Below are 231,910 nucleotides of genomic sequence, written 5' to 3'. Positions count from 1 at the left end.
AGGAGACAAATTAATAAATCCATGGGCAACAGAAAGCACAATGTGCAATAACTAAAGATTTACGGAACTAAAGATGCAAGATAAATCAGATGACTACAGTCTTCCATAATTTTTTAAGACTAAAAAAAATAGACATTGTAATTAGTTCATGTAGATAAAAAAATCAAAACAAGGCTATTTCTGATATATGCCTGATTTTTCCCATACCATAGTATCTTTGATGGTTAAAATCAAATAAGGAAAAGATTTATTTCTAGGGGCTTTAGGGAAATCAGATTGTGAGAAATATCCCCCTCATGGCTTTGAGTAACCATGTTGCGGTGACTCCTGGTTAGGGAAAAATCTGCATCTATAATTTTGCTGGCTTTTCACCTGGTGACTTACTATGTATTCTTTCTGGCCCTTATTCATCAGTCAGTTTTTATAAAATGTAAAAATGGTTATTGAGAAAACCTAGCATAAACTTACAAACTAATGAATTTAGGAGTAGAATTGTACAAAAAAGATCTTCATGACCCAGATAATCACGATGGTGTGATCACTCACCTAGAGCCAGACATCCTGGAATGTGAAGTCAAGTGGGCCTTAGAAAGCATCACTATGAACAAAGCTAGTGGAGGTGATGGAATTCCAGTTGAACTATTTCAAACCCTGAAAGATGATGCTGTGAAAGTGCTGTACTCAATATGCCAGCAAATTTGGAAAACCCAGGAGTGGCCACAGGACTGGAAAAGATCAGTTTTCATTCCAATCCCAAAGAAATGCAATGCCAAAGAATGCTCAAACTACTGCACAATTGCACTCATCTCACATGCCATTAAAGTAATGCTCAAAATTCTCCAAACCAGGCTTCAGCAATATGTGAACCCTGAGCTTCCAGATGTTCAAACTAGTTTTAGAAAAGGCAGAGGAACCAGAGATCAAATTGCCAACATCTGATGTATCATTGAAAAAGCAAGAGAGTTCCAGAAAAACATCTATTTCTGCTTTATTGACTATGCCAAAGTCTTTGACTGTGTGGATCACAATAAACTGTGGAAAATTCTGAAAAAGATAGGAATACCAGACCACCTGACCTGCCTCTTGAGAAACCTATATGCAGGTCAGGAAGCAACAGTTAGGACTGGACATGGAACAACAGACTGGTTCCAAATAGGAAAAGGAGTAAGTCAAGGCTGTATATTGTCACCCTGCTTATTTAACTTCTATGTAGAGTACATCATGAGAAACGCTGGGCTGGAAGAAGCACAAGCTGGAATCAAGATTGCCAGGAGAAATATCAATAACCTCAGATATGCAGATGACACCCCCCTTATGGCAGAAAGTGAAGAGGAACTAAAAAGCCTCTTGAAAGTGAAAGAGGAGAGTGAAAAAGCTGGCTTAAAGCTCAACATTCAGAAAACTAAGATCATGGCATCTGGTCCCATCACTTCACGGCAAATAGATGGGGAAACAGTGGAAACAGTTTCAGACTTTATTTTTTGGGCTCCAGAATCACTGCAGATGGTGATTGCAGCCATGAAGTTAAAAGATGCTTACTCCCTTGGACTGCAAGGAGATCCAACCAGTCCATCCTAAAGGAGATCAGTCCTGGGTATTCACTGGAAGGACTGATGCTGAAGCTGAAACTCCAATACTTTGGCCACCTCATGCGAAGAGTTGACTCATTGGAAAAGACTCTGATGCTGGGAGGGATTGGGGGCAGGAGGAGAAGGGGACAACAAGAGGATGAGATGGATGGATGGCATCACCGACTTGATGGACATGAGTTTGGGTAAACTCCGGGAGTTGGTGATGGACAGGGAGGCCTGGGGGTGCTGCGATTCATGGGGTCGCAAAGAGTCGGAGACGACTGAGCGACCGAACTGAACTGAACTTATCTTCATGTAAAAAACAAAACAAGACCCCAGCAACTTGTAACAATCACTTCTAATTTCCTATGTGATGTTGAAGAATTTTGTTTGGCATTTTTTTAGGAAAAGAGAAAAAGCAGAGGTAGTGGTAGCTTTGAAAATATGGAACCTTTGGCTATCCCGTAGCCTTCACTTCAATATGGCTTTACAGAAGACACAGATCCCTAACAGCCGGTTCTAGGTTGCTTTGGTTTCTGCATGAGACATGAAAATTGTTTGAAATGACTTATCAAGCAGGAAAGCAAGCCTCATTATGCAAAAAACGCCCCAGAAGTATCAAAGGTCACATGTAGCAAAGTCGAGGGGTTGACTTGACTTTTAAACAATTGTTGGATTGTACCTTAAACACTTACCCCAGATTAGCTGTACAATGGCAACTCATACTACTTCTAAACAAAGATTAAGACAAAAAATTAGCACATTCATGGTTTCAACAGAAAGATATGATTACATTTTTTTTCAGTCTTGTTTTCCAGATATAGAAACAATCACATTGAAATATATATGGATAGATTCTAACTCATGAAATAATTATTTTTCTTTGTAGTACACAGTGAGTTTCACAATAGGATTATATATCTCAATGTGTCATACAGTTTTTGAACCACACAAAGCAACATAGTATAAAATCATATAACAGTTAAAAGTCAGGATTATCACATGGCAAATGCACAGCTATGCCACTGAAAATAGTCAAAGTGGGAGATGTGGTATCATTTCTAAACAATAAGCAGCTTTGAAGGAAGGACATTAGGATAAGAAGGGAAGTGGTTACTTTTAAAACTTCAAAATCATTTTATCAGGAATTTCATAAAACAAATTGTTGTTCAAGAGACTATTTGCCATACAATTTTTCAATTTCCGGTAATATAACAAGATTTCCCCACCTCCTTAGGATACATGAAATTTGCATGGAAAAACTCAGATTAGATTTTGAAATGTATCCAGGTGAAGTGTGATTTGACCATAATATGAAACTACTGGTTTTTATATTACTACTTAAGTAGCTAAAGTTTTTAGAGTTGTTTTTTTCTTTTTATCAGCAGCAGGTAAAAAGTTAAGTACCAGACTGTGGTTAAAGGTCTCTCTTTTCATTGACCACAACCACATGAACAGAGTATGTTTTCCCACTTTACTCATCTCAGTGCTTCCTGACATGAAACTGGAGCGTAAATCAAAGGAATCAATGTGGACAAAACAGTCATGGGCATATGTATATCTCTTAGCCATAAACTCAGAACACTGAATAGAGTCACTATGTCCAAAAAAATCCAAGTTTAGCAGGTTACTTTTGGCATTCTATGTAATCCTGAGATGCCCAGACATTTAGAAACATCTTATTTTTCTTTCTTTTTAAAAAATATTTTATTTATTTGGCTGTGCCAGGTCTTAGCTGTGGCATGCAGGATTTCCAAGTGGCATATGGCTTAGCTGCCCTGTGGCGTGTGGGATCTTAGTTCCCTGACCAGGGGTGGAACCCAGGCCCCCTGCATTGGAAGTGCTGATTCCCAGCCACTGGACCACCAGGAAAGTCCCCCACACTCTATTTTTCTATCTGTTTCCTTTTACTGAAATAGGTAACCATGTGAAGGTCTCAGAGCCAAAATCACCCTTGAAATACACAAATCTAGGGAGAGAACTATTTGATTTTCAGATGATATGTACACTGGTCATGAAATAAGTCCAGGTTATACCTATAAATAGAATTTCTGGTTAGGTTATAAACTCTCGAGCAATCATTTTGCATTTTTAAGTTTCTGCTTAAGACCTCCACAACAAAAACACAAAAAATTTAAGAAATATATATGAACTTTGCTTTAAAAATAAGGTCTTTTTTTTTGCAAGGTTATAGTGAAATGAAAATGAAAATTAAGGAGTAATAGAGGACTTTAAAAGAAAATAAAAGAAAGGAAAAAAAAGAAAAAAATTTTTAATTAAAAAAATAGTAAAAATATATGAGAATGAAAATGAAAATTAAGGAGTAATAGAGGAGCAATAGAGGACTTTATCTGAAAGAGACACGTGCACCCCAATGTTCATCGCAGCACTGTTTATAATAGCCAGGACATGGAAGCAACCTAGATGCCCATCAGCAGATGAATGGATAAGGAAGCTGTGATACATATACACCATGGAATATTACTCAGCCATTAAAAAGAATTCATTTGAATCAGTTCTAATGAGATGGATGAAACTGGAGCCCATCATACAGAGTGAAGTAAGCCAAAAAGATAAAGACCAATACAGTATACTAATGCATATATATGGAATTTAAAAAGATGGTAACAATAACCCTATATTCAAAACAGAAAAAGAGACACAGATATACAGAACAGACTTTTAGACTCTGTGGGAGAAGGCGAGGGTGGGATGATCTGAGAGAATAGCATTGAAACAAGTATACTAACAAGGGTGAAACAGATCACCAGCCCAGGTTGGATGCATGAGACAAGTGCTCAGGGCTGGTGCACTGGGAAGACCCAGAGGGATGGGATGGAGAGGGAGGCGGGAATGGGGATCGGGAAGGGGAACATGTAAATCCATGACTGATTCATGTCAATGTATGGCAAAAACCACTACAATATATAAAAAAATTTTTTAAAAAATGGATGAATGGATAAAGAAAATGTGTGTGTGTGTGTATGAAAATAAAAATAAAACCAAAAAAAAAAAAGACCTCCACAACAGAGTCTTCATTGTAGCTTGGATTTATTAATGGCCTTTGAACAAATGAATTAATGGATGAAATTGAGCTAGAATCTCTAAGCCTGTGGCTCCATAAATAAGGTAAGTTGTGACCTTCAACTTGGGCCTTGATATCTATATGGCCAATTTAATGTTTGACTCAGGCCAAAGTCATTATTTATGAATAATTTAGTTTCTTGAAAATCCTACGGTTGCTACTGTACATAATGAACTCTCAGGAGAAATGGAGGCCCTAAGTGAGAGCATTAAAAGCCTACAAGGTGGACAGCTAAGAAGAGGAGCAAAGGATGTTAAATGAAATCAACGGGACTTGCAGGAGTAGACCTGTTTTTCTCTTCAGCATTGTTAAAGCCACACTGTCCACTGCTTGAGGCTAAGGGATCATCAGCAGTATTTCCCTGAACTGTCCCTGGGTCATTTACTGAAACCCTGGATTTTACTCAGATCATGCGCATCAAAGACTGTTAGAGCCGGAAGAGGTCTTAGAAACATCTTAGGTCAAACCACTCATTTAACAGATGAGGGAACTAGTGATTAGCTTTTAAAGGACTTGCTAAGATCACACAGCCTGTTTACTGGCAACCAGAAATTGAGTGCTCAGCCCACTACCCTAGTGACTACATTAATGATGCATGGGCTGAAAAGGCAGAAAAACAAATTGGTTCACTAGAGGCTTTCATCAATGACAAATCTACATCAGCAATCCTGCGGACCATAATCCGGAGGCTTTTATGTCTTTCTGCACGTGTGCCAAGTTCCATGGTACACCATTGCCCTTTTCAGGCCCTGGTATGCAATTCAAAGCCATTTAAAAGTGCATCAATGTGTTTTTAAATTGAGGGTCTCAAGTAACAGGGTGCAGACTTATTCCAAAATCTTAGCCAGAGTCAATTTCTTATCAAAATAAGTTACACTATTCACATCAGCTGTGTGTTAATTCAATTAAACAATAAATTAAAATCTACTCAATGGTTGCTGATTGGACCTTAGACCATTTAATGATTCCCTTTCTGGCTTTTTCATTCATTTACTTAAAATGTAAAATTTACTGTCTAATCAATACACTTTTCTTGTGAAAAGAAAACGTCAAAAAAAAAAAGGCACTTTGTAAAATGTGTACAAATCTGATTCTTTCATATCTAAAGAGATAATAAAATTATGACTGGCTGGATCACATCTTTCTGCAAGTGATGGGCAGTGGCAGGCAGCCTGGAGAAAGTTGGGGGACAGACCTTCACCAGCTAAGCTGCACGCTGGAGCTCAGGTGCCTCTGCTTGCTCATCAGATTCTCTCTTTCAATTGGGTCACTACAGGACAGAGTTAAACTCCTTCATCTTGTATAGATGGTAAGGGATTGACCAACTTTGGACCAAACCAGCTGGGATTGGCCTCAGGCACTTAGGAGAATGGAGAGTCAGTTACATTTCAGCGACGTGACTGATTATTTGTGCTCATCTGAGGTGCCTTGTACCCATTTGCTAGAACTGACTAGAGAAGATTTTGCAGTTTGAGTTATAAGCTTCCATAAATCACCCACTGGCTATCCTATTTCCATGTGCTTTGTAGCTTGAAGTGTTTACTTATAAAAATATGACGTTTTATAAATCAGAGCTTGAGGCTTTTAACACCAACTGTGCAATGGTGGTTCATAATCCATAAGAAGACGAAAACAACAATAAAAAAAGTGCAAACCAGAATCAGCAGCCTAGTATAAGAAAAGCATTTTGTCCCTAAAAGTCAGAGCCTCTTTCAATATCTTTTTAAAAAATCTCTGCTTCTCTCTACACACATATTTGCACATCATCTTAGACTATGATTCTATACCTACGTAATTTGTAAAATGCATGTACAATATGTTAGGATTAGTTGGCATTGATGATTTAAACCTGTGGCTGATTCGTGTTGATGTGTGGCAGAGGCCAACACAATATTATAGAGCAACTGTCCTCCAACTAAAAAAAAAAAAGAAAAAAAGTGAAACAAAATGGACACATCACTGAAGAGGACATGTGTCTATGATAAAGGGCAATTATTTGTAAGCTTAATTATGATACAAGGCATTGGTTAATCATCTTTGCTGGACACTATTGAGTGAATCATGGAATTAAGGATTCACAGTTTAAAAGGACATTATAGATTATTTGGCCTAGCATTTCATTCAGAGCAAACTGAGATCCAGAGAAGAGAGTTGAGCTAAGCTAACATAATTAGCACTAGAAGCTGGGTCTCCTGACTCTTAATCTGCACACTTCCACTCAACTAGAGGACTCCTTGATAGAAAATAGGCTAGACCATGGGAAAAAAAAAAAAACAAAACGCAATTCATTAAAGAGTGCTAAGTGACCGAGAATTATAGCCTTGGCTTTACTTAATGATTGACAGTAATCTACTTACTAACTGGTGTTTTTTTAAAGAATTTAGTTTGAGTCTTCAGCCATGACAGTTTTTTCCATATATGCCAAATTATACATCAAAAGACTATTTTTGAATTCTATCAGAATTTCATACTATCAGAGCGGTTCATAGGCATCTTGGAGGAGACGGGACTATATTGAGAAAGATTTGGTCTGTGCTGGCTTTGAAGGTCCAAGTCTTTGGTCAATGCTTCTCAAGGTGGGATATATTCCCTGACCCTCTTAGAAGTTGTATGTGCTTTTGCAGATCATTCTCTTCCATTATGTGAATACCAAACCACTAACAGATTTTTTAAAATGATACCTTTTTATGACAGTACTGTTCACTGCAAGTCAAACAGACTCGACCTGTACTTTCCAGGAAAGAACTGCTCCAGGCACTAAAATCAGCTTTAGTGGAAATGATCTGCTAGGGCAATGCTTCTCAAACTTCACTGTGTACTTGAATCATCTGGGGATCTTAGCAAAATGCAGATTCTGGTGGGTGGGGGTGGCGAGGGCAGAGATTCTGCATTTCCAAGCAGCGCCCATACTTGCGGGTATGGCTGGTCCTCAGACCTTATTTTGAGTAGCAAGGATCTAGGGGGCTAATAAACTTGGACAATCTTCCCCAACGGCTCCCTCACTCTTAACCGGTTGTGTGTGTATTGGGAGAATAGAGCCTCAGATATGTTACTTTTGCATTTCTGGGAGCTCTGGCAGTGTGTTCACTTTCACACATCAGCCAACCTTGGAGTCCCGTTCCTGTCAAGATGGACTTACTGGGCTGGAATATCTAACTCACAGAGGGAGCTCAGATTCTTTGTGTTCCAGCTTAAGAAGTAAACACACCAATGGATTTGCCCAAGATTGCTCAGAAAAACAAAACCAGAACTCTCTCTCTAAGGCAGTATGTTAGGTGTTCCCACTCTCCTTTTTCATCTTTATAAATTTTCACCCAGAGAAGTGAAAATTTCATCTTTATGAATTTTTACCCAGAGAAGTGAAAATTTCACAGAGAAGTGAAAATTTTCACCCAGAGAAGAGCAGAACCCCAGAGTGGCCCTAAATTACAAGAGAAGTAATTTTCAGTCTGTGGAGAGTCCTAAAACTCTAGTTTCTTGATTGCTGTTTAAAGTATCCTGGAGATAAAAAGAATCAGAAAAACTATACTACACTATGTTGGAAATCGAATTTTGTCATCCACTTCCTATTCCTCAATGGGCTTTGGCTTGGTATGGCATTTTATTCCACAAACAGGGACTACATATATCACCGTGTACTGAAAATACTCATTATAACCTCATGGCAGAAAATACTGTACCCGCTGAATACGTAAACAGGCTGTACTGGGAAGATAGAAAATAGTCTTTTATTTTACTTAAGTGATAGAAAAATAGTCTTCAAAAATACATTGTTAAATTTATGGGTTTATATTAAAGTAGAATTTGTATATACAGTAAGGCAGTACTTCTGTTAGCATCCTGCTATGATTATATTTTAAATTAAAGTTAGTCTTTTGGGACTTTTTTTTTCACTAACAGAAGACTAGGGTGTGTAATAAATTATCTATCATGCTGAAATAAAAGAGGAAAACATTTTAGAAGGATTCACCACATGAAACTCATTTGCCTCCTGTGTAAGAAAATTTCACTTTCTAAAACCCTATTCTCTAGAAGTTTCAGAATGATATACAATTTAGGGGTAAAATCCATGCTTAATAAATTCAAACGATTTTAAGAAAAAACTGGAGGCATCCTGTTTACTTGCATATTGGCAATGTGTCATTAAGGTAATAGGAACGGATGTAAACAATTTGTCAGGTGTTCTAGAATGAAACTTTTTAAGTGCATTGTATTTGGTTAATCCTAATAAAATGAAAGAGGAGTGCAAAGATTAAGCAATTGGTCTTCAAGAGTGGTTTTCATGGCATTTCTCTCCTATCTACCATCTTCCCATGGTAAACAATTTTGACTGACTTATACCCCTCTGTCACATACAAAACCATGAAGGCCTTTTCCAGAGAATATACCTGTTGGCACTGTCTCTCAAGAATACTAGGCAATGTGCTTCTATATCATTGAACATATAATCTGATAAGTAATAGTAAAAAGTAAATCTACAAATCACACAAGATGGAACGATTTGTTCTGGAATCAGCTGTTGGAAAAAGAGGCAACTGGTTGGAAATACAGAGAATGAAGAGTGAACTGGGAGTTGGGTAGTGTCATTCTAACCCTGCTCTTGAGCCCTCTCTGCGAGAGTGCATTTCACGTACTCTGTAGTGTTCCCTGAAGGAAAATCACAGTTCAACCCATCCTTCCATAACTCTCACTGCAAGAGTGCATAAAACCTGTGGGACCCAGTCCCCAACCCAACTGGAGTTTGCAGTTGCCTGGGGTTGCAGGGGAGACAGCCAGGTCAGCCTCGGCTGGATTCTATGGCAGGGCTGGTGGGGCCTCCTTGGCTGGTTCTTCTAACAGAGTCAGGTTTTGCACTTGAGTATCCGGCACCAACACCAGGATGTTGCTATCCGTCACCCGGGACACCTTCGAGTACTCCTTGCTGGTTTCAGGGGCGCCGACCTTCTCGTTTTGTTTTGGGAACAGAGCCAGCACTCCATCTTGGCTGACCTTGTGGATCTCCACATATTCCAAGGGTTTAGCAGAGATCAAGGGGGTTTTGTCTTGGGGCAGTGGCCACGCCGTGTCTTGGTCAGGCTTGGAACTGCAGCCTTCTGACTCCCTCTGCTTGGCTGCCTTTCCTTCCCCACCAGTCTCAATGGTTTTCGAGGGCTTTAAAGCATGTTGGTCTGTTTGGTCCAGCAAAGTGGCTGTGGTACCTGCCATGCCCAGGGCCAGCTCACACACGTCAGCAATGTTGTGGTAAGAATATCTGGGGTTGTGCAGGCTGGGTGGCTGCGGGAAAGGCCATGTGGAAGGTTTGGGTCCGTTAGCATGAAAATAGGGGATTTTGTCTTCCCTGCTCGTGCTCTGAGGGGCCTGGAGACATGTAAGGTTTGTTTCGGGATTCTCCAGTTTCTCAGGGTCCTCAGGAGTATAGAACTTGAAGGGATGGGCCTGAGGTTCATCACATTTTTCAGAAAAGAGCGAAGGGCTGTCACAGCTGCCCCGGCCAGAGTCACTGTCAGGATCCATGTGCATGGGCTTCACGCCTTGCTCCATGTGTTCTTTGGAGGGGCGTGGCATCAGCTGCTGGTCTTCACTGTCATCCACCTCTATGAACTCCATCAGCAAGTCCTCGCAGTCGGAAGTGGGAGGGAAGTCTTGGCTTTCCAGAGCTCTCAGAAGTTCTTCGGACTTGCCCTTCTATTAAAACATAGACACAAGGCGAGAAGGCTGTGATATCTGCAATCAAAGTGAATGCCATCAGAACAAATTCCCTGGGGCTGACTTTTCACAATTTTGTGCTTTTGGCCTCACAGTGGCTGATGTCAAGTGACATAATGAGTAGGTAACTGCTTTTATATACCTCCATGTTAAGCTGAGGGTCAAATGGAAACTATTAATATGTACTTCACCTGCAGAGAAATGTAAAATGTTCTAACCCCTCTTTTCATTTGAAACACTTAAATTTAATTCCCACTTGAATCTGTCTAAATGGGCTCTGGCAAATACCAGCTCCCCTGTACTGAGCCAGTGTTAGCTGAGCACTCAAACTGAGCAAAAATTGCAGTAAGATATTCTGTTACTATGGCCTTATGTAGAGAACACTCAAGTGAGAGCTTACACCAAAGTCTGATGGAGGAGGGGCTGGTGGAAGGTCACTCTTTTGTATTCATCAAATATTCACCCACTTTCTCAACTGATTATTTGTATAAAATGTTTATGGCAGGGCTTATGAACAGATCTGATAAACCTAACAAGCATTCCTATGTGTGCTGATGTTTTTTTGGCTTTCTTTGATTGCCCTCTGACACTTCCTGACAGTAATTACCCTCATGCCTCTCACATCTTTCTGTGAACACCCCTGCTGAAGGGGAGGGACAACCAGCCATGGATGGCCAAGCTAGCCAGACTGCACTGATGGGGATGGTGTGTACATGTGTAAAGATGACAATTACACAGCAGCAAGTCACAATACAGTCTCCACCTTAGCACTTACCTCCAGCAGATGAATATCAAATCCTTTTATTTTGGGCCCTGGAACTGGTGGGAGGATGCAGGTCATCATGCTATAAAATGATTCGTGAGATAAGATAAATGGTACATATTTTCACTTTGTAATTTTTGAAACATTAGCCTTATCTTCAAATGGCTGCTACATGGACTATGGTAGGTAGAAGTTAGGAGTTCTGAGGCGACATGAAACTACTAGATCAGCGGTGACAACAATGAATAACTATAGAGTGTTAAGTGTTTGAGAAAGAGTCGTGTCTCTTTGTGACCCCATGGACTGTAGCCCACCAGGCTCTTGTGTTCGTGGAATTCTCCAGGTAAGAATACTGCTGGAGTGGGTAGCCACTCCCTTCTCCAGGGGATCTTCCCAACCGTGGGACTGAACCTGGGTCTCCTGCACAGCAGGCAGATTCTTCACCATCTGAGCCATAAAGGCCAACATTAAAATGAACTCTGGCTAGTTAACTCTGACTGATTCTGAAATGACTAGTGGGTTGTTTGCTGCTCTTGCCAGATTTTTACTATTTCACAACTGTCAGCCTCCATTTGATGGAAAGAACATCAGCTTCAAATGAGTCTATTCTACTTTTGCTAGCACTGATAAAAGCTTTTTTCATAGTGAACACACTGCCACTAATGGCTAAAAAGAGGTGCTTGAATTATCTGTAGGCTTCCATCATTTCTATATTGTCTTTTTTTGGCCATTATCCCTGACAACCATGCCTGAAAGGAGGGTAGAGTGAAGTACCTATAGCCCTTCAAAGCCACTGCCCAGACCATAATCAAACAGATGACAGCAGAAAGGACGGCCACAAAGATCCACACGGTTGTATCATTCACTGGGAAGTCTAAAAACAAACAGCCAGAAAGCTTTGATCACATACAGCATTGTTTAAAACAAACAAAGAAATGAGACTTTTGAACATAAGTCCCCTGCCCCTCTATACCCTTTTTGATTTGAACAGCAATCCAAACAGAGTAGCGTTAATGATGGATTTACTTTTTTCCCAATATTATTAAATTTTAATATGCAGCATATATTTTATAGTACTCTAAAATTTTCAAAGTGCTTTAAAATATTATTTTATGTGATACTAACAGAGGAAATCCATGAGGACATGATCAGTTACAGTAATAATAACAATAAGCTAACATTATATTAAGTTCCTAGTAAAAGCCATATGATGTTAAACTCTTTACATACATTGCTGTAGGTAAAGATGAGGAACTGAGACTCAAGGAGTGGTGGATTCAGAGGCCTGTGTGTCTGTGAAGTTGCTCAGTCGTGTCTGACTCTCTGCGACCCCATGGACTGTAGCCTACCAGGCTCCTCAGTCCATGGAATTTTCCAGGCAAGAGTACTGGAGTGGGTTACCATTTCCTTCTCCAGGGTATTCAGAGGCAGGTAGCCATAAAGTTGCCGTCTGGGATTTGAACCCAGGCCTTCCGCTTCTAGACCCTGTGCTTTTATTTAGTAAGAGCTAGGGCTGGACACACAGTCTTATGGCCTGTAGTTCAGCATTATATCCACTATGCCAGTGCAAGCCCTGATATTTTGGTCAGGCCAGTAGTCACAAGAGTCAGGCTTTGCCATGTGGTTCTGGGCAAGACTTCTAACTCCACTGAGCTTCAGTTTCCTCTCTTTCTGTTGCTAATGGCAATTCTATTCTCTCTGAATACCTGAGATGGTTGGAAGGACCAAACACGGTAAAGACTGTGTAAAGTACTTTAGAAATGCAAGATGAACCACTCCCTTGTAGAAAACCAGCCACTACGTTTAATGGCACTTGAAGAATTGGGTGCCTTTTTCTACATACTGTTCCTTGAATGAGATCAACATGTAATTGTCATCAAGGACTGAAAATCAGTACATGCCTTTCAGGTGGGATAGCACCTTGCCAATTCTAGGTGATGACCTTGAATGACAGGGATTGGGCAGATGTGGAGGGCAGAATAAGTGACCATCAAGCCCTCGGAGACATCTCATGTCTGCAGATGTATCCTATCCTATTAATAGAAACTGATCCTCACTGACAGTGGCCCAGGGAAAGATGCTATACTTCCAGATGTCTCTGTATTGAATGGAGAGATGATAAATCCACCTCTACTCATTCTTCTGCTTAAGCCTCAAAATAGTTTCTCTGTTAGTAGTTACAACATACAAATTTACTAAACCCATTCTGTTTAAAAATATTTAGCAATAATACAAAGGCAGATTGCAGTCAGAATCACCTCTTCCTTGGGGAATTTCAAGACACTTACCATTAGGTATCTGGATAGAGCTCTCTGGGCTCCACTCACTCCAGTATCCATGGTCTGGCTTGCAGCGAACCTGCACAAGGTATTTCTGTCCTGGATATAAGCTGAAAATCTTAAGCTGAGTCTGCTTCGCAGCAAAATGAATCTAGGGAGGGCCAAGGAAAACAGAAGTCACTCTGACTTGTGTTATGAAGAAACTTTTCTTTAGGTGATAAACTAGCAGAGAAGTCAGGCCAGATGATCACACTTTATATCCTGTTCACACCATTTCACCCTCTCAGCCCACCCCTTCCTCCTGTTAAACACTGTTCACACAAAAAACAACAAGTTTTCTACCTCTCCATTTGGAACACTATTTCAGAAAGACAAATATACCACTCCCTACACCTTACCTTCTGAATTCTACATTATGGAAGGTGACTACTTAAAATTGGAAATCTGTTATTTTCTAAACCTAATAAAATTATTGACTCAAGGATTATTCATGGGTATGAAGCCTCTAGGTGAAAAAGAACTGGGCATTTATGAACACTGAAGCAGTTGTGCACAAATCAAACATGACTTTACAATCAAGGGATCAGGATGTGATCTCCCCAGTCCAGCACCCAGTTTTAGCATCATTTATGGTGGGTTGACCAGAATGGCTTTTTCTCCTGATATGATGCAATGTGAAGCATACAGCATCACCTCTGAAATTTCCTTGCCAAAAATTGTTCAACTGGAATCCAAACAAGTCTTTAGATCTAATGTCTGGTTACAGGAAATGTGGGGACAGAGAAATTGGCTAAATGACCTTATAAAGAACTAATCAGACAGATGCAGAAGGTGGGACATTCTTTGAGATAAGTGGCTTGGTCTCCTTAGCATGTTGAGATTGAAGGGATACATGAGTCAGCCAGTATGTGATCCTGAAGTGGATTCTGGTTAAGACAAACTAGCTACTGAAATATTTTTGAAGCAGTTGGGGGAATTAAAATATGGACTAATTTAAATGATATTAAAAAATTACAAAAGATGATATTAAGGGATTTCAATTAATTTTCTACATGTGATCATATTATTTTGGCTATGTTTGGAAATATTCCTTGTTTAAAAGAGACATATAATAAAGTCTTTAGGGCTTCCCTGGTGGTTTAGTGGTAAAGAATCTGCCTGCCAATGCAGGAGATGTGGGTTCAATCCCTAGGTTGGGAAGATCTCCTGGAGAAAGAAATGGCAACACACTCCAGTATTCTTGCCTGGAAAATACCATGGACAGAGGAGCCCGGTAGGTTATAGTCCATGGGGTTGCAAAAGAGTCAGACACAACTTAGTGACTAAATAACAACAACAATTAAAATATTTAAGAATAGATTATTATAATGTCTATAATTTATTGTACTATTTCTTTACAATGAAGAATTTTAAAGTAAATAAAAATGCCATTAACCATGGACTGATTACATTGAGATTTTTTTCCTCCAACTTAGTGCCACTTAAGAACTCTCATAGATGTTTCGATCTAAGATATCCTGAGAGAGGTGGGTTGGAAATCTGGCAGAAAAGGCTGTTCAATTGCAAGGATCTAGTCCTGGGAGAGCTGTGATGATGAGTCCCCATCCATCCCAGGAGATGCAGGGAGACGGATGGATGCAAGGGAGAAGGCCTTTCCACATGTGCAAGGGTCACATCAGTATCAGGAAGAAAACATGGCGGCCTAATAATTAGAGGCATGACAGATTCTCAGTTGGGGTCTTCATCTTTGCCAAAGGACACAGTTCCTTCCAAAAGCTTCCAACTGACTCACCTCCCAATCAGTTGCTGTCTCAGGTTTTAATCGAATTTCATACTGGATCATGAACCAACCAGATTTTACGTCAGTCAGGGTGGGTGGAAACCATTTTATCCATAGATATGGTTTTCTATCTTCTGGATGTTTTAATTCCAAAGTCAGGTTTGCAGGAGGCTCTGGTTCAACTGCAGATATGAAAGAAACTCCATCGTTAGTCAAATAGGGATATTTGAATCCAGAACTATAAGACTTAGAGGCAGATCTCGCTACCTTTTCCCTCCATGTTTATGAGCCACTTCGTATTTGATGTCAGGCTCTGGTTAGCAGAGTTGGGGTTAGGCTGAAGCAAGTGAGTCACATAGGGTGCAACATTTAAGGTGGCATAAATAGCCAACAAGCACCTTTTTGTGCTCAAAGTCATTAGTCATTCAGGAAATGCAAATCAAAACCACAATGGCATATCACTTCATACCCACTAGAATGGCTAGGATTGAAAAAATGAAAATTAACAAGTGTTGGCAAGAATGTTGGAGACTTTGGAACCTTCATACATTGCTGGTAGGAATGTAAAATGGCGTAGCCACTGTGGAAAAGTCTGACAGGTGCTCAAAAAGTTAAACATGAAATTATCATGTCAACCAGCAATGTCACTCCTAAATATATACCCAGAAAAACTGATAGCAGATGTTAGAACAAGAACTCATTTATGAATGTCCATAGCAGCACTATTCACAAGAGCCAATACGTGAAACAACCCAAATGTCCATCAACTGATGAACGGATAAACAATATCCTGTTAATGGAACATTCAGCCAAAAGGAAGAAAGTCTTGATGCAGCTACATCATGGATGAACCTTGAGAACAGAATGCTTAGTAAGAAGCCAGACACAAAGGGCCAAATAGTATATGATTCCAGGTATGTGAAATATTCAGAATAGGCAAATCAAGAGAGACATAAAGCAGTTTAGTACTTGCTCTGGGGCTGGGGCCATGGAGGGGAATCCAGGGAAACTGCTGAATGGGTAGGAAGATTTTATTTTGAGTGATGAAAGAGTTCTGGAATTAGATTGTGGTGATTCTTGCATAACATTGTGAATGAACTAATACCACTGAAGGGCACACTTTAGAATGGTTAAAATATTGAGTGCTAGGTTATAGGTATTTTACCACAATAAAATAAAAAACTAAGGAGGTACTTACTCTCTGGTTTATTCAAGTACAGGTCTGTGAGTTCCCCCTTAAGAGTGAGGTGCCTAGGCCATACTACCCAAAGCAATCTACAGATTTAATGTAATCCCTATCAAATTATCCATGAGACTTTTCACATAAGTAGAACAAATAATCCTAAATCTTATATAGAACTATAAAAGACCCAGAATTGCCAAAGCAATTCTGAGGAAAAGGAAAAAAGGTGGAGGCATGACCCTCCCAGACTTCAGACAATATTACAGAGCTACAGTAATCAAACCAGCATTGTCTTGGCACAAAAACAGACATAGGTATCAATGGAACAGAAGAGAGAGCCCAGAAATAAATCCACACACCCATGATCAATTAATTTTTGACAAGGGAGGCAAGAAAGAACAATGGAGAGAAAATAATTTCTGTAGCAAGTGGTGTTGGAAAAGCTGGACAACTGCATGTAAATCAATGAAGTTAGAACACTCCCTTGCACCATACACAAAACTAAACTCAAAACGGCTTAAAGACTTAAATATAAGACAGACACCATAAAACTCTTAGAAGAGAACATAGGCAAAACATTCTCTGCTGTAAATCATATCGATGCTTTCTTAGGTCAGTCTGTATGCACGCATGCTAAGTTGCTTCAGTTGTGTCTGACTCTGTGAGACCCTATGGACTGCAGCCCTCTAGGCTTCTCTGCCCATTGAATTCTCCTGGTACGAATACTGGAGTGGGTTGCCATGCCCTCATTCAGGGGATTTTCCTGACCCAGTGATTGAACCCGAGTCTCTTACATCTAACCTGCATTGGCAGGCGGGTTCTTTACCACTAGTGTGTGCCAAGAAAATAAAAATAAAAGCAAAACTAAACAAATGGGACCTAATCAAACTTACAAGCTTTTGCACAGCAAAGGGAACCATAAACAAAATGAAAAGACAACCTACAGAATGGGAGAAAATATTTGCAAATGATGTAACCAACAAGGGCTTAATTTCTATACTATACAAACAACTAACATAACTTAATAAGAAAAAACAAAAACAACAACAAAAAAAACCAATTGAAAAATGGGCAAAAGACCCAAATAGACATTTCTCTGAAGAAGACATACAGATAACCAATAGGCACATGAAAAGATGCTCAACATCACTAACTATTAGAGAAATACAAATCAAACTACAATGAGGTATCGCCTCACACCAGTCAGAATGGCCATAATTAAAAAAATTTATAAATAACAAATGCTGGAGAGAGTGTGGAAAAAAGGGAACCCTCCTACACTGTTGGTAGGAACATAAATTGGTGCAAGTCACTATGGAAAACAGCATGGAGGTACCTCAAAAATCTAAAAATAGAATTGTCATATGATTCAGCAATTCCACTCTGGGCATACATCCAGATAAAACTATAATTCAAAAAGAGACATACACTTCTATGTTCATAGCAGCAGTATTCACAATAGCCAAGACATAAAAACAACCTAACTGTCCATTGACAGATAAATGGACAAAGAAGATGTGATTATATACATATAAATTTACATACATATATATTATATATAAAATGTAAAGATATAATAATATAAATATATAAATTTATATAAAATATAAGTAAACACAAAATAAATATGTATAAATTTATATAAATACACACACACACACACACATATATATATATAGAGAGAGAGAGAGAGAAGGAAATGGCAACCCACACCATGGAGAAGCCCATGGACGGAGGAGCTGGTGGGTACAGTTCATGGGGTTGCAAAGAGTTGGACATGACTGAGCGACTAGGCACAGCATACACACACACCCCCCCACACACATATACAACAGAATACTACTCACCCATTAAAAAGAATGAAATAATGCCATTTGTAGCAACATGAATGGACCTAAAGATTATCATACTAACTGAACTAAGTTAAAAAGAAAAAGACAAACACCATTTGATATCACTTGTATGTGGAATCTAAAATATGCCACAAATGAACTTATCTACGAAACAGAATCATAGACATAGAGAATAGACGTTGTTGGCAAGGGGAAAGACGAATGAGGGATGGATGGATTGGGAGTTTGGGGTTAGCAGATGCAAACTCATATTGAATGGATAAGCAGCAAGGTCCCAGCGTATAGCTCAGGGAACTATATTTAATATCCTGTGATAAACTATAATGGAAAAGAATATTAAAAAATAGTGTGTGTGTGTATATATATGTATATATATATATCTGAATCACTTCGCTGTACAGAGAAATGAACACAATACTCTAAATCAATTATACTTGACTAATTTAAATTTAAAATGAGTGACGGGCCTAGGGTGCTGGTTTGCCTTACCTTAATTTCAGTCTTGCTGGCCAGTCACATTTTCTCCATTCATTTCTTACCTCCTCAAATCAATCTCAATTTCAGGTGAGAGAAGAGTGAGTATAACTCTACTGGACTTGACATTATAACCTGTCTAAAAAACGAACTTGAGAAAATTTGCCACGAATCCTAATGCTTGTAGGTTACTAAGTAAATACCTAAGAAAGATGGTTTTATATGGATTTACTAAATAAACATCAATTATTATAAGTTTTAAGTTGAACACAAGACTGAGAAATGCCTCTGATCAAAACATCTTTGCATAAAAGTGCAAGTAAAATGTTCAAGATGAATCCTTGAAAGCAAACTTTCTCAACCTCAGCATTATGTGTCTTTTAGACAAGAAAATTCTCTGTGGTGGGGGCTGTTCTGAACACTGTAGGATGTTAGCATCATCCCTGGGTTCTCCCCCATTAGATGTCTTCCCTCTGTATTGCAACAATCAAAAATATTTCCTACTATTGCCAAAAACCCTGTGGGAGGCAAAAAGAGCACCCAGTGGAGAATCATTGCTTTCAAGTGTTTTCAGCAGAGTTAAATATTTCTGAGATATGTACCAATATTCTGTACTGCAGGTTATCACTTGATGAGGTTCAAGCTTATAGACTTCACTGTGGTTAAACGTAAGTTGTCAATGAACTTCTGTGGCCCCTCACCAATACTGTAAGCTGCAGGATTAATGAGAATTCTAAGAACACTTCTTTAATAATTTTGAAAAGATATACTTCTGCTTCACTGACTATGCTAAAGCCTTTGACCATGTGAATCACAACAAACTGTGGAAAATTCTTAAAGAGATGGGAATACCAGACCACTTTATGCCTCCTGAGAAACCTGTATGCAGGTCAAGAAGCAACAGTTAGAACTGGACATGGAACAATAGACTGGTTCCAAATTGGGAAAGGAGTACGTCAAGGCTGTATATTGTCACCCTGCTTATTTAACTTAAATGTAGAGCTCAGTTCAGTTCAGTTCAGTCGCTCAGTCCTGTCTGACTCTTTGTGACCCTATGAACTGTAGCACGCTAGGCCTCCCTGTCCATCACCAACTCCGGGAGTTCACCCAAACTCATGTCCACTGAGTCAGTGATGCCATCCAGCCATCTCATCCTCTGTCGTCCCCTTCTCCTCCTGCCCTCAGTCTTTCCCAGCATCAGGGTTTTTTTTAAAATGAACACATTATGTGAAATGCCAGGCTGGATGAAGCTTAAGTTGGAATCAAGATTGCTGGGAGAAATATCAATAACCTCAAACATATAGATGGCTATCCTAATGGCAGAAAGTGAAGAGGAACTAAAGAGCCTCTTGATGAAGGTGAAAGAGGAGAATGAAAAGCTGGCTTAAAACTCAACATTCAAAAAATGAAGATCATGGCATCTGGTCCCATCACTTCACGGCAAATAGATGGGGAACAAGGGAAACAGTGAGAGACTTCATTTTCTTGGGCTCCAAAATCACTGCAGATGGTAACTTCAGCCATGAAATTAAAAGATGCTTGCTCCTTGGAAGACAAGCTATGCCAAACTAGAGAGCATATTAAAAAGCAGAGATGTTACTTTGCCAACAAAGGTCTTTACAGTCAAAGCTATGGTTTTTCTAGTAGTCATGTCTGGATGTGAGAAGAAGGCTGAGTGCTGAAGAATTGATGCTTTTGAACTGTGGTTCTGAAGAAGACTCTTGAGATTCCCTTGGACAGTACAGAGATCAAATCAGTCAATCCTAAGGGAAATCAACCCTTAATATTCCCATGAACAGTGTGAAAAGGCAAAAAGACATGACACTGAAAGACAAACTCCCCAGGTTGGTAGGTGCCCAATATGCTACTGGAGAAGAGCACAGAAATAGCTCCAGAAGGAATGAAGAGGCTGAGCTGAACTGGAAACAATGACTAGCTGTAGATGTGTCTGTGGTGAAAGTAAAGTTGGATGCTATGAAGAGCAATATTGCACAGGAACCTGGAATGTTAGGTCCATGAATCAAAGTAAATTGGAAGGTCAAACAGAAGATGGTAAGCGTGAACATCAACACTTTAAGAATGGATTGGAATGGGCGAATTTAATTCAGATGACCATTATATCTGCTACTGTGGGTAAGAATCTCTCAGAAGAAATGGAGTAACCCTCATAGTCAATAAAGAGTCTGAAATGCAGTACTTGGGTGCAATCTCAAAAATGACGGAATGAGCTCTATTCATTTCCAAGGCAAACCAGTCAATATCACAGTAATCCAAGTCTATGCCCCAAATACTAGTGCTGTGGAAGCTGAAGTTGAATGACTCTATGAAGACCTACAAGAGCTCCCAGAACTAACATCCCCAAAAGATGCCCTTTTCATCATAGGAGACTGGAATGCAAAAGTAGGAAGTCAAGAAATACCTGGAATAACAGGCAAGTTTGGCCTTGGAGTACAAAATGAAGCAGGGCAGAGGCTAACAGTTTTGTCAAGAGAACACACTTGTCAGGGCAAACACCCTCTTCCAACAACACAAGAGAAGACTCTACACATGGACATCACCAGATGGTCAATACCAAAATCAGATTGATTATATTCTTTGCAGCAGAAGATGGAGAAGCTCTATACAGTCAGCAAAAACAAGACCGGGAGCTGACTGTGGCTCATATTATGAACTCCTATTAGCAAAATTCAGACTTAAATTGAAGAAAGTAGGGAAAACCACTAGGCAATTCAGGTACATCCTAAATAAAATCCTTTACAATTAAACAGTGGAAGTGAGAAATAGATTCAAGGGATTAGCTCTGATAGACCAAGAACCTGAAGAACTACGGACAGTGATTTGTAACACTGTACAGGAGGTGGTGATTAAAACCATCCCCAAGAAAAAGAAGGGTAAAAAGGCAATATGGTTGTCTGAGGAGGCCTTACAAATAGTTGAGAAAAGAAGAGAAGAGAAGTGAAAGGCAAAGGAGAAAAGGAAAGATCTGACCCTGAAGCTGGGAAACATTGAAGGCAGGAGGAGAAGGGGATGACAGAGGATGAGATGGTTGGATGGCATCATGGACACAACGGACATGAGTTTGAATAAACTTTGGGAGTTGGTGATGGACAGGGAGGTCTGGAGTGTTGCAGTCCATGGGGTCATAAAGAATCAGACACGACTGAGCAACTGAACTGAACTGAACCGAACCCATCTCAATGCAGAGTTCCAAAGAATAGCAAGGAGAGATGTGAAAGATCTTAATGACCCAGATAACCATGATGGTGTGAACACTCACCTAGAGCCAGACATCCTGGAATGTGAAGATGGGCCTTAGGAAGCATCATTACAAACAAAGTTAGTGGAGGTGATGGAATTCCAGCTGAGCTATTTCAAATCCTGAAAAACGATACTGTGAAAGTGCTTCACTCAATATGCCAACAAATTGGGAAAACTCAGTAGTGGCCACAGCACTGAAAAAAGTTTTTCTAGTAGTCATGTGTGGATGCGAGCGCTGGACCATAGAAAGGCTGAGTGCCTAAGAATTGATGCTTTTGAACTGTGGTGTTGGAGAAGATTCTTGAGAATCCCTTGGACTGCAAGGAGATCAAACCAGTCAATTCTAAAGGAAATCAATCCTGGATACTCATTGGGAGGATGATGTTGACACTGAAGCTCTAATTCTTTGGCTATGTGATGAGAAGAACTGACTCACTGGAAAAGACCCTGAGGTTAGGAAAGATTGAAGGAGGGAGGAGAAGGGGATGACAGACGATGAGATGGTTGGATGGCATCATGGACTCAATGGAGAAGAGTTTGATCAAGCTCCAGGAAATGGTGAAGGACAGAGCAACCAAACAGGCTATAGTTCATGGGGTTGCAAAGATTTGGACACTACTGAGCAACTGAACAACAACAAATTTATTGGAAGACTGATGCTAAGCTGAGTCTCCAATATTGTAGCCACCTGATGTGAAGAGCAGACTAATTGGAAGACTTTGATGTTGGGAAAGAATGAGGACAGGAGGAGAAGGGGGTGACAGAGAATGAGATGGCTGGATGGCATCACCTACTCAATGGATATGAGTTTGAGCAAACTCTGGGAGATAATGAAGGGAGATAGTGAAGGAAACCTGGTATGCTGCAGTTCACAGAGTCACAAAGAGTCAGACATGACTGAGCATGCATACAAATTTCCTTATAGCAGTTGCCTCAGTACATTACAGAACTTCTCTTGCTCACTGTTTTGACCTGAAATATTAAATATTTTTACACTTGAGGACAGAGTATTTGAGGGCAAGGCAATTTAAAAAAGAGCCTGTGGAAAAAAAAAACTAAAAATAGAGCTAGTGTATGACTGAGCAATTCCATTACCAGGCATATACCCTGAGAAAACCATAATTCAAAAAGGTACATGTACCCCAAGGTTCACTGCAGTCAGGACATGGAAGCAACATAAGTGTTCATCAACAGATGAATGGATAAAGATGTTATACATATTTACAATGGGATATTACTCAGCCATGAAAAAGAATGAAATTGTGTCATTTGTAGTGATGTGGGTGAATCTAGAATCTGTAGAGAAAAGAAAAGCAAATACTGAACATTAATGCAAATATATGGAATCTAGAAAAATGGTGCTGGTGAACCACTTTTCAGGGCAGGAATAGGGATGCAGACATAGAGAACGGACTTGTGAACACAGCGGGGTAAGGAGAGGCTGGGACGAATTGAGAGAGTAGCACTGACATATACACACTACCACGTGTGTGGGAGAGCTAGTGGGAGAGCTCGGCTCGGTGCTCTGTGATGATGCAGAGAGGTGGGGTGGGGGTGGGAGGGAGGCTCAAGATGGGGGAGATCCATGTATAATTATCGCTGATTCACTCTGTAGTACAGCAGAAACTAGCACACCACTGCAAAGCATTTACACTCCAACAAAAAAATAAGAAAGAGCCTACGAAAATGGAATTATTTGGCATTTAGCCTTTTAAAGGCTTCATGTCTTAAGTCTATTTATATGAATGGAATTAATTTTATTCCTATTTGTAAGTGGTGTTACTTTCTGATTTTCTTAAGCTAAGATTAAATTCTATTTCCACCCCCATGCTCACAGTAATCATTTGCTGGGTGGGGGGAAGAGATAGTATTGAAATGTATATTAGCTGATGTTGGAAGCTTTTCTAGTTTTTAAGGATCAACCGCTGATAACATGCCAATGGGATGATATATAGCCCATTACTTGAGAGCCTTAGCCTGATTTTCTTTGTCAGTTGGTGCTAGGTAAGTCAGGAAGACTTCGCTGCCCTTGAACCTAATTAGCTACTCCTTAGGTAACCTAATAGGAAGGATGAATCCAGTCCTGGCCAAGCCATCTCTTGTCCTAAGATTCCCTTTGTCATCGCTACCCAACCAAAAGCCGAAGAATTGATGCTTTTGAACTTTGGTACTAGATAAGACTGTTGAGAGTCCCTTGGACTGCCAGAAGATCAAATCAGTCAATCCTAAAGGAAGTCAACCCTGAATATTCATTGGAAGGACTGATGCTGAAGCTGAAGCTCCAATGCTTTGGCCACCTGATGTGAAGAGCCAACTCATCGGAAAAGATCCCAATGTTGGGAAAGACTGAGGGCAGGAGCAGAAGTGGGCAACAGATGATGAGATGGTTGGATGGCATCACCGACTCAATGGACATGAGTCTGAGAAAACTCCAGGAGATAGTGAAGGACAGGGAAACCTGGTGTGATACAGTCCATGGGGTCACAAAGAGTCAGACACAACTGAGAGACTCAACAACAACAACCAAACCACAGAGGCCTCTGCAGTTATGCCTCATCGCCCTGAAGCTCAGTGTTGATCATGCAAAGCAAGAAACAGCTCTTAGACAGATTTTTGTTTTACTTTACTCATGAGTTCTCCAAACCTCATGGTTGTGAACTTGCACTTCAGCCTTCTGTTCAAGTAGCACTGTTTACTCCCCAAGTAGTTTATTTTGAGAAGAATAGCTCCAGTTGCTGAGGAACATGTGCATATTGAGAACTGAATTTGGGGCAAAGCAGCTGGAGAAATTCCTGTGGGTGGAGAAGCAGATGAATGTCTTCTAGGAGTTGCTACTCCATGAAGTAGTGTGTTTCAGGGACAGAAATCTCAGGAAACCCCAGCTTGCCAAGGGGGAAGGGGACATTGGTTGCAGGGGGAGGGCTGGAGAGAAGGACTGACAAGGGAAGCTAAATAGAACATCACTGCTGGGTGCAAGGGAGTGGGAAGAAGGGTCAAGGGAAGGCACAAGGATCTTTACTGTCTTACTGTCAGGAATACAAAGGGGTTTAAAACACTCAGTTGGTGACGATATTGTGAATTTTTTCATCTTTCCTTTTGGGGATCCATCCCTAAGACAAGGAGACAAACTGAGTTTAACTCGCAGTAGATTCACATCAGAACAACACATTCCTCACCCGTCATGCTTTCCCTTACCTATGTAGGTCACATCCACATAAAGTGGATCCGAGGAACTGACTCCCATCTGGTTGATGGCGTTTACTGTGATGACGTATATCTTCCATATGGAGGTGTGCTTCTTGCTAAAGTAGCAGGTGTTGGGGCCCCCAGTTTTGTAGTCTGGACATTCATGGATGAGTGTCTCTCTGCAACAAGTATATTAGGAGTCAGTAAGAAAGTGGTATGGAGCTTCCTCGCTGGCTCAGTGGTAAAGAATCTGCCTGCAATGTAGGAGACATGGGTTCGATCCCTGGGTTGGGAAGATCCCCTGGAGAAGGAAATGGCAACCCACTCCAGTATTCTTGCCTGGAGAATCCCATGGACAGAGGAGCCTGGTGGGTTATAGTCTATGGAGTCGCAAGAGTTGGACATGACTTACAACTAAACCACCGCCACCAAGAAGGTGGTATAAAGAGCCTAGTTTTTTAAAGTGGTATAAAGAACGTCAATATCACTGAATTTGGAGGGACAAGCAAAAAACAGAGCTGGAGAAGGGCTTCTCAAGCTTCTCGAGCCTGTCCATGTCCGCGAGGGGCGACTCAGGGGAGAAGCGCTGGAGAAGGGGTGGGGGAGTCACGGCAGAGCCCCAGTGACCCCGTTTCTCACCAACCCTTCCTGTCTACAGGTTGGTGTGGACTTCATGCTATACGCCCCCTGCCAATGAACACTTGAGCTTTCCATGGCCAAGGCACCGCCACCCTCAGGAAACTACCATTGGGTCGTCTCAGGACTTTCTCTTGCATCATACAAACCAGGGTGGGGCAGAGGCGGGCATGCCCAAGGCAGCAGCTATTGCACAAAAGTGCTGAATTACATGTCACTAAAAAAGCTGAAAGGGGATACAAACTGCAGTATATTTCCAGTTACACTCAGGCAGCCACAGAGGAGAGTGACTCTGAAAGGAGGTGCTTCAGGTCCCAGAGGCTCCTCAGGCTGCTCACATTTAGACCGGGGGGCTCCACGCAAGGCTTGTCACACAGGTGAGCAGGCTTGTTTCACCATGATGCCACTGTGAGCTCCTGAGGGCTGTGTGTCTGACACCCCTTTGGGTCTCACAGGGGATGTCAACTTTGTGTACCACTAAGCGCAGTCACTGGGAGGCAGGCCAGCTGTTCCTCCAGTAAATGTTTTCTTCACTGGGAAGGATATACAGCCACCCCTGGATTTCCAGGAGGAGCTCACTGTAACTGTGATGAACTCCATGCCCAGAGACGACCCTGTTGAGTTTGCAATTTTTTCGCTCCCAATACCCCCTCTGGGAGATCATGGGTCCATGGATTTCCTAATGAAAAACCTCATCTTCCTTTCCTTGTAGGGCTTGTTATTTTCTTGCACGTGAACCAAGTTCAAACAGCTAATGTACCACAGTCGTCAAGGATTACATAATAATACTCTTAGGTTGCAAAAGCAATGTTTATAAAAAAAAACGACAAATGGCACAAGGTTGATAGCTAAGCATCTAAGGAAACACATGTGACTTTGGGGTACAACTCAAGCTTACGACAGGCAACGGTACCACGGATGGACTGGTGTCACCTCACTGGTGGTGGAGTTTTTGGACACGAGGGAGCTCGGCTGGGACATTAGAAGGAGGATGTGGATGTGGACGTTAGAGTCCCTGCCCCCAGTTGTGGGAGGTTATCAGTGTCCATTCAGGGAAGTACGGCAATTAACCCAGGGTCAGTGGTCCTATGGCCTGGAGGATGAGGACACCCATGTGGGGCTTGCTAGGAGAGAAGAGAACGTTTACCCTTCCTTGTGGTAAGTCAGCGTGTAATTGGTAGGAAGTCCTCCATCTGACCCCGGCTCCCACCAGCAGGTGAACGTTTCCTTTCCAGGAGAACGACATTTAATGATCTTGGGTTTTCCAGGAGGTGACTGTCCTAGAAAACGTCAGAAGGCACCAGGGTCAATATCAAGGTCCATTCAACTCTGTGACCATTCTGTTGGTGATAGAAGTAGGTAGATGGGGCCAGGCCAGTGATGAGGTCCCAGGGAGAATAGGTCTAGGGGTGGGAGGTGGGACTCAGAAGCCAGCATCCTGCAACTTTCTTCTGCGGGCTGCCCTGAAGGTGGCAGGATTCAGAGAGAGAGCTTTGTGGTGGGGTGTGTGTGTGTGTGAGTGTGTGTGCATGTACTGTGAGATGGAGACACCAGCAACCTGGGATCAGTGACTAACTGTAGCAGTTCACCAATGGTGAGCAGCAAGGGTGCAAGGGGTACACATGGACTGAGCCGGATCTGGCCCTTCCAGAATCCCATGGTGTCTATGGAGTGGATATGTGCCCACAGTACCAGGGTGATCATTTAAAAAGAATTCGCCTTCAGACACAAGCATCCTGTGATCATTTGCTGATCCGATGCTCTCTGGACCTCTCCCCTCTGCTCACTGACCCCCATCCTTCTGCCACTCCCACATAGTAAACCCAATTCTCTGCTCTTTTTCTCTTTCTCTGTGTCACCCAGCCTCCCCCTCTGGCTGCTTCTCCCCCCATCTTTTCCATCCCTTCCTTTCCTGCTTCACTCTTCCTTGATTCCATTCAGCTTTGACCCATGATTCAGTCTCACAGTGTAGCTCCCATCCTCCCTGTCTCCACTTCTGAACTGGGTTTTCAGTCCCCCTTTTCCCCTCTCTCCCTGGGTCTTTATGTGGTGAGATGGCAAAAGATTCTTTTGTAATTCTTGGCTCTTTTTGGGGGTAGGAGGCATGGGAACTCCTAGAGGCGGCTGAGTGGGTAGCTGTTCTCCCAGTTAGGAGCTACCATCATTAGGTCATTCCAGCTGGAAGCTAGTGGGGCTAAAAGAGGTGATGTGGAAAACCCAATGCAGACGGAGTTTTCGAGTTGCCTAGCCCCCGAAGCTTTTGGTGAGCTGTCACCCTCTTCTGTTCCTTATCTGACAGATACAGGGAGGGAAAGAGTCCCTCTATCCCCAGCCACGTAACCCCAGGTGGCGTTTCATTCAGGAAATCGGGAGCAGAGAGGGGAGCTTCCAGGAGGCGATCCTTGAACCTCGGGCTTGTGTGTTTTCTGCCACCCTTGTCCTTCATCCCTCAGGCTGGCTCCTGAGCTAGAACTGCTAGCAAAGCAGCATCAGGGAGAACGAGTTCAGAGGAGGACACGGGTGGGAAGGAGGGCACTAGGCAAAGCCGGCCAGAAAGAACTGATGGAACGGGATGATGGGAGACAAGGCTGGGCCAAGGTCCCCGGGCTGAGTCAGCTGGAGCCCAGCCAGCTCCTAGATCCCCTGAAAACCGTCCACGCCAGCCAGTCTGGGCTTAGCTCTGCCCATTTTGGAATGTCGCTCGACCTCTAGGGAATATTTCTTCAGGGCAATTTCACAGGGTGAAGTGATTTTTTGTTTGTTTTTTCTTGTGGCTAGGGAGGAGTGTGTGAGGTGGAAGGAAAAGCTTATATTTTAAAAACACACAAAGTTTACAGCTCAATAATGAGCATATTTAGAAGCCAATTAAGGCAACTGTTGATTATTTGGGGCTTATTTGAATTCTTAAAGTTTCCATATGGATTGTACCAATCTCCAGGTTCCTTTTTCTCTTCCTGAAAGCTTCTCTCTCACATTTCACTGGTTATTAACAGTACCTTGAGAAAACTCAAGAGAGGAAGGTAAAGCTGTGAAACTGTGATTAGTCAAATGTTTCTTTCACCCACTTTAGAAGAGATGGTTATAATGAATGGATGGTCTCACTTTCCCTGTAAAATGCACACAAACACCACAGGGGCAACCACAGAGGTACCCCCCCACCCCCAACACACACGCTCAAACAGAAGAGCTCATATCAGAAACACACCCACAGATCACAGGGGAACAATATACACAGCTGCATACTTACAGAAGTAGATACTGGTCCACACATAGGTACATATGCAGAAATACGCACCCACAGATGGGTATGCATATGGGTACACACAGAGAAGCATTTTCAATCAGGTATGGACAGAGAAGCTAATAGATACAGAGATATACACGAGTATACACACTTACAAATAGACTGGGGTAGATACACTGAAATGTACACACACAGGCTCACAAGTGCTAGTCTAGTTGTGAATTTCATTTCCCGCGTAACAGAGTTGGGTGTTCCTGTTTTCCACCAGGTAACAGCAATTCCCTTAGCTCTCTTAACAGGTTTTCAAAGATTTTTCTCACGCAACTTTTCATCTGAGGTGGAGGAAACATCATTATCCTCACTTTGAAAGTGTTTAAATTCAGAGAACTTAGTTAACTGGCTCAAGGTTGCACAGCCAGTAAGGGACAGAACCTGGACTGAAATTCTGATATGTCCCTGGCAGAGTTGTTTCTCTGCACTCCCAGAATGAGGATGGAAGTCAGAGCATGGTGACTGGATGTGGCATTAACTGTTTCCAGTCTTTTGCATTAATTTTTGCCTTCATTTTAATCCCCATAATATTGTAAATAATTGAAGAGAAGCAAATGCCCTGGGCATTTTCATTTCCTGTAACTGTGCTGCAAAAGAACTGTGATGGATTCTCCCCTCCTCTTGTACAAATACCCCAGGAAGTGAAAGAGAACAGGACAATCTCTTACTTACCATTCAGAAGGCTGGCGTTGAGAAAAAGTAGCAAAATGAAAACCACTCTAGATGCCACATTTTCCTTCATGTTGGCTCCTTCCTCTTTCCACAGGAAATATATCACAGGCTCACTGAAAGAGAAGGCATAGGCAACTTTTTGAAACGGCAAAAGTCTGGTGAGGCACATGCACCCCTTTATTCTGAGTGTTTGCAACTGATTCTTGCTCCTTGCTGAATGTGAATAACAAAACAGGAGGAAAGGAATGTAGGAAAATGTAACAAGGATAGCTTGGCTCAGAAGCATCGCTGTGCACAGGCTGGGAAAAATTCCACCACCAGAGGTCATCCGAAGACAACGTTCAAGGTCAGCCGAGCGCAAACGGCTCCTTTGCACACACCCTACGGAAAAATTGTTCTCTTTGCACCCCACTGTGTTAGTTGCTCAGTCATATCTGACTCTTTGAAATCCCATGGACTGCAGCTTGCCAGGCTCCTCTGTTCATGAGATTTCCCAGGCAAGAATACTGGAGTGGGTAGCCATTCCCTTCTCCAGGGGATCTTCCTGACCCAGGGCTGGAACCTGGTCTCCTGCATTGCAGGTGGATTCTTTACTGTCTGAGCCACCAGCGAAGCCACCCAATAATAGATCACCTGTTTTATATGATACAGATTGTATGCCCTACAATAGAATTGTTCTGGGAGGGCTTTGATCTATTAGCCAAAAATAAGGCGGGCTCAAAAGTTGATGCTTTCAGTTTAACTCCCACCTGGCCCCGTGGATGCCACCAGGAAAGAGGGGGAAGGCTCTCCTGAAGGTTCCGCTTTGGAACACTCTGGAAGTGTCCTGGGTCATGGGCAAGGCTATGAGCCATGCAGTGAACTCTAGTGGACTTCCACGTGATGACTCTTACCCCTTTGGAAAAGCCCCATAAACAAGAAATGACAAATCCCAGTAATAATTCAAAGTCCCTTGCATTTGAAGAATTAAGCAAATTTTGAACCTGCAGGGGTTGAGAGTTTTGAGAAATTTATTATTAATATTATTATTTTTACCCTTTGAACAATTTTCAAAGCCTCTAAATGTCCTTCTAAGAAGAAAGGATTTTGAAAGACATTTGGAAAAGACTCATTAGCCTTTTTGGACTCCAAACAACTCTAGGAAAACAATAGATGTGATGAAGTAAGTATAAATTCTTGGAAGCCCATGACTTACATTTTCCCTTTAAATTTTACATTTTTTTTTTTTAATTGGGGGAAGGACATGCAGGAGCAAGGCTGCCCATCCAGGGATGTTGGAAAATACTGAATGCTGTCTGATAAGCCTTGAAAAGACTAGGCTTCACCAACTCCTCCTGGTCAGAGGGTGGATCTCCATCTGCCAGCCAGAACCACCTAACTAACAACTTCTTGAAGTTCTTTCCACCTGCTATCATGCCCCTTGAGACATACTGGGAAATAGAATTCTCAGTGACAACACAGGTTTGGGGTTTTATGTTGGGGATTGGAACTGCAAAATGGAATAGGAGAAAGAAAGCAGCAGAAAGGGTAGAAGTTGAGAAATGATGAAGCAGAGAGACAGGATAGTGGCCATGCCTGCCCCCAAGGATCTTAAACACTGTTGTTCTCCCTAATCCAGCTTCACTGGGTCCACTGAAACCTGAAAAGGTTCTTTGTCCTGCACATCTGGTGATCTCAGCTTGGCCTGGGGATGGGTGTGCTACCCACTGACTGAAAAAGTTCTAAAATAAACTTGAAACTCTCCTAAATAACATTTTCCAATAAAAGTGCTTTCAGGAAGCATTTTATCCCTAAAATATCCTGGAATCTGGTGAGTAGCCATGTGCACTTTCTGCTTCCTTGAAACCCCCGTGTCTGGGAACTGGACACTCTCATTGTGGTCCCATTACTGTGTTTCAATAATGATTCCCATTTTACCCTGCATCTTACTCTCCAGCAGGGCAAATGCAGTGCTGGGGTAAGTAAACCTTCAGAGAGAAAGATAATCCCAACTGCCCACTTCTAAGGGTGCTATGCTGAAAGTTAACCTGATCACCCACTGTGGTCTCTTCCTGCACTAGGCACATCTCCCATTGTGCATGGACCATTTTTTAATGGCTAGTGAACACTAGGCTGGGGATAAATTTTCTCTCCTACTAAAAACAGAGTTACCATATGATTCAGCAATCTCACTCCTTGGCATTTATCTAAGATACATATACCTGAATGTCACTGTAACAGTATATTCAATTGACAAGACGTGCAAGCAATCTAAGTGTTCATGGACAGATGAATAGATAAAGAAGATCTGGTATGTATACACAATGGAATATTACTCAGCCATAAAAATGACTGAAATAATGCCATTTGCAATAACATGGATGGACATAGAGATTATCATGCTAAGTGAAATAAGTCAGAGAAAGAAAGACAAATAGCATAATCATATTTACATTTGGAATTTACAAATTTACAAATGTGTAAATCCACATTTACATGTGGAATCTAAAAAATGATACAAATGAACATGTTTATAGAACAGAAATAGGCTCACAGACATAGAAAACAAATGTGCAATTACCAAAGGGGAAAGTGAGTGGGCAAGGGATAAATTAGAAGTTTGGGATAAACAGATATACACTCCTATATATAAAATAAACAACAAGGTCCTACTAGATAGTACAGGGAACTATATTCAATATCTTATAATAGCCTATAAAGGAAGAGAACCACCCCCCCCCCCCCCCCAAATATTTGAATGTTTGGATTCAGATCTAAAATCTGAATCACTTTGCTGGTTAGTTTAACCAGAAACTAACACATTTGTAAACCAACTATACTTCAATGAAAAAGTGTAAGTAACTTAAATAAAACTTTTTTGTTTGAGTTCACTTCCCCATTGCAAGCAGGATCTTGATCAAGATTATTCATCCCAACTTGGGCTGGAACATCCAAAGAGTGTCCACAGACTGCTTGCAGTGGTGGTTATAGTGGTAAATGGCTCCAAATGCTGGCAGTCCAACTAGGAAAAAGTGAACCTCATACCGCCACCAGAGGACAATGATCTTGGTTTCATTCCTCAATAGCTCTCTGAGTGTGACTGTGGTTTAAAAATTCAAGAATGAAAACTGAAAAGCAGGTCTGTAGCAAGTCAGCATCCTCATGCCTTGCCCATGACAATCTGCCCTGGCTTCCTTGCTTCCAAATCCTCAAAGAGTCTACTATTTTTATGTTCCACCCGCTATCTTGCTCTAATCTCCCTTGTCAGAGTGTTATGTCCCACTGTGGTAGAACCCCACCCTGCCCATTCTTCCTCATTCTGTGCATCAATGCTGAGCCTGGAAAGCTTCCCTTCTTCACCTTTCCCATTAAGCCAAGTCTCATCTACATAGGGCAAAACTTGAGAAAGCAGTCTGGCAGTTTTTTCTTCCTTAATATTTAATTTATTTGGGTGCACTGTCTGAGTTGCCCTGCAGTACAAGGGATCTTAGTTCCCTAACCAGGGATGGAACCTTTGTCCTCTGCACTAGAAGCTAGATTCTTAACCACTGGACCAACTGGGAAGTCCCCAGTCTGGCAATTTTTGCCCTGGCCACTTGTTCTTCTAAGAAACAAGACCCACTCTCCCTGATGCAAAATCAGAGCCACAGTCCCATAGCCTGGGCAGATTCCACTGTTCACAGCAGGGAGAGCTTGTCATAGAAGAGAAGGCTGGGGGAGGTGGGTCTCCTGAGAGTAAAAAAATAACAGACCTGAGATTTCACTGTCTACTCTAGGTAGACGCTATCTGCACGTTCTAGCTTATCCAGCCTCTGAACCAACCCAAATGCCAGAAATCTCAGTGCTATTCTTTTGTGGGACTTGCTCCCAAGACCTGGTGTCAGGTGGTCCTGAAGCAAACACAGTTTTCACTTTGTCTTGCCTCATTTGTCACTGTTGCTCTGATGTTCTACTTAGATTTTTGGCTGAGCTCCCCTGACTCTAGAAATGGGCCTAGCATGGAGGGCAGGGGTTTGGAGGACCTACCTAGCTCTTGCAAGCCTAATTACCATGGACAAGCAGGGCCCCATCCAAGATCTGAATTTCTTGAAGGACTGTCACAAATGTGAAATGCACAAATCATAAGTATTCTTTTTTTAATTTTTATTTATTTATTTATTTTTTTGTTTTCTTTCAGCACTTTTTTTTTTTTTATTAGTTGGAGGCTAATTACTTCACAACATTGCAGTGGGTTTTGTCATACATGGACATGAATCAGCCATGGAGTTACACGTATTCCCCATCCCGATCCCCCCTCCCACCTCCCTCTCCACCCAATTCCTCTGGGTCTTCCCAGTGCACCAGGCCCGAGCACTTGTCTCATGCATCCCACCTGGGCTGGTGATCTGTTTCACTACAGATAATATACATGCTGTTCTCTCAAAACATCCCACCCTCGCCTTCTCCCACAGAGTCCAAAAGTCTGTTCTGTACATCTGTGTCTCTTTTTCTGTTTTGCATATAGGGTTATCATTATCATCTTTCTAAATTCCATATATATGTGTTAGTATGCTGTAATGTTCTTTATCTTTCTGGCTTACTTCACTCTGTATAATGGGCTCCAGTTTCATCCATCTCATTAGAACTGATTCAAATGAATTCTTTTTAACAGCTGAGTAATATTCCATGGTGTATATGTACCACAGCTTCCTTATCCATTTGTTTGCTGATGGGCATCTAGGTTGTATTCTTTTTTTAAAAAAAATATAAGTACATTTATTTTAATTGGAGGCTAATTACTTTACAACATTGTATTGCTTTTGCCATACATTGACATGAATCCGCCACAGGTGTACATGTGTTCCCCATCCTGAACCCCCCTCCCACCTCCCTCCCCATCCCATCCCTCTGGGTCATCCCAGTGCACCAGCCCTGAGCACCCTGTATTATGCATTGAACCTGGCCTGGCGATTCGTTTCACATATGATAATTTACATGTTTCAATGCCATTCTCCCAAATCATCCCACCCTCGCCCTCTCCCACAGAGTCCAAAAGACTGTTCTATACATCTGTGTCTCTTTTGCTGTCTTGCATGCAGGGTTATCATTACCATCATAAGTATTCTGCTCAATGTATTATCACAAGATGGACATGTCTATGTCACAACCAGGTCAAGAAACAGAACACTAATAGCATCCTAGAAATTCCCCCGCCTCCTCCCCGTCTCTACCCAACCCTTTCTAAGAGGAACCAGTTTTCTGACTTCTAACACTGAAGATGAGTTCTGCTTACTTTTGGACTTTAGAGAAACAGAATCATACAATATGCATATTTTGACTGTGTGTGTCTGGCTTCTTTCATTTCACATTATTGTATGATTCATCCTTGTTGTTATATGGAGTTTTACAAAATTCATTTTTAGTTCATGTCATTCATCTTCATATTACACTGAAAGAAAGACCATAATTTATTTCCTCATTCTACTCTTGATGGACATTTGAGGTTTCCAGTTTTTGATAAACTTTGAATTTTGCTAAGACTTATCAAGACTCTGATGGCAGACGAGACCCACATACCTTATACCTGCTTTGTGCTCCTTCCCAACTTTCTGTTCTCTACCATTAATGGTTAGGATACTGCCTGCCATACATCTCGATTATAAATGCAAATTAAGTTTCAAATGCCTGTCTTGTCCTAAAAACGCAAACCATCTCATTTCTTGCAACAAATTTTTAAATACATCCATTCATGGTCTGAAATGTTAGGAACTGTGTTTGCTGCTTCCTTTGGGGTCTGCTGGGTCAGGTCATCTACACTCCGGGTCTCCTTACCTGCCTGCAGCTCTACCTGTTTGATGGCCTGAGGCTCACAGAACATGGTGAGAACCCCAGAGTACTTTTTGATTTCTAGGAATCTGGCTTTTGTTTCTAATACGGAATGCCAACATTTAGTTTGGAAAACAGAGGAGATAATCTGCTCAGGGTGGGGGGAGCAAGCAGCAGGAGGGATTAGCTATTGCACACCAGGCTCAAGATTAGGGCCATTATACAAGCTCTGTTGTTGCTAAGTTGTGCCTGACTCTTTGCAACCCCAGGGGTTGACGGCAGCACACCAGGCTTCCCTGTCCTTCACTATCTCCCGGAGTTTGTTCAGATTCACACCCATTGAGTCAGTGATGCTATCTAACCATCTCATCCTCTGTTGCCCCCTTCTCCTCCTGCCTTCAATCTTTCCCAGCATCAGGGTCTTTTCCAATGAGTCATCTCTTTGCATCAGGCAGCCAAAATATTGGAGCTTCAGCTTCAAAAACAGTCCTTCTAATGAATATACAGGGTTGATTTTCTTTAGGAGTGACAGGTTTGATCTCCTTGCTGTCCAAGGGACTCTCAAGAGTCTTCTTCAGCCCTACAACTTGAAAGCATCAATTTATTGGTGCTAAGCCTTCTTTATGGTCCTACTCTCACATCCATACATGACTACTGGAAAAACCATAGCTTTGGCTATATGGACTTTCATCAGCAAAGTGATATCTTTGCTTTTTAATATGTCATCTAAGTTTCTCATGGCTTCCCTTCCAAGGAGCAAGCATCTTTTAATTTCATGGATGCAGTCAATGTCAGCAGTAATTTGGAACTGAAGAAAGTAAAATGTGTCCACATCAACAGTCAATGTCTGTAGAATAGAATCACTGAAGTCTTAAAGTTGGAAAAGCAGAACAAGAATCTATGATAGAGGAGGAAATTCTGCACACAGACGAACTGGTCCTGTGGTAGTATTAACAAACTCTGGACTTGGAGAGAGTTTAGCATCCTCTCTTTGACAGGGGAACCTGAAGAGGTTTCCAGAACCACACGGCAGCTGCTCTTGAATGCAGACATTGAGTGTTGGGGATGCAGTGCTAGGAGAACCTTGGCCCAAGGGTATGAGGATACGAAGGTTCCAGCTCTCCCTGGGTTGCATGCAAACATGTGCCCACAGCAACGAAGTGTTTATCAGTCCATAGCCCAGAAATCAGAGTTACACATTGGTCTGTGAACTTTCCAAGCTGGATTCTTGCTCATATGTCACCCATTATTGTTGTTATTTTTTAATCTTTGCAATGATCAAGCTTACATTTTATCGCTTCTCAAACAGGTGGCCATCTCATCCCTTGTCCTGAGATACCTTTGGTGGGGAACATCTGGCACCTTCCATAAGGGAATCACTTCTATATAAAATGACCATCCCAGTTGAACTCAGCAGTTTAGTCAGAATATCATGGTGGTGTAGACATTACTAGAAACAGTAGAGAGACTAGTCAAAAATGTCCACCTCTGATTCCAGCCACTCCCTCCCTCCTCTCTTGTGAATCTCAGAATGTCTTGAAGACTCTGTGTAAAGAGGCATCTAAGCAAAGGGGGTGTGTGGGGCATGGCCATGGCCATGTGCTGAAAGAGGTGCAAACTGGAGCCAAGTTAAGGGTTGGAATCACATCTGGGGACTCACATAGAAAGACCTGCTGGCCCTTAACCTGATCGGGTAAGTGGCCACATAGTGATGCATGTGCATTTGCACAGGAGTCACTTTAATAAAACAGAATACTGAATGCTTCCCCATGGCTGGAGGCACGGCTTCCAAATCCAATTAAACCAACACCACTCACTGGCCCCAACATCCCAGCAGGATCTTTGATCTGAGAGAGGCTTGTTTTCGTTTAGCCTCCTTGGCTTGAAGGCAAGAACACGTACTGGGTGAGTTTCAATTCTCCCCAGTCAGTGCAGACTTCAGACACATGGTGGAAAATGCCCTTTGGCCTGACTTTCAGAGGAACCAGTTCCTCACAAGATCATCAACTAACAACAATAAAAAAAGATCCACAAATTGTACATTATGTTTTGCAGTTTACAGAACTGTTCCACAGATTTCAGTGGTTTTCAATCCAGGACTCACATTACAACCATGTAGGGAGCCATTAGATTCACATTAGAACCATGAAGCCATTTATGGATGTGAGAGTTGGACTATAAAGAAGACTGAGCACCAAAGAATTGATGCTTTCGAACTGTGGTGCTGGAGAAGACTCTTGAGAGTCCCTTGGACTGCAAGGAGGTCAAATCAGTCAATCCTAAAGGAAATCAACCTTGAATATTCACTGGAAGGACTGATGCTGAAGCTGAAGCTCTGATACTTTGACTACCTGATGTGAAGAGCTGACTCATTGGAAAAGACGCTGATGCTGGGAGAGACCGAGGGCAGAAGAAGGGGACAACAGAGGATGAGATGGTTGGATGGCATCATTGACTCATTGGATGTGAGTTTGAGCAAACTCCAGCAGGTGGTGAAGGACAGGGAAGCCTTGTGTGCTGCAGTCAATGAAGTCACAGAGTCGGACATGACTTAGCAACTGAACAACAAAGGGAGCTTATTAAAAGGACTGACTTCTACGTCTTATCCCAAGAAATTCTGATCGATTCAGAACTGGATGCACAAGCATGTGGACATTTTAACAAAGCCCTCCAGAGGATTCTAATATAAAGTCAGGGCCGGGAACCACTGATGCCACCTAACATATACTATGCCTCTGCTGGGAGGCTCCCCTGGATGGGAGAGGAAACCAATGCTCAGAGAGGCTCTGCCCACCATCACACAGTGCAGGCAGCACAGCAGAAGTGGGAACCCAGTCTGTAGATTGGGAGTCCTGCCTCAAATTAACAACCTCAAAGACAAAATGACAAAACATTTACATGGTGATCTATAGATCTTAAAGCACTTTCACCTCACAGTCTTAGCGTATCCTTAGAATAATCCTTTTGCCATGGGCAGGAAAGCTATTATTGTTCCCACCACTACATCACTGCTCTCAAGTTAAAGGTGAGGAAACAGAAGCTCATGGGGGTAAGTGGTTTAAACCACCAACCTTATCTTAAAAGCCCCCAGTGTGCTCAGAACTGCGTGGTGATAAAATTGACAAACCCTCTTGCAGGATGCACTACATGCCAGGCACTGAGGTGTAAGTACTATGAATATATCCATTTCACAGATGAGGACCTGGGGCCCAGAGAGGCTCCACGAGTTGTCCGAGGTCACGCAGCCAGCAAGCAGTGTGTGGAGGGAAAGGAACTCTGCAGTTGGGCTCCACGATCTGGGGTTGTTAAGCTTTTCACTTCTGATGGCTACAAAGGAGCAGTGGATCCTACCATCAAGAGGCTCCAGTGCACAGAACCCAACTGGCCATGGCTTGGTGGATAGGTCAGAGGACTTTGGGACCACGGGTTCTGAGCCATCTAAGGCATTTCTCTTTCTAGTAATGGGTTCTCTCAGCAACTCCCCCTTCCCAAACCCTGCTCTGATTCAGGGTGCTGCTGGAATCTAGGGCTGGTCCTTCAAGAGCAGTGGATGTTCTTGGGTACTGCTTCCAGAGTCTCTCCTGGGCACCACTGCCCATCCCAGGTATAATGGGTCGACATTTTTGAAGGGTGAGACCTAGGAAGGGGTACTTTGGTAAATTAAAAAATTGTATTGGAATATAATAGTGTAGCAGGCTTCCTAGGTGGCATTAGTGGTAAAGACCCTGCCTGCCAAGGCAGAAGAAGTAAGAGACGCGGGTTTGATTCCTGGATTGGGAAGACTCCCTAGAGGAGGGCACAGCAACCCACTCTAGTACTCTTGCCTGGAGAATCCCAAGGTCAGAGGAGCCTGGCAGGTTGCAGCCCATGGGGTCACAGAGTTGGAAACGACTGAAGAGACTTAGTAGGGCATGGCATAATCGTGTAGCATTAGCTAAAACCTCTATCAAGTCACATACCAATGATTTCTTTCCTGTGATGGGAACAATTAAAATCTAGTCTCTTAGGAACTCTGAACTTTATAATACATGGTTGTCTATAATCATTACTCTGTGCATGAGATCTCCAGGGATTATTTATCTGATTGCCAGTTGGTACCAGAACTGGCATTTAAATAAACATTTAGATGATTCTTACGAAGCCTCAGTTCTAGCACAAAGGACTAGGGAAGGCAAATACTGGTTAGGAGATAGGATTGCATCTTCCTCCATCCTTTGGGCCCGGAAAGGGCACTTTCCTAAAAGGACTGCATTGAGCTGTTTCTCATAAGAAAAGTGTTTCTTATGAGAAGGGCTGTGAGGTCTAAGGGACTCTCCCTCAGGTGTGGAGGTTCACACCAGGGAGCAACTGTTATATTTTCAGGAATGCTGTAAGCCAGTGGACTTCAGGTTGGTAGCCTGAAATCAGTCAGAGCACCCATCATACCCACACTTATATGACGGGAATTGGCAGAATCAGAATTTTGTTCCTTCTTGTTTTCTTCTCTTGGGAGAGCAGTTGTTAAGCATTGAAGCAGCACACCCCTAACTCCACCTCCCCAGGCTCGGAATCCCCACAAGTAGGAGGAGGGCTTAGGAGTAGTCAAAACTTTCAGGCAACTTAATGCAGGTTTGCAGAGAGCTTTTTGACTGGGGGAGACATCATGGATCCCAGCTCCCTTCCTTCTTCCCTTTCCTCTCATCTGCCTTCCTGTCTGTGCTGACTGAACCCTGCTCTCCTCAGAGCCCTGATCAGACTCCCCTCATTGCTGCCCCTGACGGTTGAGGCTGTGGGATTATTATTTTCCTACTTCCTGTTGACGTCTGCAATCAGCAGTTAGTGAGCCCTCCAACTGCTTAACAGATTAGCTTTCTTACTATGGTACAGAAACCAAAATCAAATCAAAGAAAGAAACAAAACACCCCCTGTAACCATAACCTAAGCTCACCTTGACCCTTGTATGTGTACCTCTTAGGGTTGCCTGGGGTTCTCTGGTAGAACCTTTTCAGCCTGTGTCTATTCACTCAGCCTGGAGCATGCCCTGACCTGCCCGGGCACCCTGCCCATGGCTCTCCACAGCAGGGGCCACTTGAGCTCTACCAGGAAGTTCTGGGATGAATGTCCTTCTGTGAGAGAAGCCCAGGGAAGGCTTGCATTGTGTCTTGTTCCATTCCTGGTGCTGGGATCCTGCCTGGTCAATGGTCAAGACCCTAGTTCTCCCATAACCAGGCCCTTCAGACTGATTCTCTGCCCGATGCCCAGATCAGTGGGCACAGAGAGTCACAGATAACGGACCAGTGACTCCTAGGGCTGGCCTGCATCCTACATTCTGCCAGCCCCAGTATCCACAGTGTGTAGCCAGACCATCTTTCTGGCAGAATTCCCACATACTACCTCCTGGCAGCTCAGCTGGTCACCTACCCGCCTTCTGGCTGTCCTTTTCACTGTCCGTCCACTCTCCTGTTCTTCTTGGAGGACTGATTGGTTTCAAGGTCCAGGTTCCTCTTGTCTGATTGCTCTCATTCCTAGAGAGCAGGAAAACACCCCTCTGCATTCTTGATATCAGTTATAATTAATCTCTGCACACTTCCAAAAGATTCACGCTTTCCCATTTCCTCCATTCCCTCATTTCTCAGTAAATCTACTAGCTGTTTTCACATCTGGCTCACTTTCCTGTCAAAATATGCTCAGTCCTGTGTAAAGTGTATGTGCAAGCACATAGACTAGTGCGTGCGTGTGTGCTCAGTCAGTCGTGTCTGCAGAGTCGTGTCTGACTCTTTGTGACCTTATGGATTGTAACCCAAAAGGCTCCTCTGTCCTTGGGATCTTCCAAACAAGAATACTGGAGTGGGTTACCATGCCTCGTCCAGGGGATCTTCCTGACTCAGGGGTTGAACTGGTGTCTCCTGCATGGCAGGCAGATTCATTACCCACTGACCCACCCTGGGAAGGCCCACACAGATTAGTAATAACAGCCCAAATCAGCCCTCTTCCTCCCACTCCCAGCCCAGAATAGGTGAGCATTTACTACCACATGACCCCTGTATATTCCCAGAAAAAACCCCTAAACCCTTCAGTCATTTAAAGAGAAAATCGTGGTTGTATCCTCTCCGACCCTGAAGGAGATTCATTGGCGGAGCCGGAAGTGGCAGCAACCACATGACAGGAAAATGCGTGGGATTCAACCGGAAGATCAGTTTGAATTATGTCAGGGAGCCAGGCAGCCTGGCTAGGGCCAAGTAATAAGATAACATGTTTGATGTCTCACTGGGAAGACTAAATATGCTTGAATATTCGTTCATTCATTCATTCATTCATCAAATATTTATCTTCCTCACCTCCTTCAGGCCATTGCTTGCTGACACCTTATCAGCAAGACTTTTGTTGACTAGTCTTCAAATCATCTTCATAACTGCTCCACTTCCCTCATTCCCTGCCTTGCTTTACTGTTCTCTACAACATATACCATCATCTGACCTATGATATTTTTCCTTATTATTATTATTTTTTGTTGTTATTGTTGATGGTGTGTGTCTCTCCACTAGGCTGTAAGATCTGCGAGAGAAGAGATTATGCAGGATAGTGCTTAGGACAGTCGCTTAAATCCCAGTGATCTCAGAATGTTCAGTTCTGTGTAGGTGTATATTTTTATATATAATTATAAAAATTATATATTTATATGTATCTTTTATATATATATGTAAAGAAATGTAATAACCTCAGATATGCAGATGACACCACCCTTATGAAAGAAAGCAAAGAAGAACTAAAGAGCCTCTTGATGAAAGTGAAAGAGGAGAGTGAAAATGCTGGCTTAAAACTCAGCGTTCAAAAAACGAAGATCATGGCATCCAGTCCCATCACGTCATGGCAAATAGATGGGGGAAACAGTAGAAACAGTGACAACCTAGACAGCATATTGGAAAGTAGAGACATTACTTTGCCAACAAAGGTCCATCTAGTCAAAGCTATGGTTTTTCCAGTGATCATGTATGGATGTGAGAGTTGGACAATAAAGAAGGCTGAGCACCAAAGAATTGATGCTTTCGAACTGTGCTGTTGGAGAAGACTCTTCAGAGTCCCTTGGACTGCAAGGAGATCAAACCAATCAATCCAAAAGGAAATCAGTCCTGAATATTCATTGGAAGGACTGATGCTGAAGCTGAAACTCGAATACTCTGGCCACCTGATGCGAAGAGCTGACTCACTAGGAAAGACCCTGATGCTGGGAAAGATTGAAGGCAGGAGGAGAAGGGGAAGACAGAGGATGAGATGGTTGGATGGCATCACTGACTCAATGGACATGAGTTTGAGCAAGCTCCAAGAGACAGTGAAGGGCAGGGAAGCCTGGCGTGCTGCAGTCCATGGGGTCACAAAGAGTCAGACATGACTAAGTGACTTAGCAACATATATATTCTTATCTAGATTCTTTTTCATTATAGGTAATTACAAGATGTCGAGTAGAGTTCCCTGTGCTATACTGTAGGTCCTTGTTAGTTATCTGTTTTATACATGGCAGTGTGTGCATTTCAGCAGTAATATTTTGCAAGCTGTATGCTGAATTGTGTATATTTTTCCCAGCCAAAAATCATATATAAACTTTCTCCTCCTTTACGTCTTCAGAAGAGTTCTCTCCCTGAGAGGCTGTCTCCTGGGTTATAGTCCTCAGCAAGGTCCTTGAAGAAAATCTAAACTCACAACTCTTCCATTGTGAGTCATTCTTTAAGGCATGACCTGCACCCTGTGTGTGTGTGTGGATGGAGTTGCACTTCTCATCTCTATGACTTTGGACTTGACCACGTGAAAAGCTCTGGTCAACGGAGAGGGAAGGGTTGTGATTGTTTTTGTTGTATCCGAACAGAAGCCTTAAATACAACTGCAAGCTATTGTATTTGTTGACTGAGGCCTTCCTGCTCTTGTTCTCAGATTGTCCCACATGGTGCCTCCTCCCTCCATCTGGGTTTCAGAATGAGAAAACAGGTGGAGCCCAGATAAGCCAGCTCAGTCCAGCCCATCCCAGCCGAGCCATGGCCAACCTACAGCTAAGCCACAGTCCTTATGTAAAGTGAGCAAAAAAGAAACGTGTTGTAAGCTACTGAGGGAACACCATTTGTTATCATTGCAGAACTGACTAATCAAGGGCAAGAGCTGTAGGAGGAGAACATATGTTTTGCAAGACTGTTCAAGCAAGATTATTTTTTCACCGAGGGATCTCTGTATGCGTTACATATGTGTCTGTGAATATACTGTTCATCCAAACACAAAACAACGTTGCCACAAATATAATCACTCATATTGGTAACAACCTTGTCTACTCTGTGTATTTTAATTTCTAGAAAGATGGGCTTGGGGACTGAGAAGTTAAAATAAAATAAAAAATACACTGTTGATCAACTAGCATTACCTCTCTGTCACCCTGTTTATTTGTCTCAGGAGGAAATTAACTGCAAGAGTTCTAGAAGCACTGCATTTTGGATACAAAAGAGGCCAAAAGACTTGAAAGGATTCTCATCCAATGTCTCCCTTTTACATGCTGGGGAACTAAGGCCTGGAGAGATGAAGTGTTTTGGCCTAGTGCTTGATGGGAGACTCTTTAGGGCACTGACAGCAGGCTGTGTACACATCTGAGGAAGTTGCAGTGCCTAAGAAGAAATTTTAAGAATGTGGCAAAAGCATTTCTCCTCTCTAATTCCTGCTTTTTCCTGCACCTCAGTTAGTTAGAATGCTGGGAGGCCACAGGAGTAGCAAAAGCTTCTAAAGTTCACCAGAATTTGGTTCTCCTTTTCCTTTGGGCAGAGAGTTAAAGTTTGCTTCATTGACTCCTCTGTAGTTAGAGTCAAGTGAAGGAGTTGGGGCCTCTGAAATGGGCAGATGTACTTCTCATCTAGTCCTGGTCTCTTAAGATATTCACATATTCTCTCACTCTGATCCATTATTGCCCATAGGAAAATGAAATTGGAGACTTCAGTCTTAAGGGCTTAGTATAGCCCACAGATAGAGGAATCCTGCCTCTTCTGCTGACGCCCATTGGACTGGGACTTGGGTGTGAAACAAACTTCTCATCATTAAGCTTTTGAGATAAAGAGAGGTTGGGTGTTAAATGACTAGTCTTACATAGCATTACTAACCCAGGCATAATCCAAAGACAATAAGTGCAACTTAGTTTAGATGGTAATTACCATATTTAACTGAGAAGAGCTGTAAATAAGAAAGATGCTTCTGACCTCTGGCCCACGGTCACTGCTGTATCTTGAACATCATCATCAAAATCTCGGACTAACCTCTGCATTGCTTCCTCTGCATTTTCAACCCCCACCCACTACACTGTCACATTCATATGTGTCCACAGGTGTTCAACACCACTTGTTGGAAGGCTGACTACTTCTACAAAGCCATATATAATTTATTATTTTGATTCACAGATGCACTGAAAGAGCACTTGACCTTGAGCTCTATAACACATTCTTCCCATTAATCAACAGGCGTTCCCTATCATTGAGGGATATGTTCTGACACCTTATGGATTCCTCCAAAAAAGTTGTTCAGATTCATCAATTTGAAATGTAGGAGAGATGAGTGACAAAGTCAATGGAGAGGTAGCTGCTGGATAAGTGAGCTTGAATAGTGATACACTTCTATAGTGCAAAGTCAGGCAATTGCACTTAGAAAAAAACAGATAAAATATGCTTAATATCTTAAAAGGAAAATGCTATTGTAAATTATAAAAGAATCCCTTCATAGATTTCTTAATAAGTCCACCACCCCATTAGTGTGCACTGACAAACAGTAGACCTAGCTCCCAATTGGTTGCTAGGTTTCTGTGCAATGTATTTGCACATGGAAATAGAGTGGGCTTATGCAAATATGACAGAAAGTGAAGAAGAACTAAAAAGCTTCTTGATGAAAGTGAAAGAGGAGAGAGAAAAAGTTGGCTTAAAACTCATCATTCAGAAAACTAAGATCAAGGTATCTGGTCCCATCACTTCATAGTAAATAGATGGGGAAACAAAGGAAACAGTGAGAGACTTTATTTTGGGGGGCTCTAAAATCACTGCAGATGGTGACTGCAGCCATGAAATTAAACGACACTTGCTCCTTGGAAGAAAAGTTATGATCAACCTAGACAGCATACTAAAAAGCAGAGACATTACTTTGCCAACAAAGGTTCGTCTAGTCAAAGCTATGGCTTTTCCAGTCATCATGTATGGATGTGAGAGTTGGACTGTGAAGAAAGCTGAGGGCTGAAGAATTGATGTTTTTGAACTGTGGTGTTGGAGAAGACTCTTGAGAGTCCCTTGGACTGCAGGGAGATCAAACCAGTCAATCCTAAAGGAAATTAGTCCTGAATATTCATTGGAAGGACTGATGCTGAAGCTGAAACTCCAATACTTTGGCCACCTGATGTGAAGAACTGACTCACTGGAAAACACCCTGATGCTGGGAAAGATTGAAGGCAGTAGGAGAAGGGGAAGACAGAGGATGAGATGGTTGGATGGCATCACCAACTCAATGGACATGAGTTTGAGCAAGCTCTGGGAGTTGGTGATGGACAGGTAAGTCTGGCATGCTGCAGTCCATGGGGTCGCAAAGAGTTGGACCTGACTGAGTGACTGAACTGAACTGATGCAAATATCTGCATATTTGGTTGCCATGACATTGGCCTGGCAGAACCTAGTATATCACTGTTGACTCACTCCTTTATAATAATAACATCAGCTTTTTGTACAACATGTAGTTGGTGTGTCTTCCAGACAACTCTCTCTGAGACTACCAAGGGGAAAAAAAAAAGATTAGGAAGTCAGTATCTAAAAGCTTAGTTAATTTCTCCTTATCTGTGTAAACACTCTTCTTGGAATATTACCCATAATGATTTTTTTTTTCATTCCTGGCTAGGCAGATGTCCCTTCCTAGGCTTCTCAACTCAGCTTCAGAGACAGAGATTAATTTTAATACTATAACAAGAACAATATAATTTGGAAGGGAAGTTTGTTGGTTTGCTAATGCCTCCAGTTTTGTCAATTACCAACTTATTTACAAGTCAAAATATAAGTGGTGAGGTATGCTTTTCATAGGAGTGCCTCAGCAGAGGGTCTGATGTGAGCCTGGATGTCTGGAATGCCTTTCTGAATGTCCTTGATTGCTCAGAAACCCATTATAATCCCACCTTTGCCTTTAAGGTCTGTGCCGGTGCCAGGCACATGGAGCTCAAGTGGGGCCAGTGAGTCAGTCTGGGAATAGCAGCAGATAATGTTCATTTTAATATCTGGCGGAGTTCAGAAGATGAGTTTCCTGCTTAGGAGCAGTCTTCAGGAGCACTTATATGCTGACCAAATGAAGGATGAGTAAACCAAGGGTCAAAGCCTCCACCATGCCATCTTCCTTCTCCCTCTTTACCCTTCTGGACATCACATTTAGCTCCATGTCACTTCACGGGCTAACAGGAACAAGGATTCTGTGGGTAGACAGGAACCATATTCCATGGTCCAGACAGTTGGCCAAATCCCTTAGGAAGCATTTCTGTCTTCCTCTCCAGAGTTCCTCTCCCTGTCAGCTGCCTTGACTTGCCCCTTTATCTTCCTTCTACTCTGCTTTAAACCCCAAGCCATCTTGTTCTTCCTCAGCTTGTATGTCTCATTGACTAAAATACCAGGATGATTTCTAGAGAAATTTTAACTGTCATGTGTTCCTCAAAGTATGCCCCGTGGAAGTAGGGGGTCTCAGCCTTTCCATCACGTGGCTTGTGAGAATCTTCCCCCCACTGAAGTGGCTCCTTTTATATGTAGGCTGTGGGGAAAATGTGATTTCTCCATGCTGTTTCAGAAGCAATAAAGATTGATGCATGGCCGCCTACTTGAAAGCCCAGTTGCCTTCTCATCTTCAATTTCAGCTTTCCTGTCTTGAGGCAGGGACTTCCTTGGATCTCCCCAAAGTGGGAGATGGACAGTCCACAGAGCATCAGGACTGGACCCCATCAAGAACTGATTATGGATCTTGATTTATCATTCTTCCTGAACCCACCCAGACCAGTATTTCATGGGTGTCAAGAACTGTGTTTATGTTTTTTTTTTCCCTATATTCCTCATACTTAATACAAAGCTCAATGCATAAAAGGTACTCGATAAATGGTTTTGAATGAAATGAAACGTATTTGGTGTTGGGTGCATTTAGAGGGAATTTGGGAAGGATTTTACTCTCTAATGGGCTACAAGTCATTGGCATATGTCATTGAAAGAGGTAACGCTTTGTCTATCTTGGGTGGTCTAAAAAATCGATAATAATAACAAGGTGTGTTTTAATTGGATTTAAAATTTTCAAAGTATTTTCTTATAAAATATTTTTATCATTTTCCCCAACCCCATGAGATTTCAAGATGGATCACTGAGTTTGCAAGTGCTTCTGGCTGTTCAACAGTAGAAGCAGAACTGGTGCCTTGCCTTTCGAGAGTAAACTGGTGTCATTTTTCTGGTAATACGTGTTAAAAGCCTTAAGAATGTAGATACACTTTGACTTACAAAATATACTTCTAGAAATTCATCACAAATGAACAGAGATATGAAAAAATAATTTTGTATACACACACACAAATCTTCCCGTGCTATTTATAAAAAAGAATATTGGGAAATGTCTAAATATAAAATCATAAAGGCTTATTTAACTAGATCATGGGTGGTGTTAGTTGCTCAGTCGTGCCCGATTCTTCTGCGACACTGTAGACTGTAGCCCGCCAGGTTCCTTTATCCCTGGGATTCTCCAGGCAAGAATGCTAGAGTGGCTTGCCATTTCCTCCTGCAGGGGATTTTCCTGACCCAGCGATCGAACCCAGGTTCTCCTGCATTGCAGGCAGATTCTTTACCATCTGAGCCACCAGAAAAAAATCATGGTATAGATATATAGCAAAATATTATTTAATCTTTAAAATAGTGTGACAGAACTTTAATCATATGCAAATAAGTGGAAGAAAGAAGATAACTGGGTATAGAAATTGGATGCGTTTGACCTTAATTCTAACAATATGTGCTTCCACATGTGCACAGAAGAAAAACTGGGAATATACTTAAATATATGCACCCAATATATCTGCAGGGGTCATCTCTGGGAGGATGATTCTAAAATTGATAAATATTATTTCAGTAATAAAATATTACTAAAATAAAAAGTTACTACTTTCATAATTGAGGGAGAAAATCTCAATAAAACTGTTAACACCATAAAAAAAATCTCTTCATGAAAACCTGGCATTTTAGGGTGTAAATACATGGATGAAGGCCCCTCGAGGGTGAGGTACAAAAACTGCTTCTCTGTGTTGTGGCAAAATTTTCAGCTGTTGACAGCCAGCTTCCCAGTGTTAATCAGTGTGTGAGTCTGAGCACATGACCCATCTCTTGGGCAATAAAGATGTGTTTCAATAGTTTTTGAGGTCCTGCTCACATTATTTTTAAGAACTTGCTCTGTTTCTCAGAACTCCATAATTATGTCCATCTTAGAGTTATTTAAATTCCCCAGGGGCAACCAGCCATTATTTGCCATTAAACTTCTAACAAGTGGATGAGAGGCAGTTTCATGGAAAAGCTCCTTTTGCAGAGCCTCAAAGAAGGGTGGGGTCATCTTATTAAAATAGAGTTCAAGAGGTTCATTTGGGTTCTCCGTGGAAAACTGGGGACTTGTTTTACCCTGGCCCTTCAGCTTCTGGTCATCCTTGGTATGCAAAGCAAGAGGAATTGGAACGTTGAAGTGTGGAGAAGAGGGAAAGAAGGTGAAAAAAAGGGGAGAATCTGACAGTCCAAAGGGTGGTTAGGAAGAGGGGCAGCTGAAGGGCTCCAGGGTTAAGTCTGCAGCCAGACATCTGAGCATCTCAGCCATATCCTGAAACTATTCCCGGTGCCGTCTCTCGCTCCCCTCACCTTGCTCCATCTTGTACCAGCACATCTTGTCTCTACATGATTTAATCAGGCGTTCTCACTCTTGTACAATACGTTCTTTCAAACTTCTTCATTGAAAGCATCAAGGATACTTACCCAGCAGGATAATTACTTGTCTCTCTTACTGCTTGTATTTACTCTGTTTTATTCTTTTCCTTTTACTCATCTTCCCTCAGGAGCCCTCTCTCGACAAAAAAAAGCCACCTGTCCAATCAAAGATGTAACAACTAGGGACCTGAGCTGGCTGGATCTGCAGGGAAAGTGAAAAGTACTCCCAGAAAAGACTCATTGAGAGAAAAAGGGAGGAGAATGTGAACCAGGATTCACCCTCTTCTAACGCATTTTCAGAAAACTTCAAGGTGAACCTAGTTGAGTGACTAGAACAACAATCCATTCATCCATCGAACTATCAGTCCATCCATCTATCCATTCATCTACCCATCCATCCACCTTCAAATGTCCACTGAGCATCTCTGATGCACCAGGCATGGGCAGGGTCCTGAGAATATAGCCTTGTGCTAAAGCAACCCTCCTAGTACTCAGGCTGGTAGAGAAGAGAAAAGCTAGTAAAACATTTTAGTGTAAATGATACAAATATTAAGAAGGACTCGACAGGGGCCATGAGAGCCAACGGTGAGCAGATTTAACCTTCTCAAGAAGGCTGGGGCTTCCCTGGGGTGGCGCCTGGGGGATGAGAAGGAGAAAGCCCTTCTTGCTTCTCTATTCATAGCCCTGCATATAACTGGGCATGGCAGATGCTCTTGGTTGCTTCTCTAGCAACCATTTCCCCTTTGTTTTCACACACAGAGCTGTTTTGTCAGCTATTAGCTGTCTAGTTCCAGAGAAAGAAGAGGTATCAATCTACAGTAACCATGGTAATCTCACTTTCCATTTGTCTGTGATTGGTTTACGAGTGGTTATTCCACCCAGTTCCGGCCACTGAGACATGGCAGAAATCTTCTGGGATCTGCTGGGGAAAATGTTCCTCCCTGGTCAAAAGAGAGAGTGGGGAGAAAAAGTCTCCCCAGATGGAAAGAGTCTGGGTCCTTGATGTTACTGTGAGCTGCTGAAGCAAAGCTGGGACTGGTTTTCTCAGGACTTCTTTGGTGAGTGTTATACGCCCATTATTTAGCCCGGTTTTAGCCAGGCATCTGGCCTTGGGGGGAAAATTTCATCAAAGGTTGGCACGGACAGCTCAGTGGTCTAGTTGGTGAAATGGCTATGTTTTCAACACTAGTGGCTTACAGGTGGAAAAGGCAGACATTGGCTGAGAACTATCAGGATGATGCTATGAAGGGAAGAGACAAAGTAGCATGTGGCCAGGAGTATTGTGTCATTTGGGCACATTTAAAGGAATCCTTTCTTCACTATTGCTTTATTTGTTTGATTATCATTTTGATTTTTTCTTTTCAGTTCTCTGGACAATGGCATATTTAGTGCTGGGACTCATTAGAAGTAAAAATCCAGTAATTATTCTGTCATTTGATCTGTCTTTTGAGTGTGCATGCTCTGGCAAAGGAAATACAGGATCTCACTGGTCATTTAGCCAGGTATATGAATGATTCCCACGTCATGAGACATTTCCTCAAATTTGAGAAAAATCATAAATATTTGGTACCAACTATTGGAAGTCCTATATATAAACCCATCTGGTTCAATTTTCTGGATCCTTCTCTAGTAAACAAAATCCACCTGCATGTTTCAGGGTCTCTCACCACAGACTCAAAGTTTGTGTCTCAGGCACAGGAAAACAGAGTCAACAGCTCTGGTGCCTGGGCTGCCTTGAGCATCATTTTCTCTGATATTGTCTGGGAGGGTCTTCTGGGAAAAGTTCCTTTGGTGTTCTCAGTCTAGCCCTTTGGCTGTTCTCAAGGATTAGTTGATAAAGAATCTGCCTGCCAATGCAGAAGATGGGGGTTTGATTCCTGGGTCAGGAAAATTCCCCTGTGATAGGAAATGGAAACCCACTCCAGTATTCTTACCTGGAGAATCCCCATGGACAGAGGAGCCTGGTGGGCTACAGACCACGGGGTCACAAAGAGTCAGACATGATGGAGCACACACTCACACGTGGAGGGTTATTTGGTAACAAAGAGTCCATGAGATGGTTGGGGCTTGCGACTAGATGTGAACTGAGGATGCAGCATGATCTGGGTGGAGACCACGCCCTTTGGAGCTGACACCCTTACAGATCTGGACAGGTACAAAGTGACCCTCATCACCTGAGATGTGATGCAAGCAGCAGAAAGTGGTGTCTAGAGCTGGTTCTGCTCTTTCTCAGTCAGATTGATTTTGGCTCATCTCTTCCTCTTTCTGAGATGAATTTCTTCTAATAGAGAGGGTTCAGAGGCTTCCATCTGTCTGACTTTCCTCAGTCCATTATTGTGAGGATGAGATGAATGGAGATTATGAAAGTGCTCCACGGGACTGTCAGTGCCATTTATATATAGGCGAAACAACCAATCAGATTCCATATTTCCTTTGCCAGTGCATGCACATGTCCAAAGACAGCTACACAGACTAATTACTGGATTTTCACTTTTAATGAGTCCCAGCAGTCAATAAGGAGTGGACGCTCCCTGGATCCTCCATGTCCCTCAGAGTCTGTAAGCAGAGGTCTAAGTCTGGACGGAGAAGGTGCTCCTTTCTTCCTGAATGTCTTGATTTAAGAACTCTCAAACATCCTTGCTTTAGGACTCTTGGTTACCGAGGGGCTGCTGTGTGCTACCTGATGATGATCTCCCTTTGGCTGGGAGCCCAGTGACTCCTGTGACCCTCTCAGTTTAGGATTCAGGACAGGGTCTCTTGGTTCACAAGGAACCACAGATCCCAGGGGCCCATACAGTAGAGGAAATAGGGTCCAAAGCCCATGCCAGTCACTTCATTATTTGCTGGTGTCAACACCAAGAGCTTTGTGGTGGGGTGGATGCATGTGTGCTCAGGGCTGGACCCTTGGCAAAGCAAACACAGTTGGCCTTTGGTGAATTTTTGCTTTCTCTTTGACATTCTGTTCTCCCTCTGACTCTTTTTTTGTCCTTCCCTACACAGCTGGTGATTAACTCTACACTGGCAGTACTAGCAAATTTGAGAGGAATGTGGCACAGACTTTCTACAATGATGGAAAAGATACAAGTCTTCTCTTTCCAATATGGCGGCCACAGCCATATGCGATTGTTGAATGTTTGAAAGGTGGCCAGTGTGACTAAGGAACTGAATTTTTAATAGTATTTAATTTTAATAAACTTACATTAAAATTTCCACATGAAGCCGGTGGCTAGTGTATTGAACTGTGCAGGTCTGGAGCTCAATACCTCAATCATTTCAGTCCTTCCACTCTCATCACAATTAATCTGTTCTGCAGATGATAGATAAAGAAGATGTAGTACAGGACTTCCCTGGTGGTCCAGTAGTAAAGAATCTGCCTGCCAAGGCTGGGGATGTGGGCTCATACCCTAGTCCAGGAAGATCCCACAATGCCCGCAGGGTAGCTAATAAGCCTATGTGCTACAACTACCGAGTCTGAGCTCTAGAGCCTGTGTTCCATAGCAAGAGAAGCCATTGCAATGAGAAGCCTGCACAATGCAACAAAGAGTAGCCCCTACTCGCCGCAACTAGAGAAAGCCTGCATGTAGCAACAAAGACCCAGCACAGCCAAAAATAAGTAAATAAAGAAATAAATAAAAAGAAAATTTTACATGTGATTCATGTCAATGTATGGTAAAAACCACTACAATATTGTAAAGTAATTAGCCTCCAACTAATAAAAATAAACGAAAAAAAAAAAGCTTAATGATAAGAAAATTAAAAAAAAAGAAAAATTTAAAACCATATAACACAAATACACAATGGACTGCTACTCAGTCACTGAAAAGAATGAAATAATGCCATTTGCAGTAACACGGATGCAACTAGAGATGATCATACTAAGTAAGTCAGAAATGAAGTAAGTCAGAAAGAGAAAGACAAATATCGTATGCTATCATTTATATGTGGAATCTAAAATATGATACAAATGAACCTTCAACCAATCAGAAACAGCCTCCTGGACACAGAAAACAGACCTGTGGTTGGCAGGGGAGAGGGGGTTGGGGGAAGGATGGAGTGGAAGGTTGGCATTAGCGGATGCAAGCTATCATATAGAGAATGGATAAACAACAAGGTTCTACTGTATAGCACATGGAACTATAGTTAACATCCTATGAATAAGCCTTAATGAAAAAGAATATAAAAAGAATATATATATATGTATATCTAAATCACTTTGCTAAACAGCAGAAATTAACACAACATTGTAAATCAACTATACTTTAATTAAAAAACAAACAAAATTAACCTGTCCTGGGTCCCAACACCAAAGCCCTTTTCTTAAGAGACGTACCAACAAGCTAATCTGACAAATTCCTACCAGTAAATTAAAATCTTACTCCTATTAGGTAAATGCGTAGGTTTTGCACAATACTTTAGTCAATGCAGAGGCTCAAATGACAGGCATTTGAAGGACTCTGGCAGGCAAGCACAGTAGGGGAAAAGATTATAGGCTTAGAGCTTTAGACTCACTTCAAAGCATATGCTATGGACGGGCACATCTTCCCTGGTGCCCTGGGCTGCTCTGCAGTTCCAGCTAGTCTCTTAAAGCCTGGAGAGAGTTAAGGTTAGAGCTGTGTAGATGCGAGCCTGGGAAAGAACTGGAGGTGGGAGGTTGGAATGGGCAGAGCCCAAAGAATGCCAAGATCTTGCAAAAGAACCTGGCATGCCCTTCAGAGTGGCATTCTGTTCCACCCTGGGTGGGGGAGGTGTCAGGTAAAGGTTGTTAGGGAGAGATCACTGCCATGGGGACAGGATTGAAGGGTTAATAGTTCAAAGAGACCAGAAACCATACTGAAGGCCACAAAACGGACTGTGGCCTTGCAGTGGGGTCACAGACAGAAATTGGAATTCTACTCTTAATTCTAATCCCCCCTTTTATTTTCTTCTGAATTCTTTTATGAACATTGCTTTTTTGGATGTTCCTTTCACCCTGAACCTGAGCAGCATTTCTGTTTCTCTTGGACAACCATGGGACAGCTCTCAAGTTCTTGCCTGTGTTTTCAGATACCTACTGGCATCAGAAGCCAACACTTTCACGTCAAATACTAGGTTGGGTAAAGGGTGAGGATAATGAGGGGTGGATGCACTTTATAAGTATATTTATAAACGGGCTTCCCAGGTGGCTCAGTGGTAAAGAATTTCCAACTCAGGAGATGTAAGAAATTTGTGTTTGATCCCTGGGTCAGGAAGATCCCCTGGAGGAGGGCATGGCAACTCTCTCCAGTATTCTTATCTGCAGAATACCGTGGACAAAGGAGCCTGCTGAGCTACACACCATACAGTCGCAAAGAGTCAGACGTGACTGAAGTGACTTAGCATGCATGCACATACATATAAACAAAAAAGAGTCACCGATGCCCACACCCCCCTCAGATCACGCTGTACTTTTCTGGACCTCCCGAAGGTAAGGGTTGCTCAAGTGTTCAGTGTTACCCTTCCCTCTCTCATTTGTCTTTTACTCAACCAAATCTCACGAGGCATTTGGCATCAAGGAGCAGAAGCCTTGGAAGAAGAAACTCTGAGAAGCCTGCAGTCTGGCTGGGTTGACTCACCAGTTGCAATGTTACCAAGTATTTCTGGACTTTCAGCCAGCCACAGGGTCTTGTTGTGCGGAAGCATTTTGACAACTCAAGGCATCCCCTTCTCCAAGTCCTTGCTGATATCTACTCTCTGAACACTATTGATTTCAGTCTACTTGCATGAAAAATACAAATTCTTGCTGGGCCAAGGTAACTAAGAGCAGGGGTTTTTCACTGGCGGGCGGAGGGGGGTGGGTAGTGTGGATTTTGCTTTCTCCAACCCCGGGGACATTTGGCAATGTCTGGAAATATAATTTTATAGTCATGACTTGACGGGGTGGGGGCGGATTTATCCTCTCTGGAACCTTAGTCAACATCTGAAGACATGGTTGATTGTTACAAGTGGGGTGAGGGGAAGAATACTGCCATTTGGTGGGTGGAATCTAGGGGTGCTGCTAAGCACGCTACAATGCACAAAAGAGCCCCCACAACAAAGAATTATCTGTTCTAGAACATTAACAGTGTTAAAGGTAAGAAACTCTGACCCAGAGGGAAAGCCCAGGCTGGATTCTTGACACTGAAGCATCAGAAAGTGAAAGTCACTCAGTTGTATCCGACTCTTTGCAACCCCATGGACTATACAGTCCATGAAATTCTCCAGGCCAGAATACTGGAGTGGGTAACCTTTCCCTTCTCCAGGGGATCTTCCCAACGCAGGGATTAAACTCAGGTATCCCACGTTGCAGGCAGATTCTTTACCAGCTGAGCCACAAAGGAAGCCCAAGAATACTGGAGTGGGTAGCCTGTCTCTTCTCCCAGTGGATCTTCCCACCGAGGAATCAAACCGGGGTCTCCTGCATTGCAGGAAGATTCTTTACCAAATGAGCTGTCAGGGAAGCATCAGATGGTCCTAAAAAGATCATCATTTTCAATGTTGGAAGACTAGTAAGTACCCTGGGGTAAATTTAGGAAACTGTAGGATAATTTTGGCCAGAATTCTCATCTATTCATGACCTAGTCAGTTTCATATTTTCATGAGTCCTTAACTTCCTCTGAAAGAGAGAGTGTATCCTCAGAGTGACACATGTCAAGCTGGTCTCCAAGGGTCTAGATCCCATTTTACTATAGTACATACAGAGGGAGACTTGGCTCCTCCATCTGTCAAATGGACTCATAATACTTCATAATACTATCAGCTGGGCCTGGTAGCCTAGGGAGATGGAATTGGAGCATGCTATGTGAGTTGGCATGAAGAGGGAACATGTGAGTTAAGTACTTCTATCTGACTCCAGCTCCAGAATGGATATTGTAGGTGGGGAGAGGGAACCAGTAACTTGTGAGATCCAAGTCAGCAGATTGTGCCTGGCGCTCAGTGGGTCATGGGGCCATGAAGTGACTTTCCTTGTTGATAGTGGATGGGGGAGCTGCAGAGCCCCGCATGTATCAACCTTTCCGTAAGGACTGTTAGTGGGTTGGGAGGGAGAGGACATGCAGCTGTGACAATATTCAGGGGCTGAAAGCCATGGCAAGAAAGCCATGGCAAGAATTTATGCAAAGGGACTTCCCTGGTGGTCCAGTGGCTAAGACTCTGTGCTCCCAACACAGGATACCTGGGTTCGATCCCTGGCCGGGGAACTAGATCCCACATGCTGCAGCTAAGAATTCACATGTTGCAACAAGAACCAGGTGCAGCCAAATAAATAAATAAATAAATATTAAAAAAAAAAGAATTTATGCAGAGCTTCTTGGGAAAATAAAAGCAAACATGATACTTCTTTTTTTCTGATTTTATAAGAATAACACAGTCATTGTTGAAATTCTCTCAAGTACAGAAAACTATGCAGAGAAAATTAAAATCTCCCATAACTGTACCCCGAGGAGATAACATTTGTTAACAGGCATGGTATTTTCTTTGAGAAAAACAGAGAAGGGTTTTCTGGGCAGGACAGGGTAGGGAGATGAAAAAGGTCTTTTGAGAACAGCAGAATGCAACAACATGGATATTGACAGCTTTGGAATTATTCTGTCTGTGAGCCCAGAGAGAAGAGTCCCTGCTTGAGCCTGGATGAAGCGACAGCAGGATAGATGGGCGGTGTGACAGAGGGGCATGTGTCAAGTTCCCCTTACCTCAGGGTTCATGTGGAAAGCATCCTCAGCATTTGCTTCCATGAACAGAAGCGTTCTTTAGCTGAAAGAGGAAATGACTCATTTTAGCTCAAAGATGATGAAACAGGAGATGCCATTTCTCACTCACTTTGCAGCAATAGCAAGACTGAAATTACTGCACTTAAATGATGGCATAAGCCAACTCTAGCTTTGTTTGTTTTTTTTTTTTTTTTAATTAGTTTTCTAGCAACCTTAGTGTTAGTCGCTCAATCATGTCCAACTCTTTTTGACTCCCTGGACTATAGTCCACAAGGCTCCTCTATCCATGGAGGATCCTCCAGGAAAGAACACTGGAGTGGGTGGCCATTCCCTTTTCCAGGGGATCTTCCAGACCCAGGGATCGAACCCAGGTCTCCTGCATTGCAGGCAGATTCTTTACCATCTGAGGCTCTATGGAAGCCCTCTAGCAACCTTGGTGGTGGTGGTTTAGTCACTAAGTCGTGTCAGATTCTTGCAACCCCATGGACTGTAGCTAGCCAGGCTCCTCTGCCCATAGGATTCTCCAGGGAAGAATACTGGAATGGGTTGCCATTTCCTTCTCCTTATTATGAAGTAATTTAAAAACTTATAGATAACTTGCAAAAATACTAAAAAAAATTTATATACCCTTTACCCAGATCCCCTAATTATTATTTTGCCACATTTGATTTATTCTTTTATATATACACAAATGATTATTTTTACTGAATCATTTGAGAATAAGTCATGATGTCTCTTTACCCTTCAATATTTCAGTATGTTTTCCTAAGAGCAGGGGCATTCTCTTACATAACTGTAATGTAATTAATTAAAGTCAGAAAATTAACACTGATATTAACAGTACATGCATGCTCAGTTATGTCTGACTCTTTGTGATCCCATGGACTGTAGTCTGCCAAACTCCTCTGTCCAAGGAATTTTCCAGGCAAGAAAATGGGAGTGCGTTGCCATTTCCTCCTCCAGGGGATCTTCCTGACCCAGGGATCAAATCCACATCTCCTGCGTCTCCTGCATTGGCAGGCAGATTCTCTACCAAATAGTAAAAATCACTGATATAGTACCATTACCTAATCTGCAGATCTTTGTCACATGTTGTCAGTTATCCTAATTGGGATTTGATTTTGTAAATCTGGTCCTGGAGATCCTAAATGAAATTTATTGACATATCCTGTCATAGACATGACTGAACTGGAAACCTGGCCACTCCAACTCAGAGCTCAAGTTGGATTCTATCTTAGGGTTCCTATGAGCATTGGCAGAAGCCTGCTTTTCGAAATGTGAATAATTTTTGGTTGTGACCATGTTGTTCCCTGGGCTGTTGGGTGTGGGCTTCTATCAGCTGGGCTGCAACCATCCAGAATCGTGATTCCTATCTCATTCCTTCCAGTATATCTGGCTCTAGATTTTGTCTAAGATGTTTTAAACTCTGGGGACTAATTGGCCGGGATCCGTGAGGCATAAGGTGACAATTGCTAATTGTGGGGATCTGAGGGACTTCCCTGGTGGTCCAGTGACTAAGACTCTGCCTGTGCCTTGGTTCAATCCCTGGTTGTGGAACTAGATCTCACATGCTGCAATTAAGACCCAGTGTGGTCAAACAGATAAATAAAAATAAATAGTAAAAAATAGTATAGATCTGATTTAGAAAAAAAAAAAGGATTTGAATACAAAAAAAAAGGGCTTGAATACAAAATAGGCTCCTAAATGTATATAGCTATTTTTTAAAATTTGCTTTGAAATATAGATAACAATGCCCCTTCCCAGATGGCATGGTGGTAAAGAATCCATCTGCCAATGCAGGAGACTCAAGAGACTCAGGTTCATCCCAGGACTGGGAAGACCCCCAACTCCAGTATTCTTGCCTGGAGAATTCCATGGACAGAGGAGCCTGGTGGGCTACAGTCCATGGGGTCGCAAAGAGTTAGACATAACTGAGTGCATGCACGTGCATGCACACACACACACGAACAATTCCTAATTTAGTGCTCAATTTTCTCTAGCACACTCCATGCAAAAACAATTTAACCAGAGTAGCAGAACAAATAATACTTAAAAATAATTTCTATGTCTTCAAAATCCAGACTTCTGGGGATTATTGTTTGAGGAATCCAGTGCTGAGTATTCTCCACGTTGACTCAACCCCTGGAGGAGGAAGTGGACAGTCGGCAGCTGTGGATTCCTACCAGCAGCTTTATGCATCTTGAATCTCTCTTAGATTCGCTACTCTCTCAACATCACCGCTACTGGCCTAATGAATGGAGAGACCAGACATCCTTTTTTAAAAACATTTATGTTGAAGTGTAGTTGATTTACAGTGTTGTTTCGTTTCAGGAGTACAGCAAAGCGAATCAGTCATACACATATTGTTGTTTAGTCGCTGAGTCGTATCTGACTCTTTAGCAACCCTGTGAACTGTAGCCCGCCAGGTTCCTCTGTCCATGGGATTTCCCAGGCAAGAATACTGGAGTGGGTAGCCATTCCCTACTCACAGGATTTTTCTGACCCAGGGATAGACTACACATCTCCTGCATTGGCAGGCAGGTTCTTTATCATTGAGCCACCAGGGAAGCCCTATACATATATTACATCCACTCTTTTTTAGATTCTTTTTCCATATAGGCCTTTACAGAGTATTGAGTAGTGTTCTGCCTGCTATATAGTAGGCCCTTATTAGTTATCTGTTTTATATATATTAGTGTATATATGTCAATCTCAATCTTCCAATTTATCCCTCACTCCTATTTACCCACTGGTAATCATAAATTGAAGCACATCAGACAAAGACAGATAGAATATGATATCACTTATATGTGGAATATAAATAAAGAGGTACAAATGAACTTATCTATAAAACAGAAATAGAGGAACAGACAGAGAATCCAGACATCTTTGCAATAAAAGCCTATGATGTGATGAGGCCATCTGAGCATAAAATGGCCAGTCCCAAGGCATCTGAAAATGAGTGCTCATCAAACAACTGTCTGGGGCAGCTTTCTCAGAAGTTGTCCATTTTTCTCCATAGGATACAGTGATACTGAATTTTTCATTTTAAAATTCTGAACATTCTACAGTGTATTTTAGATTCTGGGGATGATTTCAGGACTTAAAGCCCTATCCTTGATAATGTAACTCTGTTTAGAACAACTACTGCTCTGCTCTGTTACCTCCGAAATTAAATCCAAACTCTTTGTACCCTTTGGCGGGAAGCCCCGACGGGTCAGCAGGGGCTGGGGAGGGTGCAGGAGTGGAGCCCAGGAGGGCTGCACTGGGGGTGGAAATTCAGTCAGGATTCTGGGGCAAGAGACTATAAAGGATAGTGTAGTCTCTTCACTCATTTTTGCAGTTCAACAATCACTGATTGAGTACTAGGTCTTGGACTCACTTCATTCATTCATCTATTTATTCATTCAGAATGAAAAAATGCCTGGCACACCATTTCCTGGAGAAGGGCATGGCAACCCACTCCAGTATTCTTGCCTGGAAAATCCCATGGACAGAGGAGCCTAGCCGACTACAGTCCATAGAGTTGCACTGAGTCAGACACGACTGAAGCGACTTAGCACGCATGCACGCACACCACTGAGCCCTTGTCACTCTTCGCCCTCATGCCCACATCTCCTCCTGCTTCTGCTCTGTGCCCCGTGGGCCGGCTCCGCTCCTGTGACTCTTGTCATTCAGCTCTGTTTGGTTCCCACCCACAGCAGGCAGAGAATGGGAGAAGGACACATCAGGGCACCTATCTCCCAGCACCCCTGCTTTCTTCCTAGCCTGGTTCCAGCAGTGTCTCTATCTCCATGGCCACAGTTCTAGGTGGGCATCCCCTCTTCATGGTTCCATCTCTCATTGGGTCCTGGAAAGACCTCTCCCTGCCCGTTCCCCTCGAGGCAGAGGCTGGTGACAAATTCCCTTAATAGTTTTCTCAACTCTGCCCACCAGTATGTAAATTATAACATTCTATTAAAAATCTTAGCACAATATGTCATCTTTTTCCTTTCTGACCCTGACTGCTACAGCCCTTGAATATATGCTGAATTGTTTTCTGAATATTTTGGACAGACTGGAAAGATTAAAGTTTTGTGAATAGTGTTCAACATTAGGCTTCACCAGTGCAGGATGGGGAGGCATGACTTAACAGAAGCTCCTGGGGTGGAAATCTCAGAGATTTAGTCCTTTATAGACTCCAGCATTTTGTGTCAGTCAAAGACTGACCTGATCTCTGACCACATAATTGGAAGTATGGTGACCAGAAGAAAGGTGATAGCGCCACTTAATTCTGTCTCCATTTATAGTTCTAGGCTCAGTTCTGGGCTTCCCACTTTAAGAGGAGTCATGTTAGTTGTCTCTAGGCACTTGAAGTCTGTCATATATAGCAGAAGTTGAACAATTTTTTCTTTAAGGACCAAATAGTAAATATTTTTGGCCTAGATGGCCATATATTCTCTGTTGTGATCGCTTTATTGTTCAAATGCAGTTGTGGACAATATGTGAGTGAGTAGGCTTGACTGTGTTATAATAAAACTTTATTTACAAAAATAAATGGTGGGCTGAATTTGGCCTGTAGGCATTATTCTGCTGACTTCTGATATGAAGGGAAATATTAGATTTATTCTGGTTGTTTCCAGAAGTCAGGAGTTAGATCAATGTGTAAAAATTGTAGGGGGGTAGATTTGTGCCATGAAATAAAAAGATGCTTGCTTCTTTGAAGGAAAGCTATGACAAACCTAGACAGCATATTAAAAAGCAAAGATGTCACTTTGCCATCAAAGGTCTGTCTAGTTAAAGCTATGGTTTCTCCAGTAGTCATGTACAGGTATGAGAGCTGGACCATAAAGAAGGCAGATCATTGAAGAATTGATGCTTTCAAACTGTGGTGCTTTAAAAGACTCTTGAGAGTCCCTTGGACTGCAAGGAGATCAAAAAAGTCAGTCCTAAAGGAATCAATCCTGAATATTCACTGGAAGGGTTGACGCTGAAGCTTAAGCTCTAATACTTTGGCACCTGATGCAAAGAGCTAAGTCTTTGGAAAAGACCCTGATGATGGGAAAAATTGAAAGCAAAGGAGAAGAGGGCAGTGGAGGATGAGATGGTTAGAAAGCATCATGGACATGAGTTTGAGTAAACTCTGGGAGATAGTGAAGGACAGGGAAGCCTCGCATGCTGCAGTCTGTGGGGTTGCAAAGAGTCAGACATGACTGAGCGACTGAAAAACAACAGATTTGTGCTAATTTTCAGGAAGCTCTTTCTAAAGATGATGACTGTTCCCAAATAGGATGAACTGGATCAAGAGGTAGTAGGTTTCTTGTCACTGAAAGTATTCAAAGGAGAAGCTGAGTGTCACGGAATAATTTTCTGCAAAGCACCGAGAGGAACTCAGATGATGTGGGTGGTAGAAATACCTCATATATATGTATACTCAGCATAGTACCACACACCAGTAAGTCTTCTAGATTTTATATTCTTGAGAAGAGAGGCTGTGCCATATATATCTCCACATCCTGCCCACTCCCGAAAGCCTAGGATACTACTTTAAAACACAGTGGGTGTGACCAATACATGTTTTGTCAACCTGGCTCTTTAAGTAAAATCTGGCTGACAGATGAATTAAACTAATTTGTCTTTAGTACAGTCATCAGTACTAGTCATGTTAAATTAGTTCAATTACCTCTAATAAGCTTCACCACTCAAGATTTTCACTGAAAAGAGCAGGCATAACAGTCAACATTTATCAAGTTCTGAAAATATGCCAGCTACTACACTAAGAGCTTTATATGCATTATCTTGTTTAATTCTCCTCAAACCGATGAGGTAGAGATATCATCATCCCATTTTATTGATGAAGAAACTGAAATTCAGAGAGGTCTCAAAGATGGTAAGTGGCATAACCAAAAATCGAGCTGAGATGATGTCAAAGGCTATGGTTCAACCACAAGGCTATCCTGCTTCTCATTCATTCTTTCAGTATTCAGCAAACACTGATTGGCTGCCTGCTGTTTGCCAAACAGTTTAGATGCTGAAGACAGAGCTGTGATTATAAACAGATCAAATCCAGGTGACGAAGGAACTTACATTCTGGGATATAAAGGGGATGGATGTATCATTGACAAAGGAGAAGATGTTAAATGATAATCCATCACAAGACACATAGATTAAACAGATAATATTTCTGTCTATATCAGAGCTTTGGGTATAGCCCTAGCTGATGAGTTTATCCAGGCTCTTTTTTTGTACTGACACTGGCTGAAGTTTAGCCTTTTTGTCAAATTCTCAGATGCATTCAGATTTTCAGAAGGAAGTTTCAAGCATTTTGGCAACTTGATAGAGATCACTATGACAATTTGTAGATCTGTGAATGAAGCCCTGGAAGGGAAAATAACCCCATAAAGCACTCAGGAATCACTCTTCCAGGGTAGGTTGAATCTGAGCATCATCAAGCTGGGAGACCAGAGGCAACTGATGAAAAGAGGTGGAAAAAGCCAGTTTGGTTAACATAAAAATAAATTTAAAAAATAACCCTTGGCAACATTTTTTCCCTTTCCTAAAACGCAGAAATGTAAAGAGCCTAAAATTCTAACTCTCAGTTCTCAGTATAAAAAAAAAAATCAGTATTAATAACAAATGCTACAATGTGGAGAGAACCTGATCCCATACAGCAGTCCCCAGTGTTTTTGGCATCAGGAGCGGAAGATAAATTTTCGATGGACAGTGGTGTTGCAGAGGGATGGTTTTGGAATGATTCAATGACATTACATTTATTGTGCACTTTGTTTCTTTTATTATTACATCAGCTCCACCTCCGATCATTGGGCATTAGATCCTGGAGGTTGGGGAGTCCAACATATGGAGAGGAAAACACACCAATTTGGGTCAAAGGGACCTTGTTTAGAAGGAGGAGAACTACTGGGGTGCCCAGGAGTGGACCGTACCAAAGGGAAATTCCAAAACCTTGACTTAGGTTGATAATGGAAAGAGACAGAGAGCAAGAATGCAAAGGACCACACAGTGCAAAGCCAAAAAAATTGTCAGGTTCAACTGGGAAGTGCTGGCTGGAATGGGAGACAGAGCCTGAAGGCCAGGGGCTGAATAAACACAAGCTCAGAGGTGGAAGTGAAAGAATGCAGCACTTTGTGTCTTTCTGGGTGCTAAACACTAGGGCCAAGTTAAAAGAACAGGACAAAAACTGACCAACAGTAGTAATAACTTTTGCAATTCCAAGATTCCTTTTGTTAGCAGATTGCAGTGATTTTCAGATTGGTAAGTCCTTACCAGTGTCAGCATAATCTTACTTAGAAAATGGCTAGAAAGCAGAGGATGATGATAATAATGACTTCACATTTATTGACTGCCAGACACAGCTTTTCAGCACTTTAATGCATTGTCTCATTTAACCTTCACAAGCACATTTTGATAACCAAGCTCCTTAATAGACACCTACTTAAAAACTGATTAAAAACATAAGCACCTTTGGAGGAAATGATAAAATGTCCTCAGAAACAAGTACTAGTCATTTATTCATTCATTCGTTTCCTGGACTATTTCTTCAGCCACCAGCAATCAAGCACCTAATACGTGCTGGGTACTGTTTAGGGTCTGTGCATGGGTGATTTCACTGATTTCCTTCACTGTTCAACAGAGGGGCAGTAGAGGTAGCAAGGTTGTTTTAGCCCTGCCTCTAATGGTTCCTGCAGTCCGTGGATAGATCAGTTTTCTTCTCTGTTTAATGTCTTCTAGTTTAAAACGAGGATCTGGGACTACATGATGCTTGAGGTCTTTTTGAATTTAATGTTAAAGTCTTCAGGGTCTTTAATATACATTGCAATTTATAAAGAACATTCGTTTATATTCTATCATGATACCCTTCCCATCCCATCAGCTAAATAATAACATTTAGAACTTTAGAGAAATTTGCCAGGGCTCAAAGCAAGCTCCTTTGCTCTTGCCACTAGAAGTCTCTGTCTTCTGCTTTGAGTTCATGCTTAGACTCCAGAAGAATCATGAGAGTTGGGTGCAGATATCAGAGGAAAGGAAGAGATACAGGAGACATGGAAGATGAGAAGAAGTTGTGAGTAGGAAGATGTGCCAATACTCAGGGGCTTTGTGTGTTGTTTGGGAAACCATTTAGGGCTGTTATGATCATTGAGAAAGTGTATTCAAAGGCACAAGAAGAGAAATCCTCTAATGGGAGGAAATTACATAGCAGTAGATTCAAATTCCCATATCACTGCTCGGTGTGGATGGTGACTGCAGCCATGAAATAAAAGATGCTTGTTCCTTGGAAGGAAAGTTATGACATATCTAGACAGTGCATTAAAAAGCAAAGACATCACTTTGCTTACAAAGGTCTGTCTAGTCAAAGCTATGGTTTTTCCAGAAGTCATGTATGGATGTGAGAGTTGGATCATAAAGGTTGAGCGACGAAGAATTGATTATTTTGAACTTTGGTGTTGGAGAAGACTCTTGAGAGTCCCTTGGAAAGCAAGGGGATCAAACCAGTCAATCCTAAAGGAAATCAGTCCTGAATATTCATTGGAAGGACTGATGCTGAAGCTCCAATACTTTGACTACCAGATGTGAAGAGCCAATTCACATCTGGTAGAAAAGACCCTGATGTTGGGAAAGATTGAAGGCAAAAGGAGAAAAGGGTGCAGAGGATGAGATGGTTAAATATCATCTCTGACTCAAGGGGCATGAGTTTGAGCAAACTCCAGGAGATAGTGCAAGACAGAGGAGCCCGGCATGCTGAAGTCCATGGGCATGCCTATGGGGTCACAAAATCTGATATGACTTAGCAACTGAACAACAGATTCAAGTTCAATAATAGCATAGTGAAGTTTCTCCCTGGATATTCCACTTGTCCATTACTGAGCAGAACTACAATAAATGGGCCATATTATAAGGCAGAAGCCCTGGGCTAAAAAAAATGCATTCTAAATGATGATTATTATGCTCCAAAGATGAAATGAGCCCCTGTGGTAAGGGACCAACTCCTCGTCACTGTGGATGCTTAAGCAGAGACCATATGAAACTCTAGAGGAGTTAATGGCTTGGATTAGGCCCAGAAGATGAGTAAAGGAACTTCCAACTATGCTATGGTTCTGGAGACTGAGGTCTTACCATTTAAGCTGTAGTCTATCATCCTTGGGCTTCCCTGGTGGCTCAGCTGGTAAAGAATCCGCCTGCAATGTGGGAGACCTGGGTTTGACCTCTGCGTTGGGAAGGTCCCCTAGAGAAGGGAATGGCTACTCACTCCAGTATCTGGCCTAGAGAATTACATGGACTGTATCTGCAAAGGGTTAGATACAACTGAGCAACTTTCACTTCACTGTCATCCCTACTCTAGACTTTAGATATTAACTGCAATCATCTTTTGGGAATATTCAAAGACCTTTCCCAGCTACTCATATTTAGGACAAGTTCCTCAATTCATTTCATTCCAAGAAGTTACCTGTATGGATCCTTGACAGGATATCCACCCTGACCTCCTTGTCTTGATGTTTCCAATATCCTCTTCTTGAAAAATATCCAGGATGAGGGCTTCTCTGGAGGTCAGAGTTAAAACCAAACCCCACCGTGTTGAACCAACACACTGAAACTCAGTTAGGGGAATATTTGTACACCTATGGCGGATTCATGTCAATGTATGGCAAAACCACTACAATACTGTAAAGTAATTAGCCTCTAATTAAAATAAATTAATTAAAAAAAAAAGAAACTGTCAGTTAAGTTCAGTTCAGTCACTCAGTCGTGTCCGACTCTTTGCAACCCCATGGACTACAGCACGCCAGGCTTCCAGGTCCATCATTGACTCTCAGAGCTTACTCAAACTCATGTCCATCAAGTCAGTGATGCCATCCAACCATCTCATCCTCTGTCATCCCCTTCTCCTCCTGCCTTCAATCTTTCCCAGCATCAGGGTCTTTTCTAATGAGTCAGTTATTTGCATCATGTGATCAAAGTATTGGAGTTTCAGCTTCAGCATCAGTCCTTCCAATGAATATTCAGGACTAATTCCCTTTAGGATGGACTGGTTGGATCTCTTTGCAGCCCAAGGGACTCTCAAGAGTCTTCTCCAACACCACAGTTCAAAAGCATTAATTCTTCGGCGCTCAGCTTTCTTTATAGTCCAACTCTCACATCCACACATGACAACTGGAAAAACCATAGCCTTGGATAGATGGACCTTTGTCTGTAGAGTAATATCTCTACTTTTTAATAGGCTGTCTAGGTTGGTTATAGATTTTCTTCCAAGGAGCAATTGTCTTTTAATTTCAAGGCTGTAGTCACCATCTGCAGTGATTTTGGAGCCCAAGAAAATAAAGTCTGCCACTGTTTCCATTGTTTCCCTATCTATTTGCCATGAAATGATGGTACTGTATACCAAGATCTTAGTTTTCTGAATGTTGAGTTTTAAGCCAACGTTTTCACTCTCCTCTTTCACTTTCATCAAGAGGTTCTTTAGTTCTTTGCTTTCTGCCATAAGGGGTGTCATCTGCATATTTAAGGTTACTGATATTTCTCCCGGCAATCTTAGTTCCAGCTTGTGCTTCATCCAGCCTGGCATTTTTCATGATGTACTCTGCATTTAAGTTAAATAAGCAGGATGACGATATGCAGCCTTGACATCCTCCTTTTCCTATTTGGAACCAGTTTGTTGTTCCAAGTCCAATTCTAATTTGTTGCTTCTTGACCTGCATACAGATTTCTCTGGATGCAGGTCAGGTGGTCAGGCATTCCCATCTCTTTCAGAATTTTCCACAGTTTGTTGTGATCCACACAGTCAAAGGCTTTGGCATAGCCAATAAAGCAGAAATAGATGTTTTTCTGGAACTCTCTTGCTTTTTTGATGATCCATTGGATGTTGGCAATTTGACCTCTGGTTCCTCTGCCTTTCTTAAATCCAGCTTGAACATCTGGAAGTTCACGGTTCACATACTGTTGAAGCCTGTCTTGGAGAATTTTGAGCATTACTTTGCTAGTGTGTGAGGTGAGTGCAATTGTGCGGTAGTTTAAAGATTCTTTGGCATTACCTTTCTTTGGGATTGGAAAGAAAACTGACCTTTTCCAGTCCTATGGTCACAGCTGAGTTTTCCAAATTTGCTGGCATATTGAGTGCAGCACTTTAACAGAATCATCTTTTAGGATTTGAAACAGCTCAACTGGAATTCCATCACCTCCACTAGCTTTGTTCATGGTGATGCTTCCTAAGGCCCACTTGACTTTGCATTCCAGGATGTCTGGCTCTAGGTGGATGATCACACCATCACAGTTATCTGGTCATGATGATCTTTTTTGTACAGTTCTTCTGTGTATTCTTGCCACCTCTTGTCAATATCTTCTGCTTCTCTTAGGTCCATACTGTTTCTGTCCTTTATTGTGCCCATCTGTGCATGAAATATTCCCTTGGTATCTCTAATTTTCTTGAAGAGATCTCTAGTCTTTCCCATTCTATTGTTTTCCTCTGTTTCTTGGCATTGATCACTGAGGAAGGCTTTCTCATCTCTCCTTGCTGTTCTTTGGAACTCTGCATTGAAACTCTAGTCCACTGACTAACAGGGTGACCCTTGCATTTGTCCAGTGCCCTTATTTCCCAAGCTATTTTCCATCTTCCAGTTTTACCAGAAGCAGAAAGTCAATTTGTATTTTGAGGGTAATCACTTTCTCAAGAGAAGGTTCATGAAGTGCCTGCAACACTGTGAAAGGTGAGAACTTTCATTATTGTTATAACATGCCCCAGGTCACAGGACAGCAGAGCCATATCTAACCAAGGTTCTTTTAAATCCTTTTGGGAGTAAGTGTAGAGTAAATAAAGAGACCCTGATGCTGGGAAAGATAGAAGGAAAAAGAAGAGGGCTGCTGCTGCTGAGATGGATAGATGGCATCACCAACTTAACGGACATGAACATAAGCAAACTGACAGATAGTGGAGGACAGGGAAGCCTGGCATGGTGCTGCAGTCCCCGGGGTCACAAAGAGTCAGACATGACTTAGCAACTGAACAACAACAACAAATAAAGAGAACTATCGATAGTTTACAAAGAACCAAAGTCCAGATCGCCTTGATAGACTAGCAGGGAAGGGCAGAGTTTACAGCTGGATTTTACAAGCCTGATAGCACCAAATGACAGTCGCCGAAAAGTAGGCTGGCTGTTCTAGTCCGATGAATAGCCATGGCCCAAATGTGAATCTGCATAAATCTACCAGTGGTCATCCTGACTGGGGCAACCATGGGTTGAATGAGGTGGACACCAGCAGTGGACCTGAACCAAAGGACCTTCTGCTTTATTTTTTTAGCTCAGAGACCACATGTGTAAATCCGCCCTCCCAGAAAAACTTGTAGCATCTACAAGCCAGGGTTACACTCCTAATTAAAAGGACAATTAAAAAAAAAACTCCCAATGATGAAAAGGCTTTAGCCAGAATTCTCAAGAAATTGGTTTAGAAAATAATCCCCAATTGATTGCAACATAAGAACATTCTTAAAGTGTTACCTTTGCCCTAATGTCTAAACCCTCATGAATTGGTTTACAAAAAGGTTCATTATGCATTTGAAGCCACTAATACTATAAGTGGGGAAAAGAACACACTCTTTTAATTAAAAGAGCAGATTGCTATAATTGTGGTAATCTGAATTGAGAACATCTTTTTACCTAAAAATATGAGAGAATAAATATTTCCAAAGCTTGGGATTTTTTAGGATTAGTATCCAAAACTGTTCTTATTTTACACTGTGTAATCAGGAAGGCTGTTTAGAAGGGAATGTTAGAAGGAAAGTCTGTTTTAGGTTTCCTGTTGTCCCAGCTAGTTGCGGACCATCTAAATACAATGTGTCTCTGACCCTTGAACTGTCTTCTCCTGGACTCCTGGGGCAACACAGTTAACAACCCTCATGGAGCTGTAAACATGTCAATGCTGACACTCCTGCTTTGCAGTCTAGTTGTTTGCTTGACTATCAGATGTTGCCTTTTTTAGGTAGTTGAACTTGACAGAATGATAAACTGTGCTTCTATTTACTCTTTTGCTCTCAAGGCTAATTTAAAAGTGCTGCTGGTGGGTGAGTGGTGATGTCAATGGAAACACCTTAAACAATTAAGTTGACAACTGGAATATTAACATAGGCACAAGAGACTACTAATTCCCTAGCTAATGGAAATGAGTCAGTTACCTTCTACAACCCAAGTACCACATGCAATGTTCTTTTAATTCCCATAAACCACAGGGTCTAGTTCCCCTGAGTTGAGAGGATATAGCATCTCGCCAGATGCTATGTCTTACTTTGAGGTCCTTTAAGCCCCATGTTTGTTCTAACAGCTTCGTCTTAGTCTATTACTGCTGTTTTCTCCCCGTGGGTTTTGGTCACATTATTTTCCAAAGTGGCCCAATGGCATTTATTATTCATTTTTATTAAAACAAATGTGTATGTTATTATAGCCATATTCCAGTTGGCAGCATATTGGCTAGCACGATTCATTGCATATAAGCACCCTGGTCTAATGGACATGTAAAGAATCTGAATCAGACCGAAAGGTATATAAAAGTGACTTGTGCCATTTTTAAACCAACTGACCTTGAGGAAGATACATTTACACTTCCTTAAATCTCAATTTCTTCATCTGCAAAGTGGGAATACCCTTCACTACCTTTTTGGATTGCTGTGAAGATTCCATGCAGTGTCCAGGAAATAGCAAGTAGTGAATACATGCTAGCAATATTCATTTTAACAGTTTTCTATGTGCCAGGAATCATGGGAATCCTCAAAGCATCTTGAGAACTAAGAACCATTATTATCTTTACTTTGCTGATGAGAACAAGAAAGACAGATTAAGTACCTGCCCAACATCACAAAGATATGAAATGGCCATGCCTAGATTCCAGAGCCCTCAGTCTGGCCACTACTTCCCATGTAAGAAGAGTTTTGACACCTTGAGAAAGACTGCTTGAATATGAATCCCAGGCAACCTTCCAGATATGTGGAACCTTATTTGCTCCCTCTTGCTCCTCTTTCCCATGCTTCCTCATTCACACCTGAGTCAGAAGCAGAGATAAGACAAAATCTAGTACAATAGGACAGTACAACCAGTAGATTCCTGGCAGACCAGCTATGGAGCTTGGCTTCAAACTCAGCTGTGCACTTGTTGGCTGAACACAAAGGCAGGTGCTGTGTTTCATGTGGATGTTTATCCACATGAAACATTTTGTCATTCTAAAGTTTATCATTCTAAGCCACAGTTTATCATTCTAACGTTATTTCATTAGAAGGAATGAGTGAACACTTCTCTATACAGATCTACTCTACTGAGATAACTGAAAAACACAAATGCAAATATCATGACCTTATTACGCTAATATCATTCGGTTATTTTGCAAACATCTACTTACCACAAACCTGAATATAAATAATTTTTTTTGCTAGCAAAACTAAATCTTAAATCCCTTAGTAATCTTATCTCTTAAATCTAACATATTAAGATCAGGAGTTGTTTTATTAACTCCTACCTTCAGCAAAAAGCTGTTCAACTCAGATTGTTGAGACTGTGGCAATTTGCTGTTTTAAGTAAAACACAAGTGTGTTGTCCATCAACTGATAAATGGACAACTAAAATGTGGTGTATCTCCAATGGAATTTTATTCAACAACAGAAAGGAATGAAGTACTGTCATATGCTACAACTTGGACAAACATCAAAATCACTATCTTGAGTGAGAGAAGCCAGTCTCAAAAGGCCACATATAGCATGATGCCATTTATATGAACTGTCCGGAAAAAGCCAATCCACAGCAACTGAAAATAGATTAGTGGTTGCCAGGGGCAGGGGTAGGGCAAAAAGGGAAAAGGGGAATGACTGCTAATGTGTACTAAGTTCCTTCTGTGGTTGACGAAACGTTTTAAAACTAGGTTATAATGAGGGTTGCACAACTCTGTAAACATACTGAAACCCACTAAGTTGTAGGCTTTAAAGGGATAAACTTGATGGTATGTAAATTATATAATAAAAATATTTAAAAGAAATGTTAGTGTGTAATTTCCCCTACTTACTTGCAAAACTGCTAATAGATATCCTTTCATGTTCAGCAACCTTTATTATTAGTGACACTCTGTTTGAGTAAACAGTGACGAACATGAAAACATTTATCCCCTTCCTCCTCTCCCCACTCCCCACCAAGAGCCTTGATAATTAGTCTTGTCTTTACTTTTAACTTGTCTGTCAAGTATGTGATGGCTAGGAAGTCGGAGTTCTAGATATAAGTGGCTCTCTAAGTATAACTTTCAGGCTAAACCTTCAAATCTGGCTCCACCTTTGGTCCCTTCCCCATGCTCTCTTTCTTTCTCTTAAGCTCACTGCCAAGGACTCAGTGTTCCAAATCACAGGTAACCTGGAACAGGGCCTCTAGACTGCAAAGGGAACAGAGCCAATTGTTAATGAACACAAAGCCCTATAGACAGAAACTGGTAGGGGAAAAAATAGATAGTGCCTCATGTTTTTGGATGTTGGTGGTGGAAATGTAGGCAGCTTTTATTTCAATACATGTGTATTACAACAACAGTCAGATGAGGCTGGGATGCCAATTACGAGAACTCCAAATGATTGTGATTGGCACTTAGGCATCAAGAGAAAAATGTTCTCTCCTTAGTGTTCTTGATTTGCTCCACTGGCCATACAAACTGGCTTCCCAGGTGGTGTTAGTGGTAAAGAACCTGTCTGCCAATGCAGGAGATGTTAAGAGGTGCAGGTTCATACCCTGGGTCAGGAAGATCCCCTGGAGGAGGGCATGGCAACCCACTCCAGTACTCTTGCCTGGAGAATCCCCATGGACAGAGGAACCTGGTAGGCTACAGTTCACTGGGCTGCAAAGAATCAGACGTGACCGAAGCAACTTAATGCATGCACTGTACAAACCACAAAGGCGATGGCAAATTGTATCCTCTGAATAGGAACCCTAGTCCAGTTTCTAAATAGTGAGAGTCCTGTTCTCCACTGAGCTCTCCTGTCAGGAGATGAGCCATGTGGAGTCATGCAGCTCTGACAAAGTCCTTCCTTTCCATTCCAGGCCTCTCATCCAGTGATGTCAGGGAGGATTTCCACAAAGGTCAAGGGATTAACCATGCCAAATGTGGAGCTGGGGCTCAAGACAGGAGGAGGCCCTGAAATCTGGAAAGACCCTAGTATCTGGGCCAAATCCACTCTCTCTATCATTCAGAGATCATTACATCATAAAATGATGTCTTGGTCATTTTACCCACTGCTAATTTTTTACCCCTTTGAAACATATTTCCCTTTTCTTTTCTTCCTGTTCCCTCACCTTCTGTCCTCTGTCAGTAACACATATGGTTTAACTCCCTGACCTACCTCAGAAGGCAGGTAAAATGTCAAATAGTGGGGTGAGAGTGAGGGACAGATTCTGCAAACACATTTTCACTTTCTCATCACTCCCAGAGAACCTGATCCTCACCCAGAGAGAGAGAGAGAAGAGAGCCTATGGCACCAAAAATCCACCAAGAAGCCCAGTGACTTACCCTAGGCAGGCTACAAGTCAGGTGAAGGTTGGACCTTTGCTTCAGAATGCAGAAGGCAGGGAACTTGTTAGATTAACCGAGAGTTCCTGGGAGGGTTTATTCCTGGTTCTGACCTCCTCAGAGACTAGTCTGTGCAGCTCTGATGAGCACCAACCCGTTTGCTGATTACCCCTTGGCAAGCTGATTCAGGCAAATTAGTATTTGCCTTATGATATATAAGGCCTTTACTGCCTTTTGCCTTCACTGCAAAAAAAGCAGTAATTGGACAGCTTGCTTGTGACAGTCACTGGATTTGCTTCGTTTCGCTTAATCTGGTTTACAGTTCACTTGCCACCAAATCAAAGTGGCTAGATTCAAAGCAGCTGTTGTTTCCCAGCAAAGCAGGGAGGATGAGCAAGGTGGAGGGGGAAGAAATGAGAGGGGTAAGCGTCAGGGTGGCCAGGGCAAGCTACAGGAGGTGAGTCATGAATTCTGAGCGACCCTGCCCACTGCAAGCTACAGACTACCCTTCAATCATTACCTCGTTGGCATCCCATCACTTGGGAGCACGTCACACAGGAGGGGACATGTGCTTCTGAAGGGGCAGGCACTGGCCATGGTGTCTGGGCTGTTCTCTCAACCCTTCTTGCCAAACATCACTTTTCAGACAGAAGTGGATTTTTAGCTCTAATGTTGTGTAAAGTCAGGAGCCTGGTCACAACGTGCGTTGTGCATGCTAAGTTGCTTCAGTCATGTCTAACTCTTTGTCACCCCTTGGACTGTAGCCCACCAGGCCCCTCTGTCCATGTGGTTCTCCAGGAAAGAACACTGGAGCGGGTTGGCATGCCCTCCTCCTTTCTGACCCAGGGATTGAACCTGAATCTCTTACGTTTCCTGCATTGGCAGGTGGGTTCTTTACCTCGAGGGCCACATGGGAAGACCGGTTACAACATTAGATGCAAATGGAACCTTCTCACAATGTCATTTGTTTGGATGGTATACTGGGTTGAATCATGTCCCCTCAAAAGAGATGTTAAAGTCCCCCAATACCTCAAAATGTGAACTGATTTGAAAACTGGGTCATGGGTGATGTAATTAGTTAATTACTTCTCACACTGTTAAGAAACAGAGATGTACAAGGGAAATGACCTGTGATGACTAAGGCAGAGACAGAAGGGATGCAGCTATAAGTCGAGAGACAGCAGGACCAGCCAGTCACCACTGGAAGTCGGGAAGAGGCAAGGTAAGCATCTCCTGAGTCTCAGAGGGAGCAAGGCTCCGGGGAAATCTTTGTTCCCAACTTACAGCTTCCATAACTTGTGAGAAAATACATTTCTGTTCTTTTAAGCCAGCTGGTTGTGATACTTTGTAACAGAAGCCCTGACAAACTAATCCAGGTGGTTTGTATCCACATGATCTGGTGTGCTCATTTAAACACCTTTTCTGTGACCAATTCATACTTCTTTTCTGCACCCATATAAAGTCTGATTGCATTTTTGATCAGTGAAAATACTTGAAATGGACAGGATTTGGTCCCCTGGACTGATGTGGACCCAGCACATGTCCTGTTCTAGGTCAGCATCTCTGCCCTTTCCAGTGGGAAAGTTGCAATGTCCTGTAAGAAGCCAGTGATGCTTTTCTGAGTTCACTGCTATGAGGTCTTGTTAATTTTTATCTAAAGGAGAGTTCCAACCACTCAGTTCAATTCAGTTGCTTAGTCGTGTCCAACTCTTTGCTGCCCCATGGACTGGAGCACACCAGGCTTCCCTGTCCAACACCAACTCCCGGAGCTTGCTCAAACTCATGTCCATTGAGTCAGTGATGCCATCCAAACATCTCATCCTCTGTCATCCCCTTCTCCTCCTGCCCTCAATCTTTCCCAGCATCAGGGTCTTTTCCAAGGAGTCAGTTCTCATCAGGTGGCCAAAGTATTGGAGTTTCAGTTTCAGCATCAGTCCTTCTAATGAATATTCAGGACTGATTTCCTTTAGGATTGATTGGTTTGATCTCCTTGCAGTCCAAGGGACTCTCAAGAGTCTTCTCTAAGACCACAGTTCAAAAGCACCAATTCTTCTGTGCTCAGCTTTCTTTATAGTGCAATTCTCACATCCATACATGACTACTGGACAAACCATTACTTTGACTAGACAGAACTTTGTTGGCAAAGTAATGTCTCTGCTTTCCAATATGCTGTCTAGGTTGGTCATAGATTTTCTTCCAAGGAGCAAGTGTCTTTAATTTCATGGCTGCAGTTACCATCTGCAGTGATTTTGGAGCCCAAGAAAATAAAGTCTCTGTTTCCCCATCTATATTTCTTGAAGTGATGAGATCGGATGCCATGATCCTAGTTTTTTGAATGTTGAGTTTTAAGCCAGTTTTTTCACTCTCCTCTTTCACTTTCATCAAGAGGCTCTTTAGTTCTTCTTCACTTTCTGCCATAAGGGTGGTAACCACTAGAAGGAGCTTTAAGAACGATTAAGGAGACTTGGATACTGGACAGACTGAAACAAATCCCACAGGACTAAAGGTACCAAAACATCTGTACTTTATACGTTTATACTTTTGGAACTTCCCCAGCAGAAGTGGAAGGAAATTGGAAGACAGATAGTCATGGAATCTCACCTTTCAATCCTCATTCTGAATTTGATGCTGCCATTAGTATGTGCTCCTGGCAAAATCACTAAAACCTCTCAGGGATTCTTTTTTTCTCAGTGGAAATGGCTTTCTGCTTCCCATCATATCCATATAACATGGAAGGAAAAGGTAATTAATTCAACCTTCATATTCCAGATTTTCAGGAAAAGCTTTGTGCAGCCTCTAAAACATAAAGTCTCTTGGCTCTGTATCTGCAACACTCAAGAACACCAACATCTGCTTACTCCAGCCTCTTGAATTCTTTTTCTAGAATATAGATTCCATACCCAGAAGAATTGTCAGCTCAAAAAAGATCTGCATACATTACTGAACATATTACTTTACTATTTTTTTAAAAAAGCAAATCTCAGGCATCATGTTATTTTACCCCTACTTAGTCCAGTATGCATGTCTAACAATTACAACCACATTCTTATGCAACCATAGTGTTATTTTAGTTATCTAACAGGATTAATACTAATTCCTTGATATCATCTAATATGGTCCTGATCATATTTTTGCAATCTAAAACAAGAAACAAAGTGGCCAATCAGTCTGGAAATTCTTGAGTTGGAAGGAATCTCAGATAATCAGCATCTATTAATATCTACTTAGGACAGAGCCTCCTTGTAATGTTTTCAAGTGTCCCAGAGGGTTAGTGCATTAGGAGGGGCTTAGGGCAATCACCCAGCTCAACTTCTCACTTGACTGATGAGGACACCGAGGCCCTGAAGAGACACGTAACATGCACGGTCATATGGCAAGTTAGAAGTCCAGGTTGGACTGTCACCCAGTCCTCCAACCCATATTGCACAGCACACTCAGTTCAGTTCAGTCGCTCAGTCGTGTCCAACTCTTTGCGACCCCATGGACTGCACAGCAGACTATTTAGCAATGAATACTATAAGTTTCTTCCAGTAGTCAGATCTATTATTTAATACAGAAGTTATCGTCTCAGGCTCACTAAACTGCCAATTCACTGTGCTTTAAGCTTGTTTCTTCTGCGGAAATAGCCACCGACTAGTCTGAATTTTCTTTCTGTTCATCTGTCATGCTTTTGGACACCATTATCAGGTTGTGTTTTAGGCTCTTCCTACGAGACTGAACAGCCCTAAGTGTGCTCTCATCTTCACTCACTGAGTTTGCTTTCTCTCCTTGAACTAAAGGACACTGTTGCTAGGAGCATGTAAGAGATCTCACTCGAATGAGGTCACGCTCTCATTTTTGCCAAGTGGTCACGAGACTATGCCATCAAAATAGCATGCACTTAGAAACAGGCCCTGGAGTCTTTTCAGCTATGTTTATTTGAAAACAAACAGGTCAGATGAAATAGGAACCAGAAAGCTAGCTGAGACAGAGTTGGAACCGGGTAAGCTCTTGAAATATTTGCTGTAATGGTCAGGTGTGCTTGAGGGAGTCTGATGGCTGTGTTCTCCTTAGCTTATCACATAAAGATCTGGTGCCCTGGAGACCAGAATGGCTCTCTACTGATTCTGGAGAACAGGGTGGTGAATAAGTTAGAAAATACCCTGGGTCCAAAATTACGTCTGCATAAATTAAAACGCCAAGTTACAAAGCTGAAGAGTAAATAACCCCAGATCTGTGAAATTGATTATTTTGATTACAGTATGCCAAAATGCTAGTCTGCTATTTGGAGTGATGCAAGCAATTTAGCCAGCTGGTTTTCTTCTGGCAATAAATTAGCGCACAACCTCATTTAACTGGGATTTAACTCAATTAGCTGAAAAAAGCTTCCGTTGTAGCTCAGTCAGTAAAGAATCCACCTGCAACATAGGAGACCAGGGTTTGATTCCTGAGTCAGGAAGATCCCCTGGAGAAGGAAATGGCAACCCACACCAGCATTCTTGCCTGGGAAATCCCATGGAGCAGAAGAGCCTAGCAGGCTACAGTCCATGGGGTTGTAAGAGTCAAACATGAGGGAGCAACTCCACCACCACCACCATGTTTTCTATCATATTCCACTTTTTTGGTAAAGGGTAGCAAGATAGCAATCCAGCATCAGTGCTTTATTAAAATATCCTCTATAAAGCGGCTTCCAAAATCTGTTGCCAATTGAAATCACCAGGAAACCTTAGAAAATACTGATTTTTGGCTCCCTCACCAACAAACATGTTGATTTAATGGTGTGGGGTGCCACCTGAACCTCAGAATTCTAATGCATGACAAAGTCTGAACTACTGTTCTAAGGTATTTTAGGGGTTTGGCATAATGCATCCCTATCACCTAAACCATGTATATAACACTGGATGGGGCCTTCCCTGGTGGCTCAGACAGTAAAGAATCTACCTGCAATGTGGGAGACCCATATTTGATCCCTGGGTTGGGAAGATTCCCTTGAGAAGGGAATGGCTACCCATTCCAGTATTCTTGCCTGGAGAATTTCATGGACAGAAGGGCTTGGTGGGCTACATACAGTCCATGGAGTTGCAATGGATCAAACACGACTGAGTGACTAACACTTTCACTTCAACACTGGATGGAGTAAGATATTTTTTTCTCCCTTTGGATCTGCTGACTCAAAAAACAACAATCCATTCAAGGCTATGTAAATACAAATACAATTTATTTAGGGTTTTGTGTTACTTTTCCTTAGAGAGTTATGTTGCTTTTAAAATTAAAAATTAGGAAAAATACTTCTTTAGTATTGAGTCACACAGAAACAATTCTGTCCTCCTGAAACCAGTTAAGAGTAAAGTGAGGAGGCAGAGATGGGTCAGAGAGAGGAGTGAGAGGCACAAAGGACCAATCCATTGGCCCCTTGACTTCCTCAGCAAATGTGACTTTTCTGGCTGCCTTGTCTTACAAGCCTCTTCACCGACTTGTTATGGGATGAGCTTCTAGTGAGAAAGGAAGAGAGTCAAGACACCAAGGTGGGCTTTCCAGGTGGCACTAGTGGTAAGGAACCCATCTGCCAATGCAGGAGACCTAAGGGATGCGGGTTCGATCCTTGGGTCAGGAAGATGCCCTGGAGGAGGGCATGGCAACCCACTCCAGTATTCTTGCTGGAGAATCCCATGGACAAAGAAGCCTGGTGGGCTACGGTCCATAGGGTCGCACAGAGTTGGACACGACTGAAGCAACCGTAGCACACAATGACATCAACTTTGTAGCACACAACAACACCAACGGAGACATGAGTGCCTCGCTTTTGATGTCCATTTGATTTTATTGGTTTGTTTCTGCATTTGAGCTTATTCTCCCTTGATTACTGGACCCACTGAGCCCTGAGCCTCCTTGCTTGACCTGGATTGCCTTCCCCGCCCGACTCCACAAGCCCTCATCACAGGCTCCTGATCTGCTTATCCTTGCTGTGCCCTATGTACCTTTTAAGACCGGCTTCACACTCTTCCTGCTTCTTTAGACAACCCAGGGGTTTCTCCACAGAGAACTCAAGCACTGGATTTTCTTCTCATCACCTTAGTTAGACACGATCATCCTGGAGTCCCAACCAGTGCCTGTTCTGAGGGTACCTGCCGCGGGTAGTCATGGATGGACTGGCTGACACTGCTCCCCTCTGGCCTTGCCCAGCTCATGAGGGAGCTGGCCAGCTGTTGCACTGGATTGTCAGGGGTCCACTGGGACATTTAGTTTGAAAAGCTCTGCCCAAAAAAGGGAGAGCAGGGACAATCAGACGTTTTATGTTGGGAACTGGAGCTGGAAAATGGAACAGGGAAAAAGAAAGCAGCAGTCAGGGTAGCAGTTGAGAAGTTAGGAAGGAGAGAGACAGCAGAGTGGCCATGATTCCAGAAGGAGCTGAAACCACCAAAAAACTGGGATGGAGCAGAACTCTGGGGCAGAGAAAGAACACATGGAATTAACATAGAAAAAGTCTTTTGATAATATGATAAAAGCCATGTACCGCCCCTTTCCCAAACCTTGTCACACACATGAATAAATAAAAGAACAATATTTTGGAAGCATTTGTGGGAGTTTATGGGCTTCCCAGATGGTGCCATTGGTAAAGAACCTACCTGCCATTGTAGGAGACATAAGAGATGTGGGTTTGATCCCTGGCTTGGGAAGATCCCCTGGAAAAGGAAATGGCCACCCACTGCAGTATTCTTGCAGTCCCATGGACAGAGGAGCCTGCTGGGCTACAGTTTATCAGGCCGCAAAGAGTCAGACACGACTGAACACACACACACAGACAACACACACACAAACACACAGACACACACATGGACTCTCTGAGGCCCATCCATGGACCCCTGCAGGGTTCACAGAAGTCAGTTTAAGAGTCAGGATAAAGAAGTTGGTAGTTGGTTTTGGGAAGAGAGGCAAATGGATCAGGAGGAAGATCTTTAGAGCAGGATTTCTTAACTTGGATACTACTGACATTTGGGGCTGGACAGTTTTCCATTGTAGGGCCTTCCTGCGCCTTGTGGGATGCTCAGCAGCATCCCTGGATGGTGCTCACTAGATGCCAGTACTAACGCTTCAGTCACGACAGCAAAAATGTCTCCAGATATTGCCAACTACCTTTGGGAAAGCAAAACTGCCCCCTGTTGAGAATTATCACCCAAGATGTTGACTGGTTCACAGGAAAGTCAGCATCAGGATAAAGACCTATCATCGACAGTTTCTGAGGTCCAGGGAACTGAACTTGGGTCTGGTTTCCAGCCCTTGAATCTGGTTTCCAGCCCAGTCACTATCAGTCTCCTATCGCTGCTATGGGCTGGCCTACCCCATACATTTCCTGCTTCCACTTGAGCTGTCCAAGTGAATCAATTGTTTTCAGTGTTTTTCAAACTAACAGTGCAAATCAGAATCTCTTGGAAGGTTTATTGAAATGAAGGTTGCTAAAAATCCACCCCCAGAGTTTCTGACTCATAGGTTTGGGCTGAGGCCTAAGATTTTACAATTCTAATAAATTCACAGATCATGCTCAGGGTGCTGGCCCGAAGGCCACACCTTACAGGAAAAATAAAAAAAAGTGCCTATCTAGAACTCTTTCTGGAGCTCCTACAGTAGAAGCAGATGGGTAGGAGGCAGACTGAAAAAAAAAGTGCCATCACATCAGTGACTGTGAAGCCATGATGTTCAGAACCCTGCAATTTCTGCAGGGTTCCAGATTTCTGCAGGTTCCAGATGCAGATTATCATTGGCAATCATTCACCGAGGACATGAACATCTTATGAGACATACTTAATGCTCTATTTTGTAATCCTAGTGACTTTGGAGATAACAATAGCTAATATTGTAATTACAAAGAAAATGAGGCTTGGAGGTTAGTGACTGGTCTAAAGACTGCACAGGTTTTAAGAGACTGGGCTATAATTTGAACCTAGATCTGTTTTTGTTAGTATGAAATTTCTCCACTTTTCAAGACTATTGTCTAAAGCAGCACAACCTTTTCTTTCCTTTATGTAAAATCTACATGGGATCTCAGACTGTAAAACCAATAGGAATAGTTGAAAGGGGAAAAGAAACCTGCACCATCCATCTGGCCTCTTGTCTGTACCCTGTAGCCACTCTGAAGGCACTAGAATAGAGGTCCAGGGCTCCTAGAAACCTAGCAAGAAAACTGCTGTCTTAGCCAATCCGGTGTTTCCACTAATTCATATATTTCACAACAATCTCTTTCAATGAAGATCCAGTTATCTAATTCATTCACCGATTTGAATACACACACTGAAAGGCTATTCTCTGACCCAGAAGTAGCATGCTGTCATCAAATAAGGTAACACAAGAAAAGAGATGTGGTAACAATTACTATAAAATGTCAGCTCTTTGATGGAGGGACATTCCTTTTTGGTGGGAACTAACCAGTAGGAACCATTTTAAAGTATGAAAGTGTTAAAATATGAAAATGTTGAATTTCATTTTATAGACCAAAATAGCCATTTAAGCATACACACACATATTTAAAGAGAGTAAAATGTGAAAAAAGAAAGTTTAAAAGTTTAATCTGGTTTGGGCTAGAGCTAACCCTCTTGGCTTGAGGCTTGGAACTATTTGAAGAGTTCTGACAAAAACTGCAAGGGATGTGTAGCTAAAAGATTAGAGAACTGCCTTTTAAAGGATATCTCAGTGGTTCCAGTTTTGCCAGATGAAAAGAGATCTGGAGATTGGTTGAACAACAATGAATGCACTTAACACTATTGAATTATACTCTTAAAAATGGTTAAGATGGTAAATTTTATGTGTATTTTACCAGAAATTCAAACAGAAGATATCATGATAAATACAACATTCTCACTGAGTAGCGAGGTGGCCAGGAAGTTCCTTATTTAGTGATTTATTTGCTGTTTTGGTGGACAGGAGTGGAAGAAAGATTGGAAATTTATAGAAAACAGGGCAGTACTTTAACACAGATGCATACTTTTGTTTTGTGAGTCATTTGCAAGGCATAAGTTGATGAGATCCAAAAACTGTAGTTGCAAAAAGCATCCTATGTGGAGATTCAAAAGGAAGAGTACAAACTTACTCTTATTTCCTATTTTCAAAGACATAAACTGCATTCTGGTTAGGATATAAGATGGCACAAGTCAGGAACAATTGTATGGTTCAGAGCAAATTCCTGGATCATTCAGAAATTCTTAAAAGTGCAGTTACTACTGGAGGTCATTTCAATACATTAGAAGTCATCAGTTGTTTTATTTGCTATTGTTATTTTATTTGCCAAGAAAAGAAAACTTCCAGTTAAATCATGATATGCCGAAAGCTTAAAGATGTATGTCAGTTTCAAAGCTAATAAAATATATGTAAAAAGACTCATCTTGGAATTGAAAACTGTATGGTATAAAGAAGAAAACCCACCACACGTTATTGATAAAGTTAGCCTGGCAGAATCATAAAAATAGATTTCCCTACAGGACCAAAAAAGATGTAAGTGTCAGTCAGTTCAGTCGGTCAGTCGTGTCTGACTCTGCGACCCCATGGACTGCAGCATGCCAGGCTTCCCAGTCCTTCACCAACTCCCGGAGCTTCTCAAGCTCATGGCCATTGAGTCAGTGATTCCACCCAACCATCTCATCCTCTGTCATCCCCTTCTCCTCCTGCCCTCAATCTTTCCCAGCATCAGGGTCTTTTCCAAGGAGTCAGTTCTCATCAGGTGGCCAAAGTATTGGAGTTTCAGTTTCAGCATCAGTCCTTCTAATGAATATTCAGGACTGATTTCCTTTAGGATTGATTGGTTTGATCTCCTTGCAGTCCAAGGGACTCTCAAGAGTCTTCTCCAAGACCACAGTTCAAAAGCACCAATTCTTCTGTGCTCAGCTTTCTTTATAGTCCAATTCTCACATCCATACATGACTATTGGTAAAACCATAGCCTTGACTAGATGGACCATTGTTGGCAAAGTAATGTCTCTGCTTTCCAATATGCTGTCTAGGTTGGTCATAGATTTTCTTCCAAGGAGCAAGCGTCTTTTAATTTCATGGCTGCGGTCACCATCTGCAGTGATTTTGGAGCCCAAGAAAATAAACTCTTACTGTTGCCATTGTTTCCCCATCTATATGCCATGAGGTGATGGGGCCGGATGCCATGATCTTAGTTTTCTGAATGTTGAGTTTTAAGCCAACTTTTTCATTCTCTTCTTTCACTTTCATCAAGAGGCTCTTTAGTTCTCCTTCACTTTTTGCCATAAGGGTGGTGTCATCTGTTTATATGAGGTTATTGATATTTCTCCTGGAAATCTTGATTCCAGCTTGTGCTTCATCAAGCCTGACATTTTTCCTGATGTACTCTGCATATAAGTTAAATAAGCAGGGTGACAATATACAGCCTGAGGTACTCCTTTTCCTATTTGGAACCAGTCTGCTGTTCCATGTCCAATTCTAGTTGTTGTTTCTTGACCTGATACAGATTTCTCAGGAGGCAGGTCAAGTGGTCTGGTATTCCTATCACTTGAAGAATTTTCCACAGTTTGTGTGATCCACACAGCCAAAGGCTTTGGTGTAATCAATAAAGCAGAAATAGATGTTTTTCTGGAACTCTCTTGCTTTTTCAATGATCCAGTGGATGTTAGCAATTTGATCTCTTGTTCCTCTGCCTTTTTTAAATCCAGCTTGAACATCTGGAAGTTCAAGGTTCATGTACTGTTGAAGCCTGGCTTGCAGAATTTTGAGCATTCCTTTGCTAGTGTGTGAGATGAGTGCAATTGTGTGGTAGTTTGAAGATTCTTTGGCATTACCTTTCTTTGGGATTGAATAGAAAACTGACCTTTTCCAGTCCCATGGCCACTGCTGAGCTTTTCAAATTTCCTGGCATATTGAGTGCAATACTTTCACAATATCATCATTTAGGGTTTGAAATAGCTCAACTGGAATTCCATCACCTCCACTAGCTTTGTTCTTAGTGAGCTTCCTAAGCCTCACTTGACTTCGAATTCCAGGATGTCTGACTCTAGGTGAGTGATCACACCTTCGTGGTTATCTGGTTCATGAAGATCATTTTTGTATAGTTCTTCTGTGTATTCTTGTCACCTCTTCTCAATAGCTTCTGCTTCTGTTAGGTTCATACCATTTCTGTCCTTTATTGAGCCCATCTTTGCATGAAATATTCCTTTGGTACCTCTAATTTTCTTGAAGAGATCTCTAGTCTTTCCCATTCTATTGTTTTCCTTTGTTTCTTTGCATTGATCACTTAGGAAGACTTTCTTATCTCTCCTTGCTATTCTTTGGAACTCTGCATTCAAATGGGTATATCTTTCCTTTTCTCCTTTGCCTTTAGGTTCTCTTCTTTTCTCAGCTATTTCTAAGGCCTTCTCTAGACAAACATTTTGCTTTTTCGCATTTCTTTTTCTTGGGAATGGTCTTGATTACTGCCTCCTGTACAATGTCATGAACCTCCGTCCATAGTTCTTCAGGTACTCTGTCTATCAGATCTAATCCCTTGAATCTGTTTCTCACTTCCACTGTGTAATCATAAGGGATTTGATTTAGGTCATACTTGAATGGTCTAGTGGTTTTCCCTACTTTCTTCAGTTTCAGTGTGAATTTTGCAAAAAGGAGAAGCTCTATACAGTCAGCAAAAACAAGACCAGGAGCTGACTGTGGCTCAGATCATGAATTCCTTATTGCAAAATTCAGATATACATACATATCTCAAATATTAAGAAGAGTCGAAGCAAGAGATTAATGATAAAGTAATGGAAAAAGGCATCCACTATATTTCAACCTTTATTTCTCTGTGGAATCAATTTTATTTGAGAGATGCTTTAATGGAAATGATGATTCAAAGATAGGTCTTGCCAAAGGCAATTTTGAACTGGATACAGCATATTAATTCTTCAAACAGGTTTGGATATACTTGTATTACATTTCAAGAAACACACAAAATGAAGAATAAACTGGAGAAGTAGAGCAAATGAAAAAAGTGTAGTAGAAACTGAAATACTTTAAAATTATTAAAGCAAAGGAAATAAAAGCATTTGAAAAAACTTAATTGACTAAAAAGAACCAAAAATTGAAAAAACATCTTTTTTTTTAAACAATAAGGACTGAAATAGGATTTTCTGAGTTAATTTCAAGTTTAAGAAATAAGAAAATTAAATTAAGTAAAATGCTCCATTCCAACCTCTAAGCATTATGGTTGTTCAAAATTTTAGTAAAAAGAAACAATACACGAATGGGTTTATTACAGGATGGATGAACCAGATGCAACTCTTTAAGGAACTGGTTTTTAAAAAATTATTTATATTAATAGGGTGGGGGTGGCTCCTTATTAATTCTATTCAACCTAATAAATGAAGGGAAAGGTCTCCTGAACCTCTATTATGCCTGGAACCTTCACTTCAGGCAACACATCTTTATCTTTTTTAAAGTCTATAATAATCCTTCTGAATAGCTGTAAGCGAGCTGAACAACCTTCAAAGCCCATATCCATCTGCCAGTCTTATAATCTACTGTACTGTGGCATTTAAGATATACAGTCACCATTCATAGGAGGTATTCATTCCTGAAAAAACAGAATTCTTCTTTGCTTGGTTGTCTCATCCATAGATTATAATATGAATAATTCAATTCCTTTCAACAAAAGTGAACGCTTATTCTATGTAAATGTCATTTTCCTGGAGAATGGAAGGCATATATATAAAATATACTCCTGTCCTTGATGGACTTAGGCTTTATTATGTGAGGGGAGGAGGGCAGATAATGGTATTCAATGTCAGTAACGCCAAGCAGAAAAACTTGAGGGCAGCTATTCAGCTAGTATGTACTAACACAAGGTACTGGCCAGCATCTGTTCTGATTGATCAGTGGCAATGCCAGACCTGTTTTAAAATAGTTTGAATATTGCATCTGAATAACCTTCATCAACCCTGACTTTTCATTGGAAGGACTGTTGCTGAAGCTGAAGCTTTAAGACTTTGGCCACCTGATGTGAAGAGCTGATTCACTGGAAAAGACCCTGATGCTGGGAAAGATTGAAGGGCAGGAGGAGAAGGGGGTGACAGACGATGAGATGGTTGGATGGCATCACTGGCGCAATGGACATGAGTTTGAGCAAACTCTAAGAGATAGTGAAGGACAGAGGACAGAGGCGTCTGGCAGGCTGCAGCCATGGGGTCGCAAAGAGTTGGACAGTGACCTCATGACTGAATGACAACAACTACCCCCTTCAGCAATGACACAAGCTGCCTATCTAGTATCTCTTCTCCTTTTCTTCCTTATTAACACAAGCCTCATTCTATTTAGTGCATCAATGTGTCTAACAGAAAGAAAGAGGATTTCTAAGACTCCCTTGCACCTGGGGTGGCCAGTTGACACAGTTTTGACTAATGAGATTTTAAGCAACTGCCACTAAGGCAAGTTCTTTCAAAGAAAGCTGATCCAGTCAGCCCTTGACTTGCCCTTCTTGCCTGGAGCCCAGATTTGAAGCTAAAGAAGGAGGAGCTGTCTTGGAACCATGGATGTCTAAGAAAAATGTCTGAAGTAGCCTTTGTCCCCGATGCCCTGGTTTGGCTACTTCATCAAGCATGGGCTGCCTACCTCTGGATTCCTTAATAACTGAGAAAAATAAAATCCTTAATTGCTTCAGTTCCTCATGTGATATGGTATGACACATACTGAAATACAATTCTAATGGATACACTATCCTAGGGTTCAAAACAGGGAAATTTCACACGAAGCCAAAGAGATTAGAAAAGCATTTTGAAAAGGACAGGACTTAAAATAGTAGAGTTTTAGGGGTGGAAGGAACCAAAAAAATTATTTTATTCAGTATCTTCAGGAAGGTGAAAAGACCTGAGCCAAGCAAAGTTCAGCTTGGATTTTGTCCAAAACCCCACAGCTGGTTACTAGCAAAGTGAGACTGGATTGATTCTCTTGACATATTGAAACACAATAGCATCTATGAAACATTGCAGAAGGTGTGTGAATCTGAAGGGATGAGTCTTGATTTTGGAAGCATGTAGAAATACATACTGAGAGAAGGCTAATAATTCAACAAAGTGCTGGTGATAAAACCAGATGTCATTCATGACTCCTTAATTTGCCATACTCTCCCTTCCACATTCAATTCTGACAAATTTTACCTTCTAAATTTTATCTTTTAGGGAGCCTTCCTTGACCATGTATGCCTTCTGCCCTCAACTCCTTGTTGGGTGCCACGACTTTGAACTGCGCTATCATCCTATACTTTGTCTACCATAAGACTCATTACATTGTCTATTCATTTTCTCTTTGCTGATCCTATCTCCACCATTCCATAAGGATGAACATCATGGCATCTATGTGACAAGGTACTGTTCAGCACTACGTGGTTACTTGGTAACTATTCACAGCCCAGACTTGGACTTGGAGAAAATGCCAATTTGCTAAGTAAGTAAGTAAGTAAGTAATTAAGTAAGTAAGTAAGTGTGAGTTGCTCAGTCATGCCCAACTCTTTGCGACCCCATGGACTGCAGCCCACCAGGCTCCTCTGTCCATGAGATTTTCCAGGCAAGGATACTGGAGTGGGTTGCCATTTCCTTCTCCCACTGAGCTATAAGGGAAGCCCCTATCAATTTGCTAAAGTTTAGTGTTTTCATCGGGTGTGTATGTGTTTCAGTTCGAGCAAGTTTTAGAAGCTTATACCAACTTATGGGAAATCTCTTCAGAAGTAAATAGGCTGTCAACAAAATCATACAGAGACACAGACATCTTTCACAGAGATTAGCACATAGAGATTCAGGGGTATGGCTGCTAGCCTAGGTTGAACTGAACATCACAAAATTTGGGCTTTCTGATATAGCTTTTCAGAGGAGTTCACACATGGCTGTACTAAGGATGCCTAGGATTTTAGTGGAAGTCACCCAGAAATCCAGGGAGGGGATGCTCAAGTTATATTGGATTCTTAGGAGATGGGGAGAAAAGGAAAGTGACAATAGCTCTAAGGGTGCCTCTTACAGCCAAATCAAGAGAGAAAGTTGCAGAATTACCTGGTACATTGAGTCATGAGCATAATTGGGTAATTAAAGAAATAGTCTGGATTTCCAGTACGGGCATTCCTAAAAGAATTATTTACTCAATGCTTCTCAATGAAGTTTGAAAGGAAATCACTTAGAAACCTTCTTTACATTCTGAATGCTAAGAAAGGAATAGCTGTAAAACCTAGCTCTAAAGCAAGTTCTAAATTCTTTGGAGCAAGATGTTGCCTTACTTGTGCAAATTAAGGATAGACAGTTTTAAGCCATGGGGTTTGTTATGGTGGTGCAGTTGCAGGATGTTAAGTCACAAACATGGGTTAGGACAGGGTTTACGACCCAGGCTGTCTGGTTTTGAATCTTGATGCCATCACTTAATTGCTGCGTGATACCAAGTGAGTCACTTAACTTCTCTGTGTCTCAGTTGCCTTTCCTATAACCTGGAGTGATAATCATACTCACCATGTAGGGCTGTTGTGAGCATTAAGTGTAATGCAATTCACATAGAGTACTTAAAACAATGCCTGGGATGTAATTTCACTCAATAAATGTCAACTGTCCTTACTAGGTGCATTTTAACAGGGTTTCTGTAAACTGTTGGTCTGATCTCATAGAGTTAAAGACAATAGAATTTTTAAAAGATCACAAACGTAATGATTATTAAAACTGGCGTATAAGATCAGTTAAGTTCTTCTCTAAAGAGGCAGATAAATATTTTTGGCTTTGTGGGCCATGGGGTCTTTTCTGCAATGATAAAGTTCCTCTGTTGTATGAAAAGGACCATAGACAATACATAAAAGAGTAGGCACGACCGTGTTCTTAAAACACCTTATTTACAAAAACAAGACTAAATTTTTTGTTAAAGAAACAGATGATAGGTGAGATTTGCCAATCCTTGATTTAGATAATTGTATACTGCTTTTGTCCAGATAGAGCCTTTTTTGTAAACAGCGGGTAAATATTCTGTTTTTTGCTTGAAATTCTTTTCCTTCCGTTTACATGACTGGCTTAAACACTTTATGTAAAATACCCATCTAATAGGTTTCCCTGGTGGCTCAGAGGGTAAAGTGTCTGCCTGCAACGTAAGAGACATGGGTTCAATCCCTGGGTTGGGAAGAATCCCCTGGAGAAGGAAATGGCAACCCACTCCAGTACTCTTGCCTGGAAAATCCCATGGACAGAGAAACCTGGTAGGCTACAGTCCATGGGGTCGCAAAGAGTCAGACACAACTGAGCAACTTCACTTTTACTTTCACCCTTCTAAACACACTTACATTAACATACCATTTGTTTTCTTTATAGCACATGCTGTAGGTTTCTAATATCTGGCATATTTTTAGTCTATTTATTTGTTTTCATTTGTTTTTTTCATCCAATATAAACTTGAGGATGAAAGTGAGTGAAAGACAAAGTGTTAGTTGTGTATGACTCTGTTTGACTCCATGGACTATAGCCCCTCTAAGCTCCTCCGTCTATGGAATTCTCTAGGTAAGAATACTGGAGTGGGTTGCCATTCCCTTCTCCAGAGAATCTTCCTGACTGAGGGATTGAACCTGGGTCTCCTGCACTGCAGGCATATTCTTTACTGTCTGAGCCACCGGGGAAGCTCACAGGGCCCTTTATTCCTAGTGCTTAGAACAACTAACTTATCCACACTAGCAAATCAATATTTGTTAAGTAAATAAATAAGAGAATTAGTGACCATAAAGAACTAAAACATTTTGACAGTTTAAATACACATAAATTAAGCGCTACACTCAGTAAAACACCCTCATTATTCACTTCTCTCCAAGTAAACTGATCTATGTATCTACTTTCAATATTCCAGGTTTATAAATGGGGCTTTCTTCCCCAAATCCATGGGCCCAATGATGATCTGATTCCAGCGTATCACTTTACTCAAGGCTGTTGATTGAAATATGTGTTCTGGAGAGCTTTTGAGTTCGCTCATTCATTATTAATCCACTTCTATTTAAGGCATCTATTTCATGTTTGCTTTTGTCATGATGACACAGTTTTGGAAAAGCTTGAAAAAAGATAAAAACAGTCCCTGATTCTGTGAAGAATACCATTGGTAGCTTGATAGGGATTGCATTGAATCTATAGATTGCTTTGGGTAGTATACTCATTTTCACAATATTGATTCTTCCAATCCATGAACACGGTATATTTCTCCATCTATTTGTGTCCTCTTTGATTTCTTTCATCAGTGTTTTATAGTTTTCTATGTATAGGTCTTTTATTTCTTTAGGTAGATATACTCTTAAGTATTTTATTCTTTTTGTTGCAATGGTGAATGGTATTGTTTCCTTAATTTCTCTTTCCGACCCAATCAAAAAATGGGCCAAAGATCTAAACAGACATTTCTCCAAAGAAGACATACAGATGGCTAACAAACACATGAAAAGATGCTCAACATCACTCATTATCAGAGAAATGCAAATCAAAACCTCAATGAGGTACCATTACATGCCAGTCAGAATGGCTGCTATCCAAAAGTCTACAAGCAATAAATGCTGGAGAGGGTGTGGAGAACAGGGAACCCTCTTACACCGTTGGTGGGAATGCAAACTAGTACAGCCACTATGGAGAACAGTGTGGAGATTCCCTAAAAAACTGGAAATAGAACTGCCATATGACCCAGCAATCCCACTCCTGGGCATACACACCGAGGAAACCAGATCTGAAAGAGACACGTGCACCCCAATGTTCATCGCAGCACTGTTTATAATAGTCAGGACATGGAAGCAACCTAGATGCCCATCAGCAGATGAATGGATAAGAAAACTGTGGTACATATACAGAGTGGAATATTACTCAGCCATTAAAAAGAATTCATTTGAATCAGTTCTGATGGGGAATACATGCAACTCCATGGCTGATTCATGTCAATGTATGACAAAACCCACTGAAATGTTGTGAAGTAATTAGCCTCCAACTAAAAAAAAAAAAAAAAGAGATGGATGAAACTGGAGCCCATTATACAGAGTGAAGTAAGCCAGAAAGAAAAACACCAATACAGTATACTAACGCATATATATGGAATTTAGAAAGATGGTAACGATAACCCTATATGCAAGACAGAAAAAGAGACATAGATGTATATATAGATCTATAGACTTTTGGACTCTATGGGAGAAGGCGAGGGTGGGATGATCTGAGAGAACAGCATCGAAACATGTATATTATCAAGTGTGAAACAGATCGCCAGTCCAGGTTGGATGCATGAGACAAGTGCTCAGGGCTGGTGCACTGGGATGACCCAGAGGGATGGGAAGGGGAGGGAGGTGGGAGGGGGGTTCAGGATGGGGAACACATGTAAATCCATGGCTGATTCATGTCAATGTATGGCAAAAACCACTACAATATTGTAAAGTAATTAGCCTCCAACTAATAAAAATAATTGGGAAAAAAAATAAAATAAAAACTTTTTACATTAAAAAAAAATAGTAATAAAGGCAATAGGGCATGTTCCATTCATTCCAATGGGACATTCAAATTCTGATAGAATAATACAGTTAGTTCACCTTTCCATGTATAAATCCTTATGTGGGTGTAAAACATATTTTGGATTTTATATCCCCTATTGTGCAGAATGTATTCTTCTATTAAACATAAAATCAGAAACTGAAAGAAAAAAAAAACCAGCCCCTGAATCAGATGCTTCCATCTTTTTCATTGTTCTTTGTTTAAGACCTAGTATAGTGTCAGGCACACAGTGGGCACTTAACATGTGTGTTGGTCACTCAGTCGTGTCTAATTCTTTGTGGCCCCATGGGCTGTAGCCCATCAAGCTCTTCTTTCCATGAAATTCTCTGAGCAAGAATACTGAAGGGGTTGCCATTCCCTTCTCCAGGGGATCTTCCCAACCCAGAGATTGAATCCAGGTCTTCTACATTGCAGGTGAATTCTTTACTGTCTTAGCCACCAGGAAAGTCTGGGTACTTAACATATATATTTGTAAATCAACAAGTGAATGAGTCTTCATTGAGTTATTCTGAAACATTCTACAGACTATTAACAGAAGAGGTTGCACAGTCTAAAACCACTGGTCAAAACAGAAAAGAATGTACTCTAGGGGTTGTGTGGGCACCAGAAACTGAGAAGAGGAGGAATGTAAAATTCAATTTGGAAATAATCTTGCCTTTGATTTTTTTTGCAGTATTTGCAAAAGACAGAAATTTCTGAGGATAAAAAAGAGCAATGGGAACACTGTGTTTCTCAAATTACCATATGCATATTATTTACCAGCATGATGAGGCAAGTAATGATTAGGAGAACAGCACTCAATCTCTTTGTATTCCTGATAAAATATCAGCCCTATCAAATCACCCAGGAACAAATAGGATAGGTTATGAAAAGCTAGTTCTCACAGTAACATGACCTGGCAGGTAGGGAAAATTGATTTCGTAAACATTATGCTGATATCAGAGCACAGACTCTCTGACTGCAACGAAATATCTATTTTTTTTTTTATCTGACCTCTATTGCTGGAGCATCCAGTTGCCTGGAGGATGACAATGAAAAAAGCAAAAACTAGGAATGTTACTCTTCAGTGTCTGCTCCTCTGATAGATTCATGCCAAGAAAAAGTGGACAATACCTAATTTATGTCACCTGCACACTAAATAGCTGCCTTCCTTTCTGATTCAGAGAAGTCCCCACTTTACCAAGCTCTTAGAACCTCAGGGATGAACACATCTTTGGCGGTTGCCTGTTCCTAACAAATGCACTCTCTAAGTGCCTTTTTTGTGGTTCACCATATAATAGAGGGTTTTCTTAACTCGGCTTGAGTAATTCCATCACTTCATCTATGCATCCACTCTACTTTGTATATACCATTGTTACTGCATTATTGCAACTCAAAACAAGTTTGCCTTGGCCATTATGAACATCTGAGAGACAGAGGTCTCACTTCACTTTTGTGTCTCCAAAACTTTGCTGAGTGCCTGGCTCATGGCAGGCTCGCAACAAATATTTTCTGACTGAATAAAACAATAAATAAAAGCTTAATATGTCAAACACAATTAATTTCTCTGCTTAGAAACTTCTACTTTCTAAGACAGTATAAAAAATACAAGAAACAGCCTGTAGTATCACCACAGCATGTATGTGTATATGTGCTTAGTCACTCAGTTGTGTCTGATTCTTTCCGACCTTATAGACTGTAGCCTGCCAGGCTCCTCTCTAGAATACTGGAGTGTGTTGCCATGCCCTCCTCCAGAGGATCTTTCTAACCCAGGGATTGAATCCACATTTCCCACAGTGTGTCTATTCAAATCATTAACCCATTTTTAATTATTAGTTTTTTGTTGTTTGTTTTTGCTATTGAATTGTAAGAGTTCCTTCCAAATTTTGGATATTAATTCCTTATCAGATATGAGAATATTTTCTTCCAATCCATAGTTTCCTTTTTCATTGTGTTGTTTCCTTTGCTGTGCAGAAGCATTTAGTTTGATATACGGTATCATTGGTTTATTTTATTTTTGCTGTCTTGCTTCTGGTGTCATATTCATGAAATTATCGAAGAGACCAATGTCATGAAGCTTTCCCTCTATGTGTTCTTCTGGGAGTTTTACAGTTTCAGGTCTTACATTTAAGTTTTTAATCCATTTTAAATAGATTTTTGTGTATGCTGTAAGATAAGGGCTCAGCTTCATTCTTTGGCATGTTAATATACAGATATCCCAGAACTATTTGTTGAAGAGAATATCCTTTCCCCATTGTGTATTCTTGGAAGCCTTGTTAAAGACCAGCTGACCACATATGTGTGAATTTGTTTCTGGGCTTTCTATTTAGTTTCATTGGTATATATGCCTGTCTTTATGCTTGATCACTGTACTTTTGTAATATAATTTGAAGTCAACAAGTGTGGTGCCTTCAGATTTTTTCTTCTTTCTCAAGATTTATCTGGATATTCATGGTCTTTTTGTGGTCCCATGTGAATCACAGAACTTTTTTTCTATTTTTCTAAACAATGCTATTGGGATTTTGATAGAGATTGCATTGATTTGGGTAGTATGGACACTTTAACAATATTAAATCTCCCAACCCAGTCCATAAACATGGGCGGTCTTTCCATTTGTTTGTGTGTTCTTTAATTTCTTTCATCAGTCTTTTGTAGTTTTCTGTATATGAGACTTTCACCTTCTTGCTTAAGTTTATTCCTAAGTATTTTATTCTTTTTAGTGCTACTGTGAATGGGGCTGTTTCCCTGATGTCTTTTTTAGGTAGTTTGTTGTTTTCCTTGCCTAACTGCTCCACCTAGAATCTCCAATACTAGGTTAAACAGAAGTGGTGAGAAATGGGCATTCCTGCCTTCTCTCTTGATCTTAAAAGAAAAGCTTTCAGTTTTTCACCTCTGACTATGATGTTAGCTATGGACTTTTCATACATGGTTTGTTTTATGCTGATGTACTTTCCTACTTTTCTGTTTGTTGAGGGTATTTGTCATGAAGAGAGTTAAATTTTGTCAAGTGCTTTTATGACAATTATTGAGACAATCATGATTTTCATCCTTTATTCTGTTAATGTGATGTATCACATTAAATTATTTACATATATTGAACCATTACTGCATCCCAGTGATCAATTCCATTTGGTCATGGTGGATGATCCTTTTAATGTGTTGTTGGATTCCTGGGCCACACTGGCATGATAAGTCTGAGTTTTCTTCCATCTCTACCTTATTAGTTTAAGATTTATTCACTTGTAATTCATGAATGAAAGAGAAAAGGCATTACAAGGACTGACTTCATGGTCTTTACAATGTTTTTGAACATAATTATTTTATTCACAATACATCTCTGCAATGTGCATACTATTTTAATATATTGGAGATTAAGTTTCTCCCATAAAGGTCTTTACATTCCTAAAGCCATTTCAACTTTGAAAGCAAAGTTGGTTATATTACATGTCTAGTGAGGTTAATTCATCAGTAAGGCATCTAGAGAGCCCAGATACTGTAAGTTTTATATTGAATAGTTAAAGCTATCAATTGAGATCTAAATCACTTTGGAATCTGATTGGCACTTTTTCTGGTTGAGGAAAATGCTCACAGTGAAATAGAACAACTAGAATGGAGAAGGAAACAGTAGTTGCCCTGGGATGGTTACTTCATCATTCACTTTCCCCAACTTTAATTAGTCCTGAGTACTACACATGTTGACCAAACATCTTACAGTGATAATTATCAGAAAGAGAAGCCCCGAGGAGAAGTCATGTAGAAACCAGCATGCTCAGTGAGAGTTAGAAAGGCTGGATTCCATCCTGAAATGTTTTTTGAAATATAGCCAATGCAGATGGCATTTGAAGGCTGTTGAGTTGAGAAAGATTTTCCTCCCAATTAATTAGGTGTTAATAATTGCTTCAAGAATGGCTGTTGACAATAGACCTCATAAAATTTCCTTAAGTCATTGGTGGTATAAACAAGTTAACAGAGAACCTCCATAAACCCTTCATCTTCAAATCTAAGATTATGGAATTCTTACAAAGCTAGACTCACCAAATCACTGCCAGAGTCTGGTTCTATCAACAAACCAATTAATGAACTGATATGAGCTGCTGGCTGGGGAATACAATACGATATAATACATTTTATCACATATATAGATGTAATATCACAAGCTGGAATCAGGAGAAATATCAATAACTTAAGATATGCCGATGACATCACCCTAATGGCCAGAAAGCAAAAGCAAAATAAAGATCCTCTTGATGAAGGTGAAAGAGGAGAGTGAAAAAGCTGGCTTAAAACAGTATTCAAAAAATGAAGATCATGGCATCCGGTCCCATCACTTCATGGCAAATAGATAGGGAAAAAATGGAAATGGTGACAGACTTTATTATCTTGGGCTCCAAAAATCACTGCAGAAGGTGACTGCAGCCATGAAATTAAAAGACGCTTGCTTCTTGGAAGAAAAGCTATGACAAACCTAGACAGTGTATTAAAAAGCAGAGACATCACTTTGCCAACAAAGGTCTGTAGAGTCAAAGCTGAGATTTTTCTAGTAGTCATGTATGGATGTGAGAGCTGGACCATAAAGAAGGCTGAGCACCAAAGAATTCATGCTTTTGAATTGCATTGCAGAAGAAAACTCTGGAGAGATCTTTGGACAGCAAGGAGATCAAACCAATCAATCCTAAAGGAAATCAACCCTGAACATTCATTAGAAGGACTGATGCTGAAGTTGAAGCTGAAATACTTTGGCCATATGATGTGAAGAGCTGACTTATTGGAAACGAACCTGATACTGGGAAAGATTGAGGGCAGGAGGAGAAGGAGGTGACAGAGAATGAGATAGTTCGATGGCATCATCAACTCAATGGACAGGAGTTTGAGCAAACTCTGGGAGACAGTGAATGACAGGGAAGCCTGGCATGCTGCAGTCTATGGGGTTGCAAAGAGTTGGACACGAATGAGCAACTGAACAACAACAATATATCTTATCACATATACAGATATAATAAATGTGAGGCCAGCCTTTAAGAAACCTACAGTGTAGTGGGAAACAGACATGCAAACTAATTATTTGCAATATGTTTGTAACTGTGTTTTTGAGTATAGTTACTTTCTTCATAACATACATCCCCTTGCCATGTACACACTGTTTTACCACACTGGAAATTAAGTTCCTCCCACAAAGGCCTTTGCATTCCCAAGAAGACACACACTTTAACAGAGCTCTTTTCTTAAACACTGTTGTAATCAGAATGTGGGTGGCAACCTTATTTCCTAATTGAGGTTTAGGAAACACCTCGGTGTCTTCCCCACGAGTGTGGGGATTATAACTTCTCCTGAGACGGTAAAGTCAAGTATATATGCCCAGGGTGGGGCATCACACATGCTGTCAGAAGTTTAGAAAGGTGGAAATTTAATTCCTCTCTCTGTAGGGAAGGATGGAGGTCTCAGAATATAAAGGCTGAGAGTGAGGAAGGGCAATCCCAGTGCTTGTCTGAGAGTACTGCTCCGGCCAGAGCAACTATTAGATTAACCAGGGAAATCAAAGGTAGGTTTAAAAAAGGCAGATCCAGGTTCTGCACTAGACCTTTCTGAAGCAAGATTTCTTTTACTCTTTTGGAAAAGAGTTGGAGAAGAAGAGGGAAAGGGAGTTATCCAACTGGCTTGTGAACAGAAAGGGACCTCCAATCACATCACCACTCCCACCTCCCATCTCCTGCATTTGTCCCTAGTTTCTTACATCAACCCAGGTAGAAAGTATAGTAGAGATTTAATGCAGTAAAGCAGGGGGGACAGCCACTGTGAGGCGAGCAGAAGTAACGCAGCTTAGATTAGGAGTAGGCCTTCCTACTTGGTAAGATTATCAGGCCACCTGGATACAACCAATTAGCCAACTAGGACCAATTAGCTTTCACTTAATACTGACCGCTGTTTGCCAATTCGGAAATTAGGAACGGGGCGGAAACCCCCAGGAACGTCCCACGCTCGCGAAAGTATTGACCAATGAAAGTGCTTTGCAAACGTGTAACCAATCCGCTTCTCACCCTATAAATTTGTGTAACAGCTTGGGCTCGGGGCTCTCTGACCCGCACCACTGCATTGGTTGCGGGCAGAGAGTCCTGGCTCGAGTCAGTAATAAACTTCCCTTCCTGTGAGTTGCATTATCTTGGAGGCCTTCTCTCTTCCCGCTATGGGGATTTGGACATCGGGCATAACATTTGGGGGCTTGTCTGGGATCCCTTTACTGGGGGAAGAGAACACTTCCAGGACAGAGGGGAAGGATAGATAATAGCACCGGTGCTCAGGAAAACTCAGGGGGCCCGAAAACCCAGAGCTGTGTTGTCAGCTGTCCGTGTGTTTGTCTTTGGCTCTCCATGTTTGTGTGTGTGCCGGCATTGTCTCAGGCAGGACAGGAAGTCCAGAGTAATTCTGGGGCCCTGCTATAAAGCAGGAAGGTATCTGGCACAGGAAGTCCAGAGTAAATTCCGGGGCCCTGCTGTAAAGCAGGAAGGTATCTGGCACAGGAAGTCCAGAGTAAATCCGGGGCCCTGCTATAAAGCAGGAAGGTATCTGGCACAGGAAGTCCAGAGTAATTCTGGGGCCCTGCTGTAAAGCAGGAAGGTATCTGGCACAGGAAGTCCAGAGTAATTCCGGGGCCCTGCTGTGAAGCAGGAAGGTATCTGGCACAGGAGAAACCTTTCTCCAGCCGGCGTAAGGCCGAGGCCAGCGAGTGCGCTGGAAGGCAGCCGGCTCTGTGGGAAGGAGAGTTCCTCTCCTGATCCCGAGTCTGGTCAGGGGGCCCGAAAACCCAGCGCTGTGTTATCGGCCGACGTTTGTCTGTCCGTGTGGTTGTCTTCGGCTCTCCGTGTTTGTCTGTGTCTGTGTGTGTGTGCCAGCATTGTCTCTGGTCTCGTTCCTACTCTTTTCAGGAGTTTCAGTGAACAGGCGAATGGTTGTGGGGCAATTGATGAGTCCCAGCCAGGGCTACACTCTGGCAGACTCTGAAGGTCCTACAATAAGTGAGCCTCAGTAACTAGAGCCCAACCAGGTGAAACTCTCCTTTCACTACGATTGTCAGCAGCTGTTGCAGGAGCGAATTCTGGCAGAAGCGCGGAAACGGGTCCCAGGGGCCGACGGGAGGCCAACCGCCCACCCTCATCTTTTGGACAAGGGGTTTTCTCTGTTGCGGCCTAACTGGGATTTTGAGCGAGCGGAAGGTAGGAAGCGTCTCCGAGTGTACCGCCAAACTGATGGCTGGCCTGCGGGCCGCAGCAAGAAAGCCGCCTATGGACCCCCAGGCTGAGGAGTCAGCGCTGCAGTTCTGTTAGTGTTTGTAAATCAGGCAGCCCCAGATATTAGGAAGAAGTTACAAAAGGTAGAGGGATTGGGAGAACAGACGATACAGGATTTACTGAAAAGGTATTTAATAATAGGGAGACCCCAGAAGAAAGGGAAGAACGAATTCGATGGGAGGAAAGGGAATTAGCTGAGAAGATCAGGAAGGAAGATAGAGAATATAGAACGAGGGAAAACTGGAAGAACCAGAGGGAGCTAGCCCAGATTCTTTTTGCGGGGATAAAAGCGGAACAGAATTGAGGGAACCTCGAGACCCCTGGACGGGAGAAAAACAGAAATCAAAAAGGCAGGCCCTAAAGAAAGATCAGTGCGCCTACTGCAAAGAACAGGGGCACTGGAAAAATGAGTGCCCTAAGAGGGACCTGAGGAGAGGTACGACCCAGAGAGAGAATCTCCCCTGGAACTCGAGTTCTATATGCGGGGGAAGACAGTGACTAGGGGAGTCAAGACTTGGCACCCCTCTCCGAGTCCTGGGTTTATGTTGGATAATTGCAGTCATGAGGAACTGGAAAATTCTGCTGCCTATTAGCCTGTCAAATGTAGACTTTGTACCTCTCTATGGTGGAGATCAGACCCAGAAAGTTCTTGCTGTTTTGCACCTTAGGACTCACTCACAGCTGTGGCACTTTACCTTGCTGATCAGTGGTGGGCTATTGATGATATTGTGAAAACATCTGTCCCTTCTAGAGAGGGGCTTAAGCAGGTGAGAACTCTTGGGGAGAGAGTGGTTAAAGCAGGAAATGGAGAGAAATGAGATCCCATTCCTGTGTCATAGCAGTACTGATTATGCTAAGATTTTGTGGAAGAAAGGAGAGGCCATTGGGTTTTATTCAGTTAAGCCTACAGAGCTGGGAGAATGACAGTCACGGATGGACTTGGATCCCTAGCCTTAAGAGATGAATAAATACCCGTTGGCCTGGGCTGAAATGGCAGGGATGGGACTGGCCAAACAGACATCTGGTCGTTATCGAGCTAAAGGCCTAGCCAACTCCTGTGAGGGTGAGATAGTACCCCATGAGCCAGGAAGCTCGGTGGAGGATCACTCCCCACATTCGACATCTCATGGATGCCAGAATTCTCAAGCGGTGTCAATCCCCTTGGAACACCCCCTTACTGCCGGTGAAGAAGCCAGCGGGGACAGATTACCTGCGAGAAGTCAACAAACGGGTGAGTGACATACACCCCACTGTCTCTAACCCGTATACACTGTGTTGGACTTGAAAGATGCTTTTTTCAGCCTACCCCTGGTGGCCCAGAGCCAGGAGATATTTGCCTTTGAGTGGACTGAGGGGGAAGGCCAACCAGTAATCCCACAGAGGTTCAAGAGGCGCTGAGTGAGGACCTCTACGAATATTGGACTTGCCACCCAGAGGTCCTTCTGCTACACAATTAATAGCCCGGCAAGAGGTCACCTGTTTGGGGTATAAGATCAGGCAGGGGCAAAGGTGGCTAACCCAGACCATGAAGGCCCAAGACCCCCCGCCAGGTGAGAGAGTTTCTGGGAACTGTTGGATATTGCAGACTGTGGATCATGGGGTTTGCTGAGAAGGGCCGGCCCTTGTATGAGGGAAGTAAAGAGACCCCAAACTGGACTTGGGCTGAGCCAATGAAACAGGCTTTCCAGACACTCAGACAGGCCCTACTAGAAGCCCCAGTCCTTGCCCTGCCTAACCCAAATAAGCCATTCCAGCTGTTTGTAGCTCCATGATTACAGCGAGATACCAGCTGAGGCCCTGGCGGCACGAAAAGACTTAACTGATGTACCCCTAGACAACAGTGAGCTAGTATGGTTCACCGATGGGAGCGGCTATGTAAAAGATGGGCAAAGGAAAGCGGGAGCCGCCGCGGTAGAAGAGTACAGTTGTGAATATGGCTCTGCGAAGTTTTATGCACTGTGTGGCTTTGGTGGGGTCTTAAGTTGTGGTCTGACACACACTGCTATTGTTCCTCTGGATTTAGTGAAATGTCGTATGCAGGTGGACCCACAGAAGTACAAGGGCATTCTTAATGGATTTTCAGTTACACTCAAAGAGAATGGTTTCCATGGTTTGGCCAAAGGATGGGCCCTGACCCTCATTGGCTACTCCCTGCAGTGGCTCTGCAAGTTTGGCTTTTATGAAGTACATGCTTGGAGAGGAAAATGCCTATCTGTGGTGCACATCACTGTATTTGGCTGCCTCTGCCAGTGCTGAATTCTTTGCTGACATTGCTCTGGCTCCTATGGAAGCTGCTAAGGTTCGAATTCAAACCCAACCAGGTTATGCTAACACTCTGAGGGATGCAGCTCCCAAAATGTATAAGGAAGAAGGCTTAAAGGCTCTCTACAAGGGGGTTGCTCCTCTTTGGATGAGACAGATACCATACACCATGATGAAGTTTGCCTGCTTTGAACGTACTGTTGCTGATTCCATGGTGTCTGTGTTGCATAAAGAGAAGGGTAGCAATGCCTCTCAGGTCTTCAAGAGACTTGGATTTAGAGGTGTATGGAAGGGACTCTTTGCCCACATCTGTGAAGGTCTACTTCAGGCTCCCTCGCCCTCCTCCCCCTGAGATGCCAGAGTCTCTGAAGAAGAAGCTTGGGTACACTCAGTAGATAAATGAAAGCAAATATGGACTGAATCTGCGTGTTGATCAGTGTTTGAGGATAATCCAGGCTTGCAAAGTGTGCCAGCTGATGAGGACAGGGAAAAAGCAGCACACGGGAACAAGGTACTGAGGGGAAGAGCCAGGGCAACACTGGGAGATAGATTTCACTGAGGTAAGGCCAGGCAAGTATGGGTATCGCTATATGTTGGTTCTGGTAGATACCTTCTCAGGGTGGGTGGAAGCCTTCCCCGCTAAGGGAGAGACAGCAATAGTGGTTGCTAAAAAGATCTTAGAGGAGATAATGCTTAGGTACGGGCTGCTGGTGACTATGGGCTCTGATAATGGACCTGCATTTGTGAGCCAGATTGTACAAGGGCTGGCTCAAGCTCTGGGGACAAAATGGAAGTTACATTGTGAATATAATCCACAGAGCTCAGGACAGGTTGAGAGACTGAATCGGACCCTAAAAGAAACTTTGTCAAAGTTGGCAATAGAGACTGGTGGGGACTGGGTGACCCTCCTTCCCTTTGCACTCTTTCAGGCACGTAACACCCCTTATAAGCTGCCCTTCTGAGATTCTGTATGGAAGACCCCCTCCTGTGTGTCCTACATAACCATGTTTGGGAAATTGATTCGAGAGATACACGAGGATATTGGCCCAGGTGATTGGGTTTGGGTAACCTAGATGGAAAGGCCCTTATGTTGTTCTCCTTACCACTCCTACTGCTGTCAAGGTCGACGGGATTGGACCCTGGGTTCACTGCAATCACGTGCGGCAAGCCACACCGGAAGAACAGGAAAAAACGCGCCTTTGAAACTGAAACTCGTCCGCTGGGAGGTCTCCTAATTCTCCTGCTGATTATTGCAGGGGCTGAAGCTGCGTAACCTCTTGTGATGGGCCCTGGGAATGGGACATAGGAAACAGGGATTTGGTAGCCCTGAGTGTGGTGCAATCCCCAGGACCAAGTACCTCAGATACGGGGGGAATTTAACCAAGCTTCACTATCTCTGCAAGGCCAAGGGCTTTCCTCCCTACGAGCCGAAAGAGAGAATGGGAAGCCCAGCAGAGATGGTTTGAGTCTTGGTTTCAAACACTCCCCCTGGCTGACTACCTTAATTTCCACCCTCCTGGGTCCACTTATAGTGTCAGTGGCCCAAGATGGAAAAGAGGAAGATTCCTCTACTTGAACAACAGACAGGGGGGAATGTGAGGCGAGCAGAAGTAACGCAGCTTAGATTAGGAGTAGGCCTTCCTACTTGGTAAGATTATCAGGCCACCTGGATACAACCAATTAGCCAATTAGGACCAATTAGCTTTCACTTAATACTGACCGCTGTTTGCCAATTTGGAAATTAGGACGGAGCAGAAACCCCCAGGAAAGTCCTGCGCACGAAAGTATTGACCAATGAAATTGCTTTGCAAACGTGTAACCAATCCGCTTCTCACCCTATAAATTTGTGTAACAGCTTGGGCTCGCGGCTCTCTGACTCACAGCACTGCATTGGTTGCGGGCGGAGAGTCCTGGCTCGAGTCAGTAATAAACTTCCCTTCCTGCGAGTTGCAGTGTCTTGGAAGCCTTCTCTCTTCCCACTCGGGGATTCGGACATCGGGCATAACAGCCACAGCTGGGAAAATGACCAACTGGGTTTGTGATTGGACCTGCTTCCACGAGACCCACTTTCCTGCTGCCAGTTGCTGTTTTGCTCAGCTCTCTGAGATTTACTGCTCACACTTAGTTGCACTGCCTCCAGCTATGCCTAAGGAGCATTGTTGCTTCATTTCTGCCCTCATTTCTGGAAGATGAAATGCTTCCTCAGGTTCACATGAATCTGCTATCATTCCCATTTCTGAAATTATTAAGCCATGGCTTTAAAAAGCAGATTTCTTTCCTGTGTTGAAATTAAATGCAGAGATAGTTCAACCATTTTTCACTCAGAGTAGATGTTGACAATCAGAATGTATGTCTTGGGAGGCAGAGTTTAGCCAAGGCTGAATGGTAATGGCATTCGATGATAGCTAAAAGCTGTGATTGTCTGACATGTGTACTCAGGGTTTGTTGAGAAAAATGCTTTTGTAAAAATCAGAGCCAAAATAAAAGACAAATTACAAACCATAAGAGGCAAACTTAGAACAACCACAATGTAAAAGAATCAGAATATAGACAAAATTCAAAGCACTACTGACTTTGTGAAAAGAAGTCTTGGTTTGTACTTAGACAAATATATTTTAATGCTCAAAAAAGAATGACAATAAAATGTGGTAAAAAAAAAAATGACTTGTCAGATATATACGGTGCTTCTTTTGGAAACAATTGGATAACAAGACTTTTATCAGTGGCATATGTCAATGCATTTATTATGGTAGAACTGGAGGAAAACTGATTTTTAAAACTTTATGAAAGCATGTTAAATATATCTATGTTTATAATACAGATAAGGAAACAATAGAGAATTCATTGCAGGTTTAATTCTTTTTCTCATCTTTAAAGGAATGAACTTGGAAAGGTGTTCATTCTCTAACTATTCTTTATATATTTAGAGAATTTAGCTAAAATTCTCTAAATACATAGCACTAACATAAGTTGGACAATTTTACAACCCACTTTTTGAAATATTTCAAATTGTTGTTTCCTTAATACAGTTACTTTGACCTTAATTATTTAGAAAATTATTTCAATCTCCAATTCACTTTGTGGAATCAATCTTTAGACATGGATCTACTACCCTCTGGGGCTTCCCAAATGGTTCAGTGGTAAAGAATCTGCCTTCCAATCCAGGAGCCACAGGGGACGTGGGTTCGCTCCCTGGCTTGGGAAGATCCCTGGAGGAGGAAATGGCAATCCACTCTAGCATTTTTGCCTGGAAAATTCCACAGACAGAGGAACCTAGCAGGCTACAGTCCATGGGGTCACAGAGTCAGACACGACTGAGTGTCTACTACTTTCTACATATTAATACTAATGATATTCCAACTATCCCATTTAAGCTGACCTTCCAGAGTATGGGCCTTTTGAGAATTAGTGATACTTTTTGTGATGCTAATAAAGTAAGCCTCTCTAGAGAAAAAAAAAAAGACAACATTTTAGGTGTGAGTAGTCACTGCTTACTGCAAATTCCCATGTGAGCCAAGGAGGAGTAAGGAGGGAGAGAGTGGGCTTTGATGCTAGATAGATTTGGGGTGGAATTCTAGCTTTACAGGATCGCTAATAAGCTTTTTTTTTTTTTTTTTTTTTTACTTCGAGGCTTGCAGGATCCGCCCTGACCAGGGATTGAACCCTGGCCACGGCAGTGAAAGTGCCAGTCCTAACCAATGGACCAACCAGGGAATTCTCTGAACAAACTTTAATCTTTAGGAGGTCTGGGTTTTTCACTAGTAGGAGAAGAATATCTACACTTACCTTATGGGGTTGCTGTGAGCACTGAGTACATAGTATAAGCCCAGTAAATACTAGTTTCTTTCCTCTCAGAGAAGGGAGAAATCCTAGAAGCTAAACCTTGATTTTAAAAGAGACAATTTTTAAAATTAACATTTTACAGGAATTTGATACTGCCAACAAGAGAGATCTAGCTTCAGATTTTAAAATACCCATTACTTGCACTTAAGTAGGGGAAAGAAGTAAATTGTAGGCAGCGTCTATGTTTGGGATTTTTTTAAAGTATGTACACATGTAGAGTTTTAAAGACGTAAGACATATACATCAGATAAATACATACATACAGTTTCTTAATTTTTTGAGAACTAGTAAGCTGACTGTGGCTCAGATCATGAACTCTTTATTGCCAAATTCAGACTTAAATTGAAGAAAGTAGGGAAAACCACTAGACCATTAGGTATGATCTAAATCAAATCCCTTATGATTATACAGTGGAAGTGAGAAATAGATTTAAGGGACTAGATCTGATAGACAGAGTGCCTGATGAATTATGGACGGAGGTTCGTGACATTGTACGGGAGACAGGAATCAAGACCATGCCCATGGAAAAGAAATGCAAAAAAGCAAAATGGCTGTCTGAGGAGGCCTTACAAATAGTTGTGAAAAGAAGAGAAGTGAAAAGCAAAGGAGAAAAAGAAAGATATTCCCATTTGAACGCAGAGTTCCAAAGAATAGCAAGGAGAGCTAAGAAAGCCTTCCTCAGCGATCAATGCAAAGAAATAGAGGGAAACAACAGAATGGGAAAGACTAGTGATCTCTTCAAGAAAATTAGAGATACCAAGGGAATATTTCATGCAAAGATGGGCTCAATAAAGGACAGAAATGGTATGGACCTAACAGAAGCAGAATCTATTGAGAAGAGGTGGCAAGAATACACAGAACTGTACAAAAAAGATCTTCATGACCCAGATAATCACGAAGGTGTGATCATTCACCTAGAGCCAGACATCCTGGAATGTGAAGTCAAGTGGGCCTTAGAAAGCATCACTAAGAACAAAGCTAGTGGATGTGATGGAATTCCAGTTGAGCTATTTCAAATCCTAAAAGATGATGCTGTGAAAGTGCTGCAGTTAATAGGCCAGCAAATTTGGAAAACTCAGCAGTGGCCACAGGACTGGAAAAGGTCAGTTTTCATTCCAGTCCCAAAGAAAGACAATGCCAAAGGATGCTCAAATTACTACACAATTGTACTCATCTCACATGCTAGTAAAGTAATGCTCAAAATTCTCCAAGCCAGGCTTCAGCAATATGTGAACCCTGAACTTCCAGATGTTCAAGCTGGTTTTAGAAAAGGCAGAGGAACCAGAGATCAAATTGCCAACATCTGCTGGATCATCAAAAAAGCAAGAAGGTTCCAGAAAAACATCTATTTCTGCTTTATTGACTTTCACTGTGTGGATCACAATAAACTGTGGAAAATTCTGAAGGAGATGGGAATACCAGACCACCTGACCTGCCTCTTGAAAATCCTGTCTGCAGGTCATGAAGCAACAGTTAGAACTGGACATGGAACAATAGACTGGTTCCAAAAAGGGAAAGGAGTACGTCAAGGCTGTATATTGTCACCCTGTTTATTTAACTTCTATGCAGAGTACATCATGAGAAATGCTGGGCTGGAAAAAGCACAATCTGGAATCAAGATTGCCGGGAGAAATATTAATAACCTCAGATATGCAGATGACACCACCCTTATGGCAGAAAGTGAAGAGGAACTAAAAAGCCTCTTGATGAAAGTGAAAGAGGAGAATGAAAAAGTTGGCTTAAAGCTCAACATTCAGAAAACTAAGATAATGGCATCCAGTCCCATCACTTCATGGGAAATAGATGGGGAAACAGTGGAAACAGTGTCGGACTTTATTTTGGGGGGGCTCCAAAATCACTGCAGATGGTGATTGCAGCCATGAAATTAAAAGACGCTTACTCCTTGGAAGGAAAGTTATCACCAACCTAGATAGCATATTAAAAAGCAGAGACATTACTTTGCTGACAAAGGTCTGTCTAGTCAAGGCTATGGTTTTTCCAGTGGTCATGTATGGATGTGAGAGTTGGACCGTGAAGAAAGCTGGGTGCCAAAGAATCAATGCTTTTGAACTGTGGTGTTGGAGAAGACTCTTGAGAGTCCCTTGGACTGCAAGGAGATCCAACCAGTCCACCCTAAAGGAGATCAGTCCTGGGTGTTCAGTGGAAGGACTGATGCTGAAGCTGAAACTCCTATACTTTGGCCACCTCATGCGAAGAGTTGACTCATTAGAAAAGACCCTGATGCTGGGAGGGATTGGGGGCAGGAGGAGAAGGGGATGACAAAGGATGAGATGACTTGATGGCATCACCGACTCGATGGACATGAGTTTGAGTAATCTCCGGGAGTTGGTGATGGACAGGGAGGTCTGGCGTGCTGCGATTCATGGGGTCGCAAGGAGTTGGACATGACTGAGCAACTGAACTGAACTGAACTGATGCCTTCACAAGTTTTAGAAGAGTGCAGGAAAGTGACCTTTAAAAGTATAGCTTTGTTGTATACATCTGTACAAAACAGACTTTTGGACTCTATGGGAGAAGGCGAGGGTGGGATGATCTGAGAGAACAGCATCGAAACATGTATATTATCAAGTGTGAAACAGATTGCTAGTCCAGGTTGGATGCATGAGACAAGTGCTCAGGGCTGGTGCACTGGGATGACCCAGAGGGATGGGAAGGGGAGGGAGGTGGGAAGGGGGTTCAGGATGGGGAACACATGTAAATCCATGGCTGATTCATCTCAATGTATGGCAAAAACCACTACAATATTGTAAAGCAATTAGCCTCCAACTAATAAAAATAAATGGAAAAAAAAGTATAGCTTTGTGTTGTAAAACAGTGTTTTGGACTCCAATGCACCAAATAAGTGAAACTGGCAATCTTTATCTGCCAATCTTTGTCTAATGTAACTAAAATTCTTAGAATTCAAAATGTTGAGCTGCTTGGTAATTTCCTTTTAGTATAATCATCTCCATCTAGCTCAGTTTACATTTGACTGACCTTAAAAGACCTGAAGTTTCATTAAAAGGTAAAGTCATTATCAGAATACCCATTGTCAGTTTTGTTTGTGGTTTTGATAATATCTCTGTTTATTCCTTTCAGCTTAATCAAATATTATATGTTAAATCTGGGGGCTAAATGGTTGACCTAGTTTGGAAGACCTAAGGAAGCCATATAGTTTTAGCAAATTAAAACCTACATTAATTAATTAGTAACCCTATAAATAACCAGCTTTCACCCAGCTCACATGTAAAATACTAGCAGACAACTAAGTTTCTCACACAATTTCTACCAAGGTTGAATTGTGGGGTGTACTTCAAAAGTTAGGGATCTCTGCTGAAGACTTTTAGCAATCATAATTTTTAATTTTATCATCTACACATTTATATGGGCTTCCCTGGTGGCTCAGATGGTAAAGAATCTGACTTCAATGTGGAAGACCCAGGTTTGATCCCTGTGTTGCGAAGGTCCCCTGGAGGAGGATGTGGCAACCCACTGCGGTATTTTCACCTGGAGAATCCCCATGGATAGAGGAGCTTGGTGGGCTACAGTCCAATGGGTTGCAAAGAGTCGGATACGACTGAGCAACTAAGCGCACACATTTATATAAAAAAATCTTGAAAGTATTTTTAATGCGCATCTCTAATCATTTCCATTGTTTGTAATTCATATTATTTGCTTTTAAGTAAGACCTTTCCTAAGTTCTCAAAAAATTAGAAAACTTCAGTGTGAAATTCCATAGTATGCTTTGCTGTATGGATCAACCAAGTTTCAGAGTATTTTCCACCAACCCAAAGTCACTCAGGAAGATAGTCATTGAAGCAAAAACACAATATTCTTATTTCAGTCTATCACAGAGCTCATTTCTTCCTCTTTAGTTTTTCTTACCAAAGCCGGAGGACTATTCTAGAGTTTTCCATTAAAAACAGACACTTTCTGAGGACAAGCTGGCCCCAAACAGAGCTCCTGCTGTTTTTTGTTCCTTTCATTGTTGAAATGTAGCTTATGATCTCTGCGTTTGGAGGGCAGGGGACTTCTGGCCAAACGTATCCACTGTTTACAGCCCTGATATGTAAATCTCCTATAAAACAACAACAAATGGAATCATGCTGTCTGACTAATGATGTGTGATAACTCCAAATTTGATTTAAGCCATTTATCATACAGTTTATTGCCATGGCAGGGTCTGATTAATAGTCACCATCTGCATTTTCTGGAAATACACTTACACCCTCAGTAGTCTGTTATGAAATTAAAACCTGCAAAGAGGGAAATACAGGATGAATATTGAAAAGGGCTCTGACTATAATAGTATGAAAATGATAAAATCATCAGTGTGGGAGGTAAGGAGAAAGAAGTTTTATTTTCACATGCCTTTGAGAGGAAAGGATAGTGTAGGATCTGAAAGAGACATCCTTTTACCTCCACAGGAGTCAATGACAAAGCAACTGAAATTTCCTTTGTTTTTCTAAAGTAAAATTACATGCTTTTGGGGGGCAGGTGACTTCCCTCCAGGAACTAGCTACGGATGTATTGTGCATAGTAGGCATCCAAAACACATTTGTTAGATGGATGAAGGGATGAATGAAATGATTTAACAAAAACTTGCCCAGAATAGAATCACAAGGTTTCACTGCTCAGGCAACATCTTTGAGGCTGTAATAAACACTATTGCCACTTACAATATTTCTAGCTCTCTTTTCTTTCTGGGCACACGGGAAGGCCACAGTTGCTTGCTCCCCTGAATTTAGGCATGGCCATGAGGGCCATGAAACAAGAGTAGAAGTGACTTCTGTCCCTTCCAGGTGGTTGTATCTAAGAGCTGGTGTGTGATGCTTCATGCTGCTCTTACCCTGCAGCAGTGAAATCATGAGCTGATATGGAGAGGCTGCAAGAATTGAAGCAGCAGGTTGGAAGGCTAAGTCAACAGGAGGACAACTGCTCTGGAGAACTGCCTGGATCCACAGCAGACTTTGTTGGAGCAAGAAGTAAACCCTTGTTTTTGTAAGCCAATGCATAGCAGCTGGGATATTCCAAAGATGATCAAGATGGCCCATAATATCTCCCATCCAACATGCTCTTCCAAAATCACTGCAGATGGTGACTGTGGCCATGAAATTAAAAGAAGCTTGCTCCTTGGAAGAAAACCTATAACAAACCTAGACAGCATATTAAAAAGCAAAGACATTACTTTGCCAACAGAAGTCCGTAGAGTCAAAACTAAGGTTTTTCCAGTAGTTGCATATGGATGTGAGAGTTGGACCATAAAGAAGGTTGAGCGCTGAAGAATTGATGCTTTTGAATTGTGTTGGAGAAGGTTCTTGAGAGTCTCTTGGACTGCAAGGAGATCATACCAGTCAATCCTAAAGGAAATCAGTCCTGAGTATTCACTGGAAGGACTGATGCTGATGCTGAAGCTTCAATACTCTCTGGCCACCTGATGAGAAGAGCTGACTCATTAGAAAAGACCCTGATGCTGGGAAAGATTGAAGGCAGGAGGAGAAGGGAACAACAGAGGATAAGATGGTTGAATGGCATCACCGACTCAATGGACATGAGTCTGAGCAAGCTCCAGGAGATGGGGAAAGACAGGGAAGCCTGGCATGCTGCAGTCCATGGGGTTACAAGGAGTTGGACATGACTTAGTCACTGAACAACAACAAAGGTCTGTTCCATAGCTTCTTAATTAAACTTCATGGGCTGATTTTCATGATTCATAACATGTTGGGAGCTATGTGTCCCAGAGAAAATATAAAATGTACACTGGTAGTTTGTAGAGAAGACAAAATAAATATTCCAACAAAGCAGCAAACCAATACAGAGCAAGGAACCAACTACACATAGATGACATTGATACACCTGACGCCTTCACATCATTCACGTCTCACTCAGAGCAACAGGATGGGCAGAATGGAGAGAGGATGTAGGGCCATGTACACATTCACAAAGTTTCACACAGTTTAACAGAGGCAAGCTAGGGAATTGGAAAGGCCATGGGGCTTGCCATTCACCAGCCCTGGAATTAAATTGCAGCTCCTCTGTAACTTGCTGTTTGAACTTCAGCAGATAACTTTTCCATGTCTCAATTTCTGTATTTTTTTATGGGGATAATAATTTCCATCATGCAGGGTTATTTTGAGGACAGAAAATCATGTATATAAATAAAATGCCTGGTATATTGTGATCATTTAGTAAAGGGTAGTTATCATTGTCATATTTTAGTAAGAAAGATAACTAGTAGCAATCTCTCCAACAAAAGGTGTTTTGTAAACCCTTGGATTACAAAATCCAGCAGTTGGTTTGCGTCTTGGTGGTTTGCTGAGAGAGCTGCCATTTGGATTTAGGCCAAGGTGTAGACTGTCCTCTTGTTCTGCCCTTTCATTGTGTTGCCAAGGCAAATTCATCTGGGACCTCCTCTCTCAAAAAGCTATTGTAGTGACCAGTCTCAAGTCTGCCTGGTTCAGGTCTGTGGGTCAGAAATATAGGTCTCCATGTGTGAGGACTTATTCCACACAAAAGCCATATGCAAAAGTAGCCAGTAAGCCATGATCCCTTCTGTGTTTTCAGCAATAACACTAAAATGATTGTTATTATATAACAAAAAGAGGGAGGAAGTGGTTTGCAACCCAATTATTCACATACAGCCAGTGTTGCATTCTAAGAAATTCTTTGATTTACTCAAGGTGGGTTGCTGTTTTTACAATTGTATTTCATTTCCCCCTTTTTCCTCGTCTCCTGTCAGCTGTCCCTCCCACCGTCCATCCCTTTATCCCATCACATACACACATTCACACACATACATATCATTATTTCTCCAGTACTATGGGAAGCCAACCACCTTGTTCCTGTGTCATCATCTGGACCCAAGGACAATGATTACACATTTGGTTACATCTGCAATAGTATCCAAATCCCTGGTGCCAGTGTAGGTTGCTTTATTTACTGCTAAGTCTGCTGATCATGAGGTTCCTTGCCTCCAGAGAGAGCCCTGCTGATAGATTTCAAAATCAATCACACGGACTTGACGACTCCTTTCACTAGGCTTGGTAATTTTCTCAGATCCCTGAGGATTTGTTGACAAATTACTGTAGTTTGCCAACACTGGATTCTAACATTTAGGATCAAATAAAATATATATGTGAAGATATTTTCTATACCAAATGCAATGAATAGCTTCCAGATGGAAGGCTCATAGAATTATGGATCTCTTATGCTGGAAGACCCCTTCCATCTAAAGGAGTCCAAATTCTTGGGGGAAGCAAAGAGTCTGAAGACAGCACTGAAAGCTCAAATAACTTAAGGTGTAGAAACTCTTGGAGGTCATGAAAAGAATGTCACAACCTTTTCCATGCGTAAATACTTCATGACACGTTTTCAGTTTTATACAGTTATTCAGTCTCACACTGTCCTTTCTCTAACTCATTTTATAATGTTTTTCTTTATCCACTGCCATCATTGCAAAGCATTCAAGGTTGTGTCCTTCCAATATGAAGAAATAGTACTCTCAGCAGGGACACTTTTTTTTTTTTTTTAAACTGTTTGCTCAATGGTTGTGCTGGATTTACACTCTCTTGTCTGATTCATGTTGTAATCAATTTCACTCATTTGTGAAACTGAGTGAGGTGTGTGACCAGGAAAGAGAGTAAAGCTAATTTGTGAGACAATAACCAATTGAGCTGGTGGCACTAGTGGTAAAGAACTCTCCTGCCAATGCAGGAGTCATAAGAGACGAGGGTTCAATCCCTGGGTTGGGAAAATCCTCTGGAGAAGTGGCTAGCAACCCATTCCAGTATTCTTGCTTGGAGAATCTTATGGACAGAGGAGCCTGGAAGGATACAGTCCATGGGGTCACAAAGAGTCAGACATGACTGAAGTGACATTCAAAAGCAGTCAGTGGCTTCCCATCTCGCACAAAGTAGAAATTGAAGCTACTATAATGACCCACAAGACTCCTTAGGATCTGGCCTCTGGGTATGTCTGAAATCACCTCCTTCTATTCACCACTCCTCCACTTGTGCCGCTTCAGTCACTCTGGTCTCCTTGATGCTCCTGGAGCATACCAAGCATGCATCTACTTCAGGGTTCTTGCACTTGCCATTTCTGCTGACTACAGCCCTCCTTCTTCAAATATATCTTCATGGTTTGCTCTCTCAATTTTGGGCGGTGGGTGTCTTTGCCCTAAATTACTGTGTGTCAGTGACTTCCTCACCAGTTTTGTCCTTTGACCCTGGTAAGAAGGGCAACTGTCTGGGCTTTCCCACTTTAGAGTACCTAGCTCTGATTCACCCCTCCCCAGGCGGCGGAGGGTATGTGGGGCTAAGTTGTGTTGCCTGATTAGAGCCCACTCCTCTCTGCCCACTTCTAGAAAATGTTCTGAGTACCCACAGTTCCCTGACCCAAAGGCCCTGAGCCCATATCCAAGGCAGTGCTGTCAGTGGGCACACTCCTGGGCCTGAGAAGAGGGCCAAGAAGCAGCTGTTTATGGGGATGTGATTAGAACCTACACCTATGGGCTCAAGCGTCCACATGCACGTGTTTGAGAGCCCTCATGCTGCAGGCCTTGCTGTAGGCAGGGAAAGAGCAAGTGAACTCTTTACTTCCTAGCGCAGCACTTGAAAGGGTCTGAGAAAGTCAAATTTGAATATGACCTTCTAAGATGTAATGAATGAATATTTATGGTTAAGGTAGAGGATGGTCCATATCTGATTTCAGAGATTATCAAATATTTGGACGTTTGACATGAAGACCTTCATTTTTGTCCTTTCATTAGGGGCGTTTCTGACTCTCAATGATTACTTTTTTCTGTAATTGCTTCCCCTCCCATGGACACTCCACATCACTCCACTCTTCTTTTTATTTCTCTGGTTAGCACTTATCACCATCTGACACGCTATTTATTCAGTTCATCTCCTACACAGAGCATGTAAGCCCCATTGAGGGCAGGAGTTATTTTCTGTTTTGTTCATTGCTATTTCCCTAGTACCAAGAATAACCCTTAGCATGTGGTGAAAAGTGGAAGTATTAGTTGCTCAGTCCTGTCCAACTCTTTGCAACTGTAGTCCACCAGGCTCCTCTGTCCATGGAATTTCCCAGGGAAGAATACTGGAGTGGTTGCCAATCCCTTCTCCAGGGGATAGACACTCTCAAACATTCATTGAATGAATGAATGGTTGATGGCTATCCTCTATTAAGCACATACCATTTACATGAATTATGTAATTTAAATCTAACTAATCCTGTGGGTCTTCTATAATTAAACCCAATTATTATCTCCATTTTACAGTACAATCTTAGAGGGTTCAAATAACTTCCCTGAGGTCACACAGCTTCCGAATAGGAGAGCTACAATTTGATCACAGGTCTCTCCATCTCCAAAGTCCATATTCTTTCCACCATATTGCCTTTGGATAGGCTAAGATCCAAACAGATTTAGAGGATATGTGATACAAGGATTTCTATCCCATTTGCCTGGATGGCTGACTCTTTAAACCTAGGACAGCACTGAATTGACAAGAGAACTTGAAAATGGTAAGCACTTTTCTTTAAACAATTTGAATTTATTTCCTTTGTTTAGCCAGGCCAAGGTAGTGATGATATATATTTGTTGGGGAAACTTCACATAAACAAGGTGCTTGGACTGAAAATATTTGGAAGGAGAATCAATATTTTCCATTAGTCAGATGTGTTCAAGATGGGTGACTTACACAGTGATTTAGGGTGGGAGTAGACAATTAGGACAGAGGAGCCTGGCATGCTGCAGTCCATGGGGTCACAAAGAGTCAGACAAGACTGAGCAACTGAACAACAACAAGAGCAGTTATCAGCTGTCCATAAAACAGTCTGCACTTCAGAACAAAGGCAGAAATTGGAGGAAAAAGAGGACTTCAGCACTATTTTTCTCAGTGTTAGGTTTTTTCATACCTGTTTTCATTTAGTTAAGACTATGAACATTTTGGTGATAGCGTTGCCACTCAATGGACGTGAGTTTGAGCAAACTCTGGGAGACAGAGGAGGATGGGGTTGCAAAGAGTCAGACATGACTTAGCAACTGAGCAGCAAAAACACGAACATTTCATTCTCATGTAGACTGTGGGTTGAGATGGAAAAATTACCAATGCCTCAGTGGGCCTGCTTCTCACTCGGGCTTCCTCAGGGTCTTCCAATTTGCTTACTGTTGACGAAAACCACACTCTTACTAAATATAGAGTAATTTGCTAGCATAGCATACAACTTCCAGTTTTGTGTCTCTCCCACATTATTTCATTTTCAGAACCTCCTCCTGCTCACTCCACATGATTCTAGTAAGACCAAACAGGTGCACATGTGGTCCATGCAAGCCAGTCACCTGCCTTTTCAACTCATGGGTAAGTCCAAAGGTTAGCATATGACTCAAGCAGGGACCCTGGGGTCTCTTCACAGAGACAAGAAGAGAAGCAGAGAGAGAAAGACGCTCTCTCATTTGGAGACTGTGAGCTGCAAGGACCTATGAGTCTGGTAAGGCTGATGCCTATCTTCCCTTTCACATGGAGAGTTTTTCAGAGCACAAAACCAACCCAGATGGAAGGAGAGAGGAGAGAAAGAAAGGGATGGAGAGATGATGTGTGCTCTTTGGATCCTGGTACAATTGTCTGAGGGTCAACCTATAGTTTTTTTCAGACTTTGGAGCTGATGATATTTATTTATTTTTTAAATGGATTTGATTTTGTCTGGGTCAATTTGAGTTAGGCTCTATCACTTGCAACCAAGAAAGTCTTGAAAACTATAAATATTATGATAGAAAACATTGTACCAAAATAAGTGATTGTAGCCAGACAGCACTTGTGACAATATCACAGGAGCAATGTGAGTTAGTGTTCCTCAGTGCCTGGTACCCAAGGGAATGAGAGGTGATGTTTGCAGATTGGGTCTGTTGTTTTTTAGTCCTTAAGTAGTGCTTAAGTAGTCCTTAAGTTGCCTCCTTTGCAACCCCATGGACTGTAGCCCACCAGGCTCCTCTGTCCATGGGATTTCCCAGGTAAGAATACTGGAGTGGGTTGCCATTTCCTCCTCCAGGGTATCTTCCTAACTCAGGGATTGAACCTGCATCTCCTGCTTTGGCAGGGGGGTTCTTTACCACTGAGCCACCTGGGAAGCCTGTAGCCAGGATTAGAGTCCCATTAACAGCCTGCTGCCTCCCAGCTTGGCCAGAGAGCCCCAAGTTACTAAGGTGCCTCAACTGAGCATTTTTCCAGACTCTGCCCAGGCACAGTCACTCTCAATTCACATCCTGTCAGCCCCAGCTTCCTGTTCTGTGGGGCTGGGAACCACGAGGCTAGAAAGACTTCCTGGGGAGATGGTGCAAGTCCTGATTCTGAAAGCAGAATATTGGCAGATCTCTCAAGCAGGCCCTGGAGGACCCAGGGGGAGCAGCAAAGTGAGTCTAGACCAGTGAGTTGCAATGGGCACGTTTGGAAGTCACTAGTGAAGGGGAAAGGCTTCCTGAGAGCAATGGTGGTTCACCAAAGGCCTAGCAGAGAAAGCTGCAAATGGGGGCGACTTGGATAGATGCAATCATGTCTGAAGATCAGCCTGTAGTACTCACCTCTAGTCCCTTCATTCACTGCTGGCTCTAGCCAGAAGTTACTACTATAGCAACCAAGTGCTTTGGCATTTTTCAGCCTTCTCTTGGCTTCTAGAACACCTTCATGCCCTGCTCTTTTCCTCTGAGGGCAATCCAGTCAAGAAAGGAAAAAGAGCACAAAGCTTTCTTCCCTGAGTTCAGACCTAGTGCCCACATCTAAGTCAGAAAGGCCACAGACCAACAACTGCTTCTTCTCAACCTAGAAAAATCTAGAACCTGTTCCCAGAGGGCGGTCCATCCTATTGATACAAATAAATAGTGTCAGCAGGACAGACAGAAGCCCTTGGGTTTCAAGGGGATGTTTGGCTGTTATGTTGAGTGAGTAAACAAATGAGCCCTGTCTAGGGACCGGGCCACCAGGACTCGTATGCAAGGAATGTGGCAAATTTCTGAGGCTGTTATTTACTTATAAACTCAAGTATTTCCTTTCATGGTAAACAGGTAGTTAGCGATCTTAGCAAGGAGTGTGGAACGTTTTCTCTATTTTTCACTAAAGTCATGCTAACAAGCAAGATTCAAATTCTCTTTTGCTCCATGTTATTCAGTGCAACCCAAGTCACTGATGCCCACTGAGGATGTATCTGGCATTTGTGGCTGGATCTGGGGCAGAAGGAATTCTTCTCCTCAGCCCTGTGACTTTGGTCTTACCTACAATGACTTTTATTAAATAAGGCACTTGAGAGACAAAATGCAAAAGCGACCTCACTTCAGTGTCTAAAGTGACAACACCCAAACAGAGGAAAAGTGAATGGGATCTGAGATTCTGGGGTGTGGGAGGGAGCCAGTGAGGATGACTACTACCCAGGATGTAGGTTCTCTCCTGGGCTGGCATGTGAGAGAGCAATACAGAGAGCCGAGCACCGCCCTTGGGCCAATTTTGGCCCACCATGACCTAAGAATGCTTTCACATCTTTAAATAGGTGAAAAAACTCCAAAATGAAATCATGAATCATATTTTGGGATATGTGAAAAGGATACCGAGGTCATATTTCAACGTTCATTAATAAAGTTTTCTGAGAACACAGCCACGCCTGTTTTATTACATACTGTCCATGGCTGCCTTTATGCCACAGTGACAGAGTTTTGTCATTGCAAAAGAGACCATGTGACATGCAAAACCCCAAAGTTTACTCTCTGGCCCATTATGAAGATTGTTTGCCTACCCCTCTCTACAAAGATCTTTCTTTCAAGGCTGTGGGTTATATTGCTCTCCTTTGCCAGCAGAAGACAGACACAGTGACACAGCAAAAGAGCAACCAGAATTCCCTTCCTGGCTTCATGACCATCTACCTGTGTAATCCTGAACTCATGGAGGGCCTGTTTCCCCCACCTCATCCCTTATGATTGAGCTGATCCCAGCTCTAAACTTATTTGCTCCCTTGAAGGGCTGATGATGGTTGCAAAGGGTGGGACTGGACTGCCTAGATGCCCGTTCATCACGGCCACCGATCAGTGCTCAGGAAGGGACCTCTGCATGACCATCATTCTACAAAAGAAGGCAGTACTGCATCCTTAAGAGGCATTCTGAGGCCTAAACTTCACAACTCTACCCACAGGACTTTATTTTCAAAACCGTGGCTGTTATCATGGAAGCAAAGTGAAAGAGAAAATTGAAGGAACTAGCTGAATGGTTTCCAGCTTGCCAAATGCTTTGTCCTGAAAATATCTGCTTGTGCTGTGAGTCATAGAAGATGCATTAAATCTGTCTCATCGGGGAAGCTCCTTGCTGCAACAGGCAAGCTCCTTTTAGTTTGAAGCGAGTAGCTGATGTGGGATTATCTGGATAAAATGCCTGACTGTCCTTTCGAATTGGCTAAAGAAGATCTCACTAGAACCTGTGCCCCTGCCAGCCCAGATCCATGCTGGAAAATCCAGCTGGCACAGAGGGTAATTTTGCGAGTGACAGATTCTTTTCCTTGGAAGTCTTTAAACACTGTTGACCCTGGTTCTGCTCCAAAAGTCTTGTGAGAAAGGGAAAGCCTGATGTTTGCCAGATAATACTTTCTAAAGCCAATTTTCCAAGGCTTTATAGCCCTTGAGCCACTGTAGTTAGCACCGAATCATATTCTTCTGTGGATGAGATGAATGGTCACAATAAATGGCTGTCACTCACCCAGTGAGTCTTCCGTATAAAGAAAAATTCTGGGTATCTAATTCTAACACTGATCCAACCTTTTAAATTTCCCCAAAACAAAGGTTTGTTAGTGATTGTGGTTTTAAAAAAAAAAGTTTCAGTTACAACTTAAATGCAGTACAAAATAAAATCTATCACAGCATCAGTGTTTCATAAACTTCAACCTCATTTGACATGTCTGGTAGATCACAAGAGATCTCAAATTCAAGCTTAGGCCCTCCAACCTGAAACCAACCACACAGCTTAAATAGCCCACATTCATTGGCCCCAACCTTGTCTTCAACCAAAGAAGCCTGTTGGCCTCTAGGTTCATTTTTCCTCCGGCTTTCCTCCATGTATTGAGCAAGTGTATACAGGATTTTTCCATTCAAAATAAACAGGAATATGAAAGCAGCATAAAAATGGATTTCACTGGATGCCTGTCTTATGAAACTCTGTGAGAATACTAAGTGTGTAATGATATATTCAACCTTTTGAGGAGATTCTTGATTGGGATTGAAGTTTCAGAAGACAATGCTCCTCAGATCAAAGCTGCTCAGAGTTGAGAGGGATCTCAGAGGTTGTGATCTCAGAGTGGCCCAGATGTTGTATATTCCAGATCTTGAAAAGGAGCCGAGAGAGGGGAGTGATGTACCTATGGTGAGCAGCGCACTAACAGTGACTGTAGGATAGAATTCAGGTTCCACTTTTCTGTGCCTAGTCTGTGGGTACACCGGACCACTTCCTCTACCCCACTTCCAGTTTGACAGCTTGGAACTGACACACCTGTTTTTAACACTTATTATAGCCATGTGAAGGTGAAGAGGGTGCATGATATCATTTCAATGGACACCTTAAGTGACCATGTTTATATTTTCTACCAGTGGGTCTTGTTGGATTAGACTTTCCTCTGCAGCTAGGAGTCCCCTGGACTTATTTGCATTGCCCAGGCAGAAAAGTCTTGAGCCTTCTGGAAAGCCTGCCAGAGTGATGTGGAATCTGCTTTGCCCAAAAGGGGAACTCAACAGATCCAGACGAATACCACTTCCTAAGGAGGAGCCAGGATGGGATGAAGTGAACTGTGCTTGAGGCCACATAAGGGAAGGGCTTCTGTGAACATGAATATGAGCTGAAGGCATGAGTCTGTGCCTCCTTTTAGTCCTGTTCGAGGTTTCACTCAGAGTGGAATTTGCAAGGCAAAGGGTCAGAAACATGGTAAATGCAACCTGGGGATGTATTTGCCTACATGAAGCATATGTATTCCTGAAATCTTACATGTACATTGAATCACAGATATCCATTATAATATCAGAGCAGGTTTATATTAATTTCCTAATACTTTTCAAAAATACCAAAGTTTCCAAATCTTTTTAAGTTAGTTTTTTTTTTATTGAAGGATAATTGCTTTACAGAATTTTGCTGTTTTCTGTCAAATGTCAAAATGAATCAGCCATAGGTATACGTACATCCCCTCCCTTTTGAAACTCCCTCCCATCTCCCTTCCCATCCCACCCTTTTAGGTTGATACAGAGTCCCTGTTTGAGTTTTCTGAGCCATACAGCGAATTCACGTTGGTTATCTTTAAAATTTCCGGTTTCTTTGGCCCTTACATTCCTGAGAATTTTCTTCATTCATGCCTGAAGCAAATATTTACTGCTTGCTTACTATGTAGAAGTACTATACTAGAACCACTGTGGTAGAATTAAGTTAGGAGTTAAGATAGAAAACCCTCAAATGTCTGTAAATTAAATATTTATTTTTAATAAACCTGTAAGTCTAAGAGGAAATTACATGAACCCCAATGTTTACAGCAGCGCTGTTTACAATAACCAGTACCCAGAAGCAACCTAAATGTCCATCAACAGAGGAATGGATAAAGATGTGGTACATATACACAATGGACTATTACTCAGCCATAGAAAGAAACAAAACTGGGTCATTTGTAGAGACCTGGATGGACCTAGAGAATGTTATACAGAGTGAAATAAATCAGAAAGAGAAAAACAAATATTGTATGTTAATGCATATATGTGGAATCTAGAAAACTGGTATAGATGATCTTATGTGCAAAGCAGAAATAGAGACACAGATGTAGAGAACAAACACATGGACACCAAAGGGGAAAAGAGGATGGGAGAAACTGGGACACGGAGATTGCCTCTATGCATAAAATAGATAATGAATGAGAACAAACTGTATAGCACAGGGAACTCTACTTAACGCACTGTGGTGACCTAAACGGGAAGGAAGTTCAAAAGGGAGCAGAATATATATATATATATGTATGGCCAATTCACCTTGTTGTACAATGGAAACTAACACAACATTGGAAAGCAACCATGCTACAGTAAAAATTAATTTAAAAAAATTACAATGGAAATAATAGTTTAAACTGAAAATAATGGAAATATTTCATTCCAGGAGAAAGCAATTAAAAGGCTGAAAAATGGTTGTCCCTTCTGAAAAAAAAAATGGCAGAATTAAGTAGCCCTGGGACTTTGGAGGATTGTTTTATTGATGCTGTGGCTACATCATGAATTGTATACACTGCAAATTTGACAGTGTGATGCTACAGGTTCCAATTTGACATTTCCTTTATTCACTTTATATATAATGTTGATATAGGAGTTCAGTTAGCCCACAAGTTTGTCCTTTGTTCATATCTTAGTAAGAGTGCCAATGAATAAGGATCTCACACCTCAAACCCTGGAAGGCAGGATCTTCATGAAGTGCTGGATGATTGCAGAGGCAGAGCAAATTCTTTTTCTCAAGTGCTTAACTGAAAACCCCTCATATAATGATGACTAAGAAACCAGTTCCAGTGGGTGGTGAGAAATCAATAATCAATTACAGGTCTCCTACCAAGGATGATTTCCTGCAGTAGTGTTGTAGCTAACTGGTACTAAGTTTTGTAGACTTTTCTTCCAGGAAGAACAGTGAAGAATTGAATGACTCAAGGAACAGTGCAGACCCTTGTCAAACATAGATGGAGAGTATGTCAGAGTTTCCACCTGACCATGTAGCTCTATTATCCATAATCTATGTAGAAAGATATTTTATTAGATAGTCAAGTTTTTCTTTATTAGCTTATCACTAAAGCATAAAGACATTTTATGCTTAAAAGTACCTTGCTGTGATAATTAGGTCAATATAAAAATATCAATTTCTGTACACCAGCTTCTCATTCCTAAGAATGGTCTAGGAAATCTCAAGACAATGACTTTGGAACAGCAGGTGTCCTAATGACATAGTTTAATAATGAAGACATGAATTCACAGTAGTGTGAAATGGATCCCTATCAAAAGCTTAACCACCAAGGAGCCATACTATACATCCCCCCATGACGTTAACAGTATGTCTTATTTGACAACTGCCAGCTTGGAGAGCTGTGTGGTCTCTGAAACAATTTTACCAATGACTATGAGGCAACACTGTGGACAATCTCTAATCAATGATGGATTTACCACTACCCACTAGAATTGGCTTCCAGCTTGTTTCTTACCCTAGACTTTCTGAATTATCACACAACTCGTGGACATTATTTAGTACTCACAAGTCATCAGGTGATATCGAATGTTCTCTACTTCTATACACTGTGCTCTCTCACGGTGGCCACTTGGCTTGCATAGTCAGCATTTCAGTTCAGTTGCTCAGTTGTGTCCGACCCTTTGTGACTCCATGGACTGCAGCATGCCAGGCTTCCCTGTTCATCACCAACTCCTGGAGCTTGCTCAAACTCATGTCCACCGAGTTGGTGATGTCATCCAATCATCTCATTCTCTGTCACCCCCTTCTCCTCCTGCCTTCAATCTTTCCCAGCAACAGGGTCTTTTCCAATGAGTCAGCTTTTTGCATCAGGTGGCCAAAGTACTGGAGTTTCAGCTTCAGCATCAGTCCTTTCAATGAATATTCAGGATTAATTTCCTTTAGGATAGACTGGTTGGATCTCCTTGCAGTCCAAGGGAATCTCAGGAATCTTCTCCACGACTACAGTTCAAAAGCATCAATTCTTCTGCGCTCAGCTTTCTTTATGGTCCAACTCTCATATCCACACATGACTACTGGAAAAACCATAGCTTTGACTAGACAGACCTTTGTCGGCAAAGTGATTTTTCTGCTTTTTAATATGCTGTCTAGGTTGGTCGTAGTCTTTCTTCCAAGGAGCAAGTCTTTTAATTTCATGGCTGCAGTCACCATCTGCAGTGCATTTAGCACTCCTAAATGCAAGAGGCCTGAGGCATGTGTCTGAATTCATCTATGGCATGAGTTTCCTGTTGCTACCTTTTGTTTTAGTCTGAAGCTTGGTCTCTACGATAGGGAGAGTGTCTCTTTCAGATGCTGCCCCTAAATTTCCTAAGACCTAGTGGCATAGAATATCACTAAGGAAAACTGATTCATGGAAGTTTATAAAATGTAAAAGTTTGGCTCAGTAAAGAGGTTCTGTTGAGAACACACAGTTGTGATTCCATAATCGACCATTTAAAAAATCACCCACAGTGAAGTGATAGGATGGATGTGCTGCAATACAAGCTATGTGCTATGTGCTACAATACAAGCAACAGTGTGTGTGCTATGGATTTAGACTGAAATTTTGAATCCGAGGGAAATAACATGTTGGTGAGAATAAGCTTCAAATATTATTAGAATTTCATTGCATGTGTTAGGTGAAGGGGCCTTCCTTAAAATGTCCTCCTTAGGGACCATCACTGTTTCTAAATAAGTCCTTGGTTCCATTCACTCTGGGAGATACCTTTTAGAGAAATTTCATTTTGATAAAGTAAAGATTTATTGTTTCTGGTGTAAATAATCTCATCCACGTGTGTATTTTGAAACACCAGGGCCTTTTAAACCAGAGCAAATCTGTACTACATATTCAGTAAGTTCTGTCAGTATAAAAAAAAATAATATTTTTCTTCCCCAACCATAGCCATCAAGTTTAACAAGAGGGACTGGGGCAGCTGAGAGGAGCATGCTTCTAGGATAGCTAAAGTCAAGCTTCCTGCCCTGGGCTATCTGGACTGCTTCCAGGCTCTCTTGTCCTCTGACTTCCAGGATGAATTTGGCTCCAGGGAGACCAGGCAGGAGACAGAGGGAGGGAAGGCATGTGGTTGGGGTGGATGGGGCATTTCTTCCCCCTGTGGCTCTGCTGCGAGGTCACCTGGGGCTGACTGAAGGTCACTGCTTCCTTCTGCCCTTTAGCACTATTCTCATCCTGATAACTCCATCTACTGTGGTTCTGAACAGTCTCCTTGCACCATCGAGCTCTCCTCAAACTTCCCTGTTCCTACAGGGCCCCTGTCCATGGGGACCACTCCACTCTCCCCACAGTTGCCTCAGCAGCAGAGGTCCCTTTTCATACCAGGTGGATCCTGCTGGCCCCGACCCACAGTGGAGGCTGGTGTCTGCTTTCACTGCCGGAAGCTCTTTCTCCTCCAAGGTGACAGACGAGATTTGATTTGTTGCGAGGAAAATGTTAATATTTTTATTGAAGCAGAAAGGACTTCTGATTCAGGAATGGTCTATGAAAAATGTAACAATTTCACTGCTGCTTTACCTTTGTGGATAAGAAGAAAGTTTCTGATACTTAGGCTGCGGGGTTTAGAATTTCTTTTATCTTTCTTTGTTGGCTTAGGTGGTTTGTTTTTTTCTTTCAGTTTTAATGTATTTTAATTGAACTACAGTTGATTTATAATGTGCTAATTCCTGTTGTACAGCAAAGTGATTCAGTTACATTTACACACACACACATTCTTTTTTTAATATTCTTTTCCTTTATGGTTTACAACAGGATATTGAATGTAGTTCTCTGTGCTACCCAGCAGGACTTTGTTGTTTATACATTCTACATATAAAAACTTACATCTGCTACCTCAACCTTTCACTCCTTCCATTCCCTAACCTCTTTCCTCTTGGCAACCATAAGTCTGTTCTCTATATCTGTGAGCCTGCTTCTGTTTCATAGATAGGTTCACTTGTGTCGTATGTTACATCCCACATATAAGTGATATATGGTATTTGTCTTTCTCTTTCTGACTTCCTTCACTCATGTGATAATCTCTAGCTGCATCCATGTTGCTGCAAATGGCACTATTCTGTTCTTTTTTATGGCTGTGTAGTATTCCACTGCATAAAGGTACCATGTTTTCTTTATCCATTCATCTGTTGATGGATATTTAGGTTGCATCCATGTCTTGGCTATTGTGAAGAGTACTGCCATGAACATAGGGGTGCGTCTGGTTTTTTGAATTATAGTTTTGTCTGTATATATGCCCAGGGATTGCTGGATCAGATGGTAATTCTATTTTTAGTTTTCTGAGGAACCTCCATACTGTTTCTCACAGTGGCTGCACCAACTTACATTTGACCTGGCTGCTTTTGTTCATTATTGCCATTGTTCTTAAAATGGTCTCAAAAAAATGAGCCTTGACAAAACTTGACTGGTGGTAAAGCACACCTTATTCCCACTCTTTGCCCACACACTTGTTGCCCTTTTTGTCCTTATTCTGTTTCCTATCCTTCTCCCATTCCCACCCTCCATCCCATCTGTGGTTCATTTATCAAGGTCTTGATCTCTAGGGATGTCCACATAGATGTTAGCTGATAAAATTCTGCATCTTCCAGGGGTGGGTTCATCTTTATGAGGGCCTCTTACAATCTAGAAATCCTTCACTGTGGTGGTGGGGTAGCAGGCAGACAAAACACAATTATTATTTTAGCCACAGGATCCATTCATCACCTGCCTTTTCTTCTCCTTAGCTTTGATGTAGTTCCCTGGGGAGAGTCATTCCAGGGAAGGAGAAACAGCCCAAGCAGGTCTGCTGGACCCTGAACAATGCAATTCTAAGGGATCTGCAGAATCGTTTGAGAACTCAAAGGGCAAGACAGGCCTGAAGTCCATGACCATTTATTTAAGGAAAAAAAATTGGAAAACAAAATGCAGAACCTTGCCTTCCTCAAAGGTCATGCTAGCAAGGGTGACCTTCTAGTTCAGAAGTTAAATTGTTCCCAGTTTCTCTTTTATTTTTGGCAACTGAAACTTTTCTGCCTCTTACCTCTACAAAAAGACGTGTCACATTCAACTGAAAGACATGTCAACTGATGTATCAGCAAACAATTAATGAGAGAAATGGGAAAGAAAGAAATTATTGTTACTATGCGTTCCTTTTAAGGGCAGTTTTTTTGCTGTTCTTCTTCATTTCTTATGTTGATACACGCTGCTCTGGTTTTATTAATTATCCATGATGATTTGAACCCCCCTCCCTCCTTCACCCCAGTTAACTTGTTCATTCCTGTTGATGGGTGTTTCCCTCATTTTTTTTTCTTACAATGCTGTAGTGAACCTTCTCTAGCTCAAAGCCAGGCACAAATGCAGAGATGTGGCCATTTTGCCCCAACCACTGTCATTCTCTGTCTTCCACATCCTTTTCCAGGGAGCCCTATTCCTCCACCCCATATTCAAGCCACTCTGTCTGGGCTCCATCTCTTTGCTCCTACTGTCTGACCAGGCCCTTGTTTCCACAACCCCTGTTTTGGGATTTGCCAACTTGACTTTACCCTTGGGAACTCCTCCAAGATAAGGCTTTTGTTTCTGCCTTCCAGCTTCAGACGGGAGAGAATAGGTAAGAGCCCCACCCTGAGCTCCACAAAGCCCGAGGGGCATGCCATACCTGGACCAGCTCTCTCCTGGCCCCTGCCTGACTAGACTGCAAGCCCAGAGATGCAAGAAGGGGCCTGGCTTAGTCAGATCAGATATTGTGCCTGATATATGCTCAGCTCAGGCACAAGGATGATTGTAAAGTTATTTTACGACTTAGTAAGTTAATTCCCATTATTTTTAGGTGTTAACTGCCTTGTAGAAATAATAAAGATTAGACAGATAAATAGATAGAGCCATCATAAGCCTAATATCTAGTTATTGATGCAGAATACACACACAGGTGCCTCAACCCAAGGGACAATCTGTGAATCAAGGAGAAAAAGCCTTTTGTATGCTTTGCCTCCAGGGTTTCTAAGAAGAAGCCTTTTAAGCATCAGCATTTCAGAGGCCATACCATGCCAAAATTTTCTGCAGTGTTGCACGCCTTACTCTTTTTTCTCCCAACACGAAGACATGTCTTCTCAGTGCGAACATTATTTGTCAGTAAGACTTCAAAAACTGCCCCTAATTTCCTGGTCTGATCAGAGAGTACACTTTCTCAAACAACATTCTTCCACACTCACTTTTTTGTCCTTCCTATTTAACTATTTCTCTATGATCATGTACACAAAGTAAGAGAATGCTGAGAAGCAAAAGGAAGAAAAGGATTTAAATCACCTGAAATCCCACTAAACAGGGGCAACTCCTGTTTACATTTGGTGGTATATTATTTGAGAATTTTCCCCATGTGAATATATATATAAATTATATACTATAATATCTAGTGTATAATATTATATATGTACATATATATTACAAATACACACACATAGACCCTCTTCATGTAATCTGTCTGATTGTTTTCATAAACCTCAACTTAGTCTCTCTGTGTACCATCTCTTGTTATCATAGAATTCTTTCTCAGTCTTCTTTGATGAAACCACTTCTTTGTTTACAACTTCTCCCAAGTACATCTTTTTGTGGCTTTCCCCCAAACCAAGAATTTTAATAAATGCTCATCTGCTTCAAAAACCATCACTTTCAAATTTCATATTTTTTAACCCTCTTTTTTAATTTTTTAAATGAAGAAGTAATTTACATATCACAAAATTCTCCTTTTTAAAGTACACAAGTCAGTGTTTTTTTGGTATATTTGCAAGGTTCAGCATTCATCACTATAATTAATTTCAGGACATTTTTGTCACAACCAAAAGAAACCCTGAAACATCAACAGTCCCCATTACCCTTGCCCACCAGCTCCTGGCAACCAGTAATCTACTTTTTGTCTCTATTTACCTATTCTGGACATTTTATACAAATAGAATCAGTGAATACATGGTATTTTGTGATTGGATCCTTTCACTTTGCATAATATCTTTGAGGTTCACCGATGTCATAGTGCGTGCATACATGCTAAGTTGCTTTAGTTGTGTCCAACTCTTTGAGACCCTATAGACTGTAGCCCACCAGGCTCCTCTATCCATGGGATTCTCCAGGCAATAATACTGAAGTGGATTGCCATGCCCTTTTCCAAGGGATCATCCCAACCCTGGGATTGAACCCATGTCTCCTGCAGCTCCTGTATTGTAGGGATATTCTTGACCACTGAGCCACCGGGGAAGCCCCTATGTCATAGTAGATACTATTTCATTCCTTTCTATGGCTGAATGTTATTTCACTGTCTGGATCACTACATTTTGTTAACTCTTTTATCCACTGGGGGATATTTGAGTTGTTTTTCCCTTTTGGATACTGTGAATTGTGCTGCCATGAACATTCATGTACAAACATTTGTGTTTTTTTTTCAATTTTGGGGGTACATATTTAGTAGTGGAATTGCTGGATCATATAACTTTATGCTTAACTTTTATGCCAAATTCTTTTCTGAAGTTGTATTTCCAGTGTATAATAGAAATTATACCATTTTGTACATCCATCAGCAGAATATGAGGGTTCTATTCTCTCCACAGCCTCACTAACACTTGCTATAACCTGTCATTTTGATCACAGCCATCCTAGTAAGTACAAAGCAGTATCATATTATGGTTCTGATTTATATCTCTCAAGCAAATAATAATAATGTTGAATATCTTTTGATTTGCTTATGGGCCATCTGGATATCTTTTTTGGAGAAATGTTTATTCAGATCTTTGCCTGTTTTTAAAATTGGGTTATTTGTCTTTGTATTGTTCTAAGTTTAACCTTAAAACATTTTTTTTTAATTTTTTAAATTATGAAAGTATGACAGCACATTTACAGGGGACTTGGAAAATACAGAACAAAGTTACATATAGTTCCGCTATGTATTATAATTATTTTTTAAGTAGATAAATTAAGATTTTTAGCTGGAGTTTCAATATCAAACTCTCAAAAATTATTACAATGAATAGGCAGAAAAGCAGAAAGCTACAGTAGACCTGAAAAGGACTATGAACCAATTCAACATATTTAAGATTTATATAATTTTCACACAAAAGCAGGGTACAAATCCTAATCAAATTCTCATAGACTATAAACCAGGAGATACTGTAACATATCCAGGGACATAAAACAGGGCATAAAACAAAAAAAAATTCATGGTCTAAAAGTACAGAAATCATACAGGGTCTGTTCTCATATCACTATGGAATTATGGTAGAAATCAATATTAAAAGATATTTGAAAATAACCCACATATTTTCAAGTGTAATGTGACATTTACCTAGAGAGATCTTTGACTTAGCCATTGAAAGCATCAAGAAGGTTAAAAGACTGAAAAAATACAGAGGGTGATTGCAGAGAAGAAAGTATTTAAATGAGAAGTGAAGTGAAGTGTCAGTTGCTCAGTCATGTCTGACTCTTTGTGATCCTGTGGACTGTAGCTCACCAGGCTCCTCTGTTCATGGAATTCTCTAGTCAAGAATACTGGAGTAGGTAGCCATTCCCTTCCCCAGGGGATCTTCCTGACCCAGGGATCGAACTCGTCTCCTGCATTGCAGGCAGATTCTTTACCATTTAAATGAGAAATTAATGTGAAGGATACTTTAAAAACTCCATGTATTTGGAAATTAAATGCCCACTTTTAAATGAGGAGTATATCTAAGAAGCATATGAAAATATGATAATTAGAAAATATTTGTAATAATAAAAATGAAAAGAGAATTTATCAGAATTTGTTGCATGCAGCTGAAGCTGCTCAATGCAAGTAAATACAATGTGGAATCTTGAATAAGTTATGAAAACAAATAATGGACTAGCATAAAATTTTGTGAAACTTGAACAAATCTGTACTTTAGTTAATAACACTGGCCCCTGCGCAAGGATGACACGCAAATTCGTGAAGCGTTCCATATTTAAAAAAAAAAAAAAATAACACTGTACCACATGTTAATTTCTTGTTTTTTTTTTTTTTTTTTACAACATAATACTTCTTTATATTTTCAGAATTGGATTAGAAATTTCAAGCCTCATTCAAATTTTTTTAAAAAGATCACTAAAATAATAAGCTTTCTAGACTTTCAGCAGTAATATTAGATGTAAGCTTTTTTGAAACCAGATATCTGCTGCTCAGTTGCAAACTAAGCCTTCAGGAAAGATGATATGAAGGAACATTTCTACATTAGATCTTCATCTTACCACTTGCCCTTAGAAACCAAATATGCTTGGCTCTTACATACCATAGACACCAAGAGTCGGCCATCTGTACCATCAACTACAGTTTTCATGATTTATGGGGGTTGAAGATAGTTATGTGGCTTGTGAAGGAACTAGCTTGCAACCAGGATATACATTGCTAAAATCTGGTTGCCTATACAAAATGCAAAATGTTCATTGTATGTTCCATAGAAAACAGCACAGGGAAGAGGTGGTTTAGTTACTGATGTTGGTTGTTACAATGTCTGACTTTACTTACATAAAGGCAAAGGAGCAGATGAATCCTAGCAAAGTTTGCTCTATGATGAAAGTTTCATTATCTCATTGAATCATATTATGAAATGGAAGTATGGTCTGTTGGAAAAGACTTTTGTCTATGAATATATTAAAACCACATTTTAACAATGTACCAAATCCTCTTAGAAATATCGTATTTAAAGAAATAAGCTATATTTATGAAAACATTACCAATCACTGTTAATATACTGGTTAAGTAAAAATGAAATAAAAAGTGCAAACATAATCCAGCCCTGAAAATTCTGATTGTGTGAATAAACATCTCAATGAAAGTTCGAGATAGCACTTCTTAAAGTGTGTGCATTCTGGCTAAAGCTTCCATCAGTGACGAACTACCTCTTAACAAGGATGTCATAATTCCTGGGACCTTTCCAATGACCTTTCAGTCCTTCTTAGTTTAAAACTGGTTGCTGGCTTTCACTGGTCTCAGGACAAAGACCTCAAGGCTCTTCTCACCTGTGAAGTCTACTCCTTGGAGCACCGTTTCTCCCAGTCAGCCCTGGCCCACCTCACACCACCCAGGCTGGTCTCAAAAAATCTCCCCTCTGTCCACAGGAATGCTTTTTTCTTCCCCTTGGTACCCATACTACCCACTCAGTATCTATCTAGCACACAGTGAGGGAGCTGCAAAGGTTTGCTGAGAAAATGACAGGCTATATTTGCCACGCTAATCCTTGCTTCCTGATTTGGCTCATAAGTTCATCCTGCCATTAAAGTTTCATGTGAGTTAAAATTTGGCCCATCTCTCAATATTTACTTCTCTGTGGAGCTTCAGCCATGAGACAGTCTTTTACTGATTGCTAGTAAAAGGCCAGGTGAATAGAACAGATGTGATAATAGTAAAGATATGGGCCTTGCTCGCATAGAGCTTCCAGTCCAGCATGGTGGTATAATTACACGCAAATGAACAGATGAAGAACCATATATCATTGTTAAGTGCTTAGGGAGCAGTGGGGGCCACACACTGACTTCATATGGCACTCTCTATGCTTCTCATTTGGACATTTATTGCACATTTGTGCAATAGAGCTAATATTGTTACTGTACAGTTAATTTTTAAAAGAAAGTATGTATCTTCTACCTCCTTCATTCAAGACTGAAGGTGTTTCTGAGAGCAGCGGCATATGGTGGGTATTTAAGAATGTCATTGATTACCATGTCCTTGGGCAAAAGCACTGAGAAGCATATTCAGTAAAATCCTAAAATGTTTAATTCTTGAAGTGAAGTGAAGTGAAATCACTCAGTCGTGTCCGTCTCTTTGTGACCCCATGGACTGTAGCCTACCAGCCTCCTCCATCCATAGAATTTTCCAGCCAAGAGTACTGGAGTGGGTTGCCATTTCCTTCTCCAGAGATCCCCCCGACCCAGGGATCGAACCCAGGTCTCCCACATTGTAGGCAGATGCTTTACCATCTGGGCCACCAAGTCGGTTTAATTCTTGAGGTTCCATAAATATGACAGTTTGTCCTAATATTTGTACTAGTATATGTAGTTGAAGGTCCAATGACCAGCCAGCTAACGTCTGTTGACAATTTTTACAATGGAATGCCACTGGCCACGAGTGATCTCTTTAGGGACTAGGATTTATCAAAGTCATGATTAATAAATCTGGCATTAACTAATCAGGCATTTGTTATTGTTGTTTAGTCACTCAGTTGTATCTGACTGTGACTCCATGCACTGCAGCATGCCAGGCTTCCCTGTCTTTCACTATCTCCTGGAGTTTACTCAAACTCATCTCCAATGAGTTGATGGTGTCATCCAACCATTTTGTTCTCTGTCGTCCTCTCTTCCTCCTGCCCTCAATATTTCCCAGTATCAGGGTCTTTTCCAATGAGTCGGCTCTTTGCATCAGGTGGTCAGTATATTGAAGCTTCAGTTTCAGCATCAGCCCTTTCAATGAATATTCAGGGTTGATCTCCTTTAGAATTGACTAGTTTGATCTTCTTACTGTCCAAGGGACTCTCAAGAGTCTTCTCTAGCACCACAATTCGAAAGCATCAATTCTTTGGCAATCAACCTTCTCTATGGTCCAACTCACATCCATACATGACTACTGGAAAAACCATAGCTTCGACTAGACGGGACTTTGTTGGCAAAGTGATGTCTTTGCTTTTTAATACACTCTCTAGGTTGGTCATAGCTTTTCTTCTAAGGAGCAAGCGTCTTTTAATTTCATGGCTGCAGTCACTGTCTGCCACCAAGAAAATAGTCTGTCACTGTTTACATTTTTTCGTCTCTATTTGCCATGAAGTGATGGGACCAGACGCCATGATCTTCATTTTTTGAATTCTGAGTTTAAGCCAGCTTTTTCATTCTCCTCTTTCACCTTCATCAAGAAGCTTTTTTGTTCCTCTTTACTTTCTGCCATTAGGGTAGTATCATCTTCATATCTGAGTCAGGCTTTAGGTCTACCTATTAGTTTAATACAAGTTAAGCTGGTCTAACATAAGGGTGAGATATACCCTTTAATACAAGTCAGGTTGGTCTAATACAAGGGTGAGATATACCTTCCAGCTGGTGAAGTAAGAGCAAGAAGGATGATTTGGCACACTTAATTTTAGTAAGGTTGTGGGGGAGAGATGCTGTGTGCTTATATTAATTTTGAATTGTTTAATGGAACCATTAAATTCAGAAACATCTCTAAGCAGAAAATTTCTTAATGGGTATCTCTATGCCTATAAGCAAGAGATGCTGCTCAGACTGTATTATTCTTTTAAAAGAGAATCTTTCCCTCTCTCTTAATATGCTTAATACTACCAATCTACAATATTCAGTTTTCATAACATCAGAACTCATTTATAGATTAAGTGCAATTCTCTGTGAAGTAAGGAACAAAATGGAGGCTAAACTAACTTGACCCGGTAAATTTCTTTTTTATGATTAAGGGGAATAGATCCTAAAAGCTTCCTAAGTGGGAAAGGCTCTTAGGAGGGAGCGAGCACCATGGCAACTCCAGGTTCTGCGTGCGCAAGACCTTGGCTCTGATGCTGTCTTCCTCTGCCCACACTCACTGAAATGTTTCTGTAGGTTCTTCTTTCTGGATCTCTTCCATGGAGTCCTGACAGCTGTTTTAAGGTCTTCAACTCTTGTCAGGTGGAGTTAACAAGTGATCACATGTGGTTGAGATGGGGGGCACTTCGAGGATGTCACACAACACCTGACCCATGTTCACTGAATGTTTTCACGAAATATTTTCTACCTTGGAGAGCATTACATGCTGGTTCACAGTCTCATGCCAACAGGCTTTGTGGGCATTCTTTACACAGAGTATGTAGAATCTTCCAGACAAATAAAACCTTTGTGAACAAAAATCTGCCAGGTTTAACCATCATCTGTTTACATGCTAGGTCAAATAAAGAACTAAGGGAAGTAAGCCACAGCAAAAGACAAATACTGCATGATACATCACTTGTATGTTGTATTAAAAAACACAACAAACTAGTGAATATAACAAAAAAGAAGCAGACTCACAAATATAGAGAAAAAACTCGTGGTTGCCAGTGAGGAGAGGGGAGGGGCAGGGGCAGTGTAGCGATAGGGGAGTAAGAGGTACAAACTATTAGGTATAAGACAAGCTACAAGGGGGTAGTGCAAAGAGATCAGATCAGTCAATCCTAAAGGAAATCAACCCTGAATATTCATTGGAAGGAGTGATGCTGAAGCTCAATACTCTGGCCACTTGATGTGAATTTGATGTGAAGAGCTGACTCATTGGAAAAGACCCTGATGCTGGGAAAGGTTTAAGGCAAAAGGAGAGGCGGGCAGCAGAGGATGAAATGGTTGGATGGCATCACCAACTGAAAGGGCATGAATCTGAACAAACTCCAGGAGACAGTGAACCTGGCACGAGGAACCTGGCATGCTGCAGTCCATGGGATCTCAAGGACTCACACACAACTTAGCGATCGGACAATAACAACAAGAAGAAGGATATATTGTACAACACAGGGAAAATACCCAATATTTTATAATAATTATAAATGGAGCATAACCTTTAAAAATTGTGACTCACTATATTGTACATCTGTAACATATAATATTGTACATCAGCTATACTTCAATTAAAAATAAGAAAACAAACAAAAATCAACAACAGACAAAAAGAACAAACAATAATTGTTGACCTAAAGAAACCTATTCTGCCTAAGGCAGTAAGTTAGCTGGCCCAAAACAATGCCTTCTTCAAGTGAAATGTTACTATTGCCAGAAATACTTTTTCCGTCTGTGAATTAAGTGATTGCATGTTCTATACAGTAGATAGATTTCCACGCATAGATTTTAACAATCATAAGCAATAAAAGAAATAATAAAAGAAAGAAAAGAACAAAGCAAGCACGAGAAACAACTTTCATCTTCATTTGATTCTTACTCGCGTTTCATCCCCACTCAAAATTTGAGGATAGGAAGGAATCAACAAGTTGGAAGAGTCCTAGGAGATGCACATATGTGGAAAAATGTTGTCATCTTACATAATCACTGAATTGTGATTCAGGAGCACACTAATGAAGCATAATAATTCTCAGCATTTTGTAATAATGTTGGTTTTATAGACAACCCAAGGAGAAAGGAACCAATTTACATGGTCATTCTAGACACCATCCAGATTCCAAAGAGACTCTCTGGAGGTGTCTGTGGTCTCCCTGTCATATTTACTGGGAGTGTGAAAAATAAGCTCGTCCTATGGTATGTGATGGGTCATTTAAAGTTAGGAGAGAGCTGCTTTAATTCACAGAGAAACCATGTAACTCTCAGGACTGGAAAACATTTTGCTCAACAGCAGACCTCTGCTGTTTCCCCAGCGATCCATTTCATTTGGATAAATGAGCCAGCAGAATCCCAAGAACTGCCTGATACGTCCTGAGAGGGACGTTTGAAATCTTTCTCCCCTTCCTTTTGTTAGCTGCCAGTCTAATAAAGTGATGAGAGCATGAGAAATTCGAAGGATAAAAGCAGGAATGAATGGCTCCTAAACCTCAATAAGCCCTCTCAGCGTAAAACATGAGGTAATTATCAAGATAAGAAATTAAACCCTCTTTCCTGTTTTTCCTCTTCTTTTCCCCTGGTGATGTAGGTGCTCTTAAGATAAGAAAAAAATTTAGGGTAGATATAATTAAGTTGTCAACCAGATGTTACTGCACTTTCAACATGGGAGCAGATGAACAATCTGGATGAAGCCTTGATTTTTATTTCTCTTGGGGAACCACGGAGCCAAAATACAGCCACAGGAAACAGTGGAAATCCCAGGGACTTGGCTACACTTCCATTCTCTTTGGGCTCCACTACTTAAAAAAAAAAGTCACTGGACTCTGGTTTTTCCATTGCTTCATGGGACTCAGCTGTCATTCACCTCCACTTACAGGATTCATCACTCCTGAATGGGCCCCTAAAATGTTCATTATTACCAAAGACATATCCATGTTTAACTTCTCTGTTTCACGATATCACAAACCAAAAAAAGCATACCTGTTTTTGTTGTAAGCTGATACCATATTGTTTAAATCCTTTCATGGACTTAAGAAATAATAATGACTACTCCTTGTCTAATAAGCACTAACCTTTACTGCATGCTCACTATGTACCTGGCACAGTTCTCATGTTTTAGGTACGTTCACTGACTTCAGGCTCACAATGGGAGTGGGAGGCAAGGTTAAACTTTTCACCTTACAACTTCGGGAGTGAAGGCATAAGTCAAGGGAGCCCATCCAAGTTCACAGAGTATAATAAGGGCAAAGGCAGGGTTTGAACACTTGTGGGCTCTGCTTCCATAGGCCAGGCCCTCACCCACACTGGGCACTGACTTCCGTGATCTGATGGCCTTCGAGAAAGGATTTTTAAATTACCCTGTGAACTTCTGAGCTTTCCTGTTTCTCAGACTTTTCAGGCACGAAATAGTTCATATGAGAAAGTGAATTATTTACTTTGTGGAATACAGAGACCATAAACCCACCTTTATTGCTCATCACTTAAAAGCATCATACAGCTATTCTCTTTATAACTAGCAACAACCTGGGCTTCCCAAGTGGCACTAGTGGTCAAGAACCCACCTACTAATGCAGGAGACATAAGGGATGTGGGTTCAGTCCGTGGGTTGGGAAGATCCCCTGGAGAAGGAAATGGCAACCCACTCCAGTATTCTTGACTGGAGAATTCCATGGACAGAGGAGCCTGGTGGGCTACAGTCCACCAGGTTGCAAAGAGTATGACTGAAGTGACTTAGCATAAGTAAATCTCTAGTCCAATCTCCCACTGAAGGGAAATCATCCTGCTTTAGCCTCCGCTACTCATGTCTCCTCCTTCAGCCACTGAATCAACACATGAAGCACCAAGAATGGCACCAACCTGCAGTGTCTGGGCACTGAAGACAGCTCCAATTGCTAGAAAAACCTGGGTATCCTATAGTCTCCTTCCACTGGTACTACTTTTCACATTAGGAACAAAGAAAAATGCCCCTTCTTCATCTTCTATATGAACACTTTAAAGAGCAGACAGCCACCCCATTCCTCTGGGGCTTTCTCTTCTACAGAAAACAAAATCTCAATTTTTTTTCTCACATTTCTCTGGTTCACCAGTCTGCTTCCTTGTTGCCTCCTACTGGACACACTCTGAGTTGCCAATGCCCCTAGTCAAAGGTCCATCAGAGAATTAGGTGCAGGGATCTCAGATGTCCTAGCTTTAAGCCTTGGGTCCTATATTAAAGCTGGCAGGTCTATGGCATGCCTTCCATGGCCAGAAAGTGTGACCTGATCCCAGGTCCTGTGTCTCTCTCCCATGGAGCCCATCACATTTGCTTCACTTAGGCCAACAGTGTTCAGGACACAGAAAAGATTTAAGACTCCTAACCCTTAGACTCCATGCATTTTCCCTTTCATTTTACACACAGAAAAGGACTATGAGCTCAAATGAAATCCTGGCCCTGAGTTAGTCCATTTGTGATTAACTGTAGACACACATGCGGGCATGTGACCATTTCATTTTAGAGAGCCCGAAACTGACTGGAGTGTTGAAATCTCAGGGTTATAGACTGATAAGTCTCTGAGAAAAACAAAACACGTATGCTATTTGGAGGACCCTGCCATCTGCTTTTACCAAGTCATTCATTCAGGGTTACATAAGAGTTTTCAAAATATTTTTCCCACCTGAAAGAAGGCAACCCAAGAAGACTTGAATTTATTCTCAGAGAGAAAGTCACTCTGGAGTACATTAAGCTAATGTCAAACAACCATCTCTTATAGCATGAATTCTCAGGCATCAAGGGCTTGACCTCTTCTTGTGCCTTTACTTATATAATCTTGTTCTTTCAGATTCTGGGAAAGATGGAAAAGAAGTTCTAATGATGGTTGATTCAAAGCTTACTTCTTAGAAGAGTGTTTGCTTTTAACAGAGGCACTGTTAAATGCTCAGATGGAAAAAAAAAAAGTAGAACCAGGTGGACTAGAATCAATTAGACATGGACTTGGGGGCCATCACACCACAGAGCCCCTCACCCACAGGGGTTTACCTATAAGGTCAACCCTGCCTGTACATGACCTCCTTCCCTTCCTCACAGGAGGTGGTTCTACTTGGCCAAAGCAGGGACACACTGAGGCTGTAGGTGAGATGGGGTGGTGGAATTCCAAGCACTTTGTATGTGTTTATTCAATCTTTCAAATAACACAAGTATCTGTGAGGCACCGGTGGGGTGAGGCACCGGTGGGGTAAGCCACCCAACTATCATAGTTCAGTTTAGCGCAGTGCTACACATATAGTAAATGCTCAGCAATATAGTTGCTATTATGAGTTCAGAATGATAATATTTTGGTATGAGTTAAGCCAAGGTCCACTTTTGTATTTTATCAATAAAGGAAACTTTTGTTTTGCATAAAAAAGTTCAAGGGACTGCTTGAAGGACTTTAGAGAAACAACTATTACATAAGTCATTATAAAGCTCCCTTGGCTTTCAGATCCCCTTGGACAGGAAGCAAACTGACCTATGAGCCATTAGTCTTACTCTCTAGACTTGAACTTCCTTTTATTGCAGACATCTCATCCACGTACTGAGAAAAGACAAAATGAGTTCCCACATCCCTTCCAACCAAAATTCTAGGATATGTTCATTTCATGGTGAATATAGTAGCCAAGGAATCTCCTGAGGGCTTACCATCATTTAGAATTATCTTGACCTATGAATGAAGTTCTCTTTAGGTACTCCCCAAATCAGGCCAGACTACCGCAGTTCCTTCTAAGGTAGTGTGATTTTATTCTCCCAACACAGCCCAGGTGACTCAAGTGGTGAAGAATCCACCTGCCAGTGCAGGAGACATGGGTTTGATCCCTAGATCAGGAAGGTACCCTGGAGAAGAAAACGGCAACCCACTCCAGTATTCTTGCCTGGAGAATTCCATGGACAGAGGAGCCTGGTGGGCTACAGTCCATGGGGTTGCAAAGGGTCGGACATGACTGAAATGACTGAGCACACAGCATATTCTCCCAAAACACCTGTTTCCTTGAGATGTCAAATCAAAAAGTCTGCTTTCCTAGAAAAATCTTCCAAGCGGGTTCCCTGAGGTTTTAGGCTTGGGCCTCTTCTAACTAAACTGATAGGGCCCAATGTTTGTCTGTCTGTCTGTCCTGGAGCCTGAGGAGGAATCCTATAGGGGCAAAATCTTCATGGAAATGTGCTTCTAGAAAACACATAAGTCCTGGCTCATTGTGAATCTCTTTGGCTGTCAATAATTAACTCTGGGACTCCTAACTGCAGCAGTCACACTGGTGGAGGGCAGAAATTATGTTTATACATACACACTGCTAAGAACTAGAGATGAAGGCTTATCACGGGTGAAAAACAACTGTCTCCACATAGATCAGGTGTCTTTGCAGGTCTAAGACCAGCCTGTCGGCCCTTCTGAGAGCCTAGGCAGGGAAGTTGAAAACATGCTGCAGCATATTTTGCAGCATCTGTTTCTGTTCGGAATACTGGGAACACGAGGAATGTTTTCCCAACCAGATTAGTGCATTATATGATGACCAGGTGGTGCTGGTGTAATGGGTCCAAATAACTCACGAAGAGTCAGAAACGACTTAGCGACTGAGCAACAACAAGCTGCCAAACATCAAGACTAAATTTCATCTAGACTCACCAGGGAGAGATCTTAGAGATCTTAGTGATCTTTGAGGGCGTCTCTTCTCTACCCAGAGGAAGCGCTGATACTCCATGGAGGCCGAAGTTTACTCAGAGGGAGCGGCTCTCCCCAAGACTCCAAGGGGTGCTGGCACTACTTGGAACACCTGTTCTGCTGCACCTGGCCCTTTAGGTCACGGATGATAGGGTGCCATCAAGACAGTCAGTATAAAAACCTCATTGAAGGAGACAGCCTAGGGTGGACCTGGCTAATTCCTTTTGCTCCATTTTGATCAAACAGTTTATTTCAAATATCACATATGGAAATTTTTGTAAAATCTCATCTATCCATTGCCAACTGCTTCACACTGGGAAGATGGCCATGACTTCTCTGCTGCTTTGAGAATAAGTATTCTTGCTTGCTTGGTCCCACTCCTGGGACCGACCTGGCAGCTCTCAAGAATCAGGCCCCTGCTCTTGCTGGGGTTGGTGCCAGGGCACCCAAGGTGGCCCGTGGCTGGGATGTTCTGAGGGTAATCAGAGGCAGCTGGTGTGCAGCAGGAAGGGCACCAAACCAGAGTCCCAGCTTTACTCCTCAGTAGCTGGGGATCTCGGTCAAGTCAGTTTCCTTACCTATAAAATGGGTATAAGAATCTCTATCTCGGAAGGTTGTTCTGCAGGGTAAATGTAAGCAGTCTGACACATTATAGACAGAGGATGGATCACTGTCATTAATGAGATGGGTCCCAGGTGGGGGTCACGATACCAGAGTCCCAGGTTCCTGTCCCTCGTTAATTCAATGACCATGAGCCGCTCACTTCTCAGCCTTCTCTACCTTCTCTACGGGATTTCCAAGATCTTTTTTTAACCTGAAGAGTCCATACTTCCATGACTCCAAGCCCCTCAAATAACAGAAAAACACACTCAGCCCAGAAAGGTCAAACCACTTGTCCAGGGTCACAGAGCCTGGGGGGCCACAGAACCAGCAGGTGTCCTCCCCTCCCAGTCTAGGGTTTTCCTACTGGAGGGCAGAAGCTTTCCTGTTTACCTAGTGAAAAGAGACAAGAATTCGAAGGTCAAGAAGGAGAGCGGACTTTGCCTTGGCCTTGGAGGTCAGTGTACATGTTTCTAAGATGAGGGTTGTAGGACGTCAGTCAACGGCAAGGTCCATCCTCTCAAAACCTCTCTGTGGACAACCACCCTTCTGGTATTGCCCACCACTGAAACTCTATAAACCGTCTTTTTTCTCAGCAGCTATATTTGACTTTGGCCCATGTCAGCTATCCTCTCTCCCAGGCCCATGCTATCTCCTTAATCCCTGGTTGGGATAGTCATGGGGCAGCCGCCCACAGAGGTCAAGGGACCTGCTAAGAAGAAGAACCTGGCAATGCCCAGAAAGCTCTATGGAGAGGCCACTGGGTCCTTTAGGCCTAGCTCTGGCAGATTTCAGCAGCTTCTTTACCTGGAATTCACTTGGGGCCAGCAGATTTGTTTAACCATCCACACAAAAGATCAACACACCTTATTTATTTTTTAAAGGGCTGATTCTAAGGTGAACTCAGGTGAGCAAACACTTTACTCAGGTCAGCAGCTCCCTTAGGTGGCCTGGAGTCGGCCCATATGGATCACCCTTCAGTAACCTTCATCTCCAAGGCTGGCAAGCTGGCCTGGTCCTAGCCCCCAGGGCTGCGTCACTGGCAATGGGAAATTTCCTTCCATGGGTTCATCAGGAAGACAGTGCCTTCCCTGGTTCCTTTCTAAAAGAAATGGGAATCGCTTTGTTCACCCTCTGGGCTAGTTGCATTGTCCAGTATGTACAGCTTGGAGAACAGGGAAGAAAAAGCACAGACCTCATTGAGCCTACACATTCTCATCTTGTACCTGTTAGCCAGGAGGATTATCCAACCCCCCCACTTGGTGGGTTAGAAGCCCTGACTGACAAAAAAGACACAAGCTGTGAATCACTGGTAAGGCCACACTGGTGCACCAGCTGAATTTCAACCCTGCCATCCACTCACCTGGGAGTTTTTAATTTATATCTGGCATATTCTAGCATTACTGAGAACTTCTAGGTGCCAGGCACTGTTTTACAGGCACTAATTCATTTAATTTTCAATGAAGAATTTATTTAGATGGGGTTATGGGTTAAATTGTCTCCCCATTAAATTCATATGTTGAAACCCCAGTAACTCAGAAAGTGACCATATTTAGCTGCTGCTGCTAAGTCACTTCAGTCGTGTCCTACTCTGTGCAACCCCACAGACGGCAGCCCACCAGGCTCCTCTGTCCCTGGGATTCTCCAGGCAAGAATACTGGAGTGGGTTGCCATTTCCTTCTCCAGACCATATTTAGATACAGCTTCATTACAGAGGCAATGACATCAAAATGAGGTCATTAGGCAGACTTTAATCCATTATGACATGTCCTTATAAAAAGGGGAAATTTGGATGTAGACAGTCATTTGGAGTGGAAGTCATGTGAAGATGAAGGCAGAGATTTGAGTGATGCATCTACAAGCTAAGGACATAGCAAACACTGCCAGCAAATCACCAGAAAGTAGGTGACAGTAAGGAAGCAGAATTGTTTTCATGGCTGTCTGAAGGAACCAACCTTGATCTCACATTACTAGGCTCCAGAACCTGTGAGACAATACGGTTATACCATTAAAGCCTCTCAGTTAGTGGTACTTTGTTATGACAACCCTAGCAAGCCAATACAGTTGAGAAACAGAATGATCTCATGTTACATGTGGACACTGAGGCATAGAGAAGTCAAATGCCTCCCTAAAGCCACACAGCTCACAAGGGGCAGGCAGTTTATTCCAGAATTTGTCTTCTTACCTATGTTAGAAGGGGGTGTTTGTCCATTGCCAGGCTCAGAGACTCAGCTGCCTGGTACATCTTCATAGCCTTTTTTGGGGGTATGTTTTCTCTTGGATTCCAAGCAGGGACACAATTGTCAAGACACTTGCTCTACCACAGGATGGCAGACCTGTGTGGGCTGGACTATGGCTTCACTAGGGAGAGATCATGGACCGTCAAGGAGTTCATCTGCTTCTTTCTCTTTACAATAGGACTATGGCTTCCTGATGCAAAAAACTGACTTATTGGAAAAGACCCTGATGCTGGGAAAGATTGAAGGTAGGAGGAGAAGGGGATGACAGAAGATGAGATGGTTGGATGGCATCACCGACTCGATGGACATGAGTTTGAGCAAGCTCCGGGAGTTGGTGATGGACAGGGAAGCCTGGCATGCTGCATTCCACGGGGTTGCAAAGAGTCAGACACGACTGAGTGACTGAACTGAACTGAACTGATGCCCAAATTAAGCTTCATCTCAAAGGATGAGCATTCAATTGCTTAAGACCAAGACAGAATTATTTTTAAACACTGCAGTTGTGAAGACAGATGCTGGAACAACCTGCTTGCCACTGCTTAGCCGTGTTGCCCTGTGGAAACACTGACTCTCTATGCCTCAGTTTCCACAGGTAACATAAGATCATTATAATATACTGCCCACCTGTATAGGCTGCCAGGCTGCCACACCAAAGCCCCACACACTGAGTGGCTTGCACAACAGAAATTTATTTATAATCTCACGGTTCTGGAGGCTAGCTTTTATCAGGAGGAAACACTTACATGATGTTGATTTTACATGACAGAGACTGTAAAAGAAAGCAATAGAGTCACCGACAGCACCAGAACAAATAACAAACGAGCTATTTTTCTGAAAGCCTGCTGTGCCAGCTTGCCTTCCCCTGACAGGAAGCCCGAGGTGGACAGTGAGGAGAAGAGCTTCCAAGGAACACCATTTCCAGGTGATTTTATTACAACAGGCTCCTAAGTGTTCCCTGGGCCTCTGGGCTTGCTCCTTCCAAACTGATCACCACATTTCAGCCAGGACTGCCATTCTGTAAATGGGAATCTGATCGCACATCTCTTCTGTAATCTTCTGCAGCCTCAGCCTTCTTGCTGGCCTCAAAGGCCATCCTGAGCTGCTCTGCCTTCTGGCCTCAGGTCTCCCCCAGACTCCAGGCCACACACTCAGGGTTCTGACCACTTCACATCCTAGTTTCCTTGATAACACCTGCCCTGTAGGTGCCTCTGCTCCCACACAGGGATCCTCTGTCCAGGAGCATGCCATCTGGGGCCCTCCTCCTCCACACTTTACCCTCAAGACTCAGGTCAGGCATTAAGTCCTAACAAATTCTTCCCAGAGCAGCTCAGTTGGGTCCCAGGCCATCTCATGCATACCCACTGCCCTGGGGTCTTTCAAGACTACCGACTTCTTCACACTTGTTATCCCCATTACTGATCCATGTGCCTGTGTCACCAACTAGCTTCTCAGGGACAAGGACTTTCATTTATCTCTAAATCATTAAGACCTACCTTGTTATATAACTGGTGCTCAATAAACATTTATTGAGAGAATAAATAATGTGTTGAGAAGTGAATAAATGAATCAATCATAGTTTAATATTATAGCCAGGGCAAGGATCTGGACTCTGTCATGAGTATCTCTCCTGTCATGTTCCCAGATATTCAGGGTCTCTTGTGAAGGATCTACTGCCACTCTCAGTTCTGTGCCCTGCTCTTCCCGACTCTGTTTTCTGGGAAGCCCCAACCTCTTGCTGAGGTTTTACCTTTGTTGTGGGTGGATATTTAAATGTGCTCCAATGCAGGTGGCTGAGAAATACAGGGTAAGTGGGAAGAAAGGGCCTAGACTAAGATAGAAGGAGGTTAAGTCTAAAGAGTGTTCTGGAAAGCTGGGGAGAAAAAGTATGAGGGGGAGGAGGACAGCAGGGAGTCCCAGTTCCAGGATAGAGTAACAAGCCTCTTAATACTTCCAGGCACAGTCCCTCTGATGAAGGCAAACACATATAAACAAGAAAATGAAATGAAAATGTCATGTTGGTGAGCACCCAAAGGGTAGATGCCCTCAAAGAAGAGATGGATCGTGGTGAGACACAGGTACTATCTTTCTCATAGAAATATTTGGAATCAGAGAACGAACTTGGTGGTAGTTCTCTGGGAGCCTGTGTGTGTGTGTGTGTGTGTGTGTGTGTGTGTATGTGTGTGTCTGTTAGTTGCTCAGTTGTGTCTGACTCTTTGCGACTTCATGGGCTGTAGCCCACCAGTCTCCTCTGTCATCTCCAGGAAAGAATACTGGAGTGGGTAGCCATTCCCTTCTCCAGGGGATCTTCCTGGCCCAGGGATCGAACCCAGGTCTCCTGCACTGCAGGCAGATTCTTTACTGCTTGAGTCACCAGGAAAGCCCCTATGTGCAAGGAATGCCCTGGAAACCAGCCAGGCTCAGCAGACGGGACCAGCTGCCCCGCCACTGACAGACATCTGGCTCTCCCCTGCCTGCTGTGTTTCTGGTGCTGGGGCCACTTCTGCTGCCCCGTGGTTGAAGGGGCTACAAGGCTGGTGCCTTGGAAACACACAGAATCAACACTGGGCCACCCTCTCCATGGGTATGTCCCCTTTCTTCAGGGACTGTCATTTAGGGGGATTCAAGGTGGGAAGGCAGTTACTCCTCACCCCACTCACTGCCCCTACCTCAACCCTCTGCATCTGATTAACTGTCCACCCTCACCCTCAGCTCCCCAAAAGACAGGGAGCAAAATGTGTGTCTCTAGATGAGCCCCACTGTTCAAAACAGGCTTCGGGCCAAGTGGCCCACATTCCTTCCCCCAGATAAGAAATTCTCTGGATTTCCAGTGGTTATGACTCCATGCTTCCACTGCAGGGGCATGGGTTTGGTCCCTGGTTGGGGAACTAAGAGCCCACATGCCACACAGTGCAGCATAAATAGCATAAAACAACTAGTTCTCAAACATTAAAAAAGAAAGAAGGAAGGAAGAAGAGAAATTCTCAAGCGTTCTCTACCCTGGTCCTGATTGTCTGAGTCAGGTGAGCATGAACAGGGTATGGACAGATCCCAAGCAAAATACCCTCATTGTCTTACTGGATTCATTCACCCCTTTCATCACAAGGAGAGAAAGTGATACGGGTATCAAGGAATGCAAGTATCACACCCTGCAGAGGATCTTGTTTTAAGCAGTGACCTTGCCCAAGACAAAGGTCTGCTTGGTGAACTCTTTTGCCTGGGGACCACTACCCATGTGATGAATTTTGAGTGGTGAATGGCTATTGACCCTGTAGTTTCTGAGCTGACTTTTCAGTTCCCTTGGAGGACCATCCCTTCCACCCAGACTCTAAGCTGTACTCCCAAGGCTGGGCTCCAACAGCTCCCACATATGGGCTGCTACTGTGTGGCACAGACCTTCTTTCCCCTCAAATATGAACATCTGGAGGGTTTGGCTCATCTCTCACAGCTGTTTCCGAGCACCTGAATCCCCTGCTTGCTCTTCCTGTTTCCATAGCGATTATTTGGGCTAATTCTGCTGCATTGCGATTGGGCTGAAAAATGAATGCTTGGAAAGTTGGATTCTGATCCCTTGGTGAGAGTGCCTTTTTTTAACCTGGGATGTGAGGTTAGCTTGAAGCTCCCTTGGTTTTCCTGGTTCCCTACAGCTTGCCTCTGGTTCTGTACATGGAACATCTCACAAGAGAGATGGGTTCTTGGTTGAGGAGGGGAACATCCCAGGCAAGTTTTGCCCCACTGCAATTAAAACAAAAAGGCTCAGCAGAGCGAGCAGTGAAGACCTGCCTGAGATGACCTTAGGAGCTTCAGATCTCCTGGTGTCTGGGCAAATTTGCTCTTTAGGAAAGATCTTGGAAGGTTGAAAGGGTTCAACAAATATTTATTGGATGTCTTCATTGTACTGGGCTGATGGATGATGTGGTCACTGTTCCTGCCTTCATGAACTTTCTGTCTATAAGAACAGGAAAGGCCTAGTGGGGGTAAATGGGGAGCTGGCTTCTCCTACCGAGCATTGGTCTCAAGAACCTACCTTAGGTCCCTGCACTAATGTTTATTTTCCCACTTCAAACCTTTCTCCTTCTTCCTTTTATGACATCCCATGGACCTCGCTGCTTTCTTGCCATCCACCCTTTCCATTGTTTCTGCCTTTTATCTCCCCAAATGGGTAAAAGTCCTGCGGTATATCCATACAGTGTGAGATTACTCAGCACCAAGTAAAAATGCTTCCCTGGTGGCTCAGCAGTAAAGAATCTGCCTGCCAATGGAGGAAACGTGGGTTCAATCCTTGTGTTGGGAAGATCCCCTGGAGAAGGAAATGGCAACCCACTCCAGGATTCTTGCCTGGAGAATTCCATGGACAGAGGAGCCTGGCGGACTGCAGTCCACAGGGTCACAAAGAGTCAGAAACAATTTAGCAACTGAACAACAACAACAACAAAAAGAAATGAGCTATTGCGCTATGAAAAGACATGCAGGAAATAAAAGACATGCAGCATATAAACTAGGTGAAAGAATCCAGTCTGAAAACACTACAGCCTGTAGAGTTCCAACTATATGAGGAAATTCTATGTGGAAACACAGAACTATAGAGAGAGTAAAAAAGGTCACTGGTCGCTAGGGGCTTGGGGGAAAGGAGGGGGGAGTGATGTGGTGAAGCACAGGGGATTTTTAGGGCAGTGAAACTATTCTCTATGACATTGTATCGGGGGATACATGACATTATGCATTTGTCAAAACCATGGACCTGCGCAAATGCAAAGAGTGAACCCTAATGTAAACTATGGACTTTAGTTAATACTCATGTATCCATGCTGGTTCATCACTGTAATAATTGCACCATACTAATGCAAGACTTTTGAACTGTGGTGTTGGAGAAGATTCTTGAGAGTCCCTTGGACTGCAAGGAGATCCAACCAGTCCATCCTAAAGGAGATCAGTCCTGGGTGTTCATTGGAAGGACTGATGCTGAGGCTGAAACTCCAGTACTTTGGCCACCTCATGCGAAGAGTTGACTCACTGGAAAAGACCCTGATGCTGGGAGGGGTTGGGGGCAGGAGGAGAAGGGGGCGACAGAGGATGAGATGGCTGGATGGCATCACAGACTCGATGGACATGAGTTTGAATAAACTCCAGGAGTTGGTGATGGACAGGGAGGCCTGGCATGCTGTAATTCATGGGGTCGCAAAGAGTCGGACACGACTGAGCGACTGAACTGAACTGAATGCAAGATGTTAATAACAGAGGAATCCATGTGTCAAGGAAGGAGGGATGTGAGAATTCACTGTATTTTCTGTGCGATTTTTTTATGTAAACCTAAGACTGATCTAAAAATGAAGTCTGTTAAAAACAAGTTAAACCCAAAAACTTCAGCCCAAATCACCCAGATTTCTCTTGATTCATTTGTATGGGCTCCACTGGGTCTTCACAGTTCACTGCCTGGCCTCCCTCTGCCCCCCAGCGGTCTGGAGATGTTTCCAACTTGCCATCAATGCAATGCATCCTGACTTCATCATCTTTTGCTCCCCCTTCCCACATCCCCAGGCCTGATCTGTCAAGTGACCAAGCAGCTGTATCCTCATGCTGTCGTTTTGATCTTCGCCCCCATGCCAGTCCACACTCGCTCCCTGGAACAGCCAGGGTCTAGAGGGGGCCTTCACGTTGGTCTTTATATTCACCTGCCGCTTTCTTGCTCGTCTCTCCTCAAAACAAGGACTCTTCCCTAAGAACTTCGTGCAGTCATTGACACCCTAATCCTACTGCATGCCTCCTGCCCATTCGCAAACGCAGAAGAGAAAAATGAAAGAGAAGATTCAAAACTGACAAAGAGAGCTGAAAGTCTCTCACCTGTGGCCTTCCTGTCGTCTGTCACCTGGCTCCCACTCTGGGCTGGAGCCTGCCGCATCTTTGTTTTGTATCTCAGAGGCCAGTGGCCTCAGATGACACTCCCTCTACATTTCCTCCCCCAACAAAGAGAACGTTGGGACTCTAACCAGTCACCTTTTTACAACCTGGGAAAAGGCACAGCCCACTGTTAATAATTTATCTGTGTATTAAAGTACCCAGGGTTGTTAATCATTGTTCAATTATGGGGACAGGGCAGGCAAGACAATCTCTTGCTGGAAAACACGAAGGCACACTTTGTCTCTGCAGGTTCCAAGGGTCAAGAGCATGGGGTCAGGGGAAGGCTTGCTTATGTGTTTCTACTGAGTTTAGATGGGGATGGGGAGTGTGAGAGAGGACCTCAGTCTTTAACAGGTTCTAAGCAAAAAGTCAAAGTTGATTTTGAAAGAAAATACTAATCCTCAAGTTTCTAGAAAAAGCAGTTCATCAACTCCTGTGAAACAGGCAAAAGAATGGCTCATTCTCATACCACACTCAGCGGTCTCATACAGAGCCTACACCCCACAGAAGGCTGTGCTGAGGAGTTTGGGCTCAATCCTATAGGCAGCAAAAAGCCTATACGTATCCTGGGAGGTGACAAGAGGGTGGCAGGATGATGAAAGGGCAGGAAGTGAAGAGAGGAAACTCAATGGAGAAAAAACAAAAGGAATGAGAGAATAGTTTGACTTTATTAAAGGTTCTCTTTCACATACTGTCTGCCTGCCCAGAAACTTAACACACATAGACAAAGAGGACAAACACATTTTGGGATGTCTAAGGCCAACTGAGACCCTTGAAGGAATTCTCCAAAGACTGCCCCCCGCCGCCCCCACCCACTGCTGCCCTGGAGAGGAATACCTCCTCATACCCTCATTTCTCATACCCTATCTCTTCCTCCCACCAGGGGAAGTCAGCAAGGTGAGCAGTCCCCCCACATTGTGGGGTGGTGGTGGAGTTAGACAAGGCTAGGGAACACCTGCCCTGAGCATGTTTGCAAAAAGACTAACAGACCACCTGTCAAGAATAGGTCATGGAGGCCAAGGGTTGGGTGTTTAAGTCCTTGGGAACCACCTTCCTCTGACCTCAATGCTTTTTTTTTTTTTTTTTTGTCCAAGATGGATGCATCTGAAGAACTTCAGCCATGATGAGAAAGAAAATGTCACAAACGGGAAAGGAAGAGGGTGAGCCTTGTTCTACTCATGAGCTTTGCTATAGGATCTGGTGGGATTCACAGGCTCAATGGGAGTGTTTTTGAAGCTACAGTAATTTTTAGTTTTCTTTTTCCTTGCTTTGAACTCAATCAGCCACAGGGCCAACTCCTCCCCTTCTGGCTGTGTCCTCAGGTCAATCAACTGCTGGGCTTCCCCCTGGTTCCCCCTGGAAGGGTTCCCTCATGGCTCCAAACTGGAAGCAACTGACTCAGGTGAATAACTAGAGCCCTGGTGAATGACTATGGCTCTGCCCAATTCTTCTGCCCTTGCTGAGTCTGCACAGGTGCCATGGCTCAGCAGCTTGGCTTCTTCTGTCACTCGTGACCACAACCACTCGGCCCCTCATCACGCCCTTCAGTCTCTGAGGCTGGAGAGATGGACCTATGGGGTCTAAGTGTGGGTGGAGGCTGATGGTAAGCCAGTCAACTAACCTGGCACCATCTCTGAGCCTCCTGGGCCAGTGGCAGAGATCCACCTGCTTCAGGAAGCCTCTGTCATGAGTGAGCGCTGATCAGAGCCTTAGCCCATTTGTGAACTGGAGCACAGCTCCCTGAAGGGAAGATTCAGGGTTCCCTTCCCACTTGGGTTTGCTGACTGACACCTGCGGATGCTTCTTGGGCAGGCCAGGGCATGAGGACAGAGGCTGGAGAACCAAAGGAATGCTGCCTGCCCTGGTGAGAGGGAAAACCAGCTTCAGAGACCTGCCTCGATGATGATGGAGCAGAGTCCAGGGTGCTGCACTGTAGATGATGTTGGGCCCACTTCTCTAGCCAGCCCTTCAATCCTTCTTTCAACAATCTTCACTCTCCCCTCGGATTCCCCAGTGACAGAGCAGTATTTTAGGTAGCTCAGCTCTACTTCAAGAACTGACCAAGGATGCTGACAAATTTTACATTCCTGCTGTGGACATTTCAAGGCCCCTCTGAGAGCAGGAAGGTTGAGAAAACATTGTCCAAGAGAAAGACTACATTTTCCTGCTCAAAGGGTGCTGGCCCCAGGCCCCATCAGGGTATCACTTAGTAAAGTTGTCTCACACCTGACAGAGTAAGCAAACAGAACACTATTATACCATGCCCTGGACTTTATGGAGTATTCCTCCAGGCTATAGGGAGATGCAAAGCTGATAAACTTCAAAAAGTTTTTGGCATCAGACAAAAGGCATGTTTCTGAGGAATGCTTATTGAAGTCTGTTTTTATTTCATCAAACACTGACATTTTCAACTTCTTCTCTTTGCCTCTTTCCTTTCTCAAGATAAGAGCCTGAGTCCCTGATTCTGATTCCCTTGCCCCTGCTAGCCTTTTAATCTTACTTAATTTTATTTTTTGTTATTTGTAGTTAAGTAGGAGACACTCATTCTCTAAACAGGAAAATATTTTGACTGCTGAAAAAAAAATCCTTTGGGGTGCCTGCTTTGTTTTTATTCCTAAATTCTACCACATGGTCCTTTTTCTCTCTTTCCTCCTTGTCCCTTCTTTGCCACTGGATAGTATGTAATGCATACCTGGTTTAGATTATAAAATGGGTCAACAGATTCCCAGGTAGCTCAGTGGTAAAGAATCGGCCTGCCAATTCAGGAGATGCAGGAGACGTGGGTTCGATCCCTGGGTTGGGAAGATCCCCTGGAGGAGGAAATGGCAATCTACTCCAGTATTCTTGCCTGGAAAATCCCATGGACAGAGAAGCCTGGCAGGCTACAGTCTAGAGGGTCACAAAGAATCAGACATGATTTCACAACTAAACAACAACAAATGAGCTCTGACTGTGGTGTCCTCAGTGAACTGTAGACACTCTATAAGTAACCTGTTAGCGAGGTGATTAGCTTATGCCAAGAAGCCTGAAACCATCCCTGCAGCCAGATGATCTGTCCCCCTTGAAGTCTTTGCTCCTAAATCACAATCACCATCATATTAGCAGCAGCAAAGTTCAAATGAACTGAGTATGTGTTGTCTGCCCATGCCTTCGCTGTTCCCTCCAGGCTGGGATTCCAGTCCTCTCCAGAGCTGGCTGCAGAGAAACTGGGGTCCATTAGCAGAAAGTTCCAGCATAGGAATAGAGTTTCTTTTACTCAGAAGCAGGAAAAGTAAGAGAAAATGCACAGAAATGTGACCGTAAGCCTCCCAACTTCACTAAAATGTTCAGAGGGTTCATACAATTCACAGCAATGAGCTTTTTCTTCAGTGTAAAGAAATTCTACAGGAGAAACACACAATCAGCCAAGGGTCAGAATTTGATGCAGATCCTCCCCCCGCCAAGCCAGGCTGTGTCATTTGTGGACTTTTTCAATTTAAGATATGCCAGATATGAAAGTGGTTATGATGGTGAGACACAACAGTAGCTGGTTGAAAAATGTCATTTTCTGAAAGGAAGAGCTGTGATCTATTTTGTAGTACCAAATAGTTAGGAAAAATAATAATCCTCAATAATCTCCTGTGATTAGGATTATGATAGAAAGGTTTTCATGGTGTCATTTTTTATAGCTATAAATCTACCCTTAAAGGAGATGAAATTTCAGGAAATAATAAAAAAGTTTTCTAAAATGTTTTTTTCAAAAATTGAAAAAAAAACCTCATTTAAAATATGTTCTCCCTCTTTACATTTTACCTTTATCTTTTTCTAAATAAAATCTGGTTATTTACATGAGCAATGCATGTAACCTATCTTGATGTTCTAAAATCAGGTGAGTATAAACCTGTAAATGAGACTGAAAATTAAGATTTTGTGTATTTTCAATTCCCGCTATATTTTGCAGCTGCCGTATCCTCCATAAATTCCAAATTTGTATTCTAAGGCAGCAAAATTTCCGAAAGAATCTATCTATCGTAACTAAACATGAGAAATCCAGGACTGAATGCACATAAGTAAAGCAAAGACTTTGATAAACTGTCAGCAACAACAACAAAGCAGGGTAGGAGTTGGTCATAGTCCAGACCCCGCTCAAATCGTGAGTATGAATTTTAGAAAATGCAGGCTTTCTTTCCTGCCAGCGTGGTCCTCCAAGCCCTGAGTAGATCAGCAAGAAAGGAATGGTAGGATTGGATGAGGAAAGGAGGGAACTTTGAGGATGACTGTTTGTTTAGGTGATATAGAATGGAAGACACAGGAGGAAGACCAGTGGGGAACTGACAAGCTCTGAGGTTCTGAGCAATTTCCAAAGAGTCTTCTCCTCTAAAAAATGGGAGTAAGAGAACTTCATGTGGCTATGGTGAGGTTCAGAAATAATATGTTTAGGGCATGTGTCCAATTGGAAGCACTTGGTAAGTGGTAGCTCTCATGAGAGTCAATGACCCTAAACACAAGAACAAATCAATTCTGTCTTAGCCACAAGTTGCCCCAGGACCTTCCCTCTGAAAGTCCTGTTTACTCTAGGGCAGAGGAGGTTGCAGGTCATTCTCAGAAAATAAAATCTCTCAGGGCAGTGATTCTACCCACTTAGTTTATTAACAGTTGCTTTTCCCAGCAGCCAATGAGAGGGTGCTCAAAAATATACTCTTTGTAAATGGCAGCTAAATTTCACTTAATGAGCTTTTATACTATAAGGAAAGGGAGTTACTCTTATGGACAAATTCTATATGAACAAAACTTATTTGTTTGTTTTAAATAACCAAACTGGTCTGGCAGCTATGGAGAGAATATGGGGCTGAAGGAAGAGCCCAGATTTTCTGGGCATTGCCATCAGTTGTTAAGATGCTAGGGTGGTAGTTTCCATTCTAACACAAAGACTGATGCTTTTGCCTTTGTACCATTCTCTTTAGTTTAGTCATATCCTGAGCATGTCTGACCTGATGGAGCCTTCTATGTGATATATTAGGTCAAATAATACTGATAGGGATAGAGTAGGATAATCAAATAGTCCATTTAGAAATCCCAGTAAGGGATTTAGGACAGCAAGGGAATTTTAAGGGAGTTTGGGAGACTGTTTCATGTTAATGATCACTCAAAAAGAATCCAGTAACCAAGCAACAATCTATACTACCTTGAAGGAAGATGGGGTGCATTCAAGCACCAGACATACTCAAGCCATAAACCCTGAGAGTTAATATACAAGACAGTAAGTATGGGGTCTGACTCTTGTTACAGGAATTCAGAGTGTTAATTCAGTCCTTGAAGAGTAGCATTTCTGCATGTAGCCAAGAAAGAAATAAGAATTTGTGTATTTCAATTCCCACTACATTTTGCAGCTGCCTTATCCCCGTAAATTCCAAATTTATACTTCAAGGCATTAACATTTCCATAAATATATCTATTGCCATAACTAAATGTGGGAAAATCAGGACTGAATTTACATAAGAAAAGCAAATTCCTTGATAAAACATCAAAAAAAAAAAAAAAAAAAAAAAAAAAAAAAAAAAAAAAAAAAAAAAAAAAAAAAAAAAAAAAAAAAAAAGGAAAAAAAAGGTGAAAAGGGAAAGAAACTAGGTAAAAGGGGACATTATCCCCAAATCCCAAAAGGGGCAATAGTTCCAAGATAAATTACCACATTTTAGTACATATTACCACACTTTTGCTGATACACATATGATTTAAATAACACCATAACAGTTTCAGTTAAATGATATAGGGCTAAAGGAGAGACTAATGATGTAAGCCTTGACATCTGCCCAGGAATGAGGAAGAAGGTGGTCTTCTCCATTCCCCATCACCCTGCCAGCCAGCTTTATCTCTCACAAGCGTCCTAAGCTAACAAACTCACTCTTTGCTTGCCACTTTGCCTCACCTGAATTCTTTCTGCAAAGAGACAAAAGAACCCAAGGTTCAGTAACAGGTAAGCAGTGTGGATGGGTTCAAGTCCTAGCCTGTGGATTCAAAATCGAGTCTGAGTTTTGGCTGCATTTGAGTCCCAGCCAGGGAGGAGTGTGGTTTCAGGACCAGCCCCATTTTATAATAATAAGCCAAGAGTCCAAAGGATTAACAAAATCTCCCAGGATCATACTGCAAACAGATATAGAGTTAGAACTCAAATTCACATCCTTATCCTTCACAAGACCCTGCTCTTTCTCTCAGATTTTAGCTATATGGTACTAGTTAATTCCACAGCTCAACACCCAAATTTAGAGATAGATTCAGTCTCTACCAATCTGTATCTTTATGCAAATCACTTATGTTCTCTGAAACCCAGTTTCTCCTTTCAGTGGGGATAAATGATAGCCTCAAAAATTATGAAGAGTAGAAGCAATAATGCATATGAAGCAATTAGTGCAACATCTAACACACACGCATGCTCAGTTGCTCAGTTTTATCCAACTCTTTTTGATCCCATGGACTGTAGCCCACCAGGCTTCTCTGTCCATGGGATTTCCCAGGCAAGAATACTGGAGTTGTTCCTGTGGCTCAGTCGCTCACTCCTGTCCAACTCTTTGCAACCCCACAGACTGCAGCACGCCAGGCTTCCCGGTCCTTCACTATCTCCCAGAGCCTGCTCAAACTCATATCCATTAAGTTGGTGATGTCATTTCCTCCTCCAGGAGATATTCCTGACCCAGGAATAGAACCTGTGTCTCCTGCATTAGCAAGCAGATTCTTTACCACTGCACTACCTGGGAAACCCTATCTAGCACAGAGCAAATGCTAAAAATTCAGTTATTAATTTTACTATTATTCTTGTTCGAGGCTTTGATTCCCTTCCCAGAACGACAAAGGCAGTGTGGAGTAGAAGACAGCTCACAGGACATGGCATGTGTCATGAGACCAGAGTCTGAGTCCTGGCCTGCCTGCTTCTCAGTCATGTGATCACGGACATGCCATTTACTGTTGTGGCTTGGTCTCTTCATTTCTGAAAATGAAGCTATTAATATCTACCTCCTGGAGTCACTGTGGGAATGGAATGAAAAATAGCAATATATAATCTTCAGAAGAACTCTGCAAAGGAAAGGCTGTGTGTAGCAGTAAGAAAAAATTCAACTACTGCAAACTTTCTCTACTTCTCCATATTTTAACAAAGAAATATGTTGCTGAAGAGTAGCTAAGAACTTGGATCCAAGTTCTTTCTTGGATTCAAGAAAGCAGCATAAAACAAAAGATGTTGAGTTCAATCATCCACTCTCCTGGTACCATCTTGAAAATCTATAATGAGTGGCAAAGTACATCAAGCATTGGTTTGGAACAATGGAGTAAGGTGAAAGAGAAGAAGTGATAATTACCTGAAACAAAAAAAAAAAAGGCAGAATTTTCAGCAGAGTTGGCACAGGCTAATTTTGAGGGGGTCACCTCAGCAGTTAAAGAGAAGGGCAGCTAGCGCTGATGTATGCTTGCCTAAGTTATTAAAAATAGCTGGAGAATGACTGACAAGTATTACAAATGAATCTTTATGGCAAGAGATAAGACTGCTTAGAACACAGAAAGGCCCTAGGGAGTGGGCTTACTTCATTTAGTTTCTATCAAGATACCTGGGAACTCTGCATGTTTTAAGAAGACACTCAGTTCTCTCTTTGGGAGAACATGGCCCATTCTCTTGTAAAACTGTGACTCCCCCTAAAATGTGTAGCCAATCCTTGAGTGAGATTTCTTGTATAAGAAAAGCCAAAGCAAAAAGAAATTGATTCTTTATTTGAGTTCATTTCCAAAAGTAGATGACTTTATATTTTGTTTTTCATTTTGGTTCTCCAGCAGGATGAGGCAAATCATTATCACTATTTTTGAACATGGCAAAAACAAAACAAACTCTTTTCCATCAAGCAGTTATCTGGGCTTTATTCAGCTTCCCTAAGGCAACAAGCACTGGATCCAGTTTGGCAAATGCTTCTGATAAATATATCATCTGACTGAGACAAGAATTGATTTATGGAGGGAAATTTGGTTTAGTCACCTATTCACGTTTATCTTGTCACTTCTCTCATGGTAATATTATTAGTATCAGATTTGTCTTGCTATCAGGACACTTTGACTTGCAGCAGCTTCATCAAATGTAAATTGTGTGTCTCCTTTTGCTCTGACCCAAGACATTGGGAAAGTCCTTGTAAACCAACCTGAGCTTTTCAAATATTAGCTATGTTGGACTGTAGCACGCCAGGCTTCTCTGTCCTTAACTATCTCCTGCAGTTTGCCCAAACTCACATCTAATGAGTTGGTGATGCCTTCTAAACACCTCATCCTCTGTTGTCCTCTTTTCCTCCTGCCCGCGATCGTTCCCAGCATCAGGGTCTTTTCCAATTAAGTTGGCTCTTCGCATCAGGAGGCCAAAAGCATTCGAGTTTCAGCTTCAGTATTAGTCCATCCAATGAATATTTAGGGTTGATTTCCTTTAGGATGGACTGGTTTGATCTCCTTGCTGTTCAAGTTTGATCTCCTTGCTTCTCCAGCACCACAGTTCGAAAGCATCAATTCTTCAGCGCTCAGCCTTCTTTATGGTCCAACTCTCACATCCATAGATGACTACTAGAAAAACCATAGCTTTGACTAGACGAACCTTTGTTGGCAAAGTAATGTCTCTGCTTTTAAATCTGCTGTCTAGGTTTGTCATAGCTTTTCTTTCAAGGAGCAAATGTCTTTTGATATCATAGCTATAGATATAGATATACCTATATCTACATATAATTAAAAGTATATGAAAATGTTGGATATATAAAAATGAACATGAAGATGACAACTCTCCAAAAAGTGGACTAAATATCATTTTCCATGTAGGATGGGTGAGCATGATAAAATAGAATACTGAGGTCTTGGTACAGGCCAGTGCTTGTAGATTATTTCACAGTGTCAAACTATAGAAACCTTCTAAGTAAGACCCGTCTTGTACGGCCTCAGACATCATGCTCTTACTCTTCCCTAGCACCAACCTTCGATAGTTATTCAGTGTCTGTTAAAACATTTCAGGGGAAAAGGAAGTGAATACTGCACATAGAAGATGCAGTGTATCACAGTCCTAGTTAACAGGAAAGCTTTTCTTTATAATGCTAGATATGTCCTGCTGTAACAATTACCATTGTTCTAGTTCTAACTCTAAAGCAATTCTACCTTCTCCCACACAATAAATCTTTGATGTTGAACTTCCAGCAAATACTGATTCCTAGTAAGGTATTGAGAAACTGGAGAAATTCGAAACACAGTAGCTGATTTGTAAAAATCACAAAATTTGAGTCATGTTGCAAGGGTATGTTTAACACTTGGGCTTCCAAGGAAAATGATATCCTACTCTTTTGGTAAGGGCAAAGTAAGAAGACAGCCCTAAGGCCTGTTTGGATGTGATTAATATCAACGCACAAAGAGAAGCACTTGCAGGACCTGTCTGTCCGGTTTTGACTTCAGCTTATAGTCCAATGTCTTTTTTATTCTGAAAACCAAACAGCCATTATTTATCATGCACATGATATTCCTATTTGATTTTTAGTTTTTACCTTTCAGTGTCTTGGGTAGTAAATGCAATTGCAGTGTTTGTAGCATCTCAGAGGTCTCATCAAATCTGTTAATATTCCCTTGAGAGCTTTCCAGTACTTCTGTGCCCTTAACAGGACAAGGATGCCCAGTTCCACATATCTGGTTTCCTATAGCCACAAAAGGGTAAAGGAAAAGATATCTGGAGACATGATTAGGGATTATCTTTCATTCTTTGACCCTGAGACCTATATTATTACATACATTAATCTTTTCAGTTAAAATTGACCAATTATCAAAACTGATATAGAAGGCTGCCTTTATTTGTCAACTCAAGTATTAGCAGAACACAGATAAATGCATAAAGATCTCTAGATCAAGAGAAGATAAAGTATGGTTAAAACTACAGACTCTGTAGTCAGACTGTCTGGGATCACCTAGCTGGCTGTGTGACCTTGGACACATTACATAACTTCTTTATGTTTTAGTTTCCTAATCAGTAAGATGGAGATAATATTAAGAGTAGTCACCTGTTGCTCCTAATAGGTAATTTATATATTTTCATTAGGTGAAGTGAGTGAGTCACTCAGTTGTGTCCAACTCTTTGAGACCCCATGGATTGCAGCCTGCCAGGCTTCTCTGTTTGTGGGATTCTCCAGGCAAGAATACTGAAATGGGTAGCCTTTCCCTTCTTCAGGGGCTCTTCCTGACCCACAGATTGAACTTGGGTCTCCTGCAATGCAGGCAGATTCTTTACTATCTGAGTCACCAGGGAGACCCCTTCCACTGGGTGATCATGAGTCAAATCCAGTGTGGTGACCACTAGTGTTTGAAGGCATAAGTGCAATCCAGCAGAGAAAACCACGCCTCTGAATCAAGAGACCCGACCCCAAATCTGCTACTAACTGTGGCTCCCCCAAAACACAGATCAAACCACTTAGTGCAGTATTCAAAGCTGTTTACCATCTGACCCCAACCTACTTTTTTAGCCATACTTACTGTCACTTTCTACTTCTTTGTATGTTCTGCCCATCAGACTATTTGCAATTGCCCAAAATATTAGGGAAATGAGAATCACTATAAGTTTGTGCATGCCATTTCCTCTGTAAATCTCCTCCTTATTCTCTTCCTGCTTCTTCAGTAACTGCCCCATTTCCGCCTGTGATTGTATTCAGCTCTCTCCTCCACTAGACTATGTGCTTCTGGAAGGTAGAGAGTGGTCACCTTTTCATCTTGGTGCCTAGCACAGCATCCAACATGGTGGGCAGACAAGAACTGACTGCAAGTGATTGAAAAAATGAATGAATATATTTTATGTTAGTCTTTTAAGAATGGTCATCATAATATGGCTCCTTTCTTCATTAGAAAAATACACAAGGACATCTGTTTGAATATAAACTAATAATACAAGCTATATTGACAAGGCAACTTTGACTAATGACATGAATGCAATACAGCCTCAGGTCATTCCTACACTTCTTTGAAAGCCTGAAAAAAACATTCAAGTGGCAATTATTTTATGAGTCCCTGGAAATGTCAGTGGAAATTCCTCTGTTAATGGAGCATCTTTCCTCTGACAATCAAATGGGGGATGTTGCATAACAACCCCATTCTTGGTTTTGTTCTTAAACCCGTTATAAATCCTCTGATGACTTCTCATTGTTAGCTGTGTCCTGGATAGATCCTGCCTTAAAGGGACAACTGAATCAACTGCATCTTCCAGCTGGCTCTGGAAGGAGAGCCAGTCATCAGGTCACTTTGTTGACATGTTGCCTTATATGTCCCTTGTTTGTGAACAATCCTTTTAGAAAGACTGAGATGTCCTTTTCTACAGGCAATAGAAAACTAACACAAAACAGATTCCTGTGGGAATAGAGGTTGGGCTTTTGGCAAAATATGGTTTAAAATGTCTTTGGGCATCATCAAATAACTGATTATGCCAGAGGTGATATGGCCACAGAAGATGCCCTGCTCAGCAGAACATGCTGAGGGCATCACCAGCAAAACCCACTAAGTTAGAGAGGGAACCAAGATTTCTTGAGCTCCTACCACGGCAAAGAGTCATTAGGTTACATCTGAAATCATCACAAGGAGTAGGCAGCATCCCAGTGGGCCAAAGCTTTGGGTCATTCTGCCCATTTGTGGTCTGAGGTACTGACTACCACTCATGGTGTAGAGGGAAGCAGATGCCTACTAAATGACGGGCCAGCGGCTGGAGGTTTTAATGTAGATCTCATGGGGGCTTTGTGCTAATCTAACAGTTTTGCTAATAACTTGTCAAGCATTTGAGTCAATAGAGCAATAACTTATATAGAGTATTAGTGGTGAAGGGGGAAACAGACAGAACAGGCTCCATCTTGAAAGCAGGACTTCATCTTGGGCTGGGCTGTGGACTTTGAGCTATACGCCCAGTATCTATGGAAATAACATACCAACTGGAAAACCAAACTCCTTGGATGGAAGAGCCTCAGGGCTCGTACCTAGACTCTCCATTGCCTAAAAGAATATCCTAATTATCTGTGTAACTGAAAAGAATCATAAATTCTATTATGTTTATTGGGGTATGACCACAGGCCTATTGATAACTGTTCACTGTTAACTACCTGGGGTAAGACATACGAATCACGGGTTAACTTTGATTGTATCTTTCTTTTCCTTTGTTCAGACTAGTTTCAGAGAATTTGGGGAGGTGGGTTTGAGCACGTACACTTAGGGTATATAAGGTTTTCACAAAAACTGGTCGGGGTCCTTGGCTAAGAGGAGACTCTGCCTTGGGCCCGCCGGTGTAATAAACTGCACTCCACTATCTGCATTGTCCTGAGTGAGTTTTTTCCCAGAACACATGGCTACAACATTTGGTGTATTGGCCAGGAAACTCCTCACTTTGAGGAGACAAACTACTCCAAGGCCTTGCAGCTTGAATCTTCCAGAGTGGGGAAGGCGCCTTGCCTTTCTGGAAGGATTCTGCTTCTCAACGCCCGGACCTTTCACGTTAGTAGGTAGTGAACCGCAGCAGGGGAACTGAGCACTCAGGTGAGGAGGAACCCACCTGGTAGGGTGGAAAAGGGGGCCTGATCACCCCCCCTGGAGGTGGGATTAGAAGGGGCACAGACCCACAGGAGCCTGGAATAGGAAGGTGGCGGCGACTGCTTGGTACACAGGTTGACGAGCATGTTAGGGCTTAGGAAGGAAATTTGTGAAGGTCATTTAGGAGGTGGTGTCCACACTGTCTTGGGGAAAATTATTACGAAGCAATTGCCAGGGGATTTTTAGGAGAAGAAACTTGGTCTTTGTGTGCTCATAATCTGCCCTCCCCAAGGAGGTGTCCCATCTCAACAATTCCCTGAGGTCTGGGAGGAAGACAACCCCCCAGGCTTGCAAAACAAGTCCCACTGGTAACAGAACTCAAACCCAGTACAATTACGTCAGCATCTGCCTTGGGCCCGCCAGATCTTGCTAAGCCATTTACTCTTTACGTGACCCAAAAGGATAAGGTGGCTATGGGAGTGTTGTCCCAGATGATGGGGACATGGGACAGACCCGTGGCTTATCTCCTGAAACCGCTGGACAATGTTGCCACTGGGTGGCTGGGATGCTTACGGGCAGTTGCTACAATTGCCTTACTGGTCCAGGAGGCAACCAAGCTGACTTTGGGCCAAGATTTGTTCGTAAAAGTCCCTCATGAGGTCAACACTCTCCCGCGAGGGGACCCCCATAAATGGCTGTCAACATCCCGGGTTACTCAATACCAGGGACTGTTATGTGAGAACCCCCATGTTACTACTGAGCCTTGTCAGGCTCTGAATCTGACCACTGTCTTTCCTGTGGGAGAAGGTGGGCCCTCACATGATTGCAAGGAAATATGGCAGCAGACCTGACTTGAGAGACCAGCCAATCCCGGACCCAGATTTGGTCCTGTACACCAACGGCACCAGCCTGGTGAAACGAGGACAATGACTGTCGGGATATGCAGTAGTCATGGAAGAAACCATCGTTGAGGCTAGCTCTCTGCCCTCACACTGGTCCGCCCAACAGGCCAAACTATATACTCTAATCCAGGCCCTCCAGCTCTCAAAAGGTAAGAAGACAAACATTTACACAGACTCCACATATGCTTTTGCCATACTACAGGGCTCTGTATAAGAAGAGAGGCCTTTTGACAGCTAGTGAAAAAGATAAGAAAAATAAGGAAGAAATTAAGACCCTATTAGATGCTGCCTGGAAACCAGAAAGGGTTGCAGTCATACACCGCTGAGGACCTCAAAAAGAGGATACCCCCCTGGCTCAGGGAACAGACTGGCAGATAAGACCACTAAACAAGCAGCCGAGGGCTTCGGGGTGACAAGTGAAGCCCCTATTAAAGCTCTCATATTGGCAGAGCTACCTGAGCTAATGCTGGACTCCCCAAAATACACTGAAGCCCAAAACCAACTAGCCAAAGTGGAAGGGGCCATCAAGACTTTTGAAGGGATGGTGGGAACTGCCAAGTGGCAAATTATTGGTACCGGAGGAGCTGGCACCCACTCTGGTAAGCCAAACACACCAAGTGACCCATCTAGGCCATGATAAATTGGAAGAGCTAATTTGAAAATATTTCTTGGTTCCCTGCCTCTTTTCCCTATGCAGGACAAAATCTCAGAACTGCACTGCCTGCTCACAGGTCAATGCAGCCTCTCAGCACAGACAGAAACCTCCAGGGATTCAGCTAAAAGGAATGTTGCCCTTTGAACACCTGGAAGTGGACTTCACTGAAATGAAACCTCACCGACACTACCATTACCTGCTGGTCATAGTATGTATGTTCTCGGGATGGGTAGAAGCTTTTCCTACCCGGACTGAAAGAACATCAAAAGTAGCCTGGTGCCTGCTTAGGGAGATAGTTCCCAGATTTGGATTTCCTACCAGCATTGGATCGGACAATGGCCGGGCTTTTGTGGCTGGTTTAGTATAACAAGTAAGGAAAACTTTAAACATCAAGTGGAAATTACATCCAGCATATAGGCCCCAGAGTTCTGGGACGATGGAAGGAACCAACCGGACACTTAGAGACACTCTCCAAGTGAATCTTAGAGACTGAGTGCTCCTGGGTGGGCTTGTTTCCAACGGCTCTGCTCAGACTCAGGATGACTCCACCGTCCCATGGCTATTCTCCGTACGAAATTATGTATGGGAGTCCCCCTCCCATAATAAAACAGATGTCAATAAATTTGCCTCAGGTAAGGGGAGATGAGATTTCACAGTAGATGGAACAACTGGGTAAGGTAATAAATCAGGTAACTAAGTTTGTACAAGAAAGGGTGCCGTTCCCCCTTAGGGAACAGATTCATGAATTTGTGCCCAGGGACAGGTGTGGGTCAAGGACTGGAAACACGACTCCTTGGCCCAACATTGGAAAGGTTCATATACTGTTGTTCTAGCCACCCCCACAAGCAGTTAAAGTTGCAGGTGTCACTCCCTGGATCCACCACATGAGGATGAAGAGAACATACCACACATACCCAGAAAACGCTGAGTGGACTGTGCAGAGGGATCCCACTGACCCTCGAGAGACTAAGATCATCCTTTAGAAGAAGAAGGAAAAGAAGATCCCAGATAAGCACCTTCAGGATGAAGCCACATAATCAACTCCTGCTGCTTGGCCTCATCAACGTGATTTTGAATTTAACTTCCATTTCAACTCAGGACAATGTTTTCATCTCAAAGGCACATTCCTAAGTGGACTTCCACAACACCTCTAACTGCTGGGTATGTGGGGCTATGCCTCTGTCTGTGATGGATGGACTTCCTTGGTGGGTGTCACTGCTCCACCAAGGAGATTTTAAACCACTATGCTCTTTTCTGGGACAACAAAAAGAGACTTTCTTTTCTCTTGTCAGTCATAATCTCTCCCTGCTCTCTTGGTGTAAGCCAGACCTACAGTCAACAGACTCAGGTCATGGGGTTACATTTGATGTAAACACCAGTTTCATAGGAGTAACAAAAGCCTATACCTCATATTTAAAGAACAAAAGGGAAAAAGCTCCCTGACCTGCAAGGGAGGACAGGCCTCTAGGTATGTTGAACAATTCTACCAAGTCTGGGATGAATATTTCTGGATGACCCCAGGAAAGGGTCAATTAATTACTCCCACTGCTATATGCTGGTAACAAAAAGAACAAAGGGTAGAGTTTGGTGACCTCCATTAGACCCAAAAGAACTAAAACATATGGGGTACCTATCCCCCAAACAGTGTAAATGAACATTCGAGGTCACATACCACCCCGACCAGTCCATCCATTGGCCAGGCTCTGATTGGAAATATAACCCTGGAATCCATTGGATGGCGCCCAATGGAACCCAGTGGCTTTGTGGGCCTAAACTTTGGCCTTGGTTACCAGTTGGCTGGTTAGGCCGCTACACACTGGGATTCACTTTTGCCCATGGCAGCATAAAGCCTAACCTACAAGCCCTGGTAAATCTACCTTATTTACATTTTAGTTGGACAAGGTCTGTGTTTCAATGGTATGAGTATATTGCTGCCTTATTTGTACCTTCTATAGGGACAACTGATATTATGATTAAAGTAGAGGCCTTGACTAATTTCACAAAACAGGCCCTCCTAGATGGTGCTAAAGCCATCCAAGCCTTAAATGAAAATCCAAAGGAGAAAAGCAGTAATTCAAAATAGAATGGCTTTGGACATGCTCACAGCTGCTCAAGGAGGGACCTGTGCTATAATTAAGGTTGAATGTTGTGTTGTTGTGTATATATTCCTGATTTATCTGGTAATGTATCGGCTGCTTTAGATGATTATGAAAAATCAGGTAAAAGCAATGTCAAATGAAAACATTCCTTTCTGGACTTTGGTCCTATCTTGGGTGAAGGGTGATTGGCGGAAAACTATATTTACCATTGTCACAGTTGCCTTAGTAGTTCTGCTTTGTGGACAATGCATTTTACAGTGTATTATGAACTTTGTAACCCAAAGGTTGGTGTCGTTCTTCCAAACTGGTGGTTGGAGAGTCAGGGTACAATATATCCCTGTGAGTGATGCTCATACTATGAGTTAAGAGCATCAAGAACGGGGAATGAAGGAGGAAACAGATAAAACAGGCTCCATCTTGAAAGGAGGACTCCATCTTGGGCCAGACTGTGGACTTTGAGCTATATGCCCAGTATCTATGGAAACGACATACCAACTGGAAAACCAGTCCTCCCGATGGAAGACCCCCAGGTCTTGTACCTAGACTCTCCATTGCCTAAAAGAATACCCTAATTATCTGTGTAACCAAACAGAATCATAAATTCTATTATGCTTATTGGGTATGACCACAGGCTTATTGATAACTGTCCACTGTTAACTACCTAGGCTTAAGACATACGAATTATGGGTTTAAGCATATGAATCACGGGTTAAGTTTGATTTTACCTTTCTTTTCCTTTGTTCAGACTAGTTTCAGAGAATTTGGGGAGGTGGTTTGAGCATGTACACTTAGGGTATATAAGGTTTTCCCCAAAACTGGTCAGGGTCCTTGGCTAAGAGAAGACTCTGCCTTGGGCCCGCTGGTGTAATAAACCTCACTCCACTATCTGCATTGTCCTTCTGAGTGTTTGTTTTCTGGAACACGTGGCTAAAACAGTGGGACAAACATCTTGAATATGGTTTCCTAATAAGAAAGATTCTCTTTTCATCTAGTGGACAAACATGGGAATTTTGAACCTTTACCAAGAGGTCAGATGGTTATAGTAACTATTTTGGGCAGGTAGTTAATGTTTCTCTCCTTGGACTTTTTTTATTTGTTTGGTATCCTTGGTGTTGTAACCCAATATTGAGAAAGCTGAGATTGATTTTTTTGAGGGTCATGAAGAGACCACCACAGCTCTTATTTTTTACTAGTTGTGATAAGAAAGAACATCAAGATGAGGACATAGGACTTTCTTAGAAACACTTTTATGAAACAAAGTTTTCATGGTACTACAGGGAATATACATTTCAAAGGCTAATTGTGTGAAACTTCTCTCTCAAAAGAAGGTTGGAAATCAACCTTTGTTGATTGTTGTCTTACTTCTGGATAAGAAAGTATCCTGGGCTGAGAGTATATAATACATATACTCATTAGCATGATGATGAAACACTCAGCAACACTTTCAATCTTATGACTAGGGTTATCTATTTCCTGAGGGAGCAGGTTTTGGGGATTTTTTATTGTACACAGTGAGGGTACCTACAAAATGCCCATAGAGATGTGCTAAGTTTTAGTCTTAAGCTTCTGAGCTTTTAACTTCTTAAGTTTCTGAGCAGAAGTGGGTGGTAGCTTACAGGGTTAAAGTCTGCCTGTGAGGTGGGAGAGTGGGGTTTGATACCTGAGTTGGGAAGATCTCCTGGATAAGGGATTGGCTACCCACCCCAGTATTCTGGCATGGAGAATTCCATGGACAGAGGAGCCTGGTGGGCTACAGTCCATGGGGTTGCAAAGAGTCGGACATGACTGAGCAACTAAGCACATGTGTATAAAACAGAGAAAACATTAGTTGTTCATACAAACTTGGATTTAATTAAACTGAGGAGTTTAGTCAAGATTCATGGGGGAAATATATAGAATGATAAACTCTTAAAACTGGGTAGAACTTAAAAGGACACATTAGATTTCTGGAAAGATGTCCCTATTTTTTATTACTTATAAAGACATGAAGTGGAGAAGGGGAGTGAAGGAAAACTAAAAAACACTCCAAACCAAAATGTACAGTCAGACTATAGCCAGAAACTTGAAAGAAATATCAGGATTAACATAATCCATGGTACTGAATTGAGAATCATGATTATTAAGCCACATGTGATTTGCTGCTAGAAACAAAGCCAAACTGTTGGCTACAAATCAGGTAGGGAGAGTGTTCATTCCTTTCCTGAAACTGCAGGTGGGTTCTTTTCCACTAGCGCCACCTGGGAAGCCAGTGATGGAGCTCTGTGTATTGAATTAGGACCACTGAATTAGATGATGCACAAAAATGCCTCATCTTTAGAAGGTCCTTCTTCCATGGACTCTTCCTTTCTCCCCACCTAGACTTTTCTTGCTGGATGTGTGTTCCAGGATTCATTGTGCCACTATTCAGTCTTGTAACATTCAACTTCATTGTTTTCTGGGTATTGAGACTTTATTTTTTTTTGGTATTGAGACTTTTATACAGATATAAAAGGGACACCCTACTGGACTGAAGATGGTTCTGTTTAGCAGAGGGGTAGCTAAATGGTTCTATTTAGCAGAGGGGTTGCACAGAGTTGGACATAACAGAAGTGACTTAGCACACACATCATCAGTGGCATTCTTGTCAGGAGCTGATCTTGAACTAGGACATGTCATCCAGTCCTCCAGCTGTGGACCAGAAAACTTACAGTTCAGTACCCATTGAGCAGGTCCTGAAATACACTGTACACATTCTATGTTCACAAATATTGGGTCTAAGGAGATTGAGTTTCACTCCTGGATGAGTTAACATGAAAAATAAATAGCCTAGCTAGTGGAAAAAGGGCATAACCAGGGAAGTGAAACATCACTTCAAAGACAATTTTAGAACTGTTTCTCACCCTCAGTGTATGTGGAAAAAGGACAGTGTAGAAAAGGATGGGCAACCATTGTGAGATAAAGAGATGGAAGAAAAAAAGGTGCTGGATGAGATAAGGAGGGATTATAGGGAAGCAGAAAATAGTAATAATATTGGGCTGACCAAAAAGTTTGCTTGGATTTTTCCCTAAGATGTTATGGAAAATTCCAGACGAACTTTATGGCCAACCAAATAGTATTAATAGATCTACTGAAGGCAATAAGAGGTGAAACTGACACTATAAGAAACAGAATCAGACACTCTCTAAAGTATAGAAGCTGTACATTGTACTCCCTCAAAGGAATAAATGAGGTAAGAGATATCCCTAAAATGGGGAACAAATCAAATTAGTGTTAATTTGTACTCATGAAAAAGAGAAGAGTTATCACAATGAGATACCACTACACACCTCCTAGGACAACTATAATGAGAGTAACAACACCGTATGCTAAGTAGTATTCAGGATAGCTGAAACATGGTATTCAGGATAGCTGAAACTCACATGGCTAAGTGGTATTCAGGATAGCTGAAACTCACATGGCTGGTAGTGGTGTTTTACACAGCTACTTTGGAAAATTGCTAGTAGCTTCTTAACAGTTAAAACTATGGCCATCTTTTGACTTCAAAATTCCAGTCTAGGTAATTAATTATCCAAAAGAAGTGAAAAATATATTCACAACAACACTTACAAAAATATTATAGCTGCTTTATTCATAGTAGCCCCAAACTGGGTAGCCTTTCCCTTCTCCAGGGGATCATCCCAACCCAGGGATTGAATTCAGGTCTCCCGCATTGCAGGTGAATTCTTTACCAGCTGAGTCACAACGGAAGCCCAGAAATAGCTCAGATATCCACAAATAGGAAAATCAATAAACATATGGCAGTGTATTCATAAAATAAAATTCTATTCAGCAATAAGTAAATGAATTACTGATATAAGCAATAACATGGACAAATCTAAAAAAAAAGAAGTCTTATACATAATACTGTAAGATTCCATTTATATGATATTCAGAATAGCAAAACTAATCCAAGTTGATAGAAATCAGATCAGCGGTTACTTCTGGTCATGGGGTTGCCTTGGAAGGAACATGAAGGAATTTTCTGGAATGATGGAAATGTTCTGTATCTTACAGGGATTGGGTTACTTAGATATATGCATTTGGCAAAACCACTAAAACTATACACTTCAGAGTGCTTGTATTTTATCAGATGTAAATTACCTATCTAAAAAAAGTATTAAAAATTTAAAAGTATATTTTAAAAAGGGAATAAAGATTCTTTTCCATTATAGGTTATTACAAAATATTGAATATGGTTCCCTGTGCTATACAGTGAGTCATTGTTCTTTATCTATTTTATATATTGTAGTGTGTATCTGTTAATCCATACTCCTAATTTAGTCCTCACTCCCCTTTCTGCTTCGGTAACCATAAATTTGTTTTCTATGTCTATGAGTCTGTTTGTAAATAAGTTCATTTGCATAATTTTTTAGACACAACACTGTAAGTCAACTATGCTTCAATTTTAAAAAAAGCGAAAAGAGAATAAAGAAAATATAATCAAAGGAATATTCAGAATTATTTTAAAAATTAAAACAATCTCCCCAATACTAATGCAAGATCTGACTCTGGAAACTTAATTGATTCAGCAAGTACTTTGCAAAATCAATAAAAAGACCTCACACCTAGACACATTATGATAAAATATTGAATTACAATGTAAAAGCCATAAAAATCCAGGAAGAAAAACAGATGAATAAGAAACAATAACATGGAAGAGCTCAGATTTTTCTACTACATGACTAAATATGAAAGGCAAGAAAGATGGTTAGATAAGAATTTTATACCCAGACAAATCATTATGTTGAAACCTGACAGAATTTGTTCAAGTTAAGCAAAGGCTCAATAAAAATATGCATATAACGTACTTGCCCTGCTTAAAATAATTCTTGCAGACATTTCAGCTGCCTGAGAGATTAATTAAAATAAGGCAAAAGTAAGAAATTTGGCAAAAGGACAAGAGCTATGGACACAGACATCAAGTAACCATAGAACTGTCCAGTAATGTACCATAAATATGATTGCTTGCTGAGTAGGTAAAATAATTCACAAAAGAGAAATCATGTAATATAAAATACTGACAGTAACTTGAATAAAAATGCTAAACTATTCTTACAAATACTGAGAAAAAGGCTGAAAGGATGTAAAAATGGATTAAAATTCTCATCTGTGGGGGGGTGTTATTCAAACACACTGTTTCATTCTGAACTTGATTAGAAAAGTAGGTATTCATATCTTTGACTTTGGTAAGCATACAGTATAAGTAGAAATGTGAAAAATTTCAAGTGCGATCACTTGTAGAAATAAAGAGGATGACTATCTTCTAAATTATTGGAAAAAATTATTAGCAAAACCAAACCATAGTGTCCATGGCAAAAGATAGAGACAAGGATGAACAAAATATTGAAAAAAGTAAGATCAAATTAATATAATTTTGATTGCTATAACTGATATAAATTTCCAAATGAGAGAAGAATACTTCTATGGGCAAATGAATTTAAGAAATGCTCAAACTCAGGGGAATATTTCTTTATTGCAGATCTCAGAATCTTAATACATTAATACAAATTGTGAACTCCTGGGGGACAGGATTTCATTTGGAAGAGTAGATAAAACAAGCTTATTTTATTAGCTCTCACAGAATATACTTTAAAATAATGTTAAACAAAGAAGCAGTCTTTTTAAAATCAGTATTAAGACAGAATGCTCACTACTATCTTTTAGTTACCAGAAGTTACCATCAGTATTGTAAGACATCAAATAGAAATCAAAGGCAACTATTGGAAGGAGGGAAATTATCATTATTTACAGACACTATGATTACAAACTCTTATAATCAACTAAAACCTCATAATTAATTATAATGAGTTAAATAGATGGAAAAAATTACACATATATTTCAGCTGTATCAGACAGATGATACTTTTAAAAGATCCACTCATAAAGAGAAACTAAAATTATAAAATATGTAAGAATAACCCTAATAAGAAATGTGAGGACCTATATGAAAAAACTGTAAGGTTTTGAAAAGAAATATAAAAGATAATTAAAATAAGCTCAACGCTTCCTGATGGGCTGACTCAATACTAAAATGAATGCCATTTATTCCACAGCTGACCCCTAGGTTCATCATGTGCGTGCGTGGTAAGTTGCTTCAGTCCTGTCCCAGCCTGTGTGAGCCTATGGACTGTAGCCCGTCAGGCTCCTCTGTCCATGGGATTCTCCAGGCAAGAATCCTGAAGTGGATTGCCACGCCCTCCTCCAGGGGATCTTCCCGACCTCAGGACTGAATACGCATCTCTATGTCTCCTGCATTGGCAGGTGGGTTCTTTACCACTAGCACCACCTGGGAAGCCCAGGTTTACCATATTCCCAGTCAAATTACCAATGGGATATTTTATGTGTGTGTGCATGTGTGTGTGTACACAAATGTGTGTGTATCATGCGGGTGGTTTAGTTGCTAAGTCGTGTCTGACTTTTGCAACCCCATGGAATGTAGCCTGCCAGGCTTCTGTGTTCATGGGGTTCTCCAGGCAAGAATACTGGAGTGGGTTGCCATTTCCTTCTCCAGTGTGTGTGTGTGTGTGTGTGTATGTGTGCACACATATATATATGTATTTATACAGATGATATAAATGTATATACTCTTATACTTTTCAAAATCATTTTGGAGTTTATCTAAGAGAACACACTGGCAAGAGTAGATAAAGCAATTTTGAAAGTAAAAAGTGATCAGAGGGTACATGCCCTACTGGTTTAAATGTTTCATAAAATTCAAAACCACCATGATGCTGGCCCAAGAACTGACATGACATAAACCTAAGTAAAACTGACATGACATAAACCTAAGTAAAACATGACGTGTGTAAGAACTTAATATGTGTAATTAAAGCACTACTTATTGAATGAAAAGGCATGAATTACACAGTATATTCCCTGCCCATGGTTACCCTCTCCTGGACCTCAGCAACAACCTCCCCAAGCGTCCTCTGGTCAACCTATAGACAACTGCGCCCCTCGCCCCACTGCGCATGCGCATGCCTTCCGGGCACTCTGGGCTGTAGTCAGTATCTAGCGTTTAAGGGACTGAACCTGCACACATACTGTTTCCTCCGCCCCAATTCACACTGCCCTTGTCTCTTCATTCTCAGCTAGGAAGCTGCTTTCTTCTAGAAGCCTTCCCGTATCCCCAAAGTACAGACTAATGTCTCACACCACTCTGTACTTCCTCTTGCACAGCTTATAATAAGCTACATTATAATGGCCTGGGTTTTGTTTGTATGTCTCCCTTATTAGGCTGTAAGCTCTGAGGAGGTGAAGTCATCTCTGTCTTCTTTTCTGTTTTATCCCTAGTATCTTGCTTGGTGAGCTTCCCTAGTGTCTGGATGGTAACGAATCTGCCTGCCAAGGCATGAGACGCAAGAGATGAAGGTTCAGTCCCTGGGTTGCGAAGATCCCTTGGGGAAAGGAAATGGCAACCCACTCTAGTGTTCTTGCCTGGGAAATGTCACTTAAATGCTAGATATTGACTACAGCACAGAGTGCCCCACGCGCATACGCAATAGGGTGAGGGGCACAGTTGTCAATAAGTTGAGCAGAGGACCCTTGGGGAGGTTGTTGCTGAGGTCCAGGAGAGGGGTAACCATGGACAGAGAAGCCTGGTGAGCTACAGTCCATGAGGTCGCAAAGAGTTGGACACGACTGAGCAACTGAGCACACACAGATGCATCTTGCTCAGTGCCTAAACACATGATGCTGTTAGTTACTTGCTGAGTGAACCGCTAAAAAGTAATCACAAAGGAAACATCTGATAGACTTCAAGCCACAAAACTTTACAAATTTGTTTGTAAAAATATTTTCATCAGAATTAAAAGACAATCACAAAATTGGAGAAATATTTATAACAAATATTATAGAAAACAGATTGATACCCTCCAAATATAAAGGATTCAGTTTTTTAGAGTTAAGAAATACTAAGAAAAATGAAGAAAATATTGAGTCAAATACAAATAATAAATCAACTTGAAAGCATAAGTAACACAGTAAGAAATATGGAGGGTATTAAATGTATGAAAAATTAGTTATACCTGCTAATTGAAGAAATAGGATTAATATTATTTTAGACTTATTAGATTGGAAAAAAGAGCACATTCATATGAGAGAACATTATGTGAACTTAAAAATCATGCTTTCACAAACTACTGACATAAGACTATCATAAAATATTGTTTCAAAACGAGATTTTAAAAAGATATGCATACAAAGAATGAAACAGGAAAAATTTTCATCATATATAAACAATGTTTTTTTGGGGGAGTGGTTGAATTATGGGTGCTACCAATTTTCTTTATCCTATTTCATAATGCCAGAAAAAAGGTAAAAAATTTTAAGCCCATATAAAAATCCCTGTTTCTAACCCTTTACCAGCTTCAGGAACTCACTCTCTAGTATGAGAACAGTTTTCATATTCTCATGCAAAATTACTCTATCTCCTTGTGCTGTGTCGCTCAGTCGTGTCCAACTCTTTGGGACCCCATGGACTGTATCCCACCAGGCTCCTCTGTCCTTGGGATTCTCCAGGCAAGAATACTGGAGTGGGTCACCTATCCCTTCTGCAGGGGAACTTCCTGACCCAGGAGTCAACCCAGGGTCTTCTGCATTGCAGGTGGATTCTTTACCAGCTGAGCTACCAGGGAAACAAGGTACCAAATAAAATTAAACTTTCTTAGAATTCATTGATGGAGAAAAGATGCTTATCCTTGGGCAAAATGAGTGCTGAGAAGCAAGTCAATATAAAACAAACAAACCCTCAAACATCAACAGGGTACTTAACGCCCATGGTTCAGAATTGACCAGACTTGAGGGGTAAACCAGTTAGTTGGTTTATTGCTGGAAACAGTTCACAGAGATGGAAATCCAAAGAAGACATTAAGAAAAATTACAGCATGCCTGAGATCCTGAAGAATTAACACTCATGGAGGGTGTCAATCAAGCTGAGTGGTACAACAACAGTCATTTGCACCTCTTCTCGAAGGAAAACATCTTAACTGTGTGACAGTACCCAGGCTTGGGCCACCTGCCAGTCTATAATTTAAAAATCATACTAGGCAAGCCAGTATCTTACCAATTGCCTTAACTTCTAAGTTCACAGATATTTACTCTTGCCTCCTGCAATAGTCTCCACAGAGTAGCCTGCATGGTTCTTGCTATTTATCTCTTATTTTTTAAGTTTATTTTTATTTTAAAATTATTTTTAGTTGAAGTATGGTTGATGTACAATGTTTCAGGTGTATAGAAAAGTGATTCAGTTATATATATTTATATATATATATATATATATATATATACATACACATATATATGTGTGTGTGTGTGTGTGTATGTATATATATATATTCTTTCTCAGATTCTTTTCCACTATAGGTTGTTACAAGATACTGAATATAGTTCCCTGTACTATACAGTAGGTCCTTGTTGTTTTCTCTATTTTATATATAGTGGTGTGTATCTGTTGGGACTTCCCTGGTGGTTCACACGGTAATGAATGCAGGAGACTCACGTTCGATCCCTGGGTTGGAGAGATCCCTGGAGAAGGGAATGGCAACCCACTCCAGTATTCTGGCCTGGAGAATTCCATGGACAGAGGAGCCTGGCAGGCTACAGTCCACAGGGTCTCAAAAGAGTTGGACACAACTGAGCGACTAACACTGTTACTACTACTACTACTGTGTATTTGTTAATCACAAATTCCTAATTTCTCTCTCCCTACCCCAGTTCTTTTTAAAAATACCTATTGGGTCATGCTATACTTTTTCTTGAAACACCCCAAAGACTTCCTATTGTTCCTTGAGATTCTGTGTGGTCTGGCTTCTCTCTTTTTTTCCTCCTATTTTGTTTCATCTTGGTTCAGTCACATGGTGTTTTTTCTGTACCCCCACATTTGACACGCTCTCACTGACACCTTTGCAGGTGTGGTTCCTTTTACTGAGAAAGCTCTTCCTTCCCACTTTGATTTTAGGTCAATCATAACTTTCTCAGGGTTGCTCTCTTAAAGAGTGTAAGTCCCCTCCTTTCCTGTCCTTACCATACTCACAAATGTTCAGGAATTTGATTGACATCTGCTTCCTTGTCACATTATAAGCTCCATACGAGCAGACCATTATGTTCACTATGATTTCTCTGACACCTAGCACAGTTTCTAAGGGGCTTGATAAATGTTTGTAGGATCACTTCCAATGCTGATTATGATTGATTTTAACCTGAACATTTGCACAGGACTTTCAATGATGACACAGTCCCTCTACAACTGATCTTGCTAAATTCAGGTTAACTTCCCCCACTGGATCAGGAGGGTAGAGGTGAGAATGTCAATGCCAAGGCAGAACTTTCCAGATTAGCAGTGCAGTCCTGTCTGGGCAGCAGAGCTCATTTCATGGTGCTAAGGGAGATCCCAGATTTTCTCATCCCACATCAGAAGTGTGGTTTGTGAAAACTCTGCATGATTAGTATCCAAGAAAGACGAATTTTCACCAGAGCTCTTCACTCTAAATTAGAACAGGAACATTCCTAGGCAAAGCAGGATGCTGGTTTTGTTCTTACTCTTTTCAACACTCCAGAAAGCTTAACTGTGGTCACAATGACGATTTAAGGAATTATGGAATGCTTTAGTAGCCAGTTCAGAGTGTTTTGCAAGAGGCAATGATTTCCTTTCATGGAGTCCCTTTGCTCTTCCCCAAATCCTCTGGGCTTTCTCAATTTCTTCCCTACTTTCACACTTCTTTGTTTATTGCTTGCTGCAGTCAAAAGGTACAGGTGGGCATCATTAAGGAAGAGCTGATGTGACCAACCTGGAACACTGTGTTCAGTCTAGTCACTAAACTTGAAGGCTTCACAAAACCTGAAGAGACTCAATGATGGAGGCATAAAAAATGATTGAGGAGCCAAGGGAGGGGGATTATCTAAGGATATATCATGAAGATCAGAACTACTCAATCTGGGAAGATAAAAGCTATCGCAAGACATGGGTAATAGCAAGGAAGGGACAGGATAAATAGACTTATTCCCAATTCTGTAATTATGTAAAATTCCTTTGTGTCAGAAAAAGCTTAGGGGTGAGCAAAGGATTTGCTATATTATCCAACAGATAGTGAACTGAAAATACTCTTTACCTCAAGATGTGTTTATTGTTGACTACAAATATTGATAAACAAAAGTTAAAATAAATTTACATAGGACAGGACAACAAATTCATGATGTAATAGCATAATGTCTAAATATTAATAGATCAAATCAATGTTTAGATGAATTCCTATGTGGTAAGACAATAGATAGGGCTTCCAAGGTGGCTCAGTGGTAAAGAATCCACCTGCAATGTGGGAGACACAGGAAACACAAGTTTGATCTCTGGGTTGGGAAGATCTTCTAAAGGAGGAAAGAGCAACCCACTCCAGTATTCTTGCCTGGAGAATTTCATGGACAGAGAAGCCTGGTGGGCTACAGTCCATAGTGTAGCAAAGCGTCAGACATGACTAAGCACAGCACAGGAGCAGCATGACAACAGGCTCAGAAGGTATTATATAACATGGACTAAAATATGACTAGGTTAAACAGAATTTAGGATAAATTAAATGGATAAATTAAATCTATGTTAGGGCTTCCCAGGCGGTGTTAGTGGTAAAGAACCCTCCAGCCAATGCAGGAGACATAAGAGACTTGGGTTCAATCCAGTTCCTCCTGGAGGAGGGCATGGCAACCTACTCCAGTGTTTTTGCCCAGACAACCCTATTGACAGAGGAGCCTGGCAGACTATGACCATAGTGTCGCAAAGAGTCAGACATGACTGAAGCGACTTAGCCTAGCCTATGTTAAGACAGAGGATGGATACTGTGACATTAAAAGACTATAGATCAAGGGTTAGCCAAATATAATCCATGGGCTAAATCTGACTCATTGACTATTTTTGGTGATAAAGGTTTGTTTTAACAATGTCACACATTCATTCGTGCATTGGCTATGACTGTTTTTGTGTGATAAAGACAAGAGCTGAATAATTGTGACTGAGAGTGTGTGACTTGCAAATTCCAAAATATTGACACTCTGTACCTTTACAGAAAAAAAGTTTGCTGAATCCACTCTAGGACACACTAGCAGCATTCTAATATTCTTCATATCTGAGGCCCACATTAAGTAGGATGAAAAAGATCTTGTAGATAACACCCTCTGGTAGGTGCAGAATATTGGCTAGGGCAGAAATTACTGACAATCACATGATGAGTCTGAAAAATGCATATTTACCAGTCATTTAATCATCACATATTGGGGGTTTGGTAATGAAGTTAAAGAGGCTTCCTGGATTTGAGGAATATGGTGAGAAAATGGGCTTCTGACTATATCTACCTGTTTTTGATGTTTCTCAATTCTGGGCTCCTCATCTACAAAGAATCATGGAACTTTGGGAAAACAAAGTTCAGAAGTATGAAGTAATATCATAAATTAGCTGGAACTAATTTTAGGGCTTCTGATTTTTAGATAAAAATATTGTACTTTCCTATACAGCAAATGCTGATGCTGAAACTCCAATACTTTGGCCATCTCATGCGAAGAGTTGACTCATTGGAAAAGACCCTGATGCTGGGAGGGATTGGGGGCAGGAGGAGAAGGGGACGACAGAGGATAAGATGGCTGGATGGCATCACTGACTCGATGGACATGAGTTTGAGTAAACTCTGGGAGTTGGTGATGGACAGAGAGGCCTGGCGTGCTGCGATTCATGGGGCTGCAAAGAGTCGGACACGACTGAGCGACTGAACTGAACTGAACTGATACACCAAATACATTAGCAGCATTTTACCCAGAAAAAAACAAAACTCATAGTCTTCAGAATAGTGGCTTCCTTTTTTTCCTAATGAAGTTCCCTGGTATGATGTCAATTTGTATACATGCATTAGAACATGACTTGGTAATCCCAGTAGTTCTTCTGCACCAAAATGTTTACATGAGAACAACCTAGGAAAATGATTCTATCGTTCTGGCTCTTTTGTTCCCAGTATGCATAATGAAATACATTCTGGGACAGATTTCCATTCATACATCCCTATTCTGATAACAGTGCTTAGAATACAGAGACCACGGATAAAGGTGGGGTTCACAGTTGAATCTAGTTCATACTTGACAAACTGGTATCAATTAGAAGGCAGGGAGTTGCTATTTTTGGAGTTGGCATGATTAAGATCCTTTTTATTGTCTAGAACTTTGAATCCCTTAGAGAATTTAAATTTTCTATCAAAACAGAGGGGAGGAAAGCTTCATCAGTCAATGATCAGATCTAAATTTTGAGATACCATGGTTAAGCTCTTCAAGAACAAGGATAAGCTCTTCAAGAACAAGCTCTTCAGTTATCCAGTTCAAGTATGAGATTCATTATTTCATTTTCAACCTGTCATCCATAATAATCAGTGTTATTCTCCCACTCCCACTGGATGTTTGCCATTTGCTAGGCAAAATAAACCACAAAAAAAGGAAATCTTGATAGCAGCCATCTACCTACACAGAAAAAAGATTCCCAGAGAGGCTTAATGCTTTGCCACTGTTTAATGCCCTAGCTGCTCAGATAATCTGAGCTACCCACAGCATTGTCAATAATCCTGTCCCATCTGAAATTCATTAATCTGTTTCCAGAGAAGTATCAGTAAGAAGGTCACAATCATTGGCCACTTTGTAAAGCAGGCCTTCATTACCACTGTAGGGAAAGCTGTTTTACCCTTGAACATGTATTTGTCAAGTTCTTACATAACACAGTCTCCTGATGACTCTGGTGAGAGATCATAAACATTGCTTATGCTCCTGTTGAAGATTTCACTAAGCTACATGTGATTTCTGTTTTAAAAGGAATCCACAACCTTTAAATTATTACATTTTGATCATGCCTGAGATTTCAAAGTATTCCCCCGTGTACATTATTGATGCTCACCTTAACAACTTAATACAGGATATTTGGAGCCCACGTTATGCAGTTCCCACATCTGTTTTAGTCTCTTACAGATTTTTGCTATTGAATTCTCACTACACACTTTGTTCACAAATGAATATTTCCTTTTTATACCACCAATTACAATTATGTTTAAGAAATTAGAAATAGGACTTCCTTGGTGGAGCAGTGGATAGGAATCCTCCTGCCAATGCAGGGGACATGGGTTCAATCCCTGATGTGGGAGGACCCCATATGCCCCGTATCCAACTAAGCCCATGTGCCACAACTATTGAGCCTGTGCTCCAGAGCCCGGGAACCACAACTACTAAACCCATGTGCCACAACTACCGAAGCCCACACACCCTAGAGCCTGTGGTCTGTAATAAGAGAAGCCACCATAATGAGAAGCCCTCACACCACAACAAAGGGTCTCCCCACAGGCCACAACCAGAGAAAGCCCACCCACAGCAATGAAGACCCAGAACAGCCAAGAATAAATACATACACAAAATTTTTAAAAATGAAATTTGAAATACATGGAAAGAGCCAAAATTAAACAGCAAATAATAATAATAAGCATCTAAACCTGACAGCTCCTTCTGGCGCACACACAGCCATCCCAGTCTGAAGCCTCCTCCACGTGGCCGAAAGAAGCCAAGCACTTTGCTTTTGTAATTGTTTGGCCCTCCAGGTGTGTCAGTGAGTCACAAACCCCATATCATTTCATCACTCACAAATGGAAATAGGCCTGCTTAACAATAATAGGCTGATGTTTAATGCTCGGTGCCTAGGGCCCAGATCTTGCAGAGCCCAGCCCTTGACCATTCAGGGCTTTGTCCAGTCTGACAGGCTCTCCAGCATCAGTGGGCAGCAGTGCTTTCCCCAGCAATATGCAATATGAGTTTTTGCTGCCTTCCCCCTTGTGCTTGCCAGTGGTGCTGATATATTTCTGAGCTTTTCCAAAATTTGCCTTTCAGAGGAAGAACAGGTACTTCTGCCTTCTGCCCGTTTCTCAGAATTGCGCACTGCCCAACCAGCTCTGATTTGCCTGTGGCATCAAATGTAGGGCAAATGCAGACAGTATATTCAGCTAATTGTCTAGCTTCATCTCTCTTGAGAAGTTTTCCTAAATGCTTATCAGATCTGGGTCCCAAAGGCTCATAACCTAGCTCTCCAGTTAAATATTTGGCAAAAACAATGGCCTTGAAAGAGTGCCATTTGTGGTTGGGTGTACATAGCACCAAATCAACAAACTATTTGTTGCCATTCCAGAGCTTTCCCTCCACATGTGATGCAATGTTAATCAACCACATCCATGGTCACGGGAGTAGGGAATGATCTTATTTTGAAGGCAAACTATAGACGAGGTGCTTCTAACCCATTATCTTATGCCATCCTCAAAATAATCCTGGAATAAAGGCATTAACTTCATTATCATGTTTTTACAAGTAAGGACACTGAGGCTCAAAAAAGTTAAGCAAACTTTCCATGCATCACATACCAGCTCCAAGGCACAGCCTTGAAGCAGATTCAGCAGAGAGAAGGAATACGCTGCTTCTGTATTCAGAGAAGGTAACTTCTTTGTAAGGGTTGCCAACCAGAAGTTGATCTGCTACAGCAAGAAGGAAGGGGAATTGCTGAACTGAGGGGCTCACACGAGGATTTCTGAGGACCTTACAGGCTTCTGAATTCATACTAAGCTCACACTCAACACTTCCTCCATGTCCTTGGAATGTTGCCTCCTGGACTGTGCATCTCTTGGTCTCCCAGTAAGCCATGAAGTCTCTGATGAAGGAGACACTAGCTCCCGTGAACTGAGTGCGTCCTTGCTGCCAAGGAAGTTTTACATACTCAACCTTGCCTTATTCTCCCAGCAACCCTGGGATGTATGTTTTACTCTCCCCACCTCACAGATGAGAAAGTAAGGTGAAGCCTTGCCCCTGAAGAGGCAGAGTTGAGATCTGTGCTGAGTCTGATTGCAGTGAATGCTCTCATTGGCAAGACACACACTAGACTAACCAAGAGGGCAAGTTCCAGGTTCTTAAAAGGCCCTAGTTCATTGATCTATTAAGGGCTCTGGCACTTAGGACTTTACTTTTTTTTCATAGCTGTACATTCTTTTTTTTTTTTTTTTATTGCAGTATAATTGCTTTACTATAATGGCTGTGTTAGTTTCTGCTGCACAACAAAGTGAATCAGCGATGTGTATACACATATCCCCTCCCTCTTGAGCCTCCCTCCCTCCCGTCCCTGCCTCATCTCACTCCTCCAGGTCATCAGAGCAAGGAGTTGAGCTCTTTGTGTTATATAGCAGCTTCCTACTAGCTATCTATTTTACACATGGTGGTGTGTATATTACCAATCCTAATCTCCCAATTTATCCCTTCCTCCCCTCCCCACTCTTGTCTACATGTCTGTGTCTCTATTTCTGCCCTGCAAATAAGTTCATCTGTACTATTTATCTAGATTCCACATATATGTGTGTGTATATACAGACACAGACAATGGAATATTGAAAGTGTTAATTGCTCAGTCGTGTTTAACTCTCAGCGACCCCATGGACTGTAGCCTGCTAGGCTCCTCTGTCCATGGAATTTTTCAGGCAAGAATACTGGAGTGGGTTGCCATTTCCTTCTCCAGGGTCCTGACCCAGGGATTGAATCTGGGAGTCCTGCACTGCAGGCAGATTCTTTACTGTCTGAGCCACTGGGGAAGCCTCTGTGGTATATATATATATATATATATATATATATATATATATATATGCATATAACTACATATATAATACACACACACACACACTGGAATAGCACTCGGCCATAAAAAGGAAAGGAATTGGGTCATGTGTAGAGATGCAGGTGGACCTAGACTCTGTCAAGCAGAGTGAAGCAAGTCAGAAAGAGAAAAACAAATATCACTTACTAAGGCATACATGTGGAATCTAGGAAAATGAGGGCTTACTTTTAACTCAGGTGGATACCAACTAGCCTTCTCATAATTGTAATATTACATGTCAGCAGCAGAGGAAGTTACATGTGACTGGAGGTCTTCATCTGCCCCAAATATGTTTCCCCCACTTCTTGTTAGTGGTTTCCACCAGTGGGGATGTTAGGTTTCCACCAGGGGATGTTTAATTGCTATTAAAATGCCAATGCTGCTATTAAAATGCCAGTGCTGGGAGTGTTCATTTCCTGAACTATGGGAGCCTGAACTGTTGACCAAGTTCTTTAACACAGTCTTAGGAACATCCAGTTCAGAGGAGGAAGGTGTTTGACAGAGGAAAGCAGACCATAGGGTGGGAGTGGGGACAAAAAATTGAGGGGCTTAATACATGAGGGCATCTTAGTGTGGTAAGTGGAGGCAAAAGGGAATTCTTCCTGGAAAAAAGTAAGATGATAGTGGAGGAGACACGAAATAAGGAACTGAACTTATTTCTTAGCCCTTCCATGCTCCCCTGTGTGATTCCCTAGAGGTGATATGCGCATCACTATCATTAGTGAGTGATGACTATGGATAAGCTGTGACCTAAGTCAACAAAAAAAAGATGGCACGGAGGCTCAGCAGATGCTGGGAGGAACTTACACTTCCAGCCCCTCTTAAAGTGGGTATGTGTAGCAGCTTTGCAGGCCCAACATCCTTATTTGTAAAATCACCACCGAAAACACATGCCCACCAATAGCCAGGGTGCACATCTCACGTAATTTCACCTTCTCTATACTTGGAGCTTCCCAGGTGGTGCTAGTGATCAAGAATCTGCCTGCCAATGCAGGAGACATAAGAGATGTGGGTTCGATCCCTGGGTCGGGAAGATCCCCTGGAGGAGGAAATGGCGATCCACCCCGATATCTTTGCCTGGAAACTCGGATGGACAGAGGAGCATGGCAGGCTATGCAGTCCACGGGGTCGCAGAGAGTAGGACACGACTGAAGTGACTTAGCACTAATACTGTATACTTAGTAGATGAGACCTCCTCTGAAACTACTGCTTTCAGCCTCTAGCAAAAAAAATTTAAGCTGAGATAGGAAGCTGAAGGCCCAATTAGGAATTAATGCTGGAAGAACTGGGAGGTCAATAATACAGTACAAGTTCCGACTTCTCAGAGTCCAGTATCTCAGATGGGAAACCACAAAAAAAAAACATCTAACCCATATTTATATACATAGTGTCTCTTTGTAAAGTACAGGATGTTTTTTATAATAATCTAAGAGTGATTGCGTTTGGGGGCAATGGATGACTGGGACAGGAGAGAGAGAGAAAGTCTATTTTTCATTGACGATTCTGTCATATTTTGAAGTTTAAAGCATGTACAAAAATAAATAAAAATTTAAAAGTCACAGATATGAACAATACTATGGGTTCAGTGATGTCCTCTGAAAAGTAAAATCAGAAAGGGTTGCTAAAGAGAAGTTAAACTCTTCTGGTCAAACTCTGAGTGAAGCCATGGAGTCACCTCTGTGATCACACACTTGCCATTGCATTGCTCTGATCTTTGAATGACTTGGTTTTAGGGTGTATCTACATGTGATACATAGTCACTCTCACTTTCTGCTGAGTATTTAATCCAAACCATCCAACAAGGGAGGAGTTTACCTTATTGATTTGAAGATATATATTTTTAAATTAAACTGTGTAAGATTCTGATCTATTTGAAGGATATTCAAAGACCTGAAATGGCTTTCAAGCTTTCTTTAATGAACTGATGTTCCACAGCAATCCTCTTAACTTCAGTAAGATGATAGTCTAATACAACTGTAACTACATTTGTTTCCTTTGTAGTTTTGAATTTGGGAGTTAATATAACCATAGGAAACATGTGTCATGTATAACATTTAAACATAACACTTTTATTGAAAATCAGTTGAATGAGCACACATGATGTGATTAGATAAATTCAACAATTCCCATGAACACACACCACTCTCCACAGAAAATTACCCAATGACAACTGGAGCAAAAGAAAAAGAAGTGTCTTCTGTTTAATTAAAATATATAACAAGTTAAAACTTATAGCACAGAAGATGAATCACCACAATTACTGCCTTTATAGTCACTGCTGGAGAATTCATTAATGGAATTAAAGCAACAGTAATGAATTTCTTTGTATAAACTTCCATTCTGTTAAATTCATTGTCATTAACTCCATGAGGAAGAGGTGAAGATCTGTTGTTTTCATACTGATTATTGGAAAACCAAGTCATTTGTGAGAAGACTTTTCTGGAGCAGTTATGCAGTAGAAGGTGCAGAAGACAGAATGATCTACTTGGCTGCCCAGACTCATGCCACTTCTAATAATACAACTCTGGGGAGACTCTTTGACATGTTTAAAGCAAAAATGTGATAACTAAATTAAGGACTCTTTCGTGATTAGTTTCTGAAGGCCAGTCTCAGATGACTCTGGAGAACAATTTTCTGCACAGCTATTTGAGAAACTCTAGTATTTTCCATCCTTTGTGAGGGGACAGGTAGGTGGGTACCACTACAGGAATTATGCAAAGTGGACAGAAGACAGGGTGAGAAGAGGGAGCATTTCCTTGAATGTCCTCTGGTGTTGGCACCTTTGTCCAGCCAGCTCCCTAGGTGGGGATTTATCCTTTCACCTTGGCAGATGGCAGGAGGTTCATATGTGAGACCCTCCTGGAGGATTCTGGATCATCCAGCTGCAGAATTATGCCATTTCCCCAGCAGTCCGGCTCCTGAAAGTCTTGTTCAGTTGAAGCGCCTCCTAGTGGTACCTTGAGGTTTTTGTATGAGTTGTTCAATAGTCAAGCCGTGTCTGACTTTGTGACCCCATAAACCGCAGCATGTTAGGCTTCCCTGCTCTTTCCTATCTCCTCAAATTTGCTGAAACTCACGTCCATTGCATCTGTGATGCCAACCAACTGTCTCATCCTCTGTCACCCCCTTCTCCCCCCGCCCTCAATCTTACCTAGCATCAGGGTCTTTTCCAATGAAGTCGACTCTTCACATCAGGCAGACAAAGTATTGAAGCTTCAGCTTTAGCCTCAGTCTCTCCAGTGAATATTCAGGGTTGATTTTTTTTTTGCAGTAAAAACAAGTTTAATTTTGAAGTCTCAGGTTCAGGGATATAGGAAAGAGTGAAAAGGAGATCCATGGAAAGTGGTACAGCCAAGCTTGGCAACCAGACTCTTTTCAAAGCCTAGCTTTGCTACTTTTATCAGCTCTGTGATCTTGACAAATGACTTAGACTCTTTTTTTTTTTCCCTCAATTTATTCTTTTATAAAATGGTAATAATAAGGATACTCACTAACCAGTGGTTGGGAGGAACAAAGCAATTAAAACACGTAAAATTCTTAAAACAATGCCTTGGCATACAGTAAGTGCTCAGTAAATGCTTACTATTATAATGTTAGCATTTATATGGAGAAATTGACCAACTGCAAAAGGCCATGTATAAATGTCAGGCAGCATGAAGGGCTCAGTTAATACAGCCCAAGTGTCAAAATAAACTAGCAATGTGAATGTCACATTTCTAGTACTTATGAAAAGCAGAGTAATCAGAAACGTCAACTACTGAGGGGAAAAGAGGGAGGGGTGGGAGGAATTGGGAGATTGGAATTGACACATATACACTACTGATATTATGTATAAAACAGATAACTAATGAGTGTATGTTGTGTAGCACAGGGAATTCTACTTTTAATGTACTGCGGTGACCTGAATAGGAAGGAAATCCAAAAGGGAGAGGATACATGCATATGTAGAGCTGATTCATTTTGCTATACAGTAGATGTCAATACAACATTGTAAACCAACTCTAATAAAAATTAATGAAAAAAAGAAAAGAAAAAAAAAACACCTCAGAAGAATCTTACGAGACAGGATGAAATTTTTAGGGTTAGTAGGTAAAAAAACAACACACAGATTTCTCCTTGGACAGGAATTTGTTTTTCTCCCTTTGTAAATAAGTCAGGGTCAAAATCCCCAAAGTTTTCAAATAACACTAGATGTTTTTCCACTTTGGTTCAAAATCAGTGGCCCCAGTAGAGATAGGGGAGGGGCAATGATCTCAGACAGGAGGTCTGGCCTCACTTTCACTGCCCTTATGCATCTAGAAGCCTCGCTGGCCCTAACTTCACATTCACTCCTGAATCTAACAATTCTTCTACCCACTGTTATCCCTCAGCTGACGAATCGTCACCTCTTGCCAAACTCCTGGTCAACCTCCCAATCTTTCCTTCTGCTCTCAGTCTACAATGCACTCTACACACAAGAGCCAGGAGAGCTCTAAAATGCAATGGAAGACACATTACTTCCTTACTTAAACACTCCCAGTGATTCCCTTAGAGCATTTAACCCTAATTCCACTCATGACCTCAGACTCTCTGGGCTACTTTCCTGTTTGACTCCACTCCTTCCTTCCTAAGTGTCCAGGCACACTGGTCTTCTTTCCATTTTCAGAATATGCAAAACCTTTTTCAACCTCAGGGCTTTTGCTCTTGCTGATCCCTCTGCCAGGTTTTTTTTTTTTTTTCCCCCCCTGATCTCTGTGTGGCTTTCTCTTTACACGTGCTAGCTCAAATGTCACCTCTTCAGAGACAGTGACTCTTGTAAGCCTATTGAAAGCAGCCCTCGTCAGTCTGACCCCTTTATCTCACTTCGTTATTCTTCATAGCACCAACTAACTGATTTTATTTATCTTAGTATTATTCTTAGTACGGATATCTGTTTCCTCTCACTGCAATGTAAACTCCACATGAACAAGAACACCATCTCTTCAACTCCAGCTCCTTGAAGGGTCCCTGGCACAAAATGGACACTCCATAAATATTAGTTGAGTGAATAACAATTGCCAGTGCCCATGATGCTTGGACAACAGCAGACCTCTGCTCATCCTTCTCGCAATCTCCTTGGCAACTTCTTATCTGCAAATTCTGCCATCCAGCACTCAAGAAAAGTAAGGTGGTCCATCCTTTCAATCCCTGCCAAATCTAATACAAAATCTTGGTTACTTTTTGGTATTTGTACAATTTTTTGAGAAGGGCTGCCATCTTAGATTTAACTGGACCCTGGATAATTATTCTCAGACTGATCCTAGAATCCTTTTCCATACTCTAGGTTCTTCTCGATTTAGTATGACTTGCAATTGGTTCTTTCCACACCCACATTCATGGCTCTCCTAGCCCAGCCTCTTGCTGGTAGCCTCTGCAACCCAAATGATCTCCTGAGCCTGGGAGAGTTTTACACAACCTAGTCAGTTCTTGGCCAATTCACCTCATAAAGTCTACCCAATGACAGAGAACACTGCTATAATTATATTTTTAATAAGGGTGTGGACAGGAATGGAGTTAATTGGCTTTAAAATGGCTGAGACAGGAAAGCAAGGGTTGGCTGACTAAAGATCAACATAGCAATTGGGAAATTTAACACATGGATGGCAGAGAGGCTTAACCTTTATCTTCCAATCTCATGATTATCAAGCCTCTGGCAACTTGATTTCCAAACTGCACATACAAGAAATTTTAGTCATAAGTTTATACAGGGTCACTCTGAAGATGGAGTTCGTTTACATATAGATAGAAACCTCAATTTTATGCTAGAATCCTGCTTCCCAAAGAGTAGACTGATGAAGTTGCTACCCAATGAAAATATGATTTTGATGGTTCTCTGGGGTCCATGACACCTAGAACAAGGCAGAAGAAGAAACAGAAATAAATCATGAAGATTTGTACCTTCGCTGAGAAGTAAGGTCCATTTTTAGTGAAGATCACCTGGAGAATTGTAAATAAATGTGATATGGAGCCTCCACACCCAGAATCTTGACTTAATGGGTTTATGGACAGGGCCTGGGCAGCTGTACTTTTTAAAGCTCCATTTTCATGTACAATCAGTGTTGAGGACCACTGTTTTAGAGGCTTGCTTTTTGCTATAGTTAAAGATACTAGAAATTGTTTTTTTAAATCAGTAATGGATTTTAAGACAGAGAAAAAGAAAAGAACCATTTTGGAATGGCACAAAAGTGACCTATCCTCATATCCTAAAGAGGCTGTAGTGCTAAGACTCTAGCCTTTTCCCATTATCCTTCATAAAGACCTCCCAGCTTCACCACTGGCAATAAACCCAGACATTCTTGAGACATAACAAGGAATTCTTTAAAAATGCAGCTGTAAAAATTGCTTGACTTTCTTCTTCTTCTTCTTTTTTTTTTTTTTTTAGAAGTGTAACAAAAGCCATTATCTTTTCAGCGAACAGAAGCTTCAGAGACGAGAAATCAGAACAGCTTGAAACCTCTGAGACTAAGGAGTCTTTACTTCCCACAGGTAGGAGTTCATAAGCTGTAAGTATGCATGGCCAAGCTTTTACTTGAACTCCAAGAAGCTAGGGATGGGGCTCCTGGGACCACCCCTGCTGCCTCCAAGCTGCTGGCACTTAAAATCACAGTGTTGCCAGTCGGGCAATCTAGTCACCTTTTACCTATTGATCTGTAACACTAATTCATTCATGGAAGTGGTCACAGGATTCGGTACAGAGTATTCAACAGGAGATGGGGCACCACATGCTTTAAGAGCCAAATAAATATGAGGAATTCAGTGGCTGAGAATCCTAATTTCATTATATCAATGCTAATTTCATTCACTCAGTAAGTCTCAAGGCCCAAGGCCCATAATTAAACTCCATTTCCTAATTTGTAAAGTTGGAGAGGTGAGGCAAGGTTACAGACTGTCATAAAATAGCTACTACGGCACAGTAATAAAGCCCTCTGCAATGATCACACAAAGCGGTGAATACAAAAAGCCATGAGACACCCAGCACCCTACACTTAGCCCGGGTTGACTACAGGGCACCCCCAAAGTACACAGAGTACAGGAATGGGAAGCTGGCTACACTTTTTAGCCACAACATCCAAGTCAACAGAATGACTACACACAACAACTGTGAATGAAAACAACTGAGTAGAAATATCCATGTACATAAATCTTCTACAAAATAAAGACCATGCACCTTAACTGTCCACTTCTTTCCCTTAAAAACATTACCCTTCCAATTTTATTGCCCATGATGATAAGACAAAGACTCAGTGTGTTTACTCAATGACTTTTAACTTGACTTCATGGTAGAATGTTCTGGGGAATCACAAACAACAAAGAACAACAAGAGCACTGGCACTGAGGCCCCATTCTTAAATGAAAATTCTAGACCAAGGTGGGGGCCTCAGTAATGTTTAAAAGCATCCCTAGTTATTCTACATGTTCTTTTTCATACTGCCAAATACTCCGTGCACATTTCCATATGCAGGCCAATTGTGTATGCATCCTTACGTGGAGTGCCTTCCTCTCCAACTCCCACCTCCACCCCCGTGCCTGTTTCCACTGGTCTATAGCTTGGCCTGTGAAAGTGTTGCACTCAACATGCCAACTAATTTGGAAAACTCAGCACTGGCCACAAGACTGGAAAAGGTCAGTTTTCATTCCAATCCCAAACAAAGGCAATGCCAAAGAATGCTCAAACTACCTCACAGTTGCACTCTTCACACATTTTAGCAAAGTAATGCTCAAAATTCTCCAAGCGAGGCTTCAACAGTACGTGAACCCAGAACTTCCAGATGTTCAAGCTGGAATTAGAAAAGGCAGGGGAACCAGAAATAAAATTGCCAACATCCATTGGATAATCGAAAAAGAAAGAGAGTTCCAGAAAAACATCTACTTCTGCTTCATTGACTATGCTAAAGCTTTTGACTGTGTGGATCACAACAAACTGGAAAATTCTTTAAGAGATGGAAATACCAGACCAGCTTACCTGCCTCCTGAGAAATCTGTATGCATATCAAGAAGCAATAGTTAGAACCAGACATAACAATTTCAAAATTGGCAAAGAAGTAGGTCAAGCCTGTATATTGTCACCCTGCTTATTTAACTTATATTCAGAGTACATCATGTGAAATGCTGGGCTTGATGAAGCACAAACTGGAATCAAGACTGCAGGGAGAAATATCAATAACCTCAGATATGAAGATGACATCACCCTTATGGCAGAAAGTGAAGAGGAATTAAAGAGCCTCTTGATGGAAGTGAAAGAGGAGAGTGAAAAAGTTGGCTTAAAACTCAACATTCAAAAATGAAGATCATGGCATCTGGTCCCGTCACTTTTTGGCAAATAGACGGGGAAACAATGGAAATAGTGAGAGACCTTATTTTCTTGGTTTCTAAAATCACTGTAGATGGTGACTGCAGCCATGGAATTAAAAGATGCTTGGTCCTTGGAAGAAAAGTTATGACCAAACTAGACAGCATATTAAAGAGCAGAGACATTACTTTCCCAACAAAGGTCCATCTAGTCAAAGCTTTGGTTTTACCAGTAGTCATGTATGGATGTGAGAGTTGGAACATCACAAAAGCTGAGCACCGAAGAACTGATGCTTTTGAACTGTGGTGTTGGAGAAGACTCTTGAGAATCTCTTGAACTGCAAGATCAAACCAGCCCATCCTAAAGTAAATCAGTCCTGAACATTCATTGGAAGGACTGAAACTGAAGCTGAAGCTCCAGTACTTTGGCCACCTGATGGGAAGAACTGACTCATTAGAAAAGACCCTGATGCTGGGAAAGATTGAAGGCTAGAGGAGAAGGGGATGACATAGAATGAGATGGTTGGATGGCATCACTGACTCAATGGACATAAATTTGAGCAAGCTCTGGAAGTTGGTGATGGACAGGGAAGCCTGGCATGCTGCAGTCCCTGGGTTGTAAAGAGTTGGACATGACTGAGTGATTGAACTAAACCAATAGCCTGGCCTTACATCCTTCAGTGTCCTCTCTTTTTCTTTTTTAAGATTTTTTTTAATGTGGACCAATTTTAAACTATTGAATTTGTTGCAATACTGCTTCTGTTTTAAGTTTTGTTTTTTTGGTCCCAAGGCATGTGGGATCTTAGTTCCCAGACCAGGGATAGAACTGGTATCCCTTGCATTGGAAGGCAAAGTCAACCACTGGACTGCCAGGAAAGTCCCTCAATGCCCATCTCTTACCCTGTATTGTCAATGTACTTTAGGGTTATGGGCATAATGCCCTCTGGAATCCCCAACTCTAATTGTCCGTTTCATGGAACACTTAGAGGATGTCATCTTACACTGCTCTTGGCATTTTATGTTTGTGCCCATCTTCCCTGGTAGATAATATGCTCCTTTAGAGCAAGGACCTTGTTTCATGATTTTTTTTGTTTTTTAATTTTCCCCACGGACTCTGGCACAGACTTCTTGGCTTAGAAGACGTTGAAGAATAGGTATTATTGTTGAGGTAGATACACTAAAATTCACTCCTGTCAGCTTCTTACTGACATTTCCCTGCAAGATGGAGATTTTGAGTGGAAATGAACAAATGCTATTTGTATATCTCAAAGAGCATCTGGTACAGGCACACCTCATCTTATTGCTCTTCACTTCATTGTACTTTGTAGGTAGTTTGGTTTTTTCTTTCTTTCTTTCTTTCTTTTTTACAAACAGTGTTGTCAGATGGTAGTTAGCATTTTTTAACAATAAAGTATTTTTCAAATTAAGATATGTACATTGTGTTTTAGACATAATGCTTTGTTATTGTTTAGTCAATAAGTTGTGCCTGACCCTTTTGTGACCTTAGGGACTGTAGCCCACCAGGCTCCTCCATCCACAGGATTTCCCAGGAAAGAACACTGGAGTGGGTAGTCATTTCCTTCTCCAGGGGATCTTCCTGACCCAAGGATCAAACCTAGTGGACTATAGTGTAGGGTAAATCACTTTTATATGGACTAGAAAACCAAAAACATTTGTGACTCATTTTATTGCAGTATTTGCTTTATCGCAATGGTCTGGAACTGAACCAACAATATCTCTGAAGTCTGTCTTTATATCCTGTTCAAGCTACAGAAAAGAAACTCTTCACTGTAGGCAAACATCTACAGTCCGTGGCCAGCCATTTTCTAGAATATTTCTCCATTAGCCTGTTATGTGGCATTATCTCACCAATGCTGACCTTTTCTAGAGGATTTTTGAGGGAAGGAGGGTAAGGGTAACACACAAACCCGTAGAGAAACTCAAATGCAGGTCTGTGATACTCCAGGTCAGAGACTTCCTCTAACAACAGCAGAATCTGAATGTCCTTCCCTTTGGCATATGTCAAACCAATTGTATTTGTATTTCATTGACATAGTCAAGGACCAGTTTAGCTAGTGGACAACAGAAGCCAAAATGGCCTTCTGTGATGTCCTTGAAACAGCCCTTCTGGAAACTTGGATTGCATCTTGTTCAAGCTGTTACAAGCAAAAGGACAGAGAGGGGAAAACATTTATCACCACAAGATGATTCATTTCATGATCTTTGCGACACAAAACCCTGGCTGTCTCCCAGGCTGATTTACAAAGTCCCAGAATGTCAAAGACACTGTCCTAGGAAATGATTTTTTGGTGAAAGCATATCTGAGTTTACAATGACCCTTTGGCAACAGGATGCTTGAAAGCTTGAGGTTTGTCTGGATGAGGGAATGGGTCCTGGTGATGAAAGTAACCACTGAGTCTATTTCATATAATGGCATGATGTAGTGGGCTTTGAATGACCACCCACTCAGCAGAAAAATGAGGGTGGAGGAGGACACAGAGCGACCCCTTTTTCCTTGTTTACTGCTTCACTGAGTAACTGAGTTAGGAGACACTCCTGAGAAGGAGTCTGAGCCAAGAATACAGGAAAAGGTATATTAAGAAGAAGAAGGAACAATTCTCCATTCTATCTCTGTCAACTAATTAGTCTACAGAAGTGCTATTTGAAGGAAATACAATTCAAGTCACATATGTGATTTTAAGTTTTCTGCTGATCACATGAAAACAAATTTAAAAAGAAAGATAAAATTAATTTTAGTAACGTACTTCAGCTAAACCACTATGTCTAAAATACTATCATTCTAACGTACAGTCAATATAAAAACTCAAGAGATAGATATGTATTTTTTGGTATTAGGTTTTTGAAATCTGGGGTATACTTTACGCTTACAGTGCATCTCAATTTGCACATTTCTAGTGCTCAGTAGCCACATGGGGCGAGTGCTACTGCACTCGGCATGCAGGTTTAGACATGCTAACTGGAAATTGGGACATCAGACAGAAATCACTGCCAGCATTGAGCTACCTAATAAACGCTGGATATTTCTTGCTGCTAGCTCTTTCACTATCCCCGAGAAGAGATGATCTCAAAGGCCACATGCTGTGTTAGCAAAAAGTTTTGGGTTTTGGTGCAGGATAGACTGTGGGATTCAAATACCAGCTTTATAACCTTAGTCTGGTTGGTTACTCTCTGCAAGTCTTGGTTTCTTTAATTATCAAATCAAGACAGAAAAGCTAACTCACCAGACTGCTGAGAAGATTAAAAATTAAGATAGGTATAAAATACACAGAACAGGCTAGACTAGTACAATAGGCATTCAAACAATGATTTTCCCTTTATAAACCTCAACTTGATACCTTAGGGGCCATCTCATTGTATCTGGGGCCAAACTGCTTTATTTATTCACTTTCAGAACTTTCCCTTGAGGTTTCTTCTGCTAAGGCAATTCTTTCCCCAGATTTTCATGGGGCTGGTTTCTTCTTATTATGCAGGTTTAAGTTTAAGGGTGACCTTCTTTTTTTTTTTCTTCTTTTTATTTATTTATTTATTTATTTATTTTTTTTGGTAATACATTGATATGAATCAGCCATAGATTTACACGTATTCCCCATCCCGATCCCCCCTCCCACCTCCCTCTCCACCCGATTCCTCTGGGTCTTCCCAGTGCACCAGGCCCGAGCACTTGTCTCATGCATCCCACCTGGGCTGGTGATCTGTTTCACCATAGATAGTATACATGCTGTTCTTTTGAAATATCCCACCCTCACCTTCTCCCACAGAGTTCAAAAGTCTGTTCTGTATTTCTGTGTCTCTTTTTCTGTTTTGCATATAGGGTTATCGTTACCATCTTTCTAAATTCCATATATATGTGTTAGTATGCTGTAATGTTCTTTATCTTTCTGGCTTACTTCACTCTGTATAAGGGGCTCCAGTTTCATCCATCTCATTAGGACTGATTCAAATGAATTCTTTTTAATGGCTGAGTAATATTCCATGGTGTATATGTACCACAGCTTCCTTATCCATTCATCTGCTGATGGGCATCTAGGTTGCTTCCATGTCCTGGCTATTATAAACAGTGCTGCGATGAACATTGGGGTGCACGTGTCTCTTTCAGATCTGGTTTCCTCAGTGTGTATGCCCAGAAGTGGGATTGCTGGGTCATATGGCAGTTCTATTTCCAGTTTTTTTAAGAAATCTCCACACTGTTTTCCATAGCGGCTGTACTAGTTTGCATTCCCACCAACAGTGTAAGAGGGTTCCCTTTTCTCCACACCCTCTCCAGCATTTATTGCTTGTAGACTTTTGGATAGCAGCCATCCTGACTGGCGTGTAATGGTACCTCATTGTGGTTTTGATTTGCATTTCTCTAATAATGAGTGATGTTGAGCATCTTTTCATGTGTTTGTTAGCCATCTGTATGTCTTCTTTGGAGAAATGTCTGTTTAGTTCTTTGGCCCATTTTTTGATTGGGTCATTTATTTTTCTGGAATTGAGCTGCAGGAGTTGCTTGGACCTAATGAAACTTAAAAGCTTTTGCACTACAAAGGAAACTATAAGTAAGGTGAAAAGACAGCCCTCAGATTGGGAGAAAATAATAGCAAATGAAGAAACAGACAAAGGATTAATCTCAAAAATAAGGGTGACCTTCTTAAGGAGATCTTCTCTGTTGTCTTACTTAAATGTGCCCCCAAGCCCTGTTACCCTCTAGGCCCCCAGCCTCTCTTTACTTTCTTTCTAATGTTTATGTACAGATGTGAGAGTTGGATCATAAAGAAGGCTGAGCACAGAATTGATACTTTCTAATTGTGGTGCTGGAGAAGATTCTTCAGAGTCCTTTGGACAGCAAGGAGATCAAACCAGTCCATCCTAAAGGAAATCAGTCCTGAATATTCACTGGAAGGACTGATGCTGAAGCTGAAGCTCCAATACTTTGGCCACCTGATGTGAAGAGCCGACTCATTGAAAAAGAGTCTGATGCTGGGAAAGATTGAGGGCAATAAGAGAAGGAATGACAGAGGATGAGATGGCTGGATAGCATCACTGACTCAATGGATATGAGTTTCAAAAAACTCCGAGAGACAGTGAAGGACAGGGAAGCCTGTGTCCTGGTGTGCTGCAGACCATGGGGTCACAAAGAGTAGGACACGACTTAGCAAATGAACAACAATAACAAAACATTTATCAATATCTGAAATGATCTGATGTATATATGTGTTCACCTGCCTCTTATACATCTCTGTAGCATAGAAGCTTCACAAGGACTGAGGCCTTGTCTGTCATATTCAGAGCTCAGCAAGTATTCATGGAATGAATGAATGTTTAACACAGGAAGGCAAATGGCAAGGTGTCCTGATTCTAAAGGTAATGAAGACTAAGAATTTCAGAGCTCTTTCTGACATAAACGAATTGCTCAGGTAATCAGTGGCCTAGAGCCAGCGTCGCCTGCTGTGGGTAACTATTGACTTCACAGCTGGATTTGGGAAAGGGTGGGAAAATCACTCTCCATAGGTGATTTCACTGTTGTTGCCTATTGATGTGTTCACACGCAAAGTGTATGTTCATGCCACTGAAATCACCCAGTGGATTTGGTGATTCCTGCCCTTCAAAAGAACTAGGTTGGGACCCAATTAGCATGATGCAACTTTCTGACCCCAAGGAGCTTGGCAGTATGCGTTAGTGGAACAAGAGTGGGTATCAAGATCAGACAGACCTGGGCTTATGTCCCAGTTCAGTTCTACCTTTTACTTGCTGTGGAGACTGGGCAAGTCATGTAAATTTCCTTAATCCTCAGTCTCCTTATCTGTAAAGCTTTGTTTGATAATCCATACCCTGCAGTGAGAAAATTAATTGAAGAGAGAATTCATTGAATTACCATGAGAATTAACAGAAGGAACATAGGCAAGTGCTTAGTATATCTTGAAGGCTCAGTGACTAGTATGTATCAATACCGTCATCTTCGCATTCAAGAATGCCTTGCCAGAATATGCTCATCAGTCTTGGAATGGATACTTAGAGGGAATCCAATTTCCTTTTAAGATTCTGCTATTTCTTTCCCTTACATCTATGTCATTCAATTTCTTGCAACGGAGGGGCCAGGACTGCAGACAGAGGTGGGGGGGAGTGCTTGCTGAGTTTATTAAATCTATTCCAAGCTGTGAAAGATGGAAATGAAGACATTTCTCTTTACAGAGACAGTTTGTGTTGTACCTGAAGATAGATGCAGCCATCAGCCCTCTCCAGTTTCTATACTGAGATTCATGCAGCTACAGGCAAGATCTAGCTGTTTTCTATTCAAGATTATAGGCCAAAAGAGAACTCAGAGAAAGGGTCAAGACTTCATGCTAGTCTGGACACATTTCACTTGCTGGCAACACAGAAAATTGCTTGACAAAGGTGAAGCAATAAACCCAACATTGTATTCTGAACCCACCATTCATCTTCTAGAATAACTAGATCAGGGCTGACTGTACTCATTCTTTTGCTGACATAAGCCCCATAAGAGAGTAAACTGCTCTAAGATAAGTAGGAGACTATTTAACACTGACTTATAAACTCACATTCATATCAATAATAGCAGTTTATTATAGACTAGGCATTTCATTTTCCTAATAACCGTGCAAGAAAGCAGTATTGTTCCCCATTTCACAACAGGAAAAGTGAGACTCAGAGAAGTTCAGTGACTTGCCTGAAGCAAGGGAGCCAAGATTTGAAGCCTGGTTTGTTGGGCTTCAAAGCTCCCTGTGTCCTCTGCTACACCTTGCTGGCACTGCCAATGGAAGACCCAGGTCCTCCAAGGCACGGGAACCTACTGCCTTAAAGGAAAAGTGCAGAGGTGCACAAGAAGACTATTACTATTCCTACTCAGCACTGGGGAGCAAACAGCACTTCATTTCAAAACCAGACCTCGGTCCCAGTGTCTGACATCCAACTGTGGGACCCGAAGAGCTCTTCTTAAGACAGCGACCCTCTGCAGGTGTTCTCCAATGCTGTCTGTAAGACTGAAAATTCCAGGGCTGAGGATGGTCACCTTAGGAAAGCCATTGCAAGAGCTTGTGAAGAGGGTTTCCCACAAGGCAGAGACCGGTGAAGCTCCTGGGAAACAGTGTCCCAGGAGCTCACTCATAAAAGCCAGGCTCTCTCCTTTGGCAGGGCTGACTCCAGACCCCCAGAGAAGGCTGCAGATGGCTCCCACAGCCAACCCATCGGCCACAGAGGTTTGGCCGGATCATTGATGCAGACCCTAGAGGGGAAGGTAAGGGATGTTCACTAGGGCCTCAGGCAAGGACTTCAGGGCATGTCCACAACCTTCCGGGACTGCTTGCAAAACTTTATGAACATTCCATAAAAATGCTTTCCCCACTTGGGAGAGGACTCACAGCTCATTCTCAAAAGGAGTTAATAAGCACCAATTTTTAAGAACCACTAAAATACACAATTTCATCAGTTTCTTTCTTACATGATTCAGCAGCACTTTTACTCCATTAGTCTTAAATATATTCATATACAAGTAGTAATCTAAATATATATATGTATGGATATGTACTTATAGCATATGTGTATGTATATACACATATGTACACATTTAGGGCAGAATATAGACACACACATATATTCATACATATATATACACACAACACATATATCCTTAAACGTTGCACACACACATGTACACACATGCAAAGTGCAACATGTGCAAAGAAAATCGAGGCCCACGGACCCCAAGAGTCTTGCCCAAGTTTGCACAGCAGGGTGGAATGAGCCACACTCCACTGACCAAGAAGCATGAAACTCAGGTGGGAAATCCTAACCAACCAACTTGATGAAAGAAAACAAGCGAATCCCTATAGTGTCATAATAATGTTTTGCAATCATTTTCAAGTCCAGTTACCGAAAATCCTAAAACGCTTGTTATTAGGGTAAGGTGGGCTGCTTCCGCAGAACACAGGGAGAGGCCATTACAAGGATGTTCTCCCACCCAAAGAGCTGCAACTCTGGCTCTGGTAGCGCCCTGGTTCCCGCCGTTACCTGTTTGCCCGACTGCCCCCTCCTCTCCTCGGTTCTCTCGTCCTCTCTCCTCCAGCGGTTCCCGAAGCTGTCTCTCCAGCTGGAATTCCTTCGCGGAGGTCAAGCCGCCTCCCTTCGGCTGAGCTCCGGGTGACAGCCGGAGGCTGCTTACCTGTCACTATCCCCAGGGCCTCTGAGGGGGCGGGGAGCCACACCTTTCGGGTCGGCGCGGCGATCGCTCAACTTTCCGCCGGATACCCCGAGGCGGCCGCGGCAGACGCTGGGAGAATCCTCAAGCCCGCCGTCCGCACATCACCTGTCTGAGCTCCTTCCCCTCCCCGCTATTTTTTCTTTTCAATTTGACGTGAATAATGTATCTTCTGAGAATCCCCTAGTCACGCCGAAACTCATTCTCAAGATGCTTTTTATAAAGACTGATGTGTGCCGTCGTAAAAGCGGCGAGGGTGGGGGCGGATAGAGAGAGTCTTTTTAGTTCCTCTGGGAGGGGACCTCCGTGCAGTCAGAGTCCCGGCTCTGCCCCAGGCTGCCCCCCGGCGGCTCCGGCGGGTTTCCGGCGTCTTCCGGAGCAGCCCGAGCCCAGCCGCCGGTGCGCGTCTGCCGGCACTTGGCCTCGAACCCGCGGCCCCGGCGCCGCCCCCGCGCCCTCGGCTCCACCCGCGGTGGGTACTCACTTTCCCCGGGGAGCGAGGTCTGCCATCTCAGTCCGTGAGCACTTCCTGCACGAGGATGTGGACCTCCATCGTGCGTAAAGCTGTTTCAGGAACAGCCGGTAGAATCCAGAAAGAGGGAGAGCAGCGAGTTAGACTTAAGAGAAAGGGCGGGGGCGGGGGCGGGGGCGGGAGCGGGGGCGGGGGTGGGAAGCCCAAGACCGGGAGGCTGGTGTCTGGGTATCCCAACCTGGACTCCAGCAGCCGGGCGGCTCTGGGACAAGAAGCCCAGTAAGTGCACTTGTTCACTCTTTTCTTTGTGAGAGGAGGAGTCCAGGTTGCAACATCTGTGTTCCTTGCCCGAGGCGAAACAGTGATTTTCTCAAGCCTGCAAAATGTCCAGAGTCGGCCAGCTTCACCAGGTGAAGGAAGGAGCAGGGGAAGCCGGAATGCAGCAAAGAAGTGGAGAAGGAAGAACGGATTCACCCTAGATGGGTTTTATACGATAGATGGGGACCACAGGGCTTCCGATGAGACTGCATCACAAAACAGATTGGCAAAACAATAATAATAATAATAAACATAGCTTCATAAATGGAACGACCTCAAAGCTGGTATTTCTCCTGGCAGCCAAGACGTGGAGTGTCTCCGTGTCAAATTTCTTTCCTTACTTCCGAATAACAGCTTGAACAGCAGCTTGACAGCCCTGGAGTGAGGCTCTGGGGAATTGAATCTCACCTTCGCTTAGAAGAAGGAGGGGTCGGAGTGAAAGGCGCAAAAACAGTCAGTGACCCGAGAGAGCAGACAGAGCGAGAGAGCTGGTTTTGCTTTCTTTTTAGATACCCCTCTGCCTGTCTATTCTCTGCCGCATGAGTGCAACACAGAAGCATTGGTGGTGCTGAAATAATCCACACTTCTGTTCTTTTCCACAAATGCACAATTCATGTTTTCTATTGTCTTTTCATGCATAACCACCACCTTTTCTCTCTGGCAAAAGTACTGAAACAAAAGTAGTAGCTGCCTGAATGAAAGGAAATACTTATCCCTCAATTAGTAAGTTGTTAGTGTCTGTTTGCTACTATTAATTAATATCTTATCTGCTTATTTAATTACCCAGAGGGGCACCATGGAGAATATTTTAAACAAAGACTATACATTCTCAACAAAATATTATTGGAATTCTAGGTGTATTCCCTTTTGAGTGATTGACTCTGGAATTACTGGCAAATGACATTCAGTGGTAGCCGCCTGCTGAGTCTCTAGAAGCCACTGAATATTAGAAGATGGTTTGGTGATCTTTTTGGACTGGAAGCCCAGAGGCACCTGTATAGGCATGACCGCCTGATGCTTCATGTTCAGTAAGGTGATTTTGTACAATTAAACCGTAAACCCCATCTGGTTGTCTTTGTTGTTGTTCGGTGGCGCAGTTGTGTCTGACTCTTTGCGACCCAGTGGACTGTAGCATGCCAGGCTTTCCTGTCCTTCACCATCCCCCAGAGTTCTCTTAGCTGATGGGAGAAGCTTCTTTTTTGCACACTTACCTTGCTCATGGGGGTGCCGTAAAGGTATGCAACCCCTGTTTATTTTCAAAACCACTGAGTGACCTGGTATTGTCAATGGCAGAGTGTTTCTACATGGCCTTTGCAAAGCAAGGCATCATCAGTTTTTTTTTTTTTTTTGAATGTTCTAATCAGATGATTTTAATAGTTGGTGGCAAAAACCTCACCAAAGTAACCCTAGACTGCCAGGTCTTGGAAGGTAGGGCCCTTGTTCTTCCTCTTTGTGGTTCCCAGTTAGCTACAGACAGCTCAATTCATCAATGCTCCTGGTTGCCAGATTGACAGACGGGTTGTTGAGTGACTAACCCACATCTCGTTGGAAGGGAAGGGTGAGGCTGCCTTTCCACTCTCTTGTGTAGCACGCAGGCACCGTCCATGAACCACCAGCGTCAGCTCTCATGGAATTAATTACTTTGCCCTGGCTCTACTGAGATGATGTAGGAAGTCAACTGTGAACCGCAACCCCATTCCAGACTGTCTCCCTGACCCTTTTTTCTACAGACTCACAAGCCCTGCCCCTTCACTTGTGTTCCCTTCTTACTTGTCTTCTGTCTTGTTTCATCGGGTGTGTTCCTCCGTTTTCCTAAGCTACTCCTCCAACTGAATCCTAGACCCCAGCCCTACCCGCTGCCTCCAAGATTCTACTGTACAGCCAATACAGAGGAAAGAGCCCAGTTCTTTGTTGGCTTGGATTTGGATCTTCAGTATTTACTTGGCTTCCCTAAACCTCACTTGCCACATTGTAAATCTGATGCAGTAATATAGGCCTCAAAAATAACAATAGTGATTATTAATTATCAGCAAAAGGAGCCATAATGGTGATAACATAAGTAAAATGCCTGACGAATAACATTCAGTTTCCCTCCTCCACCGCCCCCTTCCTCTTCTCCCTACCTTCAGCTCACAGTTAATGTTTTCTGCCTTATCAGCTTCTTTTTTCAGCCTACAATATCCTTGCATCTTCCTTGACCTTGCTAACCCTTTTGGGACTTTATGATTTAATTCACTCCTTTCTTCATCTGTCAAGCTTGGTGAAAGAATGATCTATACGTCTCAGTTGTCCCTGACTCAGTAAGCTCTCAACGCCTTCTCTCGGTGGTTCTTAACCCTGGCTGTACCCTGGTCATCTGAGGATGGTTTCAAACACACTGTATCTGGGTGTCACTTGCAGAGCTTCTGATTCAGACAGTTTGGGGGGAGGGCCCCGATTTGTCTGTTTCTATGAAGATGCCCCAGCAGAGTGGACAAAAACTGCCTTAATCCCCCTGCACCCTGGCTTCCACTACTACTATTCAGCTGCTTTCTTTCTCAGGGCTGCGCCTTCCCAGGGCTCACAGCACCCCTTCACTCCCTCCTCTTGAGATCCTCATTGCGGTGCTCTCAGGCCCTGACCTCCTCCCCTGACTGTCCTCCTCTGTTGCCTCATGCCATGGCCCCTCTTCTTTCTCCTCCCCCCTGAATGGGAACAGTTTTATCTTTGGCCCATTACACACGCTCCCTCTTTCATCTGATCCCACCTCCAGAGGTGACCACCATTAACTTATTAGTATGTAACTAGCCTTGGCTTCCCAGGTGGTGCTAGTGGTGAAGAATCTGCCTGCCAATGCAGGTGACACAAGAGATGCAGGTTCGATCTCTTGAGCCGGGAAGATCCCCTGGAGGAGGGCATGGCAACCCACTCCAGTATTCTTGCCTGGAGAATCCCGTTTACAGAGGAGCCTGGCAGACTACAGTCCATAGAGTTGCACAGAGTCGGACACAACTGAAGGGGCTTAGCATGCACAACTCTCCTTATCCTACATGTATGTAGCCACATCTCTATATGTACATGCTTCTGTTTTTTTAAATTAAGAACTAAATAATTTCTGTAACTTGTGTTTTGTGTCATGCAATTATATATTCTAGGTTACCAGCTATAGAATTAGCCCATTCTTTTTAATGGCTGCCTCTTCTGTAATTTATTCTACCATTCTTCCCATTGTTAGATATTTGATCATTTTAATTTTTTATTGTTAAAAGTGCTCTCATGATTATCTTTGCCTGTACCTTAGGATGTGTGTGTGCATATGAAGTTGCTTTAGTTGTGTCCGACTCTTTGCAACCCTATGAGCTATAGCCTGCCAGGCTCCTCTGTCCATGGGGTTCTCCAGTCAAGAATACTGGAGTGGGTTGCCATGCCCTCCTCCAGGGGATCTTCCCGGCTCAAGAGATCGAACCCGCATCTCTTGTGTCACCTGCATTGGCAGGCAGATTCTTCAGGCCATGCCCTTCTCCAGGGGATCTTCTTGACCTAGGGATCGAACCCGGTCTCCTGCATTGCAGGCAGATTCTTTATTGCTGAGTCACCCGGGAAGCCCTGTACCTTAGTACAGATACTTAGAAATGGTATTGTTAGGTCAAAGGGAATGAGAACTGAAATTTTGTAAGATCACTGCCAGATTTTTCTCCAAAAAATGTTGTAGAAAAAAGTCCTAGAAATGAGAGCCTTGAGTAGGAACATTAAAAATTCTCATATGTATTGATAACTTTAAATTCTTCCCCAATACTTATCAATACAGATGTGTACCAGTATACACTCCTACCAAGAGTGTTTGCTCACATCCTTGTGAGGACTAAATTTTATCAAAATAATTTTTTTCAGTTCAATAAGCAAACTATTGTGTCTTAGAATTGTTCTAATTCATAGTCCCCCAAATACTTGTGAGGGAAGACATAATTCATTTGTTTATTATCCTTTGCAATTTTTTTCTCTTAGGCTTTTTATTTTCAACCCTATGCCTATTTTTTTTTCTGGTATATTTGTTTATCTAAAAAAATGATTTTTCTTTACTATTGTATATACATTAACATTTTGTTAAATATATTTCAAATGTTTCTTAATATTTGTTGCATTTCCTTTGATTTTATTTATGGGCTGTTTTATTGTACAAAAGTTTTAGATTTTCACCTAGATGAATCTGTTATTATATTCTATTAAGTCTCTGAGTTTTCTCTATTGTTTCTTTGCTTCTAATATTGTTAAAATTTTTGTAAGGTTTTTAATTATCCTAGAAATGGTTTTTAAATGTTACATGAGATAGAGGATTAAGTCAGTTTTCTTCTGAATCCATAATTAATTATTCTATTAGCTTTTATTGAAAAAAATCCACAATTTTCCCACTGATTTCTAGTGTCAAATATTATGCATTTCCATATATTTATATCTGTTCTGGACAATACTCTGCTTTGTTTGGCATGAGTATTTACATGCCAATAATGAACAATTTTGAGGAACTTCCATACTGTTTTCCACAGCAGCTGCATTGTTTTACATTCCTACCAATAGCACTTGAATGTTCCACTTGCTTCACATCTTCACCAACACTTTTTAAAAATAATTACCACCCCCGCAGGTGTGAGGTGCTACCTGGTTGTGGTTTTGATTCATATTTCCCTGATAATTAATGATGTCAGGTACCTTTTCTTCTACCTGTTGGCCGTTTGTATGTCTTTTGAGAAAAGGAATTTAATCCCTCTGGCCATTTTTAAATCAGATTATTTATGTTGTTATTTTTGTTATTGTTTGCTTTTGAGTTGTAGGAGTTCCTTATATATTTTGGACATTAACTTCTTATTAGAGATGTAGTCTGCAAATATTTTCTTGCATTCCATAGATTATCTTTTCACTTCGTTGATTGTTCCTTTGCATGCAGAAGCTTTTTAGTTTGAGGTAATTGCACTTGTTTATTTTGTTGTTGTTGCCTATTCCTTTGTTGTCATATCCAAAAAGTCATTTCATGACCAATGTTAAGATGTTTTCGCCTCAGCATCTTCTAGAAGTTTTACAGTTTCAAGTCTTACATTTAAGTCTTTAATTTGTTTTGAGTAGATCTTTGTGTATCTGTAAGATAAGGGTCCAGTTTAATTTTTTGCAGGTGGATATACAATTTTCCCATCACCATTTGTTGAGAGACTCTTCTCTCCCCATTTTGTATTCTTGGCACCCTTTTCAAAGATCAATTGATAGTAAATGTATGAATGTATTTCTGGTCTCTCAATTCTGTTCTGTTGGTCTATATGTCTGTTTTAGTGACAATACCATACCGTTTTTATTCTGTAACTTTGTCATATAGTTTAAAATCTGAAAGTATGTCTCCACCTTTGTTCTTCTTCCTCAAAACTGATTGATTACTCAAAATCTTTTGTGGTTCCATATGATTTGTAGAACTCTTTTCTTATTCTGTAAAAAATGCCATTGAGATTTTGATAGAGATAGCATCAAATTTTGAATATTTTTTTGGGTAGTGTGGATATTTTAACAGTAGTGAGTCTTTCTATCCACAAACATGAGATATATTTCCATTTATTTGTGTTTTTAAACTTCTTTCAGCACTATGTTATAGTTTTCAGCGGACAAGTCTTTCACCTTCTTAGTTAAGTTTATTCCTGAATATTTTATTCTCTTGATGCTACTGTAAATAAGATTATTATCTTAATTTCATTTTGTATAATTGTTAGTGTATATTGTTAGTATATATAAATGCAACTATTTTTGTATGTTGATTTTGTATCCTGTAATTTTACTGAATTTGTTCATTAGTTTTAATAGTTTGTGTGTGTGTGTGTGTGTGTGTGTGGAGTCTTTAAGGTTTTCTACATACATGATTATGTCATTTGCGAACATAATTGTGTTTCTTTCTCTCTGATTTAGATGTCTTTTATTTCTTTTTCTTGCCTAATGGCTCTGTTAAGGACTTCCCGTACTATGCTTGATAGAGTGGTGAGAGTGGATATCCTTGTCTTCATTTTTCATTCTTTATTTATTTATTTTTTCATTCATTCACTTGTCAAAAATGCCAGGTTCATTTTTACATGAACCTGTGCTGGTTTATAGCAGGAAAAACATAATTAGACTCAATCTGAGATCTGGTATTATATGCTGGAGTTTGGAGAAGGAAAGATTAAAAACAAACAAAGAAACAAATTGTATATCAGGTGGTGATATATGCTAAGAAGTAAAACAAAGCAGAGAGGAGATGTGGATTAAGTCAGAGGGTAAACATTGGGCCTCTTTGATAATATAACTTGAGTTGAATCTTGAATAAGGACAATGAAGAACTTTTTTGGAGTAAAGTTCCTCCTGGGAAGGAAGAAGGAAGCCATTGGAGTGTTGAGCAGAGTGCCAGGAGCTGACTTTTATTTTAAATGGGTCACCGTACCTGATGCCATGGAATGCTATTGACAATTGTCATCCCTGTCTCCATCCTTTGTTTCTTTCTGAGATTTTTGCTGTATGAACTTGTCCTGAAAGTTTGCTTTCTTGATGAAATCTTTCAGCTTTGTAAGCTGAAGTCATCCCTTCCTCCGAATGCCTCCTCTCAACTCCCTGGGGAAGAAGGAAACTACTATACAAAGAAGCTTTCTCTAGTGAACTTTCACCATCTAAACAGCCTTTGGTGACAAGAACCTGTGGCTGGAGGCTACTGCTTCCTTCCTGGTTCAGAGTTAAGACTTCCTTGAACTTTGTCTTTCCTGATGCCTAAATTGTGGGAACTAGGGCAAGTCTTAGGGTCACAAAGAGTCAGACACAACAGGGCAAGTCTTAAGAGTCTTTTGTCAAGCAAGACTGCCTTTCTGTCTTTGCCAAAGTTCATATTCCTGACTCAATTGAGAAATGGGAAAGGTGCTTTTCTACTTTGGGTAACATAAGTGAAAGTTCTATTGATAAACAGTTCTCCCGGGGATTTGGAATTGGGAATTTTATACTCTAGTTCTCCTTCCTCAAATTCCCCCTACCTTCTCCTCTAGGCATTCCGTCCACACTCAGGATAAGGTGACATGGTAGAAAGAGCACTGAACTAGGGGCCAGAAGGCCTGAGTCTTAGTCTGAATTCACACTGAACTGGCCATGAGTTTTTTTAGTGGAAATCTTTGGACTTTAATTCAAAATAATGAAGAACTTTGGATAGAAACAAAAATTTCCTGTCTTCCACTCTGGGATGTAATATTTGATAGTCACTAATGGATTTTCTTATTTTAGAGACTAGGAGATTAGAGCCCAGAGAAATAAAGACTTTCATAAGTTCACAAGATGTGACAGATGTGGGTTTGATCCCTGGGTCAGAAAGATCTCCTGGAGAAGCCTGGCAACCGGCTCCAGTATTCTTGCCTGGAGAATCATATGGACAGAGGGGCCTGGAGGGCTACAGTCCATAGGGTCACAAAGAGTCAGACACAACTGAAGTGACTTAGTATGCACACACGACAGAGTAAAGTGGTATGAATAGTATAATCTCCAGAGTCAGACTTGCTAGTCAGAGTGTCTGGCTCTACCACTTATTGGTTATGTATCTTGGACAAATTGCTTAAGTTTTATGTTTTCAGTTGTCCTCATCTATAAAATAGGAATAAAAATTGTACCTATCTTGCCAGACTGCTTGAGTATTAAAAGAGATTCCTGAAGTAAAAGAACTTAGAACAGCATCAGGCATGTAGCAAACTTTATGGTTAGTATGATTGTTGACAAGACAATCATCGAAGTTATGTCTAAGTGCTAGAAATTGCATCATATGTGCAAAGTCCTGTAGACCTGATGATGTTTGGCTGAGTAGAAGGAAGGCAAATCAGTTAGTTTTCTTTAGTCATATAAAGGGTTGTCACCTGAAAGAGGTACTTCTTTGAAGTTTCTTAGAAAGATCTTTGGACGTTAATTCAAAATAATGGAGAACTTTTGATGTAAACAACAGTTTCTTATCTTCCACTCTGTGTTGCAATATTTGATAGTCACTGGTGGATTTTCTTATTTTAGAGACTAGGAGATTAGAGCCCAGAGAAGTAAAAACTTTCCTAAGTTCACAAAATTGGGCCCAGGCAAAGTGGCCTGTGACCTCATGGTACCTCATGAGTCCAGCAACTATTGTTGTTCCGTCATCAAGTTGTATTCAACTCTTTTGCGACTCTATGGACTGTGGCCCACCAGGCTCCTCTGTCCATGGGATTTCCCAGACAAGAGTACTGGAGTGGGTTGCTCTTTCCTTCTACAAGGGATCTTCCCAATCCAGGGACTGAACTTGGGTCTTCTGCATTGACAGGCAGATTCTTTACCCCTGAGCCACCAGGGAAGCACTTAGAAACTATTAGATGTTGGGAATTTAGTTTATGGGATGGAGGTTGCCAGCCTACGGTCTCCTTCTGAACCAAAAGAAAGCAGATCCTTTGTAAACATCTGGAAAGCCAAGTTGCATACTCTGAGGACCTGGAGTTCTGTAGGTGGCTGAAAGCCTGGCTGGGCTACCAGATGGCTTCAGAAATGGCAACCATCTACCAGATCATGTGTTCTCCATGAAGTAGGATTAGCTGGCTTTGCTGTCTGCATCTCATCATGAACCAGTCTCCCCAAGATTGCCTGGTCTGCCAGCACCCTTCAACACAGTCATAAAAAAAATATTGACACCAGGAAGTCTTGTTAAAAAAAGATTTTCTTAAACATTATCTTGATTTAATTGTCTTTTTTTTTCCATCTTGGAAGCAAGAACTTTCTCTGAGCCTGCCTCTCTCCTCACCTGTCCTTTCCTCTCTTCTTTTGTACTTCCTACATGGAACGGAATAAATGGAGGGCACCTTTCCAGCGTCAGCGTTTCAGGGCTGGGGTTCTAAGAGAACAAGCCCTCCAATGGTTGTCATCTAGAAGGTCCTGCATAACTTTGAGTTCTTTGCCGGAGCCAGAGAAAGAGCTGCTGGCAAGGGGGAATAAAGGACTGGGCTGGCACACCAGGGCTTCGCTCTCTGCCTCCTTCCTTTAACCTCAGGTCACAAAGAAACATTTGGGAATCTGGATTCCCAATCAGGACCATAGGCAGAGTGCCTGCCATGTAATTGCATCTCAAGGCACAGTGTGGCTATGAGCAGGGTCTGATTTAAGGGGGAAAAAAGAATCACAAGTTTGCAGGGACCAGAGGGGTCAGGATGGGGCCACTGGGGAATGAAAGCACACTCTTCAAATGCTGTTTTTTGGGTTTTTTTTTTTTCAGATGTTACAAACCCACTCATCTTCAATGTTCATGAGTGAGGAAAGGAGAGAGAGAGGTGGCGGGGAGAGAGATGGGGATAGAGAAATAGAGAAATTGAAGGAGAGTGATAGGGAAAGAGAGAGACAGACAGAAGTGGCAAGGAGGGGAGGAAAGGAGAAATCCAGGGGAGGAAGAACATATATATGTATTTGTCTTGCCTGTTGCCCTTGCTCCTTGCTCCTTCTCAGCTGCCTTTTTCAGCCTGGGAACACAGATCTGCTTTGTCACATACATGAATGCTCAGTCTCAGCTTATTTACACTATGGCTATCTAACCAGATGGAGTCAGGTGTCCCCTCTGCCAAGGCTTGTCTTCGGGGTGAGAGATGGGGCAGTGGGAGCGGAGTCAGGAAGGGGAATAGAAATGGTTTCAGAGGCTTTGAAATCTTGTCACTCATATGCTGAATTGATCACCAGCCTCACTGGCCACTTAGCTGGAAAGTGAGGGAAGAGATAGGAAATTATCCTGTTACTTTCTGGTTACCTTCCCCTCCACCTTTCTTTTTCTTCTTAATTTTAAAGGGAATGTGGATTCTCTGTCCAGCTGGTGCATGGGACCAGCTGCTTCATTGTGGAGTGAAAAGAGCCACCGCCAGGCTGAGGCACAGCTGGGACACTTGGCAGGCTGGATGCCTCACCAGTTCCTGCCAAAGAAACCGTGGCCAATAGCTTCTCCTACCATTCTGGGTCCCTCTCCCACACCTGTGGGGTTCCTGTGTTGGCTAAAGGCATGAAACCAACTCTGGCAGCATGTGGGATTCATATCTCAGGATTCACCCCTAGAGAAAGGGGTCAAGAGGGGCTGGAGTCAGTGTGGCAGGCCATTGTCCCCTTCACCCTGTCTCCTGCTGCCTGTTGACTAACAGTGCAAGGGCAGGTCAGGCAATTCACAGAAATCCTATGTGCTAGCGCTCCTTTCGTGGGCAGGACGTGGCTGCCAAGGCAAACACACCCCACTCTGCTTTGGCTGAAAGGCAAACAACATCAGTCATTGTTTATGTGGTAAGGCAGACCTTAGCACCATCCATGGAAAGCACAGCACCATCCTAAACTGTGTAAAATGATTTGTTGTTTTCGTCATTGGACCATCTGCCCTCCATCAGGCAGTGTTTCAACCAGTATACATGGGTCGGTGCTCAGGCCAGGTGGAAACAGCTCCTTTGCTTGACCCAATTGGCTTATTCTCTTCTGGAGTTAAAAAGCCCACGGGACCTAGATCGCCATGAGATCTTACACTTTTACTGGGAAGTGAGACTGCTCCAAAAATTGTCCTGATGTTTACTCTTCTCATAAATACCTCTCTGAAAAAATACCTCTTCTCATAAATACGGACCTTTTCATCAACCGCACAATGCTTCTGGGAAATAATATATTTCGTAATGTTAAATCTCTAATACTGCCATTGAAATTTTAGCCAACCACGTCCTCAGGTTTCAAGGTCTTACACCATATCATTTCATTCATATATGAAACAGGTCATGCATAGCAGCAGCCTTAGCTTTGAAATTAAATGCAGCTCATTGGCTTTTTTAACCAAAAATCGTGAAATTTTACCATAAAATCCATACGTGCAGCATTTCTTGAAAAACACTGTCTGTCCCCATGGGACGCACATCCCCCCTGTCATTAGCCCACTGTCACTGTGCGTAGCCTCCCTCTTCCGTGGGACCTCCCCTCTGCCTCATCCAGTCTCCTCAGCTTCCTCCTTTTCCTATTGACCCTGAAGCCACCTGTCAGTTACTATGTATTATTTCACTTGCATTGCTTTTCTTATACTAGAAATATAGTTTTTAAATGCCAGGTAGTCATTGAAAGTGAGAGAACAAAATTTGAACTGATGAAGCCTCATGTTTCTAGGGGAATGTATGGGAAGATGGCAGTTGTTAACTGGAAGAGAAATTGTTTGTACCTAGGCTTGTTTCACGCATTCCTGCTGCCTCCTTGCTGCTGTGTGAATTCTCCTCTGTGACTCCTGTTTCCAACACCATCTCCACACATTTTGAAAAGTTAGCTCACTCACTACAGCTTGTCTTTGGTCTTCCCTCCATCCACTACCTCATTCCTTTTACAGAACCTCCAAGAAACGAATGTCAAATGATGTGAGGCAATAAGAGATCAGTGGGTCAAAGGTAAGATTAGAATCCCCCATGATCATCAGCAAAGGACGAAAGTAAAATTTGGAGATAATAGGAAATGTGGGTTTTTTCTTTTTGCAGGTTGGTTGGAGAAACAGACTATGTTTTGAAAAATCACTGTTGAGGCTCATAAAGAACATATTTTTCATCATGCATAGGTATAATTTGCGTTAATTTTCTTCAGAATACCCATAGAAGATTCTGCAAATGTTCCCAATATGGTAACTATAATAACCGTCATTTCTACAAAAGCTTTTCCTTAGAGATTTTAGGAAAGTACTTTGAGGCGAAACAGTTTTCAAAACAAAGCCACAGTATATCAATTTCTTCCTATTGGTGAAAAATCAATAGAAGATGAGTGACCAGAACACAGATATCGTATTGAAAAAGGAGGATCTCCATTAAATGTCTACTCAGTGTCTACTGAAGCTCCAAAAGAATGTTATAAATCCCCAAAGAAGTGTAGCCCATCCCTTGAAGTGAACTCCAGGGATCTATGATCCCTTCTTACCACTCATCCCAGTCAATAGCACCTGAGAGAACAGAGCCCGGCAAAAGTAGGAAAAACTTTCTGTATCAGAAAGGTGTGATTCAGCCAGAATGAAAATGGAAAAAAAAAAAAAATACAGTTTTTAAGACAGAGAAGCTGTGAGAAAATGAACTGTGGAGGCAGTAGGTCCAGAAAGGAGGGAGTTTAGAACCTAGAGGAAGGGATTAATCTGTTTGGGATTTAAAATGAGAGTTATTTTGTAAGAATTTATATACAAGTTGGTGTGTGAGGAAAATAGGGGCCAGGGAAAGATTGGGAGGTAAATAACTGAATGGGGAATGCTTCCTAGATTACAGAGAAAGAAAGAAACCTTCACACACATACATACACAATTACTTGACATTTGCAGTATTTTCTTTATCTCTCATTCTTTGTGTGTAAGTATAAAAATTGTCCCCAAATGTCCTGTATAGCTATGCTTGTATATTTTCCTCAGACCAGAATTCATTGATGCTTTGCATCTGATTTTCCTGTTTCCTTAATTTTTATTCTACGACCATCACCCTGTCTTCCATGACACTGGTATTTGTGATGAGTTTATGTCAGTAGTCTTGGGTCTTCCTGTATTTTTCAACTTATATGTGTGTGTGTGTGTGTGTGTGTGTGCGTGTGTGTGTTTGCTTGCATTAATAGGCAGATCTCATTGTTTAAAAGCACAGACTCAGAAGCCAGGTGGCCTTGGTTGTAACCACAGATCCATTAACGAGCTATGGGATCTTAGGCAAGTTACTTAGCCTCTCTGTGCCTCAATGACATCTAGACAATGACTATAATAGTTACATGGGGCTTTGTAGGTGGCTCAGTGGTAAAGAATCTGCTTGCCAATGTAGGAGAAGTGGGATTGATCCCTGGGTTGGGAAGATCCCCTAGAGAAGGAAATGGCAACTCACTCCAGTATTCTTGCTGGGAAATCCCATGGACAAAAGAGTCTGGTGGGTTACAGTCCACAGGGTCTCAAGAGTCAGACATGACCTGGTGACTAAACAATGGCAACAACATCTTAAATAGTTACATGGATATTTGTCTAGTATTGTTTTTGTTGTTATTATTAGAGAATACACTCCAATTCAATCTTATAGCAGATGGGAGAGTTTTATATGATTTCTGATATTCTTTGGTTGTAAATGACTTGAGAGTAATTTATTTTTAATTTAGAATAATAATGATAATTGTATAATAATAGCTGTAGTAACATATAATGATTTCTCAAGATAAAATTATGTGGCCTCTAATTACTGTATCTAAAAGTCCAGATTTAAGATAATGTCAGCACTATATATCTAATTATGGCATTGGCACACTTCATGATCCATATCTAAAAATTGCATTTGTTAATACCACGAAGGCTTCAAGTTCCGGTGGTGCTGTCAGGCTCACAATGATGATTTTTCTAAATTTCTAATTTTTCTCTGAAAAGCTCAGATTTTATCATTGGCGACAAAACTGTCAGTTGATTTCCTTGATGTGACAGATGTACTTTGTTTCATTCCTGAGATGTCTGTCAAATACCTGAGTCTGAATAGCCAGTTTGTCATTCATTTTTTCTTACAAGTAAAACTGAAGAAAACAAGAAAAAAAGAAGCAGAATCTGGGTTAGGTTGCAAGTCCATCACCTGATTTTTTTCCCTCTTACAACCCTTACACTTGGGTATGAGGAAAGGCATTTCGGTGAACTTCCCTTTTCTCCACACAGTATAAAAGATTTGTACTCAAGGTTTGTGATCTTATAAAATTAGTACACTTTACTGCTTCATTAAAGAAGCTGTTAGGTGAAATTGGCATCTTTGAATTTTCCCAGTGAATGTGTGTCCGTTAAAAAATATATGTAGTGACTGTTAACACAGTGTGAGCCCGTCCTGATCTATACGCATGCAGCTTTACCCACTGTGTCTTGCACCAAAGTAAACATGAGCACAATTAAAAAAAAAAGAGCAAATAACTCTCATTATTAACCTAATATTATTATGAAAGTAGTTTCGCCTTGTACCCCCAGCTCTAAAAGGGTATTAGGTGTCCCTGGCAGTCTGTGAGCTATAATTTCAGAATCATTGTGTTGAAGGATATGGGTCAGTTGAGTTTTGATTCTGCTGGTATTCTTTCTGCTAGTCTTCAAGGAGGAAAGTAAATTATCTGAAACCTAGCCTTGGGGAGCTAAAAATCTGGTGGATAAGGTAGACATACATACCACTAGGTAAAAAACATTGCAAACATCGGGTTTTATGATGATGAGGAGGAAGTAATTATTTTGATTTGAAGAGGTTGGGTACGTCTTGGCAAGTAGATCATGTATCCTGGGACTTGCAAGCCCTGTAGATGTCCACGTTTCAAGCACAGGCATTAGCCCATACATATACGTGTCTGAACACTTAGGGAATGGCAAGGGTCCTGAGTTGGCTGGATAATAGGGTGCCTCAGAGTGGTCTTATGAAACTGGCAAGGTGGGGGGACTAGTTGGAGGAGACACTGAAGGCTTTGAGGACACATAATTTTTCAAGTTACACTGAGCAGTCACATTAATTTGGCCTGGAGTAGTAGTTCACAAGGTGTTGTCCCAGACCAGTATCATTGGTTATCACCTGGGAACCTGCTAGAAATGCAGATTCTCAGGCCCCACCAAGGCCTATTGAACCAGAAACTCAGGGTAAGGCCAGCCATTGATGTGTTAGTAAGTTCTCATTAAGATTCTGATGCCTGCTAAATTTGGAGCACCACAGGCCTAGAGCCTAGAGCATGATTCTTTCCAGAGAAATCCCACCTGCATCAGAATCACCTGGGGGCAGGGGGTGTGACACCTGAATGTCCCCAGGCCCTACTTCAGGGCTACAGAATCAGAACAGCTGAAACAAAACCCAGGAACCTGGAAGCTGGCAAGTCTGGTTGAAGTACAAGCATCACTGACCTAGCAGAGATAAGGCTGAAGGAAACCTGCTTAATTTTTACCAGAAATTTTATTTTGATAGAAGGAATTTCAGAGGAAGGAATACAAATATGCATTTCACCCAATTTCCTTTGCAAGTCACTATCTATGTGCATTTTGCCGGTCATAAGAGAAACTTGAATTCTCCGCAGGATCGCCAACATTACTGATCTTTACAACTTACGTGTGGAATTGGAAGGTGGGAGCAAAGTAGGTGACTAATTGTGTAAGTTGTAAAGCACAGTAAGATCTGGCGGAAGATCTGCCGGAATGAAGGCACACACATTATAATTATCTAACAAAAGTCTTACCTCCTTGTGGCTTACTAAGAGCACCTAGGTATTGAGTTTTGTTTTCCTTCCAGCTAAGTGACTAATACACATACACATACACACAAGCTTATATTAAGACTTCTGGACACTCACAATTTAATTCCCTTAAAGCACTCTAATCAGATGTGTTATTTTCTCAATCTCTGTAGAAAACTTGAGTTAAATATAATGTGCCTGGATGTTTAATGGACAGTAATTTGCTAGGCACTTTAAAATTATAGGGTATCCCACTTAGATCTGTGGGAGAGGAGGGAAAATACATTGAGGGGTTTAGTTGATGTGTGTGAGCCTAGAAAGTAAACACTAATCCAGGATTTTAACCAGCAAGTGCTCTTAGAGAAACCCCATGTAACCCTGTGTGAATGGGACTGGATGGGGGAGAGGGCAGAATCGGAAGAAGGGTGGAGTTTAAGGAGGAGACGCTATTTGAATTTTGCAGCTCGTTTTTTGTTTTCTTCTGCCAAAAGGAAAATTAAAAGCCATTTACTGTACTTTTATGTATAAACCTTATAAATGAAATAAGAAAAGATTTTAAAAAAGAATTTGTATAACAATCTTGTGTACAGCAGAAATTAAGACAATACTGTAAATCAACTATACTTCACACACACACACACAAAACCACAAATGACTAGTTATTCTGCAGTGACTGGCTAGTGTCTTTACTTTGAAAGTGGCTGGAGTTTTATTCTCTGTGTTTTATAATGTACTTTGAGACAAAAATTACACTGAAATCAGAAAAAAAAAAAAAGATAGGGCATACTATGTACTCAGTATGTGGGTCTTTCTTCTTCCTCTATTTGCCAGAGATCATCTACATAAAAAGCTTTTTGTGATGAGATATACTTAAAAGCGTTTCCCAGGTGGCACAGTGGTAAAGAATACACCTGGCAACGCAGGAGGTTCAAGAGATATGGGTTCAATCCCTGGGTGGGGAAGATCCCTTGGAGAAGGAAATGGCAACCCTCTCCAGTCTTCTTGCCTGGAGAATCCCATGGATAGAGGAGCCTGGCAGGCTACAGTCCATGGGGTCCCAGAGCCGTATGTGACTGAGTGAGCACACAAATGCACATAAACTTAAAAGAAATCCACTCTGCACTGGAGGGAAATGTCCCATACCCAGAAAGTCTTTTAAAAGTTCCAACAAGTTGACTTTAAAGAGACACAGATGTACAGAACAGACTTTTGGACTCTGTGGGAGAAGGCGAGGGTGGGATGTTTCAAGAGAACAGCATCGAAACATGTTTATTATCTAGGGTGAAACAGATCACCAGCCCAGGTTGGATGCATGAGACAAGTGCTCAGACCTGGTGCACTGGGAAGACCCAGAGGGATGGGATGGGGAGGGAGGTGGGAGGGGGGAGCGGGATGGGGAATACATGTAAATCCATGGCTAATTCATGTCAATGTATGACAAAAACCACTACAATATTGTAAAGTAATTAGCCTCCAACCAATAAAAATAAATGAAAAAACATAAATAAAAGTTCCAACAAGTTGACTTTAATTTAAGAGAAAAGGTGTTGTGGGCTGACAGGTAGAGGATGTAGATTCTCAGACCCCTCCTCAACACACTTTGATCAGAAGTCTGTGCTTCTTATAGATACTCTCTGGTCCCACTTGTGTGGGGACATTAGTTTCTTAGGTGCTTGAAAGAAAATGAAACTCCCCCGCCCTGTGCTCTAATTGATCCACAGGTGTGCAGAGAACCAGGAGCTGGCCCCAGAGCACAGGGATGCTACCCAAGGGACTACAACAGGTCCAAGTGCAGAGCTGAGTCCGAAAACCTAGTTCTTGGCTCTAATCTAAAAGAAAAGTCTGTCTGTGACCATTTAGAGACACACACCCTTTTAAGAAATCATTTGAGAAGAACTTGCCTGTGTATTAACTGAGGAAATAAAGTTCCAGTCTGTTGGGTCTCTGTGGTCTTCTAAGCTATAGAACTGTCCATGTTGGTAATATTAGCTGTGTTTCCCAAGTGGGGAGAAAAACTATTTCTGGTGATAGACAATTGCAATCTAACTGATGTTACTGTCTGTTTGGAAGGAACAGGTTAGGGAAGCATATACCTGAGGTATCTTCTTGCCCAAACCTGCAGGGATTGAATATCACCTTAGTATTTCATATCATTATGAATGCTTTCTCTCAAATTAAGCTAAACTTTATTTTGAGCTTTCCATATGCAAAGCACTCTATGTAATCAATCCAGTGGAAGGCTCCTCTAAAAAGATCTCTGGCTCCCATCTCTTGAGAATCTCTGATTTAGAGGAGGATAAAAAAGTGTAAATACTGTTACTACAAAGCAGGTTCTGATAGGTACAGTAATGGAAGTAGAGAAATAGTAGATCCCAAAACATAAACACTTGGAAACTATGCATACACACCCATTCACATGTACACTGAATGAGTTGTATATTTCTAAAGCAAGTCTTGTTAATTCATATTGTATATCTTCAGTATCTTTATCACTATTTAACCAAATGAGAGAGAATGGGTTGTATATTTCTAAAGCAAGTCTTGTTAATTCATATTGTATATCTTCAGTATCTTTATCACTATTTAACCAAATGAGAGAGAAGCACATTCTTCTGTGAATAGTTGCTTATGAAAGTTAGTTATAACATATTCAAGAGATTTATTTATTATTCAGTGACACTAGAGAAATGCCATTTAAAACCTTGAACAAATTTTATCATACAAGCTTATGATCATTTAGAAATATTATTCCCCCAATCCAGATGGGAACTCTTTTTGTCTGCACAGAGGAGAAACATACATGACACAGATGGAATTAAGTAATGTGAAGCATTCAATGAAATGTAAAGTACTGATGAAACCTAACAAGGTCAGCCTTGAGGTGGGAGTGAGATGAACAGGGAAGATGTGCCAGGAGAAGGAGACATTCTCAATGACATCACATAGCATCACTATCTACTCACAGAAACCCCTCCCCCCATTATTGTTGTTGTTCAGTCACTAAGTTGTGTCTGATTCTTTGTGGCCCCATGGACTACAGCATGCCAGGCTCCTCTGTCTTCCACTATCTCCCAGTTTGCTCAAATTCATGTCCATTGACTCAGTGATGCCTAACCATCTCATCCTCTGCTGCCCTCTTCTCCTTTTGCCTTCAGTCTTTTCCAACATTGAGGACTTTTCCAATGAGTTGGTTCTTCACATCAGATGACCAAATTATTGGAGCTTCAGCTTCAGCATCAGTACTTCCAATGAATATTTAAGGCTGATTTCCTTTAGGATTGACTGGTTTGATCTCCTTGCAATCCAAAGGATGATCAAGTGTCTTCTCCACACCACAATTAGAAAGCATCAATTCTTCAACATTCAGCCTTCTTTCTTTGTGGCCCATCTCTCACATCCATACATGACTACTGGAAGAACCACAGCTTTGACTATATGGACATTTGTGGGCATAGTGATGTCTTTGCTTTTTAATATGCAGTCTAGGTTAGTCATAGTTTTCCTTCCAAGGACAAATGTCTTTTAATTTCATGCCAGGAAACTGGGACATTCTCAGTGACAACAAACAGCATCACTGTCTACTCGTGGAAGGCCTCCCATTAGAGTATATATATTGGGAATACAAAAGCAACAAGATATGAAGGGCACATTCCTTCCTGGATTTCCCAATATATTGGGGAAGCATCAAAATGTGACAAAGGACAGATGAATGAGGTAGATAAGAAAAGCCTCAGGAGTCCAAAGTAGGAGAACTTCCCAAGGGCAGGGAGAGGTGAGAGATGTGGTGACTGTGATACTATTTCTGGAAGAAGGTGGGATTTGAGTTGAGCTTTCAGGACCAGGCGGGAGAGAGGTGGCCCACTTTCCAGGCAGAGAAATACTCCAAGTACTTCTCTTCATGCATGCACATTAGGGCCATATTTTGAGCAACACTTCAGGGGGGGTTATCACCCCCATAATGTCCCATGGACCTTATGGGAGTCTGCAGACCTGAAGCAAAGATATCCTGCTCTAATGCTTGTGAAATTGCAATATAGTGTGCTAGTTGCGCCAAATAACATTCCTTTTTTTTTTTTTTCACAGTTACAGTAGGAAGCAGCACACAATACTTGGTGATCGGGAGAAATCACACACAATACTTGGAGACTGGGTGGCACTTCTGCCACCCAAATTCCTCAGCTGTAAAAAATGATTACTCAAAAGCAAACAAAAAGCCCTGTGTGTGTGCCCCGTTTCTGTTCAGTACTCTTTGCTTCTGAATATTCAATTTTGTGTATTTAAAAGCAATGATTGTGATTTGCAAAGCAAAGGTAGAGACACAGGTGTAGAGAACAAACATAGAGACACCAAGGGGGGAGAGTGGGGGTGGGATGGATTGGGAGATTGAGATTGATGTATGTATAATGTTGATACTATGGATAAAATAGATAACTAATGAGAACCTATTATAAATCACAAGGAACTCAACTCAATATTCTGTGGTGACCTAAATGGAAAGGAAATTCAAAAAAAGAGGGGCTATACGCATATGTACAGCTGATTCACTTTGCTGTACAGAAGAAATTAACACAACATTTAAAGCTACTACACTCCAATAAAACTTAATTAAAAAATAAAATAAAGCAATGATTGTGGTTCCACTTCGTGTTATCAGACATCGCTATGTGTTTTTCTTTCTCCTCCTCAACAAATGAAATTACAGGCATTAATAATTAAATTGCAGTATTTTGAAATAAGATATGGTTCAGAGTGAAAGTGAAAGTTGCTCAGTCACGTCCCGACTCTGCGATTCCTTGGACTGTGGACTGCCAGGCTTCGCTGTCCATGGGATGTTCCAGGCAAGAATGCTGGAGTGGGTTGCTGTGCTCTCCTCCAGGGGATCTTCCTGACACAGAGATTGAACCCAGCTCTTCCACATTGCAGGCAGACTCTTTACTGTCTAAGCCATCAGGGAATTTTTTAAAAATTATAGTGTTTCAAACACCTCTACCTAATACTCACTGGGTATTAATAAAAGAATGAAATGAAATTAAGAGATTCATATCCGTATAGAACTATTTTTCTTATAGGTTTAATGTTGGAGTGTTTTTGAAGAGCAAATATCTATATTCTACTTCTCCAAGGTGGCACTAGTGGTAAAGAATCTGTCTGCCAATGCAGTAGACATAAAAGATGAGGGTTTGATCCCTGGGTTGGGAGAATCCCCTGGAGGAGGCCATAGCAACTCACTTCTGTATTCTTGCCTAGAAAATTCCATGGACACAGGAGCCTGGTGGACTGTAGTCTATGGGGTCACAAAGAGTCAGACACAACCGAGTATGCATGTACAACAACAAACAACATACTCTTTTGCCTTCCAGTGGAGGATTATTATTTATTTTTTTGCTAAATAGTTTTTCTTCAGTGATATTCTGGAATACATATTTAGCTTAGCTATCATGAACTTGTATTCACTGAGGTAAAGAAAGCATCATATCTTCATCATTTGTCCAAGGTTATATCAGTCTCATGTTTGCAATGTGAGTTGATTTAGGACATACCGTACAATATAATGCAATATTACAATTAGCAGATACAGGATTCACCAATATGACAGCATCTCCACAATGGGACCCCACATCTCCACTGAAGGAGAATCTGCATTTGAGAATCAGGGACATCACTTGTTTGGAATCAAAAGGAAATCTGTGTCTTAGATGCATAGCCGTCACCTAGAGAAGGGCAAATTCTAGGAACACATTAACATGACGGCAAATGATGCAGTGCAGTAAGAACCAAACCATTCTCCCCCACCCCTAAATCTTTGAATTATGTAAGAGATAGATAATCACACATTCATCAAATAACTCTTCAGAACAGAGAAAGTTCGGCGTGTATATAAGACTAGCTACTTAATTTGCCAACCTAGTAAAAAGTGAAAATGCAGGCCCTCTTGTTCAAAAATTATTGAGAATTTCAAGAGGACAGGAGCCAAGCATTAACCCAAGAAGCCTGGAGCCCTTTTAAGTGCAAAGTCTTATGTGACTGCCTTGTCTGTATATGTAAAACAGTGCAATTGTTAACTAACCAATCTCTAAGGGGTTTCCCAGCTGGTGCTAGTGGTAAAGAACCCTTTTGCCAATGCAAGAGACATTAGAGGCATGGGTTCAATCCCTCGGTTGGGAGGATCTCCTGGAGAAGGAAATGGCAACCTACTCCAGTATTCTTGCCTGGAGAATCCCATGGACAGAGGAGCCTGGAGGACTACAGTCCGTGTGATCACAAAGAGGTGGACACAACTTAGCAACTAAACAATAGATTTATGTATTTATTTGGCTGCACCCCGCGGCATGTGAGATCGTAGTTCCCCAACTGGGGATCGAACTTGCACCTGTTGTATTGGAAGGCAAGAGTCTTAACCACTGGACCACCAGGGAAGTCCCAGGATGTGTTTTCTGGATGTCTCATTCATGTGGCTGGATGCTGATTGTAAGTGAGAGCTCGCATTATCCTCCCTACATGGGCTTCTCCATAGAGCAGCTTGAACGTCAACAAGACATTGAAGCTTATTTCTCCAAAGTGAAGGATTCAATCTTCAGGCTGAAACTACACTTTGAATCATCTAACTTCAGAAGTCACACATTATTCTTTTTACCATATTTTATTTGTTTGAAGTGAGTCATTTAATTTGACCCACATTCAAGGAAGGCAGGATTAGGCTCCACATTAAAGGAAGGAGTGATGAAAATTTTATAAACATATTTGCAAACTATCACATCATCCTTTTCTCTACCTGCTGTAAGCCACCTTATATGTTCCTTCCATATCTACCTTCCTAAATCAAGGCTTTAGTTGATTTCGTTCCCTGATCAGAAAATATAAGTGACTTTAAAGTGTCAAAGACCAAGTAAGAACATCCCTTATTGTTCTCCTCAACGCATCTGTCATCCATTATACTTCTGGACCTTGTCATCCTTTCCATCCACGCCTACTCACTCACCAACCTCAAACACAGCTGGATCCTTCCAGCTGTGGACATCTCACCCCTCCTCCTAGTTTCTAGTTTCAGAATAAAACCCATTCCAATTTTCTATGGAAAGTCTTCCAGAATTAAGAAACACACAGTGGTTTTCCCTTTACTTTCATTTTTTAAGCCTTTCACTGGGGGTTTATTGGACATCTAAAATAAACTGTGCTAAGAGGTGAGGATATAAAGGTGGAATTGTTCTAAAGTTTGAAGTATCCCTATATAGTGCTCATCAAATTTCCTTTTGGGAGAGATCTTAGGAGTCCTTGTCAGTGAGCCTAGCTTGGTGCTAGGGATCTTCTGGTTGTTCATTAAATATTCAGTGATTGAAGAAGCATATAAAGGTTATAGTAGGTAAGGCTCAATCTGTAGGTGAGGCTAATTCTCTCTATCAAGAAGTAGTATCTTGCTTTTTTCCCTTAAAGAGCTATTTTGAAGATTTTGAGAGAATTAAGCCTATTTTTGCCTTAAGCTGGAATTACAATGTGTATGTATATGCATGCCTGCTTAGTGGCTCAGTCGTGTGCCCGACTCTTTGCAACCCTATGGACTATAGCCTGCCAGGCTTCTCTGTCCATGAAATGTTCCAGGCAAGAATACTGGTATGTGTGTGTGTGTGTGTGTGTGTGTGTGTGACTCAGTTGTATCAGACTCTTTGCTGATTGTTTACCATTTGAGCTACCTGGGAAGCCCCAAGAATACTGGAATTTGGGTTGCCAGTTCTCCAGGGGATCTTCCCATCCCAGGGATCAAACCCTTGTCCATTGTAGTCTCCTGCATTGGCAGGGAGACTCTGTATCACTGAGCCACTTGGAAGCCCAAGATTGAGTACGGGGTTTTCCTGGTGGCTCAGTGGTAAAGTATCCACTTGTCCATGCAGAACACACGCGTTCAATCCCTGATCTGGGAGGATTCCACATGAGGAGCAACTAAATCTATGCACCACAACTATTGAGCCTCCTCAAATGTTAATCTGATTATAACAGCAAAAAAGGTAACAGCTGCTTGCTGTTCTGCTACCTTCCTCAGCCCACCCTCTAATCATATATCTGGTTAGAAAATTGTCATCCTGATGATCTATTTTTGATATCTACATCAGTTCTTTGTGAATTCTGAATTGTCACACAATACAGTCAATATGCCAGTATTCTTGGGCTTCCCCAGTGGCTCAGATGGTAAAAGAATCCGCCTGAAATGCAGGAGACCTGGGTTCAATCCCTGGTTGGGAAGATCCCCTGGAGGAGGGCACGGGAACCCATGCTAGTATTCTTTCCTGGAGAATCCCCATGGACAGAGAAGCCTGGCAGGCTACAGTCCATGGGGTCACAAAGAGTCAGACACAGCTGAGCAACTAAACACAGTACATACACCCAGTAAGCAGAGTCAATATGATAAGCTTTCAGAAGGGGCTTCTGGAAAGCTTTGTGGGACCCTACCACAACCCTCGATCCAAACACTCCTACTGTCAGATGCCCTAAATGCCTCTTGTTTTGATTCTCTGTAGATACCTGGTGAGACAAAGGAGCAAATCTTTAAAGTGAAACATTTTAGCTACCAGAGCTCTGCCCCTGTAAATGTTCCCTAAAAGCTTAGAAGCTAGTCATCAGGCTGACTCCAGGAAAACCTTCGGCCACATGGGTCTGAATCACTTCTCCTAAGAGACAAAACGAAGTGCCAAACAAAAATTGCCTGGGGCAGAAGGAATGTGATCTGTGATGTCATGCCTCACAAACACAAGGGATCTGCTGTTGGGTAGACTTGGATTTTGCTTTTTAAAATCATACCTAAGATGAGCATCAATAAGTGGGGGAACTTACATTATTTGACCTAAGGGAAGAAATAAAACTAGAATCAGGTGTAGATTTCAGGCAACTGTAGAAGGAATCCTGTTTGACTCACTAGATGAGCGGCTAGATTAACTATTTGAGTCTTTATTACTAAGAGAGAGAAATGTAGAGATCAGGATCATAGATACTTCTGAAATTAAAGTTTGTCCACCAGAGCCAAAGACAACTGCTGTGTTGTCGCATTTCCTCGCTGGGAAGTGTTGTGTGGCTGGCTGATCCATACGAAGCTTTATCTTGTTAAGAAATCAACCCTCTAAGAAATGACTTATTATTCTCTTCATATTCTGCCTCCACAAAGACAGTGTGTAGTTGAGTTACTTGGTTTTCAAATGCATAGTTTCAAGCTTAAGCAGCCTTAGAGTTGGGTACAGAGTAAACTTCTTGGTTGTATATGAGCTGAATATTGGAAAAATTGGAAAATTGGGTTTTAAAGATCTTAAAACTAATAAACTGTAATGGAAAAGTTTAGGAAAAAAGAATATAGATAGATATCTATGTATGTTTGGACATGTGTATATATAACCGAATCACTTTGTTGTACACTTGAAACTAACATGATATTGTAAATCAACTATACTATGAAGATAAAGAAAAAAATCTTAAAAATGAAACAATATAGGGAAGCACTTCATTAAATGGGGAAGGTTACCAGATGGTTCTTTCTGGAGGTTGTGGGAGGCACTCAAAACTTCTTTCAAAATATGCAGAGCATCTGAAAAGTGACCAGCCTTGCTCCATTTGTAAGAATATGTCATAATCCCCATGGATTTTCTTTTTATCCAGAGATGGATTGTCACATGCTGGTTATTTTCTGAGTTGTCTAAATGTTCCAATGACCAGATGACCAACTTTAGCTCATGCTACAGAACTACAGCAAGCACCCTTGCAGCCGTTATATAACCAATCTTGTAACCCCAGGACAGCAGGACATTCTAGGCAGCCCTTCCATTCACAGCTAGAGGGGCAGGAGCTGGGTTCTTGAAGGGTATGGCCCACAGTGCCTCTGGGGGACTGGGAAGCTCCAACTTCTTATCTTGGGCTCTAGTCATGGCCTCCTCCTCCCCCCACAATGTTTGACCAGAGAGACAATATTCCCTATGGACACGAGGTGAAGTGCTCAAAACTTTTTCAAACTTTTTTGAACTAATGGATGAGGGGAAAATCACCTGGGGATTCACAGTTAGAATAGATCTATTTTTAATTGGTTGTAGCCCCAAGAGAGTTTGTGAGAAAATGGAGGTGTGGTGTAGCTATTACTTCATTCTTCTTCCTCCCACTGATCTGGGTCACAATCACCTTCTTGAGAATCCTCACTAAGGAGTACATCAAGATTTATGTCAAGATCCTAGAGACCTGGGGTGACCTGGGGTGATGCAATGAAGTGGGGTTTTGTGGTTCCCTTGACACTAATAATCATTAAGTACTCATTCACTATAATAATCTTGAAAGGAGTAGTAAAAGAATATTGGAAGAGAAATACACTATGGCCTGCACATCCTGGGGAAGAGATGTCTACTCCCAACTCTGGCATCCGCTGTTTGACACTGGGTCTAATTTAATCTGTGGCTCATTTTCCTCCTTCTTAGTCCCTCTCCTATAATCTTATAAATTTGTAAATTCACATAAAGAGTTTTTACTTTTATAGCCTTTGTTTTTCATGATTATTAAAATAATTTTTCAATAAAGAAACTTCCCAATATTAAATTTTAAAATTTCTTAATTTTACCATAAAGCATTCTAACCATTACTTTTCAGAAAGGCTAAAGTGAAAATAAAATGAATCCCATCCTGGTGGAATAAAAGAGGATTAAATAAGGGAATACACATAAAGTGTTTCACACAGTCTCAAGTGCTTAGTAAATTTTCAATAAGTGGAAATAGTTCTTAGTGTTAGTATTATATAAGCATTTATTCATTCAAAAATCATATACCAGCTCATGGTGATAGATAAATGTTGAACAAGACAGACAAGTTTATAGTCTTCACTTTCACTATTTGCTGAGCCTTATTGATTCCTAAGTTGACCCAAGCCATTTTAGAACTTGATGAACAAATGTTCATGCCAGGAATTTGGTCCTATTCTGTTAATGACTAGGGATGGGATAGGTCTGGGGGACTACATCAAGAGAAAGAACCCTTTCTTGCTCTGATCTGCCAACTGTTCACACAGATAGTTTCCCCTGTTTCTAACTTCATGAAGTCCACTCCAAGCTTACGTCTTTGGTCTTCTTCCCATCACAAGGTACAACAGCACTGTATCACCTAAAGTCATGTGACTACCTTCCCATCAAATCATTTATTTGTGTTTTTAAATTCTCTTTAAGAACTAAACAATAATCAAGAATGCAGCAAATATTGCTGGGAAGTCTTGTGGATTCATCCTGGTTAATCATTCTGTAATTCCTGGATGCAAGTTATATACAAAGTGATCTCTCCACCCTCCTCCCCCAGTAAAACAAACAAACAAACAAAAAACTTTAATTTGGTTACCTCAGGAACTGAAAATTTCACAGGGGCCAATTATAAATGCTCTTAGTGACAAAGTTGCCTAGGTTAACCTGGTTCTCCTGTCTTTGTTCAGTTTTCCACGTAGGTCTTTGAAAGTTCAAAGCAGCAAACTTATCCTTTCTTTCCTGGTGAGATATTTATTAAATTTTTTCTTATCATTTAAAATGTATTGACTAACATGCAATAAAACATTATTTTTCAACTTTCCTCCCTTCAACATAGACATGTATTTGGCCACATATGATGGAATTCAGTTCCTGTGTGCATGCTAAGTCACTCAGTCATGTCTGTCTCTTGCAACCCCAGAACCATAGCTTGACAAGCTCCTCTGTCCACGGAATTCTACTGGCAAGAATACTGGAGTGGGTTGCCACGCCCTCTTCCAGGGGATCTTCCCATCCCAGGGATCGAACCTGAGTGTCCTGTGGTTCCTACAGTGCAGGCAGATTCTTTACCTCTGAGCCATCAGGGAAGCCCATTCAGTTCCTAAGAGCAGCCTAATCCAGTTAGAAGACTTTGTGGCTGCATACACGGGCTCCAAGTCATATTGAACATGGTTGTTTTTCTATTCTTTCAAGTTATAAACCTGGGAAGAATGGGAAACTGGCAAGGGAGAGCAAGAATTTTTTCCCTTCTTTGCTGCAAATAATGCCAGTGAGAGGTAAGAAAGCCTCTGTGAATGACATTAAGTGATTTTATTAACAGAAAGAAAACAGGAAAAGTTTCTTTTTGTTGTACACAGATACCCACTGGGAAGTTAAATACCTTTCTTTAAAAAGGACAAACATATTAGGTGAATTATGACCATCTAGAAAAAGTATAAAAGTCAGGCTTTTTCATTAGCATGTCCTGACCCCCATCAAAGTATCCTCAGTTACTCAGTCAAAGCTGCATCACACATCATACATCTTACTACAATTGAGTCAAGCCATTCTCATGATTTAGGCTCTGCCCATCTCCCAGACCCCAATATTAATTAACTCTGCTGTTTACTGGACTTGCCTTTTAATACTTTTTCATATAGATTAGTCTTATTAATTTCAAGGAGCAAAGAGGAGTTATGCTCTTGGGGAAATGATAGAAGAAAAAAAATTCAAAAGATGCAGAGACAAAGGTCCTTGAAGCTGGGCAAATGGTGCTTCTTTTCATGCCCACTTCACTACTATTTTGCCATTGATCATTCATTTATTGAACTTGTGGTTTGCCATAAGCTGTGAAAGATGAAGAAAATTAATCAAGGAGGGTAGATAAAAATGTAAATAATAATATAATATTATTTCAATCACATATTTATTTACAAACTTCTACTGAATTCTTACCATAAGCTATTTTCTCTGCCAAGTGCTGGCAATATAAAGATGAAAGACATTGTCTTAACTTTCTATCATTAAAAGTATTAAAAATAATACAAAGTGCCCTGGAATCTTAGGAAGGGAGAAGAGTATACATATCAGGGAAAAAAAATTAAAGGCAGGCTGCATACTGATAAGGGAAATAAAATTGTAAAGAGGACAGTGCAAAGATTATATCCAAGCCATACTAGACATAAAATAAATATCTACTGAAAAGAAAAGCAAGAATCATCTTTTTTATGGAAAAATAATTTCACTTATACTTTTTCCTCAGAAGAAGATGGAATTATTTTAAAAATTTACCAGCTATAGAGCAGCTATGGATAATAGCTAAGTGTCTCAACCTTAGTAAACAAAGGACATAATATGTAGAAATGAGAAGGCAACAGAAATACTTGAAAATCTTAACAAATCTCTGTGAAGTATTAAAATATTAAAATAAATTTACATCATGGTTACAAACAGGGGCTTAGTGATGGGAGAAAAAACAGCAACTATATTTGCCTATAATTTAGTCAAATAAACATCCCTCTCTTTTAAACAAATTGTTAATTTAAATGATTAAACCTTTTCTATAGGGGTTGGATGTAAAGAAAACCAAGTAATACACTCAAAGAATACTGAGAGAAGAGACTCTTAAAACTCTTCCCCAAGTTCCCCATCCCACTCTGCCCTGCATGGAACAACCAGCTCCATTGGACCTATCACAATCTGATCTACTCAATACTAGAAAAAGTCTAATCCTAATACTTTTAGAAAAGATAATTACTTTCTGGTACAATTGTAGCTTTGTTTCTGACTGTCCAAAGATGGACAACAGTCCCACAGGCCTGGTCTTGCCCAGCAGGTTGCATGCTGCGTCTCTGTAAATCCCTTGTCCTCTATAAATGGGAAACTGAGATCCAGCAGACCTCATGGCTCTTGGCCTCTCACTGTCTGGACAGTGAGATTTTTTGGCATCAGCAATGGGAAAAGCTAATTAAGTCATTATCCAACTCTCAGGTGAGAATGGAATTACTCTTTTTGATTACAGCATTGTTATGTGCATTATTACCTCTTTGCACTAGAGAAATAGCATTACAATTATTTTGTTCTAAATCCAGGGTCTCTGTCTTTCTCAAGCATAGGATGTATATGTAGGATACATATGTATAACTTAGTTGTATAAGTTATATGCAACTTATATGTATGATTTAAAAGCATGCTTATACATGTATATTATCTAGGGTGAAACAGATCACCAGCCCAGGCTGGATGCATGAGACAAGTGCTCGGGCCTGGTGCACTGGGAAGACCCAGAGGAATCAGGTGGAGAGGGAGGTGGGAGGGGGGATCGGGATGGGGAATACATGTAACTCCATGGCTAATTCGTGTCAATGTATGACAAAACCCACTGCAATGTTGTGAAGTAATTAGCCTCCAACTAATAAAAATAAATGGAAAAAAAAAGTCAAAATAAATAAATAAATAAATAAAAGCATGCTTATAAGCTCTCTTGCTCCTGGTGTCCTTTTTTCTTTTTTCTCGTGATGAGCAAGAAATGGTTCAAGTGACCACAGGAAGTAAAAAGGAGAGGGAATGAAGAAAAGATAATGGACAAATTGGTATCTGACCCCTGAAATTTTATTTTGACTTTGAAAAATGAATGTAACAATATTCCATCCAACTGGTTTGCAACTCCTAGGCTTAAAGTGGAACTTAAAGCACATATAAGATGGTCTTCCTACCATACACCCAGGATATTTTGGTCACTATGACATTTATAGATTTATATTTGGAAAGATTTTAACTGACCTTTAACAGTGTATCAGTATGGTCTTTGGAATTGACTTTAAATGGGAATTAAGAAAGATCACACTTTTTGTTAAAATTTAATCTTAAAAATATTCAAACTTAAGTATGGGCCCCACTCTCTACTTGCTGTGATAATTTTTTCTATTAAGGTGATGCATCTAAGAGTGTTCCAGAAAACTCTTAAAGCTAACCAATTTAGTAGTTATTCTAATATAAGTCACTTAAAGCAGGTGCTATTTCTGGATTAAAAAACATAAATAAAAAGATTATACATTTTGCAGATGTTTCCACTAAATTATCTTATTAAATACATAAACTCCTCTTATGTGTTATGAAGACTATTCAGACTTTTAGAATAAATCTCTAGTTTAAAACAAGTCTGAAACCAACTAATTAAAAATTCAATTAAATTCTTTATTTTCTCTCTATAGTCTATGTTTATAACAAAGAGTCAAATCACAAGAAAAACCCCCCACTGATTTCAGAGCTTTATTTTTGCACACAGTCATTCACATTTACACATTTATTTACCAGAGCAGATGGTATACGGTCAATTTTCTTCCTTCTTCTGCTTTCCTTCTTCCCTTCCTCTTCTGAGCTCACAAATATTTACTGAATACCAACTGTGTCCCAACCTTTGCCAACTGCCAGAAAAACAATGATGAGCAACAACAATAATGGGCCAGGTTCCAGGCCTGATGGAAGTTACAGTCAGCTGGTAGCATAAAAAAGCAAGCAAGGAATTCCAGTACAGACCTGTGACGGGAATGCCCTGAGTGCTTGGGGACCACAAGGGAGAGATGTTTTAATCCACTTTGGAGGTTAGAGCAGTGACATCCAAGCTGAGATCTGAGGGGTCAGTAGCAGCTGCCAGTCAAAGAAGGTAGAGCAGTCTTCCACCTGGAGGGCGCAGCACGTGTGGAGGCTCAGGTATAAGCGAGAGAACAGTCAGGGGCCTCCCAGGTGGCTCAGCGGTGAGGGACCCACCTGCTAATGCAGAGCATGCAGATTCAGTCTCTGGGTCAGGAGGATCCCCTGCAGAAAGAGATGGCAACCGACTTCAGTGTTCTTGCCTGGAAAAGTCCCATGGACAGAGGAGCCTGGCTGGCTATAGTCCATAGGGTCGCAAAGAGTGGGGCATGGCTTAGTGACTTAACAACCACAACCAGTGGTGGTGGGAATGGAGCATAGTAGATAATTTCCAAAGCTATTTGAAAGGTAGGGTCAATAGGTGGCTTTGAAGAGTTTTGTGTGTGTGTGTGTGTGTGTGTGTGTGTGGTGGGGCTTGCAGGAAGAAGAGGAAGTAAAGGATGGCCACAGAATTTCTGGTTTTGGCAATTGCAACAGTATGATGATACCTCAGATACAGAACACAAAGAAGAAAGAGAGAGTGTGAATTTAATTTAGTGAGGAATCAGAGTCAAAGTGGGGTTTCCCTGGTGGTTCAGATGGTAAAGAATCAGCCTGCAATGCAAGAGACCCGGGTTTGATCCCTGGGTTGGGAAGATCCTCTGGAGAAGGAAATGGCAACCCACTCCAGTATTCTTGCCTGGAGAGTTCCATGGACAGAGGAGCCCGGCAGACTGCAGTCCATGGGATAGCAAAGAGCTGGACACGACTGAGCGACTAACACTAGAGTCAGGATGACTTACAGACAGCTGGCTATACCATTCTGAGAATGAGAAGAGATCTCACAGTTGTGGATGCAGAACTAATCATGCAGAACATGATTATTAAAGCCATGAGAGCAAGTGAGGCCACACAAGAAACATCAGAGAATAAGACTCAAATTTAGATGGATATCCATTCTGCTTGCAAGTGAACTACCATCTCAGATACAATGAACAGTTAATATTTTCTCATGGCGGGGGTTGGGGGGGGTCTCTTCTTATCTGTAGAGATTTCAGATTATGACTTCCCTCAGGACCTCCTACGAGGTATGGTAGGGAGAGTTGCTTGGAAGAACCAGTTTCTGGGTGCCACAGAGGAGAAGATAGTTATGGGAGAAGTCAAACTATTTGGATTCAAGCTGTTTTAAAAGCTGCCACTTTTCCTATGCATGGTTATACCAGTCACTTTCAGGTATCTGGTTTTAAACTATGGAGAGAAGGTAGGATTACATCTGCCTCCAATCCATGTAGAACAGTCCATCCTTTTCTATTTCCTTCTCATGGTCTGTGAACCTTTAGTACAGAGCACCAGATCTAAAAGTAGACATCAAATTGCTCTTGACAAAACCCCAGGGGCAAAGTTGTATGTGTATGATGGTGGGTCTCTGTGTTTAAGAAGATGCAAAAAGGGAATGGCACTTGCTAAGTATAAAATCAAGCAAGTTATACAGAATAATAAGTAAGATTCAGCTCAGTTCAGTTCAGTTGCTCAGTTGTGTCCGACTCTTTGTGACTGCATGGACTGCAGCATGCCAGGCTTCCCTGTCCATCACCAACTCCCAGAGCTTGCTCAAACTCATGTCCATCAAGTAGGTGATGCTATCCAACCATCTCACCCTCTGTCGTCCCCTTCTCCCCCAGCCTTCAATCTTTCCCAGCATCACAGTCTTGTCCTGTGAGTCAATTCTTCATACCAGGTGGCCGAAGGATTGGAGTTTCAGCTTCAGCATCAGTACTTCCAATGAATTGGCTTCCCTTGTAACTCAGGTGGTAAAGCACTGGCCTACAATGTGGGAGGCCCGGGTTTGATCCCTGGGTTGGGAAGATCCACTGGAGAAGGAAATGGCAACCCACTCCAGTACTCTTGCCTGGAAAAATCCCATGGACGGAGGAGCCCAGTAGGCTACAGTTCATGGGGTTCCAAAGAGTCAAATATTCAGGACTGATTTCCTTTAGGATTAACTGGTTTGATCTCCTTGCAGTCCAAGGGACTCTCAAGAGTCTTCTTCAACATCACAGTTCAAAAGCATGAATTCTTTGGCAGTCAGCTTTCTTTATAGTCCAACTCTCACATCCATACACGACTGCTGGAAAAACCAGAGCTTTGACTAGACAGACCTTTGTTGGCAAAGTAATATCTCTGCTTTTTAATATGCTATCTAGGTTTATCATAGCTTTTCTTCCAAGGAGCGATCGTCTTTGAATTTCATGGCTGCAGACGCCATCTGCAGTGATTTTGGAGCCCAAGAAAATTAAGTCTCTCACTGTTTCCATTGTTTCCCCATCTATTTGCCATGGAGTGATGGGACCAGATGCCATGATCTTAGTTTTCTGAATGTTGAGTTTTAAGCCAAATTTTTCACTCTCCTCTTTCACTTTCATCAAGAGACTCTTTAGTTCTTCTTCGCTTTCTGCCATAAGGCT

General features: G+C 41.7%; 1 protein-coding gene and 1 pseudogene across 2 annotated transcripts; one reads left to right on the top strand and one right to left on the bottom strand.

The window, feature by feature from the left end:
- Window positions 1–4,554: 4,554 nt before the first annotated feature.
- Window positions 4,555–148,789, bottom strand: PRLR (prolactin receptor). Of its 2 annotated transcripts, none has more exons than XM_043488660.1 (10): window positions 148,652–148,789; window positions 57,157–57,217; window positions 29,742–29,854; window positions 26,922–27,054; window positions 25,148–25,317; window positions 15,197–15,366; window positions 13,414–13,555; window positions 11,900–11,999; window positions 11,138–11,207; window positions 4,555–10,380 (listed from the first exon to the last, which is right to left on the bottom strand). In XM_043488660.1, exons 3-10 carry the CDS (start codon window positions 29,809–29,811, stop codon window positions 10,345–10,347), a joined length of 891 nt encoding a protein of 296 aa, XP_043344595.1. In that variant the 5' UTR covers window positions 29,812–29,854; window positions 57,157–57,217; window positions 148,652–148,789; the 3' UTR covers window positions 4,555–10,344. The 2 variants fall into 2 exon arrangements, with proteins under 2 accessions (XP_043344595.1, XP_043344594.1); XM_043488659.1 differs by having other exon boundaries at window positions 4,555–10,341.
- On the top strand, window positions 100,378–102,120 carry LOC122454301 (annotated as a pseudogene).
- Window positions 148,790–231,910: the final 83,121 nt, after the last annotated feature.

This window comes from Cervus canadensis, chromosome 16, assembly GCF_019320065.1.
Source record: "Cervus canadensis isolate Bull #8, Minnesota chromosome 16, ASM1932006v1, whole genome shotgun sequence".
Classification (NCBI taxonomy): domain Eukaryota; kingdom Metazoa; phylum Chordata; class Mammalia; order Artiodactyla; family Cervidae; genus Cervus; species Cervus canadensis.
Note: the sequence above shows the minus strand (reverse complement) of the source record. Positions and strands in the feature narration are given on the sequence as shown.

Excerpts from the sequence above, each read along its gene's own strand:
- PRLR (XM_043488659.1), bottom strand. The coding sequence starts at position 29,811 with ATGAAGGAAAATGTGGCATCTAGAGTGGTTTTCATTTTGCTACTTTTT. Across the intron at positions 13,556-15,196 it reads AGACAGCAACTGATTGGGAG|ATTCATTTTGCTGCGAAGCA; the intron begins GTGAGTCAGTTG and ends GGCCCTCCCTAG. Across the intron at positions 10,342-11,137 it reads TTGATATTCATCTGCTGGAG|AAGGGCAAGTCCGAAGAACT; the intron begins GTAAGTGCTAAG and ends ATGTTTTAATAG.